This window comes from Phaseolus vulgaris, chromosome 6 (assembly GCF_051622355.1).
Source record: "Phaseolus vulgaris cultivar YP4 chromosome 6, ASM5162235v1, whole genome shotgun sequence".
NCBI lineage: Eukaryota > Viridiplantae > Streptophyta > Magnoliopsida > Fabales > Fabaceae > Phaseolus > Phaseolus vulgaris.
Genome location: NC_143503.1, coordinates 3674142 through 3962499, shown reverse-complemented (window position 1 = coordinate 3962499; position 288358 = coordinate 3674142). Strand labels below are relative to the sequence as shown.

The 288358-nt window shown below is 35.8% G+C and overlaps 12 protein-coding genes and 2 pseudogenes across 79 annotated transcripts in view; 10 read left to right on the top strand and 4 right to left on the bottom strand.

Annotated features, from left to right (window-relative positions):
- Positions 1-5691: 5691 nt before the first annotated feature.
- On the bottom strand, positions 5692-7936 carry LOC137827880 (uncharacterized). Its single transcript, XM_068634239.2, has 2 exons — positions 6741-7936; positions 5692-6023 (listed from the first exon to the last, which is right to left on the bottom strand). The coding sequence occupies exon 1, from the start codon at positions 7756-7758 to the stop codon at positions 6760-6762; it is 999 nt and encodes a 332-aa protein (XP_068490340.1). The 5' UTR covers positions 7759-7936; the 3' UTR covers positions 5692-6023; positions 6741-6759.
- Positions 7937-25442: 17506 nt separating this feature from the next.
- LOC137828965 (uncharacterized) lies at positions 25443-27292 on the bottom strand. Its single transcript, XM_068635750.2, has 3 exons — positions 27060-27292; positions 26226-26978; positions 25443-25670 (listed from the first exon to the last, which is right to left on the bottom strand). The coding sequence occupies exons 1-3, from the start codon at positions 27187-27189 to the stop codon at positions 25639-25641; spliced, it is 915 nt and encodes a 304-aa protein (XP_068491851.2). The 5' UTR covers positions 27190-27292; the 3' UTR covers positions 25443-25638.
- Positions 27293-29262: 1970 nt separating this feature from the next.
- On the top strand, positions 29263-30015 carry LOC137809556 (uncharacterized). Its single transcript, XM_068610659.2, has one exon. The coding sequence runs from the start codon at positions 29263-29265 to the stop codon at positions 30013-30015; it is 753 nt and encodes a 250-aa protein (XP_068466760.2).
- Positions 30016-46052: 16037 nt separating this feature from the next.
- LOC137829635 (uncharacterized) lies at positions 46053-47347 on the top strand. The gene is made up of 2 exons (XM_068636484.2): positions 46053-46594; positions 47146-47347. The coding sequence occupies exons 1-2, from the start codon at positions 46163-46165 to the stop codon at positions 47236-47238; spliced, it is 525 nt and encodes a 174-aa protein (XP_068492585.2). The 5' UTR covers positions 46053-46162; the 3' UTR covers positions 47239-47347.
- Positions 47348-90005: 42658 nt separating this feature from the next.
- Positions 90006-127280, top strand: ADA2A (ADA2 2A). The gene is made up of 13 exons (XM_068634222.2): positions 90006-90231; positions 90906-90961; positions 91052-91230; positions 92632-92697; positions 92846-92971; positions 93059-93131; positions 103235-103295; positions 103373-103431; positions 103524-103601; positions 110541-110766; positions 123314-123524; positions 126058-126363; positions 126926-127280. Exons 1-13 carry the CDS (start codon positions 90173-90175, stop codon positions 127115-127117), a joined length of 1692 nt encoding a protein of 563 aa, XP_068490323.2. The 5' UTR covers positions 90006-90172; the 3' UTR covers positions 127118-127280.
- Positions 127281-132733: 5453 nt separating this feature from the next.
- On the top strand, positions 132734-133973 carry LOC150026270 (uncharacterized). Its single transcript, XM_090304167.1, has one exon. It carries the CDS (start codon positions 133011-133013, stop codon positions 133734-133736), a length of 726 nt encoding a protein of 241 aa, XP_090160293.1. The 5' UTR covers positions 132734-133010; the 3' UTR covers positions 133737-133973.
- Positions 133974-155413: 21440 nt separating this feature from the next.
- LOC137829171 (pentatricopeptide repeat-containing protein At2g41080-like) lies at positions 155414-165403 on the bottom strand (annotated as a pseudogene).
- Positions 165404-171616: 6213 nt separating this feature from the next.
- On the top strand, positions 171617-190761 carry LOC137827841 (protein ACTIVITY OF BC1 COMPLEX KINASE 7, chloroplastic). Of its 6 annotated transcripts, none has more exons than XM_068634194.2 (18): positions 171617-171912; positions 172432-173026; positions 173192-173335; positions 173662-173787; positions 173984-174071; positions 175957-176050; positions 176250-176343; positions 176536-176590; positions 176728-176819; positions 181708-181878; positions 186234-186290; positions 186382-186465; positions 186742-186826; positions 187808-187869; positions 187947-188021; positions 188154-188258; positions 189916-190057; positions 190337-190761. In XM_068634194.2, the coding sequence occupies exons 2-18, from the start codon at positions 172448-172450 to the stop codon at positions 190408-190410; spliced, it is 2127 nt and encodes a 708-aa protein (XP_068490295.2). In that variant the 5' UTR covers positions 171617-171912; positions 172432-172447; the 3' UTR covers positions 190411-190761. The 6 variants fall into 6 exon arrangements, 4 of the variants coding, with proteins under 4 accessions (XP_068490295.2, XP_090159291.1, XP_090159292.1 ...); XR_016521372.1 differs by having other exon boundaries at positions 171620-171912; positions 186732-186826; XM_090303164.1 differs by lacking the exons at positions 171617-171912; positions 172432-173026; positions 173192-173335; ... (4 more) ...; positions 176536-176590; positions 176728-176819 and adding exons at positions 180252-180399; positions 180499-181126.
- LOC150026269 (uncharacterized) lies at positions 177578-178510 on the top strand (annotated as a pseudogene).
- Positions 190762-198758: 7997 nt separating the features above from the next.
- LOC137828598 (uncharacterized) lies at positions 198759-218996 on the top strand. 7 transcript variants are annotated; one of them, XM_068635237.2, is made up of 10 exons: positions 198759-199156; positions 208486-208800; positions 209130-209178; positions 210668-210827; positions 211122-211294; positions 214926-215020; positions 215142-215190; positions 217361-217640; positions 217881-217959; positions 218595-218996. In XM_068635237.2, the coding sequence occupies exons 1-10, from the start codon at positions 198812-198814 to the stop codon at positions 218784-218786; spliced, it is 1737 nt and encodes a 578-aa protein (XP_068491338.2). In that variant the 5' UTR covers positions 198759-198811; the 3' UTR covers positions 218787-218996. The 7 variants fall into 7 exon arrangements, with proteins under 7 accessions (XP_068491338.2, XP_090159718.1, XP_068491340.2 ...); XM_090303592.1 differs by lacking the exon at positions 208486-208800 and having other exon boundaries at positions 198766-199156; XM_068635239.2 differs by lacking the exon at positions 217881-217959 and having other exon boundaries at positions 198766-199156.
- A 47486-nt stretch (positions 218997-266482) lies between these two features.
- On the top strand, positions 266483-272740 carry LOC137828189 (kinetochore protein). 45 transcript variants are annotated; one of them, XR_016521616.1, is made up of 14 exons: positions 266483-266693; positions 266783-266838; positions 266966-267005; positions 267149-267198; positions 267281-267373; positions 268021-268180; positions 269893-270131; positions 270245-270362; positions 270635-270728; positions 270810-270943; positions 271043-271184; positions 271361-271452; positions 272276-272415; positions 272536-272740. XR_016521616.1 is itself a non-coding variant. In XM_068634657.2 (13 exons), exons 1-13 carry the CDS (start codon positions 266621-266623, stop codon positions 272594-272596), a joined length of 1335 nt encoding a protein of 444 aa, XP_068490758.1. In that variant the 5' UTR covers positions 266486-266620; the 3' UTR covers positions 272597-272740. The 45 variants fall into 45 exon arrangements, 10 of the variants coding, with proteins under 10 accessions (XP_068490758.1, XP_068490756.1, XP_068490757.1 ...); XR_016521615.1 differs by having other exon boundaries at positions 267134-267198; positions 270654-270728; XR_016521607.1 differs by having other exon boundaries at positions 267134-267198; positions 269848-270131; positions 270679-270728.
- A 1540-nt stretch (positions 272741-274280) lies between these two features.
- Positions 274281-278957, top strand: LOC137828422 (putative membrane protein At3g27390). Of its 13 annotated transcripts, none has more exons than XR_016521618.1 (11): positions 274281-274518; positions 274615-274726; positions 274820-275018; positions 275614-275750; positions 275841-276129; positions 276225-276331; positions 276432-276591; positions 276677-276872; positions 277437-277677; positions 278112-278183; positions 278574-278957. XR_016521618.1 is itself a non-coding variant. In XM_068634995.2 (10 exons), exons 1-10 carry the CDS (start codon positions 274428-274430, stop codon positions 278764-278766), a joined length of 1722 nt encoding a protein of 573 aa, XP_068491096.2. In that variant the 5' UTR covers positions 274281-274427; the 3' UTR covers positions 278767-278957. The 13 variants fall into 13 exon arrangements, 7 of the variants coding, with proteins under 7 accessions (XP_068491096.2, XP_068491095.2, XP_068491098.2 ...); XR_016521617.1 differs by having other exon boundaries at positions 278112-278208; XR_016521620.1 differs by having other exon boundaries at positions 276428-276591; positions 278112-278208.
- Positions 278958-284779: 5822 nt separating this feature from the next.
- LOC137828874 (uncharacterized) lies at positions 284780-286468 on the top strand. The gene has a single exon (XM_068635615.2). It carries the CDS (start codon positions 285165-285167, stop codon positions 286110-286112), a length of 948 nt encoding a protein of 315 aa, XP_068491716.1. The 5' UTR covers positions 284780-285164; the 3' UTR covers positions 286113-286468.
- The window catches only part of KOR2 (Six-hairpin glycosidases superfamily protein), a 5809-nt gene continuing 3870 nt past the window's right edge, over positions 286420-288358 (bottom strand). Inside the window, exons 3-5 of the mRNA XM_068635614.1 lie at positions 287859-288358; positions 287586-287758; positions 286420-287016 (exon numbers count right to left, since the gene is read on the bottom strand). The exon at positions 287859-288358 is cut by the window's right edge and continues 98 nt beyond it. Of these exons, the coding sequence (XP_068491715.1) occupies positions 286603-287016; positions 287586-287758; positions 287859-288358 (1087 nt within the window). The 3' untranslated portion in view covers positions 286420-286602. The remainder of the gene's footprint in view (positions 287017-287585; positions 287759-287858) is intronic.

Here is a 288358-nt window from a genome sequence, read left to right as displayed (position 1 = left end):
ATATCTAATTAACGTACAATATCTAATTAACGTATAACATATATTGTTTTCTCATATTTGTATCTCAAAATATATCCCTCTTCATAAGGATTTAATATATATACATCCAAAAAGTTTAAAAACAAAACAAAACAAAGCATTCAATTTAAATCTATCTAATCCTTCTGCTGCTCATTGAGGAGCTCTATTACCTGCAATCTGATCTGCTCCCGTGTAAATACACGATCATCACAGTTAGAGAAACAAACACAAACAAATAACAGAGTAAGCTATCTATATAAAATGTTTTGATATAATTTAAATTTCAAATTAATAAGCATAATTCATCAATTCTCATATGATTTCTCAAACCGTCTATTGCATTCATAAAATTCATTTTTCATATGTCAGACTTTTACTGACTCACAACACATAGACACTTGACTCTACTTCCGGAAGACTCGTGTATTGAAATTAGCATCCAGAGACCTGCACCTGTCATACTACTGCTGTGAAACCCACACAGCCATGCACATAATTATCTCAATATCTCATCTCATCATCTTCATATGACAGGGTAAATCCATTTGATATGCTCTGATCAGTTCTTTCAAACCTCAGAATCAACGAAATGGACCTCCTTCGACTCTCACCAACTGAATAACTTCATCTATTTGATTCCATTATATCAGTAGAGTCAGGATCGTCTCATTCACAGGACACTCACAAATCAATACACCCTAATAACAATCTCAACATGGTATTTCCTTTCCTGAAAATACTACGTCTTGATCACACTTTAACCTCATTACATACATCATTGAACATATCAATGCACCACTCAATCACTTCATATATATATATATATATATATATATATATACTTTCTAAACAATCCAAATATATCTCAAACTTTACTTAAAACACATAATTAATTCCAAATATATGCTCTTTAAATCAATCATCATCTGAAATCACACAACCACTTCTCATTCAAACATCTCACTTAAGTAATCCAACCAAAATATTCAAAAGGAATAGTTCAACTCATTTATATTATCATTCAAACACTTTCAATTCTCAATCACAAACAGTTTCAACAAATTATTCTCATAACAGATTCAAAATCAACCATTTCAGTCACTATATTACTTTACTTTTTAAGAGAGACAATTCTGCAAGCAAAAATAATTGGAATTGGTGACCACGTCACCTCCACATCCAGAATCTTCTAACCTAGGGTTTTATTGAAAATAATAAGACTAGCTTCCTTACCTGAACTTTAGCTTATGCTCACTCAGAGCTCCAAATCTACCCAAAAGCTAAAGGTAATTAACCTGCACCACAGAGTCCTAATCAAAATCTAACTATATAACTAGGACCTTGAGTTAACAGAGATTAACCCGTACAAAATCTAATATTAACCCGTACAAAATCTAATCAAAAGAAAAAGGAGCCACGAAGGAACTTACTCGATCTGATATTTTGATCCAGCAAACTTATAGGGTTCATTACCAAGAGTCTAACGGTAGACTTCAATCGCCAAACTGATAATCGAGGTAGTCAGAATCTTAAAGAAAAGGAGAGGAAAGGAAAAAGAGGAACAAAACTGAACTTACTCTATAAGAGATTCTGATCGGATAGACTTGTAGTCTTTGCTGCCAGGAGTCTAATGGCGTACTCTGATCGTCAAACAGATGAACGAGGAGGTCAGAATCTTAGAGAGAAGGGAGAGAAAGGAAAAATGAAACTTTTAGAGAGATGGTGGTTATTTTAAAATGAAACCTGAATAACTGAATTTTCTATTTATATGTCATTTTCATTTTAATAATAAAATATTCAGGTATCATTTAAAATATACCACTTCTACTCTAAGGTTATTTTCTAGATCCTTACACTACGATTCTATTATAATAATTCAACTTTATGAAAAGTGCTTTTACGTTTATCGCACCACAAAAAAATAATAATATTATACTCCACATGTACTACTGTATTGTCATATTACATTGGGTAATATTGTTTTTCATAAAATGTTTTATATAATCAATTTTACAATAATTTAATGATAATAATTATAATAAAATAAAACTGGAGGTCTTTGTGTAATTATCAATAAAACTAATAAATATTTTATACAATTAAAAAGTTTATAGGAGTGACAATTTACCTTTTCACGTGATAAATATAATAAAGATAAAATTGTTCGTGGAAATCCATTCTAGATGGCAGGAATATGTGTTACATGTTCACATGTGCTGCCATACTAGTTAATTATTGTTTGGATAATGGATGGTGAAATCTTCGTAGCTTTCAAGGATGTGATTTTTTCTACAAATAAAAATGATTTTGTTCGTTTTACTTTGCTTTGTTTTCTTATTAGATTTTGACAAAGTACTCTCTCACAAATCTTGTTTTTTCTTTTCCTTTTATAAGAACAACTATAAAATGTTATTGACTTTTACCTTTTCATTGTTATTTAGCTTTGAAAAACAAAACTACGATAGTTTATTTACCTTTTTAGTCTCCATAAACAAATTAAAAGAATTTTTTTCAACAAAACATAATCTTTAATTTTATATCAACAAATATAGAGTCATTATCACCGTTCGTTTAAAAGGTTGAGTTTCTCTTTTGTGTACTCTTTTAAGTAATCGGAATTTTGGTTTTAAGGTCTTTAGATTTTAGGTATTTTGTTTTCAAGTTTTTGAATATCTGCGGTTATATTTTGGTGTTTAAATAATTCTAATTCGAATAATGAATATATAGTAAAGTTAAAAAATTTATTATTTTCTCATTATTTTTATTTTTATCTATTTATAGTAATAATATGGACTCATATTAAAGGATACGGATACCAGAGTTGTAGAAGGATCCTAATATTAATTGGGTGTCTTTTCTAATTATTAGTTGTTGCGAATAATTTGGTGTCTTTTCTAATTATCAGTTGTTTCTCAACCTTTATTTTGTCTTATGTGTTATGATTCTAGTATTTAATTATTGATTCTTTTCCTCTTTAGTTAAACCTACAATGAGTGTACTACTTGTATATATTCAGACCATTTGTTTTGATTTGAATAACAAGAAAGAAGAGATATTCATTCTCATATCCTTTGTCTTCACTTTACTCTTTTGTTCATCTTTGTTCTCTTTTGTTCATCTCTATTCTATTCTGTAATATGGTATCGGGGCCATTTTCGAGCCTATCCTAGCGAGTGTTTGTGTTGGGTCTATCGTGCCACCCGCTATCGGGCCGCTATCGGACCACCCATAATATATAGTCCCACGCATGAGTTGGTAGTCTCGGCGTGAGGGGGGTGTGTTGGAGATCCCACATCGACTAGAGATTAGAGCCTTTCATTGTATATAAGTGGGTGCAAACTTCAACCTCATGAGTCGGTTTTATGGGGTTGAGTTAGGCTTAAAGTCCACTTCGTAATAACTCATTGTATTGTATGGATAATTATGTTGGAGATTCCACATTGACTAGAGATTAGAACTTTCATATTATATAAGTGGGTGCAAACATCAATGGGGTTGAGTTAGGCTTAAAGTTTACTTCGTAATATGGTATCAAAGCCATTTTGAGTCTATCCTAGTGAGTGTTTGTGTTGGACCTATCGTGTCACCCGCTATCGGACTACCCATAATATATAGTCTCACGCACGAGTTGACAGTCTCGACACCCTATGAATCGGGTTTATGAGATTGAGTTAAACTTAAAGTCCACTTCATAATAAATTAGAGTAGTCCCAAATATAATCACAATTTATAGGTTGTTTATTGTGTAATTTTTAATAATTACATTATTAAGCTCTTAATTTTGATTAAAAAGTGTTTGTTACATATGTTGCTGACAAGTTAGGATGTGGAGTTAAACTTCGATATCTTGAATACTCGGTAAATGCTATAAGACGTCAAACACTTAGATAATACGCTACTACAATACTTCAATATCTCAAACATTCATTTAAAAGTACACTATAAGACCTTAATATCAAACTTTATCATCTCAACACTATCATCTAGATACTATAACACATAATAATACTTCGTCATCTCGAATGTGATAGTACAATTTATTTTGAAGTAAAAACTAACTAATTTTTTACTTTCTTTCTCGCACCCATTTTTATGCCAACCAAATAATTGTGGATCAAGTTTAACTTTTACTACGACTAGCAAGTGAGAGTTAAGAGATTTTAACAGAATTAATAGTATCACTTTGTAATCATATATATATATATATATATATATAAAAGAAAAAAAAATAATGTTATATAAACATAATTTTTATTCACATTGATTAATTTTAGTTATAAATTATTGAAATACAATAATAAATTTTAATTAAGTTTATTTGGATCTTTATTATTTTTGTTAATTCTTACTTTTAACTCAAGTTCCTTCTTTTGAATTAAAATTGTAGAAAAAATCTAAGGAGAAGAATGAAAAAGTAAAATCTACTGTATCTCATAAACAAGTTTGGAAATAAATCTTCTACAAAGGAAACAAAATCCAAAAATTCTAGAAAATTTTCTTACATTTTTAAAACAGAAAAACCTATAAAAAAAATATAAGACTCAAAGAGAAAATGGGGGAATAACTTCATGAGAATCTTAGTTTTTTTTCCTTTGTAATTCTTTTGTTTATCTCCTAATGAAAACTTTTTTTTTTTATTTCTTTGTAATTTTCCATTAACTTATAGGTTTTGATCAATACAAATTTTGTTTTTTTAATTCTATGCATAATTATTTTTATCTTCTAATCTTCTGAAAAATTGATTTTTGTGAGATATTGTAAACACATAATTAAAAGTATTTTTTATCTTAAATTTTAATTTTATAATTAGTTCACATGGTTCTAATTAATTAATTTCTTGAATAAATGATTTAAAAAATAATTAATTTATTGAATCACAATTTTTTGAATACATGATTCAAGAAATAATTAATTTATTGAATACGTGATTCAAGAAAAAAAATAATCATTTTTATGAAATATTTAAACGAAATAAGGTAGATAATGATTAAACCAATAGAGACCTACTTTACTAAGATTCAAGTTAAATCATATTGACGCATATAATCCACCTATTTGAAGATTGCAAAAAAAAAAATAGTCTTTAAAAAACCAACTTTTTTTTTTTACTATTTTATAATCTTTACTTTATCTTTCAACAAAACTATCTCAATCCCTTTTTTATTTATTATTATTCCCTTTTTACGTTATTACTAACTTTTATTTTTATTAGTTCCATATAGATTATAAACATTAACTTCCTGTTCACTATTAAATTTTTTTATTAATCTTTTGAAAGATGACCTGAGATCATCTACCCACAACTTTGCTATCATCTTTCATCATTAAAGAGGTTTACGGTGACAAAATCATCTTAATAATTAATTTGATGACAAAATCACATCTTTCAAAATGAAAACAAACAATTATAAAATGTTTTTCAAATAATTTTACTCTCATTTTATCTTTTTTGTTGTTGTTTCCATCTCTCTTTCTTCTACTAAGATGCACCCCGCTGGGTATATGATTATTAGATTTCTTTATTTTAATCAGAATCACATTATACAATTTTTTATTAAATTAAAAGCTTGAAGATTTCAATTTCCAATCTCCACCAAGAAAATTAGTGCAAAGGTCGGCAATGCGGGGAGAGAAACGGCATAACAAAAAAAAAACATTGGGAAGAAAATCTAAAAAAACTCACTAACTTTAACTTTTAACTTACTTGTACATTTCCCAACGTACTCACTCAATCACGGGTGAACTTACACACGCTGACATGCACACAGAACCACATGCAAGACAACAAATGGGGAAAGGAAAACACAGAAATTTTGAAAGTTGATGATGCCATGCCAATGATGCATGGCTCTGTAAACATGGAACATCACAAAATTATCTAAGGAAACCAACTTCCCTCGTAGTACAATTGTCTTTGTATACAACTTGATGAAAGAGAAACGATTTCTTCACTACATCTTCTCGACTTTGCTTCACTTATTCATGCATGAGTTATGCAATTCCTGGGAATATTAGGCAAAAGAAACTGTTGTTAAAGAATACTCCTATTGATCTTTCCACGAAAATCATAAAACAGTGCTAAAATATATTCTTGTTATGAACATATAAAACCCTATTTCTTGCCCAAAAGTTTATAAGCATATGACCAAAGAAGAATCTTGTTATAGCTAAATATGTACTACATCAAAAACAAAAACAAAAAGAAATCATTGATTTGTTTGTCTTAAGCAAGATTCAATATCCGGATCTGGTTTTTCCATACTGATATCACACTTAAAATGTTTTCTTTTTCTACCCAAAAGTTTATATATACTTGCAAAAACTCATTTCTTCACAGTATTTTTCCACCGTCCTGATTCTCACAGCTAATGATGCATGGAAGAACGAGAGAGAAAAAAAACATGAGAAAATGGAATGATAAAGGATGTATGGAAAAAATAGTTGTTTTTAAAAATATGTGTTTTTCCATTGTTTCTCATCTATACAAACTTTACAAGTTTCTTCTTTCCCTTATTTTCTAAAGGCAGTGAGTGACAAGGGCAAAAGTTGAAGGTCCAAAACATGTATGAAAAAGGTAAAAGAGGAAGAAAAAAAAATGAAAGATGATGGATGACAGGCGAAAAGGCGAAGACATGATGTAAAGTTGATGTGAAACGCGGGTTCGAAAGAAGAAAGCAAGGGCTGAAAGAAGTAATTAAAGTGGGTGCACTAATATATACCTTGATAAATATATATTAACTAACTATCTGCACACTTGAATCCATCTGGTGGAGTCTTGCCACAGTCAATGAGAAGCTGAAGAGCAATGGGGATTATGATGTTGATGTTAAGGATCTTGGCCCTAATGGTTGTGCAGAGGCACACTGCAGCATCCAAGTCCACAAGCCCTGCAAGAACTGGACAACATGTCTGTTTAGCACTGCTTCCAATACCTATGTGGATGAGGCCACCGAGCACATCCACACATGCTCCCAGTTTTAGAGAGTCAATGGGACATGTTGGTTGTGCTGGTGGAGGGTATGGCACCACTGGTGGTGGTGGTGGTGGGCATGGTGTTTCACTTGGAGGGCTTGGTGGCGTCACAGTAGGGGGTGTTGGTTCTGGCACAGGAATAACAGGAGGGTAAACAATGGGTGGCTTTGGCACATAAGGTGGTCTAACTGGGACGACTGGTGGTTTAGGAACGTAAGGAGGTGTAACCGGGACAACCGGTGGTTTAGGGATGTAGGGTGGTGTAACTGGGACGACTGGTGGTTTAGGGATGTAAGGAGGAATAACCGGAACAACAGGTGGTTTAGGGATATAGGGTGGTGTGACAACAGGAGGCTTAGGAATGTAAGGAGGTGTGACAACTGGTGGATTGGGGACATATGGTGGTTTTGGGACATAGGGGGGTGGTTTGACAACTGGAGGTAGTGGAACATAAGGAGGATGTGGGTGAAGTGGTGGCTTAGGGTGAGGTTTTGGGACATAGGGGGGGTGTGGATGCACTGGTGGCTTAGGGTAGTGAGGGGGTTTTGGAACATAGGGTGGATTTACATGTGGAGGTTTGGGAGATGAGTGGGGTGGAGGACAGGGTTTGGGTGGTTTGTGAACTGGTGGTGGCTTCACTATGGGGTGGTGTTTGGGGGGCTTAGGAGAGGGGTAAGGGCAATAAGGACAAGCAAGAACATTGAGCAAGGTGGTGAAGTTGAAGAGAAGGAACAAGAGGAGATTGGGTAGGGCAAACTTTCCCATGACTGGAGATTGTGTAGGGAAAGAGAAAGAGGAATATATGATGTTGTTGCAATGAGTTTCAAAGAATGAGGCTCTTCTTATACGAGGATCCAACCCTCAAACCAAACCCTAGCTTTTATTTTTTTTATTTTTCTCTTTCTCGTGAGTGATGTTGATCACGGACAAGAATTATTATGACAATCAATCAATCTAAATCTAAATGGAACCACACTCTTAACAATTGGAATTAAATTATTAATTTTTTAGATGAATCATAGACTTTGAAGGACAGAAAAATGCATGAGATATAGGTGGGGTCCAGGGTGTGGCAGAGTGAGTTCCTTGGCTTGATTCATGCACAAAAGAGATCAAACAAAGAAAAGAAAAAGGAAAAGTGGGCCATGGTGTTATGTCCAGAACTACGATTTCAATTTTTTGATGGACAGGGGAATCAATAAAAAGCAGTGGTGAGCCAAGAACATTTTTGACTTGTAGTGACAAGTGGAAGTGGGTTATTCTGCCCGTGATGAAAAATCTAACCTAATTCATAAACATCAAACTACTCTGTAAACATACTTTAGAATTAGTGGCTTAGTCCCTAACATTCTTGTCTTCTAAAAACCATGCTTCATTTCGCTTCAATAAGCTTAATATTCATTTGTAATTTATATTTAAATTGTCCGTGTTTAGAAAATGTTTCTTCTTAGGTCTTTAGTCTTAGGTGTGTTGTCGGTCCCCGATGAGATTGAGTGATATGTATAAAAAAATTTCCAATATTTATAAGTATGTTGGTCAATTTTTTTCTCGATTTTTATCCATTATGGGTTTGGATTAGCACGATTTTTTTATTTATTTTCTGTATTAGTCTAATATTTTTTAAGATTTTCTAGTTAATCTTTGTTTTAACTTATCTTGAAGGTTACAAAGTGTATTGTTCACCCAGTCTCATATAGTATAATTTATATTCATTTTAATAACCTTTTCATATTAAGATCTGTTTGTAAAAAGTAAACTTCAAACTAGACACACATTAGTGTGTACTTCCCTTTCATTAATTGAGTTCAAAGGAATATTATGAGTTTAAAGGCATTTTGGTAGGTGAAGTTTTTTTAGAAACTAAACATGTATTTGAATCTGAGTGACTATTGTTCATCTGGATCTTCTGGATCTAGGTGATTACTCCTCATCAGGTTAGTCTCTGGATGTTGTAGTGTTAAAAGAGATTCTGAGAATTTAGAGGCGGCTTTTATGGGGGTGGGGTCGAAAGGGAGGAAGATCGCTTGAGCTTCTTGGAAGAAGGTCTGGGAGTCTAGAGAGGCTGTCAGTTTGGGTATTATTGATTTTAAAGTTTTCAATTTGCTCTGTTAGGAAAATGGATCTGGCATCTAGGGACGGATGAGGGTGGCTTGGGGAAGGATATCCTTGAATCCAAGTACGGAGGTTGGAGAAGACTGAATGATCAAAGGAATAATGTTAAAGAGTCTCTTTGGTGGAAGGACTTGAAGGAGGTTTGGGCGTTGGAGAGTTGGGGAAGGAGTTTTGAAGATCGTTTCAATTGGAAGATAGGCAATGGGAAGAAAATCAGTTTTTGGGATGATAACTAGGCGAGTTGTGGTGTTCTGAAAAGGGTTTTTTCCGAGGTTGAGTTCATTGAGCATGCATTCTGAGGCTAAGTTAGTCAAGTTTGGGGTTTGGATTGACAGTATTTGGGAGTGGAATTTAGCTTGGAGAAGGAACCTGTTTGAGTGGGAAAAGGTTTCGGAGAGTCAACTTTTGTTGAAGCTCCAAGGTTTGGGGGTGGAGCAGGATGGATGATAGCTGGGTGTGGAAGGATGGCGAGTTGTCTTCTTACTCGGTTAATTCTGCGTATGCTTTCTTAAGGGGTGAGTTAGAAGGGGGTAATAATTCCATGTATGTAAAGTTTTGGAAGTCTAAAGCTTTGTCATCCGCCCATATTACTGCTTTGAGGGTGTTAGAAAATAGGTGTGTTGTCGATCTCCCGATGAGATTCAGTGGTATGTGTAAAAAGTTCTCCAATATTTAAGTTAGTGTTAACTTTTCAATAATTGAGTATGTTGGACAAATTTTTTTCTAAAGATGATTTGGGTTTTCATGCTTGTGAGTTTGGATTAACACGATTTCTATAATTAATTTTTGTATTAGTCTAATAATTTGTAAGACTTTCTAGTTAATCTTCCTCTTAACTTATCTTTAAGGTGCCAAAGTGTATTGTCCACGTAGTCTCATGACTATATAGTATAATTTATATTTATTTCAATAACTTGTTCATATTCAACATGTGCCTGTAAAAATCAATTTTTAAACTAAACACACATTAGTGTGTACTTCCCTTTCCTTAATTGAATTCAAAGGAATATTGTGAGTTTAAAGGCATTTTGGTAGGTGAAGTTTTCAGAAACTAAACATATGTTTGGATTTGAGTGATTACTGTTCATGCGGATGAATAACGCGAATTATTTGTGTTTGTTTCTATTAATTGTCGTGGATCTGGGGTGTGGAAAGGCAAAGAAAATGTATTTTCGAATCCTCACGTGTGTTCCATGAGTCATGAAGAAATAAACGTAAATGCACTGATTTTACTTTGGTACCCTTCTATTTTCAAAAATCCGTGTTTAATCATAGTGAGATTCCTGAAACATGCACAATCAAGATTTATGAGCCATGCACAATCAAGATTCCTACACTATGCAACAAGATTTCTGACCGCAAGGTTTGACTGCGCAGTGGTGTGGTTGAGGGTGTACTTACATGTTTATTACAAGCTCGGTGGTTTTTGAGTAAGGCTTGATTTGTTTTTAGGAATGGTGTGAGTTGAGCGCAGTTTGTTTTTGTTGTAGTGGTGCTCGCGGTGGTGTTCGGTGCGGTGCTCAATGGTGGGTATCTGTGGTGGTTTGGTCTTCATTCGCGTCTCATTGAGATAAGAATTCATGGTTAAATCACTACAAGAAAAAAAGATTTTAATAGAGGTTATTTAGTGGAGGTTAATATAACCTTAGGAATTGATTTAATTAATGGAGGTTTTTTCTAAAACCTCAACAATATAACGGAGGTTTTTTAACCTTAGCTAAATTCCAAAGGTTTATTCTAAAACCTCAGTAAAATAACAGAGGTTTTTTTAACCTTTATTAATTTCCAAAGGTTTATTTTAAAACCTCCGCAAAATAACGAAGGTTTTTTTAACCTTCGTTAATTTCCAAAGGTTTATTTTAAAACCTCCACAAAATAACGAAGGTTTTTTTAACCTTTGTTAATTTACAAAGGTTTATTTTAAAACCTCCATAAAATAACAAAGATTTTTTTAACCTTCGTTAATTTCCAAAGGTTTATTTTAAAACCTTCGTTAAATTCTAAATATTTATTCTAAAATCTCATCAAAATAATAGAGTTTTTTAATTTTTTTTAAGTGTTAAAAGTTTATTGTAAAACATCAATAAAATATTTTATATTTTATATTTTCTCAATTCTTAATAAATAGATATAATTAAATTTTTTAGTGAGTTTAGCCTAAACTGGTATATATATTTAAATATGCTTTGAACTTAGGTCTTAGAGGTTGATTCATTAATTGAAGTTAGAAGGCACTTCATTAATTGAAACTATTATTCAATTCTTAAAGATTGTTTTTATGAATTTCAATAAGTAAAAATAAGTTGTTTATGAAGTGGCATTAACTTATCACATATATACATCATCATAATTTATTTTTTGGTTACATTTGCGTATCAAATTTTGAAGAATCAGACACTGGAAACTATTCATTATAATAATATTAATAATAATATTAATAATAATATTAATAATAATATTAATAATAATATTAATAATAATATTTATAATAATATTAATAATAATATTTATAATAATATTTATAATAATATTAATAAAAATATTTATAAAAATATTTATAATAATATTTATAATAATATTAATAATAATATTTATAATAATATTAATAATAATATTTATAATAATATTAATAATAATATTTATAATAATATTAATAATAATATTTATAATAATATTATATTTATAATAATATAAATAATAATATTTATAATAATATTAATAATAATATTTATAATAATATTAATAATAATATTTATAATAATATTAATAATAATATTTATAATAATAATAATATTTATAATAATATTAATAATAATATTAATAATAATATTTATAATAATATTAATAATATTTACAATAATATTAATAATAATATTAATAATAATAATAGTAATAATATTAATAATATGAATAATATTAATAAATATTAATAATATGAATAATATTAATATTATTAATAATATGAATAATATTTATAATAATATTAATAATAATATTTATAATAATATTAATAATAATATTTATAATAATATTATATTTATAATAATATAAATAATAATATTTATAATAATATTAATAATAATATTAATAATAATATTAATAATAATATTTATAATAATATTAATAATAATATTTATAATAATATTAATAATAATATTTATAATAATAATAATATTTATAATAATATTAATAATAATATTTATACTAATATTAATAATAATATTTATAATAATATTAATAATATTTACAATAATATTAATAATAATATTAATAATAATAATAGTAATAATATTAATAATATGAATAATATTAATAAATATTAATAATATTAATAAAAATTAATAATATGAATAATATTAATAAATATTAATAATATGAATAATATTAATAAATATGAATAATATTAATAAATATTAATAATATGAATAATATTAATAAATATTAATAATATGAATAATATTAATAAATATTAATAATATGAATAATATTAATAAATATTAATAATATGAATAATATTAATAATATTAATATAATATTAATTATAATAATAATATTAATAATAATGTTAATATAATATTAATATGTATAAATTATGTTAATAATTATAAGTAAAATAAAAATGATAATATGACTAAAGAACTTCTCTGGTCCAGTGGTTAACCCTTCCCTGATTACTAATATTTAATGGAGGTTATGAAAAACCCTGGGGAACGTGGGTAAACCACTTAATGGAAGTTCTCAACTTTTTTTAATGGAGAATTCATGTTCATGAATCGATTCTGATATAATTTTGTAAAGATAATTGACATGGTTCATGACTGAATTGTTGACCTGCAACAACAAATTCATGACTTTTGGAAGTCTTTTGAATGATACATATTTCCATGTATCATTGATATAATTTTCTAGAACATTATTATTTATTTCATTTTTTTATATATACATTTCTAATATACGTTTAATATTTATTATGCCGGACTTTAACCATAAATTTTGTTTTAATATATTATAATTTATTGCATTAATATTTATTTGATGAATAGTTTTTTCTTTTATACAATTATAGCTAAACACAATTCCAAGAAAAAAATCTTTTAATTGCAAACAGCTATAAATTACAAAAAAAAATAATCCCCAATTACAATTTTTTCTAAATAAAATTTCTTACAATCATAAACATGTTCTAAAAATTTTACCATTCATAATTTTTTTCAAAGTTAGCTCGAACATAATATCAAAAATAATATTTCAATTACTAATTATATTTTAGATATTAGTAATTGAAAATAATATTTCAATTACTAATATCGAAAATAATATTTCAATTACTAATATCGAAAATCAATAAATTAATTTTTCAACAACTTTTAAATACAAGAATAAAAATAAATTTCTAAACTTATATTTTTATTAACTTTAAAAAATACAATTTATATCATGTTGGGTTTAATAGTGCCAAAGTTCAAGAGGGGGGTGAATTGACCTTTTAAAACTTTCTCGCAGAAACAGTGTTTAACACAGTTTTACAGAAAATAAATCGATTTATGTGAAAATGAACAGATTTATTTCAGCACTGTTTTTGTTTGAAAAGCTTTTAATTCAGCAAGGTTAATCACAAGATTATGCAGTGAGAATTTCCAGCAGCACACACACAAATATCAGATTTGAAAAACAGTGAAACACAAAACAGCAAGCTTCAATTTCAAGCAAGTGATTAAGGTTCAATTGATAGCATGCTAATTAATTGAGTGACCTTTGCAAACAAGCTGTTCCAGTGGCTTTTAACAGACTATGAGTGTTCTTCTTGATGTCAAGCAATTTTCCAGAAATTAAGAACAATGAATCACAGAACAACAAGTTTCAACTTTAAGCAATTTGTTTAAGATTCAATTAATAGCATTTGCAGTTTCTTGAACAGCCTTTCACAGTCAATCTGTTTCAATGGTTTTTAGCAAATTATATATGTTCTTATCAGATTCAAACGCCTTTTTCAGAAATCAAGAACAGTATGCACAGTGCCCAGAAAGAACAGATTTATTTTCAATTGAACAGATTTATTTCTTTGCTGTTTTGTCAATTATGCAGAAACGAAATTGCAGAGAGAGAGAGAGAATGAACACAAGCAATTATACTGGTTCACTCAACCTGAGCTACATCCAGTCTTCACCAACAACAGGTGGAAATCACTAACACACAGTACAACCAAGTACAATTCCCACTGTTCTTGAAACCTACAAGAACTTAGGTACTCTTGCTGAAAAAACCTATTTCAGCATACACACACCCACTCTTCAAGAACACCTATCAAGAAGAGTGTTCAACCAAACTATTACAAGAAAGAGATGTGAAACGACTACACCTGATTGAGGATACACAGATCTGCCTTAAACCAGTAGGCAAGATTGCTAGAACAGTAGCTGCACCTCACACCAAGCTTTTGGAACCAAACCAAGAACAAGCACTTTGTGATTTTTGAAATCTTTGAAGAACAAATGCTAATCCTTTGAAAACACTTAACTCTCTGCTGTCAAAACTTGTTTTTGCAAATGTATGAACTATTTGAATCGTTGTTAAACTCAGAAAACAAGTTTGCATTTTATAGAAAGCCAGCTTATAACAGAATTTTGAAAAATAGTTAAAGCTGTTATAAAATGAACAGATTGAAAATAAAATAAACTGATTTATTTTCAAAAGCAGTTAGAGAATCTGTTAAGTGAGGAGACTTAGTCAACCATTCTGGTGCTGAGATAAAATTGAAAAACGTTTAAGCTTGACATGGCACCAGAGGCAAAAAGAATCTATTCATTTACAGATGAACAGATTTATTTTTCAAAACGAAAACAGAGAAAGTTTAACTATTTGAAACTCAGTCGTTTTGAAAAGAAGAAGACTTAGTCAAAATACCTGATGCACAAAATCAAATTTTTACAAGACTTTAGCCAAGGCATCAGTGAAAAAAATGAATCTGTTTATTTAGAAAAGAACAGATTTATTTTTATGCAGTAAACGTGTTTTTGTGTAAAACATGTGAAAAACAGTTTAAGAAAACTTATGCTTGTTCTTAACACATGGTCAGTGGTTATGAGGTGAGTTACTCAGCAAAAAGCCCACTCTTAGACAACCTCTAAGCACTAACTAAAATATACTTAAAGCAAAGCAAAAATACATGAGAATTACATACAAGTCTTCATCAAACACTACATATAAGTCTTCATCAAACACAATCTTGAAGGGGCAGCAACCATCTTCAACATATCATACTCATCATATTACTCATTAACTTTTCATTGAATATAAATATTTTATTTAAAATAATCGTTCCATCGTAATCCTTATTCACTAATACTAGCGGAAACTCAACGTAACACGCCTGTGTATCCGCATTTTCCTCTTTTACTCAATTTTCATGATGATAGAAATTTAACATACATAAAGAAATAATTTTGGATGAGTCGAAAATGAAAAACAAAAAATAACATGTAAAAGAAAAATGATGAATTGATTAAACAATTCTTTTTTCTTCCTCTTCGGTTTGAGGTCTCTCTTCTTCTTTAAGTTTTTTTTCTCTTTTTCTATTGGTAGTTTTGGAATCGAAGAGTGTGATGATGTTCACATTAAAGTTAGGATTGACTTGATGATAGATACAAAAGAATAATGATTTTACCAAATAATATAATTGCTTGAAATTGAGTAAAGGAAATGATTGGAAATGAAAGTTATTTTATTTGATATGTGAAATTTGGTTTAGAAACATGTGAGAGTATGCTCTCTCTTTCTTCTTGTTGTTGCCTTAAAATAAGAATTAAAGAAAAGAACGAGAGAGTCAGTTTCGCTATAAAAACTGTACATTAATATTAAATTAAAAATAATTTTATTTTTTAAGTAATGAAATGATAAAATATTCCATTGTACTATAAAAAAATGAGATATATTAAATAAAGATAAAATTGGAAGAAATTTATGTAAAAAAAAACGATTATAATTGGAATTCTCTTTATGTATAGATTTGTATTGTGTTTATGAAATTTTATATTTAGATGTACATATGATTTTTTTAATTAATTTGACATTTAAAAAATATTAATTTTTTATATTTAGTAGAGTTGTTTGTGGAAATATCTCATAGAATTTGATAAACTAAATTAACTATAAAAAATTCACATAAAAAGTTCCAACGAAAATTTTAAGTGCATTTAGTTTAGTGAAAAACACTGGGGCGTGTTTCGATAGAATAAATTACAATTTAATATTATAATATTATTTAGGCAATTGCAACTTTTGCTGATAAGTACATTTAATAGTATTTTTTTAAAATATATATTTTAAAATCAAAATGATTATTTAAGAAAAAAACTACCAAACATAGATTATTGTACATTACATTTCCAAAACAGAACTTATTTTATAGACGTCAATAATATAAATTAAATATAAACATATTAAATGAAGACATTGATATTTTGTAAATAATTTTTAAATTATTATATAATTATTAATTAATAAATTTTAATATTAAATATTTTATATTTTAAATTAATTTAAAATATAAAATATTAATAGTTAATTTTTTTAACTAATTTAGTTACTAATTAAATTTATTTTATAAATTTTCATTAATAATAAAAATCACTTTAAATATTAATAATTTTTAGTCTCTAAAATAACATTTAATTTAATTAATATAATAATTAATTATTTTTTAAAATTTAATTATTATTTAATAAGTTTTTACATTGTTTTCTCAAAACATCTAAAAAAACTTATTTATAGAAGTCAATAATATAAATTATATATAAATATATTAAATGAATGTCAAAACTGGGCTTTTGGGATTTTTGGGCCTTTGTTGGGCCTTTTTCCCTTTCCAGTGAGTGGGGAATGTTTTTCCCAAAAGGACGAAAAAGAAGGTACAATGTAGGATGTTTATTATGTACCTGACTTGAAAAGTAATATTCTTAGTATGTGACAATTCTTGAAGAAAGTTTGTTCAACTATCATGAAAGGACAAATGTTTCACTTAAAGGAAAAAAACAGACAAGTGATCGCACACGTGGAGATGGCAGAGAATTAGATGTTCAAACTCAACTTAAAGAATATACAAGAGAGGTGTTTGCAAAATAACATGGAGGACAAAGCATGATTATTGCATTTACAATTTAGACACTTACATTACGACAGGCTAAAAGAGTTAGCAAACAAGAAAATAGTCCATTGGTTACCAAACATAGACTACATCAAGAAATTTTGTGAAGGTTGTGTACTTGGTAAGCAACCAAGGAAATTTTTTCAAAAAAAGACATAATTTCAGGCAAAGAGACCTCCCGAGCTGATTCATACCGACATATGTGGCCCAATCACTCAAGTCTTTTAGTGAGAAGAAATATTTCATTATTTTCATTAATTATTCTATACGACCCAATTAATGAAGTGCATTTGATTTGCTTATTAGCATACTCGGAGAGAATTGCATTTGAGGATGTAGTAAGAGACAAGAAATGGAAAGTTACAATGAATGAAGAGATTCAATTGAAATAAATGAAACATGAGACTTAGTAGAGTTTCCAGAAGGATATAAACTCATATGTGTAAAATGGGTATATAAGAAAAAAAAAATGAATGCCTAAGGGGAGATTGAAAGATACAATGCACACCTAGTTGCAAAAGGTTGTAGAAAGAGACAAATATGTTGCAACATCTTTGTGTGTGTGTCACACGATTTGGCTAAGAAATTTATTACGTGAGTTAAATTTGCAACAACTTAAGGCAACTGAAATACGAGTCGACAAAAAAATCAACAATTGAATTAGCAAAGAGTCTGGTTCATCATGAGAAGAGTAAGCATATTGATGCTCATTTTCATTTTATTACGGAACATGTTAAAAATAAAAGAAGTAAAAAGAATGCATGTTGTAAGTCATGACCAAGTAACATACATTTTTACAAAGTTTCTACCAACAATTTTGTTTGAAAACTTGAAGAAGATGATTGGAATGAAGGATAACAAAGATTTGAGTTTAAGGGATGAATTTGTTAAACATTAAACTTAAAACCATCAGTTTTATTTTCAACAAGCAAGAATTTGAAAGACCAATAATAATTACTTTTAATTATAGTTTTAAATATAATTTATAACACACCTCTAATTTTAAATGTCATTTATAGCATAACAGTAATCAGAAAATAAATGTGAATTTCAAAAGTCCATTATGAGACTATTTAGAGAGAGTGTACTCTCCATTTGAAAATGCAGTGAAGTAAGATTATGTTCTTTGTTCATAACAACAACTTCAATAAGGGTATCAAGATCAATAACGACTCTCTCAACTTCCACGACTCCTACGTTACAAACAAGTACATAATATATATATAATATATTTTTTACCTCTACTGCATGATTTTGTTTCTTTGTGATACCAACCACTTTCTTATGAGGGACATTATTAGTTTTTTTGTTCTAAACATCCACAATTTTATATTGTACATCACAAGTTTGGCAAAACAGTAAGCAGTGTTATTGAGATTATCAGGAAGTCATCTACATCAAGAAATATCATGTCCTATCATTTTGCATGAAGAAAAATTGTGACAACTTCTCAATTCAACATCTAATAAAAGCAAAATTAGGTCTTTCCACCAAAATTAGATTAGATAAAGCATATGACATATCAATATCAACCAACACTCTAAAAAAAAGTCTCTAAATTTATTCATGGTGCAATCACCGAGAAAAAGAAAAGTATCATTTCCTATTAAGATAATGATTAATATAGATAAAAAATTATAATTTATTTTATAACTAAAATAATAATATGATGAAATATAATTTTTTTTAATAAGAATGTATTTTTCTCTACTCAATAAAAAAATTGGTTATTGCTATTTTATACAACTAAAAATTAGTTATTTTGTTACACATAAATATCCCATAACTGCATTTTGTATTTATGGATATTGAATAACTTAATAAAAGATAAAGCTAGATAAACTTATACACTGAGAATTGAGAAGCATATACTATACCTCATACACTCATTTCAATTAATATTTTCTTATATTCTTATATACTTCTTTATACCGTCCTTCTAAATCGATCTTCTCATATATATTTTTATACAATCTTTTTTAAATGCTTTCTCGGGATTAAGTTAAAAGAAAAAATATAAAAAATTAAAACAAATGAAGAAAATAAAATTGTTTAGATTAAGGTAATATATATATATATATATATATATAACACTAATAATTGATATGAGAAAATATTTTTTTTTGTAAATTTATATATTTAAAAAATAAATTAAAATGAAAAATAATTTTAAATAAAAATAATTATTTTTATAAAATTTGAAAGATAAAATGTTATATTTTAAAACAATAAATTAATTTATAAACAAAAAAAATTAAAATGTATTTATTTTTTAATTATTTATTTTATTAAAATAAATATAAAATAATTAGATTAAATTATTAAAAATAATTATTCAATTAACTATTTTATAAATATTAATAAAATATTTACATCAGAATTTTAGATATGTAATCGATTATATATTTAATGTTAACTTTCTGTCCAAATCTTTTTACCGGAAAGTTTAACATGTAAAACATACCTATTTTTTATTTTATTTTTATGATTCAGTTTCTTATTTCTCAAATTTTCTTTGTATTTTGTTGTTTCTCATTTGTTAGCGCATTGTTTTTACCTTGAAATAAATAGAGTGTAAGTAAAGTTTTACAAGTAGTTTTTTTTTTTTTTTGTTTACACCATTTGTAAGTTGAGATGATATCATAGTAAAAGATTTTAACATCTCATTTTCTTAATATAATCTATAATAAATAAAAAATTAATAACTAAACACTAATTGTATGTTAAGTCAATTCAAACACTTAACCTAAGTTGAGTAAAAGATCATTAAAAGAATATAATTAAGATAAATAAAAAGTATGTAAGTATCTTCCTAAGTACATCTTTTAATCCAATAAAAGTTAAAAGAGAGAGTACATGTAAGATAAGAAGAGGTTCACATCTTCACACATTAATTATATGAGTCTTCTAAGATCATTTGTGTTAATATAAAACCACAATCCATGAATTAAGATAGTGAAGAGTTGGATTAGTGATGAAGGAAGAAGGTGAATTGAAAAAGATGAATAATAGAAAACGCCAAGATCATGAAAACTAGCAAGGATCCGGAATATCTGCAGCTGTGCATGTGAAATTTAGATGAAGTCCAAAGTAGGAGAAGCAAACCATCTAAATGAATATGCTTCCTCATCGAAACGACAACTGAATAACAACAAACTAACCACTCATCTACTATACATATATGTAGCTAAACACCACGCAAACCGAACAACCACAACTTTTTTTCCCTTTTCGTTGCTCATACAATACAATGCATATCCTATCACACCTGTTTTTCCTTAACACAAGACATTGTTATCAATCATGCCCACTTGGCTAAATTTGACTAAGGTTACATAAGCTTTTGTTGTTATATATATATATGATGGGAAATTCAACACAATAAAAATAATATCTCAACAAGAGCAATAAGCAGATAATAATTTTCTCAACTTGCAAGAATCTGTGAGTAGCAATAACAAATAATGACAACAACACAAAAACACACTTCAGGAAGACACAAAAATACAAATTATACTCAATAACTAGCAAAATAGCAATACAACATAGATGAAACAGAGAACAGGAAACCTGAAAATTCACAAAACTGCAGCTACCGTATGCGGCCTATATGTCATTGTTCCGGTGACTTTTGAACAATCCAAACGGTCCAATTAAAACATCTCGAGGTTTGAACCTTCTGACAAAAGTTCCGCCCGATCCAACGGTGGACGAAACAGCAGCAGCAATCCGAAAGTTTTCGTCCTCACTAGAAACGTTGAGAACGCTGCCGCAGTGTGAGATGAATTTCTCACTGTTCAAACAACTTCTGCAAGATCTGAACGGTCCGATTGAATTCACTCGAAGTTTGAACCTGCTGACAAAATTTCAGCTCAATCCAACGGTTAACAAAGTGTCGGGGATGGCCAGAAGTTGCTGTGTGAAACTTTCTCTCTCTTTTCTCTCACTCTCAATATCTGCTGACGGCTATCTCCCTGTTCGAAAATCCCTAAAGGTTAATATTGGATTGTGCCTCCACATAGGAAGTGAACCCAACCCAACAAATCTCCCCCTCACAACTATGTGGATATGATCGACAAATTGGCAATCTCACAACAAGTTTCAAACTTGCTTCTCAGTAGCATCTTAGTCATCATATCAACACAATTATGATACCTCACATCAATATGCTTGGACCTAGAATGGAAAGTTGAATTCTTACCAAGATGAATGACACTCTGACTATCACAAAATACCAAGTACTTGTCTTGAACAAAACTAAGCTCTTGCAAGAATTTCTTCACCCAAAGCAACTCCTTGCATGCTTCTGTAATGCAATGAACTCTGCCTCAGTAGTGGACAATGCAACACACTTCTGCAATCTAGATTGCCATGCGACAACTCCCCCTACAAATTTAATAACATAGCCTGAGGTAGACCTTCTAGAATCTATGTCTCCAACCATATCAGAATCAGTATAGCCCACAAGGGTAGGCTTATCACCTCCAAAACAAAGCTTCAAACAAGTAGTACCACGAAGATACCTTAAAATCCATTTCACAGCATTCCAATGCTCTCTACCTGAATTAGACAAAAATCTACTAACAGTACCAACATCATGTGCAATATCAGGTCTTGTACACACCATTGCATACATCAAACTACCCACAACAGATGCATAAGGAACCCGTTGCATATCTGATTTTTCAGTTTCATTAGAAAGACTTTGTTTTGCACTCAATTTAAAATGAGTAGCAAGAGGAGTGCTTGCCGCCTTAACATTTTCCATCTAGAACCTCTGTAGCACTCTTTTAACATAGTGCTCCTGTGACAACCAAAACTTTTCCTCTTGCCTATCACGCATGATTCTTATACCAAGACTTTGCTTGGCAGCTCCCATGTCTTTCATAGCAAATGACTCACTCAATTGCTTCTTCAACCTGTTGATCATGGAAATATCTTTCCCAACAATAAGCATGTCGTCAACATACAACGGGATAATGAAATCATTATTAGCAAACCTTTTAACAAAGACACAATGATCAGAAGTAGCCTTCTTGTAGCCATGCTCACACATAACAGACTCAAACTTCTTGTACCATTGACTCGGAGCCTACTTCAAGCCATATAAACTTTTCCTCAGCCTACACCCATGATCTTCCTTGCCTTCAACAAGAAAACCATCAGGTTGCTTCATGTAAATCTCTTCCTCCAAATCACCATGAAGGAAAACAGTTTTAGCATCCATTTGCTCTACCTCTAAATCAAGAGTAGTAGCCAAACTCAAGCACAATTATAATAGATGACATCTTCACCACAGGAGAAAATATCTCATTGAAATCAATGCCTTTTCTCTGTCTAAAGCCATTCACCACCAATCTGGCTTTATACCTTGGAGATGTAGAAATGCTTTCTTATTTTACCCTATAAATCCACCTGTTTTCCAGAGCCTTCTTGCCTTTTGGCAATTTCACCAAGTCAAAAGTGTGATAATCATACAAAGACTTTATTTCATCTTGCATTGCATCCAACCACTTTTTCTTTTCTTCACTCTCTATGGCCTCAAGATAACCCTCAGGTTCTCCTTCATCTGTCAAGGTAACATAGTCATCAGAAGGATACCTAGTAAATGGTTCCCTCTGCCTATTAGACCTCCGAATTTGAACTTGAGGTGGTTCAGGAGCATCACCAAGATCTTTATCTTGTGACATCCCATGTTCCTATTTAACGTCATCAATAGGAACATCAAAATCATCTCCAAGTTGTTGATCATAACATCATCATGTTGCTCATCATTCTTAACATTATTCTCAATAGTATCCAGATCACATAGAGGCATTTGAACTGGATCAACATTAGACAATCTATTATCTATATTAGATGTCGTTTTCTCTATCTTGTCAATATCTTCAATGGTTTGATCTTCCATGAACTTCACATCACGACTTCTAATTGACTTCCTCTCAACAGGATCAAAGAACTTGTAGCCAAATTCATCTTGACCATAACCAATAAAGATGCACTGCCTTGTCTTCGCATCCAACTTGGATCTCTCATCCTTTGAAACACGCACATATGCTTTACAACCGAAGAATCGCAAATGATCATGCCTTACATTCTTGCCAAACCAAATCTTGTCTGGCACCTCACCATTCAAAGCAACTGCAGGACTCAAATTAATAACATGCACTGCAGTGTACAATGCCTCACCCCAAAAATGCTTAGGCAACTTTGCTTCAGAAAGCATACACCTAACTCTTTCGATCAATGTTCTGTTCATCCTTTCTGCTAAATCATTCAGCTGAGGAGTTTTAGGAGGAGTCTTTTCATGTTTAATACTGTATTGCTTGCAATAAACATCAAACGGTCCACAATACTCACCACCATTGTCAGTACGAATGCATTTCAGCTTCTTGCCTGACTGTCTCTCAACCAAAACATGAAATTCTTTGAATTTCTCTATAACTTTGTCCTTTGTCTTCAAAGCATAAACCCAAAGCTTCCTAGAGCAATCATCAATAAAGGTAACAAAATAAAGTGCACCAGTAAATGACTTTACTCACACATTCACTCTAACATACTCGAATCTAAAGACAATTTTTTTTTTACACTTTCTTCTCAAATTCTCATACTTCCACTCCCTTAAATTCTTACACTTCAACTTCTCAATCTAAACACAATATTAAGAATATTATGATTTTCATGAAAGAAAGAAATTCAAAATATAATTAAATAGATGCTAAATGGCAAATACTTATGTGCTAAATATATCTTTTTCTCACTATATGATTTCGAGCATAATTAATTAGTTGCATTTGTCAATTAGTGATTGATATGATTTATTACCATTAATCTACATGTATAGCAATGGAGTCAAAACTAGTATGCGTATTTTTTATATACTTTTATATAATTATTGACGTATTTTTTTAGTCAAACAAACATATAATCTTAACTATTATTTAGGGCTAACAATGGGACAACCTGCTACAAAAAAAGTGCAGGACAAGTTTATTAATCTAATTCGTTGATCTGTTTAGGCTCGTTTTGCAGACCAAGCGAGACGAGGTGGGTTAGCCAACTGACCCGCATAAATAAAAAAAATAATTATTTTATTTTTTCTGAAAAAATAGTCATATCCCACTCACTCATTATTCTAGTGTGACCTTTATTTTATTTTATTTTAAAAGAATTGAATTTAATATACAAAAAAATGAAATGTTTTATTTTAATCATCTACATGAGTTAATATTAAGAGTGACAACGGATTTAGTTTTAAGTAAAGTCTTATATTTAAAATTTGTTAATAAAAAAAATAATATAAATAAGAGATTTCAATAAGATACTCGTTGAAAAATTAGTCATCTTCATTCAAATATTTTGTTGCAAAATTTTGATAAGATACTCTAATACATTAGATACATATATATGGAAAATAAATGCAAAAGAAAACTTTAATTATTTTTAATCAAACCTTCTAACAACCCTCATACTCAAATTCATATTTTTATCTTAATTGAATGAATTAAAACAATAAAATTTTAATTTTTCAGTAGCAAAAATAGTTTTTTATAATTAATGAAACTTTAATTTTTTTAAAATATTTTTCTTATACAAACTGACCCGCAGGCGAACTATTTCTTATACGGGGTAGAATAGTAAAATGAGTTCGCACTCCTTATACGGGACAGACTAATCCAATTCACATTTTATAGACCGAACACATGATGGATCTATACAGAACAAACTAACCCGCATTGCCACCCTCCTATTTCTTATGTTTTTTTCATTCTCTTTTTACACTTTCTTTGAAAGGTACTTACTAAATAATTAACAGATAGAATTTATGTGAAAGTGGTTTTTTGTTTTGGTTTTCCTTTGCACGAGAATCACGGTGTTTCTTATGTTTTTATGTTTTGAAATTGTAGTAGTCCATCTCAAACACTAATTTATTTTGTATTTCGAATTAGTTTATATCATAATGAATGTGATTCCCAAGGTGACTACATTTTGTATCATTTATCTATATATCTATAAATCTATAAATCTCTAAATATATATAAGTAAAGGGTATTTCTAAGGAAAGTTTTGCCACGTGTCCCCACAAGAAATTTCGGTTTCAATTCTGAGTAAGATGATTGCTTTGGTTAAATAAGAGGTAATTTTGAAAGTTTAACAAAAGGGGAATGCAGGAAAAGGAAATGGTGATAACTGATGAAAGAAAAGACAGTTCCAAATAGCACAGCTATAAGATTAAAAAAGCAGAAGAAAGGGTAAAAAAAAACATTATTGGTAGCTTCAATAAAGCATGGGGTCAAGGAATTAATTATTATTATTACATCAAAAATCCATGTTGGGATGAGGGAATATTGAAAATGTCTCCAAACATATGCTATATTGCAAGGTGTCACCTAAATCAACATGAAGTTGCATTTGTCGTAGCCTGTGCAAAACCATGGGTTTTACAAAAACACACAAGTTAGTGTAAATATACTTAGCATTAGTACATAGTAAAAAAGAAGAGAAAGAATATGTTACTAATATGAGAACATAGTACATAGATATATTCTTCTTACTTTCATCATCTAATTATAAATTAACTCTCTTACCCAAAAAAAAAAATCTAATTATTAGCTAACTTATATGATAAATTTATTTACCTTGGCACTATTTATTTTAAAAATTATTCAAAATTTATGGGTAAAATGTTTTTTTATCACTTCAAAATATGTAAATTTCGGTTTTATTTTCTCAAAAACAAAACTGCCGATTTTTTATTCCCAAATTTTAAAACTTGCTACTTTTAGTTTTATAAATTAATTATAAGCATTTGTACCCGAGATATTATGAACAAAAACTAAAAAGAATTTTTTTCATAAGAAACTATTAACTTATGTTTAAGTTATAAAACATAATTTAGTGAAATTATGCATGGAAGTTGTATAAACCCTAATGGTTAAACCTTAATAATATTTCTGAGTATTGCACAATTACTTACTTGGATCAACCGTGACGAGCATGGCAGTTCCACCAAAGTCACAAGTCCCTCCACCAATCTTAGTGTTCTGCCAGTAACTATTGAAGGCAAAGGAAGCATGGGACAGTAGAGTGTTGGGCTGGAAGCAGAGCCCATTGGGCTGAATTGATTTGCAATCTGCTCCAGACCCACAGGCATAGTCCATGGCCTCCTGAATGATCGGGTCTGGAACCGTGGGCTTTGCCACACACCAAAGGGCGTACTGTGGGGGCTTTTTGCGGTGCGTGGAGGGTGAAGGGGGTGGTGGGAACACCACAGGAGGTAGGTACACCAGTGGTGGTGGGCTTTGACTTGGAACACTCTTTGGTGGGCCTGATGGGCTTGGAGAATGCTTTGGTGGGCTTGAAGAAGAATAAGGAGATGGTGGTGGTGGTGAAGAAGCAACAATGCTTCTTGGGCTTGGGGGCCCATGATAAGGTGGGCTTGGAAGAGGTGAAAATGCTGGGAGATTAGGGTTGCCAACGCCACCTGTGGTTGGAGGTGCCAATGGAGGAGCAGTGGAGCTTGACGATGGTGGTAGTGAATTGTAAGGTGGCAAGGGTAGGGAAGAAGGAGAGCCATATGAATCAAAATCTGAGAACCCAAATGAATCAAATGATGAATACTTGCTCAAACGTTTTAAAGATTTCATTTTCAGCTTCTTGGAGGATTTGATGAGGGTGCTTCTATGGATTCTGTGACCCCTTAATATAGCCCTTCCATGATACATAGCATCTGAAACATAAGAAAAAAAAACATTAGGGTTACTACACTAACCAAAACTGAAAAAAAAAAAAACTATATTATGGACTTTACCACACATAGGGAAAAGAGTGGAAGCTAGCATTGAGAAACTAAGAAATGCAATGGTGAGTCTAAGAATGTGATCCATTGTAGAAGAATTGATGTTGGAAATGTAAAGAGTTGAGGAGAGTGAAACATGCATGGCAATATAAGGAGCCCTAGTAAAGTGAGAAGGCTTGAAGATCAACTAAAGTTATGATTCTGCGGTGTTCACTTTAGTTTTGTTGGTGTCACTTAATAGCAATGCATGCATTTGGATATTATATTAGAGTGAGTTTTTGTTGTGAGGAATATATGCTTACTTGGACGTGAACCTTGGTCTTGCTTGTGTGCCACTCAAAGAACTACATGAGATTTGGGGTCATTTTTTATATATGTGATTAAGCTTTTCAAATTCTTGCTTTTAAAATTCCTATTGTGATTGAACTCATCAAAAGTATAAGTTGAAGACTCACTTTAAATCATATCAATATAACTAGCTAAAACATAGTTTTCTTTTATATATACGTGTCAACATTTTTATATGTAGAAAAATATAACTGTTGTAACTACACTAAAAAAACTAAATTTTATTAGTGATTTATATTTAGTGGTTATAGTAAACCGTTAGAAATAATATAATTCCTGTCATATTATTCTAATAACATTAATATTAATAATACTAATAATAGCATTAATACATAATATTAACATTAACAAATATTATTAATAATATTAAAAATAATTCTAATAACCGCCAAAAAAAAGTTATATTACTTTGATATTTTTTAACTTTTAATTATTAAAGTGGAAACACTAACCAAACAAAAAATTATTTTGATATTTCTGTTTTTAATTTAGTTACTACAAACAAGTTTTCTATGAGATTTCTCGAATCTTACAATAGTTTGTTTTCATGATTATTGTATATGTACCGGTACTGGGCGAGGCCGGGACCCACCTGCCTGCCCGACTCCCAGTCAAGCCTGACCGAGAGACTGATAAGTCAATATCTTCAGAAATCTGGCCGAACGGCCGGCAGACCGAGACCTTTGTATGCTTGGCCGACTGACGAATGGTCGAGACCTTTGTATCTGATAAGTCAATATCTTCAGAAATCTGGCCGAACGCCGGCAGACCGAGACCTTTGTATGCTTGGCCGACTGACGAATGGCCGAGACCTTTGTATCTGATAAGTCAATATCTTCAGAAATCTGGCCGAACGGCCGGCAGACTTAGACCTTTGTATACTTGGCCGACTGATGAGTGGCCGAAACCTTTGGAGACTTAACTGAGATGGTCGAAGACCACACTTATTTGGCCGACGGCCGAACCCTATTACGATTAACGCTCAAACCGAGATCAGTAAAGCTAATCCATCATCAAGAACTAGGTAATGCAACCCTAAGCGGTATCCACCTCGATAAACGGGCCCAACAAGGTAGGCCCATTAGAATAATATAAATAGCACGCATTCCAAGGAGTAAGGTATGTCATTATTACTGTTCACCTACCTGAGAGCTAACCACCCGCTTTACTGACTTGAGCGTCGGAGTGCCTTCGCAGGTACCCCCACCATCCGGTGTACACCCGACGACCGAGTCCCGAGTGCCGAAAGATAAGCAGAAGGAAGAGAAGGATCCCAGTTCATCACTCAGCCACCTGCCCGACCGAAGGAAGGAGAAGAAGACTTCAACAGTTCTCTAGGTCCCATCACCCTAGCAGGAACAATTGGCGCCCACCGTGGGGCCGAGGGAAACTAGCTGAAGGAAAAAAGTAGATGGTTTCGACAAGAAGCATGGAAAGAATGACTGAAGCCGACCAGACAATGCTGCTGCTGTCTCTCCAGAGGGAGATGGCCGAGATGCGAAGAAAGGCCGAGGAGGCCGCTCAGAAAAATGAGCAAGAGCTGCAGGTTCTCCGCAGGGAGAACGAAGATATGAGAAAGAAGCTGGGGGAGGGAGGACCCTCTGTCATACCGACGAACGTGGTCGGCAAGTCCTACACCTCTCCCCCCAACCCGGATGTGGCCGAGGGGACAAGAGGCCGACCCCCTCCCCGCGAGACTGAAACGGGCGACGAGTCGTGCCTAATCAGATCCACCCGGACGACCCTGACGGCCGACCCGAACCGCCGTCACCCCTTTACAAACAACATCATCGAAGTCCCACTTCCTGAGAAGTGGAAGGGTTTCAACCGAGACCGATACGACGGGTCGACCGACCCGGACGAGCATATGGACGCCTACACCACCCATATGAGTCTCTACACCTCGGACGACGCCGTCTTGTGCCGAGTGTTCCCCACATCCTTGAAGGGTGCAACCCTTAGTTGGTTCACCAAGCTCTCACCCAACTCCATAGATAGCTTTGCCACGCTCATCGCAAAGTTCGAAACACAGTTTGCGACCAGCCGGCCGCACCACCTGACCTCAATCGCCCTGGTAGGCATCCGCCAGGAGAAAGGAGAGTCGCTGAGAACCTTCGTAGATAGGTTCAGTAAAGTGGCAATGAGCATCCGAAATCTGAGTCCGGATGTCGCCATGCACCACATGCTGACGGCCCTGCGCCCGGGGCCCTTTGCCGACAACCTATGCATGCAGCCGGCCGACAGCCTAGACGAACTGAGAAAGAGAGCCGCTAAGTACATGCAGCTGGAGGAGCTAAGAGAGTTCCGCAACCAGGCCCGTGCCGAGGCCGGTGGAGAGAGGAAAGAAGAAAAAGACCGACAGGCTTGGCCGATACAGAGAACGGACCGGCGCCGGGAAAACCGAGACCGAACGATCCGTTTCTCGAGGTATACACCCCTAACGGCCGAGCGGGGAAGGATTCTGGACGAAGCCCTTAACGCCGAGCTGATCCCTCCCCCAAGGAAGGTGGCCAGCCCAAATAACGCCGACCGGAGGAAGCAGTGTCGGTACCACCAGAACACCGGACACTCAACCGACGAGTGTCAGGCCCTTAAGGACAAGATAGAGGAACTTATCTAGGCTGGGCATCTCCGCCGGTTCGTCAGGAATGGCCGAGACCCACCAGGCCGGGCGGATCCTCCCAGACGAGGTCACCTCAGCGCGGCCGAGAAAACCAAAACAACAGAGGCGACCGACAACCCGCAAGGGCTGATCCCCCTCGAAGAGACGACCCCCCCAGGGAGGCCGATAGGAGAGGTAACCGAGAGGTTATCAACACCATAGCCGGCGGCTTCGCCGGGGGAGGAAGCACGAACAACGCCCGAAAGAAGCACCTCCGGGCAGTACATCAGGTAAACGCTGTGGCGTTCCGACCGAGAATGCCACCCATCACATTCACGGACGATGACTTCAAGGGCGTAGACTACCGCCAGCAGGACGACCCGATGGTGATAGCGGTCGACATAGATCGATTCACCATAAGGAAGACCCTCGTAGACCAAGGAAGTTCGGTAGATATCCTCTACTGGAAAACTTTCAAAGCCATGAGAATGACCGAGGCCGAGATGATGCCATACGACGACCACGTGGTAGGATTCTCGGGCGAAAGGGTGGGTACCAAGGGGTATATCGACTTGTACACCACCTTCGGAGAGGGGAAGAACACCAGGACCATCAAAATTCGGTACCTGGTCATCGACGCCAACACCTCCTACAACATCCTCCTCGGCCGACCATCCATCAACCGGCTGATGGCCATAGTATCAACCCCTCATCTCGCAATGAAATTCCCTTCGAAGACAGGAGACATTCTCACGGTCCACGTGGACCAAAAAGAAGCACGGGAGTGCTACGCCGAGAGCCTCCGGGTGGAGCCTCTAAGGGCAGACACCTCTCCCCTTCGGGCGAGAAAGTCCTCCCGAAAGGACCGCTCCCCCAGGAAGGACCGGCCCAGGGAGACCCAGCCAACCGTGGCACTAGTAGACCTTGATCCCCGGGCAACCGAGGACAGGCTAGAGGCAAGAGAGGAGCTGAGGAGAGTCCCCCTCCTCGACGAAGAGCACAGCACGGCTGTAGGGACAGCCTTGGCGGCGGCCGAGGCCGAGGTCATGCACGCCGAGCTAAAAAAGAATGTCGACATGTTCGCATGGACGCCGGCCGACATGCCGGGAGTAAGTCCGGATGTCATCACCCATCGGCTGTTCATATTTAAGGAAGCCCGTCCGATCTCCCAAAAGAAGAGGGACTTGGGCGACGAAAAACGACTCGCAGCGAAGGAGGAGGCCGGCAAGCTCCTGTCGGCCGGATTCATAAGGGAGGCCCGATACACGACATGGCTGGCCAACGTCGTCATGGTTACCAAGCCTAACGGTAACTGGAGGATGTGCGTCGACTACAGAAACATCAACAGCGCATGCCCGAAGGATACCTACCCCCTCCCGAACATTGACCGACTGGTGGATGGGGCGGCCGGCCACAAAATTATGAGCTTCCTGGACGCTTACTCTGGCTATAACCAGATAAGCATGCACCCGCGGGACAAGGAGAAGACGGCCTTCATGACGGCCGATGCCAACTACTACTACGAGGTCATGCCGTTCGGCCTCAAGAACGCCGGGGCGACCTACCAGCGTCTCATGGACAAAATTTTCAAGGGTCTGATAGGCCGGGCGGTAGAAGTCTATGTGGACGACATAGTCGTGAAGTCCGACTCCTTCGAGCAACATCTGAAGGATCTGGACGAGGTCTTCAAGGCTCTAAGGGGAGTCAACATGAAACTCAACCCCGAAAAATGTACTTTCGGGGTAGAGGGGGGAAAGTTCCTAGGCTTCATGCTCACCCACCGAGGGATAGAGGCCAACCCCGACAAATGCCAGGCCATACTCAGCATGAGAAGCTCGAACACCGTGAAGGAGGTACAACAACTCCTTGGGCGGCTGACCGCCCTCTCTCGATTTGTCCCCCGCCTGGCCGAGAGGACGAGGCCGATCGTTCAGTTGCTCCGTAAAGGCAAAAAATTCGTCTGGGACGACCAATGCGAGGAAATCTTCAAAAAATTCAAAGAGTTCCTCACATCTCCGGCCGTCATCCAGAAGCCGAGACCCGACGTCCCAATCCTCGTATATCTAGCAGTCTCGGAAGAAGCAGTCAGCGCTGCCCTAGTGCAGGAAGCCGAGGGCGAGGAGCGACCCATATACTTTGTCAGCCGAACCCTCCATTCGGCCGAGACCCGATATCAGATGATTGAGAAGGTGGCTCTCGCACTCGTCCTCACGGCAAGACGGATGCGCCCCTACTTCCAAAATCACTCCATAACTGTAAGAACCGACTACCCTATTTTCAAAATTTTATCTAAACCGGACCTTGCAGGGAGGATGATAGGATGGTCGGTCGAACTCTTCGAGTTCGACATACGTTATGAGCCGAGGGGCGCCATCAAGTCTCAATGCTTGGCCGACTTCTCGGCCGAGCTGACACCACTGCCCACCCTCTCGGACGGTTGGACTCTCTACGTGGACGGCTCATCAAATAAAACAGCCTGTGGAGCGGGAGTCGTCCTGGAAGGGCCGGGCGACCTCCTCCTGGAACAAGCCCTCCAGTTCGGATTTCGGGCGACCAACAATCAGGCCGAGTACGAGGCCTTGCTGGCCGGGCTGAACCTAGCTTACGACATGGGAGCGCGCGAGGTTACATGCAAAAGCGACTCCCAGGTGATGGTCGGCCAAGTCAACGGAGATTTCGAGGTTAAAGAGCCTTTGCTGCAGCGGTACTACCACGCGGCCAAAAACAGTATCGTCCGCTTCAACAAAGCGCCCTTGCAACACATACCGAGGGAGGACAACAAAAGGGCCGACATCCTGTCCAAGCTCTCGATCACCAAAAAGAAGAGCCACCAGAGGTCAGTCATACAAATATGGCTGAGACACCCTAGTGTGACGGAGACCGAGGCCGAGTGTCTGGCTATCGAAGAAGAAGAGGCCGACGCCGAAAACTGGATGACACCCGTCATCCAATATCTAACAGTCGGCACATGCAAGGCCGGCCAAGAGAAGGCGATGAAGCAGCAATGCGCCCGGTACACCATGATTAACGAAGATTTGTATCGGAGAGGCTACTCGACCCCCTTGCTAAAATGCATCACCAACAAAAGGGCCGAGTACATCCTGGCCGAGATCCATGAAGGAATCTGCGGAAATCACGCCGGGACGAGGACGATGGCCGCCAAAGTTTTAAGGGCCGGCTACTACTGGCCGACCATGCAAGGCGACTGTGCCGAATATGTGAAGAAATGCGCCAAGTGCCAAGAGTTCGGCCCCCTCCACCACACCAGGCCGGAAGAACTACATAGCATCATCTCCCCATGGCCGTTCGCCATGTGGGGGATGGACATTATCGGGCCATTCTCCCCAGGGAAGGGGCAGACCAAATTCCTCCTGGTGGGAGTCGACTACTTCACTAAATGGATCGAGGCCGAGCCCCTCGCCTCCATCTCGGCGAAGAATGTACAAAACTTCGTATGGAGGAGCATAGTTTGCCGATTCGGCGTCCCACACACAATAGTAACTGACAATGGCCGACAGTTCATCGACCGAGGCCTACAATCCTTCTATGACGACCTGGGCATCAAGTCCGTCACAGCCTCGGTGGAACACCCACAAACCAATGGGCAGGCCGAGGCCGCCAACAAGGTCATACTCAACGAGCTGAAGAAGCGTCTGGGCAAAGCAAAGGGCCGATGGACCGAGGAGTTGATCGAGGTACTTTGGGCGTACAGGTGCACTCCCCAAACTACCACACAAGAAACGCCCTACAGCCTGACATACGGAACCGAGGCCATGATCCCGGTAGAGGTGGCCGAGCCCACCATACGACGGCAGATGTTCGATCTCACCCTAAACGAGGAAAGCCTAGCGGTCAACCTCGACCTGATAAGTGAGCTTCGTGACAAAAGCAAGATTCGGGAGGCTGCCTGCAAAGCCCGGGCGTCCAGACGGTACAACACCAAAGTCCGGCCTAGAGGTTTCCAGAAGGGCGATCTTGTCTGGAGAATGCGCAGCGATGCAAGAAAAAACGAAGGGAAGTTCTCATCCAACTGGGAGGGGCCTTTCCGAGTCCGAGAAGTCGCACAAGGAGGGGCCTATCATCTAGAATGGCTTTCAGGAAAAATTGTATCGAGGACGTGGAATGCCACGCACCTCAAATTCTATTACAGCTAAAATCAATAAAATCACGCACTCTTTCCTCACCCAATCAGGGAGGTTTTAACGAGGCGTTTTCATCAAAAGTGTTGGAAATATTCTACCGAGAGTACCAGCCGCCCGCCCGCTCGCTCGATTAACATCGCGAGTGCCGGCCCACCGACTGCCCACTCGCTCGATTAACATCGCGAGTGCCGGCCCACCGACCGCCCTCTTGCTCGATTAACATTGCAAGTGCCGGCCTGGCGAACGCCCGCTCGCTCGATTAACATCGCGAGTGCCGGCCCACCGACTGCCCACTCGCTCGATTAACATCGCGAGTGCCGGCCCACCGACCGCCCACTTGCTCGATTAACATCGCAAGTGCCGGCCTGGCGAACGCCCGCTCTCTCGATTAACATCGCGAGTGTCGGCCCACCGACTGCCCACTTGCTCGATTAACATCGCAAGTGCCGGCCTGGCGAACGCCCGCTCTCTCGATTAACATCGCGAGTGCCGGCCCACCGACTGCCCTCTCGCTCGATTAACATCGCGAGTGCCGGCCCACCGACCGCCCACTTGCTCGATTAACATCGCAAGTGCCGGCCTGGCGAACGCCCGCTCGCTCGATTAACATCGCGAGTGCCGGCCCACCGACTGCCCACTTGCTCGATTAACATCGCAAGTGCCGGCCCACCGACTGCCCACTTGCTCGATTAACATCGCAAGTGTCGGCCCGCCGACCGCCCTCACGCTCGATTAACATCGCGAGTGCCAGCCCACCGACTGCCCACTCGCTCGATTAACATCGCGAGTGTCGGTCCACCGACTGCCCATTTGCTCGATTAACATCGCGAGTGCCGGCCCACCGAACGCCCGCTTGCTCGATTAACATCGCAAGTGTCGGCCGGCCTATCGCCCGCGTGCTCGAAACCAACATTCACAGATATGGTCGATCGCCCACGTTTTACCAATCCAAATCCAACATTCATAGATAGTGGCCGAACGCCATATTTCACCTACTCGAATTTATGGCCGATCGCCCTATATCATTCGCTCGAATTTATGGCCGATCGCCCTATATCATTCGCTCGAATTTATAGCCGATCGCCTGTATGTCATTCGCTCGAATTTATGGCTATTCAAACTTAATACTCGCAATCACTGGCCGACTGCCATGTTATGAATCCAAAACAATCGCAGTTCATGGCCGACCGCCAAAGGTCTTGCTCGCATACATTCGTAAGTTCTGGCCGATCGCTCGAACCAGTGGGAGATCGATTCGTTAACTTGTCAATTGTTTGATTCAAAATGATAAAGGAAGAAACTGGACGATATATTCATAAAAGCACTGGGCGATACATCAAAATACAAAATAAGAAGGCCACAACCCGGCCAAAGGTATAAACCTAATCCCGCACTTCAATGCACTCACCCTCGTCGGCCTCGGCCTCCCTACCCTGAACCTCGGCCTCCCCTCCTTCGGTCCCGGCCGGTTCAGCCCTTTGAGCAGTCAGAGCGGCCACCTCAACACTCGGCATAATCCGACCCTGATAAACCTCACAGTCAAGGTCGAACTCCCCAGTAGCCGGCGGCCCTCCATATAGCACGTGCGCTTGACGCACGGCCCTTTCAAAACACTGCTTCAGTAACTCCTCGGCCTCGTCATAGTTCTCGTCGAGTTCAGCTTCGACTTTGGCCTTGGCAGTTTTAAGGGCAAGCACCTCAGCGGCCGACTCCGCGAGCTTCTGGTCGGCCCACTTCTTCAACTGGGCGACCTCAGCCGCCGCCCTCCTCCTCTCAGACTCCAGTTGACGCCTCGCCTCGCCGGCCTCACTTTGGGCCAACTCTTTCTCAGCCACCTCCTTGGCAATCTTGGTGGACAAGTCATCATTAGCGGCCAAAGATTGCTCCAAGGACTGAGCGGCCTCCGAGAGCTTGTGCTCCAACTGCGACACGGTCTCCACGTGTCGGTCTTGCGCCTGGAGACCGTGTTGGAAGAGTACGACCGAGCGGCAAACGAGCTCAAGGCCGCTCCTCATAAGCTCTGAAGGGGCGACGTCCCGAAGCGACTCCCGAGACTCATCGGGGAGCGCCACACGCACCCGCCGTGTGAATTGATGGCCGCGCCCCAGGAGATCGAAGGGGGTCGGCCCAGACCTCGCCACGGCATCAGAAGAACCCGGGCGAGAGTGGGGAGAAGGTGGCACCGCCTCGGCCGCCTCTCGACGAGGAGGAGGAGGCGTCGGCATCGAGCCGGGCGACCTGACGGTTGTTGCAATGTTGCTACCCTCCCTCGGCCGCTTCTTGGACTTTTGGGAAGGACCGGCCTGCTCCCTGGCCGCCACTTCATGAACCGGAGGCATCACCTCCAAACTACGGCGACCCTTACGTGCGGCCGCTTTCTGTCGGTGCTTGTCAAGCACGCTAACAGCATTAGGTCGTTCGTTCACCATGGTCTCTGCAAAAAAAAAAAAAAAAAAAGAGAAAAATACAAGTTAGAAAAGGCCGAACGATAGAAATCGACTGACCGACTGACTGGCTAAACGCAAAAATAAAGCCCATACCCCGAACGGCCGCCCAACGCCCAGGCTTAGCGTAAGCCCCGATCAGCGTCCGACAGGGAAGCCTCCTCGGGAGGGCGTCAAAGAGCGCAAGAATTTCTAGCTCATCGGCACCCTCTGTCGGCCTCGGCCACTCTTTGAAGCCACAAGGCTCGCGAGTCCAGTAAAGAGGGAACCTCGATCCACCGGACTCGTCAAAAAAGATGGCCGTCGCCTCTGGCCGGATGATGACCTTAACAAAACGCTCCTTAAATCTCTTATAGGAGCCAGCAAATAGGTCGAACAAAACGCTACCCGTCCGCCCAACCAACGAATGCCACGAGGCCTTCTTAGCCGGATGAGAAGCATAGTAGCAAAGAAAGCAAGAGGGAGATGGATGGAGGCGCATCACGTCGCACAACAAGCGAAAGGCCTGAAGGGACGCCCAGGTGTTCGGATGAACCTGGGTGGGCGCCACATTAAGCGCCCGAAGAACGCCCATCGTGAACATGTCAAAAGGCAAAGACACGCGCAAGTCAGAAAAAAAGCAGGTGTACATATAAAAGAAAGGGGGACCGTCGCCCGGTCTCCCCATGCATACTCTCTCCGTTGGTCCGCAAGGAACAACGTCGAAATAACTGGACAGTCCGCCCGGCTTTAATGCTGGATTCTTGGCGAAGAACCGAGCCACGCCCTCCGCGGTACTATAGGTGGAGGATTTCTCAACCACGTTGCGATCCACCCAGCTAAAGTCCATAAGCGGTATGGCCGAGGGAAGAGAGTCCGACCGGTCATACGCAACCGCCGGATCATCCTCCCTCACGACTTCTACCGGATACGAAGTCTCGGCCAAGCCGGTGGTAGAAAAAGAAGAAGAAGAATAAGAGGAAGAAGACGAAGAGAAGGACTGGCTGATTGGGACAATCGAACGACCAACGGGACACACTGGACGGGCGGGGGGAGAAGATGTTCGACCAGATGAAGAAGATGTCGGCCGAGACCGGCTCGACATGACTAACCTTTTTCTGGGAAAGAAATGTGGGCGAAAGGTGACTCGGCTATCAGAGATGAGGGCGAGAGATCACTCGGCTACCAGCTCGCTCGCTCCAATAGAAAATACAAGAGTATGACACTGGTGGACCCCTATATATAGGGCCCATGGGCCTCGGAATTCGAAACGTCGTATCAATCTCAACCGTTAGATAGATCTAACGGTTCACAAATTCCCCCGCCCAAAAAAAACCCCTCATCAATGCGCGTCACGTCGCGCCGTCTGAGGTCATGTCACGTCGCTTAGTCAAATCACACCTCGAAAAACGAAACGACCGCACGGCCAAGGGAGCCCAACCGTCTCCCATCATCAAAGACTCATCGGACATATCTAACACATCTGTCCTTGAGCCTGGGGGGCAAGTGTACCGGTACTGGGCGAGGCCGGGACCCACCTGCCTGCCCGACTCCCAGTCAAGCCTGACCGAGAGACTGATAAGTCAATATCTTCAGAAATCTGGCCGAACGGCCGGCAGACCGAGACCTTTGTATGCTTGGCCGACTGACGAATGGCCGAGACCTTTGTATCTGATAAGTCAATATCTTCAGAAATCTGGCCGAACGCCGGCAGACCGAGACCTTTGTATGCTTGGCCGACTGACGAATGGCCGAGACCTTTGTATCTGATAAGTCAATATCTTCAGAAATCTGGCCGAACGGCCGGCAGACTTAGACCTTTGTATACTTGGCCGACTGATGAGTGGCCGAAACCTTTGGAGACTTAACTGAGATGGTCGAAGACCACACTTATTTGGCCGACGGCCGAACCCTATTACGATTAACGCTCAAACCGAGATCAGTAAAGCTAATCCATCATCAAGAACTAGGTAATGCAACCCTAAGCGGTATCCACCTCGATAAACGGGCCCAACAAGGTAGGCCCATTAGAATAATATAAATAGCACGCATTCCAAGGAGTAAGGTATGTCATTATTACTGTTCACCTACCTGAGAGCTAACCACCCGCTTTACTGACTTGAGCGTCGGAGTGCCTTCGCAGGTACCCCCACCATCCGGTGTACACCCGACGACCGAGTCCCGAGTGCCGAAAGATAAGCAGAAGGAAGAGAAGGATCCCAGTTCATCACTCAGCCACCTGCCCGACCGAAGGAAGGAGAAGAAGACTTCAACAGTTCTCTAGGTCCCATCTCCCTAGCAGGAACAGTATAAATAGGTAATTTCTGCATCAAATCAGCCTATAAACAAACATCTTCAGATTTCAAAGGCCCGTGTTTATATTTTTAAATTTCAAAAATACTTTTATTAATTTTCCTTCTTCTGGATAATGTCACTTTGCATGTCAAATAACTATAGAAATTTATGTTTATGATAACTCATTATCAAGAAAACAATTAATTATTAATATTTCTAATGTTATTTACAAAGATAAATTATCTTCATTTATTGATTATCATCTAAGTTCAGAATATAAGATAGTTTTAACATATAATTGTAATAAATAATTATTTTCTTTTCTTTTTATTTTAGTTAGTAAGTTACTTGTATTCATAGGAACTATGTAGAATAAATAATTGAAGTAAGATAATAACACTCGTGCGGAACCGTTGATAGAGAGAAACAAGAAGGTGAAATCTCTAATCGCAAACAAGAGAGAATAGAGAAAAGAATAAAGATTGAAATGTAATAAAGAAGGTAAAACGCACAAATGAGAAAGTATATTTCGTAAAATGAATTATTATGTTACAGAAAGCAAAAGTGAAGGTGTATATATAAATCAGTAAAGGAAAAATGTAAAAAAATGTTACAAATAGTAAACGGGGCCAATCAAAGCCCATTAAACTAAATTTGGACTTTATCACCCCCTTTAAGCTAGGAATATATAATTTTTTTTCCTGACTTGGACTTGATTTCTTTATAGATTGCAGGACAAGAGGCTTGGTGAGGATATTAGTAATATGCAAAAAGGATGCTATAGGAAGTAATTTGAAAAGGCCAATAGTAATCTTTTCTCAAACAATGTGATAGTCAATCCCAATATGCTTTGCGCGCTCATGGAAGACTTGAATAGAAGCAATTTGAATGGCAAATTGGTTGTCATAACACAAGATTATGGAATTCCAAGTTTGTGAAGAATGTATGTCAACTACTGGATCTCATAAGTTGTTGTGGTTAAAGCTCTATATTCAGCTTCGGAGGAGCTTTTGGAGATTGTCTGTTTTTTTTTATTTTGATGAGATTAAAGACTCCCCTAAGAGGATAACCAGTCACAAATTTTTGAGTTTCAAGACATGTGACTCAATCTAAATCATTGTATTCGCAAAGTTAAGTAACATTGTTGCAAAGTTAAGTAACATTGTTGCAGTGGAGAAAGATGTCAGTCCTGGGACTAACTTTTAAATAACAAAGAAGATGAAAGACGACGTGTTGATGGAGGGTGATAGAAGAAGAGGTAAATTGGCTTAAATTGTTGACAGTGAAGATGATATCATGTTGAGTGTTGGTGAGATAGATAAGTCTGCCATTAAGTCTTCTATAAGTAGAGCATTATGCTTTAGTAAGTTTTGTACCCTCTGAAGAAGAAAGTCGAGATGGTAGTATCCATATTCTCAAGATTTGGAATATCAAAATCAAACATAATATCACAGTTTATATTATAGTTATCAAGAATAGGTAAAGACAAATTGTTGGGGCTTCATGTATCATCATTGTTCAATCTGCATGGAAAATGATTTTCATGAAAGATGACATGTCTTGAGATCTCAATACGATGATATTTTTAATTTAAAAGAATATAACCTTTGGTATTGTGTGGAAAACTGAGAAAAATACCATGAACAGATCTTGCATCTAATTTCTTTTTATTAGCATTAATGGTATTGGAATAGCAAGAACAATCAAACACATGTAAAAAGGATCTATCATAAGGTTTGCCAAACAATTTTTCATAAGGAGCAATGATTTGCAACAAACGAGTGGGTGTACAGTTAATGAGAAAAATAACATGTTGAACACCAAAATCCCAAAAGATAGGAGATAAATTAGCTTGAAACAGTAAAGCACGAGTGACATTTAAAATATGTTGGTGTTTATGTTCAGCTATGTCATTTTGTTGTGGTGTTTCTAAGTAAGAGGTTTGATGAATTATGCCTTTAGAGGTAAAAAACTTTTCATTGCAAATTCAGCCCCATTATTAGAATATATAGTTTTAACTTTAGTATTGAATTGATTTTCAATGTAAGCAACAAATTTAATAAGATGAGTTCTAACTTTAGATTTTGAATGCAAAAATATAGTCCATGTATAAAGAGAAAAATCATCAACAGTTGTTAGAAAATATCGAAAACCTTGCAGATGTAACAAAACAAGGACCCTAAATATCAACATGAATTAGGTCAAAGATAGCAGTAGTTTGAGAAGTACTTAAAACAAAAGGAAGTTTTCGTTATTTGTTACGATTACAAATATCACACATATGAGTCTTATTAGCATAAACAAAAGAGTATTGATTTTTCAGGTCATGCAACCTTTCATCAAAAGGATTCCCCATTCGATAATGCCACATGTTAGTGTCCTTAATAGTGCAATATACAAAATGAACAAAATTATGTGTGGCAGTTTGAAAAATAGTAGAGCCAAAGATATACAAGTCAACTTTGGCATTAACTAAACCAATCTTCTCTTTGGAGAGGTTGTCCTATATCAGACAATGTGTGGGAGAAAAGATCAAGTTACAATTTAGGTGCAGAGACAATTTAAAAGTTGAAATGAGTTTACAAGCAAACTAAGGAATGTATAATACATCAAGAAGATAGAATTTATTATTGAAAATAATTGTCCCATAATAGTCTGCAAAAACATGTTGACCATTTGGTAAATTGATAAGGACAAGTTTGATACTTCTATAAGAATTGAAAGTAGATAAAATAATGCATACATGATTAGTGGCTCCATAATCAATAATCCAAATATTTTGAGTATGCTATAAAGAGGTGAAAGTATTCTTGCCTGTTGAAGACTGCTCATGTGCTTTGTAATCTACAAAAAATAAGTCCACTTGATTCACTTGGACAGGATTGGCTGCTCTGTCACTATTATTTTGTCTTAACACATCGGTTAGAATCTGATATTGATGAGTTGTGAGAAGATAGACATGGTTTTCATGCTCTTTTTGACAAGTCACAAAAAAAATATCATCAGTAACAACCAGATTATTAACTTGATTAGCCCTATTATTTCTATAAAATTTGTTAGAATTAATGGCCTAAACAAGAGGGGGGTGAATTGTTTGACAAAATATTTTCGCAAATATGATCTAAGAGTGAAGATTTATGAATCAATTACAGAAAGATCAATCAGGGGAGCCAATAAACCAAAGTTGTTAAAACTGTTTGTAGAAAAACAATTGGTTGAAATTTCGTTTTAACCGGTTGTTTATAGCAGCAAAGACAAAAACCACATCAAACAGTTTGTAATGAGTGAGAGAGAGAGAAGATTACACAATCAATTTATACTGGTTCACTCCTTACCAAAGCTACATCCAGTCCCCAGAAAATCACTGGGTATTCCACGAAGAATCAATCAACATATTACAATTACACAACACTACAAAGAGGTGATCTTGATCCCACAAGAACACACACACTCTTTTCCTTTTCACACAACCACAGTCAGAACAACCTTTGACCTTACAGATTTAATGTTTTACAAGAATACAAGATGAAAAAAATTACAAGAATAGAGGAACAGATTACACCTAGTGTACAGGAAATCACAGAGCTCCTAAACCACTTGCACAACCTTAGGCAATCTTAGCTTGAATCAAATCTCCCTAAAAAATCTTTCTTAATCTCACTTTCTGTGTGTTTTCAAATGTGGAGGGTAACTAGTTTTATACCTCTTCAATCTAGCCATTTTAGGCAGTTAAACATGAGCCAAAACATATTCAAATCAACTGAAAACAGATTTAACAAGTTTTTTGAAAAGCTGTCAAGAAATTTGACAATCAACCGGTTGAAATGTCGTTTTAACCGGTTGAATTGGTTTTGACAGTTAGTCAACCAAGTCAAAATCAGTTTTGAAAACCCTTAAACAAGCTAAGTGTAAACACAACCGACTAAACCGTGAAATCAACCGGTTGTTTTTCACTAGACTTTAGAAAAACACTTTTCTTTTCCAAAACAGATTGATTCAGCTATGCATTGGTTTAAGAATGAACTTTACAAATTCTAAACAACCCAGAACTTAACCCAAACACAACAACACAGACACAAGTTTTCTTCACAGATTTGGAGGCATCAAAGCTTCATTTTCTACAGAAATTATACCTCGGAGGGTATCTATGTTTCTTATAACAGGTATGCATCCATTTCTATTATAGTAAGTACATAACTTTCTAATGTGTTGAATTTTGTGTTCCTATTATCTTGAGTAGGAAACACAATCTTTCTAAAACAAACATTTTTGGTATGCCCATATTTGCCACAAAAAGCACATAACATAGAAGTAGTGATCTGATTGGAATTGGCATTATTGATACTGGAAATATTAACAAAGATATTATTAGCTAATTGTCTTTCTTATTATGCAACGAGGGATTTTATTTTATTTTTTGGTATGGGTAGGATGGGCTTCATGAGTAAAACATGTGACCTTATATTATTATACTGATCATTCAAGCCTCTTAAAAATTGCATAGCATGACCTTCGCATTTCCTTTGACTTATGATGGAACCAACAAAGCAAGAACATTTTACAGAACATGTGCATATAGCATTAGGCCTAAAATTATCTAACTCATCCCAAATAAGTCTCAGTTTAGTGAAATACTCAGTCACGGATAAATTCCCTCGATTTAAAGAAGCTACCTCAAGTTGAAGATCAGAAATTCTAGATAAGTCACCCTGAAAGTATATGGTTTTCAAATCATTCCAGATATCCAAGGAAACATCCATCCACATAATACTTTGCTGAATTGGAAGAGAGACAAAGTGCAATAACCATGAAACCACCATATTATTGCATATGTACCAGGGTGAGTAATTTGAATGGTTTTTCTTTGGGCAAGGATTCGCATCAAGGATAAATTCCACTTTGTTCTTGCCATTCAAGGCCATCATGATTGATCGGCTCCAAGAGTGATAGTTGGATGAATCTAGCACTAGCAAAACAAGCGAAGCATCAAGGTTTTCACTTGGATAAACATACAAATAGCTACTCGCTGGTTGATCCATTTGAGAAGATGAAGTGGAATGTTCATCAACCATTACTACAAGAAAAGAAACAAAAACAAAAAATTCAAGAAAGGAAGAATAATAAAAAAAAAAAAAGAGAAAGATTTGGAGTGCACAATAGAGCTTTTCAACCGAAAAACTCTAATACCATAACACGATCGTCAACTCAAGGAGAAGAACCCTAAAAGGACATGACGAGTGAGAGGCGAAGGCGGAACTGATGATAGAGAGAAGTAAAAAGCAAGAATGTGAAAATCCTAATCACAAACAAGAGAGAAAACAAAGAAAAAGATAAAGATTGAAATGTAAAAGACAACACACAAATGAAAAATATATTTTGTAAAATAAATTATTGTGTTAAAAAAGAAAAAAAAAACAAAGATGTATATATAAAACAATAAAAGAAAAAAGTAAAACAAATTAGAAATTAGAAATAGTAAACTAGGATTAATATAAGTCCCATTAAGCTAAACTTGGAGAAAAGAAAATTAATTCAAGACACCACTTGTGTAAAACTTTTTTTCTACAATACAACATTCCATGGTAAATATTTTTTTTTTAAAATTTAATAAAATAATTCTATAATATTCTATTGGACTTATACGTATCGAGAAGTAAATCTTGAATATGTTTATGTCAATGAAAAAATAATGTCTATTTGGATAAATTTATCGTGTTTTGATTTTGGTAGAAAATTACATTTAACATCCATTTTCTAACCAATTTTATTATTAACTTTAGGAGATATTTTATTATAAATTTGTAAGAACGTGAATGGATAAATAATAACAATATTTTTAAGATTGACAATGCACAACCCTCACCCTAATACATTTACTTTCTCTCAAATAGTGATTGGTATTAACTTAACTATCTATTACACAAATCATATAATTATGTGTTTTGTTACAATAAAAAAACAATGTGTCAATGTTACTAAAATTTTAGTTACATAATTTTTATAAATAATCCCTAATATATTTTTATAATTGTATCAATCCTAAACTACTTCATTAACATAATTTAAATTTTTAAAAACAAAAAATATATTTTAACTTTAATAATATTTAAAAAAAAATAGTAAATATTTTTAACTTATCATATAAAATATTTTTAATTCAAATTATTTAAAATATTTTATATATTTTTAATATATCAAAACTTGATTTAAGTAAGTTTTGTAAAGAAAAAAAAAGTTTTAATTCTTTAATTTTATATATGATTTTTTTTAAAATAAAACAAAATTAAAATTTTGATATTAAATATTACAAGATAAAAAATTTTACAACATTATTATTCAGTTTATGTGATTTTAATTTTTTTTTTAAATTATTATATATATTTTTTCATTTTAAAATTATTAATTATTATTTTGATAAAAAAAATATTTTAACTCAAGTCGTCAACTAGAAAACAATTTCACTTCAAATAAAATACATTAAAATCGTAAAATCTAAGTAATTTTTTTTTATATTTTATTTAAACTAAAATTATCATTCTACTTGATACATTAAAAAATCTAAAACAAATTAGTGGAATTATTTCAGTTCAAATAAAATATATTAAAATCGTAAAATTTAAATAGATATATTTTATATTTTATTTAAACTAAAATTATCATTCTACTTGATACATTAAAAATTAGTGGAATTAATTAAATGATTGACGACTTTAATTCAAGTGTTTCATATCCATATTATACTATAGGACTTTTGAAAATGAATTGTTTACTTTTATTATTTTTTGTGTTCATTTTCATATTTTCATTACTAAATCAAACCTTTTGTGTAATTACCTCCTTCCATCTCCTAGGAAGAACCATTAATAAAACATTTTTCTTCGAAAAAGTTTAAACAGATAGAACAAATAGTTTAGGACAAAATCATTGGTTTATTCAATATAATCAGGTCATTTTAGCATTTTAAATTTAATTATTTTAAAACAAACTAAGTCAAACGTGCAAGTACTTAAGTAAAAGTTATAAAGTGGTTTATTTTATTATGGCATTAAGTATTCTATTATTTTAGTTACGTGAAGACGCAATAGTGCTGGGGTAAGACAATTGAAGTCACGTGAATGCTGTTGAATAATGATGTTTCTTTGACACGACAGACATTACAATTTGCAACGGTTACTTTGCGTGTCGTTGTCACTGTTTCTCTTTCTTCCTTTTTCCCTTACCCAACGTAAAAGCTTCCAAATTGGTCTTAGTGCAAAGAAAACAAAGAGACAGAGGAAAAGAAAAACACAGCCATTGTGTTTTGCAATGGAGTTTCAAAGAAAATCAGTGAAAGAGAAAGCAGAAGAAGAAGAGGAAGAGAAACAAGCAATGGTGTTGAAAACTACAAAAGTGGTGGAGTATTTGGTGCCAAAGATGTCAATTGAGCTTCTGTGCAAGTTTCCAGATAACTCTGCTTATGACTTTGACTACTCTCAGAGCACAATATGGTCCCCTTTGCTTCCCGCACCCTGCACTCCAATGGATTTGAATCTCATAACTCCAAAAAAGCTTTCCTATGAGATGGGTTTGGGAGCAAGGTGCAGTGTCAAGAAGGTGGGTTCTAAGCTTAGGAACAAGTTCAATCTCAACCTTCATTTCATCAACAAACATGGCAAGAACAAGAACAACAACAAGAAACTGTCTTCTGATTTCTCACCAACACCCTTCAAAGGTTCTTGCAACCCCATCATGAACAAGGTAATTTTAGTTTGTGTTACATTTTTGCTTTGGTTTATGTTTCTGATTCCCATTAAGATTTTGTTTTCTGATCTGTGAAGGTTGAGAAACATTTTGGAATTTTGAATATATAGGCATTGCTTTCATGGACTCAGTTTGTGATAAATGCTGGTAGAGAAAACCCTGTTAAGCACAACAAAGGAAAAAAATAAAATAAGTATGATCAATTGAATGAGAAAAATACAGCATAATGTGTGTGTGTGTGATACACAATCCATTAACTGTTTTTATTTTTTAACATATTGTTAGCTTGAACTGATGATTTTATCTGGGTTTCTGGCATTTTTATTTTCTGTGTAATGTCTTATGGAAGTTGAATTTTTTTTACTTTATGCAGAGAAATCTGAAATTATGAATACCCTTGTGAAAAAGTTACCTTTAAAAACTTTCTGTTGAAATTATTTTCTATACTTGTTCACTCTACAAGTGTTGATGTTGTTTGGTGATGAAAGGGGCAAAATGTTGAATGTTATTATCTATTGGAAATAATTTGCGTTTTTTGTTTGATCCAGCGATGGGCAAAAGCACTGAAAGCTGCTTCTAAACAGTTCAAGAAATGGAAGACAAAGAGAGACCCCATTGCCCATGTCATGCTACCCAGATGATGTTTTTTAAATATCTGCTGAATGGGTGATGTTTTTACTTTTTTTTTAATTGTGAATTAGTTTATTTATTCAATTTAATCTATTTAATCTATACATTAAGAAAGGTTTAGTTAAGTCTTTCAACTTTTTCGACAACAATATTTGTATCATAGTAGCTCTTCAACTTAAAAAATATTAAGGTTAAAAAAATACAAAGGTTTAATTGTGCAAATAAGACACTTAAGTGTATTTCTCTTATTTCTTTTTGAAATCTTACAAACAAGTACACCTAGACCATGATATTCAACTTAGATTGGACACGTGTAAGTTATCTCAACTTTATCCCCGGAATAAAAATTCAATCTCCATTTCTACTCTTATACTTTACTTTACGGATATAAATTTTTTTTCTCATCCCCCGTCCCATAAGTTTATACCCATACTTATACTTATACCTATAAATATTAATTAAATATTTTTTTAAAAATAGATATAAATAATTTGATATTTTCAAGCATTCAATATTAATAAACATTTTCTTTTCTCATCAAGAAAAAATTATAATTGTATAAATATTAAAGGAGGGTATTAAATAAAAATTAAATAAAAATTAAATAAAAATTAAATAATTATAGAAAAGAGTAAAAATCATATGACCTAGAAATAAGTTATAGAAGTAAGTTATGAAGCTAAGGATCAAAGAAAAAATAATATAACATTTTTAGGTTACTTAAAAAATAAAATATGTTTTAGTAATTTAGAACGATGACGACTATGAGGACGAGGATGAATATGAGGATCCTTATCCGCGAAAGCGAGTTCATTTGTCATCCTTATCCTAGACACAATTAGATAAGAGTGATCTATCATTCCGTGAAAGCGAATTCATTTGTCATCCTTATCCTAGACACAATTAGATAGGAGTGATCTATCATTTTTCTACACAAAGTCTTATATAAGTTGCTTGACTCCTCTTCCAATCCAAGGCAAATTTAGCCATATGCTGGAGCAATGTCATTGTGCCTTTACTTCAAGCTTCTAAAAGTTCATCTCTTTCTCAAGTATATTAAAAACTAAGAAATGAAGAATTACCATGTTGATTGCAAGGTGCTTATAAATGGATTCTCTAAAGAATCATCTCTTAGAGATGAAGTGGTCAAAGTATGTTGATTATTAGGAAAGTATAGTTTTTTGTCTTGTCAATGTCATGACTCCTTATCGTTTCTCTAATAAGAAATGTACTTCTACAACCACCTAAACTTTTCCATATCAAAGAATTTTGAAGTAAAAACTAAAAATATTGAACTTAGAGAAGCTTGGAAATCAATCTGCACATTTTTCTTAGTCAAAGAAGTGAAACTTATTTTGAAAAATATTCTTTTAGTTTACTCTTACAAAAAACTCTTATTATTTTCTATCACATATAAGTATTAAGTATTTAAGAGTATTTTGAAGAAAGTTGTCTCTAAAATGATCTTGTGTTTCCCATGCACTATACTATGGATTTTCAATTCCAATATCACAATCAGAAAGAAAGAGAAAGATATTGTGAAGGAATTGGAGGATTGACGAAAAAATGATGAGGACGATGTGCCTTGATAAGAGGTTCAACTTGTTGTTTCCAAATAAAAAAATTGTGTGAGAGAGTTTCTCCAATACAGAGTAGGAGAAGAAAATCGATGGAGGAGCGATTGGTGAAATTGGAATAGGTGTGGGCGATGATGTTGGTTAACATACAATAACCATAGAGAAAAAATGAAGCTATGAAAGAAAAAATCCAGAATGGGTAGCCATAAACGAGTTTTCAAGCTCTGGATACTATGATAGATTTCAAAAGAAAAATAATATTGAAAAAATGATCTATTTTCTTATCATCAGAAACAACAAATATAATGATTATATAGGCAGCTAAGCGGTGCTGAAAACATGCACCGCTAACAAAATGATTACAATTAAAACAAGAAAGTATTACAATTAAAATCAGTGTTGAAAGTATGCACCATTCACAACATTAAGCATATACACTAACATCAAGAAATAATCTTACGTGCTTCGAAAGACTTGGAGGTAATATATCTGGAAGAGCTTGTAGGAATCCTAAGTGTTCATGGGCAAGTGTTGTTGTATGATGCATAAAGGCACAAAGGAATGTTTATTGCTCTTAATGATCAAAAGCCTAAGTCCCTCTTGCAAAAGCTAATGAAGTGATAGACAATCAAAAAGATGAGTCACATACTAGTAGTGAAAAATAATTGTAAACATTTAATTGCTTAATAGAACATTTTGCAGTTTCTATCAGAAAATTAGACTTAATACATTTTGGAGGTGGACCAATATAAAACCTAAAGTATTTATTGTGTCTCTTTGTTACTTGCACAATACATTTTTTAACCATTTATAAACCTTTTACCATTTTTTATCCATTTATATGATATTGATCAACCAATAAAAGATCATAGTTGCAACCACCACATTACATAACTTTATAAAAAATTTTAAAAACCATAATATATGTTTCAATGCGAAGAAAGAAATATTATGACGAAATGAATTTAGATAATCCTAAAAGAGTAATAAATAGTGTTATACGTTCGAACTCAAATTAGCAATTACATAAATTTAGTATATTAATTTCTATATATTTCTATTTTCTCAAAAATAATGTCAAATAACTATAAAGAATAACTTAAAATTTGTAATATATATATATATATATATATATATTAAGTTTATTCGATTAAAATATCACTATTTATATAAGTTGAAAATAACCATTCAAATTAAATAATAAAAATAACAATTTTTTTAACATTTTAAACAATAATTTTTTAAATACCTTACTATCTTTAAAATATTTGTATGCAACATCTTTATTTTATTGGTTTATTTTTTATTGAACATGACTATTATATTTGAATGTTACCAGATTATTTTAGTTAGAAAATAACTTTTAGGAGGATTTTTATGTAAGAAATTATGCAAATTAATTTCTATAAAGTGATTCACATGACTTAGAGTTTGAGTTTTGGACCCGAATATGATTTAATAATAATAATAGAATTAAAAGGTCTGTTGGTTAATATGAGAATAAATATCTGATGATACCTAATAAAAAACCTACAGAGATTGGGAATTAAGGTCAATAAGGTTCTGTCTCTGCAAATAATAGTAGTCTCACTGTTAACCATCACGAAAGTGTGTGACAAAAACGGAATTGCTAAGTGTACCGCCCAGGTAGTCGGAAGTGATGACGTGACAGCAAGCGATAATATAGGCGTGTTGAACGGAACACCTGGCTGACAGAAGGGGAGGAAGTCGGGGAGCTCGTGTAGTCACCAATCGTTAAGTTGGCGTGCTCCGATCTCTAGCATATCTAAACCGGCGGTCACCAGGTTTGTGTCGTAGTCGCCGGATGCGAACCCAGGCGACCAAGTGATCAGAGATCGCCGAGAGGAGGACATCGCCGAAAGATCAGGAAAGCTGGTTCAAGGCTTTCAAAGGGGACGAGTGCGAAGGATGAAATTATCAGATGATTATTCCCTAGCTAGCCAGAGGTTGAGGTCAGGGAACAGCTTACTAGGACATGCATGGTGAAGCAAGTGAAGCAGATCATGATGACGGTCGGCGAGACCACAGGGAAGGTGTGCATGGTGACACCCCGTACTCGCCACATAGAAGAGATCGCGCTCCAAGGCAGTTATACACCGAGTTACTCCTTGCATGGGTAATTTAGTCGAACAGCCTGAAGAGTAAGAAGTGACGCTCAAGCAGAGGACGCTCCAGATGGTGACACGTATACAACTGGATGCGAGCCACGTGTTCAGATGTGTAACCGTCAGGAGAGAGAAAGTGCACAGGTATATAAGAGATTTTAACGAACTTCTGAGGTACGCGCGTTTAGAACACTTCTTTACGCTTGGAGAATACTTGAGTGACTGAGAGAGTTTTTGCACGGTTCCTTGAGTTCTTAGTTTTCTCTCTTAGAGTTTTGGTGGTTCCGTCACTGACTTGAGCGTCGGAGCGCGATCGGCCGCAACAGCGCCACTCTGTCTTTTGCATGTTCTTGAGGTGAATCGAGGTGTGAAGGACGGAAGCTAGCATGGTGCAAAGCCGATCCAGAGGAAGAATACCTTTGACGAGGCGAGGCTCTTGCGTTCTGGTCAACCGGCAGGATCATCAGGCGCCCACCGTGGGGTCGTGTAAAACCTGTCCCCATCCACAGCGTGAGTTCTTGAAGTTTCTGTAGTTTCTGTGTGGTTGTGTGCTGGTGCAACCATTTTCCACCGTTCATTCAAGCTTTTGTTCGGTGATTTCAAGTTTTCCATCGTTCGTTCGAGCTTTGTTCGGTGAATTCGAGTTTTTTGCCGTTCGTTTGGATTTTAATCGGTAGTTTGAAGTTTTCCACCGTTCGTTCGAGCTTTCGATCGGTTTTCTTGAAGTTTCTTGCTGTTTGCGCGGTTTTCAATCGGTTGTTCGGAGCTTTTTCCGTTCGTTCGCGTTTCTGGTTGGTGAATCGGGAGTTTTGCTGGAGGAGCGGTGGGTTCGTGGTGAAGTTGCAAGTTTCTGTGAAGGTTTCGACGTCCGAATCTATCGGCGTGCTGTTGTGGTTGCGTTTTTGGAAGTTCTTGGGAGTTTGGGAGTTTCTGACCAATTGATTGCTGGATCGATCGTTTGCTGGAGAAGGTTTTGTTCGTTGGAGTTTGGTTTGCTGAGTTTTCATGAGAAAGATGAGAAACAACCGTTTAAGTCCCGTTGTGTCAGTTGCTACAGAAGGCGCCATGACCATGGCGCAGATGATGGAGATCATGCGTGCGCTACAGGCGAATGTGGAGGCCTCGCGCATAGAGCAAGCGAAGATGCATGAGGACCTGGTCGCCTCTCAGGCCAGGAATGAAGAGCTCAGCAAAGTGACTGAGGAGTTGCGTCAAGCTCTTCAGGAACAGAGAGGACGCCCAGTCGCTGAAGAGGTCGCGTCGTCGTCGCCACCTCGCGTTTTCCCTATGCCGTTTGCTCAAGCGATGACAGACACGCCTATCCCTGCGAGCGTAGTACATGTGAAAGCTTCTTTCACCGGCGTGGAGGACCCTGAGGCACACCTCACCACGTTCCACACGCAGATGATGCTGTCAGGAGGCTCAGATGTTGTATATTGCAAGATGTTTGTGAGCACGCTCCAGGGAACAGCGCTGGAATGGTTTGTGAGCTTGCCTACATGTCACATAACCAATTTCCAGCAGTTTCCGAAGCTTTTCGTCGAGCAGTACATTGTGAACAAGGCGCCACCTAGGGTGTCTTATGACCTGTTCGACATAAGGCAGTACCAGGGAGAGTCCCTCAGGGACTACTTGAATAGCTTTGAAGCGCAGATGGTCCGCTCGCCAGCCAGAGACGAGGAGATGCTGGTATACGCCTTCAAAAAGGGCGTGCTGCCGGGACCTTTCTGTGAGGCGCTGATTAGGGCTCACCCCGCCACGTTTGCTGAGGTTAGGCGACTTGCGGTGGCCCACATCGCCGATGAGAGTGAAGTCGCCGAGAAGAGAGGGAGCGTGGCCCCTGCTAGGCCACGTGCCCAGACTAGAATCCAGCCGCAGAGGGTGCTGGAGACGATGGCAGCCAAGAAGGATCAAAGGACTCGCCATCCTTATCATCCGAAGGGGAACAAGGGAAGGGGCCCAGGACGCCCCAGGGAGTACAATCGCCCACCAAAGCACAAGTTTGTCATGGGGTTGGCAGATCTGATCGCCATTCCCAACATAGTAGCCAGGCTTAAGGCACCTGAGAAAGTGGGCGACAAGGTGTTAGGACCAAAACCAGACGCCTGGTGTGAGTTCCACCAGAATTTTGGTCACACCGTTGATTCGTGTTTGGCACTGGGGTACCAGCTCGACGACCTGGTCAAGAGCGGTTTCTTGAATGATTACCTGCTGGACAGGAGGACGGGGGCGCGTCGAGCTCCCAGCCGGCGGGTGGTGAGGCTCAGCAGCATGAGATGCCCACTCATGGCGAGATCCACACCATCGCTGGAGGTTTCTCGGGTGGTGGATGCACTGCATCACAGAGGAAGAAATATGCAAGGTCTGTGATGACGGTGGACATGTTCGAGGACCACTCACCAGATGTGGACATCACGTTCACAAAAGAAGACCTCAGGGACGTTGTGCCTCACGACAACGATCCCATAGTTATCTCGCTCGTCACATCGGGAAGGAAGGTCCACCGGGTACTGGTGGACCAAGGAAGCTCGGCGAATGTAATGTTCTGGCCGACTTTCACACAGCTGCAACTGCCCCTTGACCAGCTGAGACCCTATGGAGGGTGCTTGTATGGGTTTGCTGGCGATCAGGTGGAGGTCAAGGGGTACATCGAGCTAAGAACGACGTTCACGAATGAGGTGGCCTCGAGGACGGAGAAAATCAAGTACCTCGTTGTGAACGCCCCCTCAGCATATAACATTCTGTTGGGGAGACCAACCCTCAACAGAATAGGAGCTGTGCCCTCAACCAGGCACATGAAGGTTAAGTTACCATCGATGGAGGGGGTGGTGATCACCATCAAATCTGACCAGAAGGAAGCGAAGAAATGCTATGAGAATAGCCTCAAGAATAAGAGGTCAGTAAGTTACATCACCACGACGCCGCCTCCTAGTGTGAAGCCCAAGCCAACAGAATGGCGAGTTGTTGATGCGGCAATGAAGGTGGCCGCCGGAGGCGATGTCACCATGCTGGATGCTGAGGTTGAGGGAGAGAGCGGGAGACGGGAGGAAGAGGCGAGGAACCGCCCAGAGGAAGCGAGGGAATTGGGAATCGCCAGGGCGGTCATCGCCAGGGAAGCCAGACCCAAACCCGTCGAGGAGTGGCTCGAAAGGGAGATCGGGGGAAAGGTCTTCAAGCTGGGAAGACCTTTGGAGGCTGAGCTCCAAGACCAGATCGGCAGGGTGATAGAACGGCATCTGGATGCTTTTGCATGGTCTGCTTCAGACATGCCGGGAATTGACCCCGATTTCTTGTGTCACCATTTGGCAATGGACACACAAGTTAGACCAGTGCGGCAGAGAAGAAGGAAATTCAACGAGGAGAGGAGGCAGGCGATCAGGGATGAAACACAGAAGCTCCTCGCCGCAGGCCTTATCAGGGAAGTCCAGTACCCTGAGTGGTTGGCCAATGTCGTACTGGTGAAGAAAAGCAATAGGAAGTGGCGCATGTGCGTCGACTTCACTGACCTGAACAAGGCTTGCCCAAAGGATTCGTACCCTTTGCCAAGCATAGATGCCCTGGTCGACAGTGCAGCAAGGTGCAAGTTGCTGAGCTTTCTGGACGCCTTCTCGGGGTATAATCAGATAAAGATGCATCCCATGGATGAAGAGAAAACTGCCTTCATGACTGAGAGGTCGTGCTACTGTTACAAGGTGATGCCCTTTGGGCTGAAGAATGCGGGGGCCACGTACCAAAGATTGATGGATAAGGTACTTGCACCAATGCTGGGAAGGAATGTGCAAGCGTACGTAGATGATATGGTCGTGACCTCGCCAGAAAAGAGCAAACACGTTACGGATCTGGAGGAGTTGTTCACCACAATCGCCAAGTTCAGATTAAAGCTGACCCCCAAGAAGTGCATTTTTGGCGTGGAGGCAGGGAAGTTCTTGGGATTCCTCTTAACTGAAAGAGGAAGAGAGGCAAATCCTGATAAGTGTGCTGCCATATTGGCGATGAGGAGCCCGGCTACCGTGAAGGAGGTGCAGCAACTTACACGTCGGATGGCCGCCCTGTCTCGTTTCGTATCGGCTAGCGGAGAGAAAGGCCATCCGTACTTCCAGTGTTTAAGGCGAAACAATAAGTTTGTCTGGTCGAAGGAGTGTGAAGGAGCCTTCGTGAAGCTTAAAGAGTACTTAGTGAGCCCGCCGATTTTGTGTAAACCCTTGGTAGGAACCCCTCTCAGGTTGTATTTTGCTGTGACTGAGAGGGCGGTGAGTGCGGTGCTCGCCCAAGATCAAGACCAGGCTCAGAAGCCTATTTATTTCGTCAGCAAGGTGTTGCAAGGCCCGGAGGTGAGGTATCAGGCCTTGGAGAAAGCTGCACTGGCTGTAGTATTTTCGGCGAGGAGGTTGCGCCACTATTTTCACAGTTTTACAGTGCTGGTGATGACCGACTTGCCCATCCAGAAAGTCCTGAAGAAGCCTGATGTAGCTGGGAGAATGGTGAAGTGGGCGGTGGAGCTGTCAGAGTTCGACATCAAGTATGAGCCTCGAGGTCCGATCAAGGGGCAGATTTTCGCCGATTTTGTGGTCGAGCTCTCGTCAGAAGCAGCACGAGTTGAAGGGGATGATTTTCGTTGGGTGCTCTCGGTGGACGGATCGTCGAACCAGCAGGGTAGCGGTGCTGGAGTCATTCTAGAAGGGCCCAACGGCGTGCTGATAGAACAGTCCCTGAGGTTTGCCTTCAAAGCCAGCAACAATCAAGCAGAGTATGAGGCGTTGATCGCCGGAATCTTGCTGGCCAAGGAGATGGGAGCTAGGGTGCTGATGGCTAAGAGTGACTCGTTATTAGTCACGGGACAAGTAACAGGCGAGTTCCAGGCCAAGGATCCACAAATGGCGGCTTACTTAGAGTATGTGCAGGAGTTGAAGAGTTCCTTTGTCTCGTTTGAAGTGGTGCATGTGCCCAGAGAGCAGAATGCCCGAGCAGACTTGCTAGCTAAGCTCGCCAGTTCGGGCAAGGGGGGTAGGCAGAGGACAGCGATCCAAGAAACTCTGAAGACGCCTAGAGCATTTGTGGCAGACCACCTGGTTCTTCAGATAAGCAAGTCGACGGAGAAAGCGGCGAGGAGTCACAGGTCCTTGACTCAGGAGACCTTGAGGTCGCCGAGAATAAGTGCATGTCGGGGGGAGAGGGTGAACATGACGCAGGTCTGTGCCACGCATGAGCCAGACACATGGATAACCCAGTACCAGCGCTGCCTGGCAGATGGCCTTCTCCCGCTGGATCCGACGGAGGCTAGGAAGATAAAGAAGAACTCCAGCAAGTTCACCATGATAGATGGCGAGCTGTATAGGTTTGGGTTCACACACCCATTCCTAGAATGTGTGCACGGAGAAAAATGTACAAGAATTATGGCCGAGCTCCATGAAGGGATATGTGGAAGTCACGTCGGGGGTCGAGCTCTGGCTGCAAGAACTCTCCGTGCAGGTTACTACTGGCCAACAATGAGGGAGGACTGCAAGAAGTATGCACAGTGTTGCAAGCAATGTCAGCAGCACGCCGATTGGCCCAAAGCGCCTCCAGAAGAGTTGAAGTCGATTTACAGCCCTTGGCCGTTTCATACGTGGGGAATTGACATTCTGGGACCTTTCCCATTGGCGATCAGGCAGATGAAGTACTTGGTGGTGGCGATTGAATACTTCACCAAGTGGATCGAAGCAGAACCAGTAGCCCAGATCACCGCACACAAGATTGAAAGCTTTGTATGGAAGAACATCGTGTGCCGGTTTGGTGTGCCTAAGCGCCTGGTGTCAGACAATGGGACTCAGTTTGCAAGTCACCTACTGAAGAAGCTGTGCGAAGAGGTGGGAATTCAGCAGGTGTTTGCATCCGTTGAGCACCCTCAGACAAATGGCCAAGTAGAGTCCGCCAATCGGGTGTTACTACGAGGCTTGAAGAGAAGGCTAGAGAAAGCCAAGGGATCGTGGGCTGAGGGGGTACCCTGCATAGTTTGGGCGTACCACACCACCGAGCAGTCAGGAACCCACGAGACCCCGTTTAGCTTGGTCTATGGATGTGATGCAATGATTCCAGTGGAAATCCAGGAGAGCTCACCGAGATTCCAGAACTTTGTAGCGGAAGACTCGAATGAAGAAAGAAGGTTGAATCTGGATTTGTTGGATGAGGTCAGGGAGGAGGCGAGAGTAAAAGCCGAGGCAGTGAAAAGGAGGATTGAACGAAGGTATAACTCGAAGGTGATGCCAAGGCAGTTTAGAGAGGGCGACCTGGTGATGAGGAAGGCCCACCAGTACGAGATGGAAAACAAGTTATCGCCTAAGTGGACAGGACCGTTCAGAATAACCGAGGCGCTCGGGAACGGCGCCTACTGCTTAGAGACATTGGAAGGAGGGGCGATTCCTCGCACTTGGAACGCCACACACCTCAAGTTATATTACAGTTAAAGCTTTGTAAGTAAAAACGAACATGAAAAGATTTGCAAGCTTTTTGTTAAAACAGTTTGAAGGGGGCACTCTTTTTTCCCTAAGGAGGGTTTTTAATGAGGCCACCCAATAAAGAAGAGTTTTCAAAGTTTAAAGTTTCTAAGGTTGCATGCTTGTTGTTTCGAAAGTTTTAGAAAAAGACCTTATCACTCGTACGTGATTCAAGGCAACTTTAAAGTTATGTTGCATGCTTTCTAAAGAAAAGTTTTAAAGTCCCCATCGCTTTTTGGCGATTGGCGGCATCAGTTAAAGTTTTAAAGTCCTCATCGTCTTTCGACGATCGGAGGCACCAGTAATGACTAAAGACCTCAGCGCTCTCGTGCGTTTGGAGGCGAGAAAAGAAAAGACCTCCTCGCCCTCGAGCGAGTGCAAGCGAGAAAGAGTAAAGACCTCATCGCCCTCGAGCGAGTGCAGGCGAGAAAGAGAAAAAGTCCTCAGTGCATCCAGGGGGGAGGAGATGATGTGAATGTGACAACAAGAATACATGATTCTTTGACATTCATAGGAGCAACTTGAGCTGGTCATAAATGGCACTTTACTTAGAATTGGATCAATGTTCTAATTCAAGAACTCACCAAGACTTTGCACCAACCAAAACTTATATGGAAGTCCATATATTGTCAAATGGAATCAAACACAAGGAAAGTAGAACAAGAAATGAAAACTGGACAGAATTGAAAAGCTAAGCTACTGAACCGAATAGAAACAAAGAACAAAGCTGGAAAAACAGAATTAAACGGTGCAAATGAAAGGAAAGACTAGGAAATTAAAAACTACCGAATGAAAATTGAAGAAAAGGAAGAAGGACACTTATAGGAAGATGCTTGCTGGATTTTGAGAATTGGAAGAAGCCATTCACGCCACTTGGAACCTTGATCCAAGATAAGTGATGGAGTGCCGCCACTTGAAGCTCACCATTGCTCACAAGATAAGGCAAAGGAAGAAGAAGACCCAAGACTCACAATTTCTCTCCAAATTTGAGTATAGTCTCTCTACTATAAAATTCCAATCTGAATTGTGAAGGACCTAAGCCCTCCTTTTATAGGAGTAAGGGCTGGTCATTTACATAGCTTATTCCCTAAGCTACCCAGAAAGCTCCTAAGATCACACCCCCCTTACTAAGCTCACTCCCCAAGCTTCTAGAATTTGCTAAACTAAAGCCTAAAGATGCTTTTACAAAAGAGGTGTCTCATGTTTCCCTCTAAGCACCTTTCTAAACATTATTCTATATTATTTAGAATTTAAAAGAAACTATAAAGAGAGATATTTAATATGAAGCCTATTATTTGAGAGTTTGTAGACTTCTTTATCTTTAGGCTTGATCTTCTCTTTGACTTCTTTTAATTTGTGAGAAGACTAGAAGGAAGAACTTCAAATGTGTAGGTGAAAATCCTCTTCCTTCATTAATAAAATCCTCTCCTAGTGGATATCCATCATACTCCCCGAGTTGGAGAGAATTCGTCCACGAATTCAGTACTCCTGCATAAAACAAAGTCAGTTTGCTATTATATAAGAGAAGACAAGAAGAAATGGGCAAACATGACTTATCACTTTGAAATGTTGGGAGTTCAGAAAAAGATGGTCTATACACAGACCATGTTGGAAAAGATTGTTTAGGAATGATATTATTAGGTAAAATAGGAGATATGAAAAAATCATCCTTAACATTCTTTATCCAATATGGTGTGGAAGTAGGAACCTTAGGTAATGAAAATGACAAAGAAGAAGAAGACCTTGTAGGCGTAGCACGAGTCAACAAAAGTGATTTAGTTGAGAAGGTATTAAGACCCGGGTTATCATGTACTTCAATTTCCTTTTCATTTTCTTTTTGAGTTTCTTTGGGATTGGTCCTATATGCTAGACGATGTGGTAAAGAAACCCTGGGCATTAAGTCTATTTGGTGTTCAATCCCTTTTAGAGGTGGTAATCCTTTAGGAGGATCTTGAATCACATCTTCATAGTCCTTTACCAAATTGTCCAAACATGTGGGACTATCCTTAGCCGACTCACAGTCAATAGTCCTAGGAATAGCTAAAAAAATAGGCTTTTGAGTAACTATTACCCTTTTAACTTGTTGTGTGGACATGAGAAGGCTTCTCTTGGAACTTTTTATATCATTTTCTTTCTCTCTTTTTCCTCTCATTTTAACTTGGTCCTCATGTACTTCCTTTGGAGAGAGAGATTTAAGAGTGACTTTGTGCCCATGGAAGTGAAAAGAAATTTTGTTGGTAAAGCCATCATGAAAAACTTTTCTATCAAATTGACATGGCCTACCTAAAAGAATATGTGTGGCTTCCATTGGGACAACATCACACAAGACCTCATCTTTATATTTACCAATAGAAAATGTAATGAGGACTTGCTTGTTAACAACAATCTCACCTACCTCACTTAACCATTGTAATTTGTAGGGCTTGGCATGAGAGATGGTAGGTAATCCAAGTTTGTCTACCACTCTTGTGCTTGCCACATTTGCACAACTCCCCCCATCCACAATCAAAGAGCATACTCTATCATGAATAAGACACCTTGAATGAAAAATATTTTCTCTTTGAGTTTCATCAAAAGGTTTTAACACTTGTCCAAGCATGCGTCTTATTACTAATAGGTCACCCTCATGTGGGCTTTCACTTTCACTCTCACTTGGGGATCTAGAAGGTGAGGAATGTCTAGAAGATTCGGACCCATGCTCACTACTATCTACCCCATCATGCATATACATAACTCGTTTAGAAGGGCAATTAGAAGCAATATGTCCATAGCCTAAGCATTTAAAACACTTCTTACTAGACGAATTATGTGGTGATTTAGGCCGAGAATTGGAAGTGGAAGGCTTAGACTCTCTAGGTTTGAAAGTAGAGTCCTTTGAAGGGATATTTGAAAAAGAGTTATTTTTATTTTTCCAAGAAGAGTGGTAGTAGTTATCCTTAGAAGAATTTTTGAAAGCATTTTTCCTTGCAAGTTGATTTTCAATTTTGCTAGCAAGGTGCACCACATTTTCCAAAGAAGAATATTCTTGTAACTCTACCACGTCTTGAATGTCCCTTCGAAGGCCACTCACAAACCTAGCTATCTTAACTTCCTCACTCTCATCCATATTAACTCGAATTAAAAGCGTGTCTAGTTGTTTAAAGTAATCATCCACACTTAGCGCGCCTTGATGAAACCGTTGGAGTTTCAACATAAGGTCTTTCCTAAAGTGCGGGGGTACGAATCTAGCGCGTAAACATGCTTTCAAATCGTTCCAAGAGACCACGGGCGGCCTCTTGTGTAGGTCAATGTCCATGAGGTATTGATGCCACCATTGCATGGCATAGTCCAAAAATTCTAAAGAAGCGAACTTAACCCTATGCTCATCCCTAACCCCATTTACATCAAAAATTTGGTCCACCTTAGCCTCCCATCCTAAGTATACATTGGGATCACTTTCACCACTAAAACTAGGAAGTTTTACATTAGGAGAACAAGGGCCAGCCACATGTTGGCGTCTCTCTTCATGGTGATGATGTCTTGGCCTTGGATTAACTTCATAATAACCATGGGAGTGCCTTGAAGAATGCCGACTAGGAGGAGGAGTTCTTCTCTCACGGTTTTGATGCATTTCTTCTCGGTTTAACTCCAAACTTTGGAGTCGTGCTTCCATCTTCCTTATCACCTCAAGATAGTGAGCATTGGATTGCTTGACATTCTTTAAGTCCTCATAAAGGGCTGCCTTTTGTGGGGAGCACGGTTTGGAGGACTCACCACTAGAGAAATGAGCCATGAGCAGAAAATACACAAAAACAGAAAACAAAACAGTGAAAGAAACTTGTTAGACCAAAAAAACAGTGAGATAGAGGTTGCTGGAAAATGCCCAAGAAAGCACTCAAACCACTCCAAGAAAATATTCTGTCCTCAACCAAGCCTTGCTTGTGGAATGGAGTAGCTTCAAGTGAAATATGTCACAGCAAACCAACTTACTTAAGAACAAGTCTCCACACAACTTTAAGAAGAACAAAAAGACAAGCAAGAAAAGGTGTAAACAATAAAAGCTAGACCAAAAACAGAGAGCAATGTTTGACAAACTAGAAAGAATATGAATGAAAGACAATCAAGAAAATAAGGAACTCAATGAAGAAAGAAGGCACACAAAAAGAGTCCTAAAGAAAAGTGCTAGAGTAGATTAAAGAAAACAGAAAACAGCTACTGGAATTTTTTTATTTTTTTTTTAAAAGCAAACTGTGCTATGTTTACAGATTTAACTGTACTGATTGAAAGCGAACTGGAATGTGAAAAATTAACCACAGAAACTTCAATGTCTTAACTCAAAAATGGCACTGGAATGAGGTAAAAACAGTAAGCCAATTGAGAGAAATAAATTTTTCAAAATTGCTGCCCAATTACCGTATTCTTTTCGGCAGTATTGTACACTTTTCGTATTTTATTTATCATTTTTTGTGTACTTGGAATTTTTGAGTGATTCTTTTTTCTATGCTTTTGTAACACTTTGAAGTATGTAAATCCAAATTTTCACAAATTTCCAGTGAGCCAATTAATTGCAGTAAATTGAAAACAGTAGCACGTTTGTAAGAAAACAGAGTATCCTATTCAGGAAAGAAAAACAGTAAGATGAACTAGCAAAGACATAATGGAATTTGTGTAAAGGAACTTGTATAGAATGAAGATACAAGCATGAACTCAAATCTAAAAATGAAAATGCACAAAGGATCAAGCAAATAAACTCAAAAACAGAAAGTAAACCAAAGCAAGAAACAATCAAAGCAATAAAAGTACTACTAGAAGTAATGACAATTATGGATTAACATGACTAAGACAAAACTTGACAAGATTACAAAATTAAAAGACATATTACAAGATGTAACAACAAGTGAAAGGAAGCTTAAGGTCAGCTCTAGGAAGGAGAATGCCATTCCACAAGAGCAGCCATACTCATATGAACAATGAGTGCTAGAATCCTTTTCACAAACACATGGTGTTACAAAAGAAAACAGCAAGAAAAACTCAAAATAAATCCTAAAACAGAATGGTAAACAACTTGAATTTAAGAGCTCTTGAAATGTAAAGTGCAATACAACTCAAATTTAAGCAAGAAACAAGCCTAGACTCTAGATACCACATGATGTGATTCCAATAGCAAGATATAGATGATTCTTTGACATTCTTAGGAGCAACTTGAGCTGGTCATAAATGGCACTTTACTTAGAATTGGATCAATGTTCTAATTCAAGAACTCACCAAGACTTTGCACCAACCAAAACTCATATGGAAGTCCATATATTGTCAAATGGAATCAAACACAAGGAAAGTAGAACAAGAAATGAAAACTGGACAGAATTGAAAAGCTAAGCTACTAAACCGAATAGAAACAAAGAACAAAGTTGGAAAAACAGAATTAAAAGGTGCAAATGAAAGGAAAGACTAGGAAATTAAAAACTACCGAATGAAAATTGAAGAAAAGGAAGAAGGACACTTATAGGAAGATGCTTGCTGGATTTTGAGAATTGGAAGAAGCCATTCACGCCACTTGGAACCTTGATCCAAGATAAGTGATGGAGTGCCGCCACTTGAAGCTCACCATTGCTCACAAGATAAGGCAAAGGAAGAAGAAGACCCAAGACTCACAATTTCTCTCCAAATTTGTGTATAGTCTCTCTACTATAAAATTCCAATCTGAATTGTGAAGGACCTAAGCCCTCCTTTTATAGGAGTAAGGGCTGGTCATTTACATAGCTTATTCCCTAAGCTACCCAAAAAGCTCCTAAGATCACACCCCCCTTACTAAGCTCACTCCCCAAGCTTCTAGAATTTGCTAAACTAAAGCCTAAAGATGCTTTTACAAAAGAGGTGTCTCATGTTTCCCTCTAAGCACCTTTCTAAACATTATTCTATATTATTTAGAATTTAAAAGAAACTATAAAGAGAGATATTTAATATGAAGCCTATTATTTGAGAGTTTGTAGACTTCTTTATCTTTAGGCTTGATCTTCTCTTTGACTTCTTTTAATTTGTGAGAAGACTAGAAGGAAGAACTTCAAATGTGTAGGTGAAAATCCTCTTCCTTCATTAATAAAATCTGTACACCCTGGGCAAGTTGAGGCACCAGATAAAGTCCTTCTCGCCGTCGAGCAAGTTCAGGCCAGATAAAGTCCTTCTCGCAGTCGAGCGAGTTCAGGCCAGATAAAGTCCTTCTCGCCGTCGAGCGAGTTCAGGCCAGATAAAGTCCTTCTCGCCGTCGAGCGAGTTCAGGCGAGAAAAAGTCCTTCTCACCTCAGAGTGAGTTCAGGCAAGATGAACTGAAAAGTCAGGGGTGTTCGTGACCTTAAACGGCGGAAAAGGAAGGAAAACGCCTTTCCCCCTTTAAGTTAAACATCAATATTGACTTAGTAAGACCAAAGAAGACTTCCACGCTTGTAGGCGGTGTGAAGGCAGATAAAATCCTTCTCGTCTTGAACGAGTTCAGGTATGGCGTGAAGGGTGAAAGAAGTTAAAGGACAGCTAAGGTAAGTTCAAAGAGAACACCTCGCTATCCGGCTTATTGTTCTGAAACTCAGGGAGGTAGAGAAAGATCCGAAAGGCGCCTCTACCCCCCAAATGAGGGAACAATAGCCAAGTTATGAAGGCAAAGAAAGCTTACATCGCCAGAACCCTATGGCGATCAGAAGAATTCCAGGCGATGACAAGAGTAAAGGCTAACCTTGCCGGGCAGATCAGGTAAACTGTATTGTGATACCAGTTTAAGTTAAAACCTGCTGCCTAGTAAGTAGCTTATTGCCTTAAGTTTGCAAGTTACGTTAAATGTCATCGCTTGAAGGTTAATAAGTTGCTCAAGTTTTTACTTTGAGTTAACAGTTGATGAATTGTTATAAGATTAATAGTTTGCTCGAGTTTAAAGCAGTGAGTAAACGGTTAAGCCCGAGGAATCGCTAAGTTAATTTGTTTAAAGCGAGTTCTACCGGTTATTTGATCAACCATACAGCAAGTAAGAAAGCAAATGAAGGTTAAAGAATGCCAAGTCAGTCCCAACACAAAACGAAAACCTTGGTGTCGAGGTAAGGGCTAACCTGTATGAGCTTCAAGTTGGCCCTCGAGGAACTCGAAGGAGATTATTGAGAAGGTGGGGAAGGTGATGTTGGCGGCTGCTACACTCTTCCAGAAAAGGCAGAGATCTTTGTCTAGCTCGCCCATGGTGTCGGGACTTCTGGGCCTCCTAAAGCTTTCTTTGGCGTCTTTGTTCCCCTTGTGTACCTAGTACAAGGGGAAGCCGTCGAGCAGGGAGGGATCTTGGTCGTTGGCACACACCTTCACGAATTTTCCCTTCCAATCTTTGTAAGATTGCTGGAAGATTGAGAGGATTGACCTCCCAGCAATCCCATTCAGGCTAATCCAGAGGCGGTCTCCTGGATTCTTAGCTTCGAACAGGAAGAGGAAAACGTCAACTGAAGCTGGTAGTCCCAAGTGTGCGCACATAATTTGGAACGCCCTTACGAACGCCCAGCTGTTGGGATGAAGCTGGGCGGGGGCGATATCGAGCTCGGTTAACAGCTCTCTCTCGAAGCGAGTGAAGGGAAGTCTGAGCTTCACCTTCTTGAAGAACGTCGCGTAGATGAAGCAGAACAGCTCGCCGTTGTTCGCTTTATCGTTCGCGCAGATCGGCTCACCCGGGAAGCAGGGCAGCACGACCATTTTGCTGTCGTGCTCCTTATGGAATGTGAGCTCGGATTGGTCGCCTTTCCTTAGTCGGTGCACGCCCAACTCCGTGTTTATTGAAGAAGTTTCTTTCAACAAAGCTGAGGTGGCCCAAGGGTAGAGTTCCTTGTAGTCTTTTGGAGGTAGGGAAGCGCCTCCGGCGACTGGCGGAGTTGCCTGAGCGGGATTGGTGTGAGAAGTTGCAGGCCTCTCAGCCTGGGAAGAAGGAGCGCCAGATGCTCGTGGTGGGTTACGCGCTGGTGGAGGATTTGCCCCAGGAGCAACCCTACGCGCTTGGGGTGGAGGGTTTCGCGACGAAGAAGGAGGGTTCGCGGTGGATTTTGTATGAGCCATCACAAAAACTGCAAAGGAAAATGAAAGGGATGAACAAAGGTTACAGAGAACGACTCGATTGAGGACGAAGAAAGGAGAACGAACGAACAGGAGTTCGTTGGGACGAACGTAATGGAAGACGAAGCCCTAAGTTACGAGAGGGGAGAAAAGGAGAAAACAACCCACAACGTATGCACCAGACAGATAATGGATGATGCGAATCGGTTAAAATGCAGCAAACATCAACAGAAGAAGTAAAAGGGGTACCTTTTGATGATCGGTTGAGCGTTGAAGAGAGTTGGAGATTGAGAGAGTTGAGGAGCGTCGTGGGATGCAGAGAAAATACTTAGAACTTTTGAGAATGCAGAAAGATGATGGAACAGTAGGAAGTGCAAAGGGTTTTAGGGGTTTTTCGAACGTTTTCGGAAGCGCAAACGACAGCTGAAGATGACCGTTGATGAAGCCACGTGTCGAGCGATTGGAAAAAGGGGTTTGGTGGAGCGTCAGAAAAGCAGAGGGTACGAACGTTTGGAATTCCGTGCCAGCGCCACGTAGATCAACAGTGATGTGACCTCTTAGTCTTTTCGCTGGACAAGTCTTCGCTTAAGACTGGGGGGATTGTGTACCGCCCAGGTAGTCGGAAGTGATGACATGGCAGCAAGCGATAATATAGGCGTGTTGAACGGAACACCTGGCTGACAGAAGGGGAGGAAGTCAGGGAGCTCGTGTAGTCGCCAATCGTTAAGTTGGCGTGCTCCGATCTCTAGCATATCTAAACCGGTGGTCACCAGGTTTGTGTCGTAGTCGCCGGATGCGAACCCAGGCGACCAAGTGATCAGAGATCGCCGAGAGGATGACATCGCCGAAAGATCAGGAAAGCTGGTTCAAGGCTTTCAAAGGGGACGAGTGCGAAGGATGAAATTATCAGATGATTATTCCCTAGCTAGCCAGAGGTTGAGGTCAGGGAACAGCTTACCAGGACATGCACGGTGAAGCAAGTGAAGCAGATCATGATGGCGGCCGGCGAAACCACAGGGAAGGTGTGCATGGTGACACCCTGTACTCGCCACACAGAAGAGATCGCGCTCCAAGGCAGCTATACACCGAGTTACTCCTTGCATGGGTAATTTACTCGAACAGCCTGAAGAGTAAGAAGTGACGCTCAAGCAAAGGACGCTCCAGATGGTGACACGAGTACAGCTGGATGCGAGCCACGTGTTCAGATGTGTAACCGTCAGGAGAGAGAAAGTGCACAGGTATATAAGAGATTTTAACGAACTTCTGAGGTACGCGCGTTTAGAACACTTCTTTACGCTTGGAGAATACTTGAGTGACTGAGAGAGTTTTTGCACGGTTCCTTGAGTTCTTAGTTTTCTCTCTTAGAGTTTTGGTGGTTCCGTCACTGACTTGAGCGTCGGAGCGCGATCGGCCGTAGCGGTGCCACTCTGTCTTTTGCAGGTTCTTGAGGTGAATCGAGGTGTGAAGGACGGAAGCTAGCGTGGTGCAAAGCCGATCCAGAGGAAGAATACCTTTGACGAGGCGAGGCTCTTGCGTTCTGGTCAACCGGCAGGATCACTAAGACATAAATTGGGACAAAGGAGATAAAGTAATTGTTCAAGTAGATCACTCATGGATCAAGGTAAATGCCTATTCCTTCCTGATTGTATGAATGTGTGTGATAATCATAATATGAAAAGATCTGTATGTGAACATGAATGTATGAGTTCATTATCATGTTTTATTTACATGTATTATCAGAGTCTCGTTGCTCATTTTTTGTGATTCTCCATTAATGCTTTTCCAAAATCAAAAGAACCGTAATTTTAAATTGTTCATAATTTAAGAATCTTTATTTAAAATTAGGGTTTATAGATTAAAGTTTTCATTCCTTTATATCCCTATTGAATAACCCTAATTTTAAAATTAGTGTTTATGGATTAAGGTTTCCTTTAACGGAACCCTAATCTGCACCCAACGTCATTAACTACGTTAAACCCTATAAACCTATTAGTGGGACCGCAAGCCTTTGCTGCTGCCATCCTGCGTTTTTCCGTCACCACCATAACTGATGGAGGAGGGCCAAACTCACAACCCTATGGAAGACAAGAGCCAAGTCTAGACCGTCTAGACCCATGTGGGGAGCGTCTAGAGCCAAGTGGGAAGCGTCTAGCACAAGATGAAGGGCGACTAGAAAGGGAGCGTCTAGGAGGAAGCCTAGACCGTCTAGGACCTATCACTAGGTCCATGGCCAAGCATCTCCACGCACATTTGGGTCAAGCAACAGATGGAAGGGAGAAGAACTTGTACATGCTACATGGAGGCCCATTAGGGGTAGCTTAGTAGTTAGTGTAGTGTTAGAAAGCATAAACTTGTCTCCTTTTGATTTAACCTAGATTGCTCACGTTTTCTAGAAGGATCTCCACTAGGAACGGCCATGTGCTCCATGTGCCCATGTGCCTCACATTTCCATTTCATTTGGCTAGCATTTCATCTTATCTTAGCTTAACATTTACGGCCTCCTTAGCCTATAAAAGGAGAAGCTCATCACTTGTATTTTCAAGATTAATGAGAGTAATGTTATACTGCCAATTTAGTGTCATACATTGCCTTTGCCTAGTTTCTAGGACCTAATCTTTTCTTCACCATCTACCAAGGGGGCTGGCCGAACCTCCCTCTTTCCATACACTTCATGCACCTTCAAGGTCACCACAACTCCTAGGAGGACCTTGCCCACTTTCACCATTAGCTTCCGCACCATATTCACCAACATCCAAGAAGAGCTCCTTGAGAATGCCATCATTTGGTATCATGAACAAAGGTTCTTCAAAGATGAGTATTTCTTGGTCATTTTGTTTTTGAGTTCTTCTTTAATCCGTGTTGTTCTTCATATTCCATATTGTCTTGCTGTTTTTTAATTTTTGCTCTGAATTGGTGTGCTGTTTGGAAATTCCAATCGGTGCATCTTGTTCAATTGTTCTTGAGCAATCTTTGTGCAATTTTTGGTAGGATTCCATATACTTGTGTTGTTGTTTTTTATTTTAGGTATTTGAGTCCTTATTGCAATTTTATTTGGTTCATTTTGTGTCCATTTGAGTCTTTTAATTTCTGAATCTATATGTGTTTTGTCTAGTCATGTTCTTCCAAAATGTCATCAAATCATAGTAGTACTTTGTTTGGCTTATTTGTTTCTTGATTTTGGTATTTTTGCTTGTTTTGAATCTGCTGTGTTTTTTATCTTTTGGTGCCTTTTTATTTTTAGCTTGAGTTCATATTTGTGTTTAGATCTACACAAATTCCATTTCACCAATTCCATTGTGTTTTTCTTTTGGTATATCTTGCTGTTTTTCCAGATTTACAGAATCCCCTGTTTTGCATAACACTGTGCTGGCTGTTTTGCTTAAGAAAATTATTTTCCCACATAGGAAATTTCTGATCCTCTGGATTATGCAAGATTAAGGTGTTACAGAAAAGACAAAAAAAGAATCAGTTCAAAAAAACAAATAGAAAAAATATATAAATATTTTAAAAACAGTGTGCAAATCTGGCACTACAACTGGCGTAACTGAACACTGATTTTAGAAAAATTATTAAAAAACAATGGTTCATGCGTTTGGAGTGAAACCAACGCCAGAATTCAGTTAAGATCTTGAATTGTTTGCATATAAATTTTCAGAAGAAAATATTAAAAGGGCAGCTCAGCATAAATCAGGGAAAATCACGCTCTCTGGCCCACAACAATTATTTCAGTGGTGCTGTTTTTGATTTTGAAATCAAATCTAGTGTTATTCCTAGGATCCATTTTGTGTGCCTACCTTTCTTTGAGTACCTTTTATTTGCTTGTCTAATATTTCTTTGGAACTCTTTCTAGTTGTCACATTTTAATTCCTTTTGTGTGGTACTGTTTTTCCAATTAATTTGTTTCTTGCTTTAATTCTTTGGCTTCTAAACTTGGTGGTGGATTGATTATCAATTGGTGCTTATTTGAGTGGAAATTGACTTGAGTGAGGTCTAGTTTGCTTGATAGGTGCTGGATTGGAGAATTAATTCCCTAATTCCAAGAGGAACAAAGGCAAGGGCAGAAACAAACACCCACCAAAAACACCACATACATTGGAAGGCCCAACAAGAGGAGACAACCAAGGAAGTGCCAATAGAAAAAAAAATCAACAAAGGGAGTTCACTTATTTCCTTTACAACTTAACTTTTGTTAATTACTTCTTCATTACGTAATTAGACGGTGAGTGTGTCTTCAAGGGCTCCATGTGTCCAAGAAGCCTCACCTAGGGCCGATTAGTGTAGAACTATCTAGTTTAGCAATTGTTAATTGTTTTAATTGCATCTCTTTGCTTTAGATAGTTACGTTTTTAATTATCTTGTATTGCTTAAAGCTTTGTTAATTTTTGCTTGGTTAATTAGTTAGTTTGCATTGTTTTCTTGCATTAAAATTTTGATTTCTCCAACTTAATTGTGTTTTAAGTGGTTTACCAAGAGAAAGCTTTGTGTGAAGCATTAAGGGATAGTCTTTGGCTAAGGCAAGGCTTGGTATTTAAGTAGTCCACTGTGACTCACCTCCCTTACCTGGAAGACTACCTTCTTTGACTTCCCTAAATTTTCTCAAAGTAAAATACTTCTACACACAAAGCTCTAGTCATGTCTTCTTCTTCTCATTCTGCAAAGTCTATTGAAAGTGAAGTAAAATCTTTGAAAACTCTTTTGAAAGAAGTTTCACAAGCTGTGCAAATGATTTCTTTTAGACAATTGGAGAATGAGACTAAAATCAATGAGTTGACTAAAGCCAAGGAAGAGAAGTCTCAAAAATAAAATAAAAAACTCATACTCATACATCCCATTCTAAAAGTAATGAGTCTCTAGGGGAGGGAAGCCTTAGAATCAATGACTATTACCAACCACTCCCTAGAAGAAATAGGCAAAGGGAGCAAGAGGGCCCAAAGGAGGTTAGAGTAGACCTACCTCACTTCCATGGTAAGGAGAATGTAGAAATCTACCTAGATTGGGAGATGAAAGTAGAACAACCCTTTGCTTGCCATAAGGTGAGTGAAGAACGTAAGGTACCCTCAGCCACCCTTAGCTTCCAAGGGAATGCCGTGTATTGGTGGACCTTTATTGAAAGAGAAAGACGTCTTCATAGGGAACCTCCCATTGAGTATTGGAATGACCTTAGGTGATGGAAACCGTCCAGCCTCAAAAATTTCGGCCAAGAAGATAGACGAAGATCGAGCTTTAATGAAGAGTTTATAAGATGTAAATAGAAAACAAAGTAATGTGTAAAATAGTAAAAGAGGGGTGCAAATAGAAATGTAGGCAAGGAAGGCATGAGTCTCCACATGTCTTCTCCTTAATGGAGAGGATTTGCACCAATAAGGTGGTGACACTTGTCACACTCTCATTTGAGAGCTTTTGAGAGACTTTATCCTATAAATAGGAGTCTCTTATACATGTATTTCTTCAACTTGGAATTAGTAATGAAATGTTGCCTAATTTTGGCCATTCTACTTGTTCTTAAGTTCTCCCTAGGTTAGTCTCCTTCAAGACTTAGCCTAGACTCTTTCCTTGAGTTGGCCTCACCTCTCACTCTCACAAATTCCTACTCCACTTCAATCCATGGAAACTCCTCTTGAGTTTCTTTAATGCTTCCGCTCATCATATCTCCTTCATCATTCATCCAAAGAAGAAATTACAAAGATCATTACTAGAAGAAGATCGTTTTTCCATCATTAGGGGAGCCCTAAGACGTCGACATATACCCTCATACTACCATAGGGAGTTAATGGACAAGCTCCAAAGACTCCAACAAAAAAATGAGTGTAGAGGAGTATAGGCAGAAAATGGAGCTCTACATGATGAGAGCATCCATTAGGGAAGAGGAGGACACCACCATAGCAAGATTCCTTAGTGGCCTTTCTCTTGAGATAAGAGATAGGGTAGAACTTCTTCCCTACCAAGACTTGAATGACTTGGTTCAACTTTGCATTAAAGTTGAACAACAAATTTTGCGCAAAACTTCAAGTCAAAGGGTGAGTTCCTACTCTAGCTTCTATCCCAAGAAAGAATATAGAAGGGAGGGTAGCACATCAAGAGAAAAACCAAAAGAAACTACCAAGCCCTTAGCAAAAGAAACCTCCACCCCACCCATCCGAGCTAGAGATGTTAAGTGTTTTAAGTGCTATGGAAGAGGGCATGTGCAAGCACAATGCCCAAACCAAAGGACTTTATTTTTAAAGGGTGTAGATGAATACACTAGTGGCGAGGATGAGCCTAGTGAGAGAGAGGAAGGGGGAGAGGATGAGAGGGTAGCTCCACTAGAGGGAGAATTGCTAATGATTAGGAGAACCCTCAACAATCACCCTAGCACATCCATAGAAACACAAAGGGAGAACATATTTCATACAAGATGCAATGTTTTAGAAAATATACGTTCCCTCATTGTGGATAGTGGATCTAGTTGTAATTGTTGTAGTGCTAGAATGGTTGATAAGCTTAATCTACAAGTAGTTCCTCACCCAAAACCTTACAAATTACAATGGATTAATGAAAATGGGGAACTAAGTGTAGATAAGCAAGTGGAAGTCAAGTTTTCCATAGGGAACTACAAAGACAAGGTTTTATGTGATGTAGTACCAATGGAAGCTTGCCACATCTTATTAGGGAGACCATGGCAATTTGACAAAAAAACCTTACATGATGGTCTCACTAACGAGATTTCCTTCACCTATAAGCATAAGAAGTTTGTACTTAGTCCTTTATCACATTCTCAAGTGGTAAAAGACCAAATACAAATGAAACATAAGAGGGATGAGGAAAAAAAAAAGTGCTAGAAAAAGAGAAAATCCTTAAGGATAGGAAGGCGTGGGAGAATAGTGTTCCTTCCCACAAGGTTGCTCAACAAGAAAAGCCTTTTGAAAACGTTTTGGAAAATATGCTTCTTGTTGAACAACCAAGCCTAGTCTTTTGTAAAGGAACACTTGCATGCACTACCACAAGTAATGAACTCATGAGTCTACCTCCTCAAGTAGAAAAACTTTTAAGTGAATTTGAAGATATATTCTCTAATGAGGGACCCATTGGACTCCCTCCCATTAGAGGTATATAACATCAAATTGACTTCATTCTGGGGGCAAGCCTACCAAATAGGCCCGCTTATAGAACTAACCCCGAGGAAACCAAGGAGATAGAGTCACAAGTTCAAGACTTGTTGGAGAAGGGTTGGGTTCAAAAGAGCCTAAGCCCTTGTGTTGTACCTGTCTTGTTGGTGCCCAAAAAAGATGGAAAATGGCGCATGTGTTGTGATTGTAGAGCAATTAACAACATCACCATCAAGTATAGGCATCCAATCCCAAGGCTTGATGACATGCTTGATGAACTACATGGGTCAACCATATTCTCTAAAATTGACCTTAAAAGTGGGTATCACCAAATTAGAATCAAAGAGGGTGATAAATGGAAAACCGCTTTTAAGACCAAGTTTGGATTATATGAGTGGTTGGTGATGCCCTTTGGGCTCACTAATGCCCCTAGTACATTCATGAGGCTCATGAATCATACCTTGAGAGATTGTATAGGTAAATATGTAGTAGTTTATTTTGATGATATCCTAGTGTATAGCAAGACCCTAGAAGACCATCTAAGTCACCTTAGGGAAGTTCTTCTAGTGCTTAGGAACAATAGTCTTTTTGCCAATAGGGATAAGTGCACCTTTTGTGTAGATAGTGTAGTTTTTCTAGGTTTCATAGTTAACCAAAGGGGGGTGCCTGTTGACCCCGAGAAGATCAAAGCCATCCGAGAGTGGCCCACTCCACAAAATGTAAGTGATGTAAGGAGTTTTCATGGGTTAGCTAGCTTCTATAGAAGGTTTGTGCCTAATTTTTCAAACCTAGCTTCTCCTTTGAATGAACTTGTAAAAAAAGATGTTGCATTTTGTTGGAATGATAAGCATGAGCAAGCCTTCCAAAGGCTAAAGGCTCAATTCACCAATGCACCAATTCTAGCTCTTCCAAATTTTTCCAAAACTTTTGAGATAGAATGTGATGCATCGGGAGTAGGCATAAGAGATATATTGTTGCAAGGTGGACACCCCATTGCATATTTTAGTGAAAAACTTCATGGTGCCACCCTCAACTACCCCACCTATGACAAAGAGCTCTATGCTCTTGTACGAGCCCTAAAGACTTGGGAACACTATCTTGTGTCCAAAGAATTTGTCATCCATAGTGATCACGAGTCTTTAAAATATTTAAAGGGCCAACACAAGCTCAACAAGAGACATGCTAAATGGATGGAATTTCTTGAACAATTTCCTTATGTAATCAAATACAAGAAAGGAAGCACCAATATAGTGGCCGATGCTCTTTCAAGGCAGCATACACTCTTTTCAAAATTGGGTGCCCAAATTCTTGGATTTGATCACATAAGAGAGCTTTACCAAGAGGATCAAGAACTTTCATCCATCTATGCCCAATGTCAACAAAGGGCACAAGGAGGTTACTATGTGGCCGAGGGATATCTCTTTAAGGAAGGAAAACTTTGCATTCCCCAAGGCACACATAGGAAACTCCTTGTCAAGGAATCACATGAGGGGGGACTCATGGGCCATTTCGGAGTTGATAAGACTCTAGACCTTTTGAAAGAAAAATTTTGTTGGCCACACATAAGAAAAGAGGTCCAAAGACATTGTTCTAGATGCATATCATGTTTAAAAGCAAAGTCTAGAACAATGCCTCATGGACTCTACACCCCCTTGCCGATTGCAAATGCTCCTTGGGAAGACATTAGCATGGACTTCATTTTAGGACTCCCTAGGATTGCAAGAGGCCATGACTCTATCTTTGTGGTAGTGGACCGTTTTAGCAAAATGTCCCATTTTATTCCTTGCCAGAAGGTAGATGATGCTCAAAATATTTCTAGACTCTTCTTTAGAGAAGTGGTGAGACTTCATGGTCTACCTAGAAGTATAGTATCCGATAGAGATCCCAAGTTCATAAGCCACTTTTGGAAAACTCTTTGGGGCAAACTTGGAACAAGACTACAATTTTCAACTTCTTGTCATCCTCAAACGGATGGCCAAACCGAAGTAGTCAATAGATCTCTTGGGACTATGCTTAGGGCCATCATGAAGGGAAACCATAAATCTTGGGATGAGTATCTTCCCCACATTGAGTTTGCTTACAATCGAGAAGTCCACAAGACTACTAATGCTTCTCCTTTTGAAGTAGTATATGGATTTAATCCTCTCACACCTATGGATTTGTTACCTCTTCCTAATCCACAAGAATTTGTGCATAAGGAAGGAGTAATCAAAGCCGATTTTGTGAAGAAAATGCATGAAAAGATTAAACTCCAAATACAACAACAAAATGAAAAGTACACAAAATACAACAATAAAGGGAAGAAAGAAATAATTTTTGAGGAAGGAGACTTAGTTTGGCTTCACCTTCGCAAAGACCGATTTCCAACTCAAAGGAAGTCCAAACTAAGTCCCCGAGGTGATGGACCCTTTCAAATCCTCAAGAGAGTCAATAACAATGCATACAAATTGGACTTACCTCTTGAATATGGAGTACATGATACTTTTAATGTAATTGATCTTTCTCCATTTGTAGGTACCAATGACGACGAGGACGAACTGGATTTGAGGACAAATCCTTTCCAAGGGGGAGGGGATGATGGAGGAGGGCCAAGCTCACCACCCTATGGAAGACAAGAGCCAAGTCTAGACCGTCTAGACCCATGTGGGGAGCGTCTAGAGCCAAGTGGGAAGCGTCTAGCACAAGATGAAGGGCGACTAGAAAGGGAGCGTCTAGGAGGAAGCCTAGGCCGTCTAGGACCTATCACTAGGTCCATGGCCAAGCATCTCCACGCACATTTGGGTCAAGCAACGGATGGAAGGGAGAAGAACTTGTACATGCTACATGGAGGCCCATTAGGGGTAGCTTAGTAGTTAGTGTAGTGTTAGAAAGCATAAACTTGTCTCCTTTTGATTTAACCTAGATTGCTCACGTTTTCTAGAAGGATCTCCACTAGGAACGACCATGTGCTCCATGTGCCCATGTGCCTCACATTTCCATTTCATTTGGCTAGCATTTCATCTTATCTTAGCTTAACATTTACGGCCTCCTTAGCCTATAAAAGGAGAAGCTCATCACTTGTATTTTCAAGATTAATGAGAGTAATGTTATACTGCCAATTTAGTGTCATACATTGCCTTTGCCTAGTTTCTAGGACCTAATCTTTTCTTCACCATCTACCAAGGGGGCTGGCCGAACCTCCCTCTTTCCATACACTTCATGCACCTTCAAGGTCACCACAACTCCTAGGAGGACCTTGCCCACTTTCACCATTAGCTTCCGCACCATATTCACCAACATCCAAGAAGAGCTCCTTGAGAATGCCATCAATAACAGCAGCGATGCTAGTGACGCGCGCGGTGCGCTGGCAGCTTGGTGGCACGTGTGGTGTAGTGGCGCGCGCGATGCGACTGCGCTTTCTGACCTGCACGCGGAGCGGTGGAGCGTGGTGACGAGGTGGTTGTGCGACGCGGCAAGGAGGTTGCGCGGCACGGGCGGTGGTTGTAGTTCATGGATCGTGAGCAGTGGTTCGTGGCTTAGGGTGTGTCGTTGGTGGTTGTGATGGTTATGACAGGGAGAGCTGCTGCGATCCTACTCCATCGTGCACCACCACCGGCAAAACTCCGGTCACGCCGATCCTTAAGGCACCGCTGGTTCATTGTGTGGAGGTCCAGTTTTATGAATTAGGGTTTCATGAGAAATGTGAAAGGAGCTAAAATCGTGGATCCGTTTGGAATGGCCCATTATGTTAAATTTATTTTATTAATGATTTCATTAAAATTTAATTTAAATTTTAATTCAAATTTTGTTATATTCTTCATTGCACCTTACGTCATTATTGGATGCACTATGATTGTGAATAATATCATGTAAAGTAATTTGGTTGCATTTTGTGTTACGGGAAATTACAGAAAATAAAAATAAAATTATGCATGTATGAATTAATTATGTTATAATGTAATTTTAAAGAAATTTTATTATGTTATAATGTAATTTAATTTGCATTAAATTAGAGTTTAATTAAAATTAATTAATTCCACCTTATGTTATAATATAATTTAATTTACAGTAAATTAGAGTTTAAGTAAAATTAATTAATTTCACCTTATGTTATAATGTAATTTAGTTTGCATTAAATTAGAGTTTAATTAAAATTAATTAATTCCACCTTATGTTATAATGTAATTTAATTTGCATTAAATTAATTTTCATTAAATTAAAGTTTTAAAGAAATTTTATTATGTTATAATAATTTAATTTTCATTGAATTAAAGTTTAATTAAAGTTTTAATGAAATTTTATTATGTTGGAATGTAATTTAATTTGTATTAAATTAAAGTTTAATTAATTGATTGAAAGTGAGGAATGGAAAATTAATTTTTTCCGCTTTATGTATTAATTTTTTAAATTAAAATTTCTGAATTATTTGTATGATAGATTTGTAATTACCAAAGTGATCAAATATTTATGTTTTATTTAATTCCAAATTATGGATGAATTTTATTTCAATTAATGATATAATTTTTGGAATTATTTGTATGATAGATTTGTAATCACCAAAGTGATCAAATCTTTATGTTTTATTTAATTCCAAATTATGGATGAATTTTATTTCAATTAATGATATAATTTTTGGAATTATTTGTATGATAGATTTGTAATCACCAAAGTGATCAAATTTTTATGTTTTATTTAATTCTAAATTATGGATGAATTTTATTTCAATTAATGATATAATTTCTGGAATTATTTGTATGATAGATTTGTTAATCACCAAAGTGATCAAATCTTTAAGTTATATTTAATTTCAGATTACTGATAAATTTTATTTCAATTACCTATAAAATGGATGCTAAATTATTTAAATATGGGTAAATGGAAATTTATTATTATAAGACATTTTTTGGATCACCCAAAAGTTGATTAGTTGTCCTTATAATTAGTGGATATGATTGTTGGTAGTGAGTATGTGTTATTAGTTTTGCTTGTATATCCAAAGATAACAAGTGTTTCTAGTTAATGCATATATTTTTCCAAATAAAGTTAATACTATTAGCATCATTATGTTTTGTGTATTAATGAATCTCCCAAAGGAGAACATTAGTATACATAGAATGTTTTCTGAATTTGTATTGTATGTTTAGTTTATGACTCGAAGTATTAATGTTAAATATGTGTGATTGCAGTATCTGTTCCAAGAGCCTTACATTCGCAAGCTACGTCTGTTCCAGTCTTTAATGGTCTAAATTTTTATGACTAGAGTGAAAAAGTCCAATTTTACTTAGGTGTATTGGATCTTGATTTGGCCATTCGAATCGAGAAACCTGCTGATATTACTGATGGCAATAGCAATGAGGAGAAAGCTCATTATATGGCTTGGGAAAAGTCAAACAGACTTAGCCTGATGTTTATGCGAATGAGCATAGCAAGCAATATCAAGTCTGCTCTTCCCAAAACTGAGAATGCAAATGAATTCATGAAGTCTGTGGAAGAGCACTCCCAAACAACTAATAAGTCTCTTGTTGGGACATTAATGAGTACATTAATTACCATGAAATTTGATGGATCTCGTACTATGCACGAACATTGATGGCAAAGGTCTTCTTGAATCATGTAAGGAAAAGGGGTGCGGAAGCTATGAAGGTGTGTGAGCAAGATCCTCCTAAGAGTGGTGTTGATCTTGAAGGTGCATGATGTGTATGAAGCTAGGGAGGTTCGGCCAACCCAAGGAGAGGTGAAGGAGATGAAGTTTAGAGCCTAGAATTCTAGGGAGAAGCAAAGCTTGGCACAAAATGGCAGCATAACTTTACTCACAATAAACTTGAAAATACAAGGTGTAGGCTCCTCCTTTTATAGGCTAAGGAGGACCATAATGCAACCCTAATGCTAGCCAAATGAAATGTAAATGTGAAGCACATGGGTGCACATGGCACATGGGTGCACAAATGAGCACATGGGGAGGGGTGTGTCTAGTTTTTATGCTCACCCCCTCCATGGGCTTTCTAGACCGGCCTTGGTAAATTTAGAGGTTTTTTTAGTAACTCTAAGTTTACCTTGGTTGGTGTTTTAGGTGCCAAAATTAATTCTAAGAAAATTACAAATAAAGTTCCTATGCTAATTTTGACAAGAAATTAAAGTCTACTCTACACTAGAGTTTATGGCATTTGAACATGTAAAAGAACGTCTTCTTGGATCCTCTTGGCCATAACTCTATGGTTGGCCCAAATCTACCCTTTGGTGGGCTTGCATGTGGGCTTGTGCTTGGGCCTCTTCCATCATCCCCTCCCTCTTGAAAAGGATTTGTCCTCAAATCCAAAGTTTTTTTCTTCAACTAGGGGGATGAGTGTGGCTGGATGGTGTCCATCATCTCCTCCTTCTTGAGAAGATCTATCCTCAGATCTACAAACTTGATCTCGGATAGCAGCCTCTTGCTTCGCCAAAGCTTGTCCTCCTGGATCAAACGTCCACCTATATAAATCATCAAATAAAGCATAGGTGTTAGTTTGAAAATCAATTTTACTATGTTACCATTTTTGTTTTTCTTTTGGTTTTGGCAACTTTGGACAATGTTTCTCTTTTGATTGTTGTATGTGTTCTCTAATCATCTTATGCATTTTGAAATGTGCATTTGTGGTTACTTTCTCTTTAGGCATAAATCCTATAGGAGATGGTAACAACTTAAAAGGACAAAGATGATTTAGCCCACATATAACCTCAAAAGTAGAAATACAAGTAGTTTTGTGAACTACTTTATGGTATGTATGCTTATCTCTAGACTTGTGTTTGTCCTTTATGATTATTCTAGGCATAGTAGAAAGAGCTAGATTTTCAATTGTATTTTGACCATGCGTTTGAGGATGATAAGAATTTAAAGTGTGCAACTTAGTTGCAAGTTTTCCAAAGGAAATCCTCAAATCATGGTTTGCAAAATTTGAAGCTCTATTCAACACTATGCTTGAGGATAAACCATGAAGATGTATCACTTCTCTAGAGAAGAGTTTATCCATAACCATGAAAATTGAATCAAAACATTTTGTTGTCCTAGGGAGTTTTAATATGAAATTTGTATCTTCCCAAGGATCATTTGCAAAAGGTGAAGGAGTATAGAGTTCATGAGACATTGCCTTGGGTGTAGTTTGAAAACAAGAATTGTACCTAAGGTAATGTCTTTGAACTTCTTTTCTCATGGGGGACAAAAGTTTTCCTTTTAAAAGCTCTAGAGTTTTATCAACTCTAATTTGTCCCATGAGTTCTCCTTCATGAAGACTTTTTCTCTTGTGTGTAAGGATAGTCTCGTTGTGACAACCATTGTTTCTAAGGATTTGTACACTTTGCAATGGTTGTCTCAATAAGACATGACAAGTTTCTTTAGGCCCTACTTCACATAAAAATTTGTTTTTGTAGATGCTTATAAAAAACTTGACATTCACTTGGTGATATCCTAGCACATATGAGAAATAATCTATTTCATTTTTATCTATGCAAGCTTCTTTTAAAGACTCTTCTTTTTCACTTAGGCTTGCAAGTGTTCCTTTACAAAAGGTAAGGCTTTGAGGTTGTTCAACAAGACACATATTTTCAAAGGTATTTTTAAATTTTTGGTCTTGTTGAATGACCTTGTGGGAAGGAACACTCTTCTCCCACGCCTTTTGTTCTTCAAGGGTCTTCTCATGCTTTTCTTTTTCTTCTTTTTCTTTAGCTTCCCTTTCGACTTCCCCTCTCTTTTTTTGTATTTTTCTTTCCTTTCTTTCTTTATGGGAAGCAAACAATTTTTCTACCCTCATTTCCCAATCTAGGCAAGCTTCTATATTTTCTTTTCCATGGAAATGGGGTTGTTCTACCCTAACCTCTCTTGGGTTTTCTTGTTCTTTTCTATCTCTTCTATGTCTTCTAGGGGGTGCTTGATAATAATCATTTACTCTAATGCTTCCCTCCCCAAAAGAATCATGATCTTTAGAGATATATGCATGAGAAGGTAATTTTTTTAGAATGTGAGACTTCTCATCCTTTGCTTTAGTCAAAACATTAAGTTTAGTCTCACTCTCCAATTGTCTATATGCAATTGATTGCACAGTTTGTGAAACTTCTTTCAAAAGAGTTTTTAAAGATTTTAATTCACTTCCAATAGACTTTGTAGAATGAGAAGAAGAAGACATGGCTAAAGCTTTGTGTATACAAGTATTTTACCTTGAGAAAACTTAGGAAAGTCAAAGAAAGTAGTTTTCCAGGTAAGGGAGGTGAGTCACAAAGGACTACTTAAATACCAAGTCTTTGCCTTAGCCAAAAACTATTCCCCAATGTCTTCACACAAAGCTTTCTCTTAGTAAACCACTTAGAACACAATTAAGTTGAGAAATCAGATTTTAATGCAAGAAAATAATGCAAGCTAATTAATTAACCAAGCAAGGATTAACAAGGCTTAACAAAGCAACACAATTGCAAAAGCGAAACTAATTAAGCAATAGAAGAGCAATAAAAAACAATTAACAATTGCTAATTAGAAAACTCTACACTAGTCGGCCCTAGGTGAGGCTTCTTGGACACTTGGAGCCCTTGAAGACACACTCACCGTCTAATAACGTAATTAAGAGGTAATTAACACAAACTAAGTTGCAAAGAAATTAAGAAAACTCCCTTTGTTGATCCTCTTTTTGCTAATGGCACTTCCTTGTTGTCTTTGCTTGTTGGCCCTACAAGTGTTTGTGGTGTTTTTCAAGAAAGCTTGATTCTGCCTTGGCTTTGTTTCCCCTTAGAATGAAGGTCTTAATTCTCCAATTCCAGCACCTATCAAAAGACTAGACCTTACCCAAGTCAAGTTTCCATTCAATTAAGCACCAAAGGAGAATAAATTCCAGCACCAAATTAGAGGTCAAAGAACAAAAGCAAGAAACAAATTAATTGAATAAAACAGTACCACCAAAAGGAGTTAGATTATGACAACTAGAAAGAGGTCCAAGAAATATTAAGCAAGCAAACAAAAGGTACTCAAATAAAGGTAGGCACACAAAAGAATTCCTAAGAATGGTACTAGATTAGATTACAAAATAAAAAACAGCACCACTGGAAAATTGTTGTGGGCCAGAAACGTGTTTTTCCCCAATTTATGTTGAGCTGTGTTTTTAAGATATGATTCTGAAATTTGATATGCAAGATATTCAAGATCTTAGCTAAAATCTGGCTTTGGAATCACTCAAAACGCATGCACCAATTTTTTTAATAAATTTTGCAATTTTGGTGTTCAGTTACGCCAGCTGTAGCGCTTCAGATTTGCACACTGATTTTAAAAGATTTATCATTTTTTTTCTGTTAATTCTTTTGGACTAATTCTTTTTTTGTCCTTTCTATAACACTTCAAACTTGCATATTCCAGAGAATCAAAATTTTCCTATGAGTGAAAATATTTTTCTGGAACAAAACAGCCAGCACAGAGAAGATGAAACAGGGGATTCTGGAAAACTGGAAACAAAAAACAGCAAGATACCAAAATTTAAACACAATGGAATTTGTGAAATAGAATTTGTGTAGGATCTAACACAAATATGAACTCAAACTAAAATTAAAAAGGCACCAAAAGATCAAAGAACAGCAGATTCAAAGCAATTAAAGATACCCAAAATCAAGAAACAATCAAGCCAAATAAAGGACTACTAAGAATTGTTGACATTGTGGATGAACATGACTTGACAAAACATATATGGATTCAGAAATTAAAGACTCAAAAGCATAATATGAACCAAATTAAAAGTGCAATAAAGACTCAAAAACCTAAAAGAAAACAGCAACTCAAAGGTGCATGGAATCCTATCACAATTTGCACAAGAATTGTTCAAGATCAATTGAACAAAGTGCACCGGTTGGATCTTCCAAATAGCACACCAAAACAAATTAAAATGTAAAAAAAAACAGCAAGACAATTATGGAAATAAGATGAACAACATGAAATAAAGAAGAACTAAAAATGAAAAGACCAAGAACAACTCATCTTGAAGAACTTAAGCTCATGATACCAAATGATGGCAAATTTCATGAAAGTCTTCTTGAATCATGTAAGGAAAAGGGGTGCGGAAGCTATGAAGGTGTGTGAGCAAGATCCTCCTAAGAGTGGTGTTGATCTTGAAGGTGCATGATGTGTATGAAGCTAGGGAGGTTCGGCCAACCCAAGGAGAAGTGAAGGAGATGAAGTTTAGAGCCTAGAATTCTAGGGAGAAGCAAAGCTTGGCACAAAATGGCAGCATAACTTTACTCACAATAAACTTGAAAATACAAGGTGTAGGCTCCTCCTTTTATAGGCTAAGGAGGACCATAATGCAACCCTAATGCTAGCCAAATGAAATGTAAATGTGAAGCACATGGGTGCACATGGCACATGGGTGCACAAATGAGCACATGGGGAGGGGTGTGTCTAGTTTTTATGCTCACCCCCTCCATGGGCTTTCTAGACCGGCCTTGGTAAATTTAGAGGTTTTTTTAGTAACTCTAAGTTTACCTTGGTTGGTGTTTTAGGTGCCAAAATTAATTCTAAGAAAATTACAAATAAAGTTCCTATGCTAATTTTGACAAGAAATTAAAGTCTACTCTACACTAGAGTTTATGGCATTTGAACATGTAAAAGAACGTCTTATTGGATCCTCTTGGCCATAACTCTATGGTTGGCCCAAATCTACCCTTTGGTGGGCTTGCATGTGGGCTTGTGCTTGGGCCTCTTCCATCAAACATGTCATTGAAATGACTAATATTGCGGCAAGACTTAAGTCTCTAGGAATGGCAGTGGATGATAATTTTCTCGTACAATTCATTTTGAACTCTTTACCGTCTGAGTATGGTCCTTTCCAGATGAACTATAACACTATGAAAGATAAGTGGAATATGCATGAATTGCATAGCATGTTAGTTCAGGAAGAGACTATATTGAAGAATCGAGGAAACCACTCCATACATTATGTGAACAATCAGGGAGCTGGAAAGAAATTCTTCAAGAAACATGAAAAGGGTAAAGGACCACTGAAGATAAATGAGTCATCTACCAAGCTCCAGAAGAAGAATGACAAATGTCATTTCTGCAAGAAAGCTGGACATTTCCAAAAGGATTGTCTGAAACGTAAGGTTTGATTCGAAAAGAAGGGTAGGCATAATGCTTATTATGTATGTTTTGAATCAAACTTAATTGAAGTTCCACATAATTCTTGGTGGATTGATTCTGGATGCACAACTCATGTTCCTAATATGATGCAGGGATTCCTTTCAACCCGAACCATAAAGCCAAATGAAAAGTTTGTCTTCATGGGAAATAGAGAGAAGGTTCCAGTGGAAGTAGTCGGGACTTATCGTTTAATCCTCGACACTGAATTTTATTTAGACTTGATGGATACTTTTTATGTACCTAGTATATCTAGGAATTTAGTTTCATTGTCTAAACTTGATGTTGCCGGATACTCTTTTAAATTTGGGAATGGTTGTTTCAGTTTATATCAGCGTACCTATTTGATTGGATCTGGTACTCTTTATGATGGATTATATAGATTGAATCTTGATAATTTATATGCTGAAACTCTTATGATCTCGCATCATAATGTTGGCACTAAACGTAGTTTAGTGAATGAATGTTCTGCTTTCTTGTGGCACAAACGTTTGGGACATATTTCCAAAGAAAGGATGGAAAGATTAGTAAAGAATGAAATACTTCCAAGTTTGGATTTTACTGATCTGAATGTATGTGTGGATTGTATTAAAGGCAAACAAACAAAACACACAAAGAAATGAGCCACAGGAAGTACTCAGCTTCTTGAAATTATACACATTGATGTATGTGGACCTTTTGATGCAAGTTCTTTCAATAAAGAAAGGTATTTTATCACCTCTATTGATGATTTTTCACGTTATGGTTATGTGTATTTACTGCATGAAAAATCGCAAGCAGTGAATGCCTTGGAAGTTTATATAAATGAAATGGAAAGGCAATTAGACAGAAAGGTGAAAATTGTCAGGTCAGACAGAGGTGGTGAATATTATGGAAAGTATGATGAAAGTGGACAACACCCTTGTCTGTTTGTTAAGTTCTTTGAGAGACGTGGTATTTGTGCTCAATACACAATGCCAGGTACACCACAACAAAATGGTGTTTCAGAAAGGCGTAATCGAACCTTAATGGATATGGTTATGAGCATGTTAAGTAAGTCAACTGTACATGTTTCACTGTAGATGTATGCTTTAAAATCTGCCATGTATTTGTTGAACATGATTCCTAGTAAGGCATTTCAAAAGACACCTTTTGAATTATGGACAGGAAGGAAACCCACTTTGAGACACCTGCATGTTTGGGGATGTTAGGCAGAAGTTAGAATATACAATCCGCAAGAAAAGAAATTGGATGCAAGAACAATCAGTGGATATTTCATTGGTTATCCAGTAAAGTCAAAAGGGTATATGTTTTACTGTCCTACCCATAGCACAAGAATTGTTGAATATGGAAATGCACGGTTCATTGAAAATGGTGAAACCAGTGGGAGTGATACTTCACAAAATGTGGAGATTAAGGAAGTCAGAGTACAAGTTCCTTTAACTAGTACTTCAACTTCAAGTATTGTTGTTCCTAATGTTGTTGAACCACTCAACGATGAAGAAAAACAACAAATTAATGACATGAAGTTAACAATGAACCTGTAGTAGAACAACCACAAGAAATAGTATTAAGAAGATCTTAAAGAGAAAAAAAGTATGCTATTTCGAATGATTATGTGGTTTATCTACAAGAGTCAGAAAATGACTTAGGTATTGATAATGATCCGGTTTCATTTTCAGACGCCATCAATGATGATAATTCTGATAAGTGGTTAGATGCCATGAAAGATGAGCTTAAATCAATGGCACAAAATGATGTACGGGACCTTATAGAATTGCCAAAAGGATGCAAAAGAGTCGGGTGTAAATGAGTCTTTAAGACTAAACGTGACTCTCATGGCAATATCGAACATTACAAGGCCCGACTTGTTACCAAAGGTTTTACTCAAAAGGATGACATTGATTATAAGGAAACATTTTCACCTGTTTCTAAGAAAGATTCCTTTAGAATTATCATGGCATTAGTAGCTCATTATGATCTTGAGTTGCATCAGATGGATGTCAAAACTGCCTTTTTGAATGGGGACTTAGAAGAGGATGTTTATATGGACCAACCAGTGGGGTTCATTGAAGAAGGAAAGGAACACATGGTGTGTAAACTTTAGAAATCCATATACGGGCTTAAACAGGCTTCTAGGCAATGGTATCTTAAGTTCAATGATATTATTGTGTCCTTTGGATTTAAGGAAAACATCGTTGATCGATGTATATACCTGAAGGTCAGTGGGAGCAAGTTTATATTCTTGATTCTGTATGTTGATGATATCTTGCTTGCAACTAATGATATTGGTATATTAAGTGAGACTAAGAAGTTTCTCTCTAATAACTTTGAGATGAAAGATATGGGTGATGCATACTATGTGATAGGAATAGAAATATTCCGTGATAGATCACAAGGACTGTTAGGTTTGTCTCATAAAACATATATAAATAAAGTTTTAAAGAGATTCAGAATGGATAAATGTTCAACATCTCATGTTCCAATACAGAAAGGAGACAAATTTAGTCTCATGCAATGTCCAAAGAATGATTTGGAACGGAAACAGATGGATAATATACCTTATGCATCCATTGTTGGGAGTTTAATGTATGCTCAAACTTGTACACGACCAGATATTAGTTTTGCAGTTGGTATGCTTGGAAGATACCAGAGTAATCCAGGATTGGATCATTGGAAAGCTGTAAAGAAAGTTTTAAGATACTTGAAAGGAACGAAGGATCACATGCTTACTTATAAAAGATCTGATCATCTTGAGGTGATTGGATATACAAATTCGGATTTGTTGGCTGCATGGATACACGAAAGTCTACATTTGGTTATGTGTATCTTTTAGCCGGAGGAGCGATTTCATGGAAAAGTGCGAAGTAGACAGTCATTGTTGCATCCACCATGAAGGCTGAATTTATGGCATGCTTTGAGGCCACAGTTCAGGCTAATTGGTTGCGGAATTTTGTTTCAGGACTTGGAATAGTTGACAGTATTGCCAAGCCGCTGAGAATTTATTATGATAACTCCGCAACCGTCTTCTTTTCTAAAAACGACAAGTATTCCAAAGGTGCTAAACATATGGAATTGAAATATTTTGCCGTTAAAGAAGAAGTTCAGAAACATAAAGTGTCAATAGAACATATCAACACTGATCTTATGATTGCTGACCCTTTAACAAAAGGGTTACCGCCCAAAATATTTACTGGTCATGTTGTAAATATGGCATTATGTCTACCAATGAATGATGAATGTTGTTATTAATGCTTATTTGACACTCTGAGCTCATTGAATAAATAAAGTTTCTGAAATTTATGTTTTCTACTTTATGTATATGCATGTAAATTATGTTGTGGAAAACAAATTATGTTGTTATTGATGAAAATGACATTATGTTTGAACCTATTATGGATTTCTCATTATAAAGTCATATTAAGGAGAAATGATGATATAGTAGTACATGGAAGGAAATGTGTCGATTGAAATGACATGTAACCGCCATGACTCTTATTCTTTCTGTATCCTTGATTTTGATTAATGATAGAACCAATTTATGTAAGGCCTTTTAAATGCGCATTTATGTAATTATTAAATCATGAAAGTATTATAAAGTGACTTACATGACTTAGAGTTTGGGTTTTATACCCGAATATGATTTAATAATAATAATAGAATTAAAGGGTTTGTTGGTTAACATGAGAATAAATATCTAATGATACCTAATGAAAAACCTACATCTGATGGAGATTGGGAATTAAGGTCAATAGGGTTCTGTTTCTGCAAATAATAGTAGTCTCACTGTTAACCATCACGAAAGTGTGTGACATGAACGGAATTGCTAAGACATAGATTGGGACAAAGGAGATAAAGTAATTGTTCAAGTAGATCACTTATGGATCAAGGTAAGAGCCTATTCCTTCTTGATTGTATGAATGTGTGTGAGAATCATAATATGAAAAAATCTGTATGTAAACATGAATGTATGAGTTCATTATCATGTTTTATTTACATTTTAAGCTTGAAAAGAATAAAAAATAATAACTAATTTTTATACTATAAGTTCTTATCTTTATCTTTTAACTATAATTTGTTGGTTATGTTGGTTTGAAGGGAATCATATTATTTGTGTGTGTTCTTGCCGGTTGACTTGGTCGCCGGTAGACTTATGCAGGCGAGCTCGGACTCCGTCTGTATCGTGGTAGAACTCGTGCTTTCCTTAATATCTGGATGTTGTTCCTGTTGAGACAGAGGGCGCCCTAACGTCCGATTGCACTCCGACGATCAAGTCAGTACAAGACTTATAAGAAACAAGAAGTATCTAATATAATGCTTAGTAAAGTGTTAGCCAAGCGTTAGAAACATCCTACCTTCACCTAGGGTTTCAACCCCTTTTTATAACCACACATGCAGCAAATGCACTTGAAATAAGCAAATATTAACTGACAATAAGCACATTATCTTATATCTCTAACAGAAAATCACCTGCCACATGCACCAATGACCTTTAGGTGCTAAACTGCAGGCCACACTCTGTTATACATACACCTCCCTATATTTTTAGGGTTAACAACAAATATTTTATGTGCAGCAAATAAATAAAATATCTCTTTATATTTTATATTATATCTTTATAAAATATCTCTTTATATTTTATATTTAAACACATGCAACTTGAATTTAAATCATAGCACATCATAAGAAAACTAGGCCCATTAACCAAACAGGCCCAACACCGCTACCTTGACTCTAAGTCCATGGCCGAGCTGACCTCTGCCCCGAGAACCGAGTAGTAGCCGGTCCAAGACCGAGGACCGAGTAGTAGCCGGTCCAAGACCGAGGACCGAGTTCCTGTCCGGTACAAAAGTTGACTAATATCTTTCATTTAGATCGAGTGATATCCAGTGATGTGTGTAGAAGAGAAAGAGAGGTAGGGGTGGCAAAGCGGGCCAGCCCGCCCCGCACTTGGCCCGCAAAAATGTGGGGCGGGTTGGTCCGCCCCGCAAAGTTATTGCGGGTTAGAATTCCCGACCCGCACATAAGAGCTGGCCCGCGTTTTTTTTTTTAAATTAAATATTATTTTTTTAACATTTTGTTCTTAAAAAATTGTCAAATTAAACCTATATATATGTTACTATCAAATCCAAAAAAAAATTTCTTCCTTTTCAAACATAGTCAAACATAAAAAAATTAAACATTAAGATAAATATCAAATATCACTATTCTTCCACTTCCAAAACATTAAGCATACCTAATTCCAAAACATAAAACATAAACATAAACATTAATTAAAAAATATTAAACATAAACATTATTGACATTCTTCCATTTCAATAACATTGGATGTCGCCTTAGAAGAAATTTCATCCATTTTTTCATAATTATAATCTTTCCCGTCATCTACACACATTAAAATAATGACATTTTTTTTTCTTGCGGGTTAGCAGGCCAGCCCGCCCCGCCCCGCTGCTGGCCCGCATGGGCCGCGGGCTAATGCGGGTTAGAGGGTTGAAAAGGTTAGCCTGCCCCGCGTTTTTTACTTGCGGGCCGCGGGCCAGCCAGCATGACCTGCCCCACTTTGTCATCCAAAAAAAGGGATTAGCTTGAACAATGTTTTCCAAATTCTCCCTTAAACATAAAGAACCTTGAAAGTTACATAATGTGTTTTTTCATTTTAGTCTCGCTTTTGTCTTGAAAGTGATAAACTACTTTTTTTTTTTCTTTTTCTTTTCATTGTATAGTTAATATATTTAACACAATATAATACAAATAAAATAATATTAAAATAATCTAAATACAAATATTAATTATTACATAAATTTAACTAACACAAATATTTAATAATATAATAAAATAATAATAATTAATAAAATTAATAATAAAATAAAATTTTAATATAACACAAACATATATAGTTATTTATAATAAATAAATTATATAATAATATTATTTAATATAAAATTATTTTCTTATTATAACTTTTAAATTATTTATTTTTATATAACAGTTTATTATTTTCATAATTTTACATATGAGTATTTTTCATTAAATAAGTCGTATTTTATTTAAAAATAATTATTTAATATAGTACTAGAAAACTCATATTTTGAAAGACAAGATAAATTTATAATCTTATATTTTATATATTTAAAAAAAAATTTAAAACTATCTGACAATCTTCACTTCACTTACAAATTTCAATTAAATTTTTCAACTTCCACCCTAATATATCACAATCTAATGAGAATGACCTTGTTTACACTTTCTTCCCAAATTCTTATATATCCACCTCCTCAAATTTTCATATATAAAAAACCCAACCTTTTTATTAGAAAAAAATTACACCCTTACACTTTCACATAAAGGAGACCATATACAGGAGAGGAAAAAAAAAGTAAAGAAAAATTAAAATGACTTCTGTATTCTGTTTTTTTAGTTATAGTAGTTTAACTCTTTACTTTGTCCATTTTGTTCTTTCAATCTTTTCTTCAAATTTTCACCTATTTCCTTCCGTATTGGAGGACCGTTCCTTTTAGCGGCAGTAAGTGGCGTCAAGAAATGGGTCGCTGCCGTGCGGCGTCGGCGTCGGGCCCCGCCGACGATGACCCCAACCTCAGGTTGCTTTCCTTTTCCGATTACTATAAGCGTTTTTCTTTCCATTTTCGCCTTTCCACCTTGTTCACTGTGAAATTAATCGAGCTTGGTGACTAGGGAAATTATCTACAAAGATAGGGTTTACAATGTCGTGCTATGGAACGTGCTTTTCAACTCTCTTTAATGCTATACTCGCGTTTTTTTTTTGTTTCAATTTTGACGTGTGGACTTTGTTACTGTGAATTCAGTCAAGCGTTAAGGTACAATGCTCTACTTAAAATAATCGAGGGTTTCGAGTTTTTCAGAGACTTGATTCACTGGACTTAGGAGGAGGTGTCATTTCATGTGTTCTAACAATATAAACAGTGCATTGTTTAATTGGTGATGGAGAGGATTTGGGTGTACAGGATCAGGGTTTGAGTTTGCAGGGACTACATACAATCTTTATTGATCAAAGAGAATTTTCTCTGTTTTGTGTGTGATTCAGGCCACTACTAGGAGTTCTATACATTGTCAGTTTTTTTCCTGACATAAAAGATAAATGTATATCTTTTTTGGTACTAGAATGATTTTATTTCGTTGTAGATTTTGTTTGTGGGCATGCCCATGGATACATTGAAATTCTTCTTGAATGCTTCCTACTAGCTGCTACATAATTTTGTTGTAATGTTGTTTCTTTCGTTGCTTTCTTTTTTAGATTAAAGAGAAAAAAGGCTGCTCTGAGCACCGAAAATTCAGAAACTTTACCTACAGGTGATTTTGTTATGATCACATCTCATGGCTGCCCTCTTTTCCAAAAGGTCCATTTGCGTATTCTTTGACACTTTTTTCTAAATGTGGTAGGCCAAGGAATAGCTAATAGCAAGGTATCTCTTTATCACTGTAATTATTGCAACAAAGATATTTCGGGGAGGATTCGCATCAAGTGTGCTGTGTGTCAAGATTTTGACCTCTGCATAGAGTGCTTCTCTGTTGGTGCTGAGGTGACACCCCACAAATGCAATCATCCGTATCGGATTATGGTAAGCCTTCTACACATTGTTACTTTTCTTATTTATTGTACTACTACTGTCATAGAATTTGCATCTTCATATTTTTTTCTCTAAGATATTGGCTATGAATTGTAAAATCAGAGAAACTAAGAACTAAAGATTAAAGAGTTCTTCTGTCATTGATTTTCTGAGTCTCTCAACAAGTATTTATGGTACAGAGATTAGAAGCAGTTATGGTAACTGCTAGTAACAGAGTTGACAGTTATGATATCAGAAAAGTCAACTATAATACCTGAAATGACTGCTATGTTAAGAAACTGCAGCTGACATAACTAACTACAGTTGGCAGGGCAGAGACTAATCTATTGCTCACATAAGAAGCTATAACACTTAGCTAATGTACAATCCATTATACTCTATTATTTTTTTTTCAAAGGCTAACGTGTTTTTCTGTTGTTTATTTTCTGAATCTCTATATTGTACATGCTAACTGCTTGTAACAGAATTAACTGTTATATTAACTGCTTGTAACAGAATTAACCGTTATATTAACTGCTTGTAACAGAATTAACAGTTATATTAACTGTTTTTAAGACAGCTAAGATGAACCAAAAAACAGCTAGGATAACAAACTGCAATTGACATCACTAACTACAGTGGGTAAAGGCTAATCTATTGCTCACAACAAAAGTTAAAACACTTAAAGTGTGTTTGGATAGTGAATTTCACAATTTCAAGGAAATATAAAAGTACATTAATTTGATTTTTTTAATTTAAATTGTTTCATTTTCAAATGCTTTGTTACGATAAGACAATTCATATATATTGAGCTTTAAAGTTTTCTATCAAACAACATATTTTGTCATAAAGCTATTCGAATTCTCTATAAAAATGAATTATACTCTAAAAATTCTCCATCCAACACATTATTAAGCAAATATTCAATCACATAGACTCTTATGAATGATTCACAAAAGCTTCTTCCTTCCGTATGGTGCTTGTCTTTCCTTATAATAAAATTTTCTTTCATCAAAAGAAAGGTAGTAGTTTGTTGCTTGACAAACTAGATTGTTAGTAGTTTGTTGAATAGTTACTTAATCAGGGACATAATTGCATAATGATGATAACTTTTATTTGTAAATTTTTTGCATTATTGCATAAATGACGATAGCAATTTTTTTCCTTTGAATAATTTTTCTGAATGCACATGATATTTCTTTCCTTTGTCTTCACTTTATGGTCTTACCAGATGATAAAAACTGAATGGGAGTTCTCAACTTTCTTGATATGCATGCTACCATAATAATATTCTTGTGATAAAAGTAATAAAAATTCCTTGTGTATGAAGGTTCCAACATATGTGCATCCATGTTCAATGTTAGTATATTGACGTATTAATTTAAGTTTTAAAGCATTTTCTTTTTGGTACAGGATAATCTATCTTTTCCACTTATATGTCCAGATTGGAATGCAGATGAAGAGATGTTACTTTTAGAGGTATGAGATTTTAGTACGGGGAAAACTCCTGTGTTATTTTTTTTCTTTTGCTATATGTTAAATATTGTATCCTAAATGATTTTTGTCTTTTTATATTACTTATCACATGTTATCTAAAATTGTGTTTCTAAATGAATTTTTCTCATAGGCCATTGAGATGTATGGATTCGGGAATGGGAATGAAGTTGCAGAATATGTTGGAACAAAAAGCAAATCTCAATGTATTGACCACTATAATGCTGTATATATGAATTCACCATGTTTTCCTCTCCCTGTAAGACAATTTGAGAACCATGTCATTAATATAATACGTGCAACCATCATTTGAATGCATAGTATAATTGTTCATATGCACACCCAGGATTTGTCTCATGTTATGGGAAAGAGCAGAGACGAACTCTTTGCCATGGTTAAGGTACATGAAGCCAAAAAAGGTTTGTTTCTCAAGAACTAAAAATCATAACATTAGGAGATTTTGCATGCAAGACTTGATTAGTTTGTTTCATTCCATGACTTTACATGCATAATATGTAACCAACTAGTTGAATTGATAGGATTTAGGAAGTCATAGAGTTGAAAGAAATAAATGAAATGTATTTCTGAGTTGTCTTTACAAATGTGATTACAGTCTCAATTTATAGACTGTTTACAACATAATTAAGGAAAGAAATGATAGGTAATGAAAGCAAGAAATAATAGGTAATTAAAGCTATACAAATCAAATTAAATCACTAAAAGATACCAAATATGTCCTAACAAATAGAGAATGAAATCTGCACTTAATTACGGAATAATTGTCTCCTAATTATGCAACACACCCTCTCAAGTTGGTGAATGTATATCTATCATTCCCAACTTGCAAGTAAGATCTTTGAACTGTTTTGTGGGAAGTCCCTTAGTAAACATATATGCTAATTGAAGTCTTGAAGGGATGTACTCGGTAGCTATAAGACCATTATCCAACTTCTCCTTAATGAAATGTCGGTCTATCTCTACGTGCTTTGTTCGGTCATGTTGAACTGGATTGTGTGCAATACTGATGGCGGACTTATTATCACACACCAAACCCATACGAGCTTCATATTTTATTTTGAGGTCATCGAGTATGATCTTCATCCACAATAGTTCACAAACTCCTTGAGACTTGACTCTAAATTCTGCTTATGCACTTGATCTTGCAACTACATTTTGTTCTTGCTCCTCCATGTCACTAGATTTCCACCCAGGAACATGCAATATCTTGTGGTGGATCTCCTATCAACAATTGATCCTGCATAGTCAACATCGGTATATATTTTCATGGATATGTTTTCCCCTTTTTTGAATAGCAATCCTTTCCCTGGAGAGGCTTTTAAGTACTGAATAATTCTATTTACTGCTTGCAAGTGTATTTCTCTTGGATCATGCATGAATTGGCTAACCACACTAACTACATAAGCTATGTCTGGCCTAGTGTGTGATAGATAAATGAGTTTTCCCACAAGTCTTTGATATTGTGTTTTCTCCACCTTTGGATTTTCCTCATCATTCCCAATCCTATGATTTTGCTCTATTGGCACTTCAGTGGTCTTGCAACCCAACTTACCAGTATCTTTGAGAAGATCAAGGATGTATTTTCTTTGAGAAATAAAGATGCCCTGTCTAGAGTAAGCAACCTCTATCCCAAGGAAGTACTTCAACTTTCCAAGATCCTTCATCTCAAATTTAGCAGTCAGTCTCTCCCTCAAAGTTTGTTTTTCAATTTCATCATCACCTGTAATAATCATATCATCTACATAGACCAAAAGTAGAGTAAGTTTACCATTTTGAGAATGTTTTATAAACAGAGTATGGTCACGTTGGCTTTGTCAGTACCCCAAAGGTACCATAGCTTGAGTAAACCTTCCAAACCAAACACAAGGTGATTGTTTAAGACCATATAGGGTGTTCTTAAGTTTCTACACCTTATTCCCTTCATTAATAGCACCATAACTAGGTGGAATCTCCATGTATACTTCTTCCAAGCTAACATACAAGAAGGCATTTTTAACATCAAATTGATGCATCTCCCAATCAAAGTGCGCTGCCAGGGAGAGAATAATCTTAATTATATTCATTTTTGCCACTAGAGCAAAAGTGATGGAGATCAAGATCAAGAAGAAATATAGGCCAAAGATCAAGGACAAGAGGAGGTAGAGGCCGAAGTTGAAGAAGCTCAAGAAGTCATTAGCTTACCTTATAGGCTTACAAGGAGCAAGTTTAAGGAATTAGGAAGTAGTGGTAGATTGTTTTCTCTTTTTATAGTGTCTCTTGTATAATGTTTAAATACATAGTCTTTAGGAAGGTGCTTAGAGGGAAACATTAGATATCTCTTTTGTAAAGCATCTTTAGGCTTTAGCTTAGAAAATTCTAGAAGCTTAGGCATTAGCTTAGGAGAGGCGTTAGCTTAGGAGACTCTTGAGTAGCTTAGGGTACAAGCTATTGTAGCTCATGACCGGCCCTTGCTCCTATAAAAGGAGGGCTTGGGTCCTTCATAATTCAGAATTGGAATTTGTAGTATCAAAACTCTCCCAAATTGGTGATTGAGTGTAGTGTGAACTTGTCTTCTCCTCTTCCTAGTCTCATCTTGAGAGCCTTGGTTCCCTCAAGTGGCGACAATTCACACTTATCTTGGAGCATTCATACTTCAAGTGGCGTGTTCATCAACCAAGAACTTCAACCACATAAGTCTTCTTTCTTCTCCATCTTCTCCTTTCATTTTCATGCTCATATGAACTCTAAAACATGTCTTAGGTTCTTTTCTAGCAATTTCATTCGGTGCTTTTGCTTTAGCTCATGATTTGTTCGTTTCATCTTCTCTTTTGCTGGATTCAATTGGTTCTTCTTCATTTCCTATTGATTTGTTCGGTGCATTTCATTTCCTAAGCAATGTAAACGGTTCATTTGCTTTCTTACCTCTTTTAATCGGTTCAATTGTTAAGAAATGGGTCTTCCATGTGAGTTTGGTGTTTGGTGCAAGTTTTGGTGAGTTCTTGAAACATAGAACATTGATCCATTTCTATAAAAGTGCCTATTCATTCTCCAACTCAAGTTGATTCCATAAAATGTCAAAGAATCATCTATATCTTGCTATTGGAATCATATCAAAAAGTCTCCCCATAATCAATCCCATAGGTTTGAGTATACCCTTGTGCAACCAACCTTGCTTTATACAGATCTAGTGTGCCATCAGACTTATACTTAATTGTGTATATCTACCTACAACCCACTGCCTTCTTATCTTTTTGTCTCTCTACAATCTCCCAAGTCTCATTCCTTTCTAATGCACTCATTTCTTCATTCATGGCTTGAATCCAGTTCTCATCTTTTAAGGTTTCTTGGACTGATGTAGGGATTCTAATAGAATCAATAGCTGAAAGAAAACTTCGGTGGTGTTGCACAGAAAGTTTTTTAGTAGACAAATTGGAATATAGGATATTTGGCACAAGATCGTTTTTCTTTTCCCAAGGCAATGGGTAAATCATCTAGGTTAGGTTCAAAAACAGGATTTAAGGTGTCCTCAAGAATCTCACGCGTATGAGTTCTTACCTCCAGTTCGGACAATTGAAGTTGTTATAAGACCAGGACGGGTTCTTGTTTGCTGATATTGTTTCCCAACAAATTTGTCCTTATTATTCTTCTCTGGTAATGATTCTGGCGCAGGGTCTTTGTCATTCTCCTTAAGAATGAAATCCTGCAACAAAGGAAAAGGTGACAACTCAAGGACCTCAGCTTCTTGAATACTCTCCTGAAGCTGAGAACTAGGAAAGAAAGACTCTGTTTCATGGAAGGTGACATCCTTGGAAACATAAAATTTACGATATTGAGGGTGATAACATTTGTACCCGTTTTTTTGGGGGCATAACTGATGAAGACACATTTGATGGCCCGATGATCTAACTTACCCCCGATAAGGACTATGAACATGGACAAAAGCACGACAACCAAAGACACGATTTTGAATACTAGTCAAAATGGGAATAGAAGGATAGAATGTGGTCATAAGCTGAATAGGAGTAACACCCTCTAGAGAACCCGAGAGGGTAATCTATTAATCAAATAAGTAGTAATCAAGACAACTCCCCCCAATAAGATCAAGGAACATACGTTTGGAAAAGTAAAGCTCTAGTAACCTCAAAGAGATGACGATTTTTCCTTTCAGCAACCCCATTTTGTTAAGGAGTGTCCACACAAGTTAATTCATGAACAACTCCATTTTCTTTAAGGAACTTGGAAAGGTTTTGGTTCACATATTCTCTTCCATTATCAAAACACAATCTCTTAATTGAACTTTCAAATTGTGTTTGAACCATTATGTAAAAATTTACAAACAGGTGACAAACTTCAGACTTATCTTTCATGAGGAATATCCAGGTAACCTGAGTACAGTCATCAATAAATGATACAAACCATTTTGCACCCGAGATATTAGGAATAGGTGAAGGTCCCCATACATCTGAGTGAATAAGATCAAAAGGTTTAAGACTTTTATTACCTTTGGGAAGAAAAGTTGTCCGATGGTGTTTAGCAAACTAACAAACATCACAATGAAAAGACTCAGCAGACACTTTTGTAAATAAAACAGGAAATAAGGATTTTAGGGTACTAAATAGAGGATGACCAAGACGTCTGTGTTGAAGCCATATCTGAGAGGATGACCAAGATTCAGGGCCTTTTTGAAGATTAGAAGTGTATGGTTGTAGTCTAGCACACTTTTTATTTTCTTCATGGTGTAAATAATATAATCCGCCTTGCTCTTTAACAATTCCAATAGTCTTCCCAGTGGCAAGATCTTGAAAAACACAATAGGAATGAAAAAATACCACTACACAATTTAAATCTTGGGTAACCTTTTGAATAGACAAGAGGTTATTAGATAGTTTGGGAACATGAAACACATTTTTTAAAGGAAAGGAAGGTTGAAGGTGGATGTTATCACAGGGGGTATTGGAACCATTAGCAACAGTAATATGTTGGTTAACAGATAAAGTAGTGTAGGATGAAAAATAAGAGGAATGAGGTGTCATATGATCAGTAGCACCAAAGTCTATAATCTAGATATTTTCAGTACTAGAAGCATTAAAGGATAAGAAATGAGAACTCTTACCACTCATAGTTAAGGAACAATAGCTAGATGTCTTACTAAGGGAGTCTATGAGAGCTCAAAATCAACTAAGCTTTTGCAGATTGGCAAAATTTGGTTTTGTTCACAAAAAAAAATTGTCGAAATTTTTTTCTGGCAGCGGTTTACGGCGGCGGTGGTCAACGGTTGGCAATGGTAGTCAACGGTACAAGGTGGTGGCTAGTAGAGAGAGAAAAAAAATAGTTGCATCATTGAAGACGGCCAAAAAAATAATTGTAGCAATGAAGGCTACTTAAAAAAATAATTGCAGCAATGAAGGCTGTCCAAAAAAAAAAAAATTGCAGAAGCATCCAGATTGAGAGCTCTGATACCAAGTTGAAAAAAATAAATGAAATGTATTTCTGAGATGACTTTACAAATGTTATTACAGTCTCAATTTATAGATTGTTTACAACCTAATTAAGGAAAGAAATAATAGGTCATTAAAGCTATACAAATCAAATCACTTAAAGATAACAAATCGGTCCTAATAAATAGAGAATGAAATCTGCACTTAATTATGGAATAATTATCTCCTAATTATGCAACACATAGATATAATATATAATAGAGATATTGAGAAGAAAGTTTGAGTTTCTCACTTTGGCACCCAAGTTTGTTTTTGTTTTTTTACAGCACTTTGGCACTCAAGTATATATGTGTGTGTAGAAAGGAGCAATGAGTACATTGATAGAAAATAAAGCAAAGCAAATAGTGTGTGCAGATGGCGACGTGCTACAATTCATAATTGGGAGAAGACAACATTTTACAATTACAAGTTCATATAATATATTATCTAAAGTTTTAATCTAGTACTTCCCTTCAAGCTGAAGCAAGTTGATCATTCAAGTTGACATAATTAGTTGAAATTTCCTTGGCCAGAATCTTCTCTCGAATAAAACAATAGTCAATCTTTATTTGTTTGGTTCTTTCACAGAACACTTAGAGGTGATGTGAATGGTTGTCACACAAAATCTTAACTCTTGAAGAAGTTGTTTAATCCATATCAATTCACTAATGATTTTTCATAATTCTATACTTTGCTTTTGCATTAGATTGTGCAACAACAATTTGTTTCTTACTCTTCCATGAGATAATATTACCTCCAATGGGTATACAATTCCTAGTAGTAGATCTCCTATTTATAGGACATCTTGCCCAATCAACCTCACTATACCCCCAAAGATTTGGGTATTTCTTTTTCATATAACATATGCGGGCCTATAACTCTCTTAATATAAATTAGAATACCAATCACAACATTTTGTTTATCAATATGGGGAGCTTGCATAAATTGACTAACAAAACCTACTGCAAAAGAAATGTCAGGTCTTGTGATTTTGAGATTAGTGTTTTAAAAACATTGAAAGAGCACCAACAATCTTAAGAATCCTCACATGCAGTGTTAGAAACAATAAAAGAAGAGTTGGAGTCCTTACTAGTCATGGTTAGAGAGCAAGTACTGGAAGAAGGCTTATTGAGAGAATCCATGAGAGTGTTTAGGTGTTCAGTTTCAGCTTGAAGGGTAGGTAGTTGAAAAAGCCTTGTCAATACTTTTAGAATAAAAAATTTATTGATTTGCCTTTTTGAGGATTGACCCTTCAATTTCATTAAGCGATTGGGCTAAGCAATTTTCTTTAGTGTGCCCAAGTTTCTTCCAATAGGAGCACCAATGTTCTTAAGTGAGTGCCTTTCTAGAAAGCAAGGCAATTCCCTCATAAAATGGCCCAGCGAGTCTTTTCACCCATGACAATGTAGAATACTTTAGAAAGAGGGAAACTTTTCCTTGCCAAGAATTTGTGCCATAACAAGATTATTATCAAGATTCAATCTTGAGAAGAACTTAAAATCTTGAGATCGTTCAATAACTTGAGCAAAAGAATAACTTCGCCAGTCGGGGAACGCATTAGATATTTACCTAAACCTGTAGGTCCTTGAGCAGATCCTACATTAGCTCCAAGACGTTGGTCTCTAACTAGAAAAGTAAATGCTTGAGCTTGAGAAGCTTCTGGACCAGTGGGCCCATAAAACTCACTAGGATAAGCGTTATTACAATTTTCAAATGTCAAATTTTGATATTGGTTTAGTTCAATCCACAGACCCATTAGGATTCCATAATACTCTGCAATAGAGAGAATTTCTTGTTGATGTGAGTTGATTTTAGGATTGCACATTTTATTGGTTGCTCTTTATTTGAGATTTTTGAATTAGCAATTTAAGGTGAGAACCCTAAGAACATTCTCACTGGACACGAACTTAATCAAGTGGTTAAGTAAGTGTGAAGGTTCACTTCAGAAGGGCAAAAAGAAAAGACAATTATAAGGTGACAAATGATGCAGCGGAATTAGAGATAAGGAACAATTAAAGAGAACCAACAATTTAAAGACAACATGAAGGAACATAGAGGAAGGGGAATGGAAGGCGCAAAAAGGAATTGAAAAGGTGAAGAGATGAAGAGAACTTATGGGAGAAAGGAAGTCACGCCACTTGGAGTAAATGGTCTCCAAGATGAGTGATGCAAGAGCCGTCACTTGAGATATTACCCACCCAAGATAAGACCCAGAGCTGCCACTTGGGATTTACCCACCCAGATAAAACCCAAATAACTCAGAGTACTCAGACTCACAAATTCACTCAAGCAGAGTTTCTTTACTTCCAATTTCAAGTTGAAAATACATGACGCAAGACACCCTATTTATAGGATGGGGTGCCTTGGTGGGCAAGATGGGTGAAGGGTAGAAATGGCAAGGGAGAGGGGCTACCTAGGGTGTTGACCATGGTCAAAACTGCACCTTTAGGCAAAGCTTCTAGAAGGTAGGTTAAAAACCCTAAGTCTAGGTGCCTTGTCTTGAAAAAGTGGGCTTGGTACAAACCCATTTCGCTAAGTACACTCCCTTTTATGCTATGTGAACCTACTCTAGCGTATTTTGCTATTTGGACCCCCAAAGTGAGCTCATTTATTTACAAACATGTTTTTGTCTTTTAAAAAGACCAGAAGAAAGAACATTTGGTATTCTGGTCTATGCCCAATTCTTCTTTTGGTAAGGTCCGTCTGATCTTTGGTGGGGTCTTGACTTGATTGCTGAGATGACTACTCACAGTGTAAATTGTCTCGAGTCCTTGGTCATCTTCTTGGCTACTTGGATTGTATCACCTGTTTTGCACCAAATATCTTACTTTCTAACTCATAGCAAGTAGAGATATTCTGTTTCATAGAGTAAGTATTTCCAAGATATTCTCAAATTTCTTGTGCACTTGAGTAGAACATGTATTTTCGATTGATATGTATAGTCATGGCCCCAAAGGAACTTTATGATACATGAGCTATAATTGTCTCAAATGTGAAAATTAGGATTAGGATTATCCTAAGATACAACCTCCCTTTCAATATGATTAAGCCTATGTATTCCCTTCAATGTGTCTTGGATGATATGAGCCCATTGAAGGTAGTTTCAAATGTTGAGGCGATTATCTTTGGGCAAGTGCAGAAGATTGACATTACTTGATGGAGAAATTGTAGTGGATAAGGAATTGGTTGCTATGCCAAGAAATTCCTTTTTTTAATTACCAAACAGGTTAGAAACCAACAAATAAAAAAGGAAATGTGAACAATACTCCTTCGAAGGAGATACAAAAATTGAGGCAAAAGGTCTAAATAGATTTGAAACTGTCACCTATAGGCAACTTGGATGCTGACAAACAGTGGCTCGTGAAACTTGCGTGCAGACGCTCATGGCTGCTTCAGTGCGGTGTGACTCTAGGTGGCGGTGCACAACTTGGTGTGGTTGCTAGTTAGAATGGATACTCTGTTGGCGACAATGGCGATTGAGATTGTGGTAGTGAGACAAGAATTGGTGCACTCCAAACAACTCTAAAAAGATAACCACAACTAAGTTGGCAACAAATAAGATGTGAAAGCATAGCATCCAAGATTTGGTTCTTTAAATTCAATTATAAACTTCTGATTTGGATATGGAGGACTATAATTGGGTTTCAGGCTCTGAGCTTTATCATAGATTTCTTAGAAACTGGACTTTAAGCGTAACTCAACCTAAAAAATTTGGCTTAATAAGGTGAGGTTTGCACCCATGCTATAATTTAGCCATATTTCTAGTTGATGTGAGATCTCCAATAAGATAATGTTTCACTTACCTCTTTCTCTAGGTTGTCGTAGTGTCCTTGACCAAGAAACCAAAGCATTATTGATGCGGACCATGACAAGTAGTTCTTTCCTTTGAGTTTTCAATAGTAATGTTAGGTGTTATAGAAATAGACAGAATTGGACCAAAGGAGAAGAGTGAAGACATGTTTCTTGGTCACGAAAATTGTAAAAAAAAAGTCACCTTTAAACAAAGGACCAAAGGAGAAGAGTGAAGACTCCTGCTCATCAATGACCGAAAAAAGATAACACCTAACTGTGAGTTTACTGGAAAATAATTGGTGGAAAAAAATTAATGGCTGGTGTTGGTGGTGGACATCAGTGGTGGCAGACAGGGATGGCCAATGGCAGCAGGTTCTGATGGAGAGCGGTGGACGGAAATAGAGAGCAGAATGGGAATTGTACTTGTTTTGATTCCAACATGAGATATTCAGATGACGAGTCTGAGTTGCTCACTTTGTCACCCAACTGTATATTATATATTATGTTATACACACACATATCAAAAAGGGAGCAATGAGTATGCTGCCATAAAAGATAGCAGAGCAACCTGTGGCAGCAGGCTAAAATTCATAATAGAGGAGAAGAAAACACTTTTTGATAATTACAAGTACATATAATATATTATCTAAAGTTTAAATCTAATTAATAGAAGTGCAATTACAAACATGTATTCATTTAGAATCTTGTAAATATGTTAGAATCCTACAGATATAGTACCTGATGATATTAGGATCAATTAGATGATTCTGTATATATATTATTAGCCTAAAATGGGATAACTGAATACTATAATTAGGTTTTCTCCCCTATAAATTAACTAGCTCAGTTGAGATCTAAACACACGAAATTGATCATATGCCTTCTTTGTTTCTCTGTTCTGAACATATACAACTAGTTCCATGATTTTAGTTGGAAAGGACTTAGCTTAAATAGGAGGAGCAGGAGGAGGAACCTTTTGTGAAGGGGAAACCTTCAAAAGAGATTTCTCTCTTTTTCTTTGTAGTAATGCCCATTACATGTGTTTGGTAATTTTTGAAAATTAAGTTCTTTTACTAACATCCTAGCACTTGGGGAATCCACCACCCTTAAAAGCTAGTAGTTGAGGAAGAGAAACAAATACTTAAATACTCCACTGAGCATCTCATATACTCAATGTGGGACATAAACACACCCAAAATACCCAAGTTCCTATTATTGTTCTACATTTTAAAACCCATTACATGTTATTCCTGCAGAATTTTCTCCAACTGCTGAGCTTATGCTGAAAGAAGAAGCTCCCTTCTCTGATGTAGTAAGGTACAATTCACCCTTTAACTGTGATTATTTGAATCAATCATTTATGAATCTGCTAATTCTTTGGCGTAACATCTCAGCTATGAAGAAACAAAGAAGGAAGAAATCAATAATCAAGCAATCTCCAGGTTAACCTCAGGTACTAACATATGGTGTGAGAAAAGTCTGTTTTCATCATTTTTGTACTGAAATTTTTATTGGGTATAACTTGTATGCATGATATGGGTTCAGCATGTGGCAAATCTTACTCAAGTACAATTAAGAAGGCTTCCAACTTGAGCCAAAGTAATGATGAAGTCAAGGTTGAAGGTATGTTTTTTTGAAGAATGCTGTGTGAAATACTGCCTCTTCATTTAGCATTGAGTTATTATTTCTTTTGGTATGTTACTTTCTCTTGAAAGAACGTAAACATCGGCTAGTTTAGGAATTTTGAATGACTAAATCTAAACTCCATATTTTAAAAGTATTTTTAAAGATCATTTTTCTTAAATGATTATTATTCTATAATTTGTGCATTGAGTGATAATTTTTAGATCAACACACTTAGGAGTTTTTGTTTCTAGAATAAATTGATCATTATTTGAGGATTGAGTTATTCTAGAACCAATTTGATGTCACCAAACTCTCAACAAATAGGAAAATATTTGACATTCCTAATTTGGGGTTGGACATAATTTCTCAACAAATCCAAACCTCACCAAACTATGGGACAATAAAATTTTATACACCCGCAACATTTCTTTGGGTTTGAAAGTTAAAGTTATAAGCTGAAGAAACTTGATACCAATTTTTGTATCAACGACATACTACTAGACCAAAAGTTATAGCTGATAGTTAGGGTTCAACTCTTTCTACTTAAGAGAGTAGCAATTCAAGTGTTATGATTTGATTGACATGACCCACTTGACCTTTGTCACATCACAAGACAATTGAGGCCACAAGACAATTCAGTTTTATTGCATATCTAAAAAATTAGGTAAATCATTGAAAACAAATTTGGGCTATCATGTTACAAACAAAATGGAAACAAGTTTGTATTTACATGTTTGGCGGCATGGACCTTGAGCTTCCGAAAATTATACATAAATGTTAATGGCATACACGTTAGTGGCATAAACGTTAGATACACACACATACAAATAGCTGAAGCTGCACGGAAATTCTTTGAAAATATAAAAGACCTGAATGAAACTGAATCTTGGAATATGAAAAGATGCAAAAATTCTTCTGTTGTATTCCCACACTGTTGCCTTAGGAATCCTCCATGAATAGAATGAAACATATCCATGTAGCAGCAAAATCTTGTGTACAACTCGAGTGAACATATCGTGTTAAGGGATATCCAATTGAATCTCTCTGGCAAGCCACAATGCAGATGATATGTAATGTATTAAGAAATGGATTTTAAGCCTAACTCAACCTTATAAAACCGACTTATAAGGAGATGTTTGCACCCACTTCTAAACTATGAAATGTTCTTATCTGTAGTCGATGTGGGATCTTCAATACACCCCCCTCACGCCGATGCTGCCAACTCATGTGTGAGACTATATAATGAGTGGTCCGATAACAATCCGATAACGGGTGACCTGATTAGCCCAACAAACTCTTGCTAGGATAGACTCTAAATGACTCTGATACCATATTAAGAAGTATACCTCAAGCCTAACTCAATTTTATAAAACCTGCTTATAAGGTGAGGTTTGCACCCATTTATATATTATGAAATGTCCTTATTTCTAGTCAACGTGAGATTTCCAACAATATGAATTTGCAAGTCATTAATATTGGGTTCACCAAGTTTATCCACCCAATATATAATACAAGAACGGAGGCTATGCGACAATAGAGAACGACAACTTCTGCTGTCATGGCATCATATCAACCAATTGCAACATTATTTCCCATCAATGCAACAAATGCAATGATATAAGATTTGCTTCTATCGTTTGGAAACTAGCAGTCTCTCAGAGATATGTTGAACCAATATTTTTTTTGGAGATCTGGTTGTTTTGACTTCTATGAACTCTTCATTGTTATCTTCCCCCAATGACTAAATCATATGGAAGTCTAGTCTTACCAACTTTGAAGTATTTGCATGCAAGAAATTCACCTAATCTACCAGTAACTTTCACTTGAGTAGCATCAAAGGTACTAGTTTGTAGTCGTTCTCTCTTGCAAAAGGCCGGCAAACTAAAATGAGCATCATCCAGAGATTCATCTATAGTTTCACCCAAACCAATAGGATCATAATCAACATGGATACTAATAGTAGAGGGCTGGCAAGTTTGATCTTTATTAAGAATTAGACTTTAAGCCTAACTCAACCCCATAAAACCGGCTCATGGGGGTGAGGTTTGCACCCACTTATATACAATGAATTGTCCTCATCTCTAGTCGATGTGGGATCACCAACACCCCCCCCCCCCCCCCCCCTCACGCCGAGAATGACAGCTCGTGCGTGGGATAACATATTATGAGTAGTCCGATAACGGCCCGATAGCGGGTGGCCTGGTAAACCCAACAAACACTCGCTAGGATAGGCTCGAAATGGCTCTGATACCATATTACGAAGTGGACTTTAAGCCTAACTCAACCCCATAAAACCGACTCATGAGGTTGAGGTTTGCACCCACTTATATACAATGAAAGGCTCTAATCTCTAGTCGATGTGGGATCTCCAACACACCCCCGTCACGTCGAGACTGCTAACTCGTGCGTGGGACTATATATTATGGGTGGTCCGATAGCGACCCGATAGCGGGTGGCACGATAGGCCCAACACAAACACTCGCTAGGATAGGCTTGAAATGTCTCTGATACCATATTAAGAAGTGGACTTTAAGCCTAACTCAACCCCATAAAACCGGCTCATGGGGTGAGGTTTGCACCCACTTATATACAATGAATTGTCCTCATCTCTAGTCGATGTGGGATCTCCAACAATCTTCAAAGTTCACATTATTATGCAACACTGCCCCACTGAACCTGCTTGTGGATCTTCTTTAATAGTCCAGTCAACAGTAAATGATTCTTGTTCACCGCAAAATGGTGGGGAAATTATGCTTCCAGAATTATTATCCTTCATTTCAGAAAAGCTGCTAATCTGAGCAGGTTTGGTCTTGAAACCATTGGCCCGTGCATAACTGAAATCTGGTGCAGTTTTCCAATCAGCAGGTGGCCAGTTTGGGCATTCTCCAGTCTTCCCTCTTGGAATGATCCGTTCATTTGCTAATCGGACATGATCTGAAGGTTACAAATTATCAGACTCTGCAAGTGAAGAAACAAAAGACAAAGTCCAAACAGGTTCTTGAACTGGAAGTTTAGGTACTTTTTCGCTAATCAATATTAAAAATTCTATTTGCTCTAGAGGAACCAGATTCTGCCATGGTTAGCATATGAAGGAAATTTTCCAAGTGGAATTCAGAAGTCCTATCTAATAATAAACTAGAAAGCTCCATGAACAAGGAATGATAATCTGATTCTTTAGTGGTGTTAAAATTGTTGCCCTGCAAAAGACAACTACATTCAACTTGTTTTTTTGATACACTGCCACAGGTCTTTATAATATTTATGTAGAACAGCTTCTCAATAACAATGACTTTCAGATGTTTGAAAATATCAAAACCAGAATGCTTGAGTTGATCATATTTATTAGTATGAAATTTATGAATTTAGCGATGCGCTTATGGCAGAGCCCAATCTATCAGTGACTTTTTTGAACTACAATCAACATGACCTAAATATATTGGTTCCCGAGTTACCACCTTTGAGATAACGGGAATACCAAAACTTTTCATGGCGATGGAAAAATTTTCTTGCTCCATTTCCTTACTATTCTTGGTCAGTTCTCCAAAATAATGAAAGTCCAAGGTTATTTGAATGTTTAAATTCCCTTTTCAACATGACCTAAATATATTGGTTCCCGAGTTACCACCTTTGAGATAACGGGAATACCAAAACTTTTCATGACGATGGAAAATTTTTCTTGCTCCATTTCCTTACTATTCTTGGTCAGTTCTCCAAAATAATGAAAGTCCAAGGTTATTTGAATGTTTAAATTCCCTTTTCAACTTATCATCACACCGCAGATGAGACCAAAGGAAGGATGCAACGAAATCCACTTATCTTGCATAGTGGGAAACTCCAATTTGGGAAGACATTTTTTTAGATAAATGACATCCTCAACACAACAAACCAGATTTTAGTCTATTAAAGGAAAAGAAAGAATAGGGTAAATCCCTTGTGTATATTGAACACATAAGGTTATGTTTATATAGGAAAAGAAACATATAGGCTAAGTCCATTACATAAATATGAAATATCTAACAATATCCCATAATATCTAATAATATCTAATTATATCTAATTATATCTAATAATGTCTAACACTCCCCCTCAAGCTCCCCAGCTTGTTACAAATGTAATCAATCTTAGGCCCTCGTAAGGGTTTAGTAAAAATATCTACTAATTGTTTATTTGAATTAACAAACTCAGTCTTGATATTTCCCGATATAATCTTTTCTTGAATGAAATGACAATCAATCTCAATATGTTTGGTCATTTCATGAAAAATTGAATTTGAGTTAATATGAAGAGCAACCTGATTATCACATATAAGTGTCATTTGAGTGACCTCTCCAAATTGTAATTCTTTAAGTAACTATTTAAGCCATGTAAGCTCACAATCATCATCTGAATAACAAACGACTTTTGTATGGTTATTATGACCATATAACAAACCTTTTCCAGGGGAGTCTTTAATGTACTTCACTATACGAATGACTGCATTCCAATGATCTTCACATGGAAAATTAAGAAATTGACTCATCACACTGACTGCAAAGGAAATATCAGGATGAGTAGTAGTGAGATAGTTCAATTTTCCAACTAATCTCCTGTACTTCTCAAGATTTGAAAGACGCTCCCCCTGATTGGGTAAAAGCTTAACATTGGGATCCATGGGAGTATCAACAGATTTCGAATTCATCAACCCAATTTCCTCCAAAATATCCAATGCGTATTTTCTTTGAGAGATAACAATACCAGTATTGGATTGTGCTACCTCAATCCCCAAGAAATATCCGAGTTTTCCATGATCTTTGGTCTGAAAATGTTGACAAATGTGTTGTTTTACTTGTGAGATGCCATAGGGATCACTGCCTGTAAGTGTAAGAATTGATGGCTTAAATAAGATGGGGGTGAATTGTTTATCAAAGATTTTCGCAAAGATTGAATAAGAATGAACCTTTATCAAACAATCACAGATAAGTAGTTAAGGAAATCAATCAAACAATGATATAGAAATTGTTTACGGAATTTTAACCGATTGAAATTACGTTTTAATCGGTTGTTTATATCAGCAGCAAAAGCAGAATTAAAACAAACAGTTATAAGGAGTGAGAGAGAGAGATTTACACAACCAATTTTATATTGGTTCACTCAACCTTGAGCTACATCCAGTTCCCAGAACAACCACTGGGTTCCACTAGTAATCACTTACAGATTACAACAACACAACTACAAAGAGGTGACCTTGAAAACCACAAGACCCACTCACCCTCTTTGCAACCACACACCTCAAGTCAGAACACCCTCTGACTTTGCAGGATTTCACACACACTTACAAGTTTATGAAAGCACAATTACAAGAATCATGAAAGGAATAGAAAACACCTGAGATTACAGAAACCAGGAAGTCCTATGATCAGATCTTGTTCCAGTGCAAAGCTAAACAACAATCTTGCAAATTTAGAAAAACTTCTTTTAAAACTAATCTCAATCTCCTTTTGTTTGATTTCAAACTGTGTAAGAACTTGTGTATTTTGTTTTGAAAGAAAGGCTATATTTATAGCACTTAAAAAACTAGCCGTTCAAAGCAGCATTTATGCGCCAAAGCAATTTTGATCACACCCAAAACAAATTAACAGGTTTTCAAAAAACTATTAGGCAATGTTACAATCAACCGATTGAAAAGTCGTTTTAACCGGTTGAATTCGTTAGGTAGTACATAACCAAGTCAAAACCAGTTTTAAAACCTTTAAACAAGCCAAGTGACAAACAACCGTTTATTTCGATAATTCAACCGGTTGTCTTTCTCTTTGCTTAGAAAAACACTTTTCTTTTTAAAACTGATTGGCAAGCTTTGTGCAAGGGTCAAGAATTGATCTTTACATAGATTCTAAACACTCTAATTTAAACCCAAACCAAAAGCAACACAACTTCAAGCTTCATCATGGATTTGAAACATCAAAGCTCCCATGCTCTCCAGTAAGAACAATGTCATCAACATATACTACAAGATAGATACACCCAGCACTCGAGTGACGATAAAAAATTGAATGATCTGCTTCACTGCAAGTCATACCAAACTATTGAACAACATTGTTAAATTTTCCAAACCAAGCCCTAGGAGACTTTTTGAGGCCATAGAAGGATTTGCGAAGACGACATACCAATCCAGAAGACTCCCCTTGAGCAACAAAACCGGGAGGTTGCTCCATATAAATTTATTCTTGCAAATCCCCATTAAGAAAAGCATTTTTGACATCCAGTTGATTAAGAGGCCATTCTTGAAGAGTAGCCATAACTATGAATAAGCGAATAGAAGCCATCTTTGCCACTGGAGAAAAAGAATCACCATAGTCTAAACCAAAAATTTGGGTATAATCCTTAGCCACAAGACGAACTTTGAGACGATCAATAGTACCATTAGGACCAACTTTGATAGCAAAAGTCCCCCTGCAACTAACAACAGATTTCCTAGATGGTAATGGAACAAGTTCCCAAGTTCCATTATTCTGAAGCGCATTCACTTCATCAAGCATGGCCTGACTCCAACCAAGATGAGCTAAGGCATCACCTACAAATTTTGGAATGGATACATAAGAAATAGACGAAAGGCAGGTATAAAAGGGTTGAGATATGCATGTGTTTATATATTCTGTGTATCACTCATTAGTGGTGTTAGTCTGTTAACCCTTTTGAGGCAAATATTATATTAACCAAATTGAGTTCAGATCTAATCTCTCACTAATATTCTTTTTGACATTGGCCTATTTAATATGGAGCCCAACTAATAGTAATCCATGTTCATCTTAACCTACATATTTCCAGTACTTATGTCCTATGATATTTAAATGCTTCATAGTTTAAAAGAAATAGTTTGTCTTGTCAGCTGCTTGCTCAGATGGGAAATTAATAAATATAATTCTTTCATTGATATGTGGAAAACTGCATTTCATTTAGGAGAGTCTCAAGCAGATCGGAGCGTTGGAGAGAAGAAACCTAAATTATCAGGGGAAGATAGGCCTTCTATTACAGAGTTGAGTGGATACAGTTTTAAGAGAGAGGAATTTGATGTTGAATACGACAATGATGCTGAGCTAGTGTTGGCTGATATGGAATTTAGGAACACTGATACTGAAGCTGAACATCAAATGAAACTGCACGTGCTCCATATCTATTTAAAAAGGTACATCCGAGTACCTACTGTTTTTTGTGAAAGAAGAAAGCTTCTCACTTTTATGTATAAAGCAAAACCATATAGGTTTTATTAAATTATTCCTAAGTTTTACTCTTGGAAGAAATTGTACTCTTGGAACAATTCTATGTAATTATTAAATTATATCTATATTTTTACTTTCACATCTATCATAATAAAATTCTTTCATTATAAAAAAGATCAGACATTATTCTGTTTGTGCAAATTTTAAAATTGTCAAGCCATCCAAAATAGTCTCTAATCTTTACCCCAAGATTACCTGATTATGAGTTGAATATTGCATCTTCATTGGTTTCTATTTTATCTATTTCTTACTTAGGTGTTCGTTTTTAGGAATATGAATGCAATCTCATCTCACTAAGGAAATTTTCTGAATGTGCTTTAGTATTTTTTTCCACTTAGCATATTGATTTATTTTTAGCAAGAATGATTATGAAGATAATAATTAACAAGTACTATTTCGAGAGAACAATTAAAACATCTCAATTTCCATAGGACTCTTGAATGCCATGATTCTAGAGGGTAACCAATTAATAAAGTTTGTTGCAGCTAGAATACCTTCAAAAATTTTATGGACTGTATTTTTGGAACAATGTGCTCTAGTTTGATCTAAGAGATTTCCATTTTTTTCTTTCAGCAATTTCATTTTGTTGGGGTGTTTTGATACAAGATTAATGAATTATGCTCTCTTTTTGACAAATTGGTGTAATGTCATGATCGAAATATTGTTTTTCATTTCCTGGCTAAGTCTCTTCATTGAAATGCCAAAGTAATTTCCAATCATCATGAATAAAATTGGAAAACCAAGCTTACTTCATACATGTGATTATAATGAAGAACTAATACTAAAGATGAACGTGCACATACAAAAGAAGAGTTGTAGTTCTCTGTTGCAGAAACTTCTATATAGATTAGAGAATTACAGAAACTGTTATGAAGGAAACGCAGAAAAGTCAGTTAGAACTAACAGTAAATAGAAAAAAGACATATCTCTAACACCCCTACAAGCTCAAGGTGGGTAAGATATATTTTGTAGATCAACCAGGGCGTGCTTGGATCTAACCAAAAGAAATCTTGTTGGAGATAAAGGCTTAGTAAGTATGTCTTCCCACTTATCATGGCCAACAATATGTTGAACAATCATTTGCTTGGAAAATGCTATCTTGAACGAAGAAAATATCAAGTTCCTTATGCTTTTAGCATGTAGAATGGGATTATGAGAAAGATTAACTACATTGAGATTGTCGCAATAAACAACTGGAACATAATGAGGGATAATAAGTTCACTAAGTAGTGTGTTAAATTCTTTAGGGAAGACATAAACATTAAGCTGGAATTAAATGTTCTTAAGACAACATGTGTGCTTTATTTATATTAAGAAAAATGAATCAATACAATAAAAAAAGAGATTTGATATCCTTTAATAACAAATATACTAGAATAAATAAAAATTTCCTAATAATACATAAATAATCTAGATATTCTTGATTTTATAGGATTAGCTATGTATTCCTATAATCATAACAATATTCCTAATTTTATAAGACTGGTTTCTTAATTCTACAATTATAACAGTCCCTCTCAAGTTGGAGCATATAGATCGTATCTGGCAAATATAACAATCTTCAGTCCTCTTAAAGAAATGGTGAATAGGTCAGCCAATTGTTAATTAGAGTTGATAAATCTAGTGGTGATGTCTCTAGACTCTAATTTTTCTCTTATGAAATGATAATCCACCTCAACATGTTTGGTCCTCTTATAAAAGATATGATTATAGGCAATATGTAATGTTGGCTGGTTTTCACATAAAAGGTACATTTGGAAACTTTCTTAAAATTTAAACTCTTTGAGGAGTTATTTTAGCCATATTAGCGTACAAGTGACTAATGCCATTACCCTATATTATGCTTTTGGACTTGACCTTGTCGCAAAATTTGGTTTCTTATTTTTCCATGATACAAAATTTCCTCAAACAAGAACACAATACCTTGAAGTGGAGCGTCCATTGATTGGTGTCCCTACCCAATTAGTATCAAAATACCAAATAATTTGAGTATTTCCTTTATTTTCATAAATGAGGCCTTTTCCAGGAGCCTTCTCAATATACTTTAGGATCCGTATGAAAGTATCCCAATGGTCTTAACAAGGAGAGTTTAAAAATTGACTTACTGCACTCTCTACAAAGGTGATGTATGAGTTAGCTTACCAACTAGCCTTTTGTATCTCCCAACATCAATATGAGATTCTCCTTGGTCAAGTACAAGTTTGACACTTGGATCCATTGATATGTCTACTAGCTTAGCATTTATCATCCCTGTTTTTTCTAGAATGTCGAGAGCATTTTTTTAGATATGACCAAACCATCCTTGGATTGTGTCACTTCTATTACTAAGGAAATACTTCAAGTGTCCAAGATCTTTTGTTTGAAACTTTTGAGCAAGATATTGTTTCAGTTGTACAATACAGGTACATCCTTAGGTGAATGGCAATAGAACCGAGAATGATCTACATCATTTTGTATCATTCCAAATTGTTGGATGAGAGTCTGAAAACGCTCAAATCATGTATGGGGTGAATGCTTGAGGCCATATAGGGACTTGCGTAGATGACTTATTGTATTAGATAACTTTTTCTTAGCAAAAAATTCAGGAAGTTGTTCCATGTAGACTTCTTCATCAAAGGTCATCATGTAGAAATGCATTTTTTATGGTAAGCTGAAAGAGTCCAATGCCGAATAGTTGTCTTAGATTTAAAAGTATAATATATTTCTACTATATTACAATAATGAGGCCATTGGATCTATCAATGCATAAGCCTATTAGTTTTTTTAGGAAATGTAGAGAGATAATTCTAGGAAACAAATCCTGGTAATCATAGGATTGATTTTGAATACATAATCCTAGTATTAATAGGAAGATACTACTGTAATAAAGAATAAAATTATAGTAAGGATAAAATAAAATCTTCCTAACTACATAATGAGCAACATGGTTTTGACACTCCCCCTCAAACTGGTGAGTAAGTGTTCTCCATTCCCAACTTGGATATAGTTCCTTCAAAGTTAATGCAGTTCTACCATTTGGTGAGTATGTCTCCATTTTGATTTTGAGTGGACACATATGGGTTGCAAATCAAGCCATTGTCCAGCTTTTCCTTAATAAAATGTCTATCCACCACAATATGTTTAGTTATATCATGTTGGAGTGGGTTGTGGGCCATACTAATAGAAAATTGTTATCGCAATATAACCTCATAAGTTCATCCCACTTTTGCTTCAGGTCTTCCAATATAATCTTCAACCATAGAAGGTCAGATAATCCTGGGGCCATTGCTCGAAATTCTACTTAGCATTTAATCTGCCTACCCCATTTTGTTTTTTGCTCTTCCAAGTCACTAGGTTTCCACCAAGGAAGGTGCGACATCCAGTAGTTAATCTCCTATCCACAACTGAGTTTGCATTCGTATATGCTTCAAGACTTACACTTTTGTTTCGTTTAAATAAAATCCCTCTTCATATAGTCCTTTTAAATATTGAACAATTCTAAGAGCAGTTTGTAGAGTCTCCTTTGGTTGGTGCATAAATTGGCATACTATACTCATAACAAAAGCAATGTCTAGCCTAGTATGAGGTAAGTAAATAAGTCTGCCAACAAGTCTTTGATACATTTCTTTGTCCATTGCAATATCATCCTCTGCACTTCCCAACTAGTTGGTTTGTAGGCTGCCTTCTCCGTTTCTTTAAGCAAGTCAATAATATACTTTTGTTGAGATATGAAGATTCCTTTTTTGGAACTAGCCACTACAATTTCCAAATCTTCCTAATGTCTTAATCTCAAATTATGTGGCAAGGCATCAACTTAACATTTGTTGCTCCTTTTTGTCATCCCCAATTACTATGATATCATCAACATACACCAATAATATTGTTACTCCCCCTAAAACTGAAGATTTGATGAATAGAGTGTGATCCCCTTAACATTGTTTGTAACGCAAACTTGTTGAAAATCCCACATCAACTAGAGATTAGGACATTTCATAGTGTATAAGTGGGTGCAAACCTCACCTTATAAGCCGGTTTCGAGCCTATCTTAGCGATTGTTTGTTGGGCTTATCAGGCCACCCGCTATCGGCCGTTATCGGACCACCCATAATATATAGTCTCATGCATGAGTTGGTAGCCTCGACGTGACGAGGGTGTGTTGGAGATCCCACATCGACTAGAGATTAGGACATTTCATAGTATTTTAGTGGGTGCAAACCTCACCTTATAAGCCGGTTTTATGAGGTTGAGTTAGGCTTAAAGTCCACTTCATAATACGTGTCATCCTTCGTGAATCTACCAAACCATGCTCTTGAGGATTGTTTCACCCCATACAAAGCCTTTCTTAACTTGCAACCAGTTCTAGTAGCAACTTGTCCTTCAACTCCATTTATATTTCTCCATCAAGGTCGTAGGAATGCCCTCTTCATATCGAATTGCTACAAATCCCAATCATTCTTCACATCAAATTTTCAAAGGATAGGAAATTTGGTAGATGGTAAAGTGGTTGTTAGGTGCATGTTTTGGTTCCCTTTCTAATGGCAATGGGAAGGTCTAGGTTTTTGTCTAGTTGTACTTCTGAATTTTCATAAACAAACTCATTAGAATTATCAGAATTTGTAGGATTAGAAATAGTTACCCCAAGTAATGATGCTAGGCTGGATTCTTGGACATGGACAAATTCTGAAATGGCTTTTTCTCTCCTTGAATAAACCATATTTTCCCCAAATTTTCCACCTTCACTAGGTTTAGATGCAGGTTTAGGTCCAAATTGTGGTGCAGATTCAAGTGGTTCAAGTACAGTTTCTATAGGTCTAGGAGGTCCAGATGCAGGTTCAAATGTTTTAGGTACAGTTTCTTAGGTTCGGGAGGTTCATGTGCAGGTTCAAATGTCATATTTTGGAGCTTAAGAGACTCATCTTCCTCTTATATTCTCCCCCTGAAGATGGGAATTCGTGAACTAGATCCCTTGTTCATTGAAGGTGACATCTCTTGACACAATATTTTGGATGGCGGGTGATAACATTTATATCCCTTTTTGTGGTTTAGTATCCTAAAAAAAACAGATTTGACACCCCTAGGATCTAGTTTTCCCTTTCCATTACTATGAACATGCACAAAGGATACACAACCAAAGATTCTAGGTTGCAGTTTATTTGTAGGGTCTAGGTATGGGTAGAATGAGAATAGGACTTTCATGAGACTCCTTGTCCTGAAATTTTAGAGGGTAATCTATTGATGAGATAAGTGACATTAAGAAGGGTTTCTCCCAAAATTTCTTAGGAACAGGATATTGAAAAAGTATAGCTCTAGTTTATTCTAAGTGCCTATTTTTCCTTTCACCAATCCCATTTTGTTGAGGTGTGTTAACACATGAAGACTCGTGGATTATCCCCACTTCTTGGCAAAAAGAGTTCAACTAAAGATTAAAGTAGTCCTTGATATTATCATATCTAATTCTCTTAATATTGACTCCAAATTGATTCTTAATCATTGTGACAAACTAAATAAAAACAAATTATTGGAGATCTCACGTCGACTAGGAATAAGGCCATATTATAATATGTAATTGGGGTACAATTCTCACCTTACAAGCTGATTTTGTGAGACTGAGTTAGATATAAACCAAACTTCTAAGGTGGTATAACCTATCCCAGTCAAGTTCTTTGAAAATATTATGTCACCGTTATTGGGCTTTGGTTAGACCACCAATAAATATTTAATCTCTTGCTCTAAATGTTCATTCTTTTGTGTGAGAGAGTATGCAGTAGATCCCACATCAACTAGGAATAAAGTCAAATTGTAAGATGAGTATGATTCAATCCTCACCTTACAAGTGCATCTTGTGCGGTTAAATTGGGCATAAATCCACTTACTAAGAGTTATAAACCATTTAACTCATGAGATGTTAGGGAAATTAGCAGGACTATACATCAGTATGAACAAGATAAAAAGGGACAAGACTCCCTTTATTGCTAATGGGAAAGTTGGCATCCTGGTGTTTAGCAAATTGACACACCTCATAGTAGAGACTCTCCACCTTTAAATTCTTAAACAAGGAAGGGAAAAGCAATTTTACAACTTGAAATGAAGGATGTCATAGCCAATAAGGCTATTGTTGATTAGGGTCCTCCATGTAATAAAGGTCATTCCACTCTCTAGCATGTTCAATCGTCCTCCTTGAGTTTTTGTCCCGTAAAATTCAAGAGTTGCTATGAAAAATCACATTACATGAAAGATCTTTTGTGATTTTTTGTACAAAAATAAAATCCTTGGACATTATTTGTCCCAAATAATATAGGGACATGAAGGACATTTTTTAAGGTTATGGATGGGCTTAATTGGACCTATCCTTGTCTTGCTGTAGTTATAAGATTTCCATCTACCGTTGAAATTTTCTTGTTGCTAGGACACGGAGAATATGTGGAGAACTATTTGGGTAATGGGGTCATATTATGAGTGGCTCCAGAGTCTAGTATCCAATAGTGAGAAAAATGTGTATCTGAAGTATTAAGACCAAAAGAAAATGGATACTCACCATAATATGTTAGAGAGCACATACTTGTGGGCTGGACATTCTACAATTCTCTAGAAGTCTGGTATCTATCCCCAAATTCCATTCATGATCTCAGCCATATTGATGGATTATGTCGATATAAAGGCTGCAGTAGTGATCACAATGGAGCAGCGATGAATGCTGCAACATGGTTCAAGGGGTGAAGGCTGCGTTTTAGGGTGTATAGACATTGTCCGAGACTCCCAAAAATCAAGAGCTCTGATACCATCTCAAATCCAGAAAGAATAATATATGAATCCACTATATTACAATAATGAGGCCATTGAACTTGTTGAATCTTAGCCCATAGTTTCTGTTATTATTTCCATCTATAAATAAACAACCCTATATTTATTTTACATAACGAAAATTAATCCTATATTTATTTTTCTATTCTTGATATGGTATCTCGAGCATAGGATTAGGGTTCAATTTTGTCCGGTGAACCCACTGTTCACCGGTGTTTTCCAGCCACCATTACCGCTGCTCCATTGTTGCTGCCATCGATTGGGCCGGTGACACCATTGTTCAACTCTTCTTGCCAAGGTGACCACCGCGCGACAGAGATCCAGCAATCAAAGCTTCAACGCACTCTAACGCGCATCCCTTTAATGTGTCATTGTCGCTGCGCGACGATGCTTTTGACACTATTTTCGGCGGTGATTACCATCGTCACAATCGTCATGTTGTCCTCTTTCTGGATCTGCCCTCGTCATCCTAATCGGAACTCATTTGATTTTTTATAGAATTTTTTTTTATTTTTTCTCTCCTCTTCATCTATGACTTCTTGCGCTACCACCATGCCTGATCTCTATTTATACTAATTATGTAACTCTTCATCTCTTCATTGACAATTGGATGGAACTAATTATGACACTTGGGTCTCATATTAAATTATGGTTTATGAGTCAAGGCTATGTTAATCATTTTACCCCGTGTATTCGATGAGAATGAGGTTTTCCGTTGGTTGATAATTGATGCTCAATTATGCATTGTTATCAAATGTGCCCTTCAGTCATCTCGAAAACAATTTTTTTGTGCTTATGAGACGTGTTCAGAAGTTTGAGAACAAGGAAAATTAATATATACCAATTATACATTGTTATCCAATTTGATGTTTAATAATTTTATTTGTTCCCAAACTTCTGAACGCATCTCATGAGCACGAAAAATTTGTTTTAAAGATGAGTTAATGGTAGATTTGATAACAATACATAATTGAGCATCAATTTTCAACCAACGAAAATCTTATTTTCAGCAACATTGGGAACACCCAGGGTAAGATGATTAACATAATCTTGACTCTTAAACCATAATTTAATATCTGAGGCTAAGTGTCATAACTAGTTCCATCCAATTTTTCAATGGTTAGTATTACGAAGTGGACTTTAAGCCTAACTCAACCCCATAAAACCGGCTCAATGGGGTGAGGTTTGCACCCACTTATATACAATGAAAGGCTCTAATCTCTAGTCGATGTGGGATCTCCAACACACCCACCTCACGCCGAGACTACCAACTCGTGCGTGGGACTATATATTATGGGTGGTCCTATAGCGGCCCGATAGCGGGTGGCACGATAGGCCCAACACAAACACTCGCTTGGATAGGCTCGAAATGGCTCTGATACCATATTACGAAGTGGACTTTAAGCCTAACTCAACCCCATAAAACCGGCTCATAGGGTTGAGGTTTGCACCCACTTATATACAATGAAAGGCTCTAATCTCTAGTCGATGTGGAATCTCCAACACACCCCCCTCACGCCGAGACTGCCAACTCGTGCGTGGGACTATATATTTTGGGTGGTCCGATAGCGGGTGGCACGATAGGCCCAACAGTTAGTATAAATAGATTAATTAAGCATAGTGGCAGTGGAAGAAGCCATAGATGAAAAGGAGAGAGAAAATAAAATAATCAAATGAGCTCTGATTAGGATGGCAGTTGCAACGATGGTAATGGCTGCCAGAAACAATATCAGACACATGACGGAAAGCAGCGATGATGCCAACACAAGGAGAAGCGCATCGAGCTCGGATCGTTGGGATCTCCGTGATGGTTGCCTAGCCAAGGCGAGTCGAACGATGGTGTCGACAGCGGTGACGTGGCTAGAAAACACCGGTGAACAATGGGTTCATCGAAAGGTATTGAACCTTAACCTTGTGCTCTAGATACCCTTAAGAATAAAGAAAATTAATATAGGATTAGTTTCCCTCTTATGTATGCTTCACACAAATTCTTTCTTTTAAGGGATACAATATTCTCAACCTTTTTATACCTGCCTTTTGTCTGCTTTTGTATCCATTCCAAAGTCTGTAGGTGATGACTTAGCTCATCCTGGTTGATTCAGGTAATACTTGATGAAATAAGTGTTTTTCAGACCAGGGGAACTTGGGAACTTATTCCTTTATCTTCTGGGAAATCTGTTTTTAGTTGCAGGTGGGTTTTTGCTATCAAAGTTGGTCCTTATGGTACTATTGATCATCTTGTGGCTAAAGGTTATACACAATTTTTTGGTTTGGACTATGGTGATATGTTTTCTCTAGTGGCAAAGATGGCATTTGTTTGCTTATTCGTATCCATGACAACTCTTCAAAGATGGCCTCCTTATCAACCACATGTCAAAAATGTTTTTCTTAGTGGGGATTTGCAGGAAGAAATTTATATGGAGCAGTCTCTTGATTTTGTTGCTTAGGGAGAGTCTTTTGGATTGGTATGTCATCTTCGCAAAATATAGAAGTACAAAAGATTAGTTGGAAAATTGAATTATCTTACTGTTTCTTGTCCTGATACTCCATTTTCAATTAGTGTGGTGAGTCAATTCCTCCACGTGTTAATCATTGGAATGTAATTATTTGTATATTGAAGTATATTAAAGGTTCTTCTAGAAAAGGTTTGTTATATGGTTACAATAATTATAATAGAAGATCCACTTTCGGATATTATGTTTCTATTAGTGATAATTTGATTTCTTGGAAGAGTAAGAAACAAAATGTTGTGGCAATATCTAGTGCTAAAGTAGAATATAGAGTTATGGCCTAAGCTACTTGTGAGCTTATTTAGTTTAAATTGTTACTTAAAGAATTGCAATTTGGAGAAGTCATTCACACTCATATGTAATAATCAGGTTGCCCTTCATATTAACTCCAATCTCGTCTTTCATGAAAGGACCAAACATTGCGATTGATTGTCATTTCATTCAAGAAAAGATTGTATTTGGAGACATCAAGACTAAGTTTGTTAATTTGAATGATGAGTTAGCAGATATTTTCACGAAATCTTTGTGCAGACCTAGAATTGATTATATTTATAACAAGCTTGGTTACATACTATTTATATGCACCAGCTTAAGGGGGAGTGTTGAATGTAACAAACTTAGCCCATAATTTATGTTATTCTATTATTATTTTCATTTATAAATAAACAACCCTATGTGTGTATTTTATACAAGAAAAATTAATACACGAACCTGTTGGTTATTTTAGGAAATATAGAGAGCCAATTCTGTGAAAACAAATCTCGTAATTATGAGATTGATTTTAAATACATAGTCTTAGTATTGATAGCAAGATACTACTATAATAAAGAATAAAATTAGAGCAAGGATGAAATAAAATCTTCTCGTAATGAGCAACATCGTTTTGACAAGTTGCAATGGAAAAGGGAAGTTGAATAGATGTTATTTCGGAAACAAGAGAGAAAGTGTCAGTATAATTTTTCTTATAGATTTGTGTGTATTCTTTGCCAACCACTCGAGCTTTATAGTGATCAATGTTACCGTTAGATCCTGTTTTAAGAGTATGCAACTATCGACACCTAACAATTGATTTGCCAGCTAGAAGAGGAACCAACTCTCAAATACCACTACTTTGAAGGGCACACATCTCATCAATCATCGCTTGTCATCTCTCTGGGTGAGATAAAACTTTACTTGGAGACTTAGAAACTAGAATAGAAGATAATGAGGACAAACAAGTCTATTAAGGTTCGTGTAATGGAGAGAAAGGTTACGGTAGAACGTATAACTTTTTTATTAGTAATGGGCCAATCATTTTTAGATGTGAATAGATCTAGTTGGGAAGATGGTATCGAGGAAGAATAAGACATAGCCTCCACTTTATCATTATTCGTCAAAGATGGGTCTTGTACTGGAATATCAACTAACTGTGAACAACATTGATTTGTTTGAAAGTGTGCAGGAGAAACATCTTGAGTTATGGCAAAGTTATCTTGTAGTCATGAAGGAAGATTGATGGTAGTGGGAAAGCAATTACTTGTGTTGTCATTAGAATGAACAATTGTATAATATGGAACAAGCTCAAAGAAAGACGTCAATAGACATAAAATACCAATGAAGATCAAGAGAGAAATATTAATCCCCTTTTTGAGAGCTATGATATCCCACAAAGACATATTTGAATGGCTCAGGAGAAAAATTTTCTTGATCAGGTGTGAAGTTATGTATAAAACATGTGGTACCAAAAACATGTGGAGGAAGTATGTAGAGGGGAATGAGGTAAAAGGGCAAAGTGGGATACCCGATCATCAAGGACAAATGGTGGTATTCAATTAATGAGATAACATGCTACAAGGATAGTATCTCCTGAAAAGGGTGAGGAAGATGACTCTGAAGAAGTGTCCGAGTAGTTTCAATAAGATGTTTGTGTTTGCGTTTGGGTACTCCATTTTGTTGAGAAGTATGAGGATATGAAGTTTGATGAAGAATACCATTAAATGTCATGAACTTGTGAAATTGGTTAGATAGATATTCACGAGCACTGTCACTACGAAAAGCACGTATGGATATACCAAATTGTGTTTTGATTCCATTAAGAAACATTTGAAATATAGATTCTTCATTAACCAAGTTCAAGTACATCTAAAATAATTATCAATATAGGTAACAAAATATTTAAAACCAAAAGCAGTATCAACATGGGATTAGGTGTTTTTTAGTGAAGGTGAGGATAATATCATGAGATTGAATTAATCAGGTAACAAATAGTAAATTAAAATGGCTATTAGGGACATAAAGAACAAAGTCAACTATAATGGATGAGAGGGGCTGGGTAGTACCAATGCTGCAAGCTTGTGTTTGTGAACCATTGGTAGCAGTTATACAAGGCAAATTGGCACAAGTAAAGGAGGAGAAAAGAAAACAATTAGCAAATATATGATCAGTTGCTCTAGGGACCAAGAGAATGAGATTGAGAGATACAAGCAGATGAAATACCAATGTCTGCCACCGAGGTAGTGTTACTAGTGGATAGGCATGTTGCACACCATTTGATAGTCTTTAAATGTTGTTGGAGATGGATCAGGGGGTAATGTAGGAGCAACAAGTGAACTAGAATAGATGCTTGGGCAATATTGTGTGGATGAGGGGGTTCCCCATCCAACTTCCAACACCTATCAATTGTATATCCAATGTGGTGGCAATGTTCGCATTTTAGATGAAGTTTCTAGAATTATTACTTTGTGATACCAAGGCAGTGTTTTCACCTTTAAATGAAATATGTGTCTCCGTGTTTATTTTCTGAAGAATACAAAAGAGTGTAGATGATGCGAAAGTCATAGTAGGATTTTTAGTTATCCCAAAGTCTGGTCACAGGTAGCAGCATACTCTTGTGGCAAGCAATACAGGCCCAAGGTCTTAAAGAACATACTATGGTTCTTAGGTTCCTTCTTCACTTTTGCTGATGATGGCATCAACAAGTTCTTCGCTTGGCACAAAACTGGTTTTTCTTCAACCAAACCTTTTACTTGAAGCAATCCACTAAAAGGTAGTTTGAAAAATGAGAATTTGGGGTTCAAAATCAGTTTGATTAATTTGGCTTTTCTAAAATGGTTTATATTGATGGTTTGGTTTAACTGAACTGCTTTTTCTGAACACCCCTACATAAGAATGATATTCTGTGCAGGTTAGATGAACGGAAGCGAAGAAAGCATTTTATTCTTGAAAGGGAGTTACTTTATCCTGATCCTTTTGAGAAATCCCTCTTGCCTGAAGAGCTTCAAATTTGTCAACATTACAAGGTCTTCATGCGGTTTCACTCAAAGGAAGAGCATCAGGATTTTCTAAAAAATATAATTGAAGAACACAGGCTTGTCAAAAGAATACAGGATTTACAGGTATTACATTCTTCTACACGTTATGATGGTCTCACCATCTTTATCTAGAGATATTGTAGTTACTTTCTTTTCTAGTGGTATATCCCTAAAATGAATTTGAGTGAAAGCAATTTTAATGCATAGATATCCTTTTACTTTAATATATAGTTTTATCCCTCGGTCTTCCGTTAATTCAATACTTACCACCTTGATGTTCAAAATGATGAGATTTGACATTTCTCATACAAAAACTGTTCTAAAGTGAGGACTGATAAAGTATAACTATGCTAGCTCTTGTAAGCACTTAGTAATGTAAGTGCCTAGTCAGCATTTGATGTTACTAACTGAAGTCAGTTATGCTGAGCTGTCAGTTGGTTAGATCTGTAGTTCAGTTAGCTATTGTCTAGTTAGCAAAGCTTGCAGAGCAAGCTACTACTCTTTTGTATAAACACCAACATATGTTCTTCAAATAGTAATGAAACACAATCTCCAATATGTTATCATCACACGACCTGATATTGACCAAAGTCAAGTGAAAACGTAACGTAGATATCTAAAGGGTACTCTTGATTTTGGTCTGCTTCTTTACCCAACAACTTCTCATACTTCCTTTACACTGCATGCTTACTGTGATGACCAACGGTCCACCTCAGGGGCATGTATCTGTCTTGTTTCAAATTAATTTCATGTTGATCTAATATGCAAACACCGGTAGCTCACTCTAATGTTGAAACTGAGCTTAGAAGCCTGGCAGCTGTAGCTACACAAATACACTAGGTGCAATCTTTGTTATCTGAACTTAAAGTCAGTCATCAACTCCTATCATTTATTGTGAAAATCAAATGATAGTAGTTTTCGGTTGTAAATAGCATGTTATTTGGATAAAAATATTCTCAATATCTTTATATTAATAAGGAAAAAATATCTTCAAAATCTTCCTTCAACATATTTTTATTTCTTTATTTTAAAGGTTTTAATTATTACAAACAGAGGTGATGAAAATGTAATTGGTGTGATTGTTATTAAAAAAATAATTTTCTAGAAGAGGTCATCACATTTGTGGATCCCAAAACTTGATCACGAACTATGAAATACTTTTCTAGAAATCCATATAAAGAGCCATCAACACAGAAAGTCTGGTGTTGTTCTAATTCTTGAGCAGGAGTAGAAGCGGAAGGCAACAATTCATTAAAGTCATGTAGGAGATCATAAACTTTGCCCAAATATGCAACCAGAAAACCATCCCAATGTCTGGGAGCAACGACGTTCAAGAGATTTTGACAAACACTAAAGAGACATTGAGTGTTATTTTTTGTGTAAAGTAGTCGAGTCGAGCCTGTTCCCAAACGCTAGAACATGTTTCATGAGCACAAAATATTTGTCTGAGTAAAAGATTGATAGTCGAATTGAAGATGCTGCAGGATTTATGATGAACCTAAGATCAGTTAGGGCGATCTTTTTCATCACTAGAGGCTGCCATTAGAGTTAGTCAACATAATTTTGGCCCTTAAGCCAAAACTTAAGATAAAAAAGCCCAAGTATCATAATTGGTTTCGTCTAACGTGTTAATGGGGAGGGGAGCATTGATGTAATTAGTAAAAATGGAAGAATAGGACCGAGCACCACTAGGGGAAGTTATGGTTCACTGGAGGAGAGAGAAAACATCCCCAAATAGGTGAGGAACGTCAAATGAGCTCCAATCACAAAAGTAAAACCAGATCGGTAACAAGGACAACACGGCCGGAAGGAGGTCGGACATGCCACCATGCATAGTGGTCGGCAAAGCTAGGAGGTTAAGTATGCGTCTGAAGATGATGAGCGTGAGGGCATATCGCTACTCTGTTGGATGCAGGACTAGTAGTGCAGTGATCGTTTGGCAAAGGTGAACTGGACGGTGGTGGTGATGCAATAGCAATGGCAGAAACAGTGAAAAGACAGAAAAGAGCCAAAGGAGTGGCGAAGGAGGCCAGAAATCGGAATGAGACATAATTTCCAAAAAAATATTTACACCAATGAACATATGGTCCACTGAAAATGCACAAATTTAATTTAGGCTCTAAATATCATGTTCAGATATATGATGAAGAGTCAAATAATAATCTATGTTGATTACAGTATACGAACATTACATACATATATATATATATATATATGTATATATATATATATATGTCTCACATACAAAAAAAATACAAAGAGATGGGCTAAGTCCTATGTATTTGATTACATTTAACAATATTCATTCACATTATGGAAGGTTAAAATTCAAGAAACCTCTATTGGTCATATGCAGTAAAGCACTCACTAGCACTACTCCCTACTCGTCAACTGGGATTTCTGCACATGCATGAGAGGGGTAATATGGACTACGATACATGTTTTGGTTAATTTAGGGAGCTGTGTTGATGGAGTTCCAAAGAATGAGTGGTTTTCTGCTCGTGACTTAGAATGGGAGATGTTTCCAGATTTTTAGCCTTGATCGAATTATACTAATTTTGGTTAAAGACTTAAAGTGTTGTACTATGATGTCATTTCCATTTGAAATATCATGTAGGAAGCTCGAATTGCTGGCTGTGTAACTGCTGGTGATGCTTATCGATTTATCAAAGAAAAGAGGACAAAGGAAGCTGAATCAAGTTCCTGTAAAGAAAGTGGTCATATTGGAACAAGTGGTAAGACATTACAGAGGCCAAATAATCTCAAAGGAGAACTTGACATTAGCCCACGGGGTCTTCAAAAGGGGACTGCAGCTTTATATGGGGATTCCAATGATTCATCTACTGCCATACAAGCCATCACAAGGTCGCTAGAAGAGTGGGATATTAGCGCATTTGCAGGGGCTGAATTTCTATCTGAATCGGTGAGAATTCTCTCCTTGTATGATAGCATTTCATTTCTCTATTTAAGTTACTGTTCCGTTTCTTTCAGCATCCATTGGTTTTTTATTTTTACAATTTTGACAGAACTGTAATTTTGATCCCTTTTAATTCTTGATATGTGATTTTAGTCTCTATATTTTTTCATCATTTTTGTTTTCATATTTTAGAACATTCACAATTTTGATCCAATCCTCTATTTTGAACGTATTTTATTTCTTTTATTATATTCTAATTAAACTCTAGACCTCGTATATTTCTTTAAGATAAGATCAAGATATAATTTAATTAAACTGTTAAAGATAAAAGAAATAAAAGTATGCAAAATTGTGGATTGGACTAAAATTACGAATTTTCTAAAATCTGTTAGATGGAAATCATGGAGAAAAATATTAGGAGGACAGAAACTTCTGATGAAGGATTAAAAGGGTATCAAAATTGCATTTATATTGATGAAGGAGTGGTAAAACGAATTAGTCTGTCATCCTTAGTGGTCAGAAAGTAGTCTTCCATCTTATTGGTTTTCTGAAAATGATTAACGCGCAGGAAAAAAAGCTTTGTAATGAGATCAGAATACTACCGTCACACTATCTTAACATGCAGCAGACCATGTCATTAGAAATTTCGAAGGGTAGTGTGACCAAGAAATCTGATGCACACAAATTCTTCAAGGTAGAGCCAAGCAAGGTTGACAGAGTCTATGATATGCTTGTGCAAAAAGGAATTCTGCAAACATAGTCAAATGCAATGTAATGAATATGTGGCTGGCTATTTTTTTACATTTTTCTTCCTTTACTCCCTTGACTCATTAAGAAATAACTAGATAATGACCCTGAGATGTGCGGAAAATAAATGAATATAAGAGTTTTGTGCCTATTTTTTCAGAAGATAGCACATCCAATCTTGAGTCATCTGTTCATTAGCGGTCATATGCTACAATTTTACATTTCATTAAACAATTTTGTGAAATCTGCTAAAATAAAATGAAAATGAAAATATTAACAGAGATTATGAATTTTTATATTAGAGACTTTCAATTAAATGATGTAAGTTAGATTTCACTATTCACAGTAACGCACCACACCTCCATGCCTCCGTAGTTTTTTCTCCAACGAGCCTTCATTCCGTCATTGCCAACGTGTATTGTCGTCTAAGAGGTAACTTACCCCTTGTTGTTTGCTTATACATTTTCAATTCGAAATAAGTTAACGGACGATTTTCTGAGAAGTTCCGGAAAGGAAATAGTTGCAGGTTGAGTTGTAGAAAACAAAACTCTTTGGTCAAGGGTTATTGTTGTGTTTGTATAACACCCTTGTTCCTAGGGTCATGTATTGTAATTCATACTTTCTACCCTCATAATCTGTTGGATTTAAAGTGAATGTTTACCATATCAAATTGATCATTAGAATTTGGTATCAGTTAGGTTGGGTTGAAACCAACAGAGAATTAGAAAACCGTCTGGACTCTATGGCATGCCATTGAGGGATTAGTTTCTTCTAAGGCACCTTTGAGTTTGAGGAAGCAAATTTTGGTGCCACCACCTGCAATTCAAGACTCTGAAATCTTCTTCAATGGCTTGTGACTAAAACTCGTTCATTGATAGTTGTTGTTTTGATGTAATTCCAATATAGATTTGTCTAATGCTATAGAAATAATAGTATAGAAGTGGTTAGATAACACCAAGTCATCTTCCAACGAATTCAATAGTGAAATCGGTAAATTAGTGTTTAAAATTTATTTGCAGGTAAGAAAAGTTAGAAATAACAATAAAGATAAAAAAAAAAAAGAATTGAGATTGTTTAACATAAAATATAAAAGAGATTAAAACAATTAATAAAACTAGTTGATCCCAAGTTCTTTCGTCATTGAATTCTTCATAGGTTCTCTAAAGATTAGTCTTTTCTCAATCTTCCATACGTCAATTTGATTCAACTTGAAACTCACCAATAAAACATGTGTTACTGGTTTAATCGGTATCCACTTTGTTCCATGTGTATATTCTATATGAATGTTTATCTTCCTCTCTCTTGAATCATGCACCCAAGAAATTAATTAGAACAATGCGAACCAATTAAGAAACCAAAGTTTAAGATAAGAAAGATGCTCAATTAATCATGTGTTCAAGTACAACCTCTCACAAAAAACAGTTATCCAGGAGATTAGAAGATAAAAAGAACTGCTATAGAGACTTGGAAAAAAAAACAACTTTTATTGATCAAAACCTGAGAACTCAATGGGGAATTACAGATGAATGAACCAAAAAGATTTAGTCTTCCGTGCAGAGGAAAAACGAAAGAAGAAAAGAAATTAAGAAAATCCTGTGAAGCTTCCTCTCTTCTCCTTGAGGCTTGTGTCTTTTTATAGGTTTTTCTGCTCCAATTATCTTGAGAAAATATTTTGGTTTATATTTTTGTTAATAGTTTCTCAATTTCTAACTTTCCAAAATTCTCGGATTTTTTTTCCTTGTATTTTGAAAAAAAAAATGTTTTCAATTCTGTTTCTGACACATTGTATGTTTTATTGGACTTTTGCATATTTTGCTTATTTACAAAGGTAGACTCTTCCTTCAGACTGTCTAATATAAAAAACACACACAAAAAAAATTAAGACCCGAATAAACTCAATTATATGAATCTGAATTAAAACAATGAATTTATTTATTATTATAATTTAATAATCTACTAAGTGTAAATAAAATTATACTCATAGTTCATCTACTAGATTTGTCCATTTGCACCTCATTTATAGATTTTGTGAGTTTGGGGGTCGAGATATTAAGAGATAATATATAAAATATTATCTATAATCCAATCAACTTGAATAAATATATGATAACATAATTGGTTATAACTGATTGAATCACAAGTACTATCTAACCAATTATACCTCTTACTTACCTTAATTATCTTTTGGATATTTCATCCTAAGTCTAAAAATCTACAAATACATATTGTTCCCAAAGGAAACACTCACTCAATTCAATCATTCACTTCAATACTCATATTCTACAATTTCTCTAGCTCTTACTAACTTGACCATTCGAGAATCTTCTATAGCTGAATTTCTCCTTAGTCTTCATCAGAAACTTGGTAACTAATCCTCAAATATTCAAACTTGACTTTCCAAAAATATCAGTATTTTCGCCTTAGAAAAACCACACTCATTTTAAGTAAGAACGAAACTATTTAATAAATCTATCCACGATCTTGATAGAATTATATATCTTAGTTTGTGTTGGTGAGTGACATCAAGTCTCATATAATATGTTGATAAAGAACTTTAATTAAAACAAATTTAAAAAAAGTTATTAGACAGTCTCTCTATTAAGAAAATAATAGTCAAACTATAAAGCACTGGTCCATTAGACAGTCCAATTATGCATAGACGCGCTAGACGATCTAGTGCAAAGACGTTCTAGACAGTATCGCCAGATGATATTTGGGAACATAACATACTAGACAACTCCAAAGCACAAGACAAGTTAGACAAAATAATGTTAATGAACATGCTAGAGTTACTTTGTTTTCTACATATTAGACAAACACTTCATCTTCTACGCGTTAGACATTCAACGCATCAAGGAGTGTCTAAACTTGATTTCTATGTTCCTAAAATACTTTCTAACATTGCTTGAACATTTTCAGACTTTATTAGATAAGATTAATTTATACAAATCAAAGTTTTCAATTAAAATAACTTATTGATTACTTATGAAAAGTTTTCGTATTTCTAAAAGTAAAACAAAGCATCCTAAAAAATCCTAAAAATTGTGAATCTCGATTGTTTTAATGATTTTTTAATGAAATATATTCTATATGATTATTAAAAAAAATTAGTATTGATATGCCTTAAAGATTAAGATTAAAATAATATTAGAAAGTTTTCGAAATGACAATGTTAAACTAAAATGTTTTCGAAAAAAAGAGGCACATTTAATCACTATCTTAAATCGTTTTTCAAAAATATATTAAGGAAATAAATCTAGGTTAAAGTCGAAATATTTCTCAATGTTTAAATCTTGTATAGATTTAGAAATATTTGAAAATATATTATGGAAGATAAGGTTTAGTGAAAATGATGATTATTATTTATTTTAATAGTCAAAATATTTTTAAAAAAATTTTATAGCACTTAAAGACATGTAAATGAGAAGTTGCTTTTTCAAGCCTCTAATGGTAAAAGGATTATACTATAGTACTTGAGTTGTGTGAATAATGGTTAAAGCAATATCAAGCTTTTACGAATGAAGATATACAAATAGAGAAAATATTCAAAGTTAAACAAGTGATCAAGATGCATTAAGACTTCAGTATCTGGAGATTCCTTTTCAAGCGTATTACACGAGAAAGATTATGAACAATACAAAGTTCTAAAAATTCAAGTACATATGTGTCAAAGCTTCAACGGTCAAATTTATACAGATAAGAAAACATTTTAAAATTTCAAATATATGATTAAGACGCTGAACATTTTAAAAGTTCAAATATATGTTCAAATTTATGAATTCCGAGTTTGGAGTCTTACGTACTACCCGTATCTAAAATATTTAAAATAATATATAAATATTATCTACTCAAATAATTTAAATAATATATAATAATGTAATTGATTATAATAGTAACTAACTATATCTCTTATTTATCTCAATTATATTTTTATCTCAATTATATTTTGGATAGTTCCGTGCCCAAAAGTTTATAAATACATATTTTTTTTAAAGAAATATTCACTCAATTTCCTCGTTCACTTAATACTCATATATTCCATTATTAATTTCCCTAACTCCTTCAATACTCATATATTCTATTATTAATTTTGTTCAAGTGAATCTTCTCAAATTTATTAGCAACTCAATAACCTATCCTTAAAGATTCAAACTTAACTCTTCAGGAATATCATTCTTTTCAACCCAGGAAAATCAAACTCATTTTGTGTAAGAACAAAACTATTTAATAAATGTATCCACGACCTTCATGGAATCATATATCTTAGTTTGTGGCAGTGAGTAACATCAAGTCTCTTTATAATAGGCTGATAAATAACTTTGATTAAAACAAACAAAAAAAATCTATAAAATATGTAAAAAGATTGCAACATTTTAAATACAGTAATTTTTTTATTTCTGTGTAAAAGTTGCTAAAGTTGTTCCCTAGTTCCCTTGGTGGAGTCTTATTACAAATATTCGTTTTTGGTCAATTTCGTTATCCAAAACTTTATCACTATAATTTATCCTTTTAAATTTTTCATCTCTCTATTTTTTTTTATTATATTTCTCTATCTGACATGTTTAAGAAAAAAAGCTGCCAAAATATGTAGTAAGCTTTTAAAACTTATTGACATTCCAATTTCTAGAAGTCAAATTTTATTCATGCAGGTCTTTAGAAAATTTAAGTCAAGATTAAGAAGAAAAAGAGAGGCTCAAAATTAGTATTAGACATATTGTGATGGATCTTATATGACGAAGACTTTTGATAAATCAAGTTTTGATGTCACATTTTTACTAAAAATCTTAAGACATTAAATAGAGACTTGGAAGATTATTTTTTTTTTCAAACAAATATTAATTTAAAAAAAATGAAAACTATGAAATTTAGTTTGAAAATGATCACCAAATTTTCATATACTAAACAGCATTTCTCCTTTTTCTTTATTGAGCTCTTTCTGATCATATAGGCTACTAATCAATCACACTCGAATTCCCTTCATATTGAGCATTAACAAATTAGAAATTTTGATTTGTATGACTTTAAAAACTATAGATAAAAAAAAAGAATTAGATGAATGAATTGAAACATTCACCCAATCCAATTAGTTTATATTCTCATTTTTACAAATAAATAAACGACTGAATGAATTGAAATGAATTTAACTTTAACATGAAGGAATAGGTTGAATTATTTATAGCTTAAGGAACCCTATTCCCTTAGGGTAATTTTGTTTGTAATATAGAGAACATCCTTTTGCTTTTCATAAAAAAATATGGCATCGGATTTGGAGAGGAAATGCCATGTGGTGAGCTCAGATATCTGCACATGGCTTCTCTTATTTCTAGCCTTTAAACAGTGATTAAATAATAAAATTGTGAGTCTAATTGGATCAATTTTTGAAGAGAATCAGTGACAGGGTAAGCCACTGAACTGTTGTGGGAATTAAAAAACTCACTTTGGTTTTTTTTAATTCTGTGCAGCACTTGGGAACTGTAAATCTATAGTAGGTTAAGCCACTTGCCAGTACTAGGCCTTGTGAAAGATAACAAAAACAATTGTTAATTAGTTTCATCTTTTCCTTCTGTTTTTGAAATCTGGTTTTACTGTCACTTTTTTTTAATTTTGCTTAGGATGTCAACAACATATTCCACTGTACATCATGAAACTTGCTCTTGAAAACCCTTAAGCCTTGGTTAATGCCTCAGTTAATTTCTCTTTCTGTTACTTCAATCTTAATCTCAACAAACATGCATATCAATCACAAATGTTCCTTCCTAAGTGAAACCTCTTCTTTCTTATTTATTTACTAACTATTTATTTATTTATTTATTTTATTATTGATTTCATTTATCTGCTTTTTCTCCTCTGATAATACCACTTTTGTGGGGGTCATACTCATAGCTAGTGTAGGCTTTTTGAAGTTGATGGGGTGGTGGAAAAGCAAAGTAGCATACCAAATGCTTTCATGTTTTTGCATGTTCAGGAATTTCACACCCTCATGGAGGATGGCTCCTCTTGCTCTCTTGCTGCTTTTTTCCAGTTACAGACTGCTTGGATTCATCTTCTTCACATCTCTAACACTGCTTTTCTCCACTCTTGTCTTCATGTGGAGTGGTTTCAGTTTGAGTTTCAGTGGTTGTACTTCTGAGGAGAAGAGACCACATGGAAGGGAAAGTGTTGCCCCAACCCCAATGCACAACCATGAAACTGTGAGACATGTAAAGGAAAGTGAAGAAGAACAAGTTAGTGATGTTGATGTTGATGTTGATGATGAAGATGATGCCCCTTCAGAGAGTGAGTGGCAAGAAGTGTTGTTCTTGTCCAGTTGTGAGGAGGATGAAGTAGATCACACACCCGAGTGCTCAGATGGGACAATTTCTGATGAGGACAGCCTCATAGAGATTGCACTTCCAAGTGGGCACTTTGTGGGGCACAATCAGAAGAGAGAAGACTCCAACAAGTACAACAACAAGAAGAACAACTGCTGCAGTTTGCAACAGAAGAAGAGGGAGTTATCAGCTCATGAGGCCCTTTTCAACCAACAAAGCCTTATGGAATTGTTTGCAGAGTTCAATGAAGAAGAAAACCTAATAGAGATTGACATAGCCATGGGTTCTATCAAGTGCTCAAGGTTTGAAATAGAAGCATAATCAAACTGAAATGTTAATTTGTTGCATGATCATGATCATCATCATAGAAATATATGATGATGGATGGTATTACTTTGTGATCTTAATGTGTAAGCAGTGTGAGAAAAAGCTTCTGTTGTGCCTCACAAGCTTTGGATACTCATTAAAGTGATTGTATTATGACCCTTCTTTTTGACTTATTATGCTCATTACAAAAATCCATATGAATTAAAGTTGAAGAAAGTTGGACCCAGTTAACCAAAATTCCACTCTCTGCCTTGCATTTCCCTTTTTCTTTTCATCCTCATCAATCATCATCATATGCATTTTACACTCTTATCTTAATTGCTTCATTACAAGATTAACTCCCACTTTTTATATATTTTTTTTCAAAAAGAAAAAATAATATAAGAAAACTTTCATCAATTAATTTATTGTTTATTAAATTTTTGTGTTAGAAGATTAAAAATAACACATTATATAATTATATAAGTAATTTCATAATAAATTAGACTTAAAGTTCTTTGTTTTCTAATATCTTAATATTTCAATAGGAATTTGCATGTAATTAACCTATTATATTTTGTGAAAGCTGCATATGATGCAGGTGTCGAGTTAAATGTATATATAAATTTTGTGTAAAAAACTGTTTATTAATAATAGTTGTTGTTAGAACTGTTGTATATATAAAATTTGGACGGTTACTAATACTATAAATCAACCTTCGAATATGACAGACTAATAAATTATACTTAAATCCAATTAATAGTATGATTAACTCATAATAAACGTTATTATTATTATTATTATTTGAACTTACCTAGAGTTAATAAATACAGGACTTTTATCTTGTAAAATATGGACTAATAATTAATAAGCATGTCCATCTTAGTTATAATATTTAATGTTCTTAAAAAGATTATTAATCCTTTCAATTAAAACGTGAAATAAATTAATAAACATGGCCATCTAACCTAATTAACTTTTTGCTGAAAGAAATAATTTTTATTTTAAAATATAAAAGGTTGAATAAGTTGTCAGACAGATCAATCTAATAACCTAGTTAACATTGCTGTTAATAAAAAAAACTAAAATAAACTTTAGAAAAACATAAAATATCTAATATTCTTAAAACTTAATTAATATGCTAAAACATTAAAATATAAAGTACTAAAAATAACATATTTATCCTAATTATTATAATTATAGTAATAACTAACTTAATTTTATTGTAACAATAATGATTTAATTGCAACGCTTCCTGTATTAAACTTTTATTGTGAAATGTTATATTTGATTAGCAGTATTTTTAATTGGCTAACTGTTACATGCGGTTTGTTTGCGTTACTGATGAATTCAATTGTTATTGTTACGTTAATTTAATATTGCACATTTCTTTATTATATTGAAGAAAAAAAAATTAATAATAATAATAATAATAATATTATTATTATTATTATAATATTGAATGGATATATACGTTAACTTTTTCAGTCAACGGCTTAGCGCGAGGTGATTAATCACGTTTTATTTTTATTTTTTCATTAAAAAAATATAAACCATTTTAAGGGTTGTTCAATTGAAAACATGCAAACCAAATTTACTGTTGTCTGTCGTAATTTATATTTAATTATTATTATTTGGTATAACAAAAATTTATTGGTTTAGCAACATGAATTGTTTGAGTTACAATTTCAATTATATTGTCATTGATCAGAAACAAAAGTGACAAAGTTTTGTAATAATATATATATATATATATATGAAAATTTTAAAGGAACTTTAAAGCTATAATTGAAGAAATTATAAGGGTTTGTTAGCATGTTTCCACAAAAATAGTTGCTCTTGCCATCCATATAGATATTGGTTCACTTGAGAGTTTTTATCCAATGTTTGTTCATGTTGTAAAGGATAAGAGATTTATATTATGCAGATTTAAAATTTCATTGGTTATTATGAGAATGAAGTCGGTTACAAGTTTTATCGTCTCATAGTTTTATTATCTCTTAAACTGTGTTTGTTTTCAGGTGAAGAAAGACGAAGAATTACTGTTAAAAATGAAAAGTGAAAAAAGTCACTTAATAAAAACAAAATAACACACGAATCAAAATAAAATTTTCAACCAAAATTTTCTTTGCAACGGTGCAAAGAAAGTTATAAATATATATATATATATATATATATATATATATAAATTTGAATTTACTTTTTTACCCTTTTATTTTAAACTTAAATTATTTTTATTTTTATTTAAAATATAATTATCATTTAAATATAAAAAAATAATTATTATAAAAAACATAATTAATCAATACTATATATAATAAATTATAAATATAAATAATAATAAAAATAAATTTATATAATAATTATATTAATTAAAAAAAAGTAAAGATAAAAATAGTAATTTTATTTAATATAAAAAAATTATCAAATATTTATAATTATAAATATTTAAATAATATTTTAATTAAAAATAATTATAATTTATAAATAAATATATCAAATTAATTTTTAACCATTTTTAAATATAAGAATAAATTTGTAAACTTACATTTTTATCAATTAAAAAATATATAATTTTAATCATATTTATCACATCATTTACAAACTTTTATAAATTTTCCCCACACTTTTCATTCTATTTACCTTAATCCAAACACCCTAACTTTTTTTACACTTTTTCTTCAAATCATCACAAATTCACTCCCTCCTTTCCACTCCCTAATCCAAACAAAGCCTTAGTGCCTGTTTGCTTCTGGAGGTGGCACTGTAGCCGTAGACAGATTGTTGGTGCCACCCCAGTTTGCTTCTATTGAAGGGTGAGGTTGAGAGTGTGAGTGAAGGGAAAGTAGAGAGAGTGTTTTTGTTGCTCTGAAGAGGAAAGAGAAAGTGGGGGAGATTAAGAAGAAAGTCATGTAGGATAGTGTCATTTACATTGTTACCATTGCTTTTTGCTATCTTTCACGTGAGCCTGGATGCCATGCACAACACCACAACAGTGAACAATGAGTTTCGTAGTGGTTCACTAGGATTGGAGAAGTTCGTGATGCATCAAAGTGGTAGGGGAGTGAGTTTCGTAGTGGTTGTTTGGTCTCAGGTTAGCATTGTCTTGGTTTTGTATAACATATAATCGATTATGACTGAAAAAGAACCGAGTACATAATCGATTATGCTGTTAAAAACAGTGGATAATCGATTATCTGTTATTTTTTTCAACCATAATCGATTATGCACTCTGTGTAAAAGTGAGGGTAATCGATTATGTATTTGAATAATTTATTATGTTAGGTTTTTAACTATAAAAGTAATCTATTATGTTATTGTGTTGCTTATTTATTTTTTTTTATAATAATTTGTATTGTTTTGAAAATCTTATTAGTAATAAAAATAATATAATTACTTTCATGAAAATTAATTATGTACATTAATTTAAAATAGAAATATTAAGATAATAATAAATTTATATTATATTATTTAAAATTAAATAAATAAATTACATATTTTTACTATTGAGAATCATTTGAATGAATTTATCTGAATTAAAATCCATTTTAAATCTCGACCAAATTAATATAATTATTATTTTTTTATTGATTATAGGAGTTTTTTTTCATATTAGTCATAAAACATTCAATTTTCTTTTCCCTTTTTAGAATATTCCTTTATTTTTTTGATTCTTTTATTTACAAAAGTATTTTTTAACATTTATTTTTTTATTAAAAAATATTTTGTTTTTATTTGAAATTAGTATTTTGACAGTAGAAAAATATATTTTTTTATTGTTATTTTTCACGTTGAACATTGAGAGCTATTTAATATTAAGATTTTTATCATAGTTTTAATGGTACTTATTTAGAGAATGATATTATTTTGAATGCAACTCTTTTAACATTTAATTTATATTATGTATAAATCAAATTTTGGCTCCATTACCTTTATTGGAGCATTACTATATATATATATAATTTAAATAATCATAAATAATATTAAAATTACCTAAATACATTAATTTAACTAAATAAATTAAAAAATAATATAATTATATTTACATTTTATATTTTATTTATTTATTTGAATTTTGCATTATTTTATTCTTTTATTTATAATTGAATAAAATGTACACAAAATTAATTATCATTTTTTCTTTTTTTATATACAAGGGTAAATTTGTAATTTTATCATTTACAATTAAAAATAATTAAAATATTCTTATAACCATCACATCACTCACATATTTCAATCAATTTTCTTCACACCTCCACTCTAGCATATCCCGATAAACATCCTCAACTTTTTTCACACTTTCTTCTCAAAATACTAAATTATTGATGAGGTAGAAAAGTAAATATTATTAATGTTAAAAATTATAAACAATATGATTGTAATTATGTTAATTATTTTCCAATAACAGCTAGTTGTTCTTATTAATGACAATAAAGAGTACCATGAAATGTTAAGTAATAAAAATATTAGTGATGATAATGAATCACCTCAAGATTAATTTAAAAGATTTAACACAATTATTTATAAGTGATGAGTGCATAATGAATGAAAATCATTTTCATCAGTATTAGTTTTTAAAATAAATTACTTGTTTATATTTCTAGAGTAAAATTTTATTTTGATTTTGATTTTTATTCTTGAAACTAATTTCATTGTATTTTCTTTCAATTGTAATTTGTTTTTATTTTCTTTAAATTGTAAATTAAAAATTACTTCCTTCACCCCATATACCTTGAAATGACCAAGTTGTTCCTGTCCACTCCTCCCTTGTGTTGTGTTTGGATCCATTGATGTAGTGGGAGCGTGGATGGAAGAGTGAGAAGATCTCTTGTTTGGATCAACATATTTGGAGGTGAAAGTGCAAATAAAGGAGCGAATTATATGAATTTTTCTTTCCTCTCATATATACACAGATTATGAGGGATGTCCATGTATGATAAAAGTGTGTTTTACATTGTTAATACCCTTAAAACATAAGTTTGCAATAGTGCATGAAATGATATTGGTCATTTCAAAAATATAATTATTATAATTATTAATATAATTATATATACTATACACTATACAAAATTAAATATTAGATAAATTTATTTAATAACTCTAAAAATATTTAATTATACTATTAATAACAACATATAATTATAAATAATAAAAATAATAAAATAAAATTATAATACCAACAAAACATATATAGTTATATAAAATAAAAAATGTATATAATAATAAATATTATTTTCATAAATTTTAATATATTTAATAAATTTATTTGAATTTAATACAAAAATATTTTTTATTACAAAATAAGAGTAATTATGAATATTATATATTAAAAAAATTAACTCAAACCTTAAAAAAAAATATACAATAATTCATTATTAAAATATTTTGTAATAACAAGGGTAAATTTGTAAACTTATATTTTACACTTTTAAAATAATTTGTAAGTTCTCTCCTAACTATTACATCACATCACTAAAAAGTTTCAATAAATCATACTCACGAATTCACTTTATCATTCCTCAATCAAAACAACCTCACACATTCTCTCTAATTCACTCTCTCCCCTCCCCCATAAATCCTTACCTCAATCCAAACACAAATGCACCCTACCATTGTTGCCACCAACATTGTCAACACGATCGTCATCACAATAGCTCACACAACAATTAGAAGAAGAAAGACAAAAACAAATATTTTTCTAGAACACAAAAATGTATGGCTAATTTTCCCTGCACCAGATCAATTGTGATTTGCACCCAACATTTATTTTAAAACTCCAAACTGCCCTTATCACCTTTATTTTAAAAAAAAACTACAAAAGAGCTCTTCTACTGTGATGAAGGCGTTTTGAGTGGAGGTGGAGGTGGTGGTGGTGGTGTAGTGGTTTGTTGTGGTGGTGAAGGCCAAGGCATTATTGTTAGTTGCGGTGAAGTTGTCTTTTCAAGTAAGTATTTTTGTTTTCGTGTGGTGGTTGCAACTGCAAATGGTTCGAAGTTGTTACCGGATATCAAGATCTGGAGAGTGACCTACGGATGCAAATATCTAGAAGTATGTAGTGTACATTCTGGACTTTTGCATCCGGAATGAGAAAAAAGACTTCCAAATCTTAGCGTCCAAAAGACATTCTTGTGTGTCCAAATAAATTTGTAGATAGTCATATCCGAAAGACACATCTCATTTCCAAACTTGCATATCCGAAACTTCCTTATTTATATTGGAGATATGGATATTCGGAAGGTTAAGACAAAATAGTCAATTTTTTTCTACTGATATTGATTGCATATCACAATTCATCTAGTGCCGGAAGAATTAACCAAAATGTATTTTAAAATGTTATTTCCAAAATACATGTGTTCCAAAATATTCATTCTGAAAAAAGACATTCCATGAGGTATTATGTAAGTTCTGAAAAGTTTATATTAAAAAAAAAACTTGTTTCAAAATATATTTCATACATTTTTTAAAATTTTATTCTAAAAATCTTATTCTATTTAAAAAAAAACGTGTTTCAAAATGTATTCCATGAATTTCAAAAAGGTCCGGTAGGGTCAAAATTGAGGGATTACAAGAAAGCAATTGCCTTATAAATTATGTTTGGAATTGGATTTGAAACATAATAATCCTTCAGTAGCCTTACCTCATATTTATCAATTAAGTCCATTGCTTTCACCTGCATCCAACAGAGAACGAGATAATGCTTAATCACTCTTCACACACCTTCTTCGTATGGGTAATAATCTCTGAATTTGATGTAACCAAAATCAATTCCCTAGCCTATTTAGCAAATAAATAGTAATCAGAGTACGAAAAGAGTGGAATTGCTTAATTTACACAAAAATAAACCTAATATACAGTTTTTTTCCCAATTCTCAATGTTCTATAAATTTCAAATGGATCATCAAATGTGCTTCGCTCAAATCTCCCACTTAACACAATTTGGGAAATATCTTCAGCTTTTTTGATTCATTCCAATCCCCTTTCATATTTTTACTCCCGTGATATCATCATTTCTTTTTTAATTCTTACAAAAATATTTCTTTTTTTTCATTTTAACTCCCTCGTATTTTCTATTTCTTTTATATTAAATTAATGCTAAAAATATAGATTGTTATTTAGTAATTAAATCGTATTTTTAATTCAGATAATTAATTTTAAGTCTATATAATTTATTAAGTAATATACTTTTATTTAATCAAAATAAGATAAGCTAGATATATTTTTATTTAATATTTATTTTTAATATTGTATTTTTATTTGAAAACAATTATATTCTACAATATAAAACTACTTCAAAATTATTTATTCCAAATATATTAATTTATTCCAAATATATTAATTTAAAGTTATTGATTCCAAATATATTAATTTAAAATTATTTATTCCAGATATATTAGTTTGATTTTTTGTGTGTATTCAATTAAGTTGTTCAAAATAAATAGTTAACATTGAATAAAAGTATTAATACATACAACTTTCATTCAAAATAAATAATTAGATCATTAAAAACAAATTATTAAGTCATTCAAAATAAATGATTGAAAATTATATATAGTACATATATTTAATTAATATGAATTAAATCATTCAAAATAAATGATTAAATCATTCAAAAACAAATTAGTGAGTCATTCAAAATAAATGATTGAAAATTATATATAAGCCATATATTTAACTAATATTGTTCATAATATTAGTAAAAACCCATTCAAATTATTTTATTTTCTAGAATTAATCAAATCAAATGAAAAAAATTTGAAAATGAAAAGATTTTAAAATATATATTAATTTAAAATCTAAAATAATTAATTTATAATTAATATTAGATATTAATTTATAAATTTCAATTAATAATAAAAATTATTTTAAATACTAATAATCTTTTAATTTATAAAATAATATATAAATTAATTAATATAATAATTGATCTCGCAGGGGATTCAAACGTCGAAGGATTCGTCTCGTCAAACTCTATCTTCCACCTCCGCAACCGTGACAAGTGCAAGAACGCTCCAGGAACTCCACAAGAACTCCAAGCAAACCTGCGAAACACACCAAACGGCGCCTCTAGCGGCCGGTGGCACTCCGACGCTTAAGTCAGCCTTACAAAACCACCAAAGAACTAAGAACTTGTCTCTCTACGAGACTCGTGTGCACTCTGGGATTCTCTCTCTTTTCTCTGTGTGTGTGTAAACTTGTAACTTGCAAGAATGAATCTTACCTCCCTTTGCATGAGCGCGGAATGCCCTTTATATACTCTGTTGTGCGCCTAAGTTATCCGTGCATAAAGTAACTTAGCGCGTTTCTTCCACTAGGTGGCTCGTGCAACCTCAGTGTGAATACCAAGTGTGGCTTGGCTAAGCGCACGCTCCAGACATTACCTACTGTGTGAACGATCACCCCTGCTTTGCACCATGCACGTTATGGGTTAAGAGAGCACCAATCACCGACTGGCTTACTAGCTCTCTTGGGCTACTCTCGTGCACGACACTACAAAGCACATAACTTCTCCTTTATCTGATACTCTGCCACGCCAGGCTCGTATGCAACGCTCTCCCTGGGAATCACCCTTCGTTTCCAGCTTAACTGCGTGTAACACGAAAACCCGATGATCGTCGCTCACACCAAATGGCGATCGGTGCACCATAGCGCCACGCCTTCTGCTTCCAGGCGCTTATCTAGGCGCTGATCGCGCATCCTCTCTGACCACCGCCCCCTGACCACCGATCACCACCCTGGGTGACTTTCTCAATGACTCATCTGCTTCCCTAGCCCACGTGTTCCGCTAAGAACGGTCCACGTGGCTATCTGTTGCTGATGTCACCGACTACCGATGACCGACCGGATCACAAGCCCCCAGTCTCGAGCTGTAAATTTGTTTTCAGCGAAGAGACTAAGTGATTGTCTTCAGTGGCCACGTGACAAGTGATGCCACGTCACGTGCCACATCACGTGCTGTGTTTTAAGTGACGTTACGCCTTCCTCCCTTAATCTTGCGACACGTGTACGCATCAACGGCTAGCATGAAACGTCGTTTGCGCTTCCCACATTCAAATACTTGCGCGCCTCCACTGTTCCATCACCTTCTCCAACGCTCTTCTCTGAAACTCTCGAAGCCCTTCTCTGCGCGATTCGTCTTCCTCAATCTCAAGCTTTCAGAAACCACTTGCGATCATCAAAAGGTACCCCTTTTCTTCATCTATGGCATATTGAATATTTTCTACCGATTGCATCATCCAATAGCTGTACTGTGCATACGTTGTGGGCTGTTTTCCCTTTCCCTGCACTGTTCTAAGGTTTCTTCTGGTTTTTCTGCATTCTTCGCCGCTTTCGCTTCTCCACTCCCTTCAACCATATTCGTTCTCCTCGCCTTCCTCTTGTTTTTCGCTGAACCCTGTTTTTCATCGGTCCCTCATTCCTTTTTTTTCTTTCTCCATTGTAGCTACTGAACAATGGCTCGAACAAAAACTATTGCGCGTCTTGCTTCCTCCTCTGGTGCACAACCTTCCGCAAGTGCACCACCACCGCCTTCAACGAGCGCGCCCCCCTGAACGAGTGCGCACCCCCAAGCGGCGCCTCCTCAACATGACTACGCGCGGGTGTACAAGTGGGCTCCCCTCCACTTGCTCGCTGAGACTTCTACGCAACTTCTCGACGATCATCTCACCAACCTTCTGAGCAGCGACTCAGACGAGCCCACATGCGCCCTTGACAGGGAGGACGACTCACACTTGGGCGTGTGCATCCCCCCTCGAGACATGCCAGTATGCGTGGATGATAGGGCCACCAATGGAGTGCCCTTCACCTTCATTTACTCCGCCATCTTCAAGAGGTTGCGCCTCCGACTCCCTTTCACTTTCTTTGAGAAGGACCTCCTCACCGAGTTGAACGTGGCTCCCTGTCAACTCCATCCAAACGCTTGGGCCTTCATCCGAGCGTTAGAGATTCTCTGCAACCACTTCGGACACCCTCCTTCAACCGACGTCTTCCTCCATTTCTTCGAGGCCAAGAACCCAGGCGATAGGTCATGGGTGAGCCTGAACGGCGTGTCAGGGAGAGTGATCTTGGGCCTATACCAGCAATCCTTCAAGGACTGGAAGGGTAGGTTCTACATGATCACCTCCAACGAGCACAGTCTGACTCTACTTGAGGGCTTCCCACTCTATTGGGTTCCCAAGGTAGAGTTCAAAAAACCCCGAGGCTTGGAGGCTATGGCACCCTACGAGCGTGAGCTATGTGGCCTACTCTCGAGCTTGGGCGCTAAGTTCAGATCCTCCACCCTCATCAAGCACGAGTTCGACGCGGAGGCGCTTAAAAAATACATTGGTTTGCATTCTCTTCTTCCCTTCAACTTGTCATTTCTCTGAATATGATAGCGTGCTTGCGCTTAACTGCAACTGCCTGTGTTGTTTTCACTCCCAGCTTGTTTGCCATACTTGCACACTTGCACATGTTAATCACTTCTCTGCATGCTAACACTGAACTGATGAACTTGATTGAATCTTCTGCACTTTGTTTGCTTTCTTGGCTCTTTGTGCACTAACCCTTTGCCATGCCTAACTGGTGCAAATATGACTTCCAGCAAAGAACGACGCCAAAAACTAATTGAGCTGGCCAAAAGTCGACGAGCTGCTAGGTCGTCCTCGGGCCCATCTCTGCCTCCCCTCTCTCGGTCGCGCCAGCTGAAGGCCCCGAGACCAGGGGTGAGAAGAAAAGGAAACGGCTGGTGAAGGCTCCCACCACCGTCGCATCCACCGAGGGGGAGAGCTCGGGGTCTCCTCTAGTCCAAAGAAAAAGAAGAGGAGCCGAGGTGGGCGGCTCTTCCGCCCCAAGACCCAAGGGCGCTGAGGGGGATGCCTCTCCAACCCCTCCAGCACAGACTTCTCCAACGCGCCCTCCTTCTCCAGCACCTTTTCCTTCCTCGCCCCCAGCCAGCCAACCCCTCACCTTGCCATCTCAAACTGCTGGGAGCGGGGCTGCTCGCTCGGAGGGGACCTCTCACCCCTCAACCTCACCACGTCCTCAAGACTCAGCCGCCACGACCGAGGGTGGTGGTGAGATTTCCCTCCGAGCCTCGGGTTCCAGCACTGAAGGGCTCACCACGGTTATCAAGCTGGCCAGGCAACTGCTCCAAAACCGCGAGCTGGTCAAGTGGAGCGGGAGCGAGGTGGACCTTCATTTGGCCCGCCAACTAGTGCTTTCTCTGGAGTTCTCCACCCAGCATCGCCGCATCGAAAAGCTGGAGAGAAAGATGAGCGAGTTGCACGACCAAAAAGAGTCGCTACAAAGTGACTACGAGGCCCTGCAGAACACCAACGGGCTGTTGAGGGACATGGTGGAGGAAGCCAAGAGGGGGCACGCCCTGCAAGTCCAAGAAATCATCAAGACAGAGATGATGATGGGGGACGCCGTCGCCACTCTTCACGCTGAGTTGGTCAAGACCACGGGCAAAGCCATTCAGCTTGAAGCCGAGAATGCCTTCCTGCGCCAACAGATCGCAAATCTGGCGGAGGCTCTCGCAGCAAACGAGAAGCGTGCCGATGATCAGGGGTCCAAGCTCAAGGAAGCCGAATCCACCATCGCCACCCTTACAACTGAGAAGGTCGTGCTCGAGACCGACAAGGCTGAGCTCGAGGCTGAGAAGACCAAGCTCTGGGAAGAGGCCGCTGACATCTTTGCTGAGGGATTCGACTTGGCCCTCGAGCAAGTTAAGTGCGTCTTCCCGGAGGCTAACTACTCTCAGTTTGCTATCGACTTCGAAGTGGTGGACGGCAAGATCATTCGCCCTTGATCATTTGCTATCTTGTTTATATCCCTTTGCACATAAAACTTTGAATGTAAAGACTCTTCCTGCATATATAAAATGCCACTTTTTCTCTTACCGTCCTTCTTGCTGTGCATCTCTTGTCCTTTATCTCTTGTCATGCATGAGTAACTGCTAACCCGCTCGAACTTCGCCCAAATCTTTACTGTACTTGACTTCTCCACTTCTGACTTCGATCACAACTAACAACACTTGATAACTGATCTGGCGTGGTTTTGCTTGCTTAGGCCTATCACGTAAGAACTTGTCTAAAACTCTTAAACAATGTTCTAACCACCAATAACCGATCAGAATGCTACAGCCACCCACTCATCAGTCCTCGCGCCTCTGCTTCCACCTTATATCTTTCTATATTGCTTGTCGCTCCAGGGCTAAGTGCGTAGAGGACTCCTACGCCGATCGGTCAAGGATGATGCCTTGTTTTGGGGAAAAGAGTGTTTCTCGATAACCCCTCTTGCCTGCCCCAAGGTCATCAACCCTTAACACGTCGGGTCGTACTATCCACCTTCTCAATTGAATGAAAATCTTTATTGAATCTATTGATCAAAGAATTTGGGACTCAATTGAGAATGGTCCTTACATTCCAAAGTTCAAAAAGGATAATTCTTTCATTGCAAAACCTTTGTCCAAATGGACAAATGATGAATGTAAGATGGCCCAGCTTGATCGGTCTGCTCAAAACATTATAGCTTCTGCACTAGAAACTAATGAATTTTTCAGGATATCAAAGTGAAAAACTGCTAAGGAAATGTGGGAGACACTCAAGGCTGCTCATGAACCAAAGGAAGCAATGACAAAAAGTCAAGCAAGAAGGAAGAGAAGGCAAAATAAGAAAAGCCTCAATCTTTGCTTCATGGCCAGAAAGGAGGATGACTCAAGTAGTGTAAGTTCATCAAACTCTTCAAATTATGAAAATTATGGTCAATTGCTTCAAGCCTTTCAAGAAACGCATGAAGAAGTCAACCGATTGGCTCTCTTGAACAATCGGTTAAAAGAAAAGAACAGCTGGCTAGAAAACAGAGTAAAAACACTGGAAGAGGATTTGGAACATTCAAAAATGGATTTTGAAAATCTGGAAATCATTTACAAAAACTCCTCTTGCAAGTGTGATACTCTAGTTTGTGAAAATTGCGAAAATCTTGAAAAGAAGGTCCACTATCTTGTTAAAACAGTGGATAAGTTTTCTAAAGGCCAATCCAACTTTGAGAGTGTGCTAGCATCTCAAAATTGTGTTTTTGGAAAATCTGGATTGGGTTTTAATCCACACAAAAAACAAGATAGATTTTCAAAATCATTTTTGAAAATGCCAAAAAAACAATCCATTGGACCATCGAAACAACCGATTGTTACATGCTTCTATTGCATGAAAAGAGGCCATTCTGTGAGGTTCTGTAAAATCAGAAAACATGTTGTTCCTAAAGGGCTTATGAAGTGGATTCTTAAGGGAATTAAAGCTTTATTTGATAAGTATAAACCAGATGGACCCACATTCATAAGGGGACCAAATCTTTGTACTTGAAAATCTCTTTTGTAGGAAATCTTGGAGGAGAGCAAGCAATTGTGGTACTTGGACAGTGGATGCTCCAAGTATATGACAGGGAACAAATCAAAGTTCCTGAGAATATCCTTTAAGCAAGAGGGTCATGTCACCTATGGAGACAACAACAAAGGAAGAATTCTTGGGAGAGGATCCATAGGAGATGAGAGCATCTTGGTGATTCATGATGTGCTCTTTGTTGAAGGCCTAAAGCATAATCTGCTGAGCATTAGCCAACTTTGTGACAAGGGATATCAAGTGATGTTCAAGTCAAACACATGTGAAATCTGTCTACCCAATACCAAAGAGGTAATGTTGATAGGTAAGAGAGTTAACAATGTGTATCTTCTAGATATCTCTTCACCATGTTCAATTGGATGTCTTCTATCCAAGCAAGATGAATCTTGGCTTTGGCATAGAAGAATTGCTCATATTCACATGAATCATTTGAACAAGCTAATATCAAAGGATCTTGTGATTGGGCTGCCAAAACTCAAGTTTGAGAGGGATCACATTTGTGAAGCATGCCAAAAAGGGAAACTTTCTGCTATCTCATGGTTATGAAAGAGGAATGGTAGACAAGACTCTCTTCATCAAGAAGTCAAATGCAAAAATAATTCTTGTGCAAATCTATGTTGATGATATCATCTTTGGTGCTACACAAGATAGATTGTGTGAAGAATTTGTGGCTGCTATGAAAGGTGAGTTTGAAATGTCTATGATGGGAGAACTATCTTTCTTTCTTGGATTGCAGGTTAAGCAAACAAAGGATGGGATCTTCTTAAGTCAATCAAAGTATTGCAAGGAGATTCTTAAGAAATTTGAAATGGAGAATTGCAAAGAAGCAAGCACTCCAATGCCATCAAGTTGTTACATGGATGCTGATGCAACTGGAAAGAGTATAGATCAAACAAAATACAGAGGTTTGATTGGATCTTTGCTATATCTAACAGCTAGTAGGCCGAACATCATGTTTACGGTGTGTCTATGTTCAAGATATCAAGCAAATCCTAAAGAGTCACACTTCAAAGCTGCAAAAAGAATTCTGAAATATCTCAAAGGAACATCATCTGTAGGATTATGGTATCCTTCTCACTCTCCAATACATTTAATTGGTTATTCAGATTCTGACTTTGCAGGTTGCAAGCTAGATAGAAAGAGCACAAGTGGCACTTGTCACCTTCTTGGCTCAAGCCTAATATCATGGCATAGCAAGAAGCAAGCATGTGTTGCTCTCTCTACTGCTGAGGCTGAATATATAGCTGCTGGTAGCTGTTGTGCACAGATTCTATGGCTCAAGCAACAACTTGCAGATTTTGGTTTACAAATCAGCAAGGTTCCCTTGATGTGTGATAACACAAGTGTCATCAATCTTACCAAAAATCAGATTTAGCACTCAAGGACCAAACATATTGAAATAAGACATCATTTCATCAGGGATCATGTACAAAATGGGAACTGTGAAGTGAAGTTTGTGGAAACCAAACTGCAGCTAGCTGACATTTTCACAAAGCCTTTACCAAAAGAGAGGTTTTTCTTCTTAAGAAATGAGTTAGGTATTCTTGATCCTAATAATCTCTCTTAAATCTGTTTTCTTTGACTGAGCTTTAAATGATTTAACTGCTTACGCTGCAGTCATTAAATGCTTTGACCAATCTGGATATCCTCAGGGTTTCTGAGAAGACTGGATGTAGCTTTGGATTTGGAGTGAACCAGTATAAACAACTGTGTACAATTTCTCTATCCCTATCTCTTTAAATTCAGTTTTGTCAATTAATAACTGGTATAAACAACCGATTGTTTCGATAAAACAACCGATTGTTTTTCCAGTATTGTGCTTTTGCTTTATGTTTTAAAAAACTGAATTCTTAATCAAGGTTTTCTTGAAGTATTTTTCATTCTAAGCTTAAAAGTTTACTAAAATCTTCTTAAACAATTCACCCCCCCCCTCTCGTTTAATGCCATATATTCTAACATCTTTCAGATCCTGAGAAGTACAGGAGATTAGTTGGAAAATTGAACTATCTCACTGTTACTCATCCTAATATTTCCTTTGTAGTCAGTGTGGTGAGTCAATTTCTTAATTCTCCATGTGAAGATCATTGGAATGCAGTCATTCGTATAGTGAAGTACATTAAAGGCTCTCCTGGAAAAGGTTTGTTATATGGTCATAATAACCATACTATAGTTGTTTGTTATTCAGATGTTGATTGGGCAAGATCTCCATCTGATAGAAGATCAACTTCTGGTTATCGTGTCTCCATTGGTGATAACTTGATCTCTTGGAAGAGCAGGAAACAAAGTGTTGTGACAAGATCTAGTGCAGAAGTAGAATATAGAGTTATGGCCTTGGCTACTTGTGAGTTTATTTGACTTAAACAGTTACTTAAAGAATTACAATTTGGAGAGGTTACTCAAATGACACTTATATGTGATAATTAGGCTGCTCTTCATATTAGCTCAAATCCAGTTTTTCATGAAAGGACAAAACATATTGAGATTGATTGTCATTTCATTCGAGAAAAGATTATATGGGAAGATATCAAGACTGAGTTTGTTAATTCAAATAATCAATTAGTAGATATTTTTACTAAACCCTTACGAGGGCCTAGGATTGATTACATTTGTAACAAGCTGGGTACATATGATCTATATGCACTAGCTTGAGGGGAAGTGTTAGATATTATTAGATATAATTAGATATTATTTGATATTATGAGATATTATAGATATTGTTAGATATCTCATATTTATGTAATGGGCTTAGCCCATATGTTTCTTTTTCTATATAAACATAACCCTATGTGTTCAATATACATAAGGAATTTACCTTATTCTTTCTTTTTCTTGAATAATAATAAATAGAAGAGGGCTGAAAAATGAAAAGGCACAATTCAAATACAAGAGTTGAAATTTAGAGCCAAGACAAGTCATGAAGTGTGACTTGCTTTCCTACTTTGGCACCTCCTAAAACTATATCTACACATACTCTTTTATGTCACATGGAAGGTGTGACTTGTTTTGCACATTAGTACCCCTTATTTAATATCTACACCTCCCTTTTAAGGTTCTACTAAAAACTACACAAAATAAATTACAAATAGAGACATCCAATGATGCTCATTTATTTAATGCTTGTGCCCTTGCTTTTATTATCTTTTGAGGCATGATGGATGATCATGTGTTGGCTTGGGCCTCAGTGTGGGCTTGGGCTTTGGGCTTTGGGCTTGGACCTCCATATTAAGAACACTAATAGGAAGAACTTCAAATATTGTGATCCTTGACCATTCCTCCTATTGATGACATCTTTAAATGCTTGTTGAGATGACCCTTCAAGTATAGCATCTTTGGTCATCTTCATGTATTTTTTTTATTCTCATCATGCTCCCCAGGCGCGAAAGAATTCGTCCACGAATTTAGTATGCCTGCAAATAGCAGAGTAAGTTTGCGCACAATAGTTGGAGAATGTATGGGTGAAGCAAACTTATTGTCTTTATGTTTATGAAGATGATATGGTTGAATTCTAGCTACAAGACATGTTTGGAAAGAATATTGTGGGATGAAAAATTTAGTGAAAAAGCCTCTTAAAAGGTGAGAACCTTTATGAGGGTTTGGAATAGCATCCCTAAACTTCTTAAACAAAAATGTCAAGTACTTAGAATGTTTAGGAAATGAAAAAAATAAGCAAGGAAAACACCTTGGAGGTGAAGGAATGAGACCCATTGTATCTTGGCCTTCTTTTTCTCTTTCATTTTCTCTTTTGGATTTTGTTTTATGGTGGTCTTGTTTTACCTCTTTTAATAATGTGGTTCCTTTAAGTGGACGATTGGCAACGATGTGCCCGAAACTTAGACATTTAAAACATTTTGTTTTTGAAGTTTTGGTGGGTGACTTAGGGGTAGAAGGATTTTGGGTAGAAACTTTTGGTTTAGAGGTGGGTTGGTTTGAAAAATTGGAAGGAGAATTTTTTGTAGAAATTTTGTTTGCATCCTTCCTAGAAGATTTGTATAAACCATCATCATGAGTATTTTTTAAAGTTGTTTTCAAAAGGTGTGATTCCACCTTGATGGCTAGGTGAACCACTTTCTTTAAAGAAGAGTACTCATGTAAATTTACAAAATCTTTAATTTCTCTTCTTAAACCACTTACAAACCATTTTATCTTTGACTCTTCATTAACATGCATATTCATTTTAGTCAAAGTTGTTTCAAAATCTTTAAAGTATTCATCTACCATCCTATGTTCTTGAGGAAGCCTTTGGAACTTCAACAAGTGTTCCTTCCTAGAAGGAGGAGGAACAAACCTCGCGCTCATGCATGCCGTTAAATCATACCAAGAGACCATGGGCGACCTCTTGTTTAGCTCAATGTCCAATACAAGATGGTGCTACCAATGTTTGGCATGGTCCATGAACTCTAAAGAAGCTAGCCTAACCCTTTGGTCTTCTAGAACCTCGTGTACATGAAAAATTTGATCAACTTTGGCTTCCCACCCCAAATATACATTAGGATCCCCCTTCACCACTAAAACTAGGTAATTTTACAAAAAGCAAATAAGGCTTGGCCACATGTTGGTGCCTTTCTTCATGATTATGGTGCCTCTTCATTCGGCTTCTTCATGATACCCATAAGAACTTTGAGACGTCCTTGAAGAATGCCTATGATGATGATGATGATGTCTTCTCTCTCAGTTTTGATGAGCATCTTCACGATCCATCTCTAATCTTTGGAACCTTGCCTCCATTTGTCTTATCACCTCATCCTTTTGTGCAATTGTTTGTTTAGCATCCTTTAATTCACCAATGAGGTATGCCTTTTGAGGTGATTGAGGCTTAGAGGATTCTCCACTAGAGAGATTAACCATGATAATAAAGAAACACAAAACACAAAGAGAAAACAATTAAAGAAAACTTGTTAGCAAAAGAAAGCAAAATAAAGCTTGTTGTAATAGGGATAAAGGCACTCAAACCACTCCAAGAAAATTTTTCTTTCCTTAACCAATCCTCTCTTGTGGATTGGATGAGCCTCAAGTGAAAAATGCCAAAGCAAACCACACTTACTCAAAAATCAATGCACCACAAAACTAGAAGAAACAAGAAAAAACAAGCAAGAAAAGGTGTAAACGATAAATAGCTAAACCAAAAACAGAATTTAAGATATGACAAAACTTGGAGAAGAATATGAAAAGAAAAAGACAAGCAAGAAAATTAAGGCACTCAAAGAAAAGCTATCACATAAAGGAATCCTAAAGAATAGTACTAGAATAGATGAAGAAAACCAAAAAACAGTGCTACAGGAATTTTTTTTAAAAAAGTGCGTGACTTAAAAGATTTAACTGGAACTGGAGAATGCAAACTGGAATGTGAAATTTAAACCACTGGAAATTCAAGATGTTATCTCAAAATAGGCACTAGAATCACTCAAAAACAGTGCGCCAATTAATTGTGATAAATTTTTTAAAATCACTGCCACTCACTGTTTTTCCAGAGTCATATTTTTGCACTTTGTACGTATTTGATTTATCACATTTTTTGTATTTTTAATTTTGATGCACTTCTTTTTTTTACTCTTTTATAACACTTCAAACTACTAAAATCCAGAGTTTCAGAATTTTTCTCCAACAGAAATAATTTTCATAAGCAATTGAAGTTAGCACAAAAATTGGAAAACAGAGAAACCTATGCTAGAATTAAAAAACAGAATTAAGAAACTTCAAAAACACAATGGAATTTATGTATAGAACTTGTATAGAACTAATACACAAGCATGAACTTAAATATAAAAAGAAAATGCACCAAAGAATCAAAAAATAGAATCACAAAAATGTAGTCAAATAAAATCAATCAAACAAAATTAGCAATAAAAGTACTACAGGGAATTGATGACATTGTAGGAAAAAACATGACTAGAAAAAACATGTATAGATTCAAAAATTAAAATGACACAAACAAAATGAATTTGTACCAATTAAAACAGCAAGAAAGACTCAAGATAAAACAAAAACAGAATCAACTAATCACAAAAACAAAATTAAAGTGTCAATCAACTTTAAAAAAAAAAATTGCACACAACCATAGCTCTAGATACCACATGATGTGAGTTGAATTGGCACAAGACAAGGTACAACACAATAAGGAGGCTTAAGGACATTGCCTTCTAAATGAAGAGCCAAACTCATAAGAATCATGAGTGTCATATCCTTATACACAAATATAGGGCGAAAATGGAAAGGAAAGCAAGATCAACACATGAACACAAGTAGAAACACAATATAGAACAACTAAACCGATTAAAAACAGTAACTAACACATATGAACCGGTTGAAAGGAGAATTAAGTGCTGGAAATAAAAGGAAGCACAAGAGAAACAAGAACAAACGGTGGAAATTAAAGAACAACACCTAAAAAGACAAACTATTGATTGGAATTGCTAGAAACATGGAAATGGAGATGGAAGGAAGAAGGAACTTAATTGGATGAAGACTTGAAGGAGATGGACACGCCACTTGGATGGTGAAAGCTCCAAAATGAGTGCTAGTTGCCGCCACTTGAAGCCCTCCAAAGCTCACAAGATAAGACTTAGAGAAGGAGATTAAATCTTTCACAATTCTCTCTCTATTTGAGTAGAGTTTCCTTTCTTCAATTTCTAAAATCTGAATTACATGAGCAATGCCTCTCTATTTATAATAGAAGAGGGCTGAAAAATGAAAAGGCACAATTCAAATTCAAGAGTTCAAATTTGGAGCCAAAACAAGTCATAAAGTGTGACTTGGTTTCCTACTTTGGCACCTCCTAAAACTATATCTACACCTACTCTTTTATGTCATATGGAAGGTGTGACTTGTTTTGTGCATTAGTACCCCTTATTTAATATCTACAACTCCCTTTTAAAGTTCTACTAAAAACTACACAAAAGAAATTACAAATAGAGACATCCGATGATGCTCATTTATTTAATGCTTATGCCCTTGCTCTTATTATCTTCTGTGTTGGCTAACGATGGATGATCATGTGTTGGCTTGGGCCTCAATGTGGGCTTGGGCTTTGGGTTTGGGCCTCCATATTAAGAACACTAATAGGAAGAACTTCAAATATTGTGGTCCTTGACCATTCCTCCTATTGATGACATCTTTAAATGCTTGTTGAGATGAAGTATAGTATCATTGGTCATCTTCATGTATTTTTTATTTTCATCACTAGCTGCTCAATTTGAAATGAAGGATCTTGGGAAGCTGAAGTTCTTCCTTGGGATATAGGTTGCTTACTCGAGACTGGGCATCTTTATTTCTCAAAGGAAATACATCCTTGATCTTCTCAAAGAGACTGGTAAGTTGGGTTGTAAGACCACTGGAGTGCCAATGGAGAAAAATCATAGGATTTGGAATAATGAGGAAAACCCAAAAGTGGAGAAGACACAATATCAAATACTTGTGGGAAAACTCATTTATCTATCACACACTAAGCCAAACATAGCTTATGCAGTTAGTGTGGTTGGCCAATTTATGCATGATCCAAGAGAAAGACACTTGCAGGCAGTAGATAGAATTATTTAGTACTTAAAAGCCTCTCCAGGAAAAAGATTGTTATTCAAAAAGGGGGAAAACTTATCCATGAAAGTATATACTGATGTTAACTATGCAGGATCGATTGTTGATAGGAGATCCACCACAGGCTACTGCATGTTCTTGGGTGGAAATCTGGTGACATGGAGGAGTAAGAAGCAAAATGTAGTTGCAAGATCACGTGCAGAGGCAGAATTTAGAGTCATGGCTCAAGGGGTGTGTGAACTCTTATGGATGAAGATCATACTGGATGACCTAAAAATAAAATATGAAGCTTTTATGGGCTTGGCGTGTGATAATAAGTTCGCTATCAGTATTGCACACAATCCGGTTCAACATGATCGAACAAAGCACGTAGAGATAGACCAACACTTTATTAAAGAGAAGTTGGATGATGGTCTTATAGCCACTGAGTACATCCCTTCAAGACTCCAATTGGCAGTTATGTTTACTAAGGGACTTCCCAAAAAACAATTCAAAGATCTTACTTGCATATTGGAAATGATAGATATACATTCACCAACTTGAAGGGGAGTGTTGCATAATCTGGAGAATTATGTTATAATTAAGTGCAGATTCCATTTTATATTTATTAGGACAAATTTGTTAGTGATTTTATTTATTTGATTTGTACAACTTTAAACACCCATTATTTCTAGCTTTCATTATCTATTATTTCTTTCCTTAATTAGGTTGTAAAACAGTCTATAAATAGATACTGTAATCACATTTATAAAACACCTCAGAAATATATATTTCATCTATTTCTTTCATCTAGTATTGATCCAGAACTCCCTCAAAGGACCCTTTTTGAGCTTTTCCGGCCATAAGTGTATTCCAAGCAACCAAATTGTAAGTTGGCATCCAACTGATAACTCTCTCCCCATCGTCCATGCTTCTAGCTTTCATATAAATATGAGCTAAAGAGCTTCCAACAACCTAATTAAACTCAAGCCCACATTTCATAACATAGGCATGAACTTGTTGGCCAACAAACAAAGCTCGTAGATGAGCACGCTACCCAACGAGTACTCATCTGGCATTAACCCCAACTCATTCATTCTCGAAAAGATGATTAAAGACTCTTCATTCATTTCAAACTTGGCCAAACCCGTTACCATCGCGTTCCACATGGCAATATTTCTCTCAGGCATTTCATCAAACAGGTTCCTAGCGCTCTCGATGTTGCCCATTTCTAGATAGGCCTTAATCATGATGTTACATGACATGATGTTCTTCCTCGGCATTTGATCAAACAAAGCAACAACGGCTCTAAGTTTCCCAAAAGCTTCTCTTACGTGCCCTTTTGAACACAAGGTTGCAAATTGATCTTTTGCTTTCCGGAAATCCTGTATTTTACATATCCATACGATTAAGTCCTTGGTTTCCAAAACAGTGTAAAGTGGGTTTGTGGAAAAGCCAGAGATTGCAATTTGAAAAGGGTGGGTGCAGAGAGACACAATGCTTCGCCAGGCCTTCCACAACCGTCTTGAGGCCAGTGAAGTGGATCACGAATCGAACTTGTTTCAGTATATGATCTCATTAACTGAAACACTAAGAACACGTAAAAAAGACTAGAATAGGAAAATGAGAAGACGCAATATAGAGCTTGTGTGGTTCTGGAGAAGAGTCTCTCCAAGTTATCCCTGTTTTTTAGATCGCCCTGTGAGAAGAAGAGTTGAATTTGCAATATGGAAAGTTAGAGAGTGATGTGAAAGAGGAAGATGTGAACATAAAATATATTTTCATTTCGTAACTACTTTCCAACAAGAATACAATATTTGTAAATAGTCTACACTTCTCAAATCTATATTCTCTTTCATACAAATTATACTATAAATAACATTTAAATCATAGTATAAATCCCATTCAAATTTAATGTACTTTTATTTTCTTGAAATTATTTTCTTGAAATTGTGAAATTCACTATCCAAACACACTTTTTAAGTGTTTTAACTTGTGTTGTGAGCAATAGATCAGCTTTTATCCTAGCTGTTTTTTCGTTCAACATAGTTGTCTTTTCTCTTACAAGCAGTTAATATAACTGTTAATTCTGTTACAAGCATTTAATATAACTGTTAATTCTATTATAAGCATTCAGAAAATAAGAAACGGAAAAACTCGTTAGCCTTTGAAAAAATTTAAAAAAAAAACCAAAAACAAAAGAGTATAATGGATTGTACATTAGCTTAAGTGTTGTAACCATTAGCTTAAGTGTTTTGTAGGATGGTTGTGAAACTCGCGAGTCAATTCGAGTTTACGTTTTCACATAACCTTACCGGAATAATTCGTTAGTAAACTCCACAGACTCAGAGTCAACTCGGTGAACCCGTTCAAATACGCGAGTCAACTTCGAGTTGGCGAGTTCAGTTGGATTTTCGTTTTATCTCAAACGGTGTCGTTCTGAATGGGAAAAATTAAATGGAATAAACTCACTTTAGGTTTCGAGTTGCGTTTTGGTTTCAGTGTTGCGTCTTCTCTGGTGCGGAGGTGGTGCGTCTTTTCAGAACGAGTGCGGCGGTGGCGATTGGGCAGAGGACGTTGCGCAGTGGTGGCGGTTCGTGCGTTCATGCGATTGTTGCAGGTTGCGATACGTGCGGTGGTGTCGTTGGGTGGTGTGGAATTAGGGTTACATTGTGATTTTGGTTATTAGGATTTTTGTTTATTGGGCTGCATAATAATCTCCAAATTAGATTTTTTATTTATTTATTTAATTGAGGTGCAATTTTTCTTTTGGAAATGCTTTCTATTTTTTTTCTAATTGAAAAAATTTGGTGTAAATTTTATTACACACTCTCATACTCTAAAAAATTTTAAAATTAAAATCATTTATTCGAGATTGATACTTTTTTTGTCTTTTTAAAATTCAACGATGTTTTTTTAAATGCATATATGTTTATGCATTCAGTGTAGTAGTTGTAATTAAGTTATTTTTAAAATAAAATTTAAATATAATATTATTTATATATATATATAATATTGTAGATATTATTTTATACTATTTTTTAATTATAATAATAATCATGTGTCTACACATATTGATGGCATTTTCATGAAGGTCTTCTTGAATCATGTAAGAAAGTGGTGCGGAAGCTATGAAGGTGTGTGTGCAAGATCCTCCTAAGAGTGGTGTTGATCTTGAAGGTGCATGATAGGTATGATTATAGGGAGGTTCGGCCAGCCCAAGGAGATGTGAAGGAAATGAAGTTTAGAGCCTAGAATTCTAGGAGAAGCAAAGCTTGGCACAAAATGACAGCATAACTTTACTCACAATACACTTGAAAATACAAGGTGTAGGCTCCTCCTTTTATAGGCAAAGGAGGACCATAATGCAACCCTAATGCTAGCCAAATGAAATGTAAATGTGAAGCACATGGGTGCACATGGCACATGGGTGCACAAATGAGCACATGGGGAGGGGTGTGTCTAGTTTTTATGCTCACCCCCTCCATGGGCTTTCTAGACCGGCCTTGGTAAATTTAGAGGTTTTTTTAGAAACTCTAAGTTTACCTAGGTTGGTGTTTTAGGTGCCAAAATTAATTCTAAGAAAATTACAAATAAAGTTCCTATGCTAATTTTGACAAGAAATTAAAGTCTACTCTACACTAGAGTTTATGGCATTTGAACATGTAAAAGAACGTCTTCTTGGATCCTCTTGGCCATAACTCTATGGTTGGCCCAAATCTACCCTTTGGTGGGCTTGCATGTGGGCTTGTGCTTGGGCCTCTTCCATCATCCCCTCCCTCTTGAAAAGGATTTGTCCTCAAATCCATTGCTTCTTCTTCTTCATGGCTAGGGAAATGGATGTGGCTGGATGGTGTCCATCATCTCCTTCTCCTTGAGAAGATCTATCCTCAGATCTAGAGATTTGATCTCGGATAGCAGCCTCTTGCTTCTTCAACTATGCTTGCCCTCCCGGATCAAACGTCCACCTAGGGGAATTATCAAATAAAGCAAATGAGTTAGTTGAAGCAGTTATATACAAATCAATTTTATGAAGTTGCCATTTTTGTTTTTCTTTTGTTTTTGGCAACTTTTTACAATATTTCTCTTTTGATGGTTGCATGTGTTCTCTAATCCTCTCATGCTTTGTAAAATTTTCAATAGTGGTTACTTGTTCCTTAAGCATAATTCCTTTAGGAAGTGGTAACAACACAAAAAGAGAAAGAGGACTATGTTCACATACAACTTCAAATGTAGAAATATTAGTAGTCTTGTGGACTACTCTATTGTATGCATGCTCAATAGAAAAAGGATACTCATCCCATGATTTCTCCAGGCATAGTAACAAGAGCTATGTTTTCAATTTTATTTTGACCATTCTTTTGAGGATGATAAGAATTTGAAAAGGACAACTTAGTTGCAAGTTTTTCCAAGAGAATCCTCAAATGATGGTTTTCAAATTTTGGAGCTCTATCCAACACTAAGTTTGAAGAGAAATCATGAAGACTTGTCACTTCTTTAAGGAAGAGTTTATCCATGTCCATGAAAATGGAATCAAAACCTTTTGTTGTCCTAGGAAGATCTAATATGAAATTTAGGCTTATGTCTTCCCAAGGATCATTTGCAAAAGGTGAAGGAGTATAGAGTTCATGAGACATCGCCTTAGATGTATTTTTAAAACACGGAATGTATCTAGGGTAATGTCTTTGAACATCTTTTCTCATGGGTGACAATAATTTTCCTTTTAAAAGCTCTAGAGTTTTATCAACTCTAATTTGACCCATGAGTTCTCCTTCATGAAGAATTTCTCTTTTATGTGTGAAGGTAGTCTCGTTGATACAACCTTTGTTCATGGAAATTTCAATTCGTTGCAAAGGTTGTCTCAATAAGACATGACAAGTTTCTTTAGGCACTACTTCACATAAAAAATTGTCTTTGTAGATGCCTATAGATGACTTGACCTTCACTTGGTGATATCTTGGCATGTATGTAAAATAATCTACTATATTTTTATCTATGCAAGCCTTTTTTAAGGATTCTTCTTTTTTTTCTAGGCTTGCAAGTGTTCCTTTACAAAAGGTAAGGCTAGTTTGTTCAACAAGAGGTATATTTTCAAATGTATTTTCAACTTTTCCTTCTTGTTGAATGACCTTGTGGGAAGGAACACTCTTCTCCCACGCCTTTTGTTTCCCAAGGGTTTTCTCTTGCTTTTCTATTTTTACTTTTTCTTCACTCTCACTAGCTTCTTTTTCTTGGCTACTATTCTCATCTTTGTCCCTTAAGATCATAGATCTTTCATTGAAACATTGAGATGCTAATTGATCATTGCCAAGGTATTCTAAACATGGAATTTCTCTAGCTTGAGTGTGAGAGATATGCTTGGTTAGGTTTTCTTGTCTCTCTTTCCTAGCTCTCCTAGGGAATTGTTGATGATATTCATTTTTCCTAAGACTTTCTTCCCCAAGATAATCATGATGTTTAGAGCTAGATGCATGAGAATGTAATTTTTTTGAAAATTGAGACTTCTCATTCTTTGCTTTAGTCAATTCATTAGTTTTGATCTCATTCTCCAATTGTTTAGATGAAATTGATTGAATATCCTTAGTAAGTTGCTTCAAAAGAGATTTCAAGGATTTCACCTCACTTTTAAGAGATTTAGAGGAGTGAGAAGACATGACTAAAACTTTGTGTGTAGAAGTATTTTACCTTGAGAAAAATTTAGGGAAGTCAAAGAAGGTAGTCTTCCAGGTAAGGGAGGTGAGTCACAGTGGACTACTTAAATACCAAGCCTTTGCTTTAGCCAAAAACTATCCCTCAATGTCTTCACACAAAGCTTTCTCTTAGTAAACCACTTGGAACACAATTAAGTTGAGAAATCAGATTTTAATGCAAGAAAACAATGCATGCTAACTAATTAACAAAGCTAGACGGTTTTTAACAAAACTTAAAACAACCACACATACAAAGCGTTACTAATTAAGCAATATAGAAACAACTAAGAACAATTAACAATTGCTAATTAAAGAGTTCTATACTAGTCGGCCCTAGGTGAGGCTTCTTGGACACTTGGAGCCCTTGAAGACACACTCACCGTCTAAATCGTAATTAAGAAGTAATTAACACAAATTAAGTTGCAAGGAAATTAAGAAAAACTCCCTTTGTTGATCCTCTTTTTGCTAAATGCACTTCCTTGTTGTCTTTGCTTGTTGGCCCTCCAAGTGTTTGTAGTGTTTTTTTTCAAGAAAGCTTGTTTCGGCCTTGGCTTTGTTTCCCCTTAGAATGAAGGTTTTAATTCTCCAATTCCAGAACCTATCAAAAGACTAGACCTTACCCAAGTCAAGTTTCCATTCAATTAGGCACCAAAGGAGAAATAAATTCTAGCACCAAATTAGAGGTCAAAGAACAAAAGCAAGAAACAATTTAATTGAATAAAACAGTACCACCAAAAGGAGTTAGATTATGACAACTAGAAAGAGGTCCAAGAAATATTAAGCAAGCAAATAAAAGGTACCAAAATAAAGGTAGGCACACAAAAGAATCCTAAGAATGGCACTAGAATTAGATGACCAAATAAAAAAACAGCACCACTGGAAAATGTTGTGAGCCAGAAACGTGTTTTTCCCCAATTTATGCTGAGCTGTGTTTTTAAGATATGATTCTGAAATTTGATATGCAAGATATTCAAGATCTTAGCTAAAATCTGGCTTTGGAATCACTCAAAACGCATGCACCAATATTTTTTAATAAATTTTGCAATTTTGGTGTTCAGTTACGCCAGCTGTAGCGCCTCAGATTTGCACACTGATTTTAAAAGATTTATCATTTTTTTTCTGTTGATTCTTTTGGACTAATTCTTTTTTTTGTCCTTTCTATAACACTTCAAACTTGCATGTTCCAGAGAATCAAAATTTTCCTATGAGTGAAAATATTTTTCTGGAACAAAACAGCCAGCACAGAAAATGTGAAACAGGGGATTCTGGAAACTAGAAACAAAAACAGCAAGATACCAAAATTTAAACACAATAGAATTTGTGAAATAGAATTTGTGTAGGATCTAAACACAAATAGGAACTCAAACTAAAATTAAAAAGGCACCAAAAGATCAAAGAACAGCAGATTCAAAGCAATTAAAGATACCCAAAATCAAGAAACAATCAAGCCAAATAAAGGACTACTAAGAATTGTTGACATTGTGGATGAACATGACTTGACAAAACATATATGGATTCAGAAATTAAAGACTCAAAAGCATAATATGAACCAAATAAGAAAGCAATAAAGACTCAAAAGCCTAAAAGAAAAACAGCAACTCAAGGTGTATGGAATCCTATCACAATTTGCACAAGAAATTGTTCAAGATCAATTGAACAAAAGTGCTTCGGTTGGATCTTCCAAATAGCACACCAAAACAATTTAAAATGCAAAAAACAGCAAGAAAATTATGGAAATAAGATGAACAACATGAAATAAAGAAGAACTAGAAATGAAAAGACCAAAAGCAACTCATCTTGAAGAACCCAAGCTCTGATACCAAATGATGGCATTTTCATGAAGGTCTTCTTGAATCATGTAAGAAAGTGGTGCGGAAGCTATGAAGGTGTGTGTGCAAGATCCTCCTAAGAGTGGTGTTGATCTTGAAGGTGCATGATAGGTATGATTATAGGGAGGTTCGGCCAGCCCAAGGAGATGTGAAGGAAATGAAGTTTAGAGCCTAGAATTCTAGGAGAAGCAAAGTTTGGCACAAAATGGCAGCATAACTTTACTCACAATAAACTTGAAAATACAAGGTGTAGGCTCCTCCTTTTATAGGCTAAGGAGGACCGTAATGCAACCCTAATGCTAGCCAAATGAAATGTAAATGTGAAGCACATGGGTGCACAAATGAGCACATGGGGAGGGGTGTGTCTAGTTTTTATGCTCACCCCCTCCATGGGCTTTCTAGACCGACCTTGGTAAATTTAGAGGTTTTTTTAGAAACTCTAAGTTTACCTAGGTTGGTGTTTTAGGTGCCAAAATTAATTCTAAGAAAATTACAAATAAAGTTCTTATGCTAATTTTGACAAGAAATTAAAGTCTACTCTACACTAGAGTTTATGGCATTTGAACATGTAAAAGAACTTCTTCTTGGATCCTCTTGGCCATAACTCTATGGTTGGCCCAAATCTACCCTTTGGTGGGCTTGCATGTGGGCTTGTGCTTGGACTTCTTCCATCACATATATTATTTTAAAAATTGTATATATTTAGTAATATATAATATTTTATTACTTAATTTATTAGTATGACTAAAATCCAAATTTCATTGAAAATCATATCATAATAATTTTTTTTTATCCGTATTTTATTATATATTTTTCATAAAAATAATACTCATCTACCTAATTCATCTAAATAAAAATAAATTAATAAATAAAAAATAAATTTATTCAAAAAATATTTTTTATTCATTTTTTAAAAACAAATCTTATGTGGGTTGGTTAACCAGTCCGAGGTCCAACTCTTGTTGTTAGAATATATGGCCTTAAACGATAGAGGAGTGAATTTTTTAAGAGGGGTTTTTGAAAACTTTTTCAGCTAGAACAAAATCTTTTGTGTGAAACTAAATCAGGAATTCAGTTAGCCAAGAAATAAAGCACAAAACAGCAAAGCACCAGAAAAACAATCGATTGTTTCTACGAAATAATAGGTTGTTTATACCAGTAAAGCAATAATAACTGAATTTAAAGGAGTTTAAGGGAAGAAAGAGATACACAAACAGTTTATACTGGTTCACTCTTAAACCAAGAGCTACATCCAGTCCCCAGAAGCCACTGGGCAATCTTCTAAGCAATCAAAACAGATTACACACAAACCACCAAAGTAGTGACCTTGAACTCTTCAAGAAACACACTCACTTTGGCACAACACACACCAAGAATGTTGATCTTGACCACCTCAAGAGCACACAACACTCCTTGGCAACAACACCAGAATTTACAGAATATTCATAACGAATTACACTTGTTTACAAAACAATCTGAAATCAATACAAATGTAATCATATTCCACTCTCTCTTGAGAAAACCCAAAGCTTGATGTGAATGTTCAAAACTTGAAAGCAATCTTTCACAACTGAAAAACTCAAATCTGTTTTTCTTGTTTGTTAAAAAACATAAACAAACTATTTATATCTTTCAAAGATTGGTCAAAGCATTTAATAGAGGAGCGTATTCAGTTGGAAATCATTTAAAGCACACTCAACTAACAAAACAGAATTTTGTTAGGATTTTCAAAGAAACAATCGATTGAAACCACGAAACAATCGATTGTTTTGGTTTGACAGCAAGTCAACCAACCAAAACAATTTTCTACCTTTTCAAAAAACACCTAAGAGTAAAACAATCGGTTGTTTCGACAAAACAACAGGTTGTTTTTCACTTAGTTTGAAAAACACTTTAAACTCAAAAAGGTTTTAAAACACATTAGTTTTAGATTCAACCAAGAGTGGATTACACATTTAAACTACCTAGATCCTATCCTAAACACAACAGCAACTCCAGCCTTGCATCAAACACTTGGATTTGAATTCTTCAAAGCCTTTGATCACTCTTCGTCAACACTTATGTGGAACGGATCAATGAAATCAACCTGACTTTCTTATGTAGGGCAAGCCAATGAAATCAACCCGCATTTTTCATGCGGGATGAGCCAATCTAACCCATATTTTGCATGTCAATCTACTCCACATTTTGCAACCCAGTGCAAGACAGCCTATCCTGCATTATTATCCCTAATAAAATTTTGGAATAGAATTAAAAAATCAAAGTCTCATTTTGAAGAGACCAAATCAAGAATACAAATAATATATTTCAGAAAAAAGATTCCAAAAAAGTAAAATCCGAAAACATATGATTTTCAAAAGTAAAATGGGTATGTGTAGATGCTAGATGGAGACAGTGTTCCCTTTGATATTTATACATATGCTTTTCCCTTACATGCCATATAATGGCGTGATGCAAACAATGTGTTAGTCATCTTCCTCACAACTTCTTTCTTCTTACTAAATAAGGTGAATAACTAGTTGCTTAGGAAAGATGTTGTCAAGTTGAACCAAGATTCTTGTATCCTCAATCATAAAGGAAAGAGGAACATATGTCTTAAATTAAACTCTATGTATATCCCAGGCATATTCTTGTGACAAATTAATCCAATACATTGTAGTATGATTTTACCTAAAAGGATATAACAATTATACAGTCAAACTATATGTTATTGAAAATAGAATTCTAAAGACTTCATTATTCTCATTTAAGATTGTACTAGTACGACCGGACGACTCAGTGAGTCGGTCAGCACTCATATCAACTTACCGCCTAAACCATGGTGAGAAGGCCACGTGACGACACGTGGCCGACCGACCCTTGACGTTGAGCCAAGGGTTGACCAAGTCAGTAGGGTTAATCCATAGTTAAGGGTTGTTTAGCGCAACCCTAAGCACAAACCAATTCCCTAATCCGCCCCACCAACGAAGACCCATTAAAGTAATATAAATAGCACGCATTTCAAGGAGAAAGGTACGTCATTATCTACAGTACTCTGACACCTGAGTGCTAACACCCCGACTGACTTGAGCATTGGAGTGCCTTCTGTAGGTACCATCCCCGCCTGTGGAGCCAGACGACCGAGAGGAGGATGGTGTAGCAGAGAACTTGGAGCATCGTAGACCGACTGATGGTGGAAGCAGGAGCAATCGTTCTCCAGGTCCCAAACCCGTTCGAGAACAATTGGCGTCCACCGTGGGGCCCAGAGAATAGTGTGAATAAGCAGTAGTAGATGGTATCATCCCGCAGTATGGCTAGCGAGAGGATGTCCGAAGAAGACCAAGTAGCAATGATGTTGGCTCTCCAGAAGGAGCTGACCGAGATGAAGAAGGCACATGAAGATGGAACAAGGAAGAACGAAGAAGAGATCAAGAATCTGCGAAAGGAGAACCAAGAAATGAAGAAGTTGGTAGAAGGAGGACCGTCCTCTACCCCGACCAACCAGGTGGGCAGGTCCTTCGCCACGGCCGCCGAGCCTCACATTGAGAGGGAGCTGAAGAACAAGAACACCACCCTGGAGATGGATGGTGAATCTCATCCCAACAAGACGATGAACACATCCGGTACTGCTGCGACCGACCGTCGCCACCCTTTCACTAACTTCGTCATGGAGGATCCTTTATTAGATAAGTGGAAGGGATTCAACAGGGATCGGTATGATGGAACGACTGATCCCGGTGAGCACATGGATGCGTATACCACTCACATGAGTCTGTATACGACTGATGACGCAGTCTTATGCTGAGTCTTCCCAACTTCCTTGAAGGGAGGAGCTTTGAACTAGTCACAAAGCTCCCTCCGAACTCAGTGGATTCTTTTGAAACACTGGTGGCTAAGTTTGATGTCTAGTTCACGACGAGCCGACCCCACCACCTAACGTCCATTGCACTAGTCAGCATTCACCAAGAGAAGGGAGAGTCCCTAAGAAAGTTCATCGACCGGTTCGAAAAGGTCGCTATGAGCATTCGAAACCTCAGCCCTAAGGTGGCAATGCATCATATGTTGATTGACCTCCGACTGGGTCCTTTCGCAGACAGCTTGTGTATTTAACCTGCAGCAAGATTGGACGAACTTAAGCGTCGAGCCGCCAAGTTTATGCAGTTGGAAGAGCTTCGCGAGTTTAGAAACCAGGCTCGGGTAGAGGCGAGCGACAAGAAGAAGGATGAGAAGGAACGACAAGGAAGGTCCGGGTCTGGACGAGGTGATCCCAAGCGAGACAATCGTGGGCCTCAATTCTCATGATACACACCCCTCAACACTGGCAGAGGGAAAATATTGCAAGAAGCCCTTAGTGCGGAGCTGATTCCGCCACCCAGAAGGACTCTGAGCCCTGATAATGTCGACCGTAGCAAGAAGTGTCGGTATCATAAGAATACTAGTCACTCGACCGAAGAGTGCCAAGTCTTGAAAGACAAAATAGAGGAGTTGATTCAAGCAGGGCACTTGCGCTACTTTATGCAGAGCGACCGCACCACCAAGCGTTCCCCTTGTAGGGAGGAAGCACCAAGGAAAAGAGACAGCACCCCTCCAGGGCCCAGAGAAGACGACCATCGTTGGGACACCACGGGAGGGACGATCTTCCCAAAGACGATCGTAGAAGAGGCCGTGAGGTCATAAACACCATCGCCGGCGGGTGGAAGCTCTAATAGTGCGCGGAAGAAGCATCTGTGTGTTGTCCATCAGGTGAACTCCGTGGCCATCCGGTCAAGGATGCCACCAATAACATTTACAGATGATGACTTCAAAGGGGTAGACCCCTCCCAAGACGATCAAATGGTGATATCGGTCGACATCGATAACTTCACCATCATGAAGACCCTAGTAGATCAGGGAAGCTCGGTCGACATTCTCTACTGGAAGACCTTCAAAGCCTTGAGGATTCCAATAGAGGAGATGATGCCTTACAACGACCACGCGGTCAGTTTCTCTAGAGAACGAGTGGGGACGAAGGGGTACATCGAGTTGTACACCACCTTCGGCCTTGACAAGGCCAGCAAAACCCTAAGGATAAGGTACTTGGTTATTGATGCCAACACCTCGTACAATATCCTTCTTGGACGGTCATCCCTCAACAAGCTCGGGGCGATCGTCTCCACCCCTCACCTCGCGATGAAGTTCCCCTCCCTATCGGGCAACATTTTGACCATTCACGTGGACCAAAAGATAGCAAGGGAGTGTTATGCAGAAAGCCTGCAAGTGGAGCCCACTCAGCAGAAGGTCACCAATAGTTACTTGCCCAGGTGTAAGATGCCTGGACGAGGGAGGTCCCCTCGAAGACATGCACAATCGACCGAACATGCGATCGCCATGGCCGACCTCGACCCACGGGAGGTCGAGCCAAGACTCACAGCAAAGGATGAGCTGCGCCACGTCCCCTTCATCGATGAGGAACGATACACGAGTATTGGCACAACAATGGCAGTCGCTAATGCTGAGCTCATCCATCAAGCCCTAAAGAGAAATGTGGATCTTTTCGCGTGGATGGCCACTGACGTCCCAGTCGTCAATCCTAAGATCATTACTCATTGCCTTTCAGTATACAAGGAAGCGCGTTCGGTCGCGCAGAAGAAAAGAAACCACGGTGAAGAGAAAAGACTCGCGACCAGAGTCGAAGCCGAGAAGCTCCTCAAGGTCGGGTTCATCCGAGAGGCCTGATACTTTACTTGGTTAGCCAATGTGGTGATGGTGACCAAGTCGAACGACAAATGACGAATGTGCATCGACTACAAAGATCTAAACAAGGTGTGATTTTAGGTCTCTCGATTGTAAAAAACTTCAAATGCAACCACAATAATAATGAGAAGCTTGTGGGGGAAATTGATCAATTAGTCATTTGCTATTGGTTCTTGTCATGACAAGTTGGTTTTGGCGTCATTAGTTGAAAAGTTTGTCACTGGAATGACCTCTGGACTTTAAACAACCTCATATCCATCCACAATGTTTGGAAGCAAAACCAATCATTTGGTCGATCTTTTCTTATTCCTATTATGAGTTAATTTTGGTGTCGTTAAAAGTCAATGATTCATCTTGATAACTAATTATAAAGTGGTTTTTATATCAAAAGTCTTGGCAAGTGTTTTAGGAAAACGTGTTTCATTATGGTAAACAATAATATAAAATGGTCACTGGTGAGGCACTCGTGGTTAAGAGTAAGAGATGATTCACTCTTGAGGGAGAGATGATTAGGAACTCAAACTTATTTTTGAGTAACTTGTAAGGAAGAAGATTCAAATCCATTATTTTTAGAATTTTTTGTTGAAGGTAGTGTCACAATCTCTTATATGAGAGTTGACTCATATATAGCTCATCAATGTTGACTCTCCTAGTGCCTCGCTCCTAAAAGAACAATAAGAATTGAGGTTCAATATATGACATTAAGTCATAACATCCAACTATATCAAACTTATTCATCTAACTACATTATGTCACTACAAAAATTTCAGATTTACACACGTACAAATACAAATTTGTAAGTAAAATTAACATTACATATGAATATTACCTACGAATTTTTATTCGTCAGTAAATTTTGTTAGAATATATGGCCTTAAATGAGAGAGGGTGTGGATTGTTTAAGAGGAGTTTTTGAAAACTTTTTGCGGTTTAACAAAATTCTTTGTGTGAATCCAGAACAAGAATCAAGTTAGCCAAGAATATAAGCAATTAAAGAGCAAAGCAACAGAAAAACAATCGGTTGTTTCTTCAAAACAATCGGTTGTTTATACCAGTAAAGCTTAAAACGAAATTAAATGAGTTCAGAGTAAGAGAGAGATACACCAACAATTTATACTGGTTCACTCTTAAGCCAAGAACTACATCCAATCCCCAGAAAACCACTAGGTAATCCACTAAGCAATCAAACCAGATTACAACACACAAACCACCAAAGTAGTGACCTTGAATCCTTCAAGAAACACACTCCCTTTGGCAAAACACACCAAGAGTATTGATCTTGACCACCTCAAGAACACACAACACTCCTTGGCAACACAGCACCAGAAATACAGTAGGTTTAGAAGGGATTACACTTGTTCACAGTACAAACTGAAATCAATACAATTGCAATTCTATTTCACTCTCTTTGAAAACCCAAAGCTTGATGTGAATTTTCAAATCTTAGAATCAACTTTGTCACAATTGAAAAACTCAAATCTGTTTCTCTTGTTTGTTTGAAAATATAAACAAACCATTTATATTTTCCAAAGATTGTTCAAAGCAATTAATGAAGGAGCGTATTCAATTGAAAAACATTTAAAGCACATTCAACAACCAAAACTGAATTCTATTAGGATTTTCAAAGAAACAATCAGTTGAAACCATGAAACAACTGATTGTTTGGCTTGACAGTTTAGTCAACCAAACTAAAACAGTTTTCAACCTTTTCAAAACTCCTAAGAGTAAAACAACCGGTTGATTCGACAAAACAACAAGTTTTTTTTCACTTAGTTGGAAAAACACTTGATTTCAAAAAGGTTTTAAATCACATCAGTTTTAGATTCAACAAAGGAGTGGATTCACATTCTATTCTACCCAGATCTCTCCCAGAAACAATAGCAACACCAGCCTTTCATCAAACACTTGGATTTGGATTCTTCAAAGCACTTGATCACTCTTGATCGACATCAGCATTACATACGGACATTACTCACAAATCTTATTCACTAATAAATTCAACATTACATGCAGATATTACCTACGAAAATCATAAATAATGTCCCTAATCATTACACACAAATTATTCTGTATATAGCCCGTATGTACATATTATGATCAAAGGTAATACATATAGTAATTAATTACATACGAATTATTCTACCGATAATGCATATAGTAATTACAAACAAATCATTTCATAGCACCTAGTCATTACGTATTATTTTGTAGATAATATATTTAGTCATTATATACAAATTATTCTGCAAATTATTTTGCATGTAGGTAATGCACCTAATCATTACATACAAAGTAATCATATATAAATTTTGTAATATTATTATCATTATTAATATTAATATAATTATTCATACCATTAATATTTTTAATAGTGTTGTTATTCTTCTTCTTATTATTAATATTTTTTATTAATATTATTAGTAGTTTTATTATTATTAATAAAAGTAATATAGTAACATTAAAAATAATAATAATAATACATCTAACCATTACATAATACAAACTATGATTCTACGTAATGTATCTAGTAATTAAATACGGATTATTTTATAAGTAGTTCCCTAGTCATTACATTCATGTGTAGGCTAGTCATTATAAACGAATTATGTTACATCTAAATTATTTTTTATATTATTATTATTATTAAGAATATTATTAATATTAATTATATAATTAATATTAATATTATAATATTATTAATACCAATATTACTAATATTATTATATTATTATTATCAATATTAATAATATTAATAATAATAATATTATCAATATAACAATAATAAAATAATAATAATAATAATAATTAATGTTATTATTGATAATATTTATAACATTATTATTATTATTGATATTATTATTGTTGATATTATTATTATTAAATGAAAATTACTATTATTATTAATATTGATATTACTAATATTATTATTATTGTATTATTATTATTATTATCATCAATATTAATAAAAAAATATAATATTTAATAATAATAATAATATTTAATAATAATAAAATAAATATTTAATAATTATTATTATTTAATAATTATAATAATAATATTATTATTTAATAATAATTATAATATGTGTTCAAAGTAGTTATAGATAATGTGTTCACTCATAAAATCTTCGATTCTTTTCAATAATAATTTTTACTAACATTAATAATAATGTTAAAATAATAAAATAATATTTTCTAAAGTGATAATTATAACATTAATAAAATAATAATAATATACATTACATACGGAACATTATGAATTATCACTTAAATTTTACCAAGACATTTCACATTTAAATTGAGTTATTCACCTAAATTTTTATACATTAAAAGCAACTTAGAAAATCGAGTTATTCATAAAAAAAATATTATCATTTGAAGATGAGTAAAAACCACTAGCCAAAAAGATTTTAATATTATCTCACCAAAAATTACTCACAAATGATAATTTCATGAGTAATGATTGGAATGTAAAACGATTTCACTTGTAACTAATATAAATAAATAAAAATTATTCATAAATGAAAATTTCACAAGTAATGGAATGCAAAACTATTTCAGGTGTTACGAATATAAATAAAAAAATAGCATCATTAGCAAAAAAATTTGAAAGGGTTAAATTAAATAATTACTCTCTCGATGTATTTGTTTAAGTTTTTCTTAGATTTTATTTTTTTTACATAGGTTTGGTCTAGCCCTATGTTTTTATTTAATTTTATGTTTGTTGTAACATGAGTTTTAATAATAAAAAAGTTATATAATTACTCTAAATTGTGTTAACATGTTGTGTGAAGCAGAAAGAGTACCAAATATTTTTTGTGAGCGAAGAGTGATATACATTACATGCGGTGCAAAGAGACCCACATGCACCAAAACCCTCTGAATGGCACAAGTTCAAAGATCCCACTTCTGTTTTCTCCTTTCCACCAAATTTAAATTAAGAAAAGTATCAAATTATTAAAAAAATCTGTATAATGCTACATGTTCCAAGTCCACTACCACCCTCGACGTTGAAACTTACTTGAAGCCACAACATCCTAGTACCTCTGGGGTCTCTGAGGCTCTCTCTGCTGTCTCAGGTATGCAACAATTATCCACTTCCAATCTGAATTTCTTCTTTCAATCGGGAATGTTATTATTCTACAAGTTATCTCAACTGGGCACCTGATTTTGCTTGAAAATTTGATTAAACTTGATCTTTCTGGCAGTCTCATTGAAAATTAAGAGTCAATGGGTTGAATTAAATTACAATGCTTTGATTCCATTGGCTTTAGCTTTCTCAGTAAATTTGTCTCTGTCAATTGGAGTATTGAGTTACTCTACTTCTTTGTTTGTACGATGTTCTTATGTTTTGTGTTTCTGATGATGATTGATTGGTGATTGATGCTGAGTTTGGGAGTTTCTCATATGAAACTCTAATCCTTTTGATAGTTACTGATATGAAACTCTAATTAATGGAATTTCATTTATTTATCTCAACCTGTCCTCTCTTTAGTCTTCTCTAAAGCGTTTTTTTTTTTAGATTCCATTTGATTTTCTGAATTAAGTACTAACTTGACATGTACTGTTCCTTTTCTTTTTTTATTGATGTTTTGCAGGGTATCATCATCTTGAATGGCAGTAATAATGGCTTTGCATGGTTATTGTTATAGCAATATAAAGTTGGGAAATCAGCGAAGAGCATTTCACAATCTCAGTTTTCCAGGCTCAATTTCAGTTCATAAATTGCCAAAGAATAGAAGGTCAAAATCTGATAAGTCAGAGAATGATAAATTTCCTAGATTCCTGGTTGAAATGCGACAGACAGAATTGCCTCCATCAAAATATGGTACAAATGGTAGAGTTGTTAAAATGGTTCCAGCAAGTGAGGTAGTGAAAAGAAAGACAATGTCAGAGAATAAAGTGGAAATGGGGAGCAGTTCAAAGAAAGCTGTTAATGGAGCAAGTTTGGTAAGAAGAGACCCTAGCCCGGCCTTGACAAAGACAGTGAAATCTAGAACCTCTAAGGAACTTCCACCACTGGAAGAGCTAAAAGTTTTGCCCTCAGATGAAGGCTTCAGTTGGGCCAATGAAAATTACAATTCCGTGCAGAGATCTATTGATGTTTGGTCTTTTGTTATTTCTTTACGTATTCGAGTTCTGTTGGACAATGGAAAATGGGCATATTTGGGTGGCTTTACAGAAGAAAAGCAGGTAGGTTATGGAAGTTATTTTATTGCCAACATCTCTTCTGACTTTACTCATTTCCGGCAGGGATCCTCTCGACAAACATTTCTTCAGCACTCATCCCTATTAATTTTCTAATTTCTGTTGTGCTTTCGCTTTGCTGACCCAAACTACTTTGATATTGTATTTCAGAAAAGAAGAAGGCAGAAAACTGCTGCATGGCTAAGGGAGTGTGTATTACAGCTTGGCCCAACTTTCATTAAACTTGGACAGTTATCATCAACAAGGTCGGATCTATTTCCCCGGGAGTTTGTAGATGAGCTTGCAAAATTGCAGGTACCTTTGTAGAGTCTTGTACTCAATTTCGGTGCGTGTTTGACATATTAGAGCTATTGTATAAGCAAGGAATTCACTGTATTTTGAATTTTACATTTCGCTTTCTTTTCAACGTAGTTACAAGTTGTTAAATGTTAGTTACAGATGGTTACAGTGCTGACTCAGGATTGAGTTACGCTCATAGCTATTTATAGCTATCTTTGATGTAATCACAGTTAATTTTGAAGCAGATTTTTAGTTATCTCTCTTTTCTTCGTATCTGTTCTTCATATCTCTCATTTCCATTACATATTAATAGTTTTTAATCTTAATACACCATTCTGCAGGATAGGGTACCTGCTTTTTCTCCGAAGAAAGCAAGAGGCTTTATTGAGAGTGAATTAGGAGCTCCCATTAATGTATTGTTTAAAGAGTTTGAAGATCGGCCTATTGCTGCTGCTAGTCTTGGTCAGGTGAATTGTGCCTATGCTGACAATCATATTTTTTCTCATTTCTTGTATTCAAGCTAATGATCTTAATGTGTTGATATTAGTGGTGGCCTTTGTAGTGCTATAACTCTAAATTTGAACGCAAGTTCTTGGCAGTACAAACAATCAGATGAGATAACTCAGCTTTTTTTACTTTAATTTTGGGGGGGCCTATTTTTAGGTTCATCGAGCTATATTACACAATGGAGAAAAAGTAGTTATCAAAGTTCAAAGGCCTGGGCTAAAGAAGCTTTTTGACATTGACTTGCGTAAGTTATGGTCATTTTGTTTCTTCCATTTGCTACGTGTTGTGATTTTGATATAGTTATTGTCATCTCACTTGAGATGGATCAAAGGATTTCTAAATTATTTGAGGAAATTCTCTACATGATTTGCAATCTCTAAATTAGGGAATTTAAAGCAAGGTGTCAAATCCTAATTATTTATATTAAGAAGTGAGTTTAAGTCAAACCCATCCTCACAAAACCTACTTGTAAGGCGAGGATTTCTCCCACTTTTTTATAAATTGGTCTTATCTCTGATATTTATGTTCAACAGCGGTCTGATGACGAGTGACACGATAGGTCTAAGAAATCTCGTTAAGATAGACTCTGATACCATATTAAGAAGTGAGTTTAAACCCAATCCATCCTCACAAAACCAGCTTGTAAGGTGAGGATTACCCTCACTCATATTGTAAATGGGCTTTATCTCTAGTAAAGATGAAATCTTCAACAATTTACAAAACAAAATATAAAGCCCCCTATATTAAAAGATATTTTCTCTAAATAGGACGTACTTTCTGATATTCTTTCTCAAGATAGAGCATACAAAATCAAATGCCCCAAGCTTTTTACTAGCACATTGGATTCAGGCACATTGAAAAGATATCTTCAAGTTGATAATTAGAATTAACAAACCTCAGTTATTTCGTTAGAGAACTTTCTTCCTTGATCAAGTGATGGTCGTTTTCTTTATTGCTTTGTTCACTTATGAAAGACTGGATTGAAGCAATATGTAAAGTCTCTTGATTATCCCCAATAAAGCTTCATATGGTCAACATTTTCAAACTATAATACACAAAGTAGCTGTTTACTCATGTAAGTTCACATGTGAACATTTTCTTAGATCAATACATGGTCTCTGAACTTCGACAACTACTTTTTGCTTCTTACTTTGTCAACAAGATTACCATAAACAAAAATACAATATTCCAAAGTAGACTACCCATCAATAGATTAATCACCTTATCTAGGTTTTGTCTTTGTATAACAATCCTTGACTCAGACCATTCTTAATGTATCTCAAGATTCATAGGACTACATTCCAATGATCAACTCATGAAGATTGTATAAAATGACTCATTATATTGTTTGAGAAGGAAATATCTAGTCTGGTTATTGCGAGATAGTTTAGTATCTCAACTAACTTCTTGAACTGTACCTACTCAGGTTTGAATAAGGCTCCTTGTTCTGGTAATACTATGCTGTTTTGATCTATTGGAGTGTCAAATCAAATTGGTTAGGTCCAATATATCTAAGGCATATCTTTTAATTTGAAATTGCAACAGCATTCCCAAACTAATCTAGCTTAAATCCTTGATACCAATTTTTAGAAATATGATTTGATTACATTAAATACGGAGATATGATATGATTTGATAAGGAAATATCTTACCAAATATTTACCCATTATTAGATATTGATTTTGTTCCTTATTATTGTATTCCATCTTCACTATAAATAGGAATACTAATGTGTACACAGTATATGGAACTTATAATGTTTTTTCTCAGTTTCTCTCTTCTCAACATGGTACCAGAGCAGTACCATCCTCTAGGACCTATTTTATCACTAATCCTTTCAACACTAATAAAGTATTGAAGTTTACCCAAGCCACTTATCTACAGTGCCAATGTAGTTGGGATCCAATTCCTCATTTTGGTGCTTATGCTAATAAAAAGTCTAATAAATATAATATTGTTTTAGAGTTTGCTTTACTTTATATAATCGAGTTTGGTCAATGGATCTGAATGAGTTATTTTCTACACCTGTTTTGAGCTTTAGTAATATCAATTATAGTCAATAGTGAGATTAAAGCTTGGTCGTTGTTGAAATTTTGTTTCACTCTAACAAGTTGCCTTGTCATGTCCAGGAAACTTAAAGCTGATTGCAGAATATTTTCAGAGAAGTGAAACTCTAGGTGGTCCGACAAGAGATTGGGTTGGTATATATGAAGAATGTGCAACGTAAGTAATACAAACATTATGTTTGAAGCAAATTTCTTCTTCCCTCATTGCATGTTAAAGTCTTAGACTCTCACTAGTTTTTGCCTTCATTTTACCTACTATCATTAATTACTGTCACAGGTATTTTCCCTTATGTATTTTACATTGTCCTTAACATGCCTTATGTAATTTATATTGTCCTGCACATGGTACTTTTCAGGATTTTGTATCAAGAAATTGATTATATAAATGAAGGAAAGAATGCTGATAGATTCCGCCGAGATTTTCGAAACATAAAGTGGGTCCGAGTACCTGTATGTTTTCTTGTTGCTACACTATATTCTGCTGGATATTATTATATAGATAGTTTCAGCTTCCTTGAAACTTAATTTACCTCTCCAATCTTCCTAATCTCCTTTAAACATGAATGTAGCACATATAAATCACTAATGTCCAGCACTGATGTTAATTTTTACTGCTGCATCCTTTGTTTTCACCTTTTGCAGCTGGTTTATTGGGATTATACTGCATCGAAGGTGTTGACATTGGAGTACGTACCAGGTCGTCAACTTGACTAGTGCATCTTACTTGTTTTCTTCTTTTTCTTTAAAAGTGGAAACTAAAATAAATATTTTTTTTTCCTTCAAGGGTTGTCTGTCATTATATCATTGAACTTTGGTTTTACTTTTCGGAAATAGGTATCAAAATAAATGAAGTGGATATGTTAACTTCACGTGCTTATGATCGATTACGAATCTCATCACGCACTATTGAGGCATACTTGATTCAGGTTTACATTGTTATTTCTCTTTGAAACTATCTGTTAGATATTATTAGATATTATTTGATATTATGAGATATTATAGATATTGTTAGATATTTCATATTTATGTAACGGGCTTAACCCATATGTTTCTTTTCCTATATAAACATAACCCTATGTGTTCAATATACATAAGGGATTTACCCTATTCTTTCTTTTCCTTTAATATGGTATCTAGATCATAAGGTTAGGGTTTAGGGTTTAGGGTTCAATTTTTTATTGGTGAACCCACTATTCATTGGAATTTTCCAGCCACCGCCCCACTGCCTCGTCGGACCCTTGCCGAAGCCACCGCCAGAATCTCACCGGAGTCGTCGCCGAAAACTCGTCGGAGCCTCCGCCGGAGACGCTGCCGAAATCGCTGTCGGAGCCTTCATATTTGTTGTTGCCGCCAATTAACCGATGACTGGATTTATCCTTATCTTCTATGGCTTCTTCCGCTTCCGCTGTCACTATGGCTTCTTCCGCTGCCGCTACCACTGTGGCTTCTTCTGCAGTCATTATGCCGGATCCATCTATTTATACTAATTACATCAATGTTCATCTTTCCATTCACAAATTGGATGGAACCAATTATGACACGTGTCAGATATTAAATTATGGCTTAAGAGTCAAGGTTATGTTAATCATCTTACTCATCCTACTGTTGCTGAAAATGAAGTTTCCCGTTGGTTGAAAATTGATGCTCAATTATGCATTGTTATCAAATCTATCATTCACTCATCTTTAAAACAAATTTTTCGTACCTATGAGACATGTTCAGAAGTTTGGGAACAAGCAAAATTATTATACACCAATGATACTCAACGTCTTTATGGTGTGTGTCAAAATCTTCTCACAATTGTTGTTTCCAAACGTCTTGATGGTACAATGGTGGAATATCTAGGTAAAATTTCATGCTCTTCTTCATGATTTTAATGAGTTATTACCTCCCGCCCCCACTCCTTCTCAAGAACTAGAACAAAGATCCAAGTTCTTCATGATATTGGGTTTACATGGCCTTCCTGATGATTATTCTCACGTTAGTGATCAAATTTTGGGATCTCCTATCGTGCCCAATTTTATTTCCACTTGTTCTACCCTCTTGTGTGTGCCAGGTAAACACACCACTGATATAACGTCTCATGTTGATGACTCTTCTGCTTTAGTCTCTTAGCATAATGATCGTACTCGCCCTCACAAGCCGGGCAAAGGGCGTCACAAGTGTGACCATTGTGGCAAACTTGGCCACAAAATTGACAGATGTTATGCCTTTCATGGTCGTCCTCCTAAATTTGTTGCGGTTGCTCAAACTGCCCCTGTGCAACCTTCTACTATGGACCATACTTCAATTGATACCCTAGGCCAGCCTGCTATTTTCAATGAATTTCTTAAATGGTATGAGGATCGCCAGAACCCTAGTTCCACGGCTTCTGTTGCACATTCAGGTACATCTTTTGTTGACCTCACTCACTCCACTTCCCTTGGCCCTTGAGTTCTAGATTCAGGTGCCACAGATCACAATACTGGTAATAAATATTTTTTCTCTTCCCTATTTATTACGGGTTATTTATCTTCGGTTACCACGGCCAATGGATATAGGGTACCATCACATGGTGTTGGTATTATTAATCTTTTTTCTTCTTTATCTATTGATAATGTTCTTTATGTCCTTGGGTCCATTTAACTTATTATCCATTAGTCGTCTCACTCGTTCCCTTGATTGTGTTATTTCTTTTAACAAAGATTCTGTTACTTTACAGGACCGGAGTTTGGGACGGATGATTGGCACCGGATATGAGTCTCATGGACTTTATCAACTATAGATCTCTGCACATGTTGGCGTAATTATGGATTCTCCATCTCTCATTCATGCTCGGTTGGGTCATCCTAGTCTTGCCAAGATGCAGCAGCTTGATCCAAGTTTTTCTAATGTGTCTACTTTATCGTGTGAGTCATATCAGTTAGGGAAACACATTCGTAGTTCTTTTCCTAGTAGTGTCTCACAACGTGCTTCATCTCCTTTTGCCTTAGTTCACTCTGACATTTGGGGACCAAGTCATATTAAGTTTAATTTAGGATTTCAGTATTTTGTTACTTTTATTGATGATTATTCAAGATGTACTTGGGTATTTTTAATGAAAACTGTTCTGATTTGTTTTCTATATTTCAAATATTTTACAATGAAATTAAAATTCAATTTGGAATTTCCATCCGAATTTTGCGCGGTGATAATGGACGTGAGTATCTTTCTCATTCTTTTAAAAATTTATGGCTTCTCATGGTATTCTTCGTCAAACTTCATGTGCTTATACACCTCAACAAAATGGGGTAGCTAAGCGCAAAAATAGACATCTTGTTGAAACAACTCGTACTATTTTAATCCATGGTGATGTTCCTCAGCGTTTTTTGGGTCATGTTGTTCTGAGTGCATATTATCTCATTAATCGCATGCAATCTTCAGTTTTAGATAACAAAATTCCTCATTCTATTTTATTTCCACATGACCCTCTCCACTCTTTACCTCCCAAAGTTTTTGGATCCACATGTTTTGTTCATAATTTTAGTCCTGGTCTTGATAAATTATCTCCTAAGTCACACAAATGTGTTTTTTTAGGGTTCACTAGATCAAAAAAAGGATATAAATGTTTCTCACCTTCTTTAAACCGTTATTTTATTTCAGCAGATGTCACCTTCAGTGAATCTTTCCTTTACTTTAAGTCTTGTCCTTCTCCTTCAATTTCTTCATCTAAGCAAGTTAATATTCCTCTTATTGTGCCTAGTGCACCTAACAATTCACCACCGCCACCAACTCTTCAGGTGTATAGTCGTCGTCAAACATCTCATGGTCCATTAGCAGACTCTCTTCCGATGCCAACACCTCATCCCCCTCCGGCTCCTGCAGTTGAACCTCCGACAGTTGAACCTGATCTTCCTATTGCTATCCGTAAAGGTATACGTTCTACTCGTAATCCCTCTCAACATTATACTTCTTTGAGTTACCATAGACTATCTCAACCCTTTTATACTTGCCTTTCGTCTATTTCTTCTGTATCCATTCCAAAATCTGTAGGTGATGCCTTAGCTCATCCTGGTTGGCGTCAGGCCATGCTTGATGAAATGAATGCGCTTCAGAATAATGGAACTTGGGAACTTGTTCCTTTACCATCTAGGAAATCTGTTGTTGGTTGCAGGTGGATTTTTGCTATCAAAGTTGGTTGTGATGGTACTATTGATCGTCTCAAAGCTCGTCTTGTGGCTAAGGGTTATACCCAAATTTTTGGTTTAGACTATGGTGATACTTTTTCTCCAGTGGCAAAGATGGCCTTTGTTCGCTTATTCATAGCTATGGCTGCTCTTCAACAATGAACTCTTTATCAACTAGATGTCAAAAATGCTTTTCTTAATGGGGATTTGCAGGAAGAAATTTATATGGAGCAACCTCCCAGTTTTGTTGCTCAGGGAGAGTCTTCTAGATTGGTATGTCGTCTTCGCAAATCCTTATATGGCCTCAAGCAGTCTCCTAGGGCTTGGTTTGGAAAATTTAGCAATGTTGTTCAACAATACGGTATGACTTGCAGTGAAGCAGATCATTCAATTTTTTATCGTCACTCGAGTGTTGGGTGTATCTATCTTGTAGTATATGTTGATAACATTGTTCTTACAGGCAGTGATCACCATAGCATCTCACAAGTAAAACAACACCTTTGTCAACACTTTCAGACCAAAGATCGTGGCAAACTCAGATATTTCTTGGGTTGATGAATTCGAAATTTGTTGATACTCCCATGGATCCCAATGTCAAGCTTCTACCCAATCAGGGGGAGCCTCTTTCGAATCCTGAGAAGTACAGGAGATTAGTTGAAAAAATGAACTATCTCACTGTTACTCATCCTGATATTTCCTTTGCAGTCAGTGTGGTGAGTCAATTTCTTAATTCTCCATGTGAAGATCATTGGAATGCAGTCATTCGTACAACGAAGTACATTAAAGGCTCTCCTGGAAAAGGTTTGTTATATGGTCATAATAATCATACTAAAGTCGTTTGTTATTCAGATGCTGATTGGGCAGGATCTCCATCTGATAGAAGATCAACTTATGGTTATTGTGTCTCCATTGGTGATAACTTGATCTCGTGGAAGAGTAAGAAACAAAGTGTTGTGGCAAGATCTAGTGCAGAAGCAGAATATAGAGCTATGGTCTCGGCTACTTGTGAGCTTATTTGGCTTAAACAGTTACTTAAAGAATTGCAATTTGGAGAGGTCACTCAAATGACACTTATATGTGATAATCAGGTTGCTCTTCATATTAACTCAAATCCAATTTTTCATGAAAGGACCAAACATATTGAGATTGATTGTCATTTCATTCGAGAAAAGATTATATCGGGAGATATCAAGACTGAGTTTGTTAATTCAAATAATCAATTAGCAGATATTTTTACTAAACCCTTATGAGGGCCTAGGATTGATTACATTTGTAACAAGCTGGGGTACATATGATCTATATGCATCAACTTGAGGGGGAGTGTTAGATATAATTAGATATTATTAAATATAATTAGATATTATTTGATATTATGAAATATTATAGATATTGTTAGATATTTCATATTTATGTAACGAGCTTAGCCCATATGTTTCTTTTCCTATATAAACATAACCCTATGTGTTCAATATACACAAGGGATTTACCCTATACATACTTGATTCAGGTTTACATTGTTGTTTCTCTTTGAAACTATCAATATTCAATATTGTCATCTCTTTGGATCATGTGAATGTTTAATAGACTATATATGCCTATGTTTTATTAAACGTAGAAAAGACATTTTGCTTCAAGATATTTGGAGTCTTAAATCTTGCTTGTTTTTCAGATATTGAAAACAGGTTTCTTTCATGCTGATCCACATCCTGGAAATCTTGCCGTTGATGTTGATGAAGCAATTATTTATTATGACTTTGGCATGATGGGGGATATAAAATCTTTCACCCGAGAGAGACTGCTTGAACTGTTCTATGCTGTTTATGAGAAGGATGCCAAAAAGGTCTAGTTTCTGTTACACTTGCATCTTTGAAAACATGAGAGACATTATCATAACAAGTACTTCCAATCTGATGTCTTGATAAACTAATATCAAAATTTGTTTTCTATTTTTTCTTCATTCATATTTCTTTTTGTAAAGTAAAGATATGTAAGATTACAGGGAACTTGATAGATATCAAAATATGAAACTTTTTAATGAGATCATGATTCAGAAGGCACCAACACAAGATGGAGTGATCACAAGAAACAAAGCAAAGTTAAAGGAAAGGGAGAGAAGAGTACAAGCTTTCCAAGAGGCTTCTAGAGGAGTTCTTTCAAGGAGCAAGGCTAAGGAGTTGGAGGAAGAACTTCATCAAGCCAAGAAGACTCTTAGGACTCTTAAAAAATGTAAAAATATAGAAGAATCAAAAGAGACAAAAATCTATAACTTGTGTGGCCTTGTTTGGTCATTTTCTTCGTAGTTTTGGTGTTTGTTTTCTAGGATAAGTCTAACCTAGGGTAGAATAAGAAACCCTATGGAGAGCATGTGTTAGGAGAAGTCCCACAATATCCTTAGAGGCTTGGAGTGCATGACTTGTAGGCTATAAAAGAGCACCTCCCCCTCATGTAAAAACACACCTTTGAGATGTAGAATACACATTAGCTTGAAAGCTTGTGAATAGATTTCTTTTGTGAGAAAAGTGAGCTTGGTTGAGTTTTCCTAAGAGCCTTCTCTCCTTTTGTCTTCTTGGAGCCTCCAAGAAGAGTCTCAAGAGATCCTCAAGGGTCATAACGGCACTACCCCTAGGGTGTGTACATTTGGTAAGGAATTCACCACCCTTCCTTACTACTTTTCCATTTCCATTTTCCATTGTCATCTTCATCCATTGTCTTTTTTCATTCCATTTCTAGCTTCTAATTGTGTAGTCTTGTTGAGCTTCCACCCTTCTAATCTTTCCATATCCTATAGCCTTCAAGACTCATCCCAAAACCATAAACATAATTCAGCCAAAACACAACACCTAGCCACCTGCACCAAATCACCAAAGAAACTCTCCAAGATTTCCATCAAACACCTATCCAAGACCATTCAGCCTTACCCTTTTACCACCACCACAACATTTCTATTTTTCACCCAATCTAGTTAGAAACCCTCCACCATCATTCCGCAACATAACCTAGCCATTAGCCACCCAAAAAGACCTAAACACAATCCAAGACTCACCTTCTTGGAAGCTTTGCATTGTCCTTTTTGTGTCTTGAACTTAGGAGCTTGGAGTGAACTTTCCTTGGCATCTTGGAAGCCTTGAGAGGCCCTCGTCACTTTTATAGGAATTGTATGTTAGCAAATGTTAATTTGGGACAATGTTTAGGGAGAACTTTAGTGTTGTTTGAAAGATTATTACAAAGTAAACAATGGTGGATTAGCAAACCTTTGTACACCAATCCCCACAGCTTAGCTCTCAGGGAGGCATCCTCTATTCCTTTTTAGGAAAACTTCCCCCTTGAAGTGGGAGAACTCCAAGAGGAGATGCTAAGGACTTTCCTATTGGGATAGGTTTACACCAAGGTTCGGCCTTAAGTCCTTGCATGTCTAACCTAGTCCACTATCTTAAGATGGTATCAGAGCTAATCTTTGGGAGTCTTTGGCCGTGTCTACCAACCCTAAAATGCAGCCTTCATTGTTGCATCCCCTTGAACATATTGCAACCTTCATTGTTGTGCCACTCTAATCACTATTGTAGCCTTTATTGTTGCCTTATCCATCTATATGGCTAAGAGGCTGAGGACTTTCCAAATGGGATAGGTTTACTCCAAGGTTTAACCTTAAGTCCTTGCATATCTAACCTAGGTGACTTGGGTTTTCCGATTTAAACTTAAATTTGAGATAAGTTCCGCTTTTATTCAATTTGCCACAATGATTAAGAATCAATTTGAAGTTAATCTTAAGAATATTAGGTCTGATAATGCCAAGAACTACTTTAATCTTGAGTTTGACTCTTTTTGCCAAAAAGAGGGGATAATCCATGAGTCTTCATATGTTAACACACCTCATCATAATGGGATTGCTGAAAGGAAAAATGGGCACTTACTAGAACATACTAGAGCTCTACTTTTTCAATATCATGTTCCTAAGAAATTTTGGGGGGAAGTCTTTCTTACTGCCACTAATCATCAATAGATTACCTTCTAAAATCTTAGGATCAAAGAGTCCCATGGAAGTTCTATCCTCGTTCTACCCATACATAGACCCTACAAATAAACTCCAACCTAGAATATTTGGGTGTGTATCCTTTGTGCATGTTCATAGTAATGGAAGGGAAAAACTGGATACTAGGGCTTTCAAATTTGTTTTTTGTAGGATACTCAACCACACAAGGGATATAAATGCTATCACTCACCATCTAAAAGCATGGGGTTTTCATTTAAGTAGGAGTAAGAGAATATATGTAGTACAATTTTAGAAAGACATAGGAGGAAGATGACTCATAAGTAAAGTGGGAGAATATATCATACCATATGTTTTTAAGTTTGAATATCAAGTTCAATCATACAAAATGATGGAAAAATAATGATAATGTTGTAGACGATGCAAGTAACTTGGAAAAATGAGAAAGATATCAGAGGTTATTTGTGATGGTAGAGTAATTATCAAATTCAAAGACAGGTTTTATCACGCAACTATATGCTCAACTATACTATATCGTAGTTATTAAAAGAAAATAAAGAATAGGGTAAATCCCTTGTGTTTATTGAACACATAGGATTATGTTTATATAGAAAAAGAAACATATGGACTAAGTCCATTACATAAATAGAAATATCTAACAATATTTATAATATCTCATAATATCTAATAATATCTAATAGTAGTGAATATTGGGCTTTAAAGGAACAATATGAAAGAGGTTTATCATAGCAAAAATAAGAATGTTATGATGGATGTGTGAGCATACAAGAAAGGATAAAATAAGACTTTGTTGTTGTAGCCTATACTAGATTTCTACTTTGCTAGAGATGACAACCAAAAATAATTGCCAATAGCATCATAACAAAGGAATTGAATAACATCCTTTGCAATGTTAAACATAATAATTGTACCAAACCAACCATTTACTAACTAACATCCATTGCTTGAAACATGCTTAGCTGATGTATTCTTTTGTTCTTAACACCTAGAATTGCTTCCTTGTGTATACACTCCAAATAAGGGCCTTAAATATTCCTAGGGTCTAAAGTTTTAATTGTCATTTAGTTACAACCCAACTATCCCAAATGCACTCAGCCACCACCTACCTTGTGTTGAAATCAATTGGTTATTAGAGCATTGGGGGTGGCAAGGATAAAAATTTGAACCCCTAAGGCATAAGGCTTTGATACCATATTAGAAATATGTTGGACCTAACCTAACTCGAATGCAACCCCAATATTGTGATATATTGGGAGGCATATAAACATTTTTTGTGTTTAATGTGAGCATTCAGGTGTCATCCATATTCATTTTGTACATGTTAGAATACTAATCAAGATTTATCAACATGTTTAGCAGACATTGATGTTAAAATATATGGTAAATTATTAATTATGATTGCTCATTGTTAGCTAGTGATTAAGCAGTAAATTAGCTTAAAATTATGTACAAATCAGCACCTTCTTCGATGCTAGTCACAATAAAATAAGAGAAGAAATGTCCTTCAGTGATCTAGTATCATTGCTCTTCTGTTGCAAAATTCCTCTACACTAAACTAATTTATTCCATGAGTAATGTTTTCACTAACATTTAGTTATTGTTTTGAGAAATTTCTGTAGTAGTAAAAGTATGTGTCTTCACCCATGTACAAGGTTGTAATGCACAAAGATCTTCAGGTAAAGATAGTATCACATGTAGGTTTATTTTTAAGATACAAATCATGTATATTGACACTATCTAAATCTGTATCATTCATAACAAATCCTAATCTTTTACACATTAATTACATGTAGTGTTTACTGGTAACAAGCTAATATCTTTGTAACCTCAAGCTTGAGAATAAATGTTAACTCAATAACTCTAGACTCATTAGCATATTAAACACATTAGAATAGATGGATAAATGTCACTGCTGACAGTTATCTAGTGAAGTTTTCATTTGATTGATTATGTACATGCTATAAATGAGATATCAGTGTACTTCCTGGAGGCACACAATTTCCCTCAAACTTTTTGTTCAACAGTAATTTCATGGTTAAGCTCCTGTGTTTAGTACAACTACAATTGTATATTTATATTAACCAGTGACGCTTTTCAGGATAAGGAATTTGAAGTTTTTCAGAACTGGAACTTTACATTTCCAGGGCCCTTTCACGTTTACAACTTTTTTATTGACAATGGTGCAGGTAATGCAATGCCTTATAGATCTTGGAGCCCTCCAACCCACTGGTGACCTGTCATCTGTAAGGACATTTAGTACCTGTACTATTATAAGATGACCATTAACAGTTTGAAATTATTACACATATCTTGATCATATAATGTGGCTTTCAGGTTAGGAGATCTGTACAGTTTTTCTTGGACAATCTTCTAAGCCAGACACCAGATCAACAACAGACTTTATCTGCAATTGGGGAGGTATGTTAGTATTTAGTTATATTGGATCAATAATATTGTAGTTCCTTCATATTGGGAGAGTTTATTTAACTGTAATTATTTAATCTGCAATTATTTTGTGTGATTGTTTCACTTTAAATAGTGGAAAATCGTTGGATTTCTTGGTTGCTCCAAGTATCTACAGGATTTTCTACTGTATAATTTTATTATTGATGGAGTTTTTGGCAGGATTTATTCCTCCAAGTATCTACAGGATTTTCTACTGTATAATTTTATTATTGGTGGAGTTTTTGGCAGGATTTATTTGCTATAGCACAAGATCAGCCTTTCCGTTTTCCATCTACCTTCACTTTTGTCATTAGAGCATTTTCTACACTTGAAGGTTTTCTCTTTTCTCCTCCTTGCTCTTTTCCCTGAATTGATGATCATTCTTCCAAAGTATTTTATTCCTTTAACATACCCATTGTACGTTATTAATTTAATTAGTTTGTTTGTTAGAAGATGATAATCCAACTTTTCCTAGGGATAGTTATGAAAGACTCCACAATTAGAATAAATGTGTAATCATTGTAGATTGTGTGATGATTTGGACGTTTTATATGGTTAGGAGGACAGAACAGATCCCAAGCTATATGCCTTAGATTTTGATCTATTCTTTGCTGTTATTTCTTGTGTAACTTTTCATTGTGAACAAACATCATCCTCATCCAGCAATTGTTTTTTTTTTACTTACACATTTGACAAGACAGGATAGAAATTTCTACCATGCTTCAAGTTGTTGGTTTTAGGTTTTTTTTAATGTCCCTTTTTTTGAAGATGAGTCGTTCTTTGTTCATCCTTAGCTTCACGTGGGATAGTATTCCAAAAGCCAGTCTTTCTTTGAATCCTTCTCTCTCTCCTTGTGAATTTGTCTATATGTTTGCTTCCTGAGGCGTTACCAATGTGCAAACCAAAACCAATTGAGGCTACCCTTTTTATTGCGAATGTGGACTGGCACCTCCTTGGTACCTCGTGTAAACTAGATAAGGTCAACCTAACAAAGGCCAAGACACCAAAATTGGTGATTTACAGTGAAGGTGGATCTATATTGTGAAATATCAGTATCATGGTATTGTGGTTTGGTATTATGTAAGATTAGTTGCTAAATATGGATCTGACTGCTAGGAGACACTTATAATATTGCTCCATGTCTATATAATACAGCTACAGAATACTTATCACAAATAATGTTCAATTTAAATTTTCCATTCAACTGATAGTAAAACCTACTGCACAAATAGCACGAGAATGAGAAAACAGTATTTTTCAAGAATATTTGATTTCTACATTTTTAATCTTTATCTTACATTTTGTTTCGGTGCAGGCTTAGGTTATATACTCAATCCAGATTTCTCCTTTGTGAAGATCGCTGCACCTTATGCACAGGTTCAAAACAGTCTATGACCAGTTACTGTTTTTATTCTCTGTTAAAATTTAGTACTAATTTGAACTTGTCACAACAGGAGCTTCTAGATATAAGGCAAAAGCAGCGCACTGGGCCACAGCTTGTTGAGGAGATAAGGAAACAAGCTGATGATGTACCACACCTTGGAAATTCCATTTTAGCTTTTCATTCTAGATGATGTTTCTTCATAGTATAAAACAACTGTTATTTTAATTATGGCATTGTGTATTCACTTAAATTAACAAGTCTTGTGGAACATTTCTAGGTAAGAACCAATTCGATAACAATGCCATACAGAGTTCAAAGAATAGAGGAATTTGTCAAGCAACTCGAGTCAGGAGATCTGAAACTCCGAGTTCGAGTTCTTGAGGTGAGCAATTGATTATTCCTCGCATGATACAAGTTGTAGGGGAATGCTAGCAACATACTATGGTAGAGATATGATAGGGAAATATCTTGTCTAATACTTCCTATTACCATATATATATATATTGCTTTTGTTCTTTATATTGTATTTCTTCATCATAAATAATAATACTCATGTGTACACAACACACGAAATTCATTATATTTTTTCTTGGTTTATCTCTTCTCAAACATGATACTAGAAGAATACCATCCTTCATCACCTATTCAGTCACTAATCCTTTCAACATGACATCAAGAGCCTAACAAGAAGGGAAATCAAATCTATGTTTTCCTATGGGCCCACTTCTCATAGGAGTAACTTTTTTAGAAACCATACATCTAGTCTGGTTTTTGTTTCTTTTTTCTTGTTGTCACTGCTCCCATTGGATACACTTTTCTTTGCTGCTGTCATAGTCCACCAAGACATTACTTTTCATCGTTGATGTTTTTCCAATGAGTATTGTTTACCACCATCACTTTTCTGGCAAGTTCCTTTTTTTTTTCTTTGGGCAAGCTTTGTCCAACCGGTGATCGCCTTACTGTGTGATGACCATTGTTTCTTTCCAACAGTCGTGCCATTTGATCATTTTCGCTTTCCAGCAGATGTGAGCCTCCGAGCATTTTTTGCTTTCCAGCAACTGCCATGTCATCTATGATTTTTGCTCTCACAGCTGGTGTGCCCTCTGACCATTTTTAGCAAGCTTGACTCAAGATAATATGTTCTAATTTGAGGGAGAGTGTTAAATATATGATTTGAAAGAACGGAGTGTATTGAAGATTGATTGCCACTTTTACAAAGTCATTTCCAAAAGATATCTACTTGCTTTTTGTCAGCATCGACAACCAATTGGTTGGCATGCATGTTTACTAAGTTTCTCAATGAGACTTGTGTGGCATTTGTAACAAACTTGTCTCGTGATTCATATGCTCTAGCTCGAGGGAGGAGTCTTAGATATACGATATGATATATAATTTTATAGGGAGATATCTTACCAAATAATTTTCATTATTAAATATTAATTTAGTTCCTTATTATTGATTATCTTCTTCATTATAAATAATAATACTCTTGTGTACATAATACATGGAATTTATTATATATTTTCTCAGTTTTTCTCTTCTCAAACATGGTACCAGACCAGGACCATTCACTAATCCTTTCAACACATTCTTCTAAGAAACTCCTATTGGTTAAAATTTATTACAAAATCATGATAGATTCATTAAATATGATGTGAAAACCACAAAATTGTGTTTTCCAATAAATTTCCGTCATTAGAAAAGTTGCATTTAAAAGAGTATGTTCCTAGCTTTTTTCTATGTTGTGTCCAAATCAAATCACACTAGATCTTGCGTTTTCTTATGGAGATAAACCATTTCCTACTAAGTTTAATTTTGTAACTCTTTAGAATTTTAGTGGAAGGTTCTTTTCTCTGTTTTATGTTTCGTGTGATCACAGGTGATTGGTGGACTTTGATGTGTCAGCCTAACTGAGATGTCAAAATTCATAGTGATGTCTAACATGAGTTTTATAAAAAAAGAAAAAATTGTCCAATGTAGGTAGACATTTTGCAACATTTTTCTCCCTCAATTGAAGTGAGTGTAACTTGATTTTCCAGTCTGAAAGAGCTGCTAGGAAAGCAACAATTTTACAAATGGCTACTATGTATTCGGTATTGGGGGGAACCTTGCTAAATCTTGGTATCACTTTGAGTAGCCAAGGCAATCAAGCGTTTGCAAATGGATCATTCCTTGGTGCAGGTCAGATTTTAGCATTAAACTTTCTTAAAATATTGTTTAGGGACTGATTGATTAAACTTGTTATACTTAAAGTATGTTTGGACAAAGTTTCCATAAGTGCTTATAGGAGAGCAAAATTAAAAAAAAATGAAATTGATTTATTTAGGGACAAATTTATTTCTTTCTTTCTTCTATAAGTACTTACAGAAATTTTTATCCAAGTAGACTCTTAATCTTGATCATGCTTACATCATATTTTTTCTTGTGATTGATTGGTATGAACTTGTCCATCTGCTGCAGGCGTTTTTGCAGCACTACTTTTAAGGTCTATGCAACGGGTGAAGAAACTTGAGAAGTTTGAGAAAATGATATAATGATTCATTCCCATCAAATTCAATTGCTTCAAGCATATGCATGATAACAGTCTTCATCTCAAATATCTTATTCATCAGCATTAGCGTTTATATTTTTCACATTATCATAGTAAGATATACAAATACAAGTTGTACAGAAACATGATTGGATGGTGAAGAAACTGCAATAAAATGTTCCTCCTTCCTGATAATAGTTTCATAGGGATAAAAGAAATTTGTCATTAGCATAGATCCGATAGTTTAAAATTAACATTTCACGTTTTCATCTAATTATGGCTAATTGTATATTGAACTTGCTAGTTTTCATTGTACTGTGTCATTTATTCAATATAATACAAGATATTCCATTCATTGTGTTGTTTATTTATCTTAAATGAGAATAATAAAGTCTTTAGAATTCTATTTTCAATAGCATATGGTTTATGGTTTGACTGTATAATTGTTATATCCTATTTGGTAAAATCATGCTACAATGTATTGGATTAATCTGTCACAAGAATATGCTTGAGACATACATGGAGTTTAATTTAAGACATATGTTCCTCTTTCCTTGATGATTGAAGATACAAGAATCTTGGTTCAACTTTAGCAAGAAGAACACAATCTGTCTTTCCTAAGCAACTAGTTATTCACCTTATTTAGCAAGAAGAAAGAAGTTGAGGAAGATGACTAACACAATGTTTGCACCACGCAGACAGATATAGAATACCATAATAGTTGGTTTGGAATCCTCCATAAGAAGAAATCACTACACGCATATCCCTTTTGAGGAAGACATTAAAAGACATATAAGAGAACACACTACTACTAGGAAATTAATAAAAAATAAAAAATAATTATTTAATATATTAACTAAATTAGTATAATTTAGAGACTAAAAATTATTAGTATCTAAAATAGTTTTTAAATTTATAAACTAGTTTTTATATTAATATCTAATTAACTATTAAGATTTTAGTTATCAACTGAATTTTAATTACCAATTACTTTAAATTCTACTTTAGATTTTAGATTCTAAAATTGACAGTAAACAAAATTTAAAAATTAGTTTATAAAAATTTATAAATTATTTTATATACTAATATTATTTTAATCTTTAAAATAGTTTTTAATTTAGTTAATATAGTACCTAATTATTTTTATCTTTAAAATTAATTTTTATTTAATAGTTTTATGTAGTTTAAGCATGTGCATAAATATTAAAGTAAATATTAAAGGGATCACTGTCTCCACCAAGCATCTATACATACCCACTTTACTTGACAATTCTCACTGCATTTAATATAGGTTATGCACTTCAAAGAGTATGAATTAGGACCTTGATTTTAACATAAAGTAATAATTTTTTATTTTTATGACTCAAAATCTTATTTAAAATACAGATTTTTAAATTTATTATCGTAGTAAGAGAGAGAAACTCATGTAATCTAAAATGGAGATGCCCTGTTCAAGGTATTCTTCTCAATGTATTCTTTTATGCCAAAGAAGTCATTGGTCATAAAATTTCGAAATTCTCAATCTTGAAGAAGTGAGCCTATTTAAGTAATTTAATTTTATTATTTTTTGAAAGGTTTTCTCAATGGAGTGACACCTAGAAAACAGATAAAGTTAATGGAAGCACAATTACTTCCTTCACCCAATAAATTCGAACATGCATCATATTATTTACGCGAAATGTTCAAAATACTCTCTTTAATTTTTAAGATAGGAGTGAGATACAGATCAAAGTATATTCTGAATTTGGTATTCAAGAAAATTTGTCTAGATTCAATTTTCCATAATAACTTTTCTGTAATATATTTTTGAAATTTTGTTTTATAAAAATATGTTTTTGGATTATTTTTTCATAATTTTTTTTAAATATATTATTTGGATTTTTGGATTTGTCTTTTCAGAATAATATTTTGATTTTCTTAATTCTACCCCAAAATTTTATTTAGGGATCGAAATGCGGGAAAGTTCGTCCCGTAAAATGCGAGCTGGGTTGACTCGCAAAATATGAGTTTGGTTGGTCTGTCCTGCATAAGAAATGCGAGTCAATTTCATTGGGACTATTCTCCTTGCACCTAATCAATTTAGTCTGACACCCAATTGTGTATGCGAAAAATACTAAAATGTCCTTAATGAAATTGAAATTAGGTTAAGTGAAATATGCACCCAATCACAACACTCAACCCCCTTCATTTTCGCAGGCAATGCAGCACCTGCCTCATTCGTTTTCGTTTTCGCACTCAACCCAGCAGCCACCGTCATTTTCCCATTCTCCCGTTCACATTTCTCCTCTGAGGCAGCGGAAGCTTCACTTGAACGAGCCCTTCAACGGACAAACCTAGGAGCGAAGGACGTCCATTGTTGTGGTCACTAAGACATCGTCTATGAGGGAGTTTGACAACGATAGAGAACAAAGCCACCGGAAAAGACAATGTGAGTTTTAACATGCCCTGTGCGTTCCAAATACTTTTATGCGGAAGTGATTTTCTTATCCGAATTTTCTTATCCATAAGAGATTTATGTGCTGCGGATGGCTTCACCCAGAAGGTTGTGTGTATACTTCCGCATCCCCATATCCAGAACACATTTAACTCTTCCGAATATGTACATCCGGAATGCCAAACCCTATTTTGGATGATATCCGTAAGCCATTTTCCTTCTACGGACATGGGCGTCCAGAAGCTTCAACTGCAAATGTTAAAGAAGACAAGGGCAATGGGGTTTTAAAAAGTCTGTCGGGTGCAGGAAGCAATTGATTGTGTGCAGGAAGTAATTGCCTTTCATTGGTCTACCCTACATAAGAAATTCAAGTTGATTTCATTGGTCCGTCCTATAAGAATGTATGGCTTTAAACTAGAGGGGGGTGAATGGTTTAAAGAGGGTTTTCACAAACTTTTTAGCATCAGCACAGAAATACTTGGGAAGAGAAGATTCACTTAGCATTAAACCTAGAAAAATCATCCACAATAACAAGAGCATAATAGTCCACCAAGGCTCACGGTTCTTGAAGGTCCAAAAAGATCCATGTGAAGTAGCTCAAGAGGTTTTAAAGAAGAAACAACATTTTTTATTTTAAAAGAGTTTTTCACTTGTTTCCCCTTTTGGCAAGCTTCACAAATATGGTTCTTCTCAAACTTGAGCTTGGGCAACCCAATCACAAGATCTTTAGGTATTAATTTGTTCAAATGATTCATGTGAATGTGAGCAATTCTTCTATGCCATAGCCAAGACTCATCATGCTTAGAAAGAAGACAACCAATTGAACAAGGAGAAGAGATATCTAAAAGATAAACATTATTGATTCTCTTACCAATCAACATTACCTCTTTTGTGTTGGGAAGACAGATTTTGCATGAGTTTGTTTTAAAGATAACTTGATATCCTTTGTCACACAATTGACTAATGCTTAGTAGATTGTGCTTTAAACCTTCTACATATAGAACATCATGGATGACCAAGATATCTTTGTCTCCTATGGATCCTCTTCCAAGAATCCTTCCCTTGTTGTTGTCCCCATAGGTAACATGCCCTTCTTGCTTAAAGGAGATGCTTAGAAACTTTGATTTGTCCCCAGTCATGTGCTTTGAGCACCCACTGTCCAGGTACCATTGTTGCATGCTCTCCTTCAAGGTTTCCTACAAGGTAGATTTTCAAGTACAAAGATTTGGTCCCCTTATGAATGTGGGTCCATTTGGTTTATTTTCATCATTTGAACCTTTACAACATTTGGGAATCCACTTCATAAAGCCTCTAGGAACTGCATATTTTCTGATTTTACAGAATCTGACAGAATGACCTCTTTTCATGCAATAAAAGCAAGTAACAATCAGTTGTTTTGACATATCAATCAGTTGTTTTTTTGGCAGTTTCGAAAATGACTTTGAAAATTTATCTTGCTTGTTTTGTGGATTAAAATCTAATCCTGCTTTTCCAAAAACACAGTTTTGAGATGTCAAGACATTCTCAGAGTAGGATTGACCTTTTGAAAGCTTATCCCCAGTTTTAACAAAATAATAAACCTTCTTTTCAAGATTTTCACAATTTTCACAAATAAGAGTATCACATTTGCAAGAAGAGTTTTTGTAAACAATTTCAAGATTTTCAAAATTTGTTTTTGAATTTTCCAATTCTTCTTCCAGTGTTTTGACTTTGTTTTCAAGCCAGCTATTCATTCCCTTTAACCGGTTGTTCAAGAGGATCAATCAGTTAGCTTCTTCATGTGTTTCTTGAAAAGCTTGAAGCAATTGACTGTAATTTTCAGAATTTGAGGAGTTAGAGGAACTTACACTGCTTGAATCATCTTCCTTTTTGCCCATGAAGCAAAGGTTGAGGCTTTTTCAGTTTTGCCTCCTTTTCCTTCGTGCTTGACTTCTTGTCTTTACTTCCTTTGATTCATGGATGTTCCCATGAGTAGCTTTGAGTGTATCCCACATCTCTTTGGCAGATTTGCATTCTGATATCCTGAAGAATTCATTAGAATCCAGTGCATAAGCTATTATGTTTTGGGCAATACAATCAAGCTTGGCCATCTTACATTCTTCATTGGTTCATTGGGACCAAGGTTTTTTAATAAAAGATCCATTCTTTTTAACCTTTGGAATGAAAGGGCCATTTTTGATTGAATCCCAAATTCCTTGATCAATGGATTCAACAAAGATTTTTATTCTCGCCTCCCAATACTTATAACTCAAACCACTGAATAAAGGTGGTTTGTTAATTAAAGCACCTTCCTCGAAAGATAGTTTTCCAGCCATTGAAAAAGATTTTCGGATCAAACTTGAGTATTTTTCAAGTACTAAGCTCTTGATGCCAATTGTAAGAATGTATGGCTTTAAACTAGAGGGGGGGGGGGGTGAATGGTTTAAAGAGAGTTTTCACAAACTTTTAGTCTAGAATGAAATTCCTTTAAGAAAACTTGATTCAGAATTTAGTTTGCCAAAAACACAAAGCAATTTAATACAGCACCAGAAAAATAATCGATTGTTTTGCAGAAACAATCGGTTGGTTATACCAGTTGACAAATATGAAATTAAAAAGTTTAAGGGAGAGAGAAATTGCACACACAATTTATACTGGTTCACTCTTAAACCAAGAGCTACATCCAGTCTTCCTAGAAAACCACTAGGGAATCCACTAAGTAACCAAACCTAGATTACTTACACACACCAACAAAGAAGTGACCTTGATCCCCTCAAGACACACACTTCCTTTGGCTCAGCACATACACCACCAAGAATGTTGATCTTGATAACCTCAAGAGCACACAACACTTCTTGGCCTAGCACACCAGAGTTTACACAAAGTACAGAAGGATTACACTTGTTACAGAATGATCTGAAATCAATACAAATGAAAATCCTATATCACTCTCTTGATCAAAGCAAGCTTTAAAGCAATTTTTTACTCTTGAAAGCAAAATTAGTGAAAAACTCAAATATGTTTTTCTATGATTAAATCTCATTTCTGGTTTGTTACAGAAGATGAACAAACTCTTTATAGCTTTCAAAGAATGGTTAAAGCATTAAAAACAGGAGCGCATTCAGTTACAAAATCATTTAAAGCTCAGTCAATGCACAAAACAGTTTTCTGTTATGATTTGAAAACAAACAATCGATTGAATGTGCGAATCAATCGGTTGTTTTGGTTTGACAGCTGGTTAAACACCAAAAACAGTTTTCAACCTTTTTCAAAACACCTAAGAGTAAAACAATCGGTTGTTTCGACAAAACAATAGGTTGTTTTTCACTTAGTTTGAAAAACACATTCAATTCAAAAGATTTGAAAATGCTTAAACATTAGATTCAATCAAGAGTGAATTTACACAGATAATCTACCCCAGATTCTATTCTAAAGCACCTCAGCAACAACAAACACATCCAGCCTTCCATCAAACTCAAAGGATTTGGATTTTTCAAAGCTTGAACACACTTGATTCAACACGTCCCACATAAAAGCTGGGTCATGGGCTTGCAAGTCAACTCGCATAATAATTTAAAAAATAATAATTAATGAGAAATATATTTTAAATATAAATTTTTGAATAAATTTTTTTATTAAATTAATTATTTTCTTATTTAGATTAATTATGTAAATGATCTCTCAGTATTATTCTCATGACACATACATAATAAGATATGGATAAAAATAAATAATTATGATGTTATGAATTTTCAATGAAATTTAGATTTTAATCATACTAATAAATTGACTAATAAAATATTTCATTAAATATATACATTTTTAAGGTAATAAATGAAGACACGTGATTACTATTCTAATTGAAAAATAGTATAAAATAATATCTATAATATATATATATATAAATAATATTATATTTTAAAAAAATTTATAAAAGATTTAGGTGAAACTACTACATTGGATGTCATCTATGCATTTCAAAAAGTAAAAAAAAAAATACTATTAAATATTAACATTTTTATTCATATTGTGAAAATTGGAATGAATAATTTTGAAATATTTGAGAGTATGAGAATGCACGAATAAATTATGAGAATGCACGAATACGTGCACCTCCATACATTCTTCCTACACTTTCATGTATTTTTTTAATTATAATCCTACACTTTTGAGTATATTTTAAGATTTTTTGTTCACTATTTTGTTTCATTTTCTAGTGTATACTGGTTTGTAAAACTTGTAACACTCCCTTACTATAATATGTATTATAAATTATATAATTTGGAATGTATTTTTTGATTTCAAAATATCTTATGGATTGTACAATCCATAATAAATTTAAAAATTGCATTTCATATTACACAATCTGGAAGGCATTTTCAGATCTATAAATACCTTTTGGATTGTACAATATGGAATGGAATACATATTATAGTAAGGGTTGTTGCGGATTGTACAATCCAAAATGTATTACCGGATCCAGAAATACCTTATGGATTTTATAATCCAAAATTGTTTTTTTTTTTAAAAGAAGTAAGTGTATTCCATATTGTAGAATTTGGGAGGTCAAAATAGAAAAAAAAAATATTCCCTACAAAATATATTAAGAACAAATTGGTCTTTTCGTCTCATCTATTGGGTGTCTGGAGATGTTATGGAGATGTAAGAAGAAACAACCATACACGGGTTATGCGGTCTGTCCTGCCCCGCCCTATACTTGGTCTGCATGGAATGTGAATTATGCGGGACATGTCTAAGTGGGCCAACAGATTAAAATAGGTAGTCAACCTTGCGTTTTTTATTATCGAACTGCCTCACATTATTATCCTTAATTTATGAGGTGTTTCTTCTTTAACCCCTACATATTTTTTATGCACCCCTACATTTTTAAAAATACAAAATTAGCCTTGCCATTTTTATTTGAAAAGGCATAGTTGATGGTTTCCATGACTACGCTTGTTTTTCTTGGTTGATTATTGTCGTTGGTAGAGGGTGCTTTAAGTTGAAAGGAGTAAGGGTGAAGGTGTGGTAGTCGTTTTGAAGTGTTGGTTGATTTGAAGGTAATAATTGAGTTTTATTCAAGAGGGTTAGGTGATAATGGAGTTTAAAGGGGAAATCAGGTTCTGTGGATTATGAACTAAACAATCTACAAGTAACCACTTAAAAACAAAAAAACTTTCATCACCTAAAAACATAAACTCATCCAACCAAAAAATTGCAAAGAACCTCAGCCAACAAAAACAACAAATAAAACAGAAAAACAACACATAAACCAATACCGAATTGCTAAATTCAGGACTATTGTGAAACAGTAATTCCAGTATCATTTCGGATCCGCCTTTCCGTTTAGCTTAGATGGACTACTAAATTTGATAGCCATAATATTAACTTTCGAATTCATTAACCCCAAAAAAATAGAATACATAAACCAACCTGTTAGATAAAACAACTAGAAAAATTCAACCTAAAACACCACCACAATTGTCGCGCTTTTAATAGCAATGTGGATAAAAAAATAAAAGAAAGAGACAGAAAAGTTTGTAACATGAGAATATGCTGCCTTTAAAGTTTTTAAAAACTCCAAAAATAATTTAGTAATTACATATAATTGTAACGAAAAAAAATTAAGGGTAAAGAAGAAATACCTAATTTCTGTTGTGGAATATAATTTTTAATTCTAAATTAAATTTGTAACGATGGTAGTATGCTGCCTTTAAGGTTTTTAAAAACTCAATTAAGATTTTTAAAAATTGAAAAAATAATTTAGTAACTGCATATAAATGTAACGGTTCGGAGAAAAAAAAAATAAAGGTAAGGAAGAAATACCTAATTTCTGTAGTGGAATATAATTTTTGATTCTAAATTTCTAATTTCAAAATAAAGGGTAATTCTGAAATTTTAAAATTTTTATAAGTGTAGTTTCAAAATCTTATATATATTGTTGGAGTGGGTGGAAGCGAAAGGTGGCAGAAAGAAAGAGAGTAAAGAGAAAATGCTGGCAGTTAAAGAAAAGACGAGTGCGGTGGTTCCGGTGGCCAGTTACGCAACGGAGTTCAGAGCCTACAAAGACGACGCCTGGTACACGGTGTGCGTATTGTTCCATGGCGACACTCTCACAGTGAAGTACTCGAACTTCTCCCCCGAAAACGACGACGCTTTTCGGCCCTCAGACTTTCAGAACATGAACGAAGTGGAGAACTTCAAGTTCCGGTTCAGACCGCTCTCCAAACAGGTTCAGGACGAGGAGTGTCGGTTACTCTCTCCCGGTGCTAGGGTCTGCGCTTGCCACTCCTTCGCCCACGACGACGTTCGCTTCTACGACGCCCTCGTCGACGGGGTCAGTCATCGCTAATCCTTCACCATTTCTTTAATACTCACATTTTATGTTCTCTACCTCTAGTTATTGGAAAATGCAATTTTGGGTTATTAAAAATCTTTAACTCTACACTTTTTTTAATTTTTCAAAATTAAGTGAATTTAGTCCATTACTATTAAATTTTAAACCTATAACACTGAAAATACTAAATTCTAAATTTTAAACCCTAAATAACCCAACAATTAAACCCTAAATAACCCAACAAATCAAATATTAGTTGATGTTTAAGGAACCTGAATTTTGGAAATGCTTTTGTATTTTTCACTCATTTAAGGAAATTAAGATTCTTCTTCTTTGGAAATGCCTTTCCACCGCTCCCGCGGCAAGTATTTTCTACACTTATATTTTACATTTAGAAATTTTTAATAACATCTTACTAGGCATGTTTTATGAAAATAATATTATAAGACAATTTACCTAATGCATCTAAATAAAAAAATTCAAAATTTTTATTTAAAATATTATTTTTTAAAATAAATATTTCTTATGCGGGCTGACTCGCAGGTCTGTAGACCAATCCTTATGCGTTGCGGGCTAGAAAAATCAACCCGCAAATTCTATGTGGGGCAGACCAACCCGACCCACTTTTTGTAGGCCTGCGGGACGGGCCATCCCGCATTGCCACCCCTAATTTTCACCTAAAGGTCAAGTAAACTAGGGTTCTTCTTTTGAATTATTTTTTTATTTCTCACTCGAGACTTAGGAGATGAGAGTTTTTCTTTAGAACTATTTCTCATTAACATTAATGGTCCGACCTCAAATTCACATAATTAACATCACTAGAATCAATTATGGCATCTAAAGTATTGTTTGCTTTGAAGTTTAGAACTCTATCACTAATTATTATTGGTCTTGACTCCTAAAGATGTGAGACTATTTAGCGTACTAAAACAAACTTTAATATTTGTTACAACTTGTGGTTAAACTTGATTCTAAATGTATAATAGGGTGAATAAGTAGGTAAGACACTTTTATCACTAACACGTTCTTATGTTTGAATTGGGGGACAAGATTTGAGGGAGTGAATTTAAAGGAACTTGAGGAAAGTATAAAGAAAATGATCTTGTTAAGATTAAGGTATGTTAGAGTGAATTTGTGAGAAAAATTTATTGGAGCTTGTGAGTAGTGATTTGGAGATTTTTTATTTTTTCTAAAATGTGTAAATTTTTAGTTAATTAAAATTTATATGAGTTTTGTTAAATAATTATTTTCAGAAAAATTACAAATTAGTTAACATTGTTGGAAATATGAAAAATTGTCATAATAAAATTCTCACTTATAAAGTAAGAAATGTAATAAATTTTAAAAACTTTTATTTCAACTTCAAATAAATTTTGATGTAAAGAATAATAATTTTATTTTTATTATAAATACATGTAAAAAATATTTTCATAAAATCAAATCAAAATTAAAATTAATTTTTATTATTGTTAATAATATTATTTAATAAATTTATTTTAGTTATTATTAAATATGTAATTTATATATATATATATTTTATTATTGTTTATAATTTATTTATTATTATTTTAAATACTATTATTATTTAGATAGTTGAAGCTGTAGTCAACATCAAAATGTAATCATAATCACTATGAGTGCCAACAATCTCATCAAAACACTATGCTTGACCTAGCCTTGAATAATATTTTTTGTTCTTTGTCATCTTCTTGTAAAGTTGGGCTAGTTTAGATGATGATGCTCCTTTCATGGTTACATCAATAGGTGAAAACCATTGATCTTTAAGGGCATTTTATTGAATTTGTCCAAATAACATGTGATGTATCTTGAGAATTAGTGTTCTTTAGGTTTTCTTTGGGAATCTAGACATTCAATGAAATTTGATATAGCTAGTATTTGATGCTTGACCCTTTTTTAAGCAATAGAAACAATCCACAAATGGTTATGTAAATGTTTTCTTAAATTGAAATAATTTCTAAAAGCTTTTTGTTTGTTTTGATGAGAAAAACCAATTAAAGCTTTGTCCATAACACACTTTAGGGAATTTAGGAGTGCATCTAGATTTGATCTTCCAAATGTTAATTTCTCAAGAGTTTTCAAAAGATATTGTATTTTGCTAATTACTTGCGATCCTCACAATTATAAGTTTTCTCTTGAGAATATATAGTTGCACAAGGAGTTTCCATAAATCATTTCTTAAGCATTTAGTTTTCAAATTGTCATTTTCCTATTGAATATACAAAAGGTTATTAGATAGTTTGGGAACATGAAATTCATTTTTTAAAGGAAAATGAAGGTTGAAGGTGGATGTTACCACAACCAGTAATGGAGGTATTAGAACCATTAACAATAATAATATGTTGGTTACCAGATAAAACAGTGTTGGATGAAAAATAAGATGAATGAGGTGTCATATGGTCAGTAGCACCAGAGTTTATAACCAAATATTTTCAGTACTAGAAGCATTAAAGGATAAAAAACTAGAACTCTTACCACTTATGGTTAAGGAACAATAGCTAGATGTCTTACTAAGGAAATCCATGAGAGCTCAAAATCGACTGAGCTTTGCAGATTGACAATATTTGGTTCCGTTCACAAAACTCACTTGTTTTTTTTCTAGTGGTGGTGGTCAACGGTCAATGAGACAATCAACGATTAACGCGACGGTCAACAAAGGCTTACGATGATCAACGGTGGTGGTCTGCAGTCAACAGAAAAAAGGTTGCAGCAATGAAGGCTGCCCGAAAAAATGTAGAAGCAAAAAAAAAGTTGCAACAATGAAGGCTGCTTAGAAAACAAGGTTGCAGCAATGAAGGTTGCCCAAAAGAAATGCAGAGAGTCTTCTAAGATCAGGAGCTTTGATACCAAGTTGAAAGAAGAAGATTGAATATATTTCTAAATATCTTTACAAATGTGATTACAGTCTAAATTATAGATTATTTACAACCTAATTAAGGAAAGTAATAGGCATGGTCAAGGTTATCAAACTCTAGGGTAAACTCGTAAACCCTTAAGAGTTTAAGAGTCAGATGAAGGTTGCTAGGTCGACTTGGGAGTAAACTTGTTTTTGAGTAAACTCGGAGTTGACTCGGTCAAACTCGACCAAACTCGCGAGTCTAAGGCCGAGTCACCGAGTTGCAAAAAAAAGCCCCAAAACGGTGTGTTCCATTCTAATTAGGTTAGATTTTAGGATTTCTTTTTACCTAGTTCCATTCTTCACACATCTTCTTCACTACGTCATCGCATGACGCATCCTCGTCGCACCGTGCATCCTCGCCGCCGATCGTTCGCAAAGCACTTCAGCCTTATATGTTGTGATGCGGCTGTTGTGATGACTTTTAGGGTTAGGACAAATTGGGTTTTGGATTAGGGTTTTGAAATTAGGTTGGGGCTTTTAAAATGGGTTGGAGTTTTTTAGGTGATTCGATTTAGGACAGATTTTGGTGCATAACGATTTATTTTAGTTTTTTTTGGGCAGATTAGGTTTTTTTTTTATTTTAGGGTAGATTGGATTTTTTTTTTTAAATTTTGGATAATTGATTGTTTTTTTTTTTAAATTTTTTTTGTTGGCACACGGTAAGATGTGTGAAGTGATTTAAATTCAGCATTTTTACTACCACCTAGAAGTAAGAATGCTACAGGAAATAGATGAAGATGATGATGGAGAGAATCATGAAAATCTTGGAGATGATTTCCTTAGAGGATTAGATGAATGAGACTTTTAAACTTGATAACATTTGTGTTGTTTTAGTTATTTTGTTGGTGTATGAACTTTTTTATTTCAATAATATGAAATTTTGCTATCATGAATTTTTTTGTTAGATTTTTTATGTGAAGGAGACTCGTGACTCTTACGAGTCTACGAGTCAGGTAGTCTAAGATTGTACGATTTTACGATATATATTCATGGTAACGATCTGCGATCACCAGAATAATACGATTCCGGTGGATCGCGTGGGATCGTCGATTCCGGTGGATCTGTTTAAGATGGAGGCATCAACAACATATGGGATAGTTTGATATTAGGGCTTTTATTTAAGATGGAGGTAGCATAACATATGGGCTCAATTAAATAAAAAGCCCAAATAAGTGAAAAGAACCCACTTACCTCCCAGTGAAAGAAATCACTTACTGCACAGTACTGAGAACGTTACAACTTCAACAGAATTACAACTTCACTCCCACTCTCTTCTCCTCTTCCGTTTCATCTTCTCCTTTCCTTTCAATTTCCCCACTGCAGTCCCACTCTCCTCTATTTTTTCTCTTTGTAACCAAGTGCAACTTTTTTTTTCCTCTAATTTTTCTCACTGCAACCAAGTGCAGTTTTTTTTTCTCTATTGTTTCTCACTGCAACCAAGTGCAGATTTTGTTCCTCTGTTTTTTCTCACTGCAACCAAGTGCTGTTTTTTTTTCCTCTGTTTTTTTTCAGTGCAACCCAATTTGCAGTCCCAAATTCCCATAATTAAAATGACTTCTATACCCGTGATAGTGACTCTAAAAAATGCTCCAAGAAATAGGAGTGATGTTGCTAGGAAGCATTGTATCTTAGTTGATGGGGATACTAGAAAACTTCAATGCAAAATACTGTCAAAAGGTATTAACAAGGGGAGTTTATTGATTGAAGCATCACTTGGCTGGTACTCAAAAGGATGTTGGAGCATGCAAGGATGCTCCTGATGAAGTTAAAAAGGAGATGTAGGAAATTGTTGTTGATTTGCAACAAAAATTAAATAAGAAATCAAGTCTTAGTTTGGAAGATGAGGAAATGGCAAAAACTGGTGAGAAAAGAAAAAACAATGAGGAAGAGTCCACTCAGTCCATCTTCAGCCCTAGTGATAGAAATATTTTTAAGAATACACAAGCTACAATCAACATGTTTAAGAAAGGTCTTAGAGAGGAGGCATGTCAAGCAATTACTAGGTTCTTTTATAACGATGTTATACCTTTCAATGTGACAAAGAGTGAAGAATTAACTGCTATGTTTGATTTGGTTTCAAAACCATGGTCTTGGATTTAAACCTTTATCCTATCATGAGATTATAGTCAAATATTTGAAGGAGGAAGTTACAAATACATCACTTGCTCTACAATCACATAGGGATGAATGGAAGAAAACGGGATGTACGATTATGATTGATGGTTGGACTGATAAGAAAAGAAGGACAATAATAAACTTCTTGGTGAACAGCCCAAAGGGAACTGTATTTCTGAAGTCCATAGATGCATCTGCTATATCTAAAACAGTCGAGAAAGTTTTTTAGATGATAAATAACATTGTTGAAGAGGTGGGGGAAAACAATATTATTCAAGTTGTCACTGATAATGCAACAAACTACAAAGTTGTTGGTCACATGTTGATGACAAAGAGAAAAAGTTGTTTTGGACACCTTGTGCAACACATTGTGTGGACTTAATGTTGGAGGATTATGAGAAGAAAATCTCAATCCATGAGGAGACCATTCCAAAAGGTAAAAAAATTACTACCTTTATTTATTTAAGATCTTCTCTAATATCTCTACTTCAACATTTCACAAAGGGAAAAGATTTGGTAAGACCTGGTATTACTCACTTTGCTACATCTTTTTTGACATTAGGGTGTTTTCATGAGAATAAAGAAGCTTTAATTATAATGTTTACTCGCCGGATCACTCCGATTCGGTGAGAATCCGATCCAGCCACCGATCCAACGCGTTTTCTGCTTAAAAAATCATAAGATCACGATTTTTACGATATAACTCGCGATCTTACCAACACTGGGTGTGAGTATGGTGATGAGTATCCAGAACTCCAAAAGTTTGTCATTCATGTATTGAGCTTGACATGTAGTTCTTCTGGATGTGAGTGTAACTGGAGTTCCTTTGAGATGGTAAGTTAACTTAAAATATATCTCTAGAATAAAATTAGTATTCTACTAATCCACTAATTACTTATAATATTTGTCTTTGCATTTGTTTAGGTCCACACAAAGAGAATAAATAGACTTAAGCAAAGCACAATGAATGATGTTGGTTTTGTTATGGCTAATTCAAAATTAGCTAAGAAGAAGCAAACAAGAAAACCAACTCAAATTAATATTGATGATTGTTCATTTGATGATGAATGGATTATGGAAGATGAGCATGAGCATAATGTAACATTTGATTTGAATTTGTTGGGTATGAAGTCAGGACCAATTGGGTTGGGCTGACTAGACACCATATTTAGTGACTGAGCTTAATCATTGTATCCCTTTTATAATCTCTATTTAAAGAGATCATTGTACTTGTAATTGATGTGCAACAGAACAGAATGAAAACCTAATACTTCAACATTGTACTTGTGTTGTTTATTTTCTGTAGTTGATTCGTGATTATGTGTAGCTTCTGCGTGCGTTTTTCTCATCAAGTGACATCAGAGCTTGATTCGTTTACACACTAGAGATCCAATCAGTAGAAATTAATCGACCCGAGACGTGAAAATTGCGACTGCAGTAGCGTCACAAAGCTAGCAGGGGCGACAACGTGACCCAAAGCTAGGGTTTCACAGGGGCGGCAGCGACATTCTAAAGCTAGGGTTGCATGTGCGTTCTGTAGGTGTGCTGGTTTGAGACGACACAGAGTGCAGTGTGACGGCGGTGACCAGCGACGGGGGTGGTGCAGAGCGCGCTAGTGCGGTGCGGAGTGCGAACAACGGCGGTGCGCGTTCTAACAGCTGTGGTCCAGTGTGGCCGAGCGCCACTGTAGTGGGGACTGCGATCAGGTCTATTGGTGAGTGATTTTAGGTTGTGCAATTTTTGTGTTCTTGATTTAAGAAAAAAAAAGATTGCCAAGATTTGAAATTAGATGTACCGAGTATCTCGTTAGTCGTTTGAGATGGCAGAAGACGGAAAGTTCCGAATTGAAAAATTCGATGGTACAAATTTCAGTTGGTGGAAAATGCAACTTGGGGATTTGCTAGTTCAGTTACTGAGCACATCAATAAAATGAATTCGATATTAGTCTGACTTACGTCAGTGGGCATTAAGTTCGATGATGAAATTTAAACTTTACTATTGATATCGTCATTACTTGACAGTTGGTCCGGAACGGTTGCAGCAGTTACCAGTTCAGCGGGATCCGATGGATTCACTTTTGAGAAGATTGTGATCTCATTCTTGACGAGGATGTCCGAAAAAGGAGTTTTGAGAAATTATCTAGTGAATCGCTATATATCATCAGAGGTAAGAAAAATATCAGAGATAAGAAAAATATCGGAGATAGTGGGAGTATTGACAATAGAAGAAGTCAATCAAAGACTCGAGATTGCTTAAGTGTAATATGTTGGAACTGCAAGGAGGTGAGACATTTCAGGAATCAATTCCCAAATGATAAACAAGTCTACATTGCAGAAGACTTCGCGGACGATGACCTTTTAGTCTGTTGTGCGGATAGCAGTGTGGATTCCTGGGTCATGGATTCGGATGCTTCATTTCATGCTACCCACAACAGTGAATCATTGCAAAATCTAGTTATTGGAGACTTTGGAAAGGTAAGACTAGCAAACAACATAACTCTTGATGTTACGGACATGATTCACATAGTGTTGAAGACACCAGTTCATTTCTGGACTTTGAAGGATGTCAGAGATGTTCCAAGCTTGACGAAAAATTTGATTTCTATTAGGCAGATCAACGAACAAGGACATGAAGTGAAGTTCGCAAATCAGCAGTGAAAGGTCGTCAAGGGAAATCTTGTCATGACCCGCGGAAGAAAGAAAGGTTCGTTGTATATGTTCGGATTACCGTTTGAGGGAGTGACCATCCCTTTTAAGAAGATAAACAAAGTCTGGTTCAAAGAATCTCATGGGCAGAAGAGGGTTGTCTTTACAATAGAGAAACCCAGAGCCATAGGTCAGATTCAGGATGAACGAGCATGAAAAAGTTCAGGTAGACCAGTCAGAGGTACTTATGGCAATGGGAGCACAGGTCGTGCTTCAGCTGAGATTCCTAGACGACAGTGGGTTAGGAGAACCAGTATTCGAGTTGTTGAAACATCTCCAGAAAATTTCTTGTTGAGTATGAAGTATGTTTGTTCTCAGGCTATTTCAGGATTCGGTAGTTCCTGTAAGTGGGAGTCGGTAGGAACAGAGAACAGGTGTCAGTGGCTGACGTGTTAAAACTCAGGGGAGTTTTAACAAAGTCTTCAAAAATGATTAAGAAGGCTGGTGGCAACTAGAGGTGGAACATTGAGTTCCGTCGATAGATTACAAAAGTACATGTACACAGTTAAAGCGCAGGTGAACATTTTGGGCTGACTAGACACCATGTTTAGTGAGTGAGCTTAATCATTGTGTCTCTTTTATAATCTCTATTTAAAGAGATCATTGTACTTGTAATTGGTGTGCAACAGAAAATAATGAAAACCTAATAGTTGCCCGTGTGGATGTAGGTTGCAGTTGGCGACCGAACCACGTTAAATATTGTGTTGTTTATTTTCTGCAGTTGATTCATGATTATGTGTGTTGCTTCCGCGTGCGTTTTTCCCATCAGGATTCCTATCGAAGTAGGGGAGGATGAATCTTTACATAGTCATCACTTAGACATGATTGATTTGAATGATGAAGGAGATGGAAATCATGAAACTGAATATAAATTTAACTTAGACAAGATTATTTGATTTAGATTGATTGTTATTTTCTCAATGTTTTGTAACTAGTAAATGGTTACTCTTATCATAGGATGTGTTGTTTACACTAATTATGCACTCTTTTATATATTATGAGGTTCTATTATGAATTTCATAAAATTTGTAAGATCTTATGATCCGTGTTACGATCTTTCGATTTATGATTTATGTTTATCTTTCTGATCCCAAGTAAGATCTCGATTTTGAATACCTTGGTAATAGGTAATTAAAACAAGAAATAATATGTAATTAAAACTATACAAATCAAATCACTAAAATATATCAAACCTATCCTAATAAATAGATATCAAAATTTACACTAATTATGGAATGATTATCTTCTAATTATGCAATAGAAACTAAGCAAGTCATACCAAGTACTAAATTCAATAAAATAGAAATCTAATGTCTTTTTAGCTAGGCCCTATTTGCTAGAGAGAAGAAAAATAAGGTAAAGTGAAATGAAGAGGATGAGTGAGAATAAGCGAGAAAAAAAATGTGGAAGTTAAAGGTGTTTGGTTAAAGAGAAATAGAGAAGCATTGAAAAATAGTTTAGTAAGCTCCACCAATTTCTCACCTACCAATCACATCATTAGTGTTGGGAAAATGACAAAAAACTTTTTATATTTTGGATTAAATTGCTTCGATTTTATCTTTGTGCTTTTGATATTGTGTCTACTTCCATAGGTGCAAGAAAGCAAGCATTCTTGGGAAACAGGAGAGGAAGAATGTTTGTGCACCTTTATACTCTTTTGGTTGCATGGGCCAAATGCAAGAAACTTGACTACTTCATCAATTGAGAATATTTGTGTAGTTCAACCTAGATGGGAGCTCGATCCTGTATTGGCTTCATTTTTAGATATGGTGAAGCAGAATATAGAGTTGTTTTCTGCTTGTCCAGTTTTAGTGTCAACAGGGGATTATGACTTGGAAATGGTGACATATGGCAACAAAATCCCAAACACTACTCATAGAATGAGTTGTTTTGTCAAAAGAAAAAAGGCAAGTATGTATATTTTCAATCATGAGCTCTTTCCATTAACTTGCATGTTGAGAAAGTTATAATGATGATGTCTATTTGGACAAACTTCTTATAAGGACTTTTGCATAAATTTAAATTACCTTATGCATAAGCTAATTTGTAGAAGTTTTCTCATTGTTTCTCTAATTTTTTTTTAAGTTGTGAATAAACTAATTTTAACTCATGTCATTTTTCTTTCTATTTTTGTCTTCTAAAAGTTTTATGAAGAAGTTTCTTCAAACAACTTACAAGTTCCAATTGTTGGGCGTGTTTAGTGCCTAACATGATCTTATAATATATGCCTCTACAGGAAGCACAACATTATGAGCAGCGTACTATCAATGTTTGTTCAGATAAAGGTTTGTTTCTATTTAGTTGTAGAGATTAGTTCTAGAAGAGTATTCCACTCCTTGGATTTTGATTCAAAAAGTATTTTTGATATTTGTTCTATTCATATTATAAGCAATGTCTTGTCTCATGTGTGATAGACTAATAAGTTTTCCTTCCAATTTTTTTATATTGCCATTTTTCCACAGGAAAGTCATCTTCACTTCCAATCTTATGATTATATTCAATAGGAAATCTTGAGGTTTTATATCTTAGCTCACTTGTTTCTTTAAGGTGATCAAATACATATTTTCTTTGAGAGATTAAAAAATATTCATTTTGGAGTAAGCAACCTCTATTTCAAGGAAATACTTGAGATTTCCTAGGTCTTTCATTTCAAATTGGGTCATTAATTTTTCCTTTACATCTAATTTCTTTGTTCCATCATCTCCCACAATAATCATATCATCCACAGAGAAGTATAGTCAATTTACTAATAACAAAGTCCTAAATCTCCCAAACCATGCTCTTGGACATTGTTTAAGCCCATAAAAAACCTTTTTTAGGAGGCATGCCTTATTCCTTCCACCCCGAGTACACACTTCTTCTATTAAAGCTCTATGGAGAAAGACATTTTTCACATCTAACTGATGTATGTCCAAACCAAAATGGGCTGCCAGAGCAAGAACTAGTTGGACTGTATTCATCTATGGGTGATAATTTGATTTCTTGTAAGAGCAAGAAACAAAATGTTGTGGAAAGATCTAGTTCTGAAGCAGAATATAGAGTTATGGCCTTAGCTACTTGTGAGCTTACTTGGCTTAAACATATTGATAATTAGGTTACTCTTCATAATAGTTCAAATCTCGTTATTCATGAAAAGACCAAACATGTTGAGATTGAGTGTCATTTCATTCAAAGATTGTGTTTGCAACTGAGTTTGTTAATTTGAATGATCAATTGGCAGATATTTTTATTAAAGCTTTATAGGAACCTAGAATTGATTATATTTGTAACAAGCTTGGTACATAGGTTTTATATGCACCAGCTTGAGGGAAGTGTTGAATGTAACGAGCTTAGCCCATAGTTCTGTTATTTTGTTATTATTTCTATTTATAAATAAACAATCTTATGTGTGAATTTTATATATTTGTTTTTTATTTTATTTTTAATAGTAAGCTTTCTGTTGCATAATTAGGAGATAATTATTCCGTAATTAAGTGAAGATTTCATTATCTATTTATTAGGATAGATTTGATATCTTATAGTGATTTGATTTGATTTGTATAGCTTTAATTACTTATTATTTTTCTTAATTAGGTTGTAAACCGTTTATAAATTGAGTCTGTAATCACATTTGTAAATACATCTCAGAAATATATTTCATTTATTTCTTTTAACTTGGTATTAGAGCTCCTAATTTGGGAGACTATGCTTCTGCAATCTTTTTTTTAGCAGCCTTCATTGCTGCAATTATTTTTCTGGGCAATCTTCATTGTTGCAATTACTTTTTTTGGGCAGCTTTAATTGTTGCAACTGCTTTTTTTCCTTCTCTTTTCTCCATTGGCCACCACCTTGCACCATTGATCGTCACTGCCACCGCCATTGGCTGTCGCCAATTGCCGTTGGAAACCGCCGATCGTCGCTGGAAACCGCTAACCGTTGCTGGAAACTATCGTCGGTAAAAAATTTTGGCTAACTTTTTTTTGTGTGAACAAGACCAAATTTTGCCAATCTACAAAGCTCAGTTGGTTTATCGTACACTGCTTTATCTGGCTGGTAACCAATATATTACTTTGATAATGGTTCCAATACCCCCATTACTGGTTATGGTAACATCCACCTTCAACCTTAATTTCCTTTAAAAAATGTGTTTGATGTTCCCAAACTATCCAATAATCTTTTGTCTATTCAAAAGGTTACCCAAGATTTAAATTGTGCATTGGTATTTTTTTATTCCCATTATGTTTTTCAGGATCTTGCCACGGGGAAGACTATTGGAATTGCTAAAAGAGCAGGACGGGTTATATTATTTACAACATGAAGAAAATAAAAAATGTGTTAGACTACATGCACACACTTCTAATCTTCAGCAAAGCCTTGAATCTTGGTCATCCTCTCAGATATGGCTTCAACACAGACGTTTTGGTCATCCTCCATTTAATACCCTAAAGTCTTTATTTCCTGTTTTATTTACAAAAGTGTCTGTTGAGTCTTTTCATTGTGATGTTTGTCAATTTGCTAAACACCATTGGACAACTTTTCTTAATGGTAATAAAAGTTCTAAACATTTTGATCTTATTCTTTTAGATGGATGGGGACCTTCACCTATTCCTAATATCTCGGGTGAAAAATTGTTTGTTTCATTTATTGATGAGTGTACTCGGGTTACCTGGATATTTCTCTTGAAATATAAGTCTGAAGTTTTTCACTTGTTTGTAAATTTTTATAGAATGGTTCAAACACAATTTGAAAGTCCAATTAAGAGATTGCATTCTGATAATGGAAGAGAATATGTGAACCAAAACCTTTTCAAGTTGCTGAAAGGAAAAATCATCATCTCCTTGAAGTTACTATTGCTTTATTTTTCCAAACGTCTGTTCCTAGATCTTTCTGGGGCAAGGAATCCTGACTGCTCTCGGGTTCTAGAGGGTGTTACTCCTATTCAGCATGTTGACTAGTCTTCAAAATTGTGTCTTTGTTGTCCATCTTTTGTCCATATTCATAGTCCTTATCAAGGTAAGTTAGATCCTTGCGCCATCAAATGTGTCTTCATCGATTATGCCCCCAACAAAAAGGGGTACAAATGTTATCACCCTTAAAGTCGTAAAGTATATGTTTCTAAAGATGTCAACTTTCATGAAATAGAGTCTTTCTTTCCTAGTTCTCAGCTTTAAGGGAGAGTATTCAAGAAGTTGAGGTTCTTAAGTTGTCGCCTTTTCCTTTGTTGTAGGATTTCATTCTTAGGGAGGATGACAAAGACTCTGCACCAACATCATTACCAGAGAAGAATAACGAGGACAAATATTTTGGAAAACAATATTAGCGAAGGGAACAAGAACCCGTCCTGGTTGAACAACAACTTCAATTATCTAAACCGGAGGTAAGAACTCATACACGTGAGACTCTTGAGGACACCTTAAATAGTGTGGTTAGCCAATTCATGCATGATCCAAGAGAAAGACACTTGCAAGCACTAAATAGAATTATTTAGTACTTAAAAGTCTCTCCAGGGAAAGGATTGCTATTCAAAAAAGGGAAAAACTTATCCATGAAAATATATTCTGATGCTGACTATGCAAGATCAATTGTTGATAGGAGATCCACCACAGGCTATTGCATGTTCCTGGGTGGAAATCTGGTGACATGGAGGAGCAAAAAACAAAATGTAGTTGCAAGATCAAGTGCAAAAGCAGAATTTAGAGCCATGGCTCAAGGGGTTTGTGAACTGTTATGGATGAAGATCACACTCCATGATCTCAAAATAAAATATGAATCTCCTATGGGTTTGGTGTGTGATAATAAGTTCGTCATCAGTATTGCACTGAATCTAGTTCAACATGACCGAACAAAGCACGTAGAGATAGAACGACTTTTCATTAAGGAGAAATTGGATAATGGTGTTATAGTCACCGAGTACATCCCTTCAATACTCCAATTGGCATATATGTTTACTAGCGGACTTCCCACAAAACAATTCAAAAATCTTACTTCCAAGTTTGGAATGATAGATATACATTCAACAACTTGAGGGGGACTGTTGCATAATTAGGAGATAATTATTTCGTAATTAAGTGCAGATTTCATTCTCTATTTATTAGGATAGATTTGATATCGTTTAGTGATTTGATTTGATTTGTATAACTTTAATTATCTATTATCTAAATTGACACTGTAATCACATTTGTAAATACATCTCAAAAATATATTTCATCTATTTCTTTCAACTTTTTCATATAAAAAAGTTAAGACATAATGAAAATAACCTCTTTGGCAAAAGAAACAAAAAGTCCAAATCTACTCAAATCGGAGCCAGATGAGATGTCATATGCAACGTTGTCAAGATCGCGAGTTAACTTGCCGATCTTGCGTTTTTACGATCTTTTTAGGCAAAAACGAGTTGGATTGGAGGTGAGATCGGACCCTCTCTGGATCGGAGCGATCCAGTAATCCAAGGGTTGGATTGAACGATCCATGAGCTTCTGCGATCCATGACGCGGTCCAAAAAAAACCCTAATGCGCCGCTCGTGCTCGCCGTCGCCTTCGCGCACCACCGCAAACGCATGCTGTGACGTCGGCGAAGCATGAAGAAGGAGCTGTGGCGGCGGCCGCGCGTAAGGAAGGAGGAGCTGCGACGGCACCGCGCATAAGGAAGGAAGAGATGCTGGCAGCACATGTCTAAATCTAAATTTTAAGAGACATAACTTTGGGCTTTTAACCTAATAAAACCTAATTCAAAATTTAAATATGAGATGTGCTCTGTTATGTGCAGCTGGAACCCTAAATAAAATTCACAGCTTAACCCTAAATAAAATTAACAGCTTACTCAAAATTAGATTTTTTGGGCCCATCTAAAAAATTACAATTATTTTCATCTCCAACACATTTTCTTATCCTAAATAAAAGTCATAGCTTACTAATTTGGACCGTTTAATGAATTATCTTATGTATAGAAACTTGAATAGTAACTCTTCCGAGTCGAATTACGATCTCCGAGTTACGAGTTTTTTTTCCCTCTCCGATCCGCCTCCGAGTTACGAGTTTGACAACATTGGTCATATGCCAGGGAATGGGCTTAGGAGGTTGTGACAACCCTGTTTGTGGCAGTGGAAACAAGGTTCCCAGGATCAAGAACTCTGATACCAAACTTACACTATGTAAGGAAACAAAGAATTATTTTATTCTTATCAACCATAACAATTACATTCCTATCATATTTGTCTGGAATAATCAAATCCTTTAAAATAAGGAAATAAAAAAAAAAGACTTTGAAGACATTCTTTCCTAATTACTATGGAGATGTTAAGGATATTTTTTATCCTAATAATTTACTGTTTACAACATAAACATATGATAGGAACTTGGGTATTATGGATGTGTGTAAGTCTCTCATCAAATAGTATGGGATGCTCAAGGGTTGGTTCCTCAATTTATTGGGTACTTAACAATTGGTATCAAAGTTTGTTCACAATTGGTATCAGCTTTTATGAGTGGTATCATGATAGAAACTTGGTTACTGTGAAGCACGTAGTATAGGATGCTTAGTGGAGTATTAAGTGTTTGGTTCTTCCTCCTCAATTGCTAGCGTTTGAAGGTGGGTTTCCGAAGTGATTGAGTACTTATTGCCATATGAAAATGACATGTCAATGTTAAGTATCATGTGGTTTTATTTACGGACCTGTAGAATTGACATTGTCAAAGACACATGGTAAAATTGTTGAAGTTGCATCTCATAATGTGGTAAAATTGCTATTAGGATGGGTGGTGACACAATTTGAAAGAACGTGTGGTTATTGGGCATAAAATGAAAATATGGTCGAACTTAAAAACTTTCTTGGTATGATTGGATTGTTTTGGTACGTTTGATTTGATTTCCTTCCCTGAGATGCTGCTCAGATTCTTCTTACAAATATTTGCTTTGATCTATTTTTGGTTATTATTGTCTTTGCTCTAATTCTCAAATTGATGAGTTTCTTTGCAAATAATGATCTTTAGAGCATTCTTTTCCTTTGGTTATTTTCTTTAAATGTCTTCCTAATTCTATGTTGTTCTTTTGCAGTGCCAAAGGAAGATTTTGGCTTTGATATGGTACCATATTGCAACAAAAGATCTAATACTACTAGTAAATTTACTTATTTTGGACGAATGATAAAGGCAAGTAGTACATGCCTCTCTATGTAACTTGAATCCTTTCAATGAGCTTGCTTGCTGAGAAAGATATAATAATAGCGATACTGGACATGTTCTGTTGCTAATATTATATCCTCCTTTACAGGAAACACAACGCGCTAGACGGTCTGTTGCCAATGCATGTTCACCTGAAGGTTTGTTCCTATTTAATAGTAAAGGTTAACTCTAGAAGTAGATGAAACTCACTAGGTCCTTCTTCAAAAACCTTTTTGTTGCTATTAAGATATGTGTGGCTCTTTTCATATGATTGTCCATCTAATTCTATTAGGACATTGTAAATCATAGTTGTCAAATCAAAATATCAACGTTTAGGATTGGATGATTTTATCAATTTGACTACTTGATTTGTAAACAATTGGAATTGCATTCATGTACAATTTGACATCATGACATTGACATGGTAATATTGTTGGGGTTACATCTCAGCGAGTTATAAAAACGAAATTGCTATTTGGATTCCCTTTTTACTTATACATCCTCCTTTCATGTTTTTTGTAATTATTTTTCCCAAAAACACCCTCCCTAGAAATAAAATTGTGGAATGTATTTACACTCATTCACAGAAAAAGCGTTCAAAAGCCAACCTACACACCCAGACTCAGGTCCCTTTTACAAATTGTCCTTAAGCTTACTGAGTACTAATTTTTCTGAAGCATGCCTACTTCTGTCTTTTGTTATTTTGTTTCCTGTTCACTTATTCACAGCAAAGTGCAACCATCACACTCTTCTCTTAGGCAATGAACCCACAACACACACTCATTTTTTCCTCACCCCCTACACAGCTTTCTCTCTATTTACCAGAGGTCTAGACAGCTCAAGCACCATTGCCAAATAGTAACTTAGGCTTTTGGAAAACTAAACCATATCATGTAACAATATGACAACCTCTGGTGAACTGCAAATAATGTACTATCACAACACAGGTCCCATCCCTTATTATTGTTAGGGGCATATTTCTGAACCTATAATTAGATATGAAATTTTAGTAAATAAACCAAATAAAGAAATTTTTTAAATCATAAATAACTTGATAAACTTGAATTACCATTTCAAATGAGCTCTTATTATGCTCACACTCAGAGTCAACCTTAAAACTTGGATAGTAAAGCTCTTCAACTCTGGAGTTCATTCCCCAAACATCTCCCGTCATTCTCTAGGAAACGGTATTTTCCTACCATCCTTTTCATTTTCCACATAAGAAAGTCCTCCAGCATAATGAAAATCAACAAGTTGCAATTTATCTTTTTTCTTTTTGCAACATCCTTAACCAATCACCTTATGTATATATGCAACCCATCTTTCAATTTAGAATCATCATGTCTATAAAATTAGGTTCATAGTTTTAGGAGGAATTGAGGTAATAGGCTGCATGTAAAGGCTTGTGAAGTTGATTATCCCACCTTTCATCAATGATTTTCCACATAGTTTCATAACTAGATTCAATACCAACTATGCTCTATTAGAAATAATTTTACAAATAACTAATTAAATTTTAAAAGTGAGAAGATTTAAAATTTTTATCTTTTCTTAATATTATTAAAGTTTCATTTAATCTTCTCTTTTGCACAACCCATTGTGCAATTTATATTTGAATCCACCAATCTTAAGACCACCATGAAAAGCGCAACAACTTAGAGGCATTTTTGGTTACTTTCTTCCAAAATCGACTATCTAACCGCTGCCAGAGCCTTCATCTTTGCTGCTGCCGCCAATTGACCGGTGATTGGATTTGTCCTTATCATCTATGGCTTCTTCCATTCCCTCTTTCGCTGTCATTATGCCGGATCCGTCTATTTATTCTAATTATGTCAATGTTCATCTCTCCACTGACAAATTGGATGAAACTAATTATGACACTTGAGCTTCAGATATTAAATTATGACTTAAGAGCTGAGGGCTTAACTTAATTTCACAAATTTGATTTCGAAAGTGAGCCTGCCACCCACTTATATACTATAATTTGGTAATGTCTCTAGTTGATGTAAGTTCTCCAACATTAGTCATTGCAGAAAATGAGTACACAACCTTAAATGTTAAAACGAGCACTAGTCTGCAAAGCAAGTTGTATAGCAGAGACTTTATTTGATGGTATATAAAATGCTAATTTGAGGTTCTTATTTATTAGGTTTTTCTCTATCCTTACTATGTTCATATAAACAGATATGAGCCTTCTTCATTGACCTGTATTGTACACCCATATCAACCTTGACTTTTATTTAGGGTAAGGGTAGTAGTTATTTATATTTTTATGGGGATGTTCCATAATATGAATCGTCTTACCTTTTCCTTATACTTTGTTTATAGTCAGTTGTCATGACAGAAGAATGGAAGACAGGGATCTTGAAGGAACAAAAAATATGTGTATGATATTGATTACAAATATAGATAAAGAGTTGTGTCCATCTACAGTTACAGAGTTCTTACGAAGACATACTTCTCTATCAGTCAGAGTCTTCATTTTTCCAAGTTTGTCAATGGAGGTATATACTAGGGGAGCCATTATGGTGCATTCTGAAAAAGAGTTCCAAGAGCTGTGTGACTTTTTGAATAATCCCAACTGCATCATAACATCTTCAACTGGCAGGTATTCCTCATGTATAGCTCTTAAATATTGATGTCTTGCGCACAATCTACTATGGTTTTCATTGTTTGTTATTGTGTTGTATCAACTTAACGTTGAAACCAGGCTTGTCAATTTCTTTTTTAAATTTGCAGTAATTGTTTTAATAATTTAACCATCAGTTCTTACAAAATTGTATATACTAATTTAGTAAAACTGTTTTTATATTCTGTTTAAAATTAATCTATTCATTGTCGTTTTTAGGCCTTGGGTGATACTTGAAAAACTAGTGGGATTAAAAAATATAAAAGCATCAATAGGAGCATTGGTGCATATATCAGAGGTAGGTTTCACACCCGAATTTCTTTCCTTTCACAGAAAGAATATTGTATAGCTTTGTAGGGGAGTGTGATAATCTATTAAGGCTAAAGGGGCAACCATGATCAAATTCAGAGACCAAGAAAATAAGTCTTTCATTGTAATAGTTTCATTACCTAATTAGATAAATTTTTTTATGAGTATTTATTGGAAAAGAAAATAAGAAGGAAAAAAAAAACCTTTTTCTTATCAGTTTATGTATGAGCAAATTTGTAAAAGTTCTTTCATACTTTTTTTTTTCTTTAAAAGTTGTAAAGAAGCATTCAAGAGAAATAGGAAAAATTTGTATTATTGATTGAAAAAGTGTTATTACAGAAGAGGTGATTCTCTGTGTCTAAACAAAAATGAAAATCCCCCGTGACCTCCCTGTTTAGGCCTGTATACAAATTTATTTTAGGCAAATGTTTTCTTTTACCTTACAGATTGGTTAATCTTGATGTCACTAATTCCGAAATTAAAGATAAAAAAGATGCAGGAAGAAACTATGTGGTGGAGGAAGAAACTGTCTTATTTGTATCCAGAATCTTACTTCAGAAAGTTGTTTATGTGCAGTGATAACAATCCACATAGGCTACATGTTTTCATTGTTTTATTCTGCAGAATATATTGCAGGAAGAAAAGAAGGGAAGGAGAAACAATTTGAAGATTGTAGATTCAGGAACTAAAGAATTCAAGATAGCTAGTATTATGAGGGATTTGTTTTGGGCATTTTCTGAGCACCAAGAAAGGTTGCAGAAGAGGCTTGCAGTTGAGGAGAGAAGGATATTTGCAGCTAATCAACAACTTGCTTAAATGTTTGTCCTTCACTTCTTACTATTTTTTGTGCTCATATATGTAAATATAACTACTACAAGCCTATGCTCTACTTTCTTCTTCTAAAACTGTTGGGATTATATTCTAAAAATTCTGCAAAAGAAAATGTGGAGTGGATTGTGTTCTAGAAATGAATATTTGAAATAGAATTTGAAAATCAAAATTCCATAAAAATTCAGAATTCAAAAATTGTGTTCAAAGAAGAAAGATTTCCAGAAAACAAAATTTTGAAAATGTATTCTGGAAAAGGAATTTTGAATTCAAAAAATGGGGTTAGGATCAAATTTGAAGGGTGTGTAGTAATTGGGTTGTTTCTTCGTGCACATTCATAATTTCTCTTGTAGGTTAGACGAAAAGATTATTTTATTTTTTAAAAATTCATCTCAAATTTTACAATAAATTAGGATTCTATAATCTAAAATATGTATTTTGAATTATAATCTTCAAAATATTTTTGGATCTAGAAATACTTATCAAATTTTATAATTCAAAAATAATTTTTGGAATCCATAATCCAAAATATATTTTGTAAGAGAAACTTATTCTAGATTATAGAATATGAAAATATATTCATATTCTATAATTTGAAAAAATATTAATAAAAAAATAATTGTTCCCATCGGTTGACCAGATTGTGCTTCGTGCGTAGCTAAGACTCGCGTATCAAGGACTCCTTCGTCTTGGCTCCAAGTCCCCACCTTTAGCTGCTGTGAGTACTTGAAAAGAAGTGAACAAAGGGGCGCTCTTGCGGCCGTTTGTACTCCGACGATCAAGTCAGCTAGCGAGAAACATCAAAGAACGCACCTCCGTATTGGAGCACCGTGAATGGATGCTCTGAAGGTGGTAAGATAACTGAGTAGTTGATTTCTCTCTAATTGCCTGTGCGTACAGTGGGTTCGCAAGCAAGCAACTAGCGTGTGTAAAACTGAAACTGGATCTGAATCCCCTGTCTCAAACGTCTAAAGCCTCTTTTAAACGTCTAAAGCCTTTTTTAAATGTCTAAAGCATTCAAAGCGTCTTAAAGTGCATTTAAAGCGTCTTAAAGCGCATTAAGGCTTTTAAAAATCTTTAACGCATTTAAAACGTTCAAAGCATTTAAAGTGTTTAAAGTGCTTTAAAGCGTTTGAAACGTAAACTGAATAAAAACGTACCTTAGCACTTATATACCTTGATGTTTCGATGCTTACTGCCACGTGTTCTTCTGACTTGATCACTATTCTATGTGGAGGGCCTTACAACGCCGTAACCCAACTTGGGGATATTCCATCGTGTAAGTCCTCATTCCTCGAAGTGCATCTGGCGCAAGGGGTGACTTTCTAGGTGCCAACTCATGCGCCCCAGCCTCTAGTCACTCGCCCTGGGAGTGTATCTACCTTCCTCTCGTACCACGTACATGGTTCGCCCCTGGCGTGGCCCTCTCATGGGTCGTATCTGATGGCAAATTCATGGAGCTCTTCTCGGAATCATGTGAAAAATGGTGCGGAAGCTATGGATGTAAATGTGCAAGATCCTCCTAAGAGCTATGGTGATCTTGAAGGTGCATGATGTGTATGGAAGTAGGGAGGTTCGGCCAGCCCTATGGTAGGTGATGAAGGTGAAGATTAGATCCTAGAAACTAGGGAAAAGCAAAGTATGGCACAATGTTGGCAGCATAACTTTACTCTCATTAATCTTCCAAATACAAGTGATAGACATCTCCTTTTATAGGCTAAGGAGGCTGTAATTCTTAAGCTAAGTGCAAATGAAATGCTAGCTAAATGTAATGTAAATGTGAAGCACATGGGTGCACATGGCATATGGGTGCACATGGCACATGGGTGCACATGGCACATGGGTGCACATGGTCCTTTATTAGTAAAGGCTTCTAGAAACCTTTAGCTAATCAAGGTTAATGCTTCCTTAATTCTAATGTGAAGAAAATTAAACAATTGTCCACATGGTTATGCTATTTACACCTCATTTAAAGCTAAACTACACTTCATGGGCCTTCACGGAATATGTGCTATTAGGCCTTTTCCCATTCATAGCTTGATCCAAGTCTTCTTGTTCTAGACGCTCTTGACTTGGCTCTTGCCTTTCATGGAAGGTTGTGCTTGGCCCTCTTCCATCATCCCCTCCCTCTTAAAAAGGATTTGTCCTCAAATCCAATGCTTTTTCTTCAACTAGGGGGATGAGTGTGGCTGGATGGTGTCCATCATCTCCTCCTTCTTGAGAAGATCTATCCTCAGATCTTCAGGCTTGATCTTGGATAGCAGCCTCTTGCTTTGAGAACTAGGAGTGCCCTCCCGGGTCAAACGTGTACTTACGGAAATCATCAAATAAAGCAGAGGTGTTAGTTTGAAAATTAATTTCACTAAGTTACCATTTTTGGTTTTCTTTTTTGTTTGGCAACTTTTTACAATATTTCTTTTTTGATTGTTGTATGTGTTCTCTAATCATCTTATGCATTTTAAAATTTTCAATTGTGGTTACTTTCTCCTTAGTCACAAATCCTATAGGAGATGGTAACAACTCAAAAGAAGAAAGATGATTTAGCCCACATACAACCTCAAAAGTAGAAATATAAGTAGTTTTGTGAACTACTTTATGGTGTGCATGCTCATCTCTAGAGTTGTGTTTGTCCTTTATGATTATTCTAGGCATAGTAGAAAGAGCTAGATTTTCAAATGTATTTTGACCATGCCTTTGAGGATGATAAGAATTTAAAGTGTACAACTTAGTTGCAAGTTTTCCAAAGAGAATCCTCAAATCATGGTTTGTGAAATTTGGAGCTCTATCCAACACTATGCTTGAGGATAAACCATGAAGATGTATCACTTCTCTATAGAAGAGTTTATCCATGAAAATCGAATCAAATCCTTTTGTTGTCCTAGGAAGCTCTAATATGAAGTTTGTGTCTTCCCAATGATCATTTACAAAAGGTGAAGGAGTATAAAGTTCTTGAAACATTGCCTTAGGCATATTTGTAAAACTAGAAATGTATCTAAGGTAATGTCTTTGAACTTCTTTTCTCATGGGCGACAAAAGTTTTCCCTTTAAAAGCTCTAGAGTTTTATCAACTCTATTTTGTCTCATGAGTTCTCCTTCATGAAGACTTTTTCTCTTATGTGTAAAGATAGTCTCGTTGTTACAACCATTGTTTATAAGAATTTGTACACTTTGCAATGGTTGTCTCAATAAGACATGACAAGTTTCTTTAGGCACTACTTCACATAAAAATTTGTTTTTGTAGATGTTTATAGATAACTTGACATTCACTTGGTGATATCCTAGCACATATGAGAAATAATCTATTTTATCTTTATCTATGCAAGCTTCTTTTAAAGACTTTTTTTTTTGCTTATGCTTGCAAGTGTTCCTTTACAAGAGGTAAGGCTAGGTTGTTCAACAAGAAGCATGTTTTCAAGGGTATTTTCAATGTGCTTGCCTTGTTGAATGACCTTGTGGGAAGGAACACTCTTCTCCCACGCCTTTTGTTTCACAAGGTTTTCTTTCTCTTCTATTTTTACATTTTCATCACTCTCACTAGCTTCTTTTTCTTGGCTACTATTCTCGTCTTTGTCCCTTAAGATCATAGATCTTTCATTGGAACATTGAGATGCTAATTGATCATTGCCAAGGTATTCTAAACATGGAATTTCTCTAGCTTGAGTGTGAGAGATATGCTTGGTTAGGTTGTTCTAGAGATGGTTCTTGTATATGTTCTTCCCCTCTATGGAACTCGTCCTTGTCATAAGATACATAGTATGAACTTTGTTTTTGACTTGATTGTTTTCTCAAAATTTGTTTTTCAACTTTAATGCTAAGTTGAATCAAGTCATTTAAATCTCTATAAGGTAAAAGTTCAACTTTGTTTCTTATCTTAAGTTTGAGACCACTTAGAAACCTAGCTATGGTGGTATGGTTGTCCCCGTTAATCCTTGCCCTCTCACTATATGATATCATCTTTTGCCAATATTCTTCTACACTCATATCTTTTTGATGAAGTCTTTGGAGCTTGTCCATCAACTTTCTATTGTAATGTGAGGGAATATGGCGACATCTCAAGGCTCCTCTAAGGTCATTCCAAGATGTAATGGGAGGGTCCTTGTGGAGATGTCTCTCTCTTTTTAGGGCATTCCACCAATACATAGCATCACATTGAAAACTTAAGGTAGCTAAGGGTACTTTTTTTTCTTCACTCACATGGTTGTAAGCAAACAATTGCTCTACCCTCATCTCCCAATATAGATATGTTTCTAGATCTTCTTTTCCATAGAAATGAGGTAGCTCTACCTTAACTTCCTTTAGGTTTTCTTGTCTCTCTTTTCTAGCTCTCCTAGGGGATGGTTGATGATATTCATTTGTCCTAAGACTTTCTTCCCCAAGATAATCATGATGTTTAGAGCTAGATGCATGAGAATTTAATTTTTTTGAATATTGAGACTTCTCTTCCTTGGCTTTAGTCAACTCATTGATTTTAGTCTCATTCTCCAATTGTCTAAATGAAATCAATTGCACAGCTTGTGAGACTTCTCTCAAAAGAGTTTTCAAAGATTTTACTTCACTTTCAATAGACTTTGCAGAATGAGAAGAAGAAGACATGACTAGAGCTTTGTGTGTAGAAGTATTTTACCTTGAGAAAATTTAGGAAAGTCAAAGAAGGTAGTTTTCTAGGTAAGGGAGGTGAGTCACAGTGGACTACTTAAGTACCAAGCCTTTGCCTTAGCCAAAAACTATCCCTCAATGTCTTCACACAAAGCTTTCTCTTAGTAAACCACTTAGAACACAATTAAGTTGAGAAATCAAATTATAATGCAAGAAAACAATGCAAGCTAACTAATTACCCTAGCAAGACGAATTAACAAAGCTTAAACAAGGCAATCACAAATGAAAAGCGTAGCTAATTAGGCAAGGAAATGTAATTAAAAACAATTAACAATTGCTAATTAGAAAACTCTACACTAGTCGGCCCTAGGTGAGGCTTCTTGGACACTTGGAGCCCTTGAAGACACACTCACCGTCTAATCACGTAATTAAAGAAGTAATTAACACAAGTTAAGTTGCAAAGAAAATTAAGAAAACTTCCTTTGTTGATCTTTTTTTTGTTTTTGCTATTGGCACTTCCTTGGTTGTCTTTTCTTGTTGGGCCCTCCAAATGTTTGTTGTTTTTTGAGAAGTATTTGTTTCTGCCTTTGCATTTGTTCCCCTTAGAATTAAGGACTTAATTCTCCAATTCCAGCACCTATCAAGAAGACTAGACCTTACTCAAGTCAAATTTCCACTCAAATAAGCACCAATTGAGAATGAATTCCAACACCAAATTAAGAGGCCAAAGAATGAAAGCAAGAAACAATTTAATTGGAAAAACAATACCATACAAATAGAGTTAGATTGTGACAACTAGAAAGAGTTCCAAGAAATATTAGACAAGCAAATAAAGGTACTCAAATAAAGGTAGGCACACAAAATGAATCCTAAGAATAGCAATAGAATAGATTTCAAAATCAAAAAACAGTACCACTGGAAAATTGTTGTGGGCCAGAGAGTGTGATTTTCCCCGATTTATGATGAGCTGCCCTTCTAAGATTTGCCTCTGAAAATTTATATGAAAAATATTCAAGATCTTAACTAAAATCTGGCGTTGGTTTCACTCCAAACGCATGAACCAGTTTTTTTTAATAAATTTTTCAAATTCAGTGTTCAGTTACGCCAACTGTAGCGCCAAGATTTGCACACTGTTTTTAAAATATTTATCATTTTTTTTCTATTGACTCTTTTGAGCTGATTCTTTTTTTGTCTTTTCTGTAACACCTCAATCTTGCATAATCCAGAGAATCAGAAATTTCCTATGTGGGAAAATAAGTTTCTTAAACAAAACCGCCAACACAGAGTTATGTAAAACAGGAGATTCTGTAAAAACTGGAAAAAACAGCAAGATACCAAAAGACAAACACAATGGAATTGATGAAAAAGAAATTTGTGTAGATCTAAACACAAATATGAACTCAAGCTAAAAATAAAAGGCACCAAAAGATCAAAAACACAGAAGATTCAAATCAAATATTTAGACCAAAATCAAGAAACAAATAAGCCAAACAAAGTACCACTATGATTTGATGACATTTTGGAAAAACATGACTAGACAAAACACATATAGATTCAAAAATTAAAAGACTCAAAGATCATAAAATGAACCAAATAAAATTGCAATAAAGACTCAAATACCTAAAATAAAAACAGCAACTCAAAGGTGTATGGAATCCTACCAAAAATTGCACAAGGATTGCTCAAGATCAATTGAACAAAGTGCACCGATTGGATTTTCCAAATAGCACACCAAAACAAAGCAAAAATTAAAAACAGCAAGACAAATATAGAAACAAGATGAACAACATGAAATAAAGAAGAACTCAAAATGAAAATGACCAAGAACTACTCATCTTTGAAGAACCTATGCTCATGATACCAAATGATGGCAAATTCATGGAGCTCTTCTCGGAATCATGTCAAAAATGGTGCGGAAGCTATGGATGTAAATGTGCAAGATCCTCCTAAGAGCTATGGTGATCTTGAAGGTGCATGATGTGTATGGAAGTAGGGAGGTTCGGCCAGCCTTATGGTAGGTGATGAAGGTGAAGATTAGATCCTAGAAACTACGGAAAGCAAAGTATGGCACAATGTTGGCAACATAACTTTACTCTCATTAATCTTCCAAATACAAGTGATAGGCATCTCCTTTTATAGGCTAAGGAGGCCGTAATTCTTAAGCTAAGTGCAAATGAAATGCTAGCTAAATGTAATGTAAATGTGAACGACATGGGTGCACATGGCACATGGGTACACATGGGTGCACATGGTCCTTTATTAGTAAAGGCTTTTAGAAACCTTTAGCTAATCAAGGTTAATGCTTCCTTAATTCTAATGTGCAGAAAATTAAACAATTGTCCACATGGTTATGCTATTTACACCTCATTCAAAGCTAAACTACACTTCATGGCCCTTCACGGAATATGTGCTATTAGGCCTTTTCCCATTCATAGCTTCCAAGTCTTCTTGTTCTAGACGCTCTTGACTTGGCTCTTGCCTTTCATGGAAGGTTGTGCTTGGCCCTCTTCCATCAGTATCTGTCCCAGGGGTCTCCTAGAGGTGGCGTGGGTACTTCACAAGTCAGGTTACTCCTCACTGATACTGGGAATATGGCCTTGAAGCCACCTTTCACTTCTCTTTATTACTGTTCTGAGGTACTGAGGCCCCTCGTGGTGTCGCCCCCTCCACGGTCTTTCCTACCCGTGGGTATCGGGGGGTGACACCATCGATGCCTTAACCTGGTGACGCCTTAACTTGGCGACGCATACACCTGGCGACGCCTTAAGCGGTCAACCTGTTGACTTTCTTCCCTGGGCTCCCTGGATGGGTCCCACCATATGTTTGACTTTGACTTTGGTCAACACCCGGGGACGGGACGGTACACAAGCCCCCCAGTCTTGAGCTAACACTTGTTTCAGCAAAAAGACTAAGGCCTCGCCCTATTACCCACGTGGCATTCCCTTGAGCAGTTGACGTGACATTCTCTGAGCAGCTGACATGACATTCTCTGTGCTGAAGATGTGACGTTTTAAGTTGCTCGTTAATCTCTTGACACATGGCACGATCCTACGGCTGGGGATGAGTGCCGCTAGCGCTTCTTCAAGTTAACGTTATAACCTTTCAAAAACACGCGCTCAAGGCACTGTTTCATTAACTCTTTCGCATTCTCTCTACTGTTCATCTTCCAAAACTTTCTCGGCAACCTTCGCTCTCTCTTTCGTGCTTCCAACCTTCATCCGATCAGATATTCAAAATGTATGATTTTTCTCCTTTGATGACTCTTTCCCTTTACTGTATTGCTCTTATAACTCCCTGGGACTGCTTATATTTTTGGCATTTGTGTTCTTCTTCCTCATTCCTCTGTTTTCCCCTTTCTGAGCTTCTCGCGTGGGGTAGGGTTTTTCTAGGGTTTTCTCTTCCCCTTTCTAACTTAACCCCTTTTGCTAAACCTTTTTCCTTTCTTCCTTCTTCAGCTTTTTCATCAAACCATGGTGCGTACAAAAGCAACCGCCAATCCACCACCCCCAGGGATCAACTATAGGGCTCACTACCCCTAGGCTTCTGACGAACTCTTAGCCGAATGCTCGACTCTAACCACCGTTGAAGACGTGGAGAACCATCTGGGTGACCCACGTTTTTACAACTTCAATGCCTTCTCCAGCAGACACGACTCCGACATCTCCGTTCGTCGCGCCACCCCTGGGGAGCCGGTCTGCGTGGACTATAGGTCCAACTGCGGGAAGCCCTTTTTCTTCCTCTACCAGACGATGTTCAAACGAACCGGTCTGCGCCTTCCCTTCTCCGGCTTCGAGAGGGAACTACTCACTGAAATCAACGTAGCCCCTGCCCAGCTACACCCCAACAGCTGGGCATTCATTAGGGCGTTTGAAATCCTGTACGGGTACTTGGGCCTGCTACCCTTAGTAAACATCTTCCTCCACTTTTTTGAAGTGAAGAAGCAAGGGAAGAGCCTCTGGGTGAGCTTCTCTGGGGTCGCCGGAAGGATAATCCTCACCCTCTTCCAGAACTCCTACAAAGGGTGGAAGGGTCAGTTCTTCGGGGTGTGCTGCACAAAACGTGACCCCACAGCCCTGGATGGCTTCCCCTTGTACTGGGTGAAAGAGCCAAGGCTGATTAAGACCAAGTCCCTAGACGAACTACCCTCTGCTGATAGAGAGGTATGTGTGGCTCTAGCTAGAATGGGAATTGTCTTCAACACCGCGGAGCTCATTGCTCGTGAGTTTGATGCGGACGCCCTGTCTCAGTACTTTGGTAGGAATTTGCGCCTATACTTGTCTTTTTTATCTTTGCCCTTTAATGTGCTTTCTCTTATTTTGTATGTGTTGTTCATCTGCCCCAAACTTCTATGTGTAACTATGTGTATCTGACGCTTCATGCTTAACTGGTATTGGCTCTAATCCTTTGTTCTTTTGCTTGTCTCGGTGCAGCCTCAGTGATGGACTCGTCGAGGCGTCTTGCTCTGGCTAAGGCTTTGAAAGCTCGCACCAAGGCGACTGCCGCGAAAGCTGTGGCTACTGATACCCCTATGACTGAACAAACCCCTTCAGAACCTCCACAAAGTCCAACTTCTCCACCTACCGCCCAAACAACCAACTCACCCCACACCCTCCAAACACCTAACTCGCCCCCTCCAATCGCTGCAGTCCCACTGGCTGCGGCCCACACCTTTACCCCAACCCCCCTTGACAAGGGCAATGGCGTTCTTGTCGTCCCCTCCGATGACGAAGGCTCAGGCGAGGGCCAGGTCTTCAATAGGAGGAGGACTAATAGGGTCATCTCCTCACGATCTGCATCCCCCCAACGTGGAAGGTTTCCAAGGGACAACCCTCCTAGCGCCACATCTCCCACGCAACAACTGGGCCAAGAGGAGGGGGCATAATCTGCGCCGCCATCGACACAAGCACCCACCGCTCAAGCAACTGCCCCAGAGACCTTAGAAATCCCCCCCGCAATCATGCAGCTAATGAGGGGGTTCAATGAGAGGTCGCCGGGAAGCTCTTCTGGCGAGGCCAAGAAGAAAGGCATGCCCTACTACATGGGGGCCTTCCTTGCCATTGCTCTCGATTGGCGCGCACAAGAAAAAGCCAAGGCCATCGAGATGCAAACCCTTCAGGCTCTTAAGCGAGAGGTGGCCACCCTGAAGGAGGAGAAGCTGAAACTCGCACAACTCTGGGAGCAAAAGAAAAACGCCTACAAAGCTTCTTTGATGGAGACCCATAAGGCGATGGAGGCAGCCAACCTGAAGCTGCACGAGGCTGGTCAGAAACATGCTGACCTTCTGGGCTCCATGGCTTCTCTGGAGGCGGAGGTCGCTGAACTGAGGGTGGCTGCTGAAAACTCCAAGGTCCTGGGGGCAAAGCTGAGCGAAACTGAGGAGAAGCTAGCTGCGAATATTGAAGCTCTCAACCTTCTCCAAGCTGAAAATGGCAAGCTCCAAGCTGAAGTGAACAAGCTTCAAGTGGAGAAGGAATTCCTGGACAAGTAGCTAGCCTCCCAGAACTCCAAGATCGAGGAACTGGAGAAGTCCAACCAGGAACTCATCGATGACATGGCGAGCACATTTGAGGAGGGATTTAAAGAGGCTCTGGCCCAAGCCACGTGCGAAAACCCAAAGATCAATACCTCAAACTGCGACCCTGGCAACCAAATCGTTGATGGAAAGGTGGCGCCCCTTGACCTCGGGGAGTGAGCAGTTCTTAATAGATTTCCATCTTTTTTGTAAATTTGTACATACAATATTTGAACTCGTCTGTAATTCTGACACCGAACCTTATTTATTTAAATGCCATTTGGATGCTATCTTTAAATTCTTGTTTGCTCTTAACTTTTCTTGCACCTTTATCTACTTCTGCTTTCTTGACTATATCAAAGGTGTTACCTTCGATGCCTCTCTTCATGGCTTCGCCTTTAACTCTTTAGGTAGCACGTGACTTTCTTTCTTACTCTTCCTTTCTAAGTCGTGATGCATACCCTTCTCTCGATCTTTTCGCTTCAAACTTCACTTGGCCTTCGTATTTGCGAGGAATCTACCTCATGAAGGCATCGCCTGCCTCGTCGTCGCCCAAAGGCATAGGAGGACTTAACTTCGTGTCTCATCATCACTCAAAGGTGAAAGAGGACCTCTCTTGCCTTTACGGCCTTTGATAACTCGTGCTCTTCACTCTTCTTCTTATTACTCTTCGATCTTCTTTTTCCTCTACAACTTGCAAAAGTTTCAACTTGCTCTTCGCTTTCTTGAATCCCAAGGCGCTTACTGCCAAAGGTATTGCTAGCTTTGTCATCACTTAGGATGAGAAAGGGTCTCGTCTCTTCTATGGCCTCGACATCGCCCAAGGGCGAGGGAGGGCTCTATCTCTTCCTATGTGGCCTCGACATCGCTCGAAGGTGAGGAGGGCTTATCTTATCTGTACTGGGTGTCCACGCTCGAGGAGAGACCTGCTGAACGCGAGGTCGTATCGTCCTCATCATGTCTAAACACTTGGGACAAAATTCGCGCTTTAGTGCCCACGCCCGTGGAGAGGCTAATTACAACAACGTTGTATCGTCCACGGGGTGTCTAAACACCAAGGCAACTTAGCCCTTATCTCTGCGCGCTTGGTGCCCACGCCTGAGGAGAGGCCTGCCTGGGGGTAGTGCCGTTTCATCCTCAGGGTGTCTAAAAATGCCAAGGCAATCAGTGTTCTTGGTGCCCACGCCCAGGGAGAGGCGTGTCGGAAACATCGCCGTATCGTCCCTGGTGTGTCTAAACTCCAAGATGACCGGGTATTTTGGTGATTACGCCTAAGGAGAAGGTTTCCCGAAGGATGGCACTTCTCCTTTATTGCGTGTATCTGCACCAAGTGACCTAGTTCTCCACTGCTCCGAAACTTCTCACTGTTTGATGCCCACGCTCGAAGGAAACGCCCCCCGCCACTTCCTTGCGAGGTGTCTAAACATCAGACACCGAGGCTAGCTATTCCTACTTGAGGAGGGGGCATCCCGAAGGAATCCCTTAACCCCTGCTCAGGGACTAGACACCCGGATTTTAACTTTACTGTACGTACCTTGCTAATGTGTTGATCTCTGCGCACGAGCATGTGCTCCCTTTACTTGCTTTGATTTTGACGCCCGCTCCCTTATCTGGCGATGCCTTCACCTGGTGACGCCGACCTTAGGCGATGCCTTGAGTCTTTGTCTTTTGTTTCTTAATCTTTGCTCTTATACTGTGTGAAAGGGAAAAACTGAGACAAAGTTTCTTGAACTTCTTTTTTACTTGGGTGACCTCATTAAAAAACTCCCGAGAGGGAAAAAGAGTGTACCCTTTACAACTATGTGTTTCATAACTTTCAACTGAAATAAAATTTTAAATTAGCCGCATTCCAGCTGCGTGGGATGGGGCCCCCTTCTAGAGTCTCTAACTTGTACGAACCATTTCCCTTGGCTTCGGTTATTTTGAAGGGTCCGGTCCACTTGGGAGACAACTTGTTCTCCAACTCGTAAGGATGAGCCTTTCGCATGACCAAGTCAGCTACTTGGAACTGTCGCGGCTTTACCTTAGAGCTATACTGATGCTCCACTCTCCTCTTCACAGCTTCAGCCTTTATCCTCGCTTCTTCTCTGGCCTCGTCTAACAGGTCCAGATTCACCTTTCTTTCTTCGTTGGATTCTTCTGCCACAAAGCTTAAGAAACGCAGAGAACTCTCGTGGATCTCTGCTGGGATCATGGCATCTGACCCGTATACTAGGCTGAAAGGCGTCTCCATGGTGGAAGATTGAGGCGTGGTGTGGTAAGCCCACACGATCCTTGGTACTTCTTCTGCCCATGCCCCTTTAGCTTTCTCGAGCCTTCGCTTCAATCCCCTCAGCAAAACTCTATTTGCTGACTCTACCTGCCCATTCGTCTGGGGGTGTTCGACTGATGCAAACACCTGCTTGATTCCTACTTCTACACACAGCTTCCCCAACTGTTGGCTCGCAAACTGAGTGCCATTATCTGAGATGAGACACCTTGGCACCCCGAAACGAGACACAATGTTCTTCCAAACAAAGTGTTGTACCTTGTGCGCAATGATCTGTGCCATTGGTTCTGCCTCTATCCACTTCGTGAAGTACTCGATGGTGACTATCAAATACTTCATCTGCCTTATCGCCAGAGGGAAAGGCCCCAGAATATCGATTCCCCATGTTTGGAAGGGCCATGGGCTGTAAATCGATCTTCGTTCCTCTGGAGGTGCCTTATGCCAGTCTGCATGCATTTGGCACTGCTTGCATCGCTGGGCGTATCTTACACAATCCTCCCTCACCGAAGGCCAACAAAACCTTGCGCGAATCACCTTGGAAGCTAATGATCATCCCCCCACGTGGCTTCCGCAAATCCCCTCGTGAAGCTCTGACATGATCCTCGTACACTCGTCGCCACTCACACATGTCAGAATTGGATGCGTGAACCCATGCCTAAATAGCACTCCATCAACGAGGGTGTACCTTGCAGAGTTCTTCTTTATCCTCTTTCCTTCTCCGGGCTCTACTGGGAGAACCCCATCTGCAATGTATCGCCTATAAGGCGTCATCCACGTGTCGCCTTCCTTCAAGGCACATACTTGCACACACTTTTCTTCTTCGGGCAAGGCCGCATAGGTGTTGATGCGGGGTGTTCTCGTCGTATCTTGAATCAAAGAGCGATGGCTCTTTGGCTTTCCTCTTGCTGCGCTAATGTGAAGAACGTCCACCCTGTTGTCTGCCACAAACTTTCGCGGCGTTTTGAGCATCTCTTGGATGACCGTCCTCTGTCTTCCCCCCTTGCCTGAGCTGGCCAGCTTGGCGAGCAGGTCAGCTCTGGCATTTTGCTCCCTTGGGACATGCACCAGCTCAAAAGCGGCGAAGGCTCCCTTTAACACTTCGACGTACCTTAAGTACGCAGCCATCTGTGGATCCTTTGCTTGGTACTCCCCTGTTACTTTCCCTGTAATCAACTGGGAATCACTCTTCGCCAAGAGACTTTGAGCGCCCATTTCCTTGGCCAAGAGCATTCCAGCAATCAGCACCTCGTACTCAGCTTGGTTATTTCTTTCCTTGAAGGCGAAACGTAAGGCTTGCTCGATCAACACCCCATTAGGCCCCTCCAAGACTATTCCAGCACCACTTCCCTGTTGGTTGGAGGATCCATCCACTGTGATCCTAACTCCACTTCCTAGGGGGCATTTCCTGGTGAGAGCTCTAGGACAAAATCTGCGTAGACTTGCCCCTTGATGGATCCCCTGGGTTCGTAATGGATGTCAAACTTCGACAGCTCCACTGCCCAGCGAACCATCCTTCCGGCGACGTCCGACTTCTGTAGTACCTTCTGGATGGGGAGGTTCGTCATCACCACTATTGTAAAGTTATGAAAGTAGTGACGGAGCCTTCTAGCTGAGAATACTACCGCCAGCACCGCCTTTTCCAACGACTGGTATCTTGTCTCGGGGCCTTGCAAGACCTTGCTTACGAAGTAGATGGGCCTCTGTACCTGGTCTTGCTCTTGGACCAACACAAAGCTGATGGCCCACTCTGTTACTGCAATGTACAATCGAAGAGGGACGCCTGCCCGTGGCTTGCAAAGCACCGGTGGCATCGCCAAGTACTCCTTCAACTTGAGGAATGCTGTTTCGCACTCATCTGTCCACGCAAAACAGCTATTCCTCTTGAGGCACTGAAAGTAGGGGTGGCCATTCTCACCTCCAGCAGATACGAACCTTGATAGAGCTGCCATCCGCCCAGTCAGCTGCTGCACCTCTTTCACTAAAGTTTGGCTCCTCATGGCAATGATAGTTGTGCACTTATCAGGGTTCGCCTCTATCCCCCTCTAGGTGAGCATAAATCCTAAGAACTTCCCCGCCTCGACGCCAAAAACGCATTTTTTCGGGTTTAACTTGAGGCGGTACTTGGCTATGGTGGCGAACAGCTCCTCCAGGTCATGGGGGTGTCACCCTCTTTCTTGAGAGGTCACCACCATGTCATCAACATAGGCGTGCACGTTTCTTCCCAGCATGGGTGCAAGGACCTTGTCCATTAGTCTCTGGTAGGTGACGCCTGCGTTCTTCTGCCCAAACGGCATCACCTTGTAACAGTAACTGCACGCCTCCGTTATGAACATCGTTTTGCTCTCATCCCTTGGATGCATTTTTATCTGATTGTACCCTGAAAATGCGTCTAAGAAACTCAGCATCTTGCACCCTGAGGCGCTATCCATCAATGCGTCGATGCTAGGTAAGGGGTACGAATCTTTAGGAAACGCCTTGTTTAGGTCCGTGAAGTCTACACACATTCTCCACTTCCCATTCGCCTTCTTCACCAAGACGACGTTGGCCAACCACTAAGGGTATTGTATCTCTCTGATGTGTCCAGCACTTAGCAATTTTTGCGTTTCTTCCTTCACGACGAGGCACCTCTCTTCGTTGAACTTCCTCTTCCTCTGTCGTACAGGGCGAACCTTGGTGTCCATGGTGAGGTGGTGGCACAAAAAATCTGGGTCGATGCCTGGCATGTCTGCGGCGGTCCACACGAATGCATCTAAGTGGCGTGAGATCATTGCTGCCACTTCGTCTTGTTTTTCCTGGCTTAACAAGCGTCCCAGCTTGAATATCTTGCCACCAATCTGCCTCTCTACCACGTTGTCCACTGGTTGGGGTCGCCTATCTCGCATGCTCTCTGCACGAGACTCATTTCCGCGATCTTCTTCTATAGGCGTCGCCCTATCGGGTGCTTCAGGCGTCACCTCCTCTGACGCCTCTTCCATGGGCATGGCCTCCCCGTGTGCTTCTTCTAAGGACGCATCTTCTTTGGGCGTCGCCTCCGCGTGTGAGGCCTGAGCAGGCGTCGACTCCACGGGCATCGCCTCTTCCAAGGGCTCTACCTCCATTGGCGTATCCGAAACAGGCGATCGTTCAAGTACCATGTACACGCCTCTCTTTGTCTTCAAGCTATTTTCATAGCATTACCGGGCCTCTTCCTGATCAGATTTGATCATGATTACCTTGCCACTAAGATCTGGAAGCTTCATCTTCATGTGGCGGGTGGAGGCCACTGCTCTTAGCCTATTCAGCGATGGTCTTCCCAACAAGATGTTGTAGGCTGAATTGACATTCACGACTAGATACCGGATGCTTTCGGTACGCGACGCTGTTCCATCAGTAAACGTCTTCCTCAACTCCAGGTAGCCACGCACCTCAACTTGGTCCCCTGTGAACCCATACCAGCATCCAGTGTAGGGCCTCAGCAAGTCAGGGGACAACTGCAACTTATTGAACGTCGACCAAAACATGACATCTGCAGAACTGCCCTGGTCAACGAGAACCCTGTGTACCTTCCTCCCAGCTGTGACAACCGAAATGACCACGGGGTCATTGTCATGTGGGACATCTCGTAGGTCAGCCCTTGTGAACACAAGGTCTGACTCCCACTGATCATCTGAACCCTCCTCAGCAACTGAATTCACTGCCCTCACATACCTCTTGCGTTGAGAGGCAATGGGCCCTCCTCCAGAAAAGCCACCGGAAATGGTGTGCACTTCTCCATGGATTGGAATTTCATGCGCTTGATCCTCCTCTGGCACTGCTAGGGTTGTGGTCGTAGCAGACCCAGCAAGATAATCCTTGAGAAATCCATTCTTCACGAGCTCATCCAGCTGATGGCCCAGCGCCAAGCAGTTGTTGATATGATGCCCAAACGTCTCGTGGAATTCGCACCATGAGTCTTTACGAGGCCCCAGCACCTTGTCAGACTTCACGGGTGGCCTCAACCTGTCAGCTATGTTGGGCACAACAATAAGATCCTTCAGCTCCATCACGAAATTGTACCTTAACGGCCTATTTCTGTTCCTCACCTGCCTGTCCCCCTCTACTGCCCCCCTTGCCTAAGGCCTCCTTGCCTCGTATGGGCGCTTCCTGTTTTGGTTCTTCCTCCCTGTCGTGGCCTCGTTAACCCTAGTGGGTTGTGCACGCGACTGCACTCTTGGGCATGCGGGTGCGACGCTTGTGCGCTTCTCGCTTACCTCACCCTCAGAGGTGATGTGTTCCACCGCGCGACGCCTTATCTCAGCAAAGGTCTTGGGGCGGCTTCGTATGATCGATTCACAGAAGGGTCCAAGGCACATTCCTTTCCTAAACGCGTAGACGATCATAGGCTCCTCTTTGATGCCAACCTTCACCACCTGCGCTCCAAAGCGATTGATATATTCCTTGAGGGTCTCCCCCTGATACTGCTTTACGTCGAACATGTCGTACGAGACAGGCGGTGGAGCCCTGTTTGCTAGGTACTGCTCCTTGAACAGCTGTGAGAGCTGTGCAAAGGAGGTGATATGGCCATTTGGAAGGCTAATAAACTAGTTCATGGCCATCCCAGTCAAAGTGCTCATGAAGATCTTGCACTTTACAGTGTCGTAGCCGCCTACCAGCATCATTTGCGTGTGGAACACAGTGAGATGTGCTTCGGGGTCTTCCATTCCTATGAAGGTTACCTTGGGCCCCACGAATGTGTTGGGGATCACCGTCTCTTGAATCAGCTGCGAGAACGGTGTAGAGAACTCCCTTGGTGGGGTGGAACCCTCGGGCTCATCCCCGTCGCGTAGTCTTGTGTGGTTGCGCCACCCGTGGCACAACTCTTCATTCATGCGACAAAGCTCCTCATTTCTCGCCTGAGATGCCGCGAGATCCGCCTGCATGCGCTCTTCCTCAGCCTTCGACGCTGCCATTGCCTCCTGCAATCCCTGCATCATACCCATGATTTGCTGCATGGTCATCTCTTCACTCTCAGCGCGCGTCAAACCTTGCCTCGTGGACCTCATCATCTGCGGTTTCTGGAACTCCTTCTAGTTGTTGTGCAACTCCAAGGGATAAAGAAAAACTCAAACTCGAACGGGCACGATCAAAAAGCGAACTCCACCGAAGGCAATTGGTGAAACTGCACCAATTTCACAACGAATAGTGGCTCTTGGTAAAATCTCGAAGGAATTAAATCGGAAACTGCAACTGGAAAACTGGACACTTGCTGTGGGACTGATGTTTTAAATCGGGCCCCACGGTGGGCGCCAAATGTTCCCGCCGGTTGACCAGATTGTGCTTCGTGCGTAGCTAAGACCCGCGTATCAAGGACTCCTTCGTCTTGGCTCCAAGTCCCCACCTTTAGCTGTTGTGAGTATCTGAAAAGAAGTGAACAAAGGGGCGCCCTCGCGGCCATTTGCACTCCGACGATCAAGTCAGCTAGCGAGAAACATCAAAGAACGCACCTCCGTATCGGAGCACCGTGAATGGATGCTCTGAAGGTGGTAAGATAACTGAGTAGTTGATTTCTCTCTAATTGCCTGTGCGTACAGTGGGTTCGCAAGCAAGCAACTAGCGTGTGTGTAAAACTGAAACTGGATCTGAATCCCCTGTCTCAAACGTCTAAAGCCTCTTTTAAACGTCTAAAGCCTTTTTTAAACGTCTAAAGCATTCAAAGCGTCTTAAAGTGCATTTAAAGCGTCTTAAACCGCATTTAAGGCGTTTAAAAATGTTTAACGCATTTAAAACGTTCAAAGCATTTAAAGCGTTTAAAGTGCTTTAAAGCGTTTGAAACGTAAACTGAATAAAAACGTACCTTAGCACTTATATACCTTGATGTTTCGATGCTTACTGCCACGTGTTCTTCTGACTTGATCACTATTCTACGTGGAGGGCCTTACAGCGCCGTAACCCAACTTAGGGATATTCCATCGTGTAAGTCCTCATTCCTCGAAGTGCATCTGGCGCAAGGGGTGACTTTCTGGGTGCGAACTCATGCGCCCCAGCCTCTAGTCACTCGCCCTGGGAGTGTATCTACCTTCCTCTCATACCACGTACATGGTTCGCCCCTGGGCGTGGCCCTCTCATGGGTCGTATCTGTCCCAGGGGTCTCCCAGAGGTGGCGTGGGTACTTCACAAGTCAGGTTACTCCTCACTGATACTGGGAATATGGCCTTGAAGCCACCTTTCAGTTCTCTTTATTATTGTTCTGAGGTACTGAGGCCCCTCGTAGTGTCGCCCCCTCCACGGTCTTTCCTACCCGTGGGTATCGGGGGGGTGACACCATCGATGCCTTAACCTGGCGACGCCTTAACCTGACGACGCTTTAACCTGGCAACGCCTTAACCTGGTGACGCCTACACCTGGCGACGCATACACCTGGCGACGCCTTAAGCGGTCAACCTGTTGACTTTCTTTCCTGGGCTCCCTAGATGGGTCCCACCATATGTTTGACTTTGACTTTGGTCAACGCCCGGAGACGGGACGGTACAATAATATTTTCAAGAAGTAAGGTGTGTAAGAATAACATATCAAGAGTACAGGAAAAATACAGCAGTAATTGCCAGGTCCATTCTTTCCTTACACAACCTGTTTCTGTACCATTATCTTTATATCATTTAGTAACTTTCCTCCATATTGTTTTTAATTTGATAATTCTACTTTTTAAAAAGTATAAAGTAATATATTTATTTAATAAATTAATAATTGAATAATTTTTTAAAATAATGAATACATATTTTTTTAATATAATTTTTATTTTTTTCATTATAAAAAATAACTAATATAATAAAAATATGAATACATATGTCCGGAAATACATGTGATTAATAAGGAATGTTTTACTTTATTTTAATATTTAAAACTATGTCTAAGTTATTTTTATTTTTTTATAAAAATTAATTCATAATTAATATATTTAATATCTACCACAATACATAAAGAGTATAAATCTTTCATTTTATCTTTTAAATAATTAATTTTTTAAATTTAAATGATTACACATAATAAAAAAAGTCACTTACAAAATAAATAATTTATCTACAATAAAATTACTTTACTAAAATAAATAATTTATTAATATTTTTTATTTTAAGAATTATTATCATAATAATACTCCATAACAATATTTTTTTAATGTAAATGTATTCTCCTCTTTAACTGCTATCAATTCTTTTCCTACTTTATTCTTATATCAATATTATGAACATTGCATCATTTCCTATTTTTTGTAGTGTTGAATTGAAAGAGATTATTTATTTTTGAAATCAGTTGTGAAGTGTTTGTTCAAATTCTAGGGAAAATATTAGGAGAAATATTGGAGAAGATATGTAGGGAGTGCTACTAAAGAGAACTCTATTGTAAGGGACCAAGACATACCAGGCGTGTTACGCCCGCGTGCGCCTCTGTCGCGTGATTGGTGGCTCTGGCATGAGGGAAGAGTCATGGATTCGGGAGCTGGACTTTAAGCCCGTGTTTGGATCAGGGGGTGGCCCTGTAGCGTGAACGGCTTATAGGGTGGCCACCCCGTTTGGTTCTGTGGGAGGGAGAGGGTGAGGGTGAGGGTGAGTGGAAAGGAGAGTGTTTTTTGGGTCATTTGTAATATGAGGAGAAAGGAGGGTGGGAAGGATGGAAAGCCACGTAGGATTGGTTCAATTACCATGCTACCCTTATTCACATTACACACAGTAACGTCTTTTTGCATTGATATAGGGTGCTTGAAGAGGATCTTCAGTGAGAATAGAGGTAGGAGAGTGAGTTTGGTAGTTCATGTTTGCCCTGGGTTACATTTTTTTTTAATTTTAGTTTGAAGCATAATCGATTATTATTGAAAAATAAGACACTACATAATCGATTATGTAATTAAAAACAATTCATAATCGATTACACTGCTCACATAATCGGTTATTTAAGAATTTTTGGGAACCATAATCGATTATAGGACGTGTGTTATTTTGACCATAATCAATTATGTATTATGCATAATCGATTATGTTAGTTTTTGAACTACAAGCATAATCGGTTATGTCTGTGGATAATCGATTATGTGGCTTTTTGAAGGGAAGTGATAATTGATTATGTTCATAGTTTTCCAGATTTTTTATTTTTTGATTTTTTTTAAATATTTTTTCAAGGACAATTTGACAACTACTTAATATTCATTCTAAATATTTATTTTCTTTTTAAAATATATTCATTTTGTTATTTATAATAATGAAAATCATTATTAAAATTAATTTTATATATATTTATATATATATATATATAACATAACATAATTTAAAAAATCATATATAATATTAAAATTATGTAAATAAATTAACTTAAGTAAAAAATAAATTTAAATTAATAAAATGTTAAATAATAAAATTATACTTAAATTTAAAATTATAATTCATGATTTCTTTCAATTTACATTTTTTTTATTTATAAATGAAACTTAAAATTATTTTAATTAACTAAAATATGAAAAATAATTAATCATTATTTATTCTTTTTTTATATACAAGGGTAAATTTGTAATCTTACAAATTTTACTATTCAAAATAGTTTATAATATTCTTACAATCATCACATCACTCACAAATTTCAATAAACTTTTCTCACACATCTACTCTAACATACCCCGATCCAAATAACCTCAACTTTTTTCACACTTCCACTCCCCCTCACCCTCAACTTTCTACTCCCCCACACCCTCTAATCCAAACAAAGCAAAGAACTTTCAAGTAGAAGAGAGAATAAAGACAACAAAGGAACATTCTGAAGGTTCTTCCGTCGATTGCGTTTCCATTAACCTCACTCTCTTTACCATTGCTCTCCAAAAGAAAATGTGTAGTGGATTGTATTCTATAAATGAATATTTGAAATAGAATTTGAATATCAAAATTCCATAAAAATTCAGAATGCAAAAAATATGTTCAAAGAAGAAAGATTCTCAGAAAACAAAATTTTGAAAATGTATTATGGAAAAGGAATTTGGAATCCAAAAAATCGGGTTATGATCAAATTTGATGGTGCGTAGTAATTGGGTTGTTTCTTCGTGCACATTCATAATTTCTCTTGTAGATTAGACGAAAAGATTATTTTATTTTTTAAAATTTATCTCAAATTTTACAATAAATTAGGATTCTATAATCTAAAATATGTATTTTGAATTATAATCTTAAAAATATTTTTATCTAGAAATTACTTTTCAAATTTTATAATTCAAAAATATATTTTTGGAATCCATAATCCAAAATATATTTTGGAAGAGAAACTTATTCTAGATTATAGAATATGAATATACATTCATATTCTATAATTTGAAAAAATAATATTCTTAATATTTTAAGAAGTAAGGTGTGTAAGAATAACATATCAAGTACAGGAAAAGCAACAGTAATTGTGTCCATTCTTTCCTTACACTTCCTCGTGGATTAGATTTATTTATACCATTATCTTGATAGGCTGATTCTCCCTATACCCAATCAAATTAGACCTGCACTCAATTTTGTTTGTGAAAGTGCTGAAATGTTCGTAATGAAACTGAAATTAGGTTAACTTATTTTTGCACCCAATCCCACACCCAACAACTTCAGCTTTGTTTCTGCCATTGTTGCACCCAAGACCGTCTCTCGCACCATCGTTCGCATCCTTGCACCTTCGTTGGCATTTCTTCAGCAATGAAGGCTTGACTGGAAGGAAGGCGACAGTGAAGGAAGGCACCGGAGAAGACAAGGTCAATATGCGTGTGCGTTGCAGATATTTTAGGCGGAAGTCATTTTTTACTTCTGGATATTTTTGTGCGGAAAGTACTTCTGTGGTGTGAATATGTTCATCCGGAAGTGTTTAAATGACTTCTGCATATTTGTATGCGGAAGGTAGTAGTGGTAGGCTATGAATGTCTTCATCCAGAAGGGTGTGAATGCATTTCGGATATTTGTGTGCGGAATATAGTTGTGGGCATGTTCATTGATGTGCCTTCTATGTCTGTCGTTAAAATTTGTGTTATATGGTATGTTTTATTTGTCCTTTTATAGTATCTTTGTTCCATTCTAATTTTTTATTGGATGTTATTTTTTTGAATATAGTAAGATGGTAAGGACTAGAGGTGGAGGACTTTTTAATTCGGATCGTGTGTGACCAACTACATCGGTTAGAAGAAGACGGGGTGGTCCTAGTACTTCAGTTCCAAATGAATACTTTCAAGATTACATTGAACAAGAAGAAGTTGAAATTGATGATTATGAAGGCTATCTAGGAGGGCTAGTGGATAAGTCCTTACTCATTAATTATGAAGTTCATGTAGCCAAACAGTTATGGGATGGTTTGGTAAGTAATGAACTTTTATTTCTTGTTTGTGGTATGTAGGTATTTTTTTGATGATATATGTTCATTATTGTAGGATCGTGGTGAGTTGAAGGTCGTTTCTCATGGGAGGAAGATAAATAAATTAGGAGCACCTCATGAGCGCATACATGCTGTAGAAATGTCTGGCTTAAGTGATCTGCTTCATGGCTAGATTGGTGATTAAATGTGTAGTGGGCTTAGTAGTAGGTAGTGATTCTTGGTTACAAGATTTGTGCTAAAAGAAGGTTAAGATTTGTAAGTATTGGTTAAGTAAAATCTTGTTAAGGTTCTTAGACTAATTGATTGCTCCAGACTGTTTGATAATTCAAGATCATTTGTTGGTTCAAGTGTGTATGTCTTGAAGAATGCATTTTTCTTCATCAATGCTTATCTTTTCGAGAGGGTTTGATAATATTACACCGTTTATCTGCATCAAACCTTAACTTCCTTTTCATCTTGTTTCATCTTAAGAGTCTGCATAGGTGAAGTTTCAAGCTCAATAGTGTAACACTTTTCACATGTCTTCTTTACTAGTTTAGACTTAGTTTACAATAGTTAAACTGGATAAATAAGAACTTATATTAACTGTCTTATTAATTGAGAATTGTAAGTTCAAATGTCTAACAAAAAACTAGTTTAACAAGAGTTCACTTAGAGAAACTTTGCATTGTATTCTTTGTTTTGATACTGAACTATGTCTTGAAATTCATTAAAATTAAATTGAACCACATTTTTTGTGTGTATAATTCTTCTTTGTTATTCATTTGTTTATCTTCAGGTTGTTTCTTTTGCGAGTTTCTATGTTATCTCATTTCACAATATACACATTGTCATATATATTCACTTAACATTGGCTAACTATACATAAAATAAAACACAAATTAAACTATTATTTATCCATATTTATTATATTAATATTGTAACAAATATATGATATATTAGTAAATTAAAGTTATATTTAATTAATGACATGTTTTTTTAGTAATTATAAGTAAAATATATGATATACTTGTACAACTTATAAAGTATTATTAAAAGGTGTTGTCAATTTCCTTTTTATTACCATTCTAGAGTAACTTCAAATTTGTCTCAATTACTCTTAATACTTAGAATTTAGGTTTTCATCCTTGAGCTTTGAAGTACCTTTCTTGGTACTTTCTTTGATGCAACACAATTATAGGAACAAAAATTATTTTTCAACACCCGGTTCCCTCTTTGCGCCAGGTTACACACTGTGAAGCTGACATGGCAAGAAGGGTCATTTTTGTCAAATGAAATTGGCACGCACAGGATTTTGTTTCGAAAAAACCCGCTTGAGAGGTGCAGCGGGAAAAGAGAAAAAGCTACGTTAATCACGAAAATCTTAAACCCTAAAAAGGAGAAGACTGTGCGGCGGAGTGAGGCGGAGTCGGAAGAGGTTTCCTTGGGAGTGCAAAGAGGTTGCGACTACTTAAATATTGAGGCCGAAGTTCTCATTTGGCGAAATCGCGAGGGGAGGATTGTGTCTGGAGTGCGGTGGAGTGAGACGAAGTCAGGAGAGGTTTTCTTGGCATGTGAATAGATTGCGGTTGTGGCCAAAGTTTTGGTTTGGCAAAAAGGTGTGTATGGTTTATTTTATTTTATTTGTGTGGTCGGTTTTTGAATGCATTGGTGTTGTGGCCGTTTTGGTTTTGAATGCATTGTTTAGGTTTAGGGTTTATTTTGAGAAATGTGTAACAGGACATGATGAATGTGGGTCATTTTTTTAATAACCTGCCTTGTCGAAGTGGTAAAGCTTTGTGTTTGGAAGTGTTATATCCATGAATGACAATGATGTTGTACGTAGCTTGTTGCTTAGGAACACCAAAATTGTCAGTAGTGTAAGGTGAGGACCACCAATGCATCCACATATTTTAGGAGGTGGGGGTTTTATGCCTTGTAAACCAACCGAAGGAGAATGAACACCAATGACACTGATACTGGAATCACCATTGGTCGAAGAAGACTGCAACATCAAACTTATGATCCTTCAATCAAGCAATATTTAAATAGTGTTGTACCTTTTTTACCAATTTATAAGTATTTTTTAATAATTAGGAAATGAGAAAAGTAATCTATAGTGTTTCTAGTGTTGTACCCAAACAAAGGTGTTTTCGAATGTGAAAGTTTATCTTAATATGGTGCAAGGCGATATTTTTGTGAGCCTTGTATATTATGTCTTTTTCTTTCCCTTTATTTTATTTTTTTTGCATCGTCCCTTCTCCAAATGTTTTACTTTATATTTTTTTTTAAGTTATAGTACATACTTCACCTCTGTAATGATTAAACTACATCATAAGCGTAAGTAACTTAAGTATGTGGTTTGTGTAGGTAAGTGGTGACCCGTGTTAGAATATATGACCTTAAACAAGAGAGGGGGTGAATTGTTTATAAGATATTTTCGCAAACTTTGAAGGTATAATGAAATTCAATGCCGAATTACAGAGAAAAGAATCAAGGAAACAAATACCCAAAACTGTTTTAAGATGTTATCAAAAAAACAATCGGTTGTTTTGTCGAAACAATCGATTGTTTTCATCAGCAATTAATAAAAACAACTTAAAACATATATTTGTGAGATCAGGGAAAGAGAGAATCACACAAACAGATTTATACTGGTTCACTCTTACACCAAGAGCTACATCCAGTCCCCAGAAACCACTAGGTAAATCCACAATGAAATCAAAACCAGATTACAAACATCACACACCAAAGTAGTGACCTTGAACCCCTCAAGAAACACACTACCTTTGGCAAACCACACCAAGAATGTTGATCTTTAACACCTCAAGAACACACAACAGTCCTTGGCAACACAACTACAGAAATACAATAATCAATGAAGAAGGGAATAGAATACACCTAGGTACTACAAAGCTTAAAGTTCAGAATTACAACCCAATCCTATTCCACACACTTAAGAATGATCCAAAGCTCTTTCAAATCTTGGAAAAACTGTTTTGATAAACTCTTTCTCTTACTTCAAGATTAGGAGTGTAAAACCACCTTTATATAGACCAACCAAGTGGTCAAAAGCATTTAATAAAGGAGCCAAGGTAATTAGGATCATTTAAACCATATTAAAACCACTTAACATAATTCTGTTAAGGTTTACAAGAAAACAATCGATTGTTTTGTTGAAATAATCGGTTGAATTGACTTAACAACAAAATCAAGCTTTTCAAAACCTTTTCAAAAACTGCTAAGGTAAAACAACCTGTTGTTTCGAAATTTCAACCTGTTGAAACTACTAAGGTAAAACAACATGTTGTTTCAAAAACAACCTGTTGAAGTTTCAACAATACTTTAGAAAACTCATCTTTTCAAAAGGTTAAAGATTCAAATTAACTTGGATCATCTTAAGGAGTGAATTAACAAGTTTCAAACAACTAGACAACACACACACCCAACAACAAGGTCTTCAAGCTTTCCTCTTGGATTTGGAGACATCAAAGCATCTTATTCAACAATCTCCCCCTATTTGATGAAGACAAATCCCTGATTTATTTGTGTTGTTGTTTTTAAACTTGAAAGGTCCTGCAAAATAAAATTTGTGCATATACAAAGCAAGTATATCAGCAGGATACCAAGGCACACAAAACCAGTTTTCTGCATAAGCCTTTAAGCAGAAAAACCAGTCATATAGCCATAAAAACCAGTGCCAAAATGAGACTTGTGTGCAACAGAACTATGGTGAATAAGAGCATGGTAGCAATAGAATTTAAACCATGATAAAACCAAATAACACCAGAGTGTAGCAGCAGCATTACAACACATAAAACCACACCATTCTCCCCTATTTGTCTTCACAAATAGAATGAAAGGGATAAAAACAGAATAACCTGTTTGCATAAGTGTTTTCCAGCATTGAAAACCAGCATATAGCAGCAACATAATAAACCATAAAACCAGTGTGTGTAGTAGCACCATTGCAGCAACAAATCTTTGATACCATATCAGAATTGTAGCAAAATTTATGGTGTATTACAGCTATGACAACAGTAAAATCAAAGTACCATAGACCCCAGAAATTTCAGCAAGGCGACCACAGTTTCTCCCCCAATCTTTTCTTCATCCAGCAATTCAAGTTGGTCAAATGATTGCTCAAGAGGTGGATTTGGTAGAAATATTCTTTCTTATGTTAAGAGCAAACCTTACCGACGTTCCAAAGATACATTCTCAAATATTCATCAACTCCATGACCACCAATGTGGTTGCCATTCATAAAAAGCTTTGAATTTCAAGGAAAACAAAGAATATATCTCTTTATGATCTAATTCAGAGGCACAATGAATGCAAATTTGACTCATAATGGGTATGAAAGAAAATAAACAATTGTAATCATACATAAGAAATCATAACAACTTTATTCAAATGTACTAGAGGTAAAACAATCGGTTGTTTCGTGAAAACAATCGGTTGTTTCGTGAAAACAATCGGTTGTTTCGTGAAAACAATCGGTTGTTTTTCTGAGACAACAAGAAAATGTTATTTTTCAAAGCAAATCATCTTTCAAAGTGATGGGAAATGCATAATGAAATACATTCATACCTTTGCTTTACCTCAAGCATGTTTAGAATTTCATTTGGCCTTATGAAGCCAAAAACATAGGATGAACATATACAACTTACTTTACAAAGGATGAACATATACAAGTTACTAAGCCTCTCACACCATACTGCCTTGGAGCTTGCTTAAGCCAATACAATGCCTTTTTCAGCTTGTATACATGGTTAGGATGTTGATGATCTTCAAAGCCTAGTGGTTGTTCAACATAGACTTCCTCATTGATGATTCCATTAAGGAAAGCACACTTAACATCCATTTGAAACAATTTGAATCCACTCATATAAGCAAAGGCCAACAACAACCTTACAGCTTCTAATCTTGCAACTGGAGCAAAGGTTTCACCATAATCTATGTCTTCTTCTTGATTATAACCTTTAGCCACAAGCCTTGCCTTATTTCTTGTAATTACTCCAGATTCATCCAGCTTGCTTCTGAAAACCCATTTGCATTCAATGATGTTCTCCACTGAAAGATCCCTTGGAATTCTCCATTCCTTTGGCAGCTCTTCTTGTTGCTGAATTTCAACCAGTTGTTTCGCAGAATCAATCGGTTGTTTTTCTGGACAGGATTCCAGCTTCTCCAAGGTGATGTTCTGCTCATCTTCTTCTGCATGAACCTTTGTAGAACCCTGATCACTATGAATGATTTCATCAAACACCATATGGACAGAGTCCTCCACAGTTATAAGCCATCAACAACACCAGATCAAACTCTTTATTCTTGAAGTTTCTTTACATAGGTCATGAATTTTGACTTGTCAAGAATACGAGTAAGGTGTATATGCTCTTGAACCATAAGCATCACTTTGATCATTCTTCATCATAGCACCTGTACTTGAAAGGTCCTGTAACATAGAATTGATGCATATACAAAGCAAGTATAGCAGCAAGATAACAAGACACACACAAACCAGTTTTCTGCATATACAACATTAGCAGAAAAACCAGAAAAATTGAAGTAATCAAGTGGTTTCAAATGCATAGAAGCAACAACATAATGCATCAGTTTTTAAAACTATCTTATACAACCAAATCAAGCATAAACAACTCCCCCTATTTGCTCTCACAAATAGAATATGAGAAGGGTTGTACAAAGCAGAAATCAGAATGATAATATAGTAGACCAGCAGTACAAACAATGTTGACATTTCAATAATAGAAAATGATATAGAGCTTTTAAGAAAACAAGTGGATATAATCTTTTATTATCAGATTCTGAGGCACATTCAATGTATATTTGTCCAAAAGCAAGATTTGAAATAAGAGGAATGGTTTAATCATGCATAAGCAAACTTGGCAGCATTATACAAAGGTGCCAGAGGAAAAACAATCGGTTGTTTTACTGTGACAACAAAAAGAACATTTTTCATAACCAAAAATTACCTTTTAAATTGATGAAAATGCAGTATGCAATTTGTTCATACCTTTGCATAGAGAACCCCAATAGTTTCACTCAAAAAGAAGACTTTGAGATGTTCATATGGTCACAAGGCACACTTACATAAATTGAGAAATGAAAACACACATAGTCTCTTTGAAGTTTCTTTTGATCAACACTATGCATGTGCCAAGGATGTCTCTTGACATTCAAAGAACCCTGCAAGACATATACAATTGAGAAGTGTAGGTACAAAGATTGTATTTGCTCTTGATATTCTTCCCTTTAGCAGTTATTCTTCAAGCTCAAAAATGACAAGAAAAGATTTAAGAAGCAAGATTTGTCCCCATTATGAATTTGGGTCCAATTATGTTAGTAGAAGTCTTACGAACCTCAGAAACCTTAGGAACCCATTTCAAAATACCTTTAGGAACAGAAAACTTCCTAATATTTCATAATCTAACTGAGTGGCCTCTCTTCATGCAATAAAAACATGTGACAACCGGTTGTTTTGATTTTTCAATCGATTGTTTTTCTGACAGCTTTGAAAAAGACTTTGAAAACTCAGTTTTCTTACTCTGTGGATTAAAACCTAAACCTCCTTTTCCAAAAACACAATTTTGAGATGCCAAGACAGTCTTAAAGTTGGATTTACCCTTTGAAAGCCTATCCACAGTTTTCACAAGGTAGTGAACCTTCTTTTCAAGAGATTCACAATTTTCACAAACAAGTGAGTCACACTTGCAAGAAGAGTTCATGTAAAGCATTTCTAGATTTTCAAAATCAGTTTTTGAATTCTCCAACTCTTCTTCTAGTGCCTTGACTCTGTTTTCAAGCCAGATATTCAACCCTTTTAACCGATTGTTCAAGATTGTCAATCGGTTAGCTTCCTCATGTGTTTCTTTAAAAGCTTGAAGAAGTTGACTATAATTTTTAGCATTTAAAGAAGGACAAGAACTTACACTACTTGCATCATCTTCTTCTTTGGCCATCTAACACAGATTGGCTTCTTTTTTATTTTGCTTTCTTCTCCTTCTTGCTTGACTTGATCCAGATTCTTCTTTTTTCATAAGACAAACCTCCTTTCTGGATTCTGAAGAGAAAGATACAGTAGAAGATTCTTCTTTGTCCATCAAGGCACTCCTTGGATTCTTGTGATACTCTTCAAGGGTATTCCACATTTCTTTGGCAGAAATACATTTTGAAACCTTGAGCAATTCATTAGAATCAATTGTAGATACAATGATGTTCATAGATACACAATCAAGATGTTCTCTTTCAGAAGAAACATTTTCAGATATAGGCATGAGATAGCTACTTGTAATAACATTCCAGATCTTTCTATCTATAGATTCAACAAAGAATTTCATTCTTATGCACCACAAATCATAGTTCATATCACAGAACAAAGGTGGTTTGTTTAATAACTTTCAAGAATCAAGCTCTGATACCAATTATTAGAATATATGGCCTTAAAAAAGAGGGGGGGTGAATTGTTTATAGGAGATTTTCACAAACATTGAAGATATAATGAAATTCAATGTTGAATTACAGAGAAAAGAATCACGGAAACAAAAACCCAAAATTGTTTTAAAATGTTATCAGAAAAACAATCGGTTGTTTTGTCGAAACAATCAGTTGTTTTTATCAGCAGTTAATAAAAACAACTTAAAAGAGATATTTGTGAGATTAGGGAAAGAGAGAATCACACAAAAAAATTTATATTGGTTCACTCTTACACCAAGAGCTACATCCAGTCCCCAAAAACTACTGGGTAATCCACTATGCAATCAAAACCAGATTATAAACATCACACACCAAAGTAGTGACCTTGAACCCCTCAAGAAACACACTACCTTTGGCAAACCACACCAAGAATGTTGATATTGAACACCTCAAGAACACACAACAGTCATTGGCAACACAACTACAGAAATACAGTAATCAAGGAAGAAGGGAATAGAATACACCTGGGTATTACAAAGCTTAAAGTTCAGAATTACAACCCAATCCTATTCCACACACTTAAGAATGATCCAAAGCTCTTTCAAATCTTGGAAAAACTGTTTTGATAAACTTTTTCTCTTACATCAAGATTAGGAGCGTAAAACCACCTTTATATAGACCAACCAAGTGGTCAAAAGAATTTAATAAAGGAGCCAAGGTAATTAGGATCATTTAAACCATATTAAAACCACTTAATAGAATTTTGTTAAGGTTTACAGGAAAACAATCGATTGTTTTGTCGAAACAATCTGATGTGATTCCACTAGCCATATGGAGAATGATTCTTGACATTCTTAGGAATCACCTTGAGCTGGACATTATTGAGGCACTTTTCTTAGAATTGGATCATTGTTCTAAGACAAGAACTCACCAAAAACTAGTACCAAATCCCAAAGTCATTTGGATGTTCCACATATTGTCAAATTGAACCAAAAGAGATGGAGGAAAGGCAAAAACACTAATTAACAAAACAAAACAGTAAGGTACCGAATCAAATTGCTGGAATTGAAGAAGAAAAGATGAAAAACAACCAAGAACACAAATGAACCATAGCTACACAATAACAAGCTGAAATTGCCGAACCAAAACAACTAGGAAACAAGCTAAGACAAGGAAATTAACAAGAAAAGAAAGGAAGGAGAAGAGAATGCTCATGAAGATGGAAGAAAGGTTGGATGATCACGCCACTAGAAGTATGGATGCTCCTAGATGAGTGTGCAAGCCGCCACTTGAGGAAACCATGATCCTTCAAGATAAGACTAGAGAATAAGGCTCAAAAGCTCTCCAATGCTCACTCCAATTTTGAGTATAGTTTCTTTAGATAAATTCAAATCTGAAAAATACAAAGAGAGCACCTCTATTTATAGCCTAAGGTGCTGAAATATAAGCTACACAAATTCAAAAACTCCCTCCCAAAAAGCTTCTAGAATTTGCGCCTAAAACAAAGCATGAGAAAGGTGTGACTTCTTCCTTCACTTTGGCACCTCCTTTTCTACTCCTACACCTATCTATTAACACACCCCCCCTAAGACTCCTAACTAAAGACTAAAAGATGCTTTAACAATAGAGGTTTCTAATGTTTCCCTCTAAGCTCCTTCAACAATATTCTTTATTATTTAATACTTGGCCTTGCCCTTCATAGGATGGACTTGGGTTTGGGCTTGGGCTTTGGGCTTGGGCCTCTCTTTATTTTATGTCTTCTTTTAATTTTGAGAAGACTAGAAGGAAGAACTTCAAGTGTGATGGGGAATTGCCTCTTCCTTCATTAATAAAAACCTCCTTTACTTGACTCTCATCATACTCCCCGAGTTGGAGAGAATTTGTCCACGAATTCTGAATCCCTGCATATAACAAAGTCAGTTTACTTTTACAATCAAAAGTGTAAGAAAAAGGAAGACATGACTTAGAGATGGAACCAAAGGGATTGCAGAAAAGGATGTCCTATAAATCGACCAAGTTGGAAAAATTTGTTTGGGAATGATGATGTTTTTTGGAAAAAGACCTCTTAAATGGTGAAACCCATTAGGAGGTATGAAAAAATCATCCCTAACATATTTTAACCAAGGTGGTGTTGAAATAGGAACCTTGGGTAATGAAAAAGATAAAGAAGAAGAAGACCTTGGAGGGTCCATTTGAGGTATAGCACGAGTCAACATGATGGATTTAGAGGAGAAAATGGTGTGACTCGGTGTAGTACTTACTTCTTTTTCTTTCTCATTTTCTCTTTTAGTTTTCATTTTTATTTGGTCCTCATGAACCTCTTTGGGAGAGAGGGGTTTTAATATAACCTTGCGCCCTAGGAAGGAAAAAGACATTGTATTGGATAGGCCATCATGTAAAGCATGTCTATCATATTGCCAAGGCCTTCCTAAAAGAAGATGAGATGCTTCCATGGGCACAACATCACATAAAACCTCATCTTTATACTTTCCTATTGCAAAGTTAATGAGGACTTGTTTATTCACCATGATTTCACCTACTTCACTAAGCCATTGTAATTTGTAGGGCTTGGTATGAGAGATAGTGGGTAAGGCTAACTTCTCCACAACTCTTGTACTAGCCACATTAGTGCAACTTCCCCCATCAATAATCAAGGAACATAACTTGTTGTTGATAAGACATCGGGTGTGAAAAATATTTTCTCTTTGAGTATCATTCAAAGATTTTGGAATTGTGCCCAACATACGTCTTACCATCAATAAGTCACCTTCACAAGGACTTTCACTCTCATTTTCACTTGATGGTCTAGAAGGTGAAGAATGCCTAGGTGAATTGGAATCATGCTCACTAACTACAATGCCTTCATGCATGTACATACTTCGTTTAGAAGGGCAATTAGCAGCAATGTGACCATATCCCAAACATTTAAAACACTTTTGACTAGACGATTTAATTGGGGATTTAAGCCTAGAAGTAGATGGCGTAGGATCCTTGGGTTTGAAAGAAGAATCTTTGGAAGGATGTTTAGAAAAAGAATTTTTGTTTCTCCAAGACTTGGAGTAGTATCCATCATTGGAAGCATTTTTGAAAGAGTTTTTCTTAGCAAGTTGGGCTTCCACCTTCATTGCAAGATGAACTAAAGAGCCCAATGATGAATACTCTTGTAACTCAACAATGTCTTGAATATCCTTCCTAAGACCACTCACAAACCTAGCAATCATAGCTTCCTCACTTTCCTCTAATTCAATTTTAAGCACAAGCGTTTCTAGCTCTTTATAATATTCATCCACATTTAGCGTGCCTTGTTGAAACCGTTGGAGTCTCAACATGAGGTCTTTCCTAAAATGTGGGGGCACAAATCTAGTGCGCATTTGATCCTTTAAAGAGTTCCAAGATTCCACGGGAGGACCCTTGTGATAGATAATGTCCTTTACAATTCCATGCCACCATTTCATGGCATAATCACTAAACTCTAGGGTGGCTAGCTTAAGCTTATGCTCATCTTGGATCTCATGGATCTCAAATATTTGTTCACACTTAGCCTCTCAATCTAAATATACATTAGGATCACTAGAGCCATTAAAACAAGGAAGCTTGACCGAAGGTAGCCTAGCCTTTGCATCTTGGTAGTAACCATTGCCGTAGTGATGTCTTTCTCCTTGATGATGAGGTCTTTGTCCATGAAATTGTGGTGGATTCCTCCTTCTCCTATGCTCTTCTTCACGGCCAAAATCATTTGAAGAGGCTCTTGAAGATGGTCTATGAGAATGATGCCCATCATGGATAGAAGGAGATGGTCTAGCTTGTTGGACCTCCATCTTTTGCATTTTCTCTTCCAAGCGTCTAATAGTTCGTTGTGCTTCATGTAATTCACCAAGGATTGAAGCTTTGGAAGGAGAATTCTGCTTCTAGGATGCATCACTTGAAAATCCAGCCATTTTGGAAATAAAAAAAAACAGCAAACACACAAAAACAGCAAACAAGTTAAGAAACAAAAATTAGCAAAAACAGTGAGTGTTTTAAGCCAAAGTGCCGAAGTGAAATTGAGGCAGAAAAAAAATAGGTCACTCTCAAAGAAATAATGTCCTTGCACCAATCTGATCTTGAGGCCTTGGAATCCTCAAATGAAAGATGTCAAAGCAAGCACACCAATCTCAAAAGCAACCACCACAAAACCAATGAAACAATAAAGACAAACAAGAAAAGGTATAAGCAAGGAAAGGTAATTGCAAAAGGAAAACTATATGTAAGACAAACTCAAAGTGTAAGAATGAAAGACAATCAAGAAAATAAAGAACTCAATGAGAAAAGTAGGCACACAAAAGAATACTTAAGGAACAGCACTAGAGTAGATGAAGAAAACAAAAAATTAGCTACTGGAAAAAAAAAAATTAAAATGCAAACTGTGCTTGATATTCACTGATTTAACTGGAATGATGTAGAGCGAACTGGATTATGAAATTTAAACCACAGAAACTTCAAGATGTTAACTCAATAATGGCACTGGAATCAATTAAAAACAGTAAGCCAATTAATTGAGATAAATTTTTTAAAATCTCTGCCAGATTACCGTATTCTTTTCGGCAGAATTGTACACTTTTTTATTTTATTTATCATTTTTTGTGTACTTTGAATTTTTGAATGATTCTTTTTTCTATTCTTTTCTAAAACTTTGAATATCACAAATCCAGAATTTCAGAATTTTCCAGTCAGTAAATCAATTGCAATAAGGAAAAACAGTAAGCACTTTTTTTCAGAAACAGAGGAATCCTAATAGGAATAAAAAACATAATTATGAACTAGCAAAGACATAATGGAAAATGATGTATTGGAACTTGTATAGGTCTAGAATACAAGTATGAACTCAATTCTAAAAAGAAAATGCACAAAGGATCAATATCAATTCAGAAAATTATATGACACTAAAGCAAGAAACAATCAAAAACAATAAAAGTACTACTAGAAGTAATGACAATTATGAAATAACATGACTAAGACAAAACTTGACATGATTACAAAATTAAAAGACATATGACAAAAAAATAACAACAAGTGAAAGGAAGCTTAAGGTAAACTCTAGGAAGGAGAATGCCATTCCAAAAGAGCAACCATACTCATATGAATAATGAGTGCCATAAACCTTTTCACAAGCACTTGGTGTAACAAAAGAAAAACAGCAAGAAAACTCAATTAACACCTAAAACATAAACTTAAATTGCAAGAAAAATTAAAGAGCTCTTGAAATTAAAGTGCACACAACTCAACAATTAAACAAGAAGAACCTAAGACTCATGATACCACATGATGTGATTCCACTAGCCATATGGAGAATGATTCTTGACATTCTTAGGAATCACCTTGAGCTGGACATTATTGAGGCACTTTTCTTAGAGTTAGATCATTGTGCTAAGACAAGAACTCACCAAAAACTAGTACCAAATCCCAAACTCATTTGGATGTTCCACATATTGTCAAATTGAACCAAAAGAGATGGAGGAAAGGCAAAAACACTAATTAACAAAACAAAACAGTAAGGTACCGAATCAAATTGCTGGAATTGAAGAAGAAAAGATGAAAAACAACCAAGAACACAAATGAACCATAGCTACACAATAACAAGCTGAAATTGCCGAACCAAAACAACTAGGAAACAAGCTAAGACAAGGAAATTAACAAGAGAAGAAAGGAAGGAGAAGAGAATGCTCATGAAGATGGAAGAAAGGTTGGATGATCACGCCACTAGAAGTATGGATGCTCCTAGATGAGTGTGCAAGCCGCCACTTGAGGAAACCATGATCCTTCAAGATAAGACTAGAGAATAAGGCTCAAAAGCTCTCCAATGCTCACTCCAATTTTGAGTATAGTTTCTTTAGATAAATTCAAATCTGAAAAATACAAAGAGAGCACCTCTATTTATAGCCTAAGGTGCTGAAATATAAGCTAAACAAATTCAAAAACTCCCTCCCAAAAAGCTTCTAGAATTTGCGCCTAAAACAAAGCATGAGGAAGGTTTCCTTCACTTTGGCACCTCCTTTTCTACTCCTACACCTATCTACTAACACACACCCCCCCTAAGACTCCTAACTAAAGACTAAAAGATGCTTTAACAATAGAGGTTTCTAATGTTTCCCTCTAAGCTCCTTCAACAATATTCTTTATTATTTAATACTTGGCCTTGCCCTTCATAGGAAGGACTTGGGTTTGGGCTTGGGCTTTGGGCTTGGGCCTCTCTTTATTTTATGTCTTCTTTTAATTTTGAGAAGACTAGAAGGAAGAACTTCAAGTGTGATGGTGAATTGCCTCTTCCTTCATTAATAAAAACCTCCTTTACTTGACTCTCATCACAATCGGTTGAATTGACTTGACAGCAAAGTCAAGCTTTTCAAAAACTGCTAAGGTAAAACAACCTGTTGTTTCAAAATTTCAACCTGTTGAAACTACTAAGGTAAAACAACCTGATGTTTCAAAAAATAACCTGTTGAAGTTTCAACAACACTTTAGAAAACTCATCTTTTCAAAAGGTTAAAGATTCAAATGAACTTGGATCATCTTAAGGAGTGAATTAACAAGTTTCAAACAACTAGACAACACACACACACACCCAACAACAAGGTCTTCAAGCTTTCCTCTAGGATTTGGAGACATCAAAGCATCTTGTTCAACAACCCGTTCCTTATTATGTGGAGAGCTGTGAAAAAAAATTTGCACTGTCATGTTGTATTAGAAGTGAATGTTAGGATGTCCTATGTTTTTGTTGTGTGAGCTTATTGGGTGTTAGACTATTGTTTATTGTAAGGGTAGGTTGAAATGTCGTATGCATAGGTAAGTGGTGACCTCTTTCATTTTATGTGGGGATCTATGAAGCACCTTTTGCACTGTCGTGTTGTGGTACAAGTGAATGTTTGCATGTATTTTCTTGCTTTTGTTTTTTATTAAATGAATTGTTTGTGATGGTTTAGAGAATGGAAAGTTCATTGTCCAAGAATTTTGTCTCATGCAAAAGCTGAATTGAAGGTACTTTTTTAGATTGTGTTCATAATAGTTGAATATTTTGTGAATTGACATTGTTGAATAAATAAAGATGGTGGTATTGTTTTATTTTGTGATGTTGCAGCTATGAGTTAGACACAATGTGCTTACTCAATATATTGTTGATGTGAACCGTAAGCTTAACAACTTTCAACAAGAAAGGATACAACAAACTCCATTTAAGTGGATGGTTGAAATGGACAAATTTTTTGACATTTCTAACAGCCTTATGAGAGAGCTACTAAGTGGATGGGCATCAGATAATGAGGCATTTAGGATTCGAAAAAAGTTTAGTTCCTTTTTCAGTTGTTGATAATTTTTGTAGGTTATACATATTTCTTGGGTTATGTTTTTTTTATGTTCCTGGGACTTCTAGGACATTTAGTTGTTCTGCTTTTAAATCTTTAGACCTTAGACAATTTAAATGCGCTAGAATTATATAACTAGGGGGTGCAGTTTATAATGTCTTCTTACCTACAAGCTTGACGAGGGCATCTGAAGTGTACTATCAAGAAAACAATGTTAGTGAAATATATTTGACAATTTGTGTTGTCGTCTTGCAGGTTAGTGAATATTTGTACAATTATGTTGTATTAATGAATTGGTGATTTTGATTAAATGTTAATTACTTGTGTATTATTTTTTTAAAAATAAGTGTGGGCGGTTCACCATGTGAGTGTTGGTGACCATGCCCAATGTATTGGTTTTCCACAATTTTTGCACCGAATGTGTGTAAATAATCATGGAAGAAGGTTACATGAAGTATTTTTATCTGTTGAGGTATATTTGTGGTTTGTTAAGTTTTTGGTGCATGTTATTGCAGTAAATTTTGAGTAACTAAAAAATAATCATTTTTTTTTTCAGATTGTATTGGATTGGCTAGAAATTGCTGAAAAGGAAGGAATGAAAATTGTGAAAGAAGCCTTAGCAGATTCCGATGAGGGGGTTGAGGAAGGTAGTGATGGTACAAGTGAGTGGGACAACTTACTTGACCAACACAAACTTTGTGAGAAGAAAGTAGCAGATAATGAGAACGGAATTGTTAATGTGGATAAGCAACTTAAAGAGGTCCGACAACTGCTTCTTAAAGAAAAGGAGTGGTCAGTTGGATTCGTGCGTGGAGCCAACCCAACCTCTCATGGTGCAACCTATGGTGGTCCAAACTCATGCAGTTTGGATATTTTGAAAATGTATAAAACATTTTTTTTGCATTCAAGTTTGACATGAAATGGTAAGTACATATACTGAATGTGCAGCATAAGTAATTATAGTCATTACTTCATTTGTTGTTATTGCATGATTAATGAGTTGGTGTTCAATGTTGTTGTAGTGTCATTGTGGACATAAAAAATAATATTTTAACGAGGTTGGATTTCCAATAATTAAGGTCGCGGTCAAGAGATGAAAACATGGTAAAAATTTACATATTGCAGTCTTTGATGTATTTACTTATAATATTTACTTAGTTATGTTGAATGTGCTTGTAGGTTATGTTATTTATAATTGGGTTGTTAAATCTGAATCAAATTGTTAATTTTGGAGTGTTGAATCAATTTTCATTCAATCTGTCTTGCGGTTAGTGTTGATTAAAATTTATTGTTATTTGTTTTTTAAGTTTTTGGTAATAGTAATAATAGAGTTTGTTGTTGCAGACTTGTGTAATTGAGGAGATGAACATGAATGGGGGATAAATTTCATGGTGCAGTTCCGATTACATGTAATTTTATGGGAATGGTTTATTCCCAAACCAGGGAATATCTTATTGTCATTTTGTAAGTTTTGTGTGAAATTTGTTGGTATTGGTTAGAATGGTCATGTTGACTGTCAATTTAAATTTTGAATTTTTTTGTAGGTGTTTGTGCCAACCGTGTTCAATGAGCATTGGTGGTTGTACGCACTCAATTGTCGGGAGGCAATTGCATGTATTGAACTCCATTGGTGATGGAATTGAAGGTCGACAGAAGATTGATAAAGCAATGGTAAATAGTTGGATGTTCTTCAATACTTAATGAATTGATTTGGTTTGGATTTGTTTATCATTCTTGTTAGATTGCATGTTGTAGATTGATCGACTGCAACACCTTTTTGAAATTCTTGACAACTTCTCTGAAAAGAGTGGTCCTCAAATTTCATTGATAAAAGAAAAGGTTCCATTACAACTAAATAGGTTAGTATTGATAGTAATAATGTTATTTATTTGATTTTATATGTATTTTAATTCGTTTGGACTTAATATTTTGAATTGTTGTTTAGGGTTAAAAATTTATTTGTTCTATACAATTATGACTATGGCATTTTAGTTGTCAATATATCTAGTTGTGGGATGGTTCACAACACTTGGATGGGAATACCTTTCCACATTACACCACAGTAAGAGTTATTTGCATGAGTTAACACGTTTAATTTAGAGTTTGATCATTGGAACTAATTCCATGATATATTATTCAGAAGAAGCTTCTACAGTTTCATCAAGAAATGCTTTTGTCTTGGACGTAGGATGAGCATAATGTTGAACGATAAGTTGTCTTGACAGATTTGGAACTAGATTATCCTTGATTTTTATTAAACGTATTTTTTATGTAATTGTACAACTTCATTCTTATTGACAAAAATGTTATAGTTATTATGAGCTTAAGTGAACAATATAGATACATTTGTTTGATCAATGGAAGCAATTTCAATTTCATTTAAGTTATTTACTCGATCTATTGTTATATATCATATTTTGGGCACAAATGTGTCATTGGACGACATGAATGTGAAGTTGTATGTTAATAAATTGAGTGATATTGAGTGTTGTTTTGAGTAAAAAAAATTATTGGTAGTGTTGGACATACAGGTAAGTGAATGATGTGTGTGGAGGCACGTAGGTGGAGGATATGAGCGTGAATTGGGTCGGTGAACCCATGTAGTGGTTCTCATAGCAGACCTTTTAGTGTAAGTGGGAACCCATGTGTTAATAAGTGGGGATCCATGAAAAGGTTTGTGCATGTTGTTTTTATTCATGTTGGTTATTGAGATTCAGCACTTGGCAGTGCATCATGTGTGTGAAGACACCTAGGTGGAGGATATGAACGTGAATTGGGTGGGTGAAGGGATGTAGTGGTGGTCATAGGAACCCTTGTAGTGTAAGTGGAGACCCATGTGTTAATAAGTTGGGACCCATGACAAGGTTTCTGCATGGTCATGTTTTTCATCTTGCTTTTTGGGATTCAGCACTTGACAATGCATGATGTGTGTGAAGGCACCTAGGTGGAGGGTATGAACATGAATAGGGTGGGTGAAGGCATGTTATGTTGGTCATAGGAACCCTTGTAGTGTAAGTGGGGACCCATGAGTAGGTTTCTGCATGGTCATTGTTTTCATCTTACTTTTTGGGATTCAACACTTCGCAGTGCATGATGTTTGAGAAGGCACCTAGGTGGAGGGTATGAATGTGAATTAGGTTGGTGAAGGCATGTTGTGTTGGTCATAGGAACCCTTGTAGTGTAAGTAGGGACTCATGTGTTAATAAATGGGAATCCATGACAAGGTTTTTGCATGGTCATGTTTTTCATCTTACTTTTTGGGATTCAGCTCTTGGCAGTGCATGATATGTGAGAAGGAACCTAGGTGGAGGGTATGAACATGAATTGGGTGGGTGAAAACATGTAGTGTTTGTCATAGGGTTTAATGACAATTATTAACAATTGCACGAGATAATGTTTCATATATTTCAATGACATATTGTTTGCTATATTCACCAAATTAGGGTGATGCAAAAAAAACGAGATGCAAACATTCCCTTGGACGCTCACATCATAGTACATGAAGTTTTACACATGCCTAACATAAAATCGGTCCCCACTTATATTCACATAGGACAATTGAAGCTACTCTTACACTATTTAATTGCATAACCTCCAATGAGCTCACTAGAGTCTCATGTCAACCCTCACAACTGTTGGGTTTAATAGTGCCAAAGTTCAAGAGGGAGGGTGAATTGACCTTTTAAAACTTTCTCGCAGAAACAGTGTTTAACACAGTTTACAGAAAATAAATCGATTTATGTGAAAATGAACAGATTTATTTCAGCACTGTTTTTGTTTGAAAAGCGTTTATACAGCAAGGTTAATCACAAGATTATGCAGATAGATTTTCCAGATGCACACACACTGATATTAGAACGAAAACCAGTGAAACACAAAACAGCAAACTTCAATTTCAAGCAAGTGATTAAGGTTCAATTGATAGCATGTCAATTAATTGAGTAACCTTTACAATCAACCTGTTCCAGTGGCTTTTAGCAAACTATGAGTGTTCTTCTTGATATCAAACAGTTTTCCAGAAATTAAGAACAATGAATCACAGAACAGTAAGCTTCAATTTTAAGCAATTGTTTAAGGTTCAATTAATAGCTTTGACAATTTCTTGAGCAACCTATCACAGTCAATCTGTTCCAATGGCTTTTAACAAATTTTATATGTTCTTATCAGAATCAAACAACTTTTTCAGAAATTAAGAACAATATGAACTGAGCCCAAAAAGAACAGATTTATTATTGATTGAACAAATTTATTTCTTTGTTGTTTTAACAATTATGCAGAAACTTAATTGCAGAGATTGAGAGAGAATAAACACAGGGCAGTTATACTGGTTCACTCAACTGAGCTACATCCAGTCTTCACCTAAAACCAAGGTGAAATTCACTAAATCACAATACAAACAAACACAATTCCCACTGTTCTTGAAACCCACAAGAACTTAGGTACTCTTGCTGAAAAAACCTATTTCAGCTCACACACACTCTTCAAGAAAACCTATCAAGAAAAGTGTTCAACCAAACTATTACAAGAAATGAAAAGTGAAACGACTACATCTGATTGAGGATACAAAGATCTGCCTTAAACCAGTAGGCAAGATTGCTAGAACAGTAGCAGCACCTCACACCAAGCTTTTGGAACCAAACCAAGAACAAGCACTTTGTGATTTTTGAAATCTTTGAAGAACAAAAGCTAATCCTTTGTAAACTTTTAATTCTCTGCTGTCAAAACTTGTTTTTGCAAATGTATGAACGATGTTTAAACTCATAAACAAGTTTTCATTTTATAGAAAATCAACTTATAACAGAATTTTGAAAAACAGTTAAAGCTGTTACAAAATGAACAGATTGAAAATAAAATGAACAGATTTATTTTCAAAAGCAGTTAGAGAATTTGTTAAGTGAGGAGACTTAGTCAACCATTCTGGTGCTGAGATAAAACTGAAAATTGTTTAAGCTGACATGGAACCAGAGACAAAAAGAATCTATTCATTTACAGATGAACAAATTTATTTTTCAAAACGAAAACAGAAAAGCTTAACTGTTTGAAACACAGTCGTTTTGAAAGATAGAAGGCTTAGTCAAAATACATGATGCACAAAATCTAATTTTCACAAGACTCAGCCAAGACATCAGTGTAAAACTGAATCTGTTTATTTAGAAAAGAACAGATTTATTTTTATGCAGTAAACGTGTTTTTTGTAAAACATGTGAAAAACAGTTTAAGAAAACTTATGTTTGTTCTTATCACATGGCCAGTGGTTATGAGGTGAGTTACTCAGCAAAAAGCCCACTCTTAGACAACCTCTAAGCACTACCTAAGACACACTTAAAGCAAAGCAAAATACACATGAAATGTACATAGAAGTCTTCATCAAACACAATCTTGAAGGGACAGCAACCATCTTCAACAACAACAACAAAAAAATTGAGATGCAAACATTCACTTAGAGGCTCACATGACAGTGCATAAAGTTCTTCACAAGTCCCAACATAAAATCAAAGGGGTCCCCACTTACATTCCCAGACCAGAATTGAAGCTACTTTTTCTAGTATTCAATTGCCTAACCTTTAATGAGCTCATTGAAGTCCCATCTCAACCCTCACAACACCAAAAAAAAACGACATGCAAACATTGACTTGGAGGATCACATGACAGTGCATAAAGTTCTACATAGGTCCCCACATAAAATCAAAGGGGTCTCCACTTAGATTGACAAACCAGAATTGAAGTTATTGTTCCAGTATTCAATTGCCTAACCTTCAATGAGCTTACTGGAGTCTCATCTCAACCCTCACAACACCAAAAAAACGACATGCAAACATTGACTTGGAGGATCACATGACAGTGCATAAAGTTCTACATAGGTCCCCACAAAAAATCAAAGGGGTCCCCACTTAGATTGACATACCAGAATTGAAGCTACTCTTCCAGTATTCAATTGCCTAATCTTCAGTGAGCTCACTGGAGTCTCATCTCAACCCTCACAACACCAAAAAAACGACAAGCAAACATTGACTTGAAGGATCACATGACAGTGCATAAAGTTGTACAGAGGTCCCCACATAAAATCAAAGTGGTTCCCACTTAAATTGACAAACCAGAATTGAAGCTACTCTTATAGTATTCAATTGCCTAACCTCCAATGAGTTCACTGGAGTCCCATCTCAACCCTCACAACACCAAAAAAATGACATGCAAACATTGAGTTGGAGGATCACATGACCGTGCATAAAGTTGTACAGAGGTCCCAACATAAAATCGAAGGGGTCCCGACTTACATTCACACACCAGAATTGAAGCTACTGTAAAACTACTGAATTTCCTAACCTGCAATGTGGTCACTGAACTACCATCTCAACCCTCAAAACACCAAAAAACCAATATGCAAACATTGAGTTGGAGGATCGCATTACAGTGCATAAAGTTCTACAAAGGTCCCCACATAAAATCGAAGGGGTCCGCACTTACATTCACACACCAGAATTGAAGTTATTGTTACACTACTGAATTGTCTAACCTGCAATAAGGTCACTGGACTGCCATCTCAACCCTCAAAACACCAAAAAAACGAGATGCAAAAATTGACTTCGATGTTTACATCACACTGCATAAAGTTCTTCACAGGTCCCGGCTTAAAAAAGTATGGGGTGACCACTACATTTGAAGGTACTCTTCCACTATTGAATTGCATAACCTGTATTGAGCTCAATGGACTCCCATGTGGACGCTCAAAAGACCAAAAATCCACATGCAAACTTTGTAACATAACAATGCATACAGTTCTTCACAGGTCCCAACTTAAATACAAATGGATCACCAATTACATCCACTGAACTCAGTTTACACACAATACAATTGACCACATTCACTACGAAGTTCAACAAAACCATTTGAACAATACACAACAATCACAAATATAGCTACAATACCACAAATTACAATCGTTTTAACAATGTCAATAAACCATACATCCACTAACTTAAAACCAGAAAAACCTAAAAACATATCGATTAATGAAGTACTTGAGCATCAATTTTTGGGTTTTTTGGCTTCCTCCTTAAATACGTTGTCCAAGGTGTTTTCAAAACAGTAGTCTTGAAACGTTTCCTGTGTTCAGGTTCATTTTAGGAAACATGTTGACTTTTTCATTTGGATGGTCTTCATCTCCATGTAAGTCTTTCTCTTCATATACATCTTCATTACTACTTTCTGGCTTTTTGAAGTATGTGTAATCCACTAAAAAAGGTTCAACTTCAACTACTTTTGACCGAGTATCATCAGAAACAGAATTTCTACTTGCAATTAACTCAAGTATGTCGTTGACCTCTTTCTCCATACTCGTGATTAATACTTCTTGCTCCTCAAATTTGCCCATCAGTTCAACTACTTTCACCGTCATTGCACGAACTTCATCCTTTGTTGCTTTCTTCTTCCTAATTCCACAGCCAATTTGGTGAAAACCTTCTTGAACAAATTCACTGCAAAGTTCTCATTGGAAGCACACAACTTGTTCATTGACATATATAATTCTAACCTTAATTATCTACATTCATAACAACATAATGTAATACAAATTCCAATACAAATGGCATACCTTATTCTTATGCAGACCACGTCGAAGTTCATAGTCACTAACTCTAACATCCATCTAATGCATGATACGGGGATATTTATTTTCACTCCTAGGTACTTGATGCTTATAAGAGAACAAATGCTCCATCGCCTATATCTGAATAATGAATACAAAAAATTCATTTATTACAAAGTCAAACACATGCACAATTATTACAAACATTTAGCAACAAGAAAAACGTTTCATATTACCTATAAGAGGTATACACAACCATCCACATGGATAGACGACATACTTTTGTGAGTCATCCATTTTGAAGTCGAACACAAACTATCAACCAAAATGTCATACACTAAATGCCCTCAATTATACACACCAAGTTTGTCTAAATCATCAACAATGTTAAACAACCCATCATGAACTAAACTCATTCTAGTAGGCAAAATAAACTCCGACAAACCTAACAGGATGTACAACTTACAAAAGTCTTCTAAGGAAATATCGTTCCCACGTTTCAAAATTACAAAATAAATAATTTACACACTTACATCACCTTCTTCAAAAAAACTCATAGTGCGAGATATAATTCTATTTTTCCTTAAATCAATTTTTGTACCAGCTACTCTAAGACCTACAGCTAAACACACATCTAACAAACTAAATGACACAAATTGACACTGAATTGCAAAACCTTGCTTCCTCTCCACCCAAGCACTATATAACTTACTTAAAAGTCCACGACTTAATTTTATCTCCTCACGGACAAACATAAGCCATCCAAATGGGGTGGACTGTATAATACACTTTTGTTCCAAACTTAATTGCTTGTTCACAACACCCAAACACTTTGATATGCAATTATGCTTAAACACTTGTATATCAAATCAAATAGAAATACACTTTAATATATAAAATTATCAAAATATAAATATAACATCATGTCTACTTTAAAACACAAATCATCATTTCAATAAAAAAGTGCTTCATAGGTCACCACATTAAAACAAAGGGGTCACCACTTCCCCATGATAGTGTCACTAATTCAGGACATTAACATTCACATTCAATTTTATCACCACTAACTCAGTCCCTAACCTTCTCGACCCACAAAAACTTCAAAATCAGTCCCACAATCGCACAACAAAAAACAATGAAAACCTAATTCATTTAAACTTCAACACTCAAAAACCATAACACCAAACAAACAAACGAAATTGCATTTTGCAAATCAAGTTTTTTTTTTTAAAATTCATTTTTTCAATGGCATAAATTTAGTCATATTGACCCTTTTCGGTTAAACTACATAGGATTTTATACCAAATTTATGTCAGGTGGCCTACAACCACTATTCTATTTGTCACTTATCCTTCTTTGGTCCATTATTCTTGAACTATTTCCTTTTCTATTCCTCTAAATTTTTAATTCCAAGCACTTTTTTTTTTCAATATGTTCAACAATCTGCACATGTTCATGATTTTATGTAATCAAACCCTCTAACTGAACAGTATGACAAGGATGGTTACTAACATTTTTAGTCATTTATGATTAACCATCATTACATATTGCACTTCTTCATAATGATACAAAATTTCTTTAACTAATATTCTTTAAAAAATTGATATCAAATTTTCCAAACTTAAAGACTGAAACTGATTTTTTTTAGTAATTTAAATTGTACAAGGCTACAAGCTTTATTTTGGGAACAAAATTGTTAAACAAAATTACAGTGCAAAAACTCCTTCATAGGTGACCACATAAAAACAAAAGGGTCACCACTTACCTAGACAGGCCACATTGCAAACATTCACATTAAATTCTATCACCAGCAACTCATAACACACACGCAAAAAGTTGAAAACCACTCCAAAAATCGCAGGAAAAAAATAGTAAACAATGAAATCCAAATCAATTAAAAAATAAAAATTCAAAAACCACAACAACAAACAATCAAACGCAATTACACTACACTCAACGCTACACAACGAAAATCAAACTAAAAGCAAAACATTCAAACAAATAAGCTTGTTCCAAACGAACCAAAATACATACCTGATTCGAAATTGCACTCTTCAACCAAAACCCTAATGCCAACGTACATTCCTTCTCCCTTCAATAATCGCCGCACAGTTGTTTAGCGCCCAATCCAAAACCCTAAACCACCGCACTCCAAAACCCCACTAATCGACAACCTCCCAATCCAAAATGCACACATATTCAAACCTGTTCTTTCGCAATGAAGAACCTCAAATGCAAACGTTGTCCACAATCCTTTGCAATCCACCATCCTACCTTTCAAATGCACCGATTAATGGAAGAAAAATCCTTATGGCTTTGACAAACCCTTTCACGAATGCAATCCAATAACCCTTTCACAAACGCACCTTCCAAATATTATAATTTATCAATTTTTCCAACTCAACAAGTGAAACCCACACATTATTTCTTTAAAATTAAAATTGTCATGTCACCTAGTTGTATTTTGGAAGCTTGTTACCTTATAGGAATAATAGAGGAAACATCCAATTTCTTAGTTGGACATTTATTGATTGTTGTGTGTTGTGGTTACTACATCTCAGTGAATATGGAAGGTTATATTCTCTTGTAGTATACTTGTTACAATATTCATCTATACCTATATATATAATTTCATATGTCATCTTCAGTATAATAATCCTCAAACATTCTTTTATGTAAACTAGTCACCACTCAAATTGCTTCAAACTTTTGAAATTCAAATGCCGAAATCTTGAATGTCATAACCAATAATTTCACATTCAACAATCACAGTTTTGTTGAGACATGAGAAAGCGAAGGCAACCAAAAACCCTAATCCCACTTCACCACAAAGCAGACTCAGACGAAAGCATTTCTGGTAATTTTCTGCAATTCAGATTCAAAAACCTATTCTCACTGCACACACCAACTTCCTAATCCAATCACTCTTTCTTCATTTACCGCCAGATCAAGACGATGCCGTTTTCCCCAACAATGCGCTTTCCTCGCACCCAACCCACAAGGTTCACTCCCAAACATTTTGTTCCAACTGAATTTCGTTTTCTCTCAATCTATCACCACGCCCTTCACATCACATTTGCAAATGCAATCACTATCACTATCTTCTTTTTCTTCTTCTGATTTTTGTAGCAAGAATTGCCTCTTGCGGTGCGGCTCGACATTCTAAAAGGTGCATCATCTAACTCTTTTAGTTTCAATTGAATTAGGGAACTCTTTGAATAGGTTTCTCTTAAAAAATTCTGGATTAGCTTGTTCAAACGACCCTAATTATTAATATTAATTGTCAATTCTGAGAAGGGTACTGCTATACAGGAATCAGTGATCAGAATTTGTCTGGGAAAGGCCACAGTTCTTCATTTGAGGCATGTCTTTGGATTCCTGCTGGTTTTAGGACTAGTTTGTGTGAAGAAATGGAAGTAACTGATGTTTTTATTGGTTGATCAGAAACCGCTTGAAGATGAGGTTGAAATGCCTGACTTCAGCGAGGGAGAGGTGGTTGCCAATTCAACTGATGAAGAAAACAATTCTGCGGATGGGGTACTCTTTAAAGTTCTCATACGATGTTTTACTTCTGATCTTTCAGCCATCTATTTATTAGAAAACACCAATTTAGTTGCTGAAATGAAACTGGCACCACTGATGTTGTTGTGAGTTAATGAGGTTGGTCCCTGATTTTGGTGTGTCAAGGGAGACCAAATTGGTTAATGGTTGTCAAAAGTCAAAGACCAAATTTGCCCTTTTTGTAGTATTAGGGACCAAATTGATATTTTAAGTCCACTAAATTTATTTCTTAGTTCTACTTTCCGGACCGAATTGATATTTTACTAGTCATCTAATTTTTCCTTTTTTTTTTCAATGTATGTATGACTTTATACTCCTCTTGCTTTTGTTTAGAGTAAATAATCAAAGTTTAATCCTTGAGATATGTTGCCTTGGTCACATTAGTCCCTGAATGATGTAAATTGTGCATTGCTTCAGTCAAATTAGTCCCCAGATTAGGAATATTAGGGAATGATTTGATCAACAGAATGCGCATTTGATGAATAAATGACCAACTAAATGCATATTCATGAACCATGAGTATAATTTCCTTAATTTGCGAACTTGTATCATTTACTGTGTTAATGTTTATCTTCCAGGAGCTACTTTAACTGTTGATTCTTTATTTTGTTTACTTCTTAAAGGATAACACTGCCATATCAACCAGACAGCTCCGCAAGTATGGTCCACAATCTATCAGAAACAAACATACTAGAGATATGACCAGAATTTCTGAAGCATTGTTACATTCCAAAGGAAGCTCGTCAGCATCCCATGCTACCTGCTCCGAAGCAAATACATCTGGTATGTGCTCCAAAGAGAATACATTTTTTTCTCGACTAGACCATGAATTGCTCCAAAGAGAGTCATCCCTATAGTGGGCTACTAGCTTCAGGTTTTTTCAATATCATTCAACATTTATTCTGTTCTCCTTGCTACATCTCATGTTGGTAAAATAATGTGTGTATGAACAAATGACTTCTATTTTAGGAAATATTCTATCAGAAAGAAGTTGGATTTATGACTTCTTTTCCTAACTCCCTAACCTGCAACTTATTAGACAACTGCAGTTTAGTTTAGGCCACTGGTTGGTTCTGTGCTACTATGAGCATCCATATGGAGAACTATTAGAGGGTAGTTTTACTCTTATGTTTTTCATTGTGCATCAGCTGTGTGATAGGTTTATTTTCTTTTCCTTTGTATAGCAGTAGTTTGTTAGTGTGATATTAGTATATTATGTGTAAGTACAACTAACTAACTGATAGTTTGTTAGAGTGTATTTCTTTCTGTTACAGTTTAGTTTTTGTTTCTTAGCTGTCATCTTACTAATAGTTAGAATTTGTTTTTCTTCTGTTATTGCTAAGGAACTGTATTCCTTAAGCTATATAAACCAGATGTATTTTCCAATATAAGCCTTCAGAATTCAATACAATAGTACTTTAGACATTCTCTTTCTCTTCTTTCATCTATTCTGTCTCTCTGTTGTTACCTCCAGGCCACTGCTTGTCACATTAAATAGGTTCTGTGCATCCTTAGACATCCATACAGTGAACTTACTGAAATTTTAACGTGTTTTTCATTTTTTTTTATCGGGGCCATTATTTGTTGCTTTCTTGCAATAATTACTATATAGCAGTTTTTGATGATCTTTCCCCCCCTTTCTGACTTACCCTTAGTATAATTGCAACAGTTCTAATGTTCGAATCAGAATATAAATTTGTGTAGTCTAATTTTTTATGTTCCTTTAGAAATACCTTTTATGGATTTGGAATCTTTTTGACTATTTATTAGGGAGAGGTTCATGGAAATGTGATCTGTATGGGCTTGAATTATTTGCTTGTCCTTTTTATTTATTTATTCATTTGCTTTCTTAGAACGGAGTTCATGTTATACATCATACAGTTTCATGCTGAATTTTGTTGCAAATACTCATAATTTGAAAGATAAATGATTTTTTTTGTATTATCTATCTACTGGATTCATCCTGATGTTAGTGGACTACTGTGAAAATGTTACGTACCCAAAAATCACACACAGAGACACCACAAAGGCACAGATAGAATTACTGAAAGACCTCCGTATTATTAGAAATGTACACTGTATTTGAAAACAATCAAGGAAACAAGTTTTCCTTCTCCACAGGAATGACCCTGTTAACAAACTGACTTTACAAAAACCAACCCCTTTCCCCAAACCGGTTGGTCTTTATTTTTAAAGACCAACCCTTCCTAACCGCTAACAGCCACCTACCCTCTATTTCTCCTCTGATACACTTTCCACACTCTCTCTTTATTTCCCTTAAGTTGTGTCCTAACAGAAAATAATTGTTGTTCCCTAAAGAAGTTTTTTCTCTTTGTTAGTGTTGTAGTATTATTGTTTTAACTTTAAGTTTATGCCACCTGAATTACAACAACTGTTGCAATTCTTGATGGTTAATTAATGCCTGGAGTATTATATCAAGTTGATGACAGTTGCAGGGATTTGGAAAGCTAAACCAAGATTTTCATTGGCATCAGGGTCACGTAAATGTGGGGGCATTGGTCCTTCAATCCTCAATATTGACAACTTGCCTGAAATTGTGAAAGCTGTTGATCCTAGGAGTTCTAGAAATTTAGATGGAAATCATCCTGAAGACGATGACAAAATTGAAGTAAATTCAGACATTGAGCCTGATGAAACAGAAGCTTTTCCACTTAGATTTAATCTTGCCTCAATGGATGATCTCTTCAACAACCTCCAAGATAAGGCCAATCAGGTGGGTAGAAATTTTGAAATGCTTCCCGTACTCTTTGACCTATCCATTTACTTCTTTCCATATGAGGTCTTTCTTGTATCCATATTCCAATATTTTCTGAATGATCCTCAAAGAGGAGGAAATTTGGTGCAGCTTTTGCAGAAAAGTAGTGGACCCCACTTACAAGAGACAGCTGTTGACAGTGAAGGTTCCTCAGAGCCTGTAGAAAGTGGATCATCAAGTGAGAATGAGGTATATATATATGCAGTATGACTGCGTGTTTACTTTTTAGTTTAGTGTCATGACTGCGTGTTTACTTTTTAGTTTAGTGTCATGACTTGCTGTTTAGGATATAAGCCACGGGAGTTAATGAATTAGTTTGTTAAGATAGTCAGAATATTAATGTGTTAATTATGATTGCTAGAATATTTATGAATGAGTTAGTTAGATATAAATACGTTAAGAAGGATAGCAAATTTCCGGAGTTGTTGTTATTGTGAATTAAGCATAAGCTCTTTGTGAAGGGAAATCCTTGTTGGACAGGGAATTGATATATGCTCATTTATAGATCGAGCATTAGCTCTTTGTGAAAGGAGAAACCCTTGAAGGAGAGAGAAGGTTCTCATTTTTCTTGTTCTTTTCTTTCTAATTTCAATTCTTGGTTCCTAACACTTGCTGTACATCTACTTATTTTTACAGTCAAGTTATCAACAAATAAAAAATACCTTCCCTGTAAAGAAAATGCAGACTATGGCAGAGCGATTTGTGGAAGCTCTAGGGACATCCTCGGTTATCACTGAAGGGACACATGTTGGAGCTCATAATTCATTGAGGTATGAAATAGTAGTAGCTTCCTGATACTTTTATGCAACTAAAAATGAATTTGAATGAATTCTGAATTCAATGGCTGGTTATCGTGCCAAATTGTGCAGTGCTGGATTATTTGGAAAACTACAGCAGATGATGCTGAAAGAAAAAGAAACAGACATGGACTTCTGCAAAAAGTTAAAAGCTGGAGCTAGGCCAGATAGTAAAACTTTTGATTTTACTTTCTCTGCAGTTTCCCTTGTCTAAGTAAAACACCATTTAAGACTTATTTCATTACTAAAACAATCATTTGATAGTAGTTTTTCATTTTTGTTCCTTTTTGAAGGAGAGGGTGGGAGGGGGGTGCATAAAGTAGAACATGAACCTGATTGTACACATGTGTGTATGCTTTTTTGTTTTGCTTATAATGAAAAATTTCCCAGGTGAACTTGGCTGCATTGATCTACAAATCATTTCAAAATACCACGATGTAAAGCTGACTGTTTGTCACTGCTCATTTGGCAAGTACAGAGAGGTGAGATGAAGTTATAAAAATCAACTTATTTTAGATGCTTATTATTGAAATAGGCCAAATAGTGGTAGGTCTTTGAAGGTTTATTATAGAAACTGGATCAGAAACTAAACCCTAAACCTCATCTTTCCAAAGTGTTACAGAAATGAATAACTCTGGTTCTTCAACGGATCAGTATTCTCCCAACATATTCTTAACTAACTGTCCTGACATAGTAACTAATTCCTAATACTTGTAACTACATCAAAAGGTCTATTCCCATTTCCATTATTTCTTCTCTCATAAACCTTGTTATAGGGGCTGCATCCTATCAGTTTGTCAGAAAACCAGATAGAATGCAGTTATAATTTATGTACAAGTGTTTTTATATGCGACAGTAAGCAGTCATTTCTACGAGTGCACATATTATTTAGTGTCAGAAGAGTGCAGTAGCTGTTTGACATTATTTGGCAGTTACTTTATTAGATAGTGTTAAGAAAAAATATGCTAATGACTGTCTCACTAATTCCTGGCATTTATGAATAGTTTGTATGTTGGAAAAACTCCAAACGTCTACATTGGTTGGATTCAAATCCTAATGGGATAAGGCTTTTGTTGTTGCTGCTGTTACATATAAAAACATGTTACTTGTAGAGGTGGAGAATGACGATGTCCTCTTGGAAAAGCTATAATTAGCTGTTATTCTATTTGATTTATTTTGCTTCACTTGAACACAGAATGTGACAGGATCAGTTTATTTGAAATGGACAACAACATGCATTTCAGACATACCCAATATTTAATGCTCATCAGAAAATTGATCGAAGGTGATAGGTTGTTTTTGCAGAATTTTCTATTACAAGATAATTCCGAAGGAAATGAGTTTGGTGGCACCAAAAGCAGTCAAAGCACCATTATCTTTAGCCCAAGGGTTTGCAACAATGCTGGCCTTGTAGTTGGGAATGTGATCCGAATTCACCCTCCATGGTAAGATTGTAGAGTTTTTATTTTTTTAGTTATTGAATTGAGCTGTGCTTATTTTTGACTTGCCATGAACTGCTAGTGTTGTTTCTTGATCTCTCTCTTATGGTTTTGGTTCTTGGACAGGAAGGAAGTTCGAGTGGGAAATGATAATATTATCTTGTGCACTTATTTCTCCGAAATTTGATACCCAGTTTGATTCATTTTAGATTCTTATAAACCATGGAAAATTATGCAAACCACCGTTTGTAGTGGTGGTGGATAGAAGAATATCAAACAAATATGCTGCTGTTCTGCTTTAGGAACTTGGAAAGGAACTTGTCTTCTTTCATTTGACTTGAGTCAAGGTACCCTTAGGTTACTGTACTACTAGCCTTAAAGATTATTGTCAGAGAAAGTAAAAATTAGTGAAAAATTTAGAGTGAGAATCAGGAAGAATCCCTAATGTTTCTAATATTTGAGGCTGATACAATTAGAAGGTATTTTTTTTTAAATATTTAGATGGGAAAATTTTAGAGTATAAATAATTTTTAAAGGGAAAACAACCTATTTAAGAAGTTTTAAAAGTACAGTTATTAAAAAGGTAAAAATACACTTTTTTATTATATTAAATTTAACAAGAATAGGCATGACAATAAATAGAGTATTCAGTACTCTTTGCACCATTTTAAAAGGTACTTGTATGAGTTTCATATCAATTTTAAGCAATTTTAGATCCATGCACTCGATACTCACGTTTTACTTACGTATAAACTCAATTAGTTAATAAAATAGTATTAATTAAAAAATTAACTTTTGTATGAAGACGTAATTAATTTTTTGAGTGAAATATTTTCTCAAATTATACTTGCAATTTTATTATTATTTTAGTGATATATCTTGAAAGATGTATGCGTAATGTGTTTAAAAATTAGGAGTTAACATTCGTAATGTTTTTAAATCTTAAAGAATAGACACATGTAATATTTTGAAAAAAGTATTTGTAAAGTGAGGAAGAATTTGCCGACCCCAGAAAATGAAGACTTGATACTTAAACTGTTTCACGTTGTTTTCTCCTACTGCTGCCACCAATCACTTTCACATGCCACCAATAGCTTTTATCATTCATAGCTTCTTCAAAAATAAAATACCTGCATTTTTTTATAATAAATCTTACTATTTTTATTACTTTTTCTATTTCATTTTATATTTATCCATTTCTCAGAGAAGCCGTATTAGTCATTTTCTTAATTTTAGTAGCCCCAATTTTATTTAAGTTACTTTCATGTACTTTTATTTTTTAAACTGAGTCTCAATAAAAAAAAAATATATCTGCAGTAACTAATTGAGTTGTAATATATAACGTAAAAAAAATTACATTATAGATTATTTAAAAATCATCTTAATATAGCTTCCAAAGTAATTATTATAAAAATTAGTAATTTTATCGTGCGCTGTATCATTTGATTGTATGAGTTTATTTTAGTTAGAATTTAATTAGAATGCATTTTTTTTTGCATGATACACCGTTTGAAATCATTTTTTACTAATTAGTAAAATAACAATATTTATATATATATATATATATTATAAAATTTAAAATCTTTAATTTTAATATATATATATATATAACAAATTTGTATGGATTTGTAAAATGAAAATATGTTATAATTAACATTAAAATAAAAATATGCATATTTTTCTGTTATTTCGTACAATTTTTCTTTTTCCTAATGTATATACAAATTGTCGTTAGAAGACATATCTGTTAGTTATTAAATAGAATATTCTGATCAGAAAACTAAAATTACGCACATACTAAATTATGAAGATTAAAAGTCCATTCAATTATTTTATTTTATTTTATATAGTTTTCAAAGATAAATGGATGAGAAAAAAGAACCAACAGAATTTTCTTTGATTTTTATCTCATAAATAAAAAATAATAATAGCATGAATGCATGAGTGGAACTAGAAAAATTTGGATGGTAACAATTTTATGGTTTCTCTCTTGGTTTTCACTTGTTGGTTTCTGAGATATGGCACCTGCAGATATATTGAGCAAGTTGTGGAACTTTATTTCTTTCCTTCCATTCTTCTTCCTGCTCTTTATCCTTGGCATCATAAAAGGTTCATTCTTTTCCCTCTTTCATTCAGTATTTGATTTTTGTCCATTTTTTTAGCATATATTTTGATAAATAGAGTTACTAGTTACATTCACGGCAGGTGCACTGATAGGTTTAATTGCATTTGCCATTATTGGCACTGGAAATTCAGCTGTTATGATTGGACTTTGGAGTGCACATGTATTTTGGACATACTACTGTGTGGCAAGGTTGTAGTTTTCTTTCCAAATTGCAACATGTTCTTCTATTCATCCTTCTCTACAATTTCTTTTAACCCTTTTGAAATCATTGACCCTTGGCAATAGGACAAATAGGTTTGGACTGGTCTTCAAGGTTGTGGTGCTCATGTGTTTGCCAGTTCCTCTGTTACTTTGGCCAATAGTGGGTATTTTTGGAAGCCTTTTAGGTGGAATTGGATATGGTTTTTTTGCTCCTCTTCTTGCAACTTTTCAGGCTGTGGGGAAGGGAGAGAATTTTAGTAACAAATTTTTTCATTGCTTCAATGTAAGTGAGAATTTCTGTTTATGTAATCATGTATCTTTCTATGCCCTTTTTGGATCTGTATTTTTCAATTCTAACCCATTACATGATCTAGGTAGTGATTGTAAAAACTTCTGCTTAGAGAATTATTGGTATATCTAACTTCAAAATATGTAGTTGTTGGGATATTTTATGTGTGTATAATATAAGACATATATAAACAAGTTCTTTTACTTTCTTTTTAGTTTGAGAAATGGTTTCCAAAATGTTACTTTATTTTCACTTTGTATAATTTGCTATTTCCATCATTCTCTCCAAAACACCAATGAAAATAAGATGAAAGCTTTTGTAATGTGAAAACAGTAATAGATGAAAACAAAATCTGTGTTTTTTTGGACATGGTCAGTTTTAAGAGACTGCCATATCGCTCATATGCTATTTTATGCTTTTATATTAGTTCATATTTGTTTTGGAAAAAGCATTGAAACTTGTAACCCTGCCAACGTGATATTGTTAATTTTCTTTAGTTTCAAACGTAATTATTCTATGTATTTTCTTAAGAGCTTGTGGACTTGACCAGAATGCAGAAAGCCTTAATGCTACTTAATTCTGATACCAGGATGGCTGTTGGTCGACAATTGAAAGAAGCTGCACAGTGGTTCAAGATGTCACAGACTTCTGCTTCCACTCCTATTTTTCATACATGGATGAACTGAGAGAAAACTTACCCCCTGGTGAAAAGCCGTTAGATATCCGGTGAGTTTTCTCCTCCAATAACTTGTGTGATATGAAACAACAGACCTGTTGAGAAAAAAAGTTGCACAAATTCAATTGTTTTCATGCTAGATTGTCAATATTACCATGCTGCTTGTTGGTGATCATTGTTGGCATGCCATTTGACACGGCTTTAATAACCTCAATTGCTATGTGGAAGAGTCCATATATGCTGTTCAGAGGGTGGAAGAGACTATTAGAAGATTTGATTGGAAGAAAGGGACCATTCCTAGAAACTGAATGTGTCCCATTTGCTGCTCTTGCAATCATCCTCTGGCCTTTGGCTGTTATAGTGGCTGTATTAGCAGCTATCCTTTGCAGCCCTTTTCTAGCCCTATACAGTGGAGTTGTTGTCCATCAGGTCAGTATTCAGTAGGAGCATGATGCTCTAATTTCTCTAAGCATTTATGCAAGTTTTAGCAGATTTCATTGAATGAAGATTTTGTTTACTTTTAGGAAGACTCAGTGAAGATGGGGTTTGCCTACCTTGTGTCTGTGGTTTCACTTTTTGATGAATATGTGAATGATTTACTCTACTTGAGAGAGGGATCCTGCTTGCCCAGGTGCCAGAATATTTTCTTTAATGTAGTGACATGTTGCTCTTGTTAAAAGTGCATTGGACAATTTCCATCACTGATTCTGATAAGTCCTTGTGACAGCCAGGCCAATATACAGAAGAAACAAGAGGCATGCTGTTGAGAGAAAAAACCCTGGAAGAGGTCATGTTGATTTGAAACACATGGATGGTTCACAGAATTCAAAACAAACCTTGCAACAATCCAGAAGTCTGAAATGGAGAATTCAGCAATATAGACCGATGCAGGTGATTCTTCCATGATAGCAATACATGAATGGTCTGTTTCCATGAATTTTGGTACCTTGAATTGAAAGTAATTTTTCTTTTTCAGGTATGGGACTGGCTGTTCAAGTCATGTGAGGTGAATGGCAGGATACTCTTCCGTGATTCCCTTATAAGCTTTGGGGAAGTTGAAGAATTCATTTTGAAAGGCAATTGCAAAAAGTTAAGCATCAAGTTACCAGCTTGGTCTATGCTGCAATGTCTTCTAACTTCTGCAAAATCCAACTCAGATGGATTGGTGATCTGTACTCCTCTTACTCACTGACACCTCTGTTCTATGATGTATCTATACAATATCTGTATAGGATACATAGCAATCCAATTCCAAAAATATATAACATATAGTATACAATATGTGTAAGATACATGTTTAGAAGTGGATAAAATTTCTTAAGACATAATAAATATATAACTACTAGTATGCAAATCCAAATTAAAAACATACTTCATGAACATTACTAAGATAAAAAATCATAAATCATTGTCATCATAATCACTTCCTATTATTTACATTCAAATAGTACTATCAATCTCATTGTTTTCTAGGAATCAAGCATAAACAGAACAGTTACAGTGTCACTCGTTCATCAAGAGACTGTGTTTCTGTGTTTTTATATTGCACATTCTTATATGGTTTGTATAGTTGTAGTGGAATTTCATAAAGTTCCTTAAAATCTTGGACATTTTACTTGTTCATATCAGTTAAGTTTTCAATAGTACTAGTACTGGATACATGAAGCAATTGAAGTATCAGTGCTTTATAGCCTCTATTCCATTGCAAAAACATAAACATATCCATGCTTCTGCAGCCGAGGATGTAGTGTTGACAAGGATGAATGGACCAAAGGATAGAGTGTTTGAGTGGTTTATTGAACCTTTATTGATCATGAAAGAGCAGCTAAAGAACCTGGAGTTGGAAGAAACAGAAGAAACTTGCCTGAAGGAACTGGTAATGAGATGCAAAAATGAATTGCCTGAGGAGTGGGATAGCACGGGATTCCCATCTAATGACACTGTTAGGAGAGCACAATTGCAAGCCATAATTAGAAGGTACATGTTTAGGAAATAGCATTACATGCTTGTTTGGATGCAAACTAGAAGAGTTTTTATGAGCTTTTCTACAAAAATTTAAAGTCTTTTTTTTTTTTTTTGCAGTAGAAAAGCTTTCAAAAGCACTTCTAAACAGAGCTCATGTACCTTTCCTACCTTAAAAGGAGGAAGTACTTGTTCATTTTAGATCCTAAATTTTTCAACAACACAGTATATGTGAATGTGATTGCTCAAAATAACTGTGTGTGAAAGCAATTCTTGTGTGAGTACAGTGTCTATATATTATAGACACAACCAATCAAAAGCTCTAAATAATGTTAAAATGATTTTGGATATATTTCTCAATAAACACACTTGTATGAGAAGAAAAATGTTTGAGCAAACTACATAATTATTGTAATACATCCTAAGCTTTTGATTGGTTGTCTCTACAGGCACTGTGCATGCAAGCATTAATATGCATGAATTGTTCTTTTAAATGATTAACAGAAAAGGAAGGAAAAAGGGTAAGGCTTACCCTTCAAACTTCAGGTACACTAGTTTACTGAGGAATGCAGTGCAATATTAACAAATCATGTTTTTACCATCATGAATCATGAAGTACGTATAACAGAAAGAGAAAATTACACTTATTTCTTAATGTATGCTTAAATAATACTTAATAAAAAAGAACTCCTTCATTACAAGTTGGCAATGAATAAAAAAAAGGGCTAAAAAATAACCCTTTAAAGTTCTGGTATGCCTCTCCATCTACATTTGAGCCTCCCAAAACTCAAAAAATGCAGTGAAAAGAGAAATTAGACATAAAGAGAAATTAGACATGTAAAAATATTATCACAACTTTCCCTAACACAAACTTAAGTCATTTCTTTCTCAATGCATTTCATCTTTTTCAGGTTGCAGGGGATTGTAGCTTCCATGTCCCGAATACCAACTTTTAGAAGAAGATTCAGGAACTTAATTAAGGTTTTGTACATAGAAGCATTGCAGCCTGGTGCTTCAGCTATCCATATTGGAGGCACTGTAGTTCCCAAGCATAGTGAGATAAGCAAAGAACAGAATGTTGATGAAGGCACCAGTAGATGTTGAACACATCACATCATATATGAAGATGGATGTCTATATCAGTATGTATATCAAAATCACATTTTGAAGATCAAAGCTTCTTGTAAATTGACAAGGATTATGTAATCTTTCTTCTTTTTTGTTAACTTTATTTCCTTTTGTGGCCATTTTTCTATATTTTTCTTCCAAAAGAAAGAAGTCACTTGATCATGAAAGGCAAAGGGTGCAAAGTTACATGCTTTTTCTGGTTTCTTGATGTGTTTGGTTTGAATGTGCGATATTGACTTTATAAAATCAATCATAGTTTAAATTGATTTTAAATTTATGTGATTTAATATTTGGATAACAAATATTAGAAATTTATATATTTTAAGAAAAAAATTTGTTTTAAATTTCTTTTTGTAATTAAAAGAGTGAATTTGAATGTTTATGAATAATTTTTATTACAGTTAATTAATTAATTATATATATATAACCAGATATCTAAGTTTGAGTCTATATATGGTAACTTATATTATTTTTTTCAATTTTTTATATAATTGGTAGTATTGTTATATTTTATCTTTAATATAATAAAATACAAAAATTATAATTCTATTAGTTTTGATTGAATTTCGTTAATAGTTGAGTTAGTTAAAATACGTATTTAATTTTTTAGTAATTGTTACATTGAAAAAATTAATCTAATTAACCTTTTATCAAATATGTATTTAATTACTCAATTATTAAAAAAATTAAATAAAATTAATAGAATTAAATTTTTAATATTATTATGTTTGTATTATATTAAGAATTAAATATATTAATACTTTTATAATAAATATAACTTTTATGTAATTATTAAATTAAATTTATCATAAAAAAGTTACATAGGTATCTAAATTTTAAAAGTAGAAATAAAAATAATAATAATATAGTACGCGTATAAATACGGGAAAACAAATAAAGATAATCTCGACCCTTTATAATAATATTTAATATTTAATTCTATAGTACTATTATAATAACTCTACAGTTAGTTTTAAATGAGATGAAAGCAGTTCCTTATTGTAAAGTATTTTAATATGTTCACTTAAATGAACGTACCTCTTTTTATTTTAGTTCTTTTAGTATAAAAAATGGGTTCTAAAAGGAATTATTACAAGAAAAACATATTTAAAAATTAATTTTAAAGATTAAAATAATTAATTATTATTTTATTAAATTAAAAATTATTTTATAAATTAAAAATAATAATAATATCTACAATAATTTATATTATTAATAAAAAATTATAAATATTTTTTAAATTAATATTTAATTTTGATGACTAAAGTTTTATATTAAGTAAATCTTTATTGGTCTTATAGATTAATTTAAAATATAAAATATTAATAATTTAAATATTAATAGTTAATTTAAATATTAATTTATAAATTTGCTTATAAATTTTTATTAATAATAAAAACTGTTTTAAATATTAATAATTTTTTAATCTATAAAATAATATTTAATTTAATTAATATAGTGACTAATTATTTTTTATCTTTAAAATTAATTTTTATTTAATATTTTTTATAATAAATTATCTTACCACTATATTATATTAAAAATACTTAATGGCAAATATATTATTTATAAATAATCATTAAGTTTGTTTGTAATGAATATTAAAATATTTAATTACAATATATATAAACATTTCTTGAAAATATTTAAACACAAATAAATGATAGTTAAAACCATCAAGCATTATTCGTCAAATTTAAAATTATTTATGTATTTACTTAAAAAAAAGTTCACTATGAGTTTAAATAAAGTTTTATTTCTTAAACAATGTTTGGAAAACAAATGATAGATGAATGTCTATATTTTTAAAAAGACTTTTCATAAAAATAGTTTTTACAAAATTTGAATGTAATAGGGTTTACTATAATTAAATTATATTACAATATAATTTTTCTTACTTTAAAAATGCATTATTGCCAAACCCTCGTATTCTCTAAGTATTACGACATTCTTTTTAATTATTTATTTATTTAAAAGAAAAGTCACAGTTGGTGTTTCGAAATATCACAGAATTTGTTTAGTAAGATTAATTATAGTTGATAAGCTAAGTGATAAATCTTTATTTATAAGTTTCAAATTGATAATGAGGTTAGTAAATGTAAAATGACACAAAAAAAATATAATTACATCCCTTTTATTATATAAAATTTATGTTTTTTAGAAAATAAATATTATTATGTAGTTATAATTTCATAATTTTTAAAAAAAACAAAAACTTTTAGTACATTTATTTATTTTTTAAAAGTTATATAGGTTTTTTTTTTCTATTTAGACAATCCAATTTATTTAAATTATGTAATGAGTATTAATCATATTTAATTTTTTTATTTTTTTATTTATTTCTCCATTTAAATTACTCATAAATGAGTTTGTTTTTTACAACTTTTGCTATGTAATCTTCATTTAACATTATGTAATGAAACATTAGTTACTTCAAATGTAAAACGTTTTTTCATTTGAAAGTAATAATTTATTATCTCTACAAAATTGAATAAATAATAATAGATAAAACAACTTTAAGGAAAATAACGAAATTTATTAAAATATAGGGGATAGTAATAAAAAAATTTGCATAAGTTATAAGTTGACTAAAATCCAAGAGTCTTTTAATTATTTTTATAAAAAACAATTATTTCTCCATTTAAACTACTCATACATTGAGTTTGTATAATTCTCATGTAACATTGCGTACTGAAACATTAGTCACTTGAATGTGTAATGTAAATTTTTTTCTATTTCAATTCTATACAAATTCAAAAGTAACTCAAAAAATATGTGATAATTTATTTATTTTTTACTAAAATTAAAATATAAGGGTAGTAATGAAAAAAAAAAGTTATAAGTTATAATTTAAAAAAAATGTGTATTCAAACTTGTGAGCCAATACAGCCCACTGGATTTGAGTTGGATTGGGTTAAAAAAAATATAATATTTTTTACATTTTCTTACATTTTTATTTTGTTAAAAAGTGATATTAATTACTACAACTAAAGTAAGTAAATAGATAAAAAATTGAAAAAGTTAATTTTGAGTAACTTACCAATCACTTTTTTTACTGATAAATTAGCTTTTAAGCTAGTCAAATAAACTACTAAATAACTTATTAGTAGTATCAAACACACTACTAATAAACTTTTAATAATTTCATGTATTGATAAATATATGAATATTATTTTAAGAGAAACTCAACATCATACAAAATAATAATTTCTTTACAAATATATCTAAATTTATTATAAATTTAAAATTTAATTATATTTTTTTTATATTATAATTATTTCTGTCAAAATTTAAGCAGCAAAATAATAAATAAGTTCATTTATACATGAGTAGCTACAAATAATTCAACCAAGTTTATAGCATGAATATGTACAAGTCAATATATTAATACTAAGCCACTCATTTCCTAAAATCCATAATTAATTCAATAAAAAAATTCTAACTCATTCCAAATTGTAATTCCTCCTAACATATTAAAATTATAAATAAACATAATAATTAAAATGAATTATCCATTCATAACTATAAATAATTAAATAAAATTTACAATACAATCTAATGTTCTAAAATCCCTAACTAATTCTAGGACCCGATACCTTCACACTGCATTCTTAACAAATAAATAAATTAATATTTTAATTATTTTCATTGTTATTTTTAATTTAAAATATTATAATATTATTATTATTATTAAAGGTTTTTGAATAGTGTTATTTACTGTGCACAATTAACAAAATTATAAAAATATGGAATTATAGATAAGCTTTCTAAATTCACATGAATTGACTAATTAGAATTTCTAGTAAAGATCTTTCAGTTTTAAAAATTCATAATTAGTTACATAAAGATTATTTCTATATAGTTTCAGTTCTTATGTATTCATAATTTATTTTAATTTCAAACAAAAAAAAAAGTCACTGTAGTTCATTTTATAGGGTGGTTTCAATTAAATCTTAAAGTTTTATAAAAAGAAATAAACATCATATTTAATTAACTTATTAAGAAATAAATGAACTTATGTGAAGTTATATATTATATTTATAATTTATGGGTGATTTGATCGGATAAGTTTAACAAATTTTTATAAATTAAGAATGATTTTAATATTATATTAAAAAATAGTTCAATTTAATCTTATAAAACATAATTTATAAGATAAGATTTATTTCTTTTATACACTAAAAAATATTTATAATTAATGTCTCCAACAATTACAACTCCATTAAAAATTTTCCTTTCTTACAAGATAATCTCGACCCTTTATAATAATATTTAATATTTAATTCTAAAAAAAATCATTTTGACGTGGTTGTAATTTTTTTCACTCTTGACTAAATACTTTTCATGATAAAAATAATTACTAGGTCATAAATTATCTTAGAAAGTCTATAAAAATTTAAACATGTTCCTTAAGTTAGAGAAATATTTATTACAACAAAAATGTCTAAAATTTCAAAATGCAAAACTAATTATAGAGATTTCCTTTTCATAGATTCCACTTGTCATGTTTTCATAATACATAGTATTTTTAATGAAACATACAAAACTAAACTTGAGCAAACGGTCTCGAAATAAATAAAAAACATAATAAATCTGAAAATTTTATTGAGACAAAATATACTCATAAAATATAAATTCTTAATTAAATATGTAAGAGATATTTTCAATAATTCAACTTGTCACTGGCTTCTTATACAATATATTTTAAAGTAAAAATGCATTTTCTTATCAACCTAAATACCTCCAGGAATTTAAAAACCATCCATTAAAATTTGGAAAAAGAAATTCAACAATAATCACCAAACTTCATATTTAAGTAATGGTAATTGCTTCCTGCATTCAATTAATTTTGGTTGGCACTAAACGAAAATTTTAAAACTCCATTATGTCCTTTTCACTCATTTGTATCTATAGATGTCAATATACATAAGTGATTTTTATACATTCCGGAATTCGAAATCTAGAAGGTCATTTTCATATTTCATTTAAGTTTCTGGATAGTCATATCCAGAAGTGAGTTATGAGTTTTGGATTTTCATATCCATAATGATGTGTTGTAAATGGTGTTGAGGATTGAGATTCAGAACTCATTTATGTTTGCTTACGGATCTTGATATCCAGAAGGTCATTTATGTTGTCCAGTTCTGGATGGTGAAATCCAGAAGTGACATATTAGTTCTGAATTTGTATATGCAGAACTTTGTAATTTAACTTACGGATATGAATATTTGGAAGGCAAAATTTTTAAATCATTAATGACAAAATGGACATTTTGCGTCAGTATGTTGGGTGCAATTCTGAATTGATATGGTGCAAATTGTAAAAAAAAAACACATAGCCCTTTTAGACAAAAGAAATATTTTCTTCTTGCACCTCCCATAACTTTTTTTGAATTCCATGATTCTTTTAATTTCAAATCTACCATTCGTCAAAAGTGTTGGATATAAATATTTTATAATTCATAGAATTCCAACAGTTCAGAATAAAAAAATTATTTTTTGAATTTTAGAATTTAGAAGGTATTTTTTTAATTGTAAAGTTTAAAAAATATTTTCAAATTAAAAAATATCTTTCAAATTCTATAATTTAAAAAGGGTAAATTATAATTTTTTTTAGTAAAAAAAGTAGAGAGGTGCATGAAGAGGGAAGAAGGAAGAATGTAGGAAGGTGAAAGAAGAAAATGCCAAAAAAAATACCCACTTGAACCCAAGGAAAAATACTTAATAAAGATAAGTTAAAAAATATTTTTAGCGTATTTATTTATATATTTGAAAGTATACTTAAAAACATGTTACACGTGTGAAATTTATATTATTTCATCCAAAAACAAATGTACGTGAATCATGTAATCATAACCGAACTTTCCTATTTTTGTGTAGCCATGACAACATTGGAAGAGGTTCCATAAATAACAATGTTCTTTCACCTCCTTTTCTTTCGGCTATTTCTCTATTTGTGGCTTCTAAACAGAGTTTTTGGTCCAAAGAAAAAACAAACTTTCACTTTAATCATTCTTTCTTGGCCAAAAAAATTATGGCAAAAGATTTTTCTCTCAAATCAGCAACACCATTGCAGGGGTGTCTATCTGTCAAATCTTTCAACTTCCATCACCCAACAATACCTGTGATTTTTCTACATGGTTGTTAATGTTGAGGGAAATATGAATTCATTCTCACCAAAGGGTATCTCCAATTAACTCCATTCAATTCAATTCAATTCAATTCCTTTCAATTCCTATTGAAGCTTACAAGGTGAGTTCCATGATTGAAGGAGGATAAAAAACCAACAAAGAGTGAATGATGTCACATGTAACTATTTTTGTTGTTTAATGCCAAAAGGGGTTTGAATTCTGGATCCCTTAGGAAGCATGCATTATGGCTTTCCACCTTACCTTTAGATCACAATCAGTGCCAAACTCAGGCCAAGCACCACCTTTAGTGGAGAGAATATCAGAGGAGCCTTTGCCGTTGCCAAACAGAAGTTCTCAAAGCACTGTGACATGCATCTACCAAACCAATGTTGCAGGGTGTTGGAGAAACGTGTCAGTGTTGTGGTGCAAAAACCTCATGAACCACACGCTAAACCTCAAGGTTGATAGCACAGGAGGTGAGTTCAGTTACACTTGCAAGATAGATGTGAAGCCTTGGTACTTTTGGAACAAAAAAGGGTACAAATCTTTTGAGTTGGATGGCCACCAGGTGGAGGTCTATTGGGACCTCCGGTCGGCCAGATTCTCCGGCGGCGCACCCGAGCCGATCAGCGATTACTACGTGGCAATGGTGTCAGAGGAAGAGGTTGTGTTGCTGCTGGGGGATTACAAGAAGAAGGCCTACAAGAGAATGAAGATGAGGCCAAGCATTGTTGAGGCAATGTTGTTGGTGAAGAGAGAAAGTGTGTTTGCCAAGAAAAGTTTTGCAACCAAGGCCAGGTTTGATGAGAAGAGAAGAGAGAATGACATTGTGGTGGAGAGCTCAACATTTGGGAACAAAGAGCCTGAGATGTGGATCAGCATTGATGGGCTTGTGTTGATTCATGTGAAGAACTTGCAGTGGAAGTTCAGGGGGAACCAAACAGTTATGGTGAACAAGCAACCTGTTCAAGTGTTTTGGGATGTGCATGACTGGTTGTTTAGCATGTCTGGCTCAGGGCCTGGCCTTTTCATTTTCAAGCCAGGGCCTGTGGAAGCTGAGAGTGAAAGAGAGGAGAGAGGCAATGAGGGTTGTGACAGTGATAATGGTAGTTGTGCCAGTGGCTATTATTCAACTCTCAGCTATGCTCACTCTGAGTCTTGTCTTGTGCTTTATGCCTACAAACTTGAGTGATGCAATAACAGGGCAGACACCAAATGTGTAAATGTAAGAGTGGAGAGAATGTAAAGTTTAGTTCCATGTTTTCTTTTTCTTCATTGTAATGGAGGCGATCAATATCATAAAGGGGTGCCAATTAATTTTGTATAGTGAATCGGAATATCTGGTTCATTGAAACTTGGATGCTGCATGTTGCATCATGGTTTTATCAATTTGTATGGTATGCACTTTTTTTCCATGCCTTCACCAAACTAACCATATTATGGTCTAATTCACAAAATTACATGTGTGTAACACTATTTTCCTTTCTTTGCTGTTCTAGTTTCCCTGTCCAAACATTTTGTATTGCTGAATCAAAATACACAAGCAGATATTTAAGAAGTCATTTATGAGTATACATGCATGAGTAGTAAGTTGAAAAAAATTGAAAGTTTGAAGATGAATAGAGCATGTAAGAGTAATATGTGAGTACACATAGAGTTTGGTTGGTTCAAGTAATGCAATATCATGTTTTGATTGGCTTCCAAGGTGGTGGAGGAGGAGGACTCTGTGGCCTGAGTGGTGGAATGGCTGAGAAGATAGTGTTCCGGTCAATGACACTACTACCTGTGGTACTTGTCAAGGAAATTAATGCAGCAACTATTCCTGCATTTCCTGCTAAGGTTGGCTCAGTGAAGTTATAGTTTTTTCTAGAGTCATGGAATTGGTCAAAACGATCTGGCCCTCCAACCATTGCTCCTGTGATGGTGTTAGGATTGTTGTTAGAAGTGTCACGCCACTTCCAACCCCCAGTGCATGAGTGATGTTTGTGATCATTTGGTATGGATGCTCCTCTATGATGAACATGTCTAGGAAATTTGTTTCCAAACCCCACTATGTAGCTCATTTTCATGGGATTTTTCCCCAGGATGTAATCAACCTGTTCAAGTGGAACATTAAACACACATTGTACTTGTTTTCAATCAATATGGAAGTCAGAGGTTGAAACAAACTAAAAAAAAGTGCTCCAATGTTCAGCCAAGACCATTCATTTCCATCTAATTAGACCCTGTCCTTTTTTAAAAAAAAAGATTCATTTTGTTTTTGTGAATAACTACAAAAGATGTCACTTTGTTTCCTGTGTTTAATGCTTTGTATAAAAAAACAAGGTGGAAATGGTGTAGTATTATTAAGCAGAAAAACTATTTTTTTCCAACCAAATGTTATTATTGGATTGGAGTTCATTCATTATAATGAAAGTAAGATAACTTGAATTTAAAAGATGTAACACAAAGTTGAAGAAGAAAGCACTGAAATCTATTTCTAATGACCTATTAGAACTACCTCTCATGATTTAAGATTTAGTTTTCATTTATTGTCAGAACAGAACTAAAAATCCATCTTGTATAAATTTGTAATCCAGTGACATAGGATTTTGTTGGAATTTCTGTTTTTCTCTAAACTAAAAATGAAGGGTCAAAATATGTAGAATAAAAATGGTGATGGTACCTGAGAGGTTGCAAATTTCTTCAACACAGATACTGGGAAATAGGTGGAACCACAATACCATCCAGGAACACCAACCCCTTGCATATAATCAGCAAAAAGTGATGCCATGAAAGCAGCATTAGCTACATATTGGAGAGACCGAGGTTGTCCTTTGTTCAATTGGATCAACCCCCCTGCAAATTTTGACCTCATTATGTTGAATAGTCACATTCATTCATTCATTGATCCATTAAAGAGATGAATTGAATAGGCAACAAAAACTGAGTTAATTACCTCTAGTCCTGTTAAAGACTTTGTAATGATGAAGATAAGAGCACATGGTAAGACTAGTAACATTGTGGTACATCTGGAGCATGTCCTCATAGGGGTAACCGGGATTCAAAAACATCCTGAACCTTGTCAGCAACAGCATGGCAGCAGGTAGCTTGTTGTCCCAGCTCAAAACACTGAATTGAGGAGTCAAGAAATAGGCCTTGGAATTCTTGAAAATGGAGGGGTTGGTGGCCAAGGAAATGTAGGAACTGTTTCCTGTTGCATAGTACAACCAAGTAGCACCCCACATGTACTCATCATAGTACCCAGTGGAGTTATAGAAAGGCTCAGTGTAGGGCTCTCCACGGCTATATGGCTTCCTCTTACCAGCATCTCTGGCAAATTCAAACACAGTTTGTGCACCCTTCTTGAGTTTCTTCGAGTAGGCTGCATCATCTTGGAAAACAATAGAGGCTGATGCTAATGCTGCTGCCATTTCCCCTGCAAGATCAGCACCTTGA

Coding starts and splice junctions, on each gene's coding strand:
- LOC137827880 (XM_068634239.2), bottom strand. CDS start 7,758: ATGGGAAAGTTTGCCCTACCCAATCTCCTCTTGTTCCTTCTCTTCAAC.
- LOC137828965 (XM_068635750.2), bottom strand. CDS start 27,189: ATGCATGTTTCACTCTCCTCAACTCTTTACATTTCCAACATCAATTCT. Junction 26,979..27,059: donor CACTCTTTTCCCTATGTGTG/GTAAAGTCCATA, acceptor CTTATGTTTCAG/ATGCTATGTATCATGGAAGG. Junction 25,671..26,225: donor GCTCGTCACGGTTGATCCAA/GTAAGTAATTGT, acceptor GGTTTTGCACAG/GCTACGACAAATGCAACTTC.
- LOC137809556 (XM_068610659.2), top strand. CDS start 29,263: ATGGACGCCTACACCACCCATATGAGTCTCTACACCTCGGACGACGCC.
- LOC137829635 (XM_068636484.2), top strand. CDS start 46,163: ATGGAGTTTCAAAGAAAATCAGTGAAAGAGAAAGCAGAAGAAGAAGAG. Junction 46,595..47,145: donor GCAACCCCATCATGAACAAG/GTAATTTTAGTT, acceptor TGTTTGATCCAG/CGATGGGCAAAAGCACTGAA.
- ADA2A (XM_068634222.2), top strand. CDS start 90,173: ATGGGTCGCTGCCGTGCGGCGTCGGCGTCGGGCCCCGCCGACGATGAC. Junction 90,232..90,905: donor GACGATGACCCCAACCTCAG/GTTGCTTTCCTT, acceptor TTTCTTTTTTAG/ATTAAAGAGAAAAAAGGCTG. Junction 103,432..103,523: donor AATCTCCAGGTTAACCTCAG/GTACTAACATAT, acceptor ATATGGGTTCAG/CATGTGGCAAATCTTACTCA.
- LOC150026270 (XM_090304167.1), top strand. CDS start 133,011: ATGGGGTGGTGGAAAAGCAAAGTAGCATACCAAATGCTTTCATGTTTT.
- LOC137827841 (XM_068634194.2), top strand. CDS start 172,448: ATGGCAGTAATAATGGCTTTGCATGGTTATTGTTATAGCAATATAAAG. Junction 181,879..186,233: donor ATGAGAAGGATGCCAAAAAG/GTCTAGTTTCTG, acceptor ACAATGGTGCAG/GTAATGCAATGCCTTATAGA. Junction 188,022..188,153: donor TAAGGAAACAAGCTGATGAT/GTACCACACCTT, acceptor GAACATTTCTAG/GTAAGAACCAATTCGATAAC.
- LOC137828598 (XM_068635237.2), top strand. CDS start 198,812: ATGCTGGCAGTTAAAGAAAAGACGAGTGCGGTGGTTCCGGTGGCCAGT. Junction 209,179..210,667: donor CAATGTTTGTTCAGATAAAG/GTTTGTTTCTAT, acceptor TTTTTTGGGCAG/CTTTAATTGTTGCAACTGCT. Junction 217,960..218,594: donor CATTGGTGCATATATCAGAG/GTAGGTTTCACA, acceptor TTTATTCTGCAG/AATATATTGCAGGAAGAAAA.
- LOC137828189 (XM_068634654.2), top strand. CDS start 266,621: ATGAGAAAGCGAAGGCAACCAAAAACCCTAATCCCACTTCACCACAAA. Junction 270,132..270,263: donor TCCAAGATAAGGCCAATCAG/GTGGGTAGAAAT, acceptor AATTTGGTGCAG/CTTTTGCAGAAAAGTAGTGG. Junction 270,363..270,809: donor GATCATCAAGTGAGAATGAG/GTATATATATAT, acceptor TTATTTTTACAG/TCAAGTTATCAACAAATAAA.
- LOC137828422 (XM_068634994.2), top strand. CDS start 274,428: ATGGCACCTGCAGATATATTGAGCAAGTTGTGGAACTTTATTTCTTTC. Junction 276,873..277,436: donor CTCAGATGGATTGGTGATCT/GTACTCCTCTTA, acceptor ATGCTTCTGCAG/CCGAGGATGTAGTGTTGACA. Junction 277,678..278,573: donor TTGCAAGCCATAATTAGAAG/GTACATGTTTAG, acceptor CATCTTTTTCAG/GTTGCAGGGGATTGTAGCTT.
- LOC137828874 (XM_068635615.2), top strand. CDS start 285,165: ATGGCTTTCCACCTTACCTTTAGATCACAATCAGTGCCAAACTCAGGC.